Below are 288,358 nucleotides of genomic sequence, written 5' to 3'. Positions count from 1 at the left end.
AGCATAAAGGATAAACATATATATGTGTATGATGGATAGACAAACACACAACTCCCTATTTTCCCTTCCCACGTTCAGAACTATTGGGAGGAATAAAGCTCATGAGTTGGAGATCAAAAGATCAGTTTTATCAGGTAGCAATAGCTGGGGAACAGGACTTTATTCTTCAGCCAGTTTGCTTTTCACCACGTGAGACACTGGCTTGAAAAGTCTTTTCTGGTGGAAACTTGGGGCAAGGGGAACAAAGTTCTCCTCAACAGATAAAATTCATAATTTTGATTAGATAGAATAACATAAACCATCAAAGACTGGGAAAGATATCTTCAATACACAGACCTAGGGACATTAATCCCAAATTCATACAACACATGTACTCTAACTGGCTTCAGGTTATAAACTCTGAGTCTGAGGCAACCAAGTGGCTGAAGGTCTCTGGAGGTTCCAAGCAGGACTCCTTGAAAGAGAAGGTAGCCTACACTTTCTTCCCAGCTCTTCTTCCCTCACATCATTCCCAGCTGTTTTCCTCAGCTCACTAGTAGGTGCCTGAGTTCTCCAGTGAGGTAAAGAGGACAGCAGACACACATTTTTTGAAACTGACTCTACCACTCTTTCTATTCAATATGGATAAGTATCTAAAAATCTGTAAAAATGGATTCTAAAATACCATCATCTCTGGGTGACAAGATAATGTTTTATTCTTAATCCCTCCCTCCCCCCACCCCCCAGATCTCTTCGTTTCCATCTACAGATGTCAACAAAGACCATGAGAGCCCATCAGCTCTGAATATCATGGAATCATATTAAATCACTGACTTCCCCCTTATTGTTGGAGCCCTTTCCCAACTCCCGGGTCTTCTCCTTCACTTCTCAATATGCTAAGTCCTGGGTGAATAAAAGTCTCTCTCACACTATCACTGTTGAAAATCTTAGTGATTTTAATATAGAAGTTGATGATCCTTCCAACATAGTGGCCTCTTAGAACTTTGACCTTCTCTACTCCAATTATCTTGTCTTGTCCCTCAGCCACTCACTCCTATGGTCACATTTTAAACCCTGTCCTTGCTAATGATGACCACCCTCCATAATCTCAATTGCAGCAACAAGTTCTCTGACCATTTTCTCCACAATCCCTCAACCCTACCAGCACCTCCCATCTGTTGATCCTACCACCTTGCCATTCTCCCTCACACCCTCGGTGTCCTCTTTCTCCTCCTGTTACAGCTTAAATTCTAGACCCACCATTATAATCCATTCAATGCACACACTCTCCACTCTGTTACCTCTCTCTTGCCATCCTGTTTTCTTGGCCATCCTAAACCCTAGATTAAATTTAAACCCTGCGTACATCAAATTCTCTGCCTTCTCCATGCTTATAGCCATGCAGCTGAATATGGCAAAAGAAAAATACAAACATGCTGACTGGTCTCACTTTAAAATAATGAGCACACTCACTGGGGCAGTGGGGGCTTGCCCAGGGTGGGAAGGCAGGGGCGGGGTAGGGGATCAAGTGGGGAAAAAGGAGACATATGTAAAATTTTAGACAATAAATAAATAAATAAATAAAATCATGAGCACAAACCTCAAAAGGGCCTTTAATGCTGGCCAGAAACCCTGCCTCAACTATCCTGGCTTAATATCCCCACTGTTGTCCAGATGATTATTTTATACACCTCTCTCTCCTCAAAGATCCCAAACTTCCTGCCCTACCTACACTCTCAGCTGATAATTCTGCATCCACTGCACTGAAAAAAAAATTAAAAAATTAAAAAAAACAACAGTAAAATTCCCCAAGACTCGCACCACCACATCTACCCACATTGATCACCTGCACTCAGACTCAGCCTCCCCTCCTGACAACATGGGAGAGCTCTCTTCGCTCCTACATAAAGTCCATCCCTTTACGTGTGCACTAGATTCAATCGTCTTTCCAAGTTCTCCTCTAACAATGGTGGGTGCAGGGCAAGAACGCAAATCAAAGCCCACTCCATGTACATATCTATATATATAAAAGCCCAGTGACCATTATGGTGGAACGACCGGAACAACCAGAACAACCGGTTGACCAGTCACTATGATACGTACTGACCACCAGGGGGCAGACGCTCAATGCAGGAGCTTCCCCCTGGTGGTCAGTGCCCTCACAGAGGGAGCACAGCTCAGCCAGAAGCTGGTCTCATGGCTGGCGAGCACAGCTGTGGCTGCGGGAGCCTCTCCTGGCTCCATGGCAGCACTACCAAGCAGCGGCAGCAGGCACAGCGGCCAGGATGAGCACGAGCTGCGTGGTGCTCAGCCCCGGTTCGGGATCCTCCCTGGCCGCCTGCTGCTTGGTGCACTGCTACGCTTCTCGAGGGGTCCTGGATTGCCAGAGGGCACAGGCTGGGCTCAAAGACCTCCCCCCCACCCCGTGCAAGAATTTTGTGCACCAGGCCTCTAGTATACATGTAATATTCTATATGTGTATATATGGAATCACATATAGCAAAATCGTATTATATTGATATACATATATCATATATTGTAGAGTGTGTGTGTGTATATTTAAATGGTGGTGAGGATGACACCAACATGAATAAGAAAGCAAATTTAAGTATATAATAATGTGTTTCTTTTAAATGCTAATTTCTCTAATCAGTAAGCAAAAGAAGAAAACAAAAATTTACTGAACATCTGCTGTGTCCCAAGCACTGGGTTAAGGTCCTGTATCATTTCATTTACTACAAGGAGTAATGTATATAAGGAAACCAAGACTTTCAGCAGTTAGACAATAAATAAATAAGATTAATAAATAAATTGCCAAGATTATACAGCTACTAAATGGTTAAGCTGGGTTTCGCCCCCAAGGATAGTCCGGGTCCACCGCTCATGCTCTACTCACTATGCTATGAGAGAGAAACACTATCATTTCCTGGATGGCTGTTCTAGTGTAATTTCTTAGACATTCTCATTTCAAGGCCATGCTTTGTAATACGCAGCTCCGTGGCATTGAATGAGGAGCTGATGTGTGGCGTGGTTAGCCAGGGGCCTCGGTGTCCCTTCCCAGTGCGACATGGCTGTATTTTCCTAAAGAGCTGCTCGGGCGGCCCCAGGGGCAGCAGTATTTCTTTCAGTTGTGGGTGCTCTGGTTCCTAGATATGTGCTTTCTAATCAGGTTATAAAGTGCTCTGAGATTCCTCCAGATAAAATGTGTCCTATAAATGTAATTTGTAGATTCATTTTTGCCCTATGGTTTGAAACTGCCTGGTGATTTAATTCCCAGTGCAACGTATTTTTAAAAGTGTATTTAAAAAGGATTTTTTACCTAGTAGCAAACTTTCTAAACTGTTCTTTCAGAGTATTCAAAACAAAGGGGGAATTTTCACAAGAAACCGTTTCTCACTGCTGAACTTATTTGTGCTTAATACTTTAGAGTCTCTTGCTATCCCTGTTCTCCAAACTGCTGTGCAGTAAAACAATCTCTCAGCAAGGAACTTTTTTAAGGTTAGGGGTTTGCCTAATTCAAAATTCCTAACTCTCCAATTCAAAAACTGTTTGCAGCAGCAGGAGTGGCAAACACATTTTAAGTGTACTTGTTTTCTGAAAGCAGGAGAAGTTAAATAAATGCAGTCTCTTTTCCTTAAGTGGCGATAACTTCCATTCAAGGCAGAGTAGTAGAAAAATCACACTTATGTTAGAATCACGATATCTGGTCTGTATCTACCTCTGTGATTGTGTATGCAAAGCACGTCAGCCTTCGGAGAGACCATCAATGTGGTGATATGAAGTAGGAGTATGTCAATTTCCTCATGGGCTAAATAAGAGGGTTGGACATCCATGACTCTGTGAAGCTTATAAATTGGCATCAAGCTTTTATAGACAATCAACTAAATTGGTAATTGCAAAATAGTTGTGGGGATGTAAAGTATAGCATAGAAAATATAGTCAATAATATTGTAATAACGATGTATGGTGGCAGATGGATATGAGATTTATTTGGGGGGATCACTTTGTAAATTATATAAATGTATAACCACTATGCTGTACACCTGAAACTATTACAAAGTAACATTGAATGTCAATTGTAACTGAAAAATAAAATAAAAAAGATATAGAGACAATCAGGTAACTTTTTGTGCACTTGAGTGGATACTGGCTAAAATATCCATCATTTCTTTTCTTTCTTTCTTTTTTTTGTAGGTACAGAATTTTAGGAGAAAAGTGCTTTATAAAACATTTAGATCAACTGTTCATCTAGTACTTAATATTTTCTCCAATATTCCCATCTGGTTGCAATCCAGCCTCAGTTTAACTTAGCTCCGTTTTAGGTCAACCCGTATTGTAAGATTTTTACCTGTTTTGACAGTTTGTTTTACAACTGGAAAGTGTCTTAACCAATTACTGTTGCCTTTGTTAGGGGCATAGCACAAGAAAGATTTCTGAGCCCACGAACTGAGTTTCTTGAATTTAGTGTGTGAGGCTAAATTTCTTTCCAAAAATATTCTGAATTTTTCTGAGAATCTTCAAATTGTGATGAGCTCATGAAATTGACAATCAAAAAGGTATTATCCACTGTTCCAGTGTTCTTTATTACTTTTGACTCTTTGCAATAGATGTTTTTGAAATTAATTTTTAGTTTTCTTGTGGTTATATTTCTCTCTCTTTTGAAAAAATTCATAGCCCTCCTAGCATCATAGCAATTTAAAAGGTGGGCAAAAAGGACTTTATAGACTGTAGTTATATAATACATTTTTGAATGGATGAATTATCTCAGTTGTAAATACAAAATTTGTAGGTTGATTTAGGAATGGAAGCAGAAAGTCATTGAAGTAGAAGATTTCATCTTCTTAAGTTCAGATTCTCACTAGGAGGCATCTCTGAATCTTTCCACAATTGAAATATGTCTCCTTTATCATAATAATAATAAATCCAGTATGATTCCTCTGTCCCGTTCTTCGGGGGTGTTACTGTGTTCTTAGATGTGAATCATATGAAGGTATTTGTCATAAATAAAACTTTATTGAGACCCAGGATAGATTTCCTTGCATTCAGTATTTGGTTGTATAGTATCTGAAGGAGAGTAACACCTGATTTATAAGAAAGATTTAAAAGGTACACATTGTCTATCTAGCAAAGCACATGAAAAGTATATCTGTATTTGAATATTGCTTCCAAGGAATCAAGAAATATAATTTAGTTATTTTATTATAATATAATTCAGGACCATCTGGGGGCCGTTCATGGGCATACAGATGAATCAAGGAATAGGTAGATTACCTTTAAGAAAGAATCGAACTACTCTGGGCACTCTATACTTTTCAAAGTGCCAGTCTGGTGCTACCACTAGCCACTGGGAATATGATAATGAGCAAAAGCATATAGTGTTCAAATTTTCATGGCTCTTTCCTGGAAAAGCACCAGACAGATAGTCATGCTAGTGAATATCTATAACAAACTGATGCACGTTCTGAGAGGGAAAGAAACACAGCTTTAGATTTAAGGGGTGTGTACTCAGCGGCTTTCCAAAGGTGGCTCCATTAGCCAGTTTGGGGATCCCATGCCCACACATCCTTTATCTATCCTCAGATAGAAGTCACAGGGATTGGATCAAGGACCACTGTGTGCCTTCTAACCTTCTCCCTTCACTTCAGAAATGCAATGCGCTTCAGAATTACACTGAGCAGGCATACTAGCATGCTCAGTGGGCCTCCAGGGTGAGCCAAAGCTCTATCCAAGGGAACACTTCCTCCATTCTTCTCGGAAGCCAGAGGCCCGGCGAAGTGCTGAAACCCACTCTTGAAGGTTTTTAAGAGCTGATTATGCCCATCCCTTCCCATTCCAATGGCATTAGATTGGTAGCTCGACATTAGCCATGATGTCAGAAGGAGAATTTACACTCTGAAAACAATAAAAACTACATAGGAGGGCTTCCAGTCTACTCCCTTCCTGGGCAAAGATAGAATTGGGATCATTATCAGAATGAGGGCCAGATATCTTGTAATCTATAACCTGTGACAGAAAATGTAGAATTTTAACCACATAAGACTCCATGTACGATCAAGACTGCACGACAGGTCCTTAGCAAAATTTCACCAGGCGGGTCCTCTGCTCCATAAATTTCTGCTTTTTGGGGGGTGTGTTCTACGCTCGAGTTCTACTTTATTTTTAAAAAAAATCTTTATTGTTGAAAGTGTCACATATGTCCCCTTTTCTGCCCATTGACCCCTTCTAGCCCGCCTCCATCCCAGCCCCAGGCCGTCTTTCCAAGCAAATATCTATTACTCAATTCAGTATTATCAGCTGTCCTCACCAGGTTTATTAGATCCTCAGACTCTCATAACTGAAAGCTTGTATCATTTTACCAACATCTCACTATTTCTTAAACTCCCCCCGCCCCCGCCCCCCCCCCCCCACCTCACCCCCAACCAGGCCTGGGCAATCACTATTCTACTTTTCGTTGCTATGAGTATGATTTTTTTTTTTTTTTTTTGTAATTCTAACATATAAGTGCTACCATTCAGTATTTGTCTTTCTCTGTCTGGCTTATTTCACATATCACAGTACCCTCCATATTTAGCCAAGTTGTTGCAAAAGGCAGAACTACCTTATTTTTTTTTTAAGGCTGAATGATATAATATATATGATGTATAATATATAACATATGATATATAATATATATAAATTTTCTTTATACATTTCTTTCCCCATTCATCTGTCAACAGACACTTGGGTTTTTTGTTATTGTGATTATGCTGCAATGAATATGGGAGTACAGCTATCTCTTTGATACTGATTTTGTTTCCTTTGGATAAACACCCAGAAGTAGGATTGCTGGATAATATGATAATTCTATTTTTAATTTCTTGGGGAATCTACATGCTGTTTTTCATACTGGTTTTCTTTTTTATGATAGCTATTCCAACAGATGTGAGATGATACCTCATTGTGGTTTTGATTTGTATTTCCCTGACAATTTGTGATGTTGAGTCCCTTTTCATATACTTGGTCATTTGTATGTCTTTTGGAAAGTGTCTAATCAGGACCTTTGCCCATTTTTAAGTTGGGTTGTGTGTTGTTTTTTGCTATTGAATTATATAAGTTTCTTATATATCCTATCTAATATAGAGGGAATATGCTAATTGACTGCCACATCCTCTAAAATGGCAGCACCCACAGCCAATAAGGAGGGAACATGCTAATTGACTGCCTCGCCCTCAAAGAGGGCGGTACCCACAGCCACAAGATGGCAGTGCCCAGTTCCCTCAGCCCCACCAGGGACTCTGTATGCCTGCCTCAGTAGACACCCAGTCCCCTCAGCCCCCCAGCCGCCCAGGCCGGCCCGAGGCATAGGCAAACCTTAGATGGCAGCTGCCCAGCTGCCCAGGGCCAGCCGAGGCTTGCGCTGCCAGCAGTGGCAGCAGCAGAGGTGTGATGGGGCGTCGCCTTCCCCTGATTGCTGGGTCGCCTCCTGCCCCTGAGGGCTCCCAGACTGTGAGATGGGGCAGGCTGGGCTGAGGGACCCCCTCCTCCAGTGCATGAATTTTCATGTACCGGGCCTCTAGCTTTGTATATTAACCTTATTGGATATGTGGTTTGAAAGTATTTTCTCCCATTTGGTTAGGTTGCCTTTTCATTTTGTTGACAGTTTCCTTTGCTATGCAGAAGCTTTTTATGTTGACTTTATTTTGTTGCCTTTCCTTTAGGTGCCATATCCAAAAATTCATTGCCAAAACCAATGATAAGGATCTTACCACATGTTGTGTTTTGTGTATGTCTGTATGTTTTAAAGTTTGACAGGTTCAGGCCTTACCTTCAAATCTTTAATCCATCTTGAGTTGACTTTTGCTTATGATGTAAGATAGGGGTGTTTTGCATGTGAATGCCCAACTTTGCGAAGACCATTTATTGAAGAGACTATCTTTTCCCCCTGTGTTTTCTTAATGCCTTAGTTAATAATTAATTGATCATATATGCAAGGGTTTATCCATGTGCCCTCTGTTCTGTTCCACTGATCTATGTGTCTCTTTTTATGACAATACCATACTGTTTTCATTACTGTAGCTTTGTTATATAGTTTGAAATCAGGATACCTGATACCTCCAGCTTTAATCTTTCTCAAGATTGTTTTGGCTATGTAGAGTCTTATGGGTTCCACTCAAATTTTAGGAATTTTTTTTTAACTTCTGTGAAAAATGCCATTGGAATTTTGACAGGTATTGCATCGAGTCTATAGATCACTTTGGGTAGCACAGACATTTAACTAATATTAATTCTTTCAATCCATGAATAGAGAGTATCTTTGTGCCTTCATTTCACTTTCATCAATTTTTATAGTTTTATGTGTATAGATCTTCCACATCATTGGTTAAATTTATTCCCAAATATTTTTTTCCTTTTTATGCTGTTGTAAATGGGATTGTTTTCTAACTTCCTTTTCTGACACTAATTATTGCTATATAGAAATACAACTGATTTTTTTGTATTGATTTTGTATCCTGCAACTTTAATGAATTTACCAATATTAGTTCTAAACATTTTTTTTTTGTGTGTGTGGAGTATTTAGTGTTTTTTTCTATATAATATGTCACCTGCAAACAGACAATTTCACTTCTGATTTTCTAAGTGCATGTCTTATATATATATTTTTTTTTCTTGCCTAAATACCCTGGCTAGAACTTCCAGTACTGTGTCGAATAAACATGGCAAAAGTACACATTTTTGTCTTGTTTCTGACCTTAGAGAAAAAACTTTCAGCTCTTCTCTGAAAGCTTTGAATATAACATTAGCTGTGAGATTACCATACATGGAATATTGAAGCACATTCCATCTATACTAGGTATCTAATCTGTTGGGAGTTTTTGTCATGACTGTATGCTGAATTTTATCAAATGCTTTTTTTCTGCATCTATTGAGATAATCACATGAATTATATCTTTCATTTTGTTTTCCTGGTGTATGTAACATTTATAAGTTTGCATATGTTGCACCATCATTGAATTCCAGCAATAAATCTCACTAGAGCATGGAGTATTATCCCTTAAATGTACTGTATACTTTTATTGAGAATTTTAAAAAAAAATCTATGCTCCCAAAGGATATTGGCCTATAATGTTCTTCCTTATAGTGTGTTTGTCTGGCTTTGGTATCATGGTAATTCTGGTCTCATAAAATGAGTTAGGAAGTATTCCCTACTTTTCTATTTTTTTGAAAAGTTTCAAAAGAATTGGTATTAATGTTTCTTGAAATGTTTTATAGAATTCACCAGTGAAGCTTTCTGGTCCTGGACTTTTGTTTATTGAAAGGTTTTTTTATTCCTGACTCAATCTCCTTACTAGTCATTGATCTGTTCATATTTTCTATTCTGCCATAATTTAGTCTTAGTTGCTTGTATGTTTCTAGAAATTTATTATTTTTTTCTAGGTCCTCTAATTTTTTGCCATATGATTATTTACAGTAGTTTCTTATGATTCTTAGTATTTATCAGTCACAACTCTCTTATTTCTGATATTATTTGTCTTGTCTTTTATTTTCTTAGTCTAGCTAAACTTTTGTCAATTTTGTTTATCTTTTCAAAAAACAGCTTTTGGTTTCATTGATGTTTTCTATTGAATTTCTACTCTCTATTTCATTTATTTCTACTCTGATCTTTGATTTTTTTCTTTGACCAAATTGGTTGTTCAGGAGCATGCTGTTCATCTCGACATGTAAATTTTCAAGTTTTTCTCTTATAACTAATTTCTACTTTTATACCACTGTGGTAGGGGAAGATGCTTGATATAATTTCATTCTTTCTTAAAAGTTTAATAGCCTACCATATATTCCTGAGTTCTATGATCCTTTCTTTTGCTTGAACTAGTGTGCTGTTGAACCTCTTCATTAAATTTTTCAGTTCAGTTACTGTATTGGTCAGTTTTATTTACTTTGATAGTTTTTAATATTTTTTCCTTGCTGAAATTTTCACTTTGTTCATATATTGGTCTTCTTATCTTGGTAAGCATCTTTATGATTGCTATTCTGAACTCTTTATTGGGCAAATCATTTCTCTCTGTTTCATTAAGGTAGTTTCTGGAGTCATATTATTCTTTTGTTTAGAACATATTCCCTTATTTCTTTATTTTATTTAACTATCTGTGTAGGTTTCTGCACATCTCTCTAACTTCAGAGCCTGGCCTCATGTAGATGAACCTTGTCAATCAGCCCCACCCAGCTCAAACCTATGTGATTGTCTAAGCAGCTGTCTTTATTACGAGTGGCTCCCAGAAGCTGAGAATGTACCAAGACCTGTTGGTTTCCTACATGCATAGGAAATACCCATATGCCTGTTCAGGCTCCAGGACGACTACTGATTGCTTGCCCCATCAGCTCCCAAATGTAGGCTAATTAGAAGTTCAACTTCCTCGTAGCAGCTGGGAAAGTCAGGGTGTTAGATATGCAGTCTAGCTCCTATCAGCGAGGAGCTGGGTATTTTTTGTCTATTCCCTCTGCATTGAGCCAGAGGGAATAGTCTCTGAAATTGCTTATGCACCCAAATAGAACTGCCTCTTTGTTTTGTGTGGTCCCTGGGGACTCATGAATGTTAATCCTTTATCAGCTCCTAGCACTAGGTGATTTGGGAGCTAATAACAGTTGGATGACGGCCATAAAAGTTGGGGTGCTACATATGTTAATAAGCTCCTTCCAGGGAGAAACTGAACACTGGTATTATTGCTAGAGCAAGCTGAGGGGGGAAATAGGGAGGGATGCACTCAGGCTCCTGGGAGGATCACAGTGAGCACATGAAGTTATTAGAAGCCAGAACCTCAGATAGCAGCTGGGAAAGTATGCAAATTCTTTCCAAGGAAAAACTGGGACACAGGTATTTTTGTGAGCTCTCTCTGTGCTTAGCCCTGGGGGAATAGCTGACAAAAGTGTTTGTTCACTCATTTGAAGACTGCTTTTTAAAAATTTAATATGTGAGGGCCCAGCTTGTTAGCTATCAGAGCTAAGTGATTTGAAGGCCTGTCTCTCAGATGGCTGCCTCAAAAGTTGGAGCACTAGATGTGTGGACAAGCTCCTTCTAGGGAGAAGCTGGATTCTTGGTTTTACTGTTGGAGTGATTCAGAAGGGGAAGGCAGGGAAGTGCACATGGCTCTTTCAGGCTCCTGGGAGGATCACAGTCAGCATACAAATGTACTCTAATTAGAAGCCGGGCCTTCAAGTAGCAGTGTATAAAGTATGTAGTCAAATTCCTTCCAGGAAAAGACTGGGGATGGGTGTTTTTGCCTGATCCCTCTGCACTGAGCCCTGGGGAGATAGCCACAGCCAGTACTTGCATGCAGTGCTCCTTTGTTTGCTATGGTTCTGTTGGACTCATGAATGTCAGCCCCATTAGCTTTCAGAGCTAGGTGATTTGGGGGTCCATCTCTCGGATGATAGCCTTAAAAGTTGGGGTTTCATAAGAATGGGCCAAACTCCTTGCTCTTCAAGGAGAAGCTGGGGGTAGGATTTTTCTCCTGATTTTATCACACTATGGTGGGGGTGGTTTTTTTTTTTTTTTTTTGGCGAGAATGGGTTTTAGCCTTTCCAGCCTGTTTTGATGTGGCTTTTTCTCAGTTGCCTGATGTGTAGAAGTCACTTAGCTAGTTTGTGGATTTCTCTCAGAGGGAATTGCTATGTGAAGCTGTATGTTATATTTGGTGTATCTATGAAAAGAGGGCAATTCAAGAGCCTCCTAAGTCACTATTGGGTGGCATCCAGATTTCCATTTCTGATAAAAATTGAGAAAAGGACTTACGCAACCTCATATCCATCATTCTATGAATTAAATTGGAAAGGTGAAATCCCTATTTACCAGACTACTTTCAACTTAGATTTTTAAAAAATCTGAATTAGATTCTACTTGTTAGAGGGACTGGTTTAAGATTTGGAAGGCTTGAGAGAAGCAATGTTTCAATGTCATCTCTTTCTTCCTCTGTGTTAAGAGACAGTTTCCATGACAGCTTTTTATTTCCAATTTTACAAATCCTGAATCAGAGCCCCAGGGTGTTCTCAAACTCCTAGCTCTAGTATTTGCCTGAGGTAAAAATAATGCTCCTGTGAGTCAGTCCTGTACGTATCTGGAAATCATTTCACTAGACCAAACCTAAAATATTCTCCCGAAGCCCTTCAAATGAGTTCTAACCACCTAATACTTTGTATTAAACTTTATCTTCTGAACATAAGTGGTTTCTGTTAACAACACTGATAAAATATCTGAAGAAAGAAGTTAACACTTAAGATGAACATCTGGGATTGTCTCACCTGGTTTGGAGTAAAGGCAGTAATGATAGTGTAATATGATTGAAAAACGCAGTACAAAAAATACACTGCATGACATGACAAAAAATTTACTTAAATCACCATACAATAGCACCTGGAATGAAGGCTGGGCTTTGTTAGAAAAACAGGTTTCTAACATGGGCCTTGATAAAGAGAAAGAACAACACAGAGACTGTAAATTGACTGGAAGCTTGTACTTAAATAAGATCTGCATGAAGAAGGGGAGGAGGAAGAGGAGGAGGAGGAAGAGGAGGAGGAGGAGGAGGAGGAGGTGGAGGAGGAGGAGGAGGAGAAGGAAGGGAAGAAGGGAGAAAGGGGATAGATAGAACAAGGGATAGAGGGAAAGAGGAAGGGAGCTTTGACAAAAATGATGAAATTTTTCCATTTTTAGCTTGAAGTATTGTCAAGGACCAGGAACCTAGTGGCTGCCCTAAAATGATCTCTTATCAGGACAATATACTAAAACTGAAAGGCAGTCTGATCGTGCAGGCTACCAAAAAATATATAGATGCAAGCACAGTGTATCAAGTCTCTTTGTAATTTAGGGCAATTTTCAGGAAAAAAATTGGAATCTCACAATTGGAATGAATGTACTTAGGTAGTTTAAAAGGAATCTGGGTTTTCTGGCCCACCAAACCTATTAATCCTCCCATGTCGACAGAAGTCCCCTCATCTCTGTCTTATAAGGCTAATTCTATGTTGTTTGGCGATGCTGTAAGTCCTCACATGAGGTAGGTACTTTGCAAGCAAAACCCAACTGTTTTCATGACACTGCTCTAAACTTAACTGCATCCTGACTAAAAACAGAGTCACACCCCATATGTCCAGGGGCCAAAAACAAAATCAAACATGGGATGCGATAGTCTGACAGCCAAAATTTTCAAGGTTTTGCTAATGTGTTTGTAATCATACTGAAGAATATGTGTGAAAATGAATTCCAATGTCTAAATAGAAAAGAAGGGGCAAGTTTTTAGGTTAGGTCAAGTTTAACAATGTGTGTACATTTTCCAGAGAGGTGGAATTCAGTATGCCAGCAGGAGTACCTGGGAGTGCTTCTGACTCAAGACTGGCTTGTACTGACTGATATAAATAATCCAGAAAATCCTTAGCATACTATAGAAAGAGGAATATAAAGACTTAGGAAGATAGGGATGATGGAGTAGATGATTATACTAGTATACAGCTTACTCATCCAAACTCTAATTATGTCTGTAGGAGGACCCAGAGAACAGATTTTTCACCAAAGCCCTGAAAAACTCGTGAGAGACATACCAGGTTATTATAAAGCTCTATAGAGGTTGTCCTTGTTGGCCTGTGTTAAAGTAGGAAATCCTGTCATTTAAATGGTCTGACTTATTTCACTGAGTGATGGGTCCCAGAAGGAGAAGTGTGATGGTTAATTTTATGTGTCAGGTTCACTAGGATATAGTGCTTAGTTATTCAATTAAACCTTAATCTTGATGTTGCTATGAAGGTATTTTGTAAATGAAGTGAACATCTATAATCAGGTAACTTTAAGTGAAGGAAATTACCGTTCATAATCTGGAAGAGCCTCACTTTATCAGTTGAAAGCCTTAAAAGCAAAACTAGAGGAGAATGAGGACACCTAGATGACAACATATGTCATTCCTGACTTTGTTTCCCCTCACAAAAACAAACCAACCAACTCACAACTATTCAAGAACAAAACAGCATGGAGAGAACCCTAGAACACAGAGGTGAGGCTGAAGTAACCCCCTGCACTGCAGTGACCAAGATGAACTAAAGGTAAGAAAAGTGGCTACATGTTGATGGCACTGCCCCTCTCCACAGCCAGCACAGCACCACACAAGAGGTCTCCTCTGATCCTCCCATGGGAAAAAAAGAACCCATGTGGAAGGGGATAACCAGCCCCTACAGCATTGTGGGTCACTTTGTGGAAGTCCTTAACCTGATTTCACTGCTGGGAATTATAGGAGAATCCGCTGGGCTCAACCCCTGGGAATCTGACTATGATGCAGAAGGGGGGAGGGTCTTGCAACAATTAGCACATGGATCTTGGCAGACCAAGTTCATACCTGCAGTGCCCAGGGAGTAGTCTCAAGCCATAGCATAATTAGAGTTTGGATGAGTAAACTGTATATAATAATCTACTCCATCATCCCTAGCTTCGTAAGTCTTTATATTCTTCTTTCTACAGTATGCGAAGGATTTTCTGGATTGTTTATCTGCAGAACTAGACAGGGGTTCACTTTGATTTGGAAACGTAGCTGGAGTGCAGATCTGTCTGATTTGGATCCTCAAAGGAAGAGTTTTGCTGACCCTTGAGCCTGGTTTGCCCATGACCATGCAAGGAGTTGAGTCACAGCCCCACAGCCAGATCAGCCTGAAGGCTGGTGACAACTCCTAAAAGCGGTGTAGCTCATGCCTAAAGTCTGGCAGGCAGAGCTGATAGCCCTCAGAGCAAAGCCAGTACTGGGTGTGAGGAGTTCCCCTTTTACACACAGGCAGGAGGTTTCATTCAGAGCCAAGGCTGAGGAGAAACCCAGCCTCTCCCACCAGAGAGCCTGTTAAGAACATTGAAAGTTGCCTGGAGTGACCCCTCCCCTTCCTGCCCAGGCAAGGGAGCAGAGACATCATCCCACCTGCTGTGCATCCCCTCTGCATCCAAGCAGGACTGGCCAGAACACCTCGTTCCTATCCAAGCGTTTTTAGCCAGTGGCACACTCTCCTCTTCCCCCAAACCCAGAGTGCGAACAGTTGCCTCATGACCCAAATAGACGATAATAGCTGGCTCCACATGCCCAAGGATATTACTAGCAGACATGCCCAGAAACCTAAACTGAGCTGACTGGTGAAGGTGTAACTTAGCCAAAACAAACTTGTAAACTCTGGAAAAGGAACCTGATTACTCAAACACACAGATAACAATGTAAGAAAACAAGTATATGTAAAAACACACACCACCCCAAAAATAGGGAGATATGGCATCACTAAAGATAACTAATAAAGCTCTAATAACTAAGTTTAAAGAAATGGAGATATGAACACTCAGGCAAAGAATTCAGAATAATCATCTTTAAAAAGTTTAGTGAACTACAAGGACACACAGACAACTAAAACATTTTTTTTAAATGCATGAACAAAAAAAGAAGTTCAATAAAACAAAGGAAACCATGGAATAGTTCAAGGGAACCCTTGTGCACTATTGGTGGGATTATAAATTAGTACAGCCACTATGAAAAACAGTATGGTGGATCCTCAAAAACTAAAAATAGAATTACCATATAATTCAGCAACTCCACTTCTGGGGATATCCAAAGGCAATGAAAACACTAACTCTAAAAGATGTTTGCATCTCCATGTTCATAGCAGCATTATTTACAGTAGTCAAAACATGGAAACAACCTGAGTGCCCATCAGTGAATGAATAAAGAAGTTGTGGTAAAATATATACCATAGAATGTTGTTTAGCTCTAAAAAATGAATTCCTACCATTTGCAACAACAACATGAATGGACCTTAAAAGCATTATGCTAAATGAAGTAAGTCAGACAGAGAAAGATTGTATGATCTCACTTATATGTGGAAATTAAAACAAAACAGAAACTTACAAAAAGAGAGAACAGGCTTGTGGTTGGTTATCAAAGATGGAGAGTGACAGGCAGGGAATTGAAGGAAGGCCATCAAAAAGTACGAACTTCAAGTTGTAAGAAAAATTAGTAATAGAGATTTAATGTACCATATAATGACTATAGCTAACACTGCTATATGATACATAGAAAGATTAAAAGTTAATCCTAAGAATCCTGATTACAATGTAAAATTGTGGGTTTTTTCTCTTATTTCTTTCCTTTACATTGTATCTATGTAAGATGAAGTTAGCTGAACCGATTGTGGTAAAAATTTCACAATACATGTAAATCAGTATTTCATTTCTCAAGGAAACTGGGAAGAAAGTTAAGAAAGCAAAACTGCGGTCTCTGAGTTAGAAAACAATTCCACTGATGGACTGCAGTTAGTTCTTGCTTAAGAGGCGCCAGCCTGTGGCCTGCCCTGCAGACTTCAGACTTTCCACCACCGGGGTCATGGAAGCCAATTCCTTGCAATCTCTTTGGCTCTCTCCCCTTCCTGATTCTGGTAGAAAGATGACAAATGACAGCACCATCAATAGGCATGGCTGTTGTCATGGAAATAAGGTCCCTTTGTTAATCAAGATGCTTTGATAATTAGGAATTACTAGCAGTGGCTTAAAATAGCTGCGCAGAAGACTATCGCCATATCGATTTTTGTAAAAGCAAATGAAAAAACGATCAAACTACAGGTCTGGCCAATGTACATGCTAGAAGAGGTCATTGAGAGAATGTGATCACCAGTTGACCTGTGAGCTGGACCCGGGCAACCTGAGGCTCGTCACTCCCTCCCCTATCCTTGAAATGTGTACCGTCAGGGAAAGACTGATGAAGCTCCCAAGCTTGCACACTTACAGTATACTTAACTTCAATCACTACCACTATGATGAAATGTCATTGCCTTTCACCCAATTCCCAGACCTGTTTTACCTAGACCGATTTAGCTAGAGAGTTTTGAATCCAGAAATAACGTGTCCCTTTGACATTGTCACAGTATGCAATGTGAAGTTTCTTTATGACCTTCCCCAAAAGGTCCTGCATCTCTTTACCAGAGTTACCATCAACTGGGAAAGGGCAATCAATACTCAGGAGCTGGTTTTGGGTGTCAGAATGCCACTGTGAGCTAAGTCAGACTGAGGGCTTAGGGCATGGGGTTAGGCGGTAATGGAATTTCAGCCCGAGTGAATTTGCAGGTACATTCTGACACTATTTTTCCATGTTTCTGAATGAATAATTGGTATATGTATAAACTATAACTAGCAGCTTCCTGACCAATGGAATGGAAGCTATTAAGATAGAAAGAATATATTTGAAGTCCTTGAAGTAATCCTTATTCACAAAATACAATACTGAATCCTTAGGGAAATTTCAGAAATGAGTACCAATATCAAAGTCATGAGAATAAATAAAGATGGTGCTATCGGTTAAACTGTGTCCTAACCTCCCAAAAGATATGTTGATGTCCCAACATTCTGTACCTCAGATAGTAACCTTGGTTGGACACATGGCTTTTGCAGATATAATTAGTTAAACTATGATGAGGGCATACTGGCCCAGCGTGTGTGGTCAACGCTGAGCCTCGGCCTATGAACCAGGAGGTCATGGTTTGATTCCTAGTCAGGGCACATGCCCGGGTTTTGGGCCCAATCCTCAGTAGGGGGTGTGCAGGAGGCAGCCAATCAATGATTCTCTCTCATCGTTGATGTTTCTATCGCTCTCTCCCATGTTAAGACACAGATGCTCACAGAGGTAGAAAGCTATATGACCATGTAGGCAGAGACTAGAGTGATTCCACTGCCAAGCTAAGGAGTGTCCAGGATCGATGGCCACCATGGAAAGGTAGGGAAAGGCAAAGAAGATTCCCCTCTACAGATCTCAGAGGATGCATGGCCCTACCACCATCTTGATTTTGGACTTCTGGCCTCCAATACTGTGAGACAATAATTTTCTGTTGTTTGTCGCCACCCAGTTTATGGTACCTTGTTACATAAGCCCAAAGAAACTGATGCAGGTGGTATTCCTTCTCCTCTCCATTACTGAAAAACTTAGATGGGTTTTAGGGATTGACACTGGAGTATTTCAACATGTTAGGTGGGAACTTCAACTGGAGAAGACTTACCAATATGGCACCTGACTGGTGTCCTAGTGACTAATACAAAGTTTGTGAGATGGCAAATTATTTTTATAACTAGAGGCCCGGTGCATGAACTCATGCACGGGTGGGGTCTTTTGGCCTGGTCGGTGATCAGGACCGATTGGGGCCACAGGATTTTGGCTGGCTGGGGGGAGGGGCTGTGGGAGGTTGGCCACCCGGGGGGAGGGACCATAGGAGGTTGGTCAGCCAGGGGAGGTTGACTGTGGGAGCACAATGACCACCAGGGTGCAGCTCCTGTGTTGAGTGTCTGACCCTGGTAGTCAGTGTGCATCATAGCGACCAGCTGTTCCGTCATTTGGTTGTTTGGTCATTCTGTCATTTGGTTGCTTAAGCTTTTATATGTATAGATAATAATAATAAACCAAGACTATCAGAATCAATTTTCATTCACCTTGAAGAGCCAACAGTATTTTTTACAATTTTAGTTCCCTCTATATTAACTATCTGGTTCTCTATCATAATTAAGTGCACAGGAATATTGATCATCTCACATTTCCACAGAACATTGCACTGTCCACTACATTAAAGACATCATGCATATTGAACCTGGTGAGCATAATACATATAATATCTTGGGAAGAAAAACGAATGCAAGATAATGAGATATAAACCTCAAGAAAATTCATGGACATGCCAGTTCAAAGAAGTTTCTGGGCGTCCAATTTTCACGCATGTTATATCCTTCAAAGAAATGACAACTGCTACACTTTGTCCTACCAACCACAGGGAAAACATTCAACATTTAGTGGGCCTCTTTGATTTTGGATGCAACATGAATCCAATATGCGGATGTGCTGCTCTGACCATTTACCTAGTAACCTATACAACTTTTTTTGGGGCACCAAAACCAAAATTTATTATACTCATAGGTCCTAGAGAAAGGGGTCACTGCATGCCACACAGAGTCTCAGGGGAAGCACCAGGTTTCAATGCTTTAAATATGAACTAGAGAAGGCTCCCCTGCTGTCCTAGGTTGCATTGCAAGTGCTCTGTCACTTAAGCCTTAGCATCCAGCTGATCTAAAGGTGCTTAAATTTCCTGTAGGCGCCTGGAATACTAAATGGAGCCTGCCACAAGCGTCTGTCTGACTGTTTCAGAATTTTGAACAAGAGGATGCTCTTTTCAGCAACCACGCTCCATTTGAGATATAGCTCTGGAGTATGGCTTGTCCTAGAGACTGAGGAAGTCACTCACCATAGCATGAGTGACCAGGAACGTGAACCACCTGTCTTACATCTCTGGGAATGGGTGACAACAGTCCATTATTTAATGGACCGGGTATATACAACTTTGGGCTTGAGAAGCTCCTAATGGCACAAGAAATTTGCATAAGCAGGTGATTGATTCTCACAGTGCACTTAAGCCATTGATTTATCTCTCTTGAACCACATTTTTGGTTACATGAGAAAGTTCCCTATGGCAGGTTGACTAAAGAATAAAAATTGGCAAGCTGCTTTATCGACGCTTTCTTAGAAGATTTGTCCCTGTATTTTCTTATCTCCTGGCAGAGTTGCCTGACATGGGACCTGTTTATAATTTAAATATAGTAGAATACCATCTCTGAGCTCTAATGTAAGCCATGAAGCACATCTATAAACTGACTGATAATTTATTTCTGCTTTAAAGCTTTAAAGATCATATTTTGATTCTGTTTGGTTCTATAATTGAAGATGAGGAATCCAAAGTCATGGCACTTGATTCACAGACCACTCATAAGGCTGAAGGAGTTAGAGACACATTTAAAAGTCTAAAATCAAAATGCAAAATAAAAGTTGTTAGCAGAACATAGAGAGGGAGGCACAAGTCAAGATCAATGCCACAGATGTCCTAAGCACACAAGGTCAACGTGGCAGATTTGCAGTTGTCTTGAGAGTACAATGTAGGAGGGATCTTCATGACAGGTAGTGAGGGTTGATTAGCGAGAGAAACATATAGAAAGAACTTAAAGGCAGGTTTTTCAGAAGAAACCAGGCAGACAAGTATTTAAAAATGGGAGTGAGGTTGTATATTATTATGTTTTACCTAGTAAAGAGAATACACACAGAAGTATTCAAACTTTCCCAAAAGAACTGAATTTTTAATTTTTTAAAAAATACAATGAATTTTTAAATCTGGAATGATAATATTTGAAATACATAAAAGCAAAGCCACTCTGACTAAATGGGAGAGATGATGGAAGCGGAGAGCTTTGTCTTGGCCTCCTCCTTACCCTGAAGCTGGCACTGTTGAAAACCATCCCTCTTTATCCAAGTTTTTACTAGAGTGAGATCACTGCTGCATTCTTAAAAAATAATATTGACTTAAAATGGAAGACAACCTAAGTTTTCCAAAAAATGTATTTGAAAACTATAAAAATGGTGGTTGTAAATTCTTCTTCTGTAGCTTTGACAACCTTTGTAGTTATAAGTCTCTTGACTCATTTTTTGCAGTTTCAAAATTGTCTCCATGAGATTCTACAAGGAAAGAGTAATGTGAATCTTAAAATGGGAATACATTGTTTGCTTCCCTATTAGGTCTGGGCTCCATAGAAACTTAATAGTCTTGCCCTACTCCTTGCTTAAGGAAGGAATCAATACGTTAGTATAACCTAAAATAGTTTTAAGATGAGGTGAAATTAAATTTGCTTTGAGGGAGGGTGGCAGTAAAAATTTTGTGGGAAAAGGAGAAGAGGGTTGTATTTGCATGCCACACAAAAAATACTTAATATAATTCTCCATTAGCTCTCTTAGTTCTACCTCCAAAGTTCTAATTCATCGGGTCTCATTTTCTCTCTCTCCTCCCAAAACCGTTTTTCCAGCTCTCATGGCTTCAGTTTTCCCCAGCACTCCTAGCCTCAGGTCTTCCTATTCATTCTTCCTTTCTTTTTTCCTTAGGTACAGAGCAATTTAACAGTAATTCTTAGCCTCACGATTCACTTAAAGAATACAAGCTCCCTATTATCCATTCATTCATCTGAGAAGTCAGTAAATAGTTGAGGTTTTGTTATAATTTTTCTATCATATTTTAAACTTACTTAGCTTCACATAACTAATGGAGCAAATCCCCATTGACATCAAGTTATTATTTCTATCTCCTTCATTAATTATAAAGTTTATAGCCCTAGCACTACCTATAGCCTCTTCATGGCATATTATGGCAAACTTTCTAATCCTATATAATAAAACCCTAATATGCAAATTGACCAAATGGCAGAATGACTGGCAGAATGACCAGTTGCTATGACATGCACTGACCACCAGGGGGCAGATGCTCAATGCAGAAGCTGCCCCCGTGGAAGCTCCTGAGTTGAGTGTCTGCCCCTCCCCCTCACCCCCGGGGAGGCGACCAGTGGTGGGGATTGGGGGGCGGGGCCAGCCAGCAGACAGTACTAGGCCACCAGCCAAGGTGGGTGCCAGTAAGGCCCCTCCCCCCCATCACCCCACCCACCGGTTGCCCCACAGATCAGCCCTGATCACCGGCCAAGCCTAGGGACCCTACCCTATATATTGGGAACAGTCTCTTAGATTTAAAAATTAAGACCTGGCAAGGCTACTCTAACACTGAGAAAACAGGATGATGCAGCAATGACATGCATGGACTCTGGCTTGCACTTTGTGGTCAGCCCTGATTCTGACACTTATAACTGTGTGACAAAGCCAATTACTTAACTTCTCTCTGCTTCAGTTTTTCCACCCATAAGATGGGGGAAATGGTACTACTGCCTCAGAATCATGTTATGTACTACTTTTTATAATTGGGGGGTGGGGGGAAAGAATGTAGCTGCCCATACAACAGTAAGATGCCTTTCACCTGTATGAAAAATATGGTCACTGGTACATGCAGCATCCTGGATTGTGAGAGGGCTGTCCGATGGCCGGGGGGATCAAACCTAAATCAGCAGTCAGAAATCCCCCGAGGGGTCCCAGATTGCTGGAGGTGCAGGCGGGGCTGAGGGACCCCCTCGTGCATGAATTTCATGCACTGGGCCTCTAGTATTATATAGTCAGGGAAGACTAGATTATGTTGCAGTAACAAAGAAATCCAAAATCTCAGCAACAGAAAAACATCTAAATATATGACTTGCTCATTTCATAGACCCATGTGGGTCAGCTGGGGTTTTGCGCCTTCAGAACCCAGTCTGATGAGGCAACCACCATCTAAAAACACTGGTGGTCATCCTAGCAAAGAGAGATAGAGAGCTCTGGGAGGTCTGGCAGCAATAATTGAATGCTTAGGCCCAAAAGTGATCTTTATCTTCTTCCATACCTCATCACCCATCCACAGAGGGGCCAAAAACACATTATTCCATGTTACCAGCAGGTGAGAAGCCAAAAATATTTGTAAATATCACTAATAATGACCACAGTGGGTAACTTCTCAATACACCTCTCATTTTTCACCCCACAAAATGAGAAGTGTAGTGCTAACATTTGGGCACTATTTGTCCTTTTTCCATTGATTTTATTTCTTGCAAAGATGCATTGCAAAAACAGCATTTTGTACTCGAGCATCCATATTACCTCCCTTTTTCTATTCTTAACCCCTAGTTTCCTTTTTCTAAGTATAACCAACAAAATATTTTATCCATGCTATAGGGTAGCCTGAGGATGAAACGTGGAATTTTACCAAATTAACTCTAAAACGTGGTTTAAAAGTTTCCTGTATGAGAATTGTTAGAAAATAGCCAGCAGGTTCTCAATCTGTTCCAGTCAATTATTCCAAGGTTTGATAAGGACTAGCCAGACAAAGATTTGTGATGGGTAGAAACCAAAATTAATTTTTGTCACTGGCATCATTTACTCTGTCAGGGATAGTAATTCAGGACTGGGTTATAGTTGTTTAATGGTTTTTTCCTCCTTTCTACTTATATTAGAGGTGATTGGTGTCTGGTATCTAATTTATTTATTTTTATCCAAACATTCAATATTTATTTGCACATAGTAGGTGGTTTCTAATTTTCAGTTAAATTATGCCAAGACACTGATTCATAGCTTCTTCAGAATGTTGAAATAGGCCAGCAGAATCAAGGACTTACGTTTTGTTTTTGCAAAAACTGCTTATTTATTCATAGTTAATCTTCTGAAGTATCTAAAACACCTTCTTATACACTTTTACACTTAATTCTCACACCAACTTTACAAGCATGTATTGTTTTCCCAAATTTTAAAGTGGAGGAACAGATTCTCAGAAAGATTAAATTACTTTCCCAGTTGTGACAATGGATTGTCAGGGAAGCCGGCAACAGAAACTCATCTTTTCCTGTATATAATTTCAGTATTTTTTTTAATTAACAACCCATTTTCTATAATTCTTGAAACCAGGTATGTTAGTTAGGACCACATTCAGCTGCATATACCAACAGCAATAGCCGGAACGGGATAGAAGTTGTCTTTTACTTATGCTTTTACCTGGAGATGAGCAGTCTTGAGTTGCCATAGTGACTCTATGAAATCATTAAGGATCAGGCTCCTCTCTCTCTTCCTCACCATCCTAGCGCAGGGCTCCCATCATCAATATCAGTTTGTGTTCCAAGAGGACTGTTGGATTCCCAGGGTTTCCAACCATCACCTCCCAGTTGGAGGCTACCTGGAGAACTGCAGAATACTACTGAACACGAGTGCTTCCCGAGGGAGTCAGCTCTCTGTAAGCAATATTCACTGAAGTTCCTACAACAATTTCATCCAGAGCTTTGCATGGCTCACTATAAGGGTGGCTGGGAAATCTGGGGAGTGTTGTCGTTAATTATGAGAGGCAACGAGCTCAAGGTATAACTTACGCATTAATCACTATGGAGGACCGGAAGAATGGATATTACATAGGACAATGGCAGTTCCAGATGGGTACCTGATTACTATCTGAATTCTCTCTCCATCTTCAACCTTCAGTTAATAATAATTAACTAAGAAAAATATTATAAAATTGATAGTATCGCATTTTATCAAATATGAGGCATAGCCCTCCACACATACCTTTTCACATAATGTGCCTTATCAAAAGAATCACTAAAATTGATTAGAATTTTGCTTATTGTTTCTTGTCTACTGTCACAATAGCCCCTGATTCTGTTTTCCTTGGTTTACTAGTATCATTGATGATCTATGGATGGTGCCTCCATGTGCACAGAACTCCATGCCCTGCCACACTTGGATTCGACTCATTTATTCATTAACTTACTAGTATTCTTCCATTTGCTCAATAATTCTAAAATATTTATTACATGCCTAAAACCAAGTACTATACTGGGCCCTGAGAATAGATGAGAGAACCATGCCCCTACTGTAGGGTCCGGCTACAAGGTTAAGGCTCCGACTGACCTGTCGGCAAAGCCACAAACAAGTCCCAGCTTAGAGGGCACAGACCTCTTAGCATAATTAGGCTTGACCTTATAACACTCCCTAGATCTTATCTGGGAAGCTAATGGGCTGAAGATGTAGCAAGTGCTGCCAAAACAAGTGAAACTCACAAGAACATTTTAACTATGGTGACCACTACCTTGTTTACCTCTGGCTATAAAATAAAGGCTCAGCTTGCCTCTGGACCTCTCTCTGTGGCCTCAGCCAGGCAGAGGAAGATCCACCTAGACCAGTGGTCGGCAAACTCATTAGTCAACAGAGCCAGATATCAACAGTACAATGATTGAAATTTCTTTTGAGAGCCAAATTTTTTAAACTTAAACTATATAGGTAGGTACATTGTTATTAACTTAATTAGGGTACTCCTAAGGCTTAGGAAGAGCCACACTCAAGGGGCCAAAGAGCCGCATGTGGCTCGCGAGCCGCAGTTTGCCGACCACTGAGTCCTAGACCCAGCTTATTCTCTTTGTCATTTCTTCATCCATTCGCTGCCCTCATTCAGGCTTGTGAACCCTTGGCTGAGCTGGCTCAGCGCACCTACTTTCATGGATACTGTATTCTTTTGGGACAGTATTATGGTAAAATAAACAAATTACTTTTCAAAATGTACCAGAGTGATAAGTATGAAGGGAAATAGAGCAGGGAATGGGATACGTGGTTTCCCTGTGAGGAGTGGGGAACATGTTAGAATCTACAGTCACCTATCACAGAGACCTTCTTTGACACTGAAGGCTACTGAATAGAAGCAGGATGCCCATGTGCATACCTGGAGGAAGGCTATTTCAGGCAGGGTGGGACTTAGGATTAAGCTACTCTCTCGACCCGATATCTGATCCAGTGACCCAGTGGGTGGGCTTTCAGTTACTAGGTCACCTGGTCACCAACATAATTCTATATACCTGCCTGTTAAATGTCTCCAAGTGTCTCCGAGGCCAGGCTCAGTGCCCTGGCCAGATTGACACATTTGTCACTGCTGGGCTTGCTTGCCATTTCAAAAGCCACCTTCCTAGCACGCCAGCAGTCGTTTGCAATCTTTCACTATGCTCTTGTACTGCCATGCTCCATCTGTCCTACTGATAGCCCCATCCTGTGGCTGAGTCTACCCCCCTGAATCTGTCCCTGCCCAAAGTACCTGTTAACTTTCTCATTGTAATTCTCTCTATACCATTTTGCCATCTCCCATATCCTGATTTTGTCCTCAAAATCTGGGATAAAGCACAGTAGGCATTTCAAACTTTCTTGCAGCGGTACTTTTTTAGCTAATACCTTGTACTTTCCTTGAAATGTTTATTTCCAGACAGGCAGAGATCCTCGCCAGGGGTGGGGAATGACCCGCCTGCAGGCCATAGAAGGCCCCCGAAATCATTGGGTCTGGCCCTGCCAAGACATTAGGGGTGAATTAATTAAATGTTTGACCAAATACAGCAGGCTAATTTTAAAAATGTTATTTTTTTATTGATTTTTTACAGAGAGGAAGGGACAGGGATAGAGAGTTAGAAACATTGATCAGCTGCTTCCTGCACACCCCCTACTAAGGATGTGCCCGCAACCAAGGTACATGCCCTTGACCAGAATTGAACCTGGGACCTTTCAGTCTGCAGGCCGATGCTCTATCCACTAAGCCAAACCGGTTAGGGCACGGCAGGCTAATTTTTAAGTTGATAATTTTGTATGGCCCGAGAATGACGTTATAAATATCCAAAAGGCCTTGGTAGAGAAAAGTTTCCCTGTCCCTGCAGGGAGTTCTGTGTATGCAAAATGTTGGTCAGTATGATCAAACAAGTCCTGCGGAATTGTTCTTATTATAGTTTTATGTTTCTTCTTGAATAAAATGACAGCTATTTAGAAAGTACATTGATCTCTGCAGATTTTCCTATTTATGAATGATGCATTATTTAAAACTCCATGAAGACATGAATAAATGTTTATTTTCCCCATAGTCTTCCCTGCTACCATCTCTTTATTGCCATTTTTCTGATGATTGTCCAAAAATTTTGTCCCTCATAATCTCTCCTATAGACTAATGACAATAGCTTCCTAAGTAGTTTGGATTTCCTGGTCTTCTTTAACTGCTAATGATCCAAATGCTATTTCATTGGTAAAATGTAAAGAATGGTATGAGGAGGAAGTCATTAAATTACGCAAATGATAACACTAGCGAATGGTTTCATGTAAAGTATGTAGTAGAAAGGGAAATTGAATCTACTGCATATAAAAATATCACATTTAAATTATAGATGATGTTAAAGGAGAATACATATAAATCATTAGCTACTAGAGCCGCCAGCATATTTCTACTGTAATTGGCAATGTTAATATTATAAACATTGCATTAAATATAGTTTCATAAGAATTAAATTGGTAGTCAATACCGTAGCATTTGGGGAGATTTTTTTTATTACCATGACAATTGGAAGCAGTGGGGATTTGAGCTCCTAATTTTAATTGATAAACCACTTGCTATTTGCTACTATTGAGATCTAATGGTCTGTGGTCCGTCTACTTTTTCATCATCATTTCTGTGCAATTGAAATAAAATAATCAATTAGTCTTTTAAGCACAGCATCTGTGTTTCAAGGGCAAGTTGAGAATGGAAGTAGAAATCGATTTTGTGATGAGTCCCAGCGGGGTACTGACTCTTTCCCTTCAGGAAAGTTCCCATCTCTGAGCAGAAGGCAGCTGCTAGATTTAGGGCAGAGGAACAGAGATGTGTAAGTTTAGTACACGTCCGATAGTGTTTTAAACTGGTGACAACTGACATAACTGAGTTCAAATCGAATGCTACATTAGTTGAGAAAAACACAAGTGACCTAAAGAAAGTGATACCTATTCGGTATTACATACCTGGAAGGAAAGAAAGCCAGAACTCTAACTGTTACATTGAATCTGCTGTGACCTCTATGAGTGATAAGCTGGGCTGTGATAGGAATTCAGGAGGAAGGAATCTGCAATGATGGGCATCTCTATCCTCTCCCAAACTAGGGAAAATCTCCACAAAGTCCCTGGGTTTTTTTCATATATACCTGTCACATGCTTGCAAGGCTGTGCTTAATGAGTGCTGTTTCTATAGAAAATAGCCCTCAGGAATATATGTATTCTAAAGCTTATGCACAGGACTAGGATAACATCAAAAGAAATAATCTGTAGTAATAAGAATCTTAGGTTAATGAACATAGCCAGAATGTAGACACAAATGAGCAAGACCATGATATGTATACTCCCAGCTGACTATTAATGTCCTACATGACAAGGAAGACATGCCCAGTTGAAAAAGCTCCATGGATTCATTAATAGCCCAAATTTTGGTTAGAAAGATACCCTTTTGTTCTTCTGTTAATTTTCAATGATGCAGCCTAGAGTTCATAATATTCATTCCATTACTATCAACACCAGCCCAAGCAGTCAAGCTGTCATCTGTATCCCTCCAACACACACACACACACACACACCCACACCTCCACACCCCCTCCCCCCCCCCCCCCGCCCCGACACACACACACACATAGAGCTTTCAGTGGAGGAAAGACAAAGTTCTTCATATCTTGAAGCATAATAAAAATTTTTACCTCATTTGGTTGTTTTGATTATTAAATGAGCCAATTTTTATAAAATGCTTAGCACGTGGAAATCTCATAAAAATTGCTGCTGCTGCTACTATCTGGATCCAAGGCAATATATAATTTAGGTATTAAAATTATGCATGAGTCAGTTGTGGTATAATGCAAAGAGCTGATCTTGAAATCACATCAGCTTAGGTTTGAAACATTTAACGACTGAGTTTGACTAACTTAACCTCCCCGCATCTCCAATTCTTCCTGTGAAAAATGGGGCAGTAACATTTACCGCAGGTTTTTTGTGAGGAATAAATGTAAAGTAACTGATAAAGGTCAATGCTTTTGCCATTTCCTCCTGAACCTCCCCTACGTAGTCTCCACTCTAGACAAGAGGACTGAATGAGTGGACTGTAGCCCCAGACTTTCCTTCCTACTCTGAGTGATTGATGGAAACCTGTTATCTCTTTCCGAGCAGCAGCAGCTCTTGACTGCCACACAAGTGTTCCCTAGAATGTGTTGTTAGCAGATAGTGATGCTTTATTGCTCAAGGTCAGCTGACCATTTCTCTGGAGGAGTGAGAAGCCCAAATAAAGTGTGTGAACCAATGCTGTCAACCCATTCAGAATATGGTCCTGGATGGATACAAGAGTGATGGCATCCTCCATACCCCGTTCCCAGCAACTTCACCTGCTTACGCAGCACTGAAATGCCCATTCATTATACCTCCCCCCCTACAATGCCCTTGTTTTTATGTGAGTCCCTAAAGCAAATCATCTATTCCCAAATTTGTTTTGCAAATTTTCTTCCAGGATTTTTCCAGCCGCTCTCTGGATTTAAGCTCTCGTATAGCTTTGTGTCTCCTTCCACAATCCTTTCCTGCTCTATTTCTTCCCAGATGCTGTCCATAACATTTGAAGTGGATAGTAATGTGAGTCTTGTTCTAGCCCTTCTTCAAAGAGGCAGAGTGGTCTTTGAGGCCAGGGCACAGATTTTATAGTATGAAACAGTCCTTATTATTTATCTGTATGGGACCAACATCAGTTAAGCTTTAATTCTCTCAACTGTGCAATGGAGATAATAATGCTAAATAATTATTGATGCTAAAGTGAATGCATGAATGGAAAATACCTGGCCCATAATACATGCTTAACTTTTTAATGCTTTTTTTTTTTTTTTTTTTACACAAAGACTAGCTTAGTCTATCTTCTTGATACACCTTCTATTAAAAACTCCTACACTGAACCTATTGCCCTGTCAGCTAGCCCTGTCACAGCTTCAAAGGTGCAAGTGGTGAGAAAGTGGCTGTAGAAATGCCTCCAGCTGGATAATTCCAAAGCCTCAGTGCCTGGTAGTGGGGATGAGAGGAATGGAGACTTCCTGGGAAGGAGAGGTGACACTATGGTCCCACCTTCTGTGAGACCACAGTTGGCCTGACAAACAAGAACATTTCTGGGGCACCCACGGGGCTCAGTGAGGGGTGCCCCAGGAAGGAGAAGATGGGCCTTCTGCCGTGCTGTTCTGCCTGCCAACAGCTTAGACTCCTGAGAGAAGCCGGGGAGTCAAGGTCAGCTGAAAGGATGTCACATCACAATGCATTCTACTCAAGAGGAGCTAATTTTAAGCTGGCAAGTATTCTACCTGTTAGCACAGAAAATATTCATTCCTGGAGTAAGGGAATCGGGATTTAACTAGCTCCAGAGCACCCAGGGGGGCCTGTAAATCACAGAGCTGCTGAACAACCTGAGCACTCTGCTGAGAACAGTGAGAGTATGTGTTCCAGGCACAAAGGTGCACAGAAGCCTTTTGTAAACCTAATGAAGGTAGATGCTGTGCAATGGCTTCGCAGAAGGACAGAATCTAGGACAGCAGATACAATGAAGCCACAGCTAAGCCAAAGTCCATCTGCTATCTTTGTTTACTCAGCCCCTTTAAAATTTTCTGATTTGTCATTTGTGGATATTACTGGATCAAAAGGAAAATCTCTCTTCACCAGAGAGGGGCTGGGGATGGGAGGGGAGGCGTGCAGGGGCTGCGTGCAGGGGCCGAGCGTGGGCTTGTTTAGCTTTGCTGTGAACCCCCCCCCTTGCTTGGCCAGGGCAGGTTGTTCCACTCTGAGATAATGTGGAGCACGAGTTCCCCTGCTGTCTCAATTATTTCTGAAATGCAAACTTGCAAGGGCTGATTCACATGCTCGTGCTTGGGAAAAAAACCAAGCCCTTCCACACAGTCCTGGGCTTTGTTCTCATGGTTTGCTTCTGTGGGTTTTACTCTCCCCAAGTTAACTAGATTCTTGTAGAAACTAAACCGAAACCGAAGTGGGAAGATTAATCCAGGTGGGTGGCATGTCAGTCATTTTATACAACCTTAGAAGGGGGATGTGTGACTGGCATTTCTAATTACTTATAATAACACTTTCATTACTATGGCTCTTTTCTCCTAAGGATTTTCTGATTTCAGCATGCTTTAGGCTACTGCTATTCATCACAGCTTATTGATTTAAAAATTGGAGTGAGGTGATATGCTAATAAGCAATCTAAAATTGTCTTTTAAAATTACATTTATACATGTTTTCTTTATTACATTCTTATATTGCCAACAGTGCATACTTTCCTGTTTCAATTACATTATATTTCTTTTTTAAAGGCAAATTTCAAAGTTGTAATTTAAAACAATAATTAAAAACAGCTAACGGACAACTTTAGTAAAAGAGAAAGAACTCTAGATTTGAGACAAAATTAGTAGGTGTAGTTTAGCTGTACCACTTTAGAAATTATTATTTCACCTTACCTGCCTCATGTCTTTAGGCATAAGCCAAGGATGAAGATGTCTACTTGACTGAATTGTGGTTATAAGAACTGAAAGTGATCAAGTGCGTAAAAGTTACCAGGTGAAAAAGTTTATGATATTAGTGTGTTGCTGGATAAACAGCGGTAGAGACCAATGTTCAAAGAAGTGAAGGATATCTTTGAATCGAGGTTCATATTTGAGCACTATGGATAAGGATGGAAAGATTGGTTTCTTTAGGAAGCTCCTGAATCCTCTGAAACAATATGCAAAACTTCTGGGCACCTGCATAGGTTAGGACTCTCTGGGTTGCAGGTGACAGAAACTGGACCCACACTAGCATATCCGAAAAGGAACTTAAATAAAGCACAGGTGGAAACATGGGTACCTTGGAAACAGGTGGAACCAGGGCTTGGAATAGAGCGAAGGTGCTCCCGCCACCTCGTGGCTCTGTTTCTCCCATAAGTGGGCTTCATTCACTTACCCAGCTGACCAGCTTCTTCCAAACACATCAGGGGGCATGGATTCAGATGATTACATCACTCATAGTGGAGAGGAACTGACACTGTATTTCTCTCCTCCCAAATTAAGTCCCAAGAAATGATACTGTTATCCTGTCCTGCTCAGAACCAATCACTGTGGCCAAAAGATGCTAGTGGGGACCACTTGTATAACATAGAGTGGTAGTCGGGGAGGGGGGGGCATTTCGTAGGGGGGGGGGGAAGAGGCTAAATGTGGTTCTGAGAAGACAAAATTCACACATATACTATATTGTGAGACATTTTTCAGATTTTCAATTGTTTTCATTCACTATAGACTGTAGATTTGAGAATTAAAAGAATGTTTCCTTTTGTGGAAATACCTTGTGACAGATATTTCTCAAAGACAGCCAGTGTTTCTACGAATATGTAAAACGTTTTCATTTAACTTTAGTCCTACAATTAAAAAATTAATGCAAACTATTATTTATTAATAACCCTCACATAAAGAAATTATTAATATTTCAAATGAAGTTCACAGAAGACTAAGATCTAAGAATTCACAATGGACATCTTAGGCTCTATAAAAATGGATATTATATGTAAATAGATGTCAGTTTAACTCAACAGATACTTGAATACTTGTTGTGTGTAAGATTTGAGGTAGACAATGTCAAAAGCTAGTTGACAGCTTGGGAAAACATCCTTTGTGATGGCTACGCAATGGTGTTCAGTTGCTTCTCAGGCACCAGTCTTGCTGCTGTGAAACTATGTTTTAGATGTGGGCAACATTTCGTTCAGTAGACTGGGCAAAGCAGCTACTCTGCCTAATGTGGGCTGCGTCATTCCATCACGCGAAGAGCAAAAAGAGAGCGCGCTTATGGACATGGACAACAGTATGGTGGTTACGATGGGGGTGGGGGGCGAGGGGGGGGGGGGAGGGGATAAATGATAGAAAACAATAAACTTAAAAACACACAAACAAAGGTAAGTTTTTCTGAAACGCATTTCTGCTCCAAGACTGCAGCATAGAAACCACCTGTATCCAGCCAGAGATTTGGGGCTGGAGACTGGAGCCCTCACTCCTCCCGACCTGCCTGCCTGCTCCAGAAGTCAGCCTTGCCAGCCTCCACAGACACATGAGCCCGAGCCAGTTCCTCTCCTGTTCCCTCCCTCCCTGTTTTGTTTCTCAGAAGAATCTTGACCGACACAATATCCCTAAATTATACAGTATCCAAAATTCAGGAAAGGCCAGTAACCCAAGAATAAAATGGGTGGAAGCAGAGCAGAAGAGGACATTCTCCAAGTTCACCTACCTTGTCTTTGACCCTGACCGGATGCGGGCCTGTGGGAGGAGCAGCTGATGCGGCTGAACACCACCCGCCTGCACCTGCGGGGAGGCAGCCGTCCCCACTGCTGCGCCTGCGCGAGGCCAAGGAGGAGGAGCCCGGGGAGAAGCCCAAGGTGGTAAGACATACCTGTGGGTCGTGAGCATCCTGCTCAAGATGTGTGACTGCGTGGTGGGCGTCTACAGCGGCAAGATCTCCAACCAGGTGGAAATCAAACCTAACACGCTAGGCCACTACCTGGGCGAGTTCTCGCACCTACAAGCCTGTGAAGCTCGGTGTCTGGCACTGGCATCGGGCCACCCACTACTTCCACTTCGTCCCACTCAAGTTGCCAGCCCAGCCAATTAAGGCACAGACTTAAAAAAAAAAGTGACTGTTCTGTAACTGTTCATGTAAAATACAGACAGTATTTAACTTGGCTCAAAGTGAGAGAATTCACATTACAACTAAATTAAGATATACTTGCAACATATCAAAATGACAGAAAATGAAATGCTTGCTCATACTCATTGGTTGTGGAAAAACAGGATTCTCTTATGTTGTTGCCAGAAAAAAAAAGATACAACTCTGTGAACATAATAATATTTAGGAAAATTGAATGCACATTACACTTTGACTCAGCAATCTCACTTCTAGAAGTATATTCCAGATATACACTGGGAAAAATGTAAAGTATACATAAGACTACCCATGGAAGATTTATTAGTAATATAAAAAAATTGCACACACTGAAATATTCACTAATAGGAAGTTGATTGAATCAATTATGATGCAATCATAGAATGGAGTGTTATGCAGGTGTAAAAAGAGATCAGTCTCTATTCAAGAGGAGTGATTGCTAGGGTATATTGTCAGGTAGAAAAAGTCAAAGTGCACAATAGTATTTATAGTTTGCCACCTTTCCGAAAAACTGGAGTAAATAGGGAGACTATCCATATATATAATATATAATTTATTTATAGTATTTCAAAAAAGAAGCAATGAAAAGATAACTTTAAAAATTCAGTAATAATGACTACCTATCAGAAAGGAAACATAAAGGGTAGAAGAGGAAAAGGATTACGTTATAAACTTGAGTTACAATTTTGACATTGAAAACATGTAAATATTTTATATATAATTTAGAAAGATATATTAAATAGTAAAAAAATTTAAATTTAAAAAATTGAAAGAAAGGAACTCAACTGTTGATTGTATAACAACAAATAGACAAAAATTATTTCAGGTTAAAAAAATTCAAGTGACTACTTTTAGTAGTAGATATTTTGAAACAACAATACATATACTTAAAAGTAGATAATTAGCATAGTTAAGGAAAATGATTATCAGCATGAGACGGAAAGAGATACCTACCTAACTAAAATAAAACAAAAATAAAACCTGCAACCTACATTTGAAGCGGAAATTTTTTTTTCTTAATAAAAACATTTATTTTCTGACTGTCCATAGAAAAGGCCTAGCAGCAATGATAATTCATGTGGTTTGTAAGTTTGATTTTCCATTAAAATATTCTAGGACTCTTGGTGAAATAGCTGATTCTACTCAGACCTGTGGCAGAAAATGGAGAGGCGAACATGTTATTGTAACCAGAAATAGAAATTTGTCTATATCAATGGCCTTATATGTAAAGAATTCAGAAATTAAATGCAAAGGGCTTCCTCTTATTGGCCTAAAATAAGACAATGTGGACATCAAAAAGAACAATGACTACCATGTACTGAAACACACAAAATACATAAAAATCTATCAGTTCATTAAAATTCTTTAAAAAAAAACACTCTTTGATTATCATCTAGAGATCACTAGTGTCGATACCCGATGCTATTTCTCTAAAAACTATTTAAGGAAGAGCCAGTTATCTGTTGTTCTTTCCTGTGCAAACTATACTTTGGTAACCAAGTAATTCATGTGTTACAGAATAATTTCCTCTAATACATGCAGATAGAATGATAGAATTAGAAAATCATCACTTATCAACCCCTAAATTATCAGTGGAACTTGGACAAGATCATCAATGGATGTTCAACCATTTGTTAAAAATTGATAGAGAACTTCATGACAAGCACCTTGAACCCTAAATGTAATCATAACTAAAAGTGGGACTACCACTAAACAAGTGTTGGCGAGGATGTGGAATCCTTGTGCGATGTTGGTGGGCATGTAAAATGGTGCAGCCGCTGTAGAAAACAGTATGGCAGTTCTTCAAAAAATTCAAAATGGAATTACCATGTGATCCAACAATTCCAATTCTGGCTGTATACCAAAAAGAACTGAAATCAGGGTCTTGAAGAGATATTTGTACATCCATGTTCATAGCAACATTATTCACAATCTCTAAAATGTGGAAGCAACCAAGTGTTCATTGAAGGATGAATGGATAAGCAAATGTAGTATATATTTATGCAATGGGATATTATTTATTTATTCTTAAAAAGAAAAGACATGCTACAATATGCATAAACCTTGAGGACATTATGCTAAGTAAAATCAGCCATTCACAAAAAGATAAACAGTATATGATTCCTCTTATATTAGGTACTTGGAATAGTCAAAATAATAGAGACAGAAAGTAGAATGGTGGTTACTAGGGGGTTGGGGGAACGTAGAATGGGGAGTTATTGTTTAATAGGAATAGACTTTTAGTTTTACAAGATGAAAAGAGCTGTAGGGATGAATAGTGATGGTTGCATAACAATGTGAATGTATTTAATACCACTGAATTGTACACTTAAAAATGGTGAAGATGGTCAATTTTATGTTATGTATATTTACCACAATTTTACAAAAAAGTAAGACTACCAGACACATGCCTCTTGATGTGATACAAAAGGACCTGCATATTACGGCCTACAAGAGATGTTTGCCCAAATAATTGCACCGAAATCCAAATTTAACTATCAGTTTACCAGGAGTACAGGGTGAGGAATGAGTTGAATTTGCATTTTGTTTTTATTTTTGTTTGTTTGTTTTTCCTTCTCTTCATATTCTAACTTTATTATCTTTGTGTCATAGAACTAGATAAAGGACAATCACAGATTGGTGATTATCTTTCTGTAATAAGAAGGAAAATTTCCTTGTGCCTGACCATAACTGTTCTTTCAAACTAGAGCTTCCTCCACAGGTAATATACACCTTATCTTCTTTTTAGTTTTTTAAATGAATTTATTTTTATAAATTTACTTTAAACATAGTTTGTAAAAGTTCAAAAAGCTTATTCCTTACCCTTCTTACGCACTCACAATTCCAGTCTCCAGAGATAACCTTACCCGGGCCCAAACCACTGTTTTAGCTTTCTTTCTTTCTTTCTTTCTTTCTTTCTTTCTTTCTTTCTTTCTTTCTTTCTTTCTTTCTTTCTTTCTTTCTCTCTTTCTCTCTTTCTCTCTTTCTCTCTTTCTCTCTTCTCTTCTCTCTTTCCTCTCTTTCTCTCTTTCTCTCTTTCTCTCTTTCTCTCTTTCTCCTTTCTCTCTCTCTCTTTCTCTCTTTCTCTCTTCCCTCTTCTCCTCTTCTCTCCCTTTCTCCCTTTCTCCCTTTCTCCCTTTCTCCCTTTCTCCCTTTCTCCCTTTCTCCCTTTCTCCCTTTCTCCCTTTCTCCCTTTCTCCCTTTCTCCCTTTCTCCCTTTCTCTCTTTCTCTCTTTCTCTCTTTCTTTCTTTCTTTTCTTTCTTTTCCTTCCTTCCTCCTTTCCTCCCTCCCTCCCTCCCTCCCTCCCTCCCTCCCTCCCTCCCTTCCTCCCTCCTTCTCTTTCTTTCTTTCTTTCTTTCTTTCTTTCTTTCTTTCTTTCTTTCTTTCTTTCTTTCTTTCTTCTTTTTAATCTTTATTGTTGAAAGTATGAGGCCTGGGTGAGGGCGGGAGTGAGATGAGGAGCATCTTGAAGTTTGACATGAGGAAGAAGGGGAGAGAAGAAAGCTTTAGAAGCAGAAACCAAACCCATAACAAGTAGTTCCTGTGGGAAATCACAGGTGTTGTGCTGTATTGTGGGAGACCGTATCTGGCTGACTCCTGTGTAGATACAAACAAATCAAAACGCTGAAATCACTTATAACTGTTTGCTAGGGACCATGCACTAAGTTTCTTCTACTTACTTCTCACAACAATCTTTGGTGGGAGGCATTCTTTTCATTGTTTCACAGATAAAGGTTGAATAACTTCCCCAAGGATCCCCAACACTCACACAGAGGAGGTTTCAAAAATTCAATGTTAATACTTGCTTGATGGTAGAAGAGCAAATTCATGGAAGAGAGCATTGCTTTCACCTCTCTAGCTAATGCAAATCACTCTTTTTGATTTGTCCTTGGCTTTTTTATTTATCATCTACTACATTTTATTGATCCAAAGTGCCAACAGTTGCAAGACTCAATTATTTTATGTATGAAGAAAAAAATGCTGTCAATTAACTTATGGCATAATGTTTTATCATTTAGAATTTTTATTTGCTGCCTAATGAATAAATTTCAATAGTATTATTAAGACATTCATTTTGGAATATATATTACCATTATCATACAGAAAATCAACAATTAGCAAATGAAGTTGGCTAAGAATTCCTAAAATTTCTTACCATTCAGAGTGTGACTTTTTCTACATTGCTTTTCAATTCATCAAGGTTTATGTTTTTTCATACCTCTTTCTTTGTGCCCCTGAGAGCCAGAATATAATTAAAGTCCATTGGTGCTGGGCCCCTAAGTCAGTTTTGAAAAGATATAGAGGTAGCTTACCTTTGAATAAGATTTGGAACTTACTCAGCCCATTAAATCCAAGCCCTGCCCACCTCTCGCTGAAATTATTATAATGGAAGTTAAAGGAGTACTTTTGATTTTTCTCCAATGTACCAAAATTTAATTTTGCAACTTTCAATGCTGGAGCTTTTCATATTTTCCTATAAAATCACAACTATCATGATTGCTGCCAGGTAAAGTAAGGTGTCATGGACCATAACTTGTATCTTAATTATGAGATGTTAAAATATGAGAAAGAAAAATGCAGGCTTTAGGGTTGTTAAATATAGTAGTTAAAAATAAGATTCATTTAAGCATCATGACCTTGTGGGGACAGGATCTAATTCGAATAGTTTGCTGGTAGACTGCCTGGGATTACTAGTAAATCCTCTTCGATTATTTACTGTGTGTCCAGTGGCCATCTTTTCCCCTCTTGCCCTACTGGTAAGGGTTAGCTAGCTAGCTTAATCAGGCAGGCAGGAAGGAAGCGGGTCTAGAGAGGATAGAGGCATCTTGGCCTGAACAGTTAAAGCAGCTTAAGTTAGATCAAAAGCAGCCCTGACCTGAGCCGCTTGGAGACCCATGAGGGGTAATAAAACATCTCTGGCCAGGACAACCGGGAGGAAGCCATAAGGTAGATCAAAAACAACTCCAACCTGAACAGACAAGATGGATATGTGAAGGACAGAGAAATGGATAAGGTGGAGAAAGACATACATTCACAGAAGATTAAAAAAAAAAGTCACAGATATGGGATGGGGGGAGGAAACATTTTCACAGAGGATAGAGGAATGTTGCATTGGCCTTTGAAACTGGTATTATGTAGCAGAATGGCCAATGATTAAGAGGAAGGGTCTCCAGGGTATATACCTCAAGATAAAGAGAGCAGTGGCCACCCTCCTTAGCCAGGAGAGACAGTATTAGAATTAGAATCTGGTTTAGAGATAGAGATAGAATCTGCTTGCAATAAAGTTTCTGTACTTCTCACCCACCATCTTTTGTCCGTGGCTTCATTATTCAAATCCATCTAGACAAGAACCCGGGAAAGAAATCACCCTTGCACCCTGCTCACCAAAACAAACAAACAAACAAACAAAAAACAAAACAAACAAACAAACAAAAGCAAAAAACCCAAATCACTGCCATCCTGCTGGCTTTCTTTCCTATACAGTACATATTTGGTGTGTCTTTTATGAACTGAACATTAGCATAGGTGCTTGGAAGTCATTAGAAAATAAAATAAGGATCACAATGTTATGCAACTTGATTTTAGTCTTAAAGAAAGAGGAGCATTTGATGACTGCAGAGAAAAAGAAAGACAGTTTAGATAAGTGGAATATCTAAGGGAAAGCAGGGAAGTAAAACAACAAAGTTGAAATAAAAATGTATTTTACCTACTATTAATTTAGGCTCTTCAGAAATTACTTTTCTAACCTTCAAATTCTTTATTTCCATGTTACATGAATAAATTGTGTGTAGGAATGGGTTCGTTTGTGTCTATTACACTTTAAAATAAAAATACAGATGAGCTCTCTTCTACAAAATATCATGCATTCTCTTCAAGGTGAAGAAGAAAAGCTTCTGCCAAAAATGATCAGTGAAATGCAAAAAGAGCAACAGCATGAAAATGAAACATAAATGAGTTTTATGAAATTATCTTGGTTATATTTCTCTAAGGTATTGTGTGCAGCCCAGGTGACCCTCTCATTTAGCACAGACTTCTTGGTTAACTAAGTTGCCTTTGGAGGTACTGGGATTTCATTTATATGTGTTATGGATTTTGTTTTTCCTTTAAATCCACAAAAATATACATCCTCCCAAAACGCAAACAGCCATTTTGAATTTGAAATATTTCCCTGGATTCTTCCTATAGGAACAAATCTATTATTTTGTACAGGAAATATTTTTCCTTTGCTTGATATCACAGGCTAAAGAGCATATCATTTTTATTAATGATTTTTTAAAAATATATTTTATTGATTTTTTACAGAGAAGAAGGGGGAGAGAGAGTTAGAAACATCGATGAGAGAGAAACATCGATCAGCTGCCTCCTGCACATCTCCCACTGGGGATGTGCCCGCAACCCAGGTACATGCCCTTGACCTGAATCAAGCCCGGGACCTTTCAGTCCGCAGGCTGACGCTCTATCCACTGAGCCAAACCGGTTTCGGCGAGCATATCATTTTTAGCAATTTAAACTTAAATAAATCAGCATGCTCACTTGGATTGGCCTCTGTTCCTCCACAGTCACATATAGTCGTTTGCCTTAATTAAGTTAATAATAAAGGGATTAAGATTCCTAGCTTGCAAGGGAGGAGCCTGTCAAAAGTATTAAATTTTGAATTTAAAATGATTGTCCTTGCATGCTAATTATCAGCTGCCTGAGATATAGAGGAAATTCAGGAAAATGATACTCTAAGCACATGTTACTTTAATTCTGGAGAAGAACCTTTAAAGAATGAATTGCATTGCGATGTGCTTTCTAATCAGACCACACATTAATTTAGATCGATGACCTCAAATCCTTTAAATCCACTATCACTGGCAGTAATTGCGAGAATTCTATAGGACTGTCTACAAAGTTTTCTACCAGGGCACGAGGGAAGATGGATTTGTTAACAAAATTGAATTTGTAATTGTGAACCATAGAAAGCTCATCTCATTAGTTGTAATGGTGATGAGATAATTTGACTCTTCCTGTATTTGATGAGTGTGTAAGAGTTTCGAAAGAGGAGAAAAGTGGGAGGAATGGTAAGAAAGAAATTACCAGTAATATACTTCTTATCTACAATCTCCTAGTTACTTTCAGCAGCCTAACTGGCTGGTACTCCATAGGGCAGACAATCATTTTCCCTTTATTTAGTCTAGGTATACACGCCATAATGAGGCAAAGTTAGCACTGGTGTTGATTGCTGTATTGTTTATTCAATGATCTCAATCTAAAGAACCAGATACCCGAATGAAGAGCATCTTAAGTGCCCTGTCCTTGGATAGGAACTTGGGAAGGACTCAGGAATTTTTGGTTCATGGGAGAAAGTGGACAATTCCCTTGTTACTTGAAATCACCAAACTTAGTCTCAATTCAGTAAGAGTGTCCATCCAGGATATTAATCAATCATTCAATGTTAATTTCGAGGGAGGCTTTCCTTTCTCCAGTCTGTTCTAAGATGTGGGCACCGAAATGAGGCGTGACTGTTTTCTTTCTCCCCTTCACTTCGGGATATTCAAAGTTGTCTCTTTTCATTATTTTGTTATTATTGTTTTCCTCAAACATAGCATACCCATTGAAATAGACTAATATACAAAGGAAGCAAGTAATTCACCTGATTGAATTGGAAGAGGTGATGTCACCACAAATACTCAATCTGTTTTAGCTCTATGGGGTCACCTATTTCCATACTGCTGCTAACGGTAGTAGACAAGGACAATGTAAGATGGAAACACCTACATCAAGCACCTACCCACTATAGAGCAGGCACTGTGATCCCTTTGGCGATTCAAACCTGGATATTGCCAGCGGCCTGCTGAGAGCAGCTCAGAGCTGACTTAGGCCATAAAGAAGAACCGTTTCACATTTGTGGAAAAGACTGTTTTCAGGAATAACCACCAGCAGCTAGGCCAGCATTTGCCCAAGGACTAATCTATTGAGCCAAATACCACCATCAAGTTCACTTTACTTTCCCAATGTGGGAAAATATACTGCGTATAGTTTTCATATTAAAAAACACACACGCACATACCTGTTTCTTTGCTCACTGCCTCCATGTTTGTAAACTATACTCTGTTGAATTGGGTTCCCCCTGCCCTGCAATTTAGTAATCTGCAATTTACTAAATAGTGGGGGCCAGAGTAATTTTCTCTTTAACTTGTGCATTTTATTCTGTTAAGGAGAAGGCGATCTTATGTAATTAGTTCTGCGGCCATTTTACAGATGAGGCAACTGAGGCTCAGGAGTTATGTTCAAAGCCTCACTACTAATGAACTGCAGATCCCCATTCTTTTAGAAGTCCATTCGAAATCTATTTCTAAAGACTGTCATTTTTTTCATTAAACCAATAAATACATCTGTCCCTCAGGAATGCCTTGTGCCATTTGGTAGACACAAAAATGAAGTGCCCACGTCTCCCCTCACACCATTGTCACCATCACTTCGTCCAGGATGTTGTGGACAGTGAGGATCTGCATAGCTTGCAGGAAAACTTGCTGAGGGTGTATGTATGTGTAGGTTTGTTTAATAACTCCTTTCTCATTGTTTCGTATTTAAATAGCCCTGACCATAGTTCCCTCTTTTTACACTGAAGCTTCCTGCTGAGTTTTATACGCCTGAAATGTGAAAACATAAGGAAAAGGTTAATAAATGCAGTTAGAACAATTTTTATTTCTTTTGGGATGTTCCCATTTAGTTAGTACCTGGGCACCTGAGTGCTTGTTGATTTGCATGATTGTCCTAATGACCAATGATACGAACAGCTGAAAATCTAATTAGGCCCTTTGAGCTGAGAATATTTTTAAGGGACTCTGACATTTGGTGAGGAATGTGGTGTCAGCAGAATATCTAGCCTGAATGTAATTTCTAATTTGAGGAAAGGTATTGGCATGTAATTATGTGGACATACAGAGAGAGCAATTATATGAACCTGTCATGAATGCTGAACTTTCATAACAATGAGAAAGGACAAATGGGGACCAGTGCCAGACAGAACTCACAATGTGCCCAGACTGCCAGGAGACGTGTATATGATTTATATACGCAAGAAACATCTCCAAACAGCTACCTAGCATTGCTACAAATAATCCCTATGTGTTGATGCCAAAGTATATTTAATACATAGAGGGGTAGGGGGCCCTGGGTAGTGAATATTGACCCCAGAATGTCAGGGAAGAGGGGAAAATTTCAAAAGCACAAACGTCATTACAGCTTTAATAAAGTATGCCCAATTATTTTTGGGTGAAAGGCATCCTATATAATAAAAGCCTAATATGCAAATTGTCCCCTCGGCCGGGAGTTCTGCCAGGAGTTCAATCGCTTGCTACGACTTGTGCTGACCACCAGGCTGCGGCACAGAACATGGTGGGCATTGGTGTGGCAGCACTGGCAGTGGGCAGCAGTGGAGATGCTGTAGGCCCCTGTGGGCCCTGATGAGAGAGGGACTGGGGTGGGATGGTGGAGCAGGTGAGTGGGCAGCTCCAGGCCAAGGTGAGTGCAAGCCACTGGTCAGCAGGCGGGGGCTGATCACTCTGCCAATCTGATCATCCGGCTGCCAGGCTCCCAGGTGCTGAGGGAGCTGGGTGGGACCCACTGCCTGGCTCCCTCAGCACCTGGGAGCCCAGCGGCCGCAGGGCGATGGGTGGGGTGATCAGGCCCCTCAGGCAGCAACCAGTGGCAGTAGTGGGGGTCAGGTGGCCAGAGGAAGGGAGGGAGTACCTGGCCTGCAGCTGGCAGCTGCCAGTACACGAATTTCGTGCCCTGGGCCTCTAGTGTTTTTGATATTATCCTGACCTAATAAGCCAATCAGGAAGTCGTTACCTTGAAGAGGTGTGCTAGTTAGCTATTGTTGCATACAACAATCTCAAAACTTAGTGGCTTTAAACACTCCTTTATTATTGTGGCCCATGTATTGTAGCCCAGGTGTCTATAGATCATCTGACTGACAGCTGATGCAGATTGGGCTCCAGTGATCTTGGCTGAGCTGGCCCTGCCATACCCTGAGTTTGTCTGAGGCACCTTACCTGGTGCGAACCTGCTCTGTGTCTTTAACCCCATCTTGGCATGAACAGGCTGGCCTCGGCTTGTCCTTCCCATGGTGATTAGAGAAGGACAAGAAGTCAAGAAGAAATATGGTATGCTGCTTGGGGCCTAGACTCAGAACTGGAAAACTGTCACTTCCACATGATTTTATTGGATAAAGTGAATCATATGGATGAACCTAGTGTCAAGGAGTGAAAAAACATTCTCTGATCCTTTTGTGGGAAGAATTGCAAAGTCACATACAAAGGCTATGGAGACAGGTAAAGGTAAAGAATTAGGGCATTTAATGCCTGGCTGGTGTGGCTCAGTAGTTGAATGTCAACCTATGAACCAAGAGGTTATGGTTCGATTCCTGGTCGGGGCACATGCCCAGGTTGCAGGCTTGATCCCCACTGTGGGGTGTACGGGAGGCAGCCTATCAATGATTCTCTCTCATCATTGATGTTTCTCTTTCTCTCCCACTCCCTTCTTCTCTGAAATCAATAAAAACATATTTTTTAAAAAAAGAATTAGGACATTTAATGCAAAAAATGGCCCATGAGTGAAACAGGAATAGGATTCTTTTTGCAAAAGCATTTGGCTTTAGGAAGCATCTTCTGAAACACACAGGGGAGGATAGAAAGAAAGGGCCTGTGCTGTGGCATTGCTGTAGTAGTCTTGTCTAGGAAGAAAAGATGAGCCAAGGACAAAATAAAAAACTGTGTGAACTGTTGCTGACATGCTTCCTCCCATAAAGTCGTCTTTTAGCAAAAGCTCGGTTAACTGCAATTGTAAATCTATGTGCTTTATATCTGAAAACTCGAGCTGACATGCAGAACCAAATCGTAACTGAACAGCTTCCTGTGGTTATCCAACTTTCTAAACCTGTCCTGCTCCACTCTGGAACATCTGTAATACTCTCTACAATAAAGATTTCTTTAAAAAATAGACTAAATAAACTATTTTGGTAAAGTCCATTTGACTTTTCTCCCAACCACATGATTTTCTCAATGGATCAAATGCTTAGAAAAATAATTTTAAAAGAGGGAGAATGATGAAGATGGACCAACAAAATCTGCCTCAGTGCCAGTTCCTCTTCAGTGCAATGCCAAGAGTCACTGGGCACTGATCCTAATGGTATTAATGTCAATTTAATTTAACTCCATTTTTGTTGCAGAAATCCCATAAAAACAACAGCATTAATATTTATCAATCTGCACAACCTTTGAAATGAACACTGACTCCATACATTGCTGTTATTATCAGGACAACAGAAAATAGGAATCCTGTCATGATAACTATGAAGTACATATTTGATATTTTAATAATTACATTTTATTGCATTTAAGAAAAATATCTCAAAAGAATGTGAGAGTAACAAAGTCACTCTAGGAATCTTAATAGAATATCAGTTAGGAATGTGGGGGAAGACCTGTGAGTTGTTTTTGTGGTTTTGCCAATATGACCAAAAATTCATCATCTTTTAAACAGCTTGTGTGAAACTGTTATATATGATAAACAAAGCTCTCCAAATTAAGAAAACTCATAGAATATGACTCCGTACATGAACCTGCAAAAGTTTTAAACGATAAACTTTCCTCTTGGAATCAGATTCAACAGTAGGTGATCTATCCTTGTCTCTCAATACAAAGTCTATTTTAAAGCTTTTGGTGGACAATTATAATCAAGCTAAGAAACAGAAACTTCATTGTTATTGTCAACAATGTAGAAGCCAAGAATTTCTGGGTAAATTGGGTTTTAATAACAATTTACCTTCTAAGGAATCACTTTAATACTTAGACATAAACATTTTCTTAACAGAAATATTCTATTTCCTTAATAGGCCATTCAGGGAGAGGGTTGTGAATCTACTTTCAAGCAATAACTTCATCTTATTTCACTAATATTTCACTACATATTATTTCTTACTGATGAGAATTCAAAGAATGATATAGGGTTGCCCGAATTTCAACTGTTATTTCTGTGGAAGTGAACATCTCAGATCATATGTGAGTCAAACCATCAATTTAAATTGTTAATTGAAGCTCCACTTATCCTGGCCTACCTGGGAAGATATGATCAGAAAGAAAATATTTATGGGAGTTGATATTTAATTTTGATTCCCTTACACAGAGTCTAAACCGCGTTGCTATCAACTTCCAAAGGCACATTTTGTCAAGTGCTGTACCTTTTGGAGACCACAACCTCTGTTCTCTGAATATACAAGTTTTCTCAAAAATCTAATAATTTATGAGCCTCTATTATGTTGAGGCCCTCATTTATTTCCTGATATTATAGAGTTTATGCAATTAGGTTTATTCATACAAATTTCACTGCAACTGTTGAGTCTAGTATGTGCTATTGTAACTGTAACACCTATGAATGCCTCACATCAAAGTGCCATGAACATTTTCACCCTACAGCTGCTTCCTATTTGACAAATATTTTGTATGTATTCAAGAAATTCCTTTTTAAATAAGGAAAATGGGGCAAAAAGCCTAATACTTATATAATAATTTGTTTTCAAAGCGGTTATCATGTCTTTCTTTGAATATGAATGACATGTTGCCAAGGGGATCAGATAAGTTATTCAATGCAAATCTTTCCTCTTGGTCGTCTTCCCAAGCATAGATAGACGTATGTTCTTATAACAGGGAAGGCAAACAATGTAGTGAATAGAACTTGGACTTTGGTATCTTGATCATAGGTCCAGGCTTACCCACCTCCCATGTGTGTGATTGTAGACAAAGTTATTTACATTGTCTTGATCTGTGATGTGGAGATAGTACGTCCTGTGACAGGATGTTGAATACATTCCAGTGAAAGTGTAAATAACACATCAATACAGTGCCTGTCTCATAAGAGGTACTTGGTGTATGACAGAAACATGCATGTTTAAAATATATTATATATATATATGCACATCACATTTTTAAACATGTGTTTTAAATAAACACATGTAATTATATATATAATAAAGAGCCAGGGTCCTAACAACGGATTGCTCACCAGACCAGAAGTCAGTCCTGGGTTGCCATGGTGACCCAGCACTGACTGGGGCCCGCTGCAGGCGCCCTGATCCAGCACTGACTGCCTACGGGGCTGCAGATCAGGCTGGGAGAGAGGCCTGCAGAGAGAGAGGCAGGGTCTGATCTGAAGCCTCTGTGGCAGCTGTTGATCAGAACTTTCCTCTCTTTCTCTCCTGGCCTGGCCAACAGCCATGCCTCCATTTCTCTTCAGGCCTCCACTGTGGGGCTGCTGATCAGCCCCACCTTTCTGATCAGGCCCCGTTGATAGGCCCAGAGACGCTGACTGGCATAGAAACTGACCAATCAGAACCAAATCTGGGTCAACTGTGAGGAGCCAATGGCTGCTTAGGAGGCAGAGCTTTTGATGCTGACTGGCATAAAAACTGACCAATCAGAACCAAACTGGCTGGCAGAGGAGGGCAGTTAGGGGCAATCAGGCCAGCAAGGGAGAGCAGTTAAGGGTGAGATCAGGCCAGCAGGGGAGGGCAGTTGGAGGCAAAATAAGACTGGCAGGGGAGGGCAGTTAGGGGCGAGATCAGGCTGGCAGGGGAGGGATGTTGGGGGCAAGATCAGGATAGCAGGGGAGGGCAGTTAGGGGCAACCAAGCAGACAGGCAGAGGCAGTTAGGGGTGATCAGGCAGGCAGGCAGGTGAGTGTTTAGGAGCCAGTGGTCCCAGATTGTGAGAGGGGTGTCCGACTGCTGGTTTAGGCCTGATCCCTGTGGGGTCCCCGATTGGAGTGGGTGCAGGCTGGGCTGAGGGAACCCTCCCTCTGAGCATGAATTTCATGCACTGGGCCTCTAGTATCTAATAAAATATCTAATCATCCAAACTCAGCTGGAAAATCTATAATAATAAAAGCATCATATGCTAATTAGACTGGACATCCTTCAGACAACCATCTGGATGAAGCCGTGGCTGCAAGGGAAGACCAGGCCCCAGGTGCCAGTGGGAAGCCCAGGTCCTGGTGCCAGAGGGAAGCCAGTACTGGCAGCTGGGGGAAGGAAGGCCCACTCTTGAACAAATTTTGTGCATCAGGCCTCTAGTTATATAATATTGGCCTATTCTAGCCTTTATCGATGGTATAACCAGTTCATGTGTCAATTAATATTTCCCAATTTTACATATTATAAAAAAGGAGGATTTCTTGATTAAAGAAGTTTGGAAACTATTACTAGATTGGGCCAAGCATGGCCTTTAGAATCAGATCTAGTTTTTATACCAACTTACCTACTTAGAAGCTAAATGTGCTTGGGGCTTATGGAACCTCTCTAAACCTTAGATTTCAGCTATTAAATGGGGGGGGGGGGTGGTATTTAACACTATTTGCAACTAGTAAGGATTAAATAAGATAATGTATGATTGGCCCTAGCACACAGTATGGGCTCAATAAATATTAACTTTTTTCTCTGATGTTTACAGCTGACTTTACCTTATTTTAAAAGTAAAGAATTACTATGAAAGTTCATGCCTCAGTAATTTTCAATGGTAAACTGAATGGCATGTTAATAATAGAAGCAAAGAAATAGGAGCATGTCCTCTTAATTATGTTCCTAGGACAGCCACATGGGACACCCACAATAAATATGATCCTATCTCTGAAGATAGAGACATATACATTATAGAACCAATTTTAGGTAAAATCTAGGACTGGCTCAGTTGGCAGAATAGGAAGGTGTAGACAATTTCATTTTGCTGAATTCCCTCTCCAGAGAGATGAAGAGTCACAATGAGTTTTCTACTGTTTAATAAAGACAACTATTTTCTATACATAAACATCCTAGTTTAGACAAGAGGCAGACAGCTGTGAGAGATATGTGAAGACATATTTCAGTTTTATTATCTTTTAGGCTTAGACGGGTGTGTTAATCCATTTCCACATACATTTCCCGTAATCAAAGACTGGAAGTGAAACTTGAACTGGCAAAACCTGTCTCCTGCTGCCGAAGAGTTAAACTGAAGAGATGCAACTTCGGAAGCTGAGGATTGTGCATGATTTTCCTTCCCAGCCTCGCTGTGCACACCTCTGCCGTTACACACACAAGCTTTCCTGCTCATTCGGGCATGGATTCAATAGTTCTAACGTTGTCTCCCGTTTCCCGGAAAATTTTCTGCTTTCCGTCTAGAGCTCTGTGCTGTGAATGTTCTGCTCTCTAGGTTCCGACACCTGTTTTCGGACTCAGTTAACCACAGCAAATGAAAGCCAAGAAATAACGGTAGCAATAACCCTCTCTTTCTATCGTCGCATTGCTTCTTTCTGCAAATATCCCCTAGGAGTTAGACTTTGAACCTTTGATCTCCCACACCAAAAGAAAAAGTATTTATATGAAAGTGACTTCATTTTAGTGTTAATGGTTTATTGTGGAAAGCAGGTGTTTAAAAATTTTAGAATTTCTTTAACAAAATTCTAAAGAAAAGAGAAAACAGAGAAGTCACAGTATTTACAGAGAGATAACAGAATGGCTTTGCCATGCAGAACAAATAACTTTGGTTTTTCCCCTTTCACTTTGGTTTAAATATTGACCAAGATTCAATTTTTTTCTGCCAAATAAAACTTCAATAAATGAAAGTTTAGAGGCAAGATAACATGTTTTTCCCCCCTCCCATAATATTTTACACAGCTTTGAGTCTAATAAGATATTTTATGTATTAATTCATACCAATGCACTACAGGAAGCTTTTATTAAACTGAGATACTATTGCCCAGATAGTAAATGGTTTACAAATGTACAATAACATGTGTTTCTAAACAATGCAGAAGTGGCAAAATATTATTCCTAATACCCATCTTTAATTTATTTTTCATTGCCTTCATAATTTTTATTCCATCAATATAAAAAACAAACACCAGTTTTCCTCTTTCTCCCAAGAACACAGTTCTATACCTGTGAATCTGATGTTCATTTTCTTTTTCTACAAAGTTTTGTAAATCTTGGGACAAAAATGGCTGTGCAGTGTTCTCCCAGAATCCAGGCTTCTGCTTGAAAGAGCAAAGTTTAAAAGTCTAGTCACAAGTAGCTACTGGCCCATATCCAGTCTACTTCAAAAAGTTTCCATTTATACTACCACCCTATAAAGTTCCTCAAGCATAAAACACGCTTATAAAGTTACAAATTTGAATGTAACTAAAGATACATAGACATTTTATTATTACACTTTTATGTACTGCTTGATAAATTATGTACCAGTTAAAAACACTAAATTATCTCAAGGTGCATTCAATATCTGTAGCATAGTTAACAAAAACACACACGAAAAAAATATATATTCTATATTCTGTGGAAAATAACACAGCTTTGATAATGACCACTGTTAAAAATCTCCAATTCTGACTGATATCTTTTTAAAAAGGAAATGTGTATAATTTTAAGGCAGTGGATAACCCAAAGGATTTAACACCAATTTTTAAATACAGTGATTTACATTCTGATCTATGAAAATGGAAATGTTATCCATGATTTTTCCAAACTGTCTCTCACACATTTTTTTTTCCTTTCTTCTGACAGAAAATAATTTCCTAGCAGATGTCTCTAAAGTGCTACCCAAATTCTGTAATGTTATTTTTTTTTTAGTATAGGCAAAATTGTCGGTTTGGGAGTACCGTTATTACGTATGTGCGTCCATATGCATGTGAGCTTTCCTTCTGAGAGCCAGCTGGTGGTGCATACGCAGCATCAGCTCATCCAGGGCTTATCAATCTGACTCTCCGCCTCCCCCTCTCATGACAAAACCACAGTTTTGTAATTGGGCAATGTGTGTGTTCCCAGTCCTCACAAGCTGCCACCTTTGGGAGTTAGGGGCTTGTGAAAAAGTTTAGGGGCATTACTGATAGCAATCAGAATCAGAAATGTACCTGCTCAATTGTATCCATATAAACAATTGAAATAAAAACATTACATTATACATCAGATTAACAGCAACTCCCAGAACAAAGCTTACAGTGTATAAAAATAGCTACGTAAAAAATTTACATAAAAGGCAAACAAAAGGAAATCCTCAGTGCAGACATTTACAGAAAAAAAATCAAACCAAACACAACATATGACCTATCACCATGGCTACCAAAACTTGTTGTTATTGTTTGCAATTTCATTTCATTGTTTGACTTGAGATAATTCTCTAAGATCCTGTGACAGCTTGGTAAAATGAACTGCTTAATATTTGAACCATGAATTGCTGTCAATGTCTTTGTATATGTCTTAAATACAATCCACGTTCATGCTTCAATTGGCCTATATAGTTTTTTTTCTCTGAAATAATGAAAAAAAACATAATTTAGTAAGTTACCATAGCAATCATTTTTCACCATCAACAGATGCTTTGTACTAAAAGTGACAGGAATTACTTTGTAGGAGACTTTCATAAAACTTCACTGTCCCTGAACCCACCTGTAATGCCAGGCATTGCTATGCCCCTTCTGCAAATAATTTTTTTGGAATAGCTGAGTGTCTTTATTTTTACAAAAGTGGCTTAATTCATGTGAAGAGCATAAAGGTTTTTGGAAAAACATTTCATTCTGTTTAAAAAATTCACATATCCCTTCAAATCACACTGTTTTGTGGCCTTTGTCTTCATGATCAATTTTCCTTTGAGGATTTACTCTATCCCATTTTGAAGATAACTGTAGGTAAAAATCTATGTTTATGAAAGATGGAGGAATGAACCCCAGAGAAGCAGAAAGAAAAAAACACACCACAGGTGGAAATGCTGCCTGCCTTGCTTCCAATGAAAGGCAAATAGGGGGAAAGAATCCAGCTCTTCTTTCTCCCAATCACTTTGAGGTCCTATTTTTCAGATTTTAAAAGTGTCTTACCTAAATTATTCTCTTTTTCTTTCCTGTGTGCATCCGCCCAATTACAATTCTTTCCCAGGCCCCATATCTTCTCTATGGGATTAATTTGGGTGACATGCTCAAATTGTGACTATGGCTTATGTAGAATGATCCAAAGTTTTACTGTGGTTGTTGGGGATTTTAACTTCAGAGTCAGCAACAGTAACAGTTATTCTCACTCAAGGACACACAGAAAAATGACTTATCTTAAAAGAATCACACTCATATAAATTACATATAAATATATGCAATACACATAACAAGTGTATATATATTATATGCATACTAGAGGCCCAGTACACAAAGTATGTGCACGAGAGGAGGGGGGGGGGGGCCTTAGCCCAGCCTGCATCCTCTCGCAGTCCGGGACCCCTTGGGGGATGTCCAGGACCCCTCACTCCTCACCACCCGCCTGCTCACTCCTTACTGCTCGGCTCGCTGCTCCTTAGCGCTGCTGCAGAGGCTGGAGAGGCTCCCGCCACTGTGCTCGCCAGCCATAAGCCTAACTTCTGGCTGAGCAGTGCTCCCCCTGTGGGAGTACACTGACCACCAGGGGGCAGCTCCTGCATTGAGTGTCTGCCCCCTGGTGGTCAGTACACATCATAACGACTTGTCATTCTGGTCGTTCCGCCATAATGGTCACTTAGGCTTTTATTATATAGATATATATGTGCATATACAGACACATATATGCATACACATTAGTATATAATATACATACTATCTGAAAAAGTGTATGTGTGTGTGTATACACAAACTTGTTGGTCTTTTCATTAACATGATTTGAGAGATGGCTGTATAAACACTGATACTTTTAATATCTTAAATCCTGGGATTAAAATTTTTATATTTAAAAATTATTTTCATAATTGTTTTTTAAAATAATTTTAAATTAGTAGAATCAGCACTCATCCAACCAAAACACAGTTTATAAAATTAAGCTTCTTTGCACTCAACAAAATTTTTGACATTAGAATACAAAATGCTAATTAAATGTTAAAATCTAAAAATTGATTTTAATTATTCAGAGGATTATGATTATTTGTTTGGAGGATATGTAAATGGTTGAGATTTCATTCTTTTGAAGACATCTGAGTTACCAAAGTTTGCTTTTGAAAAGCTCTCTTCCTGTTTTAAAAGCCTCAATTATGAAGCATCTTACTGTCAAGGCTTTTCCTTTCATCTCTTAGGGTGTTTCATTCTTTACTGGGAATTATTTCTATAAACCAAACACAGCTCACTTACCTGGACAACAACAAGAACAGTTTCTCTCTTAGGCTTCTGTTTTGTGATTGTTTTCTTCTAACTTTTTATTTTCCTCCAGATTACCAAGGTCCTTGTTTACATGTTTTGATGCGGTCCTGTAAAGGAATTAATTAAACATTATTACATTGACACACACATTTTCCTTTTTGAAATTTAGGGTTCACATCAATGTATCTTTGAGAAGCACATGTTTTACCTCTAATATAGGCAAACCACTAGAATGAACAATTCCACATCTGTGAGCTTTGATTGGTAACAGGACCCATTCCAATGAAATGACTTTGACAGTTGGATTGAATTAAATAATTGCTAAGAGAAATATAAATCTATTATTTTGAACACAGACTATACATACCTAGTTGCCTCATGGTTTTGGCTGGGTTTTCTCTCCACTTTCTGGAAAGTAATTATTATCATTTTTTAGTCAAAATTTTCATTCTGTGCAAATAGTTTCTGGCAAAAATTTTCTGAGGGAGTTTCCTTAGGGCCTTTCCCTTTTTAGCATCCCCTATTATGCATCCAGGTTGAGCCAATCCCCTGTAGCTTTGTTTATGGATTTTATTTTATTGGATAAATCAAATGCAAGATTAGAAAGAGTCAGATTTATGACAGAAGATTGGCAGCAGCAGAAGCTAAAGCAGCTCTACTGTGGTGGTTCTCAAATAGTGGTCCCAGATCAGCAACAGAATTATGGAAACAGAAAATGCAGATGGGGCATACAATCTATGATAAGCAAGACCTAGCGGTTCTGCTGCAAGCTAAAGTTTGAGAACCACTTCCCTAGTGGTTGCCATGGTTACATATGATTGACTAGGTCCTACCCTTAAGCACTGAAACCAGGTTTTCTTAAACCCGCAGCCAAATTCTTTGGTTTTGTGACCACTCAGGAGAAATCATCACTGTATCTAAGAGTGTATCATTTCCTTCTTTCCTGTTTCCTTCCTTCCCTCCCTCCCTTTTTTCTTTCCCTAACTCCCTCACTCCCTGTTTTAAGCTCATCAGGGGAACCACAGTGATATGGCACTTCAAATTATTATTGCCATATAATTCCTAGTAATTCTTCTACTTTTAAGAAATTATTGAATACTAGATGTATCTCTTGGTTATGGAAGCTGGGGTAGAAAACTCCAATTTCCCTCAAAGTATTTCTATTCTTTAAATAAAATTTCTGAGCTCATTTGCTAAGAATCACAATTTTACCAGAAAAAGTGTTATAATGGTGTATGACATTGGTCCAAGTGCGATAAAGACATGCAGCTCATTCAAACTGGAACATTCATTATATTTAGTATAAATTTAATTTGTGATTTAAAAATCCTTAGTTTAGCTTAAATTACAGCCTTCTAAATCTATGCATAAAAGCAAGAGAGCAATCTCAAACTCTGTCAACATGATTAAGTTCTATATGTGATAGCGTTTTATGAGAAAGGTATTTAAAAATGTAAATGAGACCATGTTGTAAGTTTGAGTCTATATCTTGAGTTATATATCACATAAATATTTTCTATCTTGTACTAAAATGGTACATCATACTGAATGACAACTTCTTTATCATATATATTTTCCAGGCAAATAAAAGAATAATGTGTATATAATTGTGTGTGTGTATATATACCATCTACATTATATAATATATATGTTATAGGTGATTTTAGGTTTATTCTCTTTTGCTAAAAAATTACTTAACTAATGCATAATAAAATCTTAGTAACCTCAACAGTAAAATATGAGGGGTAGTGATTTAGGATGCTCTCTACGGCCTATTTTAAGGCCTAGACTTTCTATAAACCTACAAATCCTTTAAGATTTGTTTTGTTGAAGAGTTATATAGATATAAAATAATGTACCAATAATAAAAGTAAAATTCAATAAATTTTCAAAAATTGCATGCATGAATGCAACCTGTACCCAGCTCAAGAAACAGAACAATTGCAGACCCTGAAGTACAACATTATGTTCCTTCCACTCGCTATTGCCTCCCAAAAGTTACCACAGTCCTGAGTTCTCACAGAATAGTTTTACCTGTTCTTGTAATGTGAATATAAATGGAATTATACCTCATGCATTCACTTTTTTCTGTCTTTTATTTAATCACAATCTAAGTTTGTGACATTCATATATAATATTGTATGTAGTGTAGGTTTTGATTCTCATGGCTGTATAGTTTGTCATTGGTTCAGTAAATAATTTATTTATATATTTTACTAGTGGTGGGCATTCTTGCTCTTTGTTCTTTCTGGGATTTCACTTATACTTGTTAGATCTTTGTGTGCTGCCCCACATCTCTTATTTTCTTATGTGTCTTATCTATTCTTTTTCCTTTCTGTGCTTCAATCTGGGTGGTTTCCACTGATATGTACTCTAGCTTACTTCTCTTGTGTTCTGCTGTGGCCAATCTGTTTTTAAATTCATCCACCCAAGACTTATTTTTCAATATATATTTTCAGGTCTAAAGTGTCAATGTGATTTTAAAATATTTTAAAATACATTTAAATTCTCTATTCCATTAATCTCCAATGACCATATTTTCTTCCACTTTCAAGATATTAGAGTTATTTAATATCCTTGTTTGTTAACTATAGTATCAAAATCATGCATGAATCTGCTTGCCTACCTTTTCTCTTGATTATTGATTGCATATTCTTGACTCTGCATATCTAGAGTATTTTGTATGACACCATGTATAAATGAACTGTAGAGTTGCCAAGTAATGTTATTTTCCAAGAGATAAGGTCCCCCTTTCCTTTGTTAAGTAGGCAGGGAGAGGGGCTGATGACTCCAATTCAATCAGAGCTTAAGTGAGGCTGAGGCTCAGCTGCAGTTTTAGGAAGACCCAGTGTTCCTCTGGTTTGCTCTTTCCCCTAAAGCAGTGATGGCGAACCTTTTGAGCTCGGCCTGTCAGCATTTTGAAAAACCCTAACTTAACTCTGGTGCCGTGTCACATATAGAAATTTTTTGATATTTGCAACCATAGTAAAACAAAGACTTATATTTTTGATATTTATTTTATATATTTAAATGCCATTTAACAAAGAAAAATCAACCAAAAAAATGAGTTTGCGCGTCACCTCTGACACGCATGTCATAGGTTTGCCATCACTGTCCTAAGGCATGACTCTCCAAGGCTTCTGATTAAGATTCTGGCAAGTCCCGCTATCTCCACCCCTTAAATACAGAGATCCATCTCTTTAGAGAGTTTTCATCCACATCTCCAGCCATCTATCTCATGATACTTCAAAATATGGGCACACTCTTTATTCTTCTCAATTTGAGTATAGCTTCTTGAAAGTAAGGATCATGTTTTACTTCTATTTACCCATAGCATATAATACACTGACTGAATATGGTAGGCGGCCAGAATGTATTTGATGAACCGAACTAACTGACCTCACTGTATATGTGTTTTTTCTGCACTATGATATTCTTAATAAAATTTTCTTTTCTCCAGCTGACTTTATTGTAAGAATATAGTATATAATACATATAACACACAAAATATGCAATTGGTTGTTTATGTTTATATTTATTTCCTTTTACTGTTCCTTATATTAGTGTTCTACATACCCAGCCGCTGTTTTACAGACAAGTGAAATATAGAGAATACTACATAGAATGACAAAACTTGAGTGATGTCGCACTATAATCTTTTCAGATAAAACTGCACAAAATCATATGCATAAATATGTACCTTGATTATTCTAATAGAGTGTTATAAGTTAAGAGTCATTATTGTAATCTCAAGAACAACCATAATAAAAGAATACAAAGAGGTAGGGTTAAAAGACCAGTAGAGCAATAAAAATGCAATACTAAAACTTATTTGAGTACTTGAAAGCAGGAAAAGAGGAACATAGGACAACTAAGAGAACAAATAGGGAGAGAGTGGTCTTAATTATATCGATAGTTAAGTCAAATGTAACTTGGCTAAAATAGCCAAGAAAAACATAGACTGATGAACAGGGACAGATCCAAAGACAGAGAAACAGCAATCAGACTATTAATCCCCAGAAGGAAAGTAGGGGAGGGTGGGGGTAAGGGGAAGAGATCAACCAAAGGACTTGTATGCATGCATATAAGCCAAACCAATGGACATGGACAACAGGGGGATGAGAGCATGAGTGGGGGTCGGGGGGGGAGGATGGGGGTTAATGGGGGGGGGGAGGAATGAGGACACATTTGTAATTCCTTAACTAATAAAGAATTTAAAGATAAAAAAATAAAAGTTAGAGATTGTCAGACTGTACTATGTAAGACAAGAAAATGCTCGAGAGCAGGGGTTAAATTATTTTTCTGAAAGGTCCAGTTAGAAAATATTTCAGGCTTGCATGGTTTTTGTTCCAACTCTTCAACTCTGGCAGTGTAATATGAAGCAACCAACAGTGGCTATGCTCCCATAAAACTTTATTTACAAAATTAGGCAGCCTGGAGTCATAGTTTTATCAGCCTTACTGTATACGAGATGTACTTTAAATATACATAAAGAGATAAATAATTGAAAATAAAAGGGTAGAAAAAGATAAACATGTAACCAGTAAGCTTATGGATGCCATGTGTCTATATTAATACCAGGCAATGTAAAATTCAACACAAGCAATATTGCAGTGATAATGAGAGACATTTCACAATTATAACAGGTTTAACACCTAAAAAAGTCATAACAACTATAAGTGTGTGTCCCTAATGAGAGAATAAAGCAAACACTGACAGTACTTGAGGGAAACATAGACAAGTACACAATCTCATTTAGAGACTTTAATGACCTTTTCTCAGTAGCTGATAGGATTAATGAATCAAAATTCACTATACATGATCTTAATAAAGTAGCTAGTACTGGGTGGCTTTAGCACTGGAAATGTATGCTTATATCCTTACTTTATATGTAAAGTGATTTTATATAATTTTAAAAAATTATAAAGATAATTTTTTAACAAATTATTATCGAACCTGACCCAACATACAGCTATAGAACACCTTACCCACCAATAATCAAATCATTTTTTTCAAGGGCCAACATAGCATCTACCAGGAAATACTGCATGCCTGCATACCAGCTCAACCCCCTAACAGACCCCACAAACAAAACCCCACAAATAAATCTCAATGAATTTTAAAAGAGTATAAGCATACAGAGGAGGTTGTCTTAACAAAACAGAACTAAATGAGAAATGTTTAAAATTTAATACAGTTCTAGTTACATGACTCCAGATAAGAAACCACAAAAGGAATTTAAAAATATTTTGAACTGAATAATATGTAAATACAACATACTTGAATTTGTGGAATGTTGTTAACAGAGTGCTGAGATTAAACTAATAGTTTAAATGCTTGTGTTATAAAAGAAGAAAGGCTAACATCCATGATCTAAATTTTTCCCTTTATGAAATCAGAGAAAGAAGAGCAAGTTAAACTCTAAATAACTTGAAGAAAGAAAACAGTAATATAAGAGCAACAGTAATTAAAATGGGAAATAAGAAATAGAAATAAAAACAATGCCAAGAGTTTTTAAAATATTAAGAAAATTGATAACTCCCTTAAAAAGACTAAGCAAGATAAAAGAACAAAATACAAAATACCAATATTAGAAAAAGAGTGTTATCACTACACAACCACAGGCAAAAAAAGGATAAGAGAATCCTATGTATAACTTTTCTTTTTGCAAAAATATCAAGAACTTAAATGAAGAAAACATTTTTCTTGAAAAACCAAAATTTATACAAGAAGTAGCAACTTTATTTCTATTCACATATATGTTAATCCTCATCTGAGAATATTTATTTTTGCCATTGCTTATTTTTAGAGAGAGTGAAAGAGAGGGGGAGAGAGAGAGAGAGAGAGAGAGAGAGAGAGAAACATCAACCCTAGAGAGTGAGAAAAAAACATTGATTGGTTGCCTCCCCCATGAGACCTGGGGCTAGGGATGGAACCTGCAATCCAGGATGTGCCCTTGACCTGGACCGCAACCCTTCAGTGCAGGAGCTGATGCTCTATCCACTGAGCACACTAGTTAGGGCCATTTATTATTATTTTTTTAAACAAGTTCTCATAATGAAAGCTCTAGGCCCGTGTGGTTTCACCATTAAAATATATGAAACTTTTAAGAAAGTAACACACTTTTTCAGTATAAAAAAGGATGGGACTCTTTCCAAGCCATTTCATGAAGCTCACCTTATCCTAGCAACAAAACTTGATAGAGATATCACAAGAAACGAAAATTACAGATCAATATTCCTCATGAATGCAGAGAGAAAAAAATCCTTAATAAAATGTTGGCAAATTGTATCCATCAATATATAAAAATTATGACACATCATAAAGACTTGGATTTATTACAGGAATGCAACACTAGCTTAGAACTCAATAGTCAATCAATGAAATTTATCATTTTTTTAAGAATAAAAATGAGAATAAATGATTATTTGTAGAAATAACTGATATAAATGTAATGTAATATAGAAAGGGTGTTTGAGAAAATTCAACAGTGATTTCTGATAAAAACTCTTAGCAATCTAGGAATAGGAATACTGAAAATTTCTTTAACCTGTTACAGGACATTGGGTAGTAAAGAATTTGGCCTTGCTCAAAAAGCAGTCTGGGCTTTGTCCTTAGTTCCTGGGAGATAACCTCTAAATAGTTAGAATTTTCTGAGTGATAGGAGTCACCTTATTCATGGTGAACCTCTTAGGTCACACCTGACAGTTTATGCTGAGGAAATGCCCTAGTAAGGGCCATCAACGCCCACTAGTCTTAGGGTGTCGGGTGGCCCCAGCTGAGAGAACAACTATAAGCATTTGGGTGACTTTGGACATGAGATATCAGCCTGAGACTGGGAAAGTAAAAGGCTGGAGACTGAGTTCATCCACGTGGACAATTAGTCAATCAAACCTACATAATAAAGCCCCAATACAAACTCTGGACACTAAAGCTTGGTAAGCTTCTCAGATTGGCAAAATCCATACTTTTGGAACACATCTATACCAGTAAAGTAACGCATCTCTGAGGACAAAGGATACATCACATATGGGACCTTCCCAGACTCTACCCTATACTTTTCTTCCCTTGGTCAATTTTAGTCAATCCTTTAATTATAATAAACCTAGGAGTATAATAGGTTTCAGTGAGTTCTGTATTTCTAGAAAATTACCAAACCTGAAGATGGTTTTGGGAAACCCATCAAACTTGAGTTGATGTCAGAAATGAGGGCAATCTTAAATGGATTCTTCCCTCTAGCTTTGTGTTTGTACCCTAAATCCTTGCAGTTGGGGTCAGAAATCTTGAATAGACTTGGCAATTTGGAGGACTGTGTCCTCAACCTTACAGTTTGACTAACTCTGGGTAGGCACATATGAAAAACATATAGCTAACATCATCCATAGTGGGAAATACTGAATAATTCCTTCTGTAAGATCGGGAACATGTAAAGATGTCTGCTGTCACTCTAGTCGGTTTGGCTCAGCAGATTCGATTCCCATCAAGGGCACATGCCCGGGTTGCAGGCTCAATCCCCAGAAAGGGGCGTGCAAGAGGCAGCCGATCAATGATTCTCTCTCATTATTGATGTTTCTATCTCTCTCTCCCTCTCTCTTTCTCTCTGAAATAAATAAAAATATATTCAAAAATAAAGATGCCTGCCGTCAACATTCTATTCAACATTGTATTAGAGCTCTCTATGAGTGCAAGAAAAATAAAAGACATATAGAAGAGAAAAAGTAAAATTACCTCTATTGGCAGATGATTGTTTTGATAGAAATCTTAAGAAATTCACAAAACAACTAATAGAACTAACAAATGAAATTAGGAAGATATTAATCATGGGGGAAGGCAGAAGTGGGGTGGAGGGGGTGAATGGGGAAAAAAGGGAGACATCTGTAATACTTTCAACAATAAAGGTAAATTTATAACATATATTAATCATAATACCATATATTACTATAAAGTGGAAAATAAAAATTATAAAATACTTGCATTTATAATATCTGCAAAATACATAAAACCATGTATGAATTTTATAAGATGTCCAATATCTGCATTAAAATTTGTAAAACATTGCTAAGAAAAAATGGAAAAAAATTATATGGAGAAATGTATGACATTCATGGATTGGGAAACTAAATATATATGTTTAAAATATGTTTTATTGATTCTTTTAGAGAGAGAGAGATGAAAGGAGAGAGATAGAAACATCAACGAGAGAGAAACATTGATCACCAGCCTCCTGCATGCACCCCGACTGAGAATGGAACTAGCAACCTCTTGGTGCATGGGATGGCACTCAGCTAACTGGGCCACACTGGCCAGGGCAGGAAACTAAATTAAAAAAAAAATGTTTTGATTTATTTCAGAGAGAGGAAGGGAAAGGGAGAGAGGGATAGAAACATTAATGATAAGACAGAATTACTGATTGGCTGCCACTTGCACGCCCCCTACTGGGGATAGAGCCTGCAACCAGGACTTGTGCCCAGATCATGGGTGGACACTCAACCACTGAGCCACCCTGTCCAGGCTGGAAACTAAATATTTTTAAGATATAAAATTTATCCAAATATATCTATAAATCTAAAGCAGCCACAATCCCTAAAGTTTTATAAATTTTTTTTGGTAGAAATTAACAAGTTGCTAAATTTTATATGGAAGTGCACAGAAATAAAATTGTTAACATGAACAGAATATCAAAGTTGAAGGACTCACATTATTATCATTATTATGCGCCAAGTTGAAAAGAAAGTCTTTATAGCAAGTGGTGCTGAAATGACTGGTTAAATATATATAACTAAAGCAACAAACAAACAAATACACCACCTTTACCTTGTACCATACACAAAGTCTTATATGTATTATGTCCTTAATGTAAAAGTTAAAACTATAAAATTTCTCAGAAAAGACATAGAAAAATATATTTACTATTTTGGGAAAAGCAAAGATTTTGTAGAGTGGACACAGAAAGCACTAAACATTATATGAAAAAATTGAGAAGTTTTTTCATCAAAATGAAAAACTTTTGTTCAACAAAAACAGCATTAATAAACGGAAAAATCCAGCCACGAACTAGGACAAACTATTTAAAATTTAATTATGACAAAAGACTTTTGTGGAATATGCAAATAATTCTTACAAATCAATCATAAAAGGACAAATTCCGATGAAGTCATTGGCAAATGATTTAAATATTTGCTGCACAAAATAAGATGACCAATAAGCACATAGACTTTAAAATCATTAGGTCTCAACGAAATGTGAGTTAAAACCAAAATTAGATATCATGCCATCCTTCCTAGAATGAGAGAAATTAAACAGAAGGACAACCCCAAATTCAAGTGAGGATGTGAAAGAACTGAAACTCTCATATACTGCTGGTGGGAATCGCAGAAAGGACAAATACTTTGGAAAGCTGTCTGGCAATTTCTCATGAACAAATATCTACCCTATGACCTAAAAATTCCATTTCTAGATATTTACCCAAGAGAATAAAAACATGTATATGCCCACCAAAACATTTGTTTGAGAATGTTGATTTTAGCCATATTTTTAATAATACCCTGAATGGAAACTATGCAAATGTCCATAAACAAGAGAATGGATTAAAATAATGTGATATATCCTAACAATGGAACACTACTCAGCAATTAAAATAAAATTATTAATACATTTATCTCAGCAACATTATGTTAAATGAAAGAAGTCAGACAAGAAAGTATACATAATGTATAATTCCATTTATATGAGGTTTAAGATTAGTCAAATCTTGGTGATAACAGTCACACGGTGTCTACCTTTGAGAACAGGGCTGGTGGGTCAGATAGGAAGGGAGTTCAAGAGAACTAGCTGGGGTGGTGGAATGTTCTATATCATGATTTGAAGTAATGGTTACAAAGGTATATACATTTATCCAATAAGATGTAACTGTACATTTAATGTAAGCAAATGTTACCTTCATACTATAAAAACATACAGGGTGAGGCAAAAGTAGGGTTACAGTTATTCTTATGGAAAATAATACAATAATTAATAAATAACAATACAAGAATAAAATGTTTCTCATACTCACAATTGTAAACCTACTTTTGCCCCACGCTGTTGTGAGAAAAACTAAAGCATGATCCTTTGGTCAGAGATTGAAATAACCAGGCAAACAATGTAATCCATTCCCATTTTATTTACTTTCTAGGTGGATTTGTCTAGGGATGGATAGTAGTTTCTGTTATTTCATCAAGCTGTACTAAACAGAAGAAGGGGATATAAAAAAAATGGGAGTGAGGAGAATTCTTCGTAGAGAAGTTGTGGTATTCAGGGCAAATCACATATCTTTCAGTATATCTGTACTGTGAAAACTATCACTGATCACAATCAGAAATTACAAAATGGATAAGAGCAACATGAAACATATTTGTAGAATATGAGTTGGTTAACTTCAAACTAATTATATATTTTTTATTTTAAAGTTTATAAAACAAACAAAAAAATGAAATGGTAAATGAAAAACAAAACTCTCCCTTCTTTTCTTAATCTCATTTTCAAAAACAGTAACTACTAAACTGACACTCTGCTAATGCCTTCATGCAGGCACTGTTCTAAGTGCTGCATAGATATTAAATTATTGTAGCCGTAGGAAATCTCTATTTTACATTGAGACTAATAAACTTGCTTGTGGTCACATAGCTTGTAAGTAGCAAAGGCAAGATTCAAACTCCAACAGTCTGGCTCCAGTATCCATGTACCAAGTTACAAATATGCTAAGTGAAATGTACTAGGTAGAAATGAAAATAATGTTGCTGGTGTGGGAATAGGTATTCATTGAGTATATGTATATACTATTTATTTATATGCGTTTTATTATAAACTAGAGGCCCGGTGCATGAATTCGTGTACCAGTGGGGTCCCTCGGCCTGGCCTGTGGGATTGGGCCGAAAGGGCTCTCCGACATACCCTGAGGGGTCCCAGATTGCCAGAGGGCACAGGTCAGGCCGAGGGACCACACCAGTGCACGATCAGGGTCGGGGAGGGATTCGGGAAGTTGGCCAGCCTGGGAGGGACCACAGGAGGGCTCCAGGGTGTGTCCGGACTGTCTCGCTCAGTCCTGATCAGCCAGACCTCAGCAGCAAACTAACTTGCTGGTGGTCAGTGCACATCAGAGTGACTGGTCAACTGGCTGCCCCCTGGTGGTCAGTGCACGTGATAGCAAGCTTTTGAGCGACCTTAGCATATCATTAGCATATTATGCTTTGATTGGTTGAACGGCCGACTGGACAACCAGACACTTAGCATATTAGGCTTTTATTATATAGGATTTCTTTATTTTTTGTTACTGAGAATCCACTCTCCCTAGCAGAGAAAAACCTTTAAAAATTATTCTGATTACTTTTGGCTTGGCTTTGAGATTGCTGTGGCAAAAATCAATATAATTTTATGGATGTATCCTTTTGTAAAAATTCAGAGATTTGAAAAAATTACAGAGGTTAAAAATCCATCTATGGCTGGAAGAGAACAAACACTTATTTATATCATTCCCTTTAGCAAAATATTTTCAGTCAATTGATTTGAGGGACACAGTTAGGCATTTATAAAGAATGAGTGCTTGAGTAAAAAATACTAATTATATGGTTATTTGTCTTAAACTTTCTTCATCAGTTGACTTTTTGTAACCTAATACGGGAGAAATTTTAAATCATAGAATCCCAATAAATTAACATTAGGAGTAGCCCTAGAGGTGACCCTCTAGTCTAATCCACAAGGCAGAGAGAAGAGGCCAGTGGGCCTGGGTTCTCACCCTCATGTGTCCAGTCTGAGCTGAAAGTCCTTGGACAACGCCCTCCTCTAAAGCATACTTGCTCATCTGTGAAGGGCGGGGGAACAACAGGATCTATGCACAGGGCTATTGTGAGGATAAATGTGAAATATAAGCGAGACCCCAGCAGGTGACAGGGCCTCACCAAATTGAATGTGAGTCATGAAGCTAGTCCTAAGGCCATTAGCTATAAAGTAGCAGAAGGGAGTTAAACCTGGTCTGGATGCTTCATCTGTGTTATTTCCATAACTGAAGTGCCTATTAAGGTTTTAAGTTACTTTAAAATAATTTTTTAGAAGATTAGTTAGCTTTTTTGAGAGATTTCCCCCAATAATATAAAGTTGTTTCGAGATCCCCTTCAAAGAAGGTAGCGGACTGATCTGGTGGCATCTCCTAAATTTGCTTCAATTGTTGCTAAGAGACTAGACATTAAGTGTTCTTACCACAATATGAAATGATAATTATTTGACCTGATGGAGGTGTTAGCTAATGCTACAGTGGTAATCATATTTCAATATATAAATGTATCAAATCAATACATTTTGTAAATCTTAACCTTACTCAGTGTTATATGTCAATTACAGTCCAATTAAAATATTATTTAGTGGGGGATGGAGGAAGCAGCAAAAGTGAAAAGCACGGGAGTGGTGGGTATAGCTAATACATCACAATCTTGAGATGTGCTAACATTTGAAAAGATACAGGAACTGTTATAATAGAATTATATAACTGAAAAACAAAAAAAATCCCATTTAAAATAATTCATACATGAAAGAGCTCATAAGATTGTAGGTTTTCCAAATGCAGGCATATGTACAACAAATTTGAAAACTCAGAGGCCGCATGAGAAGTCATTAATACTTTCTAGTTTGAGAAGCATTTTCTGTGATGTTTAACTTATAGTATTCCTGGGACACACCACAGTAGGGCCACGGGACTGCAGGTATTTAAGACTTGGGACACTGGCCCTGTAGAATTGGCACTTCCAGCAAGCTGGTTACTGACATCTGTACAAGTAATTAGAATCGCATCCAAGAGAACGGTTCTTTACCCTCTTCCCTGGTCACAGCTGTCAGCAGATTGTTTCCTCTTGGCCCAGGATTAATTAGTTAAAGGAGAGGAGGGCTCTAATCCCTGCATCCCAGGGGGACAATTTCTACCAGCAATTTCTGGGTTTAAAGAAGGAAGTGAAGAATGAATAGTTGGTCTTATTTCAACTTTCAAGTTTATGTCCTTAGAATTTCCAAGAGTCTCCAAAGAAACTCTCCATTTAAATAGGGAATCCTTTTATCCTCAGTAAGAAATAGAAAATGGCCTCTTCATCTAGTAAATATGGGGACCATCCATTTAAAAGATGAGGAGGCCAATACAAACACAACCATACTGAATATGCATAAAAACAGGATGCCACCTGCATCATGGCTTCAGGTGCATTCTTAAGGTGCTACTGTTGGGTCGGCACATAGCCTGGCCCATGGCAGGTGCTCAGGGAACAGGACTTCCCTTTACCGTTGAAAAAATAATTAAAATAAACATTTGAAATAAAACACAAAAAAACAAATGTATATATATATATCAAAGAAATTTAAAAAAACTTGAAAACATTCTATTTTAATACAAGCCCTTTCATCTGGAAATATTTCAGGTCACATGTAGTAGGGGAGGGGACAGCCATGGTTAGTTCAGCCCTTTAAGTGGCCAATGACCTTGTGACTCTAGTACTTTCATGTGATCTTATTTTCCCTCTAGTTTACACTATTATTTGTGGATCGATAGAATAATGAGGAATTTCCTTTCTTCCTTCTGGCTCCTGCCAGACCATGGCTAGGGCAGCAGAAAGAAGCCCAAACTTGGATTAGCCCCTCTTCTCATATAGGGGTAGAGACCACGTCATCCCTGAGAGCTTCAGAACTCACCCTCCATCCCAAACACTAAATTAAATGCCAGCAGGACATCAAAGTCAGGTATGCAACTTTAATTCCAAAGATGTCCTGGGGAGGCACCAAAATATATTTGAAAATATGTGGGATCTGGAATACGCTTGGTCAGGTTAATCTCACTGAGCTTACTATGAAATAGGATTAGTTGTATTCCCCTCATTAAATTGTTGAGAATTCAAGTAAAAGAACAACAACAAGAAAAAGGAAAAAAAAAAGTAGTAGGTGCTTATGTAGTGATAAATGAGGGAAGATTTAAAATGTGTTATAAATGGTCCCCCAGCACTATCTTTTCAATTTATTCAGTAGGGAGTCAATCTTCCCTCATCAGAGTGAGTATTGATTGGAAATAGAATTCAGCTAAAATAAACTTTCCTGCGAGATCCTAATTTCATACATCAAGAAATACTAATGAGAAGGGTTTTAGAAAGGCTTAATATAACATTGTTCCTTAACATTTCAGTGTTATAGGCAAGTCCTCTTTAGTCCTTCACCAATTTAGAACTGTCTTTTTCTTTTCCTGAAACAGTAGTGGAATAATACAGCATTATATAAAGGCAGAACTAACAGAACATATTTGTAATTTTCAGATTTCCAGATTGCTTATACATTACACACTAATTTTCATGAAAATAGTCGTGGGTTCCAGAGTTGCAAAAGATAAATCTCTCGGTAAGTTTCTAATACTCAGACAATGTGTATTTTGAGATTACAAATGTCTGGTAAATGCTTGCTCCCAGTTTAGTGATAAGAAGTATGGTGGTCAGGGGTCTCTTAAATGCAATAAACATGAAAGTTATGGTTTTAATAAACCTCTGAACAAGTTTGTGGCTACATCATGCTGCCTTTCCCCCTTTATCTTTGGCTCTTTTAATTTTTCATTAGTTCTTGTACTATAAACTATGTAGGAGAGGATTTGGAACTCAAATAGTCACATTAGATTCCTGCAGAGCCAAAAGCAATGCTTGGAGGACAGGATGAAGAGAAAAGGAGTAAATAACTTAAAAACTATTAAATTATCTCTAGATCTTCTATGTTCTCCAGCCTGTTAAACAACTAGACATGAAGTGGGCTTAGTCAAATAAAGGCCTTTTGCCTGGAACTGTTAGTTAAAACCTTACACATAAGGGAAATATCCATTCTCATTACTAAAAAAATCTCCTAGTAAAAAAAAGGTTCCAGTGAGAAGTTATATGAATCAAAATAGCAGAGGAATCATGAATTCTTACTCTGCTACGAATATAGCATTTCAAAATGCTAAGCACCATGCTAAGCACTTCTTGCTGCAGGTCTCCATATTGAAAATGGATATAAAAATATATAGCTCATAATAATGGAATGGGGAGTGCATTGTAGCTGGGTAGCCACTAGGTATGTTAACAAATATACTCTTAAATTCTACTTGGGTATAAAAGATTTGTTTTTCTCATCTCTCTTGAATGAGTTTTTAAATTGCCAATACAAAAAACTTCCCCAAATGTTTCTCAAACTTCACCACTGGGCAACCTGTATCATTGAGGCTTTTAAATAAAATATTTGACTCATAATTTAATTGTTGCTCAAAGCTATTTGCAACAATAAGTGACTCTAAATTTATTGATGATATTATTTTGTAGGATGGTAAACACAAGACTATATTTTTTTAGGCATCTGAGGGAAAGTCTGGATCATATTTTTATTAAAAATTTATCATATGTATGTAAAATGGTGATGAATTAGCTACAGGTAAAAATGAAACCCTTACAATAATTTGTAAAGTTTAAGAAATGATCTAGAAGGGGAGAAAGAAAGAGAATATAGTAAAGCCAAAAATAGACTTAGCAATTCTGAACTTGAAGGCTCTTATCTACACTAATAAAAGACAAAGATGCTAATTGACTATACCTTCACTACGCCCATCAGCCAATCAGAAGAGTATGCAAATTAACCCAACAAAGATGGCCGTTAAATTTGCATACTACAGGCAGGGCGGGACAGCGCCATCCGCTGCCGGCCCTGCCACCATCTGGCCCTCCCGTGTGAGACCGAGGGCGGCCAGGTGGGACAGCAGTGATTTGCTGCCCAGCCGGCCACCATCCAGCCCTCCCATGTGCGACCTGGGGCAGCCAGGTGGGACAGCAGTGGAGACAGGAGGAATCAAGGCACCTTGGTGGGCTTTGCTCCCTTCTCTGCTTCGCTCCGGCCTCAGGAAGCCTTATTCTTACAGGAATAGGCCTGAGGAAGCCCTATTCTTGCAGGAATCTTCCTGCAACAGGCCTCTAGTTATAAATATGAACACTAGACAAAAGGATTAACAATAATTCATATTGCCAAAGGGCTGCCTTATCTCAGAAAGCACCAGCAAGGAATAACACGCTAAGAATAATCAGGAAAGCAAAGCACTTAGCAAACCTGAAGAGTGCCACAAATTCGTAAGGAAAACACTTTGATGCTTAGGATAATAAATGAAATTTATTATCAATAATATTAACTCTTGAAAAGTTGAAACAGTTTTCAGTTACGTAACAGGTATTTGAATGAATGTTCAAGTCTGATGGTAAAAATTATACTTAATTTAATAAGATACTTTATTTTTGTTATTTTTTAATTTAAATTCTTTATTGTATAAAATATTACATATGTCTCCTTTTCCCTGTTGACCTCTCTTCGGCCAACAGAAGCCCTTACCCCCCTGTCTGTGTCCATTGATTATGCTTATAATGCATGCATATGAGTCCTTTGATTGATCTCTTACCTGCACCCTCTTCCCCTGCCTTCCCTCTGAGGTTGGATGGTCTGTTCGATGCTTCTATGTCTCTGGATCTATTTTTGTTCATCAGTTTATGTTGTTCATTATATTCCACAAAGAAGTGAGATCATGTGATATTTATCTTTCTCCAACTGGCTTATTTCACTTAGCATAATGCTCTCCAGGTCCATCCATGCTGTTGCAAATGGTAAGAATTCCTTCCTTTTTTATAGCAGCCTAGAATTCCATCATGCAGATGTACCACCGTTTTTTAATCCACTCATCTGCTGATGGGCACTCAAGTTGTTTCCAAATCTTAGCTATGGTAAATTGTGTTGCTATGAATATAGGGGTGCATATATCCTTTCTGATTGGTGTTTCTGATTTCTTGGGATATATTCCTAGAAGTGGGATTACTCAGTCAAATGGGAAATCCATTTTTTTTGCATGTACTTAATATTTATTTATTTATTATTGCTTAAAGTATTACAAAGAGTATTACATATATCTCCTCCCCCCCCCCCTTGACATTACCCTGACCTCCCCTACCCCCGAGTGTCTTGTGTCCATTGGTTATTCTTATATGCATGCATACAAGTTCTTCGGTTGATCTCTTATCCCCCCTTCCCACTCCCCAACCCTCCCTGGCCTTCCCACTGTAGTTTGATGGTCTGTTTGAGGCTGCTCTGCCTCTGTATCTATTTTTGTTCATCACTTTATAATGGTCTTTATTATCCATAAATGAGTGAGATCATGTGGTATTTTTCTTTCATTGACTGGCTTATTTCACTTAGCATAATGCTCTCCAGTTCCATCCATGCTGTTGCAAATGGTAAGAATTCCTTCCATTTTACAGCAGCATAGTATTCCATTGTATAGATGTACCACAGTTTTATAATCCATTCATCTGCTGATGGGCACTTAGGCTGTTTCCAGATCTTCGTTATGGTAAATTGTGCTGCTATGAACATAGGGATGCATATATCCTTTCTGATTGGTGTTTCCGATTTCTTGGGATATATTCCTAGAAGTGGGATTACTTGATCAAATGGGAAATCGATTTTCAATTTTTTGAGGAAACTCCATATTGTTTTCTACAGTGGCTGCACGAGTCTGCATTCCCACCAGCAGTGCAAAAGGGTTCCTTTTTCTCTGCATCCTCACCAGCATTTGTTGTTTGTTGATAGCCATTCTGACAGGTGTAAGATGGTACTGCATTGTTGTTTTGATTTACATCTCTCAGATGATTAGTGACTTTGAGCATGTTTTCATGTCTCCTGGCCTTCTGTATGTCCTCTTTTGAAAGGTGTCTATTTAGGTCCTTTGTGCATTTTTTGATTGGATTGTTTTATCTTCCTTTTGTTAAGTTGTATGCATTCCCTATAAATTTTGGAGATTAAACCCTTGTTGGACATAACATTGGCAAATATGTTCTCCCATGCAGTGGGCTTTCTTGTTGTTTTGTTGATGGTTTCTTTTGCTTTGCAGAAGGTTCTTATTTTGATGTAGTCCCATTTGTTTATTTTCTCCTTAGTTTCCATTGTCCTAGGAACTGTATCAGTAAAGATATCATTATGATATATGTCTGCTATTTTGCTGCCTATGGATTCTTCTAGGATTTTTAAGGTTTCCCGTCTTATGTTTAAGTCCTTTATCCATTTTGAATTTCATTTTTGTGTATGGTGTAAGTTGGTGCTCTAGTTTCATTTTTTTGCATATATCTGTCCAATTTTCCCAACACCATTTATAGAAGAGACTATCTTGACTCCATTGTATGCTCTTGCCTCCTTTGTCAAATATTAACTGAGCATAATGGCTTGGGTTGATTTCTGGAGTCTCTGTTCTGATCCATTGGTCTATATGTCTGTTCATGTGCCAGTACCAGGCAGTTTTGAGAACAGTGGCTTTGTAATATAGCTTGATATTTTGTATTGTGATCCCTCCAACTTTGTTTTTCTTTCTCAAGACTGCTGTGGCTATTCAGGTCTTTTTAAAATTGCATCTGAAATTTTGGAGAGTTTGTTGTAGGTCTTTGAAATAAGCTGTTAGTATTTTAATGGGGATTGCATTGAATCCATAGATTGCTTTGAGTAGTTTGGACATTTTAATGATGTTGATACTACCAATCCATGAACACGATATGTTCTTCCATCTGTTTATGTCTTCCTCTATCTCTGTTTTTTCAATGTCCTGTAGTTTTCTGAGTACAGGTGTTTGTTTGTTTTTTTTACCTCCTTAGTTAAGTTTATTCCTAGGTATCTTAATATTTTTGGTGCAATGGTAAATGGGATTATTTTTTTTCATTTTGCTTTCTGTGAGTTCATTATTGGTGTATAAAAAGGCCACAGATTTCTGGATGTTAATTTTGTGTCCTGCTACATTGCAGAATTCATTTATTAGGTCTAGCAGTTTTTTTATGGAGTCTTTGGGGTTTTCTATGTACAGTATAATGTCATCTGCAAATAATGACAGTTTTACTTCTTCTTTTCCAATTTGGATGCCTTTTATTTTTTCTTCTTGTCTTATAGATATGGCTAGCAGTTCCAGTACTATGTTGAACAGGAATGGTGAGAATGGGCATCCTTGTCTTGTTCCTTTTCTTAGGGGAAATTGTTTTAGTTTTTGCCCATTGAGTATGATGTTGACTGTAAGTTTGTCATATAAGGTTTTTATTATGTTGAGGTATGATCCCTCTATTCACACTTTGTTGAGGGTTTTTACCAGGAAAGGGTGTTGGATTTTGTCAAATGCATTGTCTGCATCAATTGATACGATGCATCTATGTTCATCATGTATATCCTATATAATAAAAGGGTAATATGCCAATCGTCCAAATGGTGGAATGACCGGTTGCTATGATGTGTACTGACCATTAGGGGTCAGATGTTCAATGCAGGAGTTGCCCCACAGGGGCAGAGCTGCTCAGCCAGAAGGCGGCTGATGACTGGTGAGCACAGTGGCGGTGGCATGAGTCTCTCCACGGGAAGCCAGACTAAGCTGTCAGTCAGATATCCCCTGAGGACCCCTGGACTGCAATAGTGCATAGGTCAGTCTGAGGGACCCTCCCCCCCACCCCCCAGTGCACAAATATCATGCACCTGGCCTCTAGTTGGCCTATAATTCTCTTTCTTTGTAGTGTCTATATCTGGTTTTGTGATTAGGGTGATGCTGGCTTCATAGAAAGAGCTTGGAAGTCTTCCTTCCTCCTGAATTTTTTGGAATAATCTGAGGACAGGTTTTAGTTATTCTTTGAATGTTTGGTAAAACTCCCCTAAGGACCGGGTCTTTTGTTAAAAACAGTTTTTTGATTACTGTTTCAATTTCATCAGTAGTTATCGGCCTATTTATGTTTTTTGATTCTTCCTGATCGAGTTTGGAAGCTTGTATTTTTCTAAGAATATGTCCATTTTTTCTAGGTTGTCCAGTTTGTTGGAGTAGAGTTGTTCATAGTATTTTTTTTATAATCCTTTGTGTGTCTGTGGGGTCGGTTGTTACTTCACCTCTTTCATTTCTGATTTTATTTATTTTGATCCTCTTTCTTTCTTGGTGAGCCTGGCTAAAGGTTCATCAATCTTGTTTATCCTTTCAAAGAACCAGCTCTTGATTTTATTCATCTTTTGTATTGTTATTTGTGTGTGTGTGTGTGTGTGTGTGTGTGTGTGTTTTTCTTTTGTCTCTTGTCATTTGTTTTCACTCTGATCTTTACTATTTCCTTCCTTCTGCTTACTCTGGGCTTTTCTTGTTGCTCTCTTTCTAATTCTTTAAGTTGTTGGGTTAGATAATTTATTACCATTTTTTTTTTGAAGTATGCCTATAGGCCTATGAACTTCCATCTCAGGACTGCTTTCACTGTGACCCAGAGATTTTGGATTATTCTGTTTTTATTGTCATTTGTTTCCAAGATACTTTTTATTGATTATGTGATTTTTGTATCTCAATTTGTTTATGTGATCTATAACGTTTATTAATTTGTGGATATTGTACCAGCCTTGCACCCCAGGAATAAATCTCACTTGTCATGATGTATGATCTTTCTAATGTAATGCTGGATCTGATTTGCTAGAATTTTGTTGAGGATTTTAACATCTATGTTCATTAGTGATATTGGCCTGTAATTCTCTTTCTTTGTAGTGTTTTTATATGGTTTTGGAATTAGAATAATGCTTTAGTAAGATACTGTAAAGGAAATTCAGGAAGGCCTAACTATTAGCCTATTGATACTATAAAGGCAAGTGTCCATTTATTTATCCATGATGTTAATTTTAGGTTACCATATGGTAATAACTAATGTAGTAACAACCTAACTGCCCACATAAATTTCTTCTATTCATAGACAAATGGTATCTGATGAAATACTGGGAATTAGAATAGGGTGATTAAGGATGTTGGGGATAGTTCAAGAATTTAACAGTCATTTAATCATAATTTAGAGTACTATTGCTCACTTTTCAGCTCAATTTCTGAATATAGGGAAATTTTATTTTCATTCTTTTGGGAAATAAAATTACTTTGGAGTATGTCAGAAATCCTAAGAAAATAAAATAGAAAAACCCTCGAGCCCAAGCTGCTAGATTTGTGCATTCCTTATTGTCTGTTATAGATTTTGATCATTAGGAAACATAGAAATAGATAGCGAATTTCTATAAGATAGATATTGCCTCTGGGAAACTCTTTGTATTTCCTTTCACTTTCATGGGACAGGAAGGGAAACTCCCTAAATTTTCCACAGAAACCATAGACACAAACCCACATGAAATAGTTGTAGGCAAAATGTTCATTGAGAAAAGGAACACGTGTTACCATGTGATGGTGGGGACTGACCAAGATTGAGGAGTTAAGTCCCAAGATCAGAAATGACTGTACCTCAATGTGAATGTGCATATATACATCAAACTCAACATAAAATAGGAAAATGGTTCTGCCTTACATGACCAAACAAGAGAAAAAGTAAGGCAGTGAGAGGTAGTAAGGCCTGGTGATTCTAAAACAACACAAAGATTCTAAAACATCACTGCCTTAAAAACAATTCTGTCCCTTATCAACTGTTCAAGTCATTCAACCATTCCCTGCCTTAGATTTTTTAAAATGTAAAATCTCTATATGTAAAACCCTAACATGCGAATAGACCAAATGGCAGAACAACCGAACTGGTTGCTATGACATGTGCTGACCACCAGGGGGCATGCGTGGAACATGGTGGGCGTTGGAAGCAGAGCGTGGAACATGCAGGGTGTTGGCCATGGTTGGATAGTGGAGCAGGTGAGAGGGGGCGCCAGACCAAGGCTGGGCACCAGTCACTGTCATTGGGGCGAGTCTCAGGTGGTTACTGAAAATTCTTTATTCCCATGCCATGGTCCCGCCCGACGCTCACACCGGCTCTGCTCACACCCGGTGCTGGCATCAGAGCCGCTATTCACATCCACTGCCAGCACCTGGTGGTGGCCCCAATCAGGGCTTCTCCACCTCCCCCTGCTCCTGAGGGGCAATCAGGGCAGCAGCTGCTGCTCGAACCCCACTGACAGTGCTGGCCCTGCTCGTACCTGCTGCTGGTGTCGGCCCCAATTGCTCAGCGCCATCAGGCCCCAACCACTCTGTGCCATCAGTGGGTGCGAGCAGGGCCAGTGCATCAGTGCATGGGAGCAGCAGCAGTGGGAGTGGGACTGCTGGCAGACAGGCGACTGGGGACCTCAGCGGAAGGAGCCAGGCAGGGGTGCAGAGGATGGGCCGAGACCCCCTCTGTGCCCACTGCAGCCTTGTGGCCCACAGTACCTTTCAAGGTGCATGAATTCGTGCACTGGGCCCCTAGTATGAATAATAATAGTATCTACTTCAAAGATGGGTTATGAGAATAAAACAGAGCTCAATACATGCTCATATTATGTGACTTAAAAATTTCTGAGCTAGTGCCTCTCTTTGAGCTCCATTTGAATATTTTTCCACTGAAATTGTTAATATCTTCATAGAGTAAGATCATGAACACTGAGTGTGCTTTTTCATTTGATTTTCTTTAAGGTTAATTTACCTGAGCTGTTAAAAGTGGTTATATTAGACAACAAGAAAATATAAAATTAAGTCCAAATTTGCCACTAGCTATACACATCCCCTTGCAAAAGTCAATGTCTTCATTTATAAGATAAGAGGATTAGAAGCCCATGTTTTAAATGAGCAGTATATCACAGAACCACCAATAAAACTTTAAAAAAATGCAAATGCTAAAACCCATCTCTGCCCAAGTTCATCTCAATATAGGGTCAGGGGTGGGGTGATGAGGAGTAAGTACCAGGCATGTGTGAATGTTAAGAATATTTATTAGTTAATTGTATTTTCATTAAAACCACTGTTAGTGATTTATAAGGTTGATACTATCTGTATTATTTTATGATTCTAATAATTTTAAACCTAAACACCATCTAAATCATTTTAAAGTAGTCTTGGTACTTTGTCTAATAATTTTTTTAAAAATTCAAGATGAAATAATGAATAATTTTTCTTTGAATTACATCATTCTATGGAGCAATGTGACCTAAATACAATAGAGGAGTAGTGACAACAAGATCATTCTAGCTCACTGGCAGTTTCACTGATGACTAGACCTGTCCCTGCAAAGACACTTGGCCATATGTGCAGGAAGTACTAGTCACTTTTAAGTAATCTCTATCAACCTCCATAAAATGGTTTATAATGGTTGACTTCTAGGCAATATGTGGTTATTAAAAATCCACCTAGGCATTGAAAAATTAAATAGTTGAATTCGGACTATTGACTGAGAAAAGTAATGAGACACATGTGAAATCATACTCCAAGCCGTGTCCCCGATGCTGGTAATATCACTATGAGCTGAAAGCAAACAGGATCAGTCTGAGGTGGGTGATATGTCTTTCCTATCATAGAAATTACAGCTGGATGGAGCATTGCATTTTCTCCCGGTGGATGTCAATGAACAAGAAAGATCTTTCCCACACAACTTACTTTGATTTCTTCATGTACAGCCAGTAGACAACTCCAGCAACGAGGGCAGCAAGGAGGAGACCAACGACGATGCCCACAATGAGCTTTGCCTGATCATTCACCTTTTCTCTGTTTTCATCTACAACAAAGAAGAAAGGCCCATGCGATTATAGACAATGCCAAGGATTTTTGGAAGGAAATCAATCTGGTTATTATTTCTTATTAAAAATGATTGTGGCTCACTACTATTAGTAACATGCAAACTTGTGAATTGAAAGGATATAATTTTAGCATTCTTACTATCTTGTTTCATTTTAATTCAAGTCAAAATTGTGGAGGCTAAGAAAATTACTTAAACATTGACACTTCATAAATCTTGAGCTGATAGTCAAGGAAGAAGAGTCGGCAGCATAGTACCTACCACTTATCACATCTGCCTCATCGTGTTCTGGAATACTTACTGAAATGAAAAATGTTAATATGAAATTAAAAACAAAATTTGTTGATAAATGAAAGTCACCTTTACTATTATAGTATGATATAATAATACTTAGAGATAAAATATCTATTCTAAAGCTAACGGTAGAAAAATTTTTTACATTTAATAGAGCGGGAACTTTTCGACAAGAAAATTAATCTTCTTTTAAGGAAGGAGAGTAGTTAAAATTGCAAAAGGATGAATTTACCATAAAAATTTCACAACTGACAAGCTATAGTATGAATCTAAAATACATAGAAATTTCCCCACAACCTACCATCTTTTGATGGGACTTTTTTTTTTTTTTTTAAGGAGAAACAAGTTGCCACATATGAAATCTACAATGCAGTGTTTCTCAAATTTTCTCAATTTTTCCTGCCTCCATAGAGGAGAAGTAATTTTCCTCATTAGTGTTAGGGACTTACCACTAGAGACCTCCTTAAAGTGGTGGGTCTGGAGGTTAAAACTGGGGATGTCTTGGAAGTTAAGAGGCACTGTGTGTGATTGTGTAAAAGCCTTCAAATAACTCTGCTGGTGCCAGGCTCCTGGCTCATTCTAGGAATCACTGCTGCAGTGGGTTGCTGGCTGAAGTCAAATGACCTAAATATTCTCCTAGGCATGGGCCTGAACCAGCACTTCCAGTGATGTTTGTTAGACTGCAGATTCCCCAATCCTTCCTCATAAGTGGGGACCTCAGGAGGTGCTCACTGAATTGAAAAACGACTGTATTAAATGTTGGTCAAGCCACTGCAAAGTCTAGAAGACCACTCTTCAATGGGTTAAAATAAAAAGAGAGACTTGTGTTCAGGGAGAAAGGATACGTTCCCTTTCTAGGTAGGACAAATCAATACTCGCTGAATTAAATTCTGAGAAGTCAATGCTCCTATTTTCCAGTTAAATTTGTTGGGTTCTTTTCTTGTCTGTTCAGCAGGCTTTAATATTCCAGTCATAATCTGTTAAAAACTATTATCTTTAGACAATTATTTTCTCCTGTCTCCAGCTAACTGCTGGCCAGTGTATCCCTATCCTGCTAATGTCACACACAGATTCAAACTGACTGAAGAGTAAGAGTTTGGGAGGTCAGGTAGCCTCCTGTTCGGAGCTGAACCTCATTCTAAGCCTCTCCTGATTTCAGGTTGACTTAGTAACAGGAACAATGACAGAACTGAAGATGATGGATAATTTCAAATAAATGACAAATGTTTTCAGAAGCTGCTTTTGGTGTGCATGTATTACCCTGATTTCACTACTGACATTTTCTTTTTCACTTTTTCTGAGATAACCTCATATGACTTTTAGCTATGATTCAAATATTGTATTCAAAAGCATCAGTTTTTAAAACTGGATTTCATTAATTCTGACACCAATTTGACTACCAATTTGCTAAATGACTTTAAGCATGTGACATTCCTGTACAAAATAACAGTAGGATAAATACCACAAATAATTAGTATGCAAAATAACAGATTAAAGATAATTAAAATTTTATCAAAATTAAAACTGTTACACAAGTGTTTTAAGAAAATCTTTGAATTATCTGGACTCTGAACCCAAAATATAGATTAAATAATAGCAACTCAGTTCATATCATCTCATGCTTTTAGAAAATATTCCCATATAAGTTAAGGCCTTTGATCCATAAGACATGAAATAACTTAGCTGTCAAGACAAGAATTATACAAGAATGGACACCACAAATAAAAAAAAAAGAACCTATGATGATGATACCAAATGAAAAAATAAATAAAACTTACCATAATGCAGGATAGGAAGATGGAATTGAAGATTTTAAACTAATGAAGAATAACTTCAAATTTCTTACTTTTTAATGTCAGAAATGAAATACTCACTAGCAGAGACATTCAAGGAGTTTACTGTTCTTTCCAGCTGGTTTTCTGCTGTGCAAGTTAATGTAACATTCTCTTCAGGGGAAATGATAATTTTACTATAATACTTGCCATTGATATAAGGAGATTCCTCTGTCTGGAAAAGAACAAAGAAATACAGATTTAGAAATGGAACTAGGTCAATAACACGGGAAAGAGTAACGCTGAGTGAAACAGGATAGGTGTGGTGCTCTGTGGTGCTACTGGTGTTCAAGGGTATATGTAAGGTCATAGGCATAGACTACTTCAGGTTTACATCTACAGCAGAGATGGGAAACAAAGTAGTCAACTCATAATTGGACTCCTGTTTATGCTTGTATTATAAATTCTAATAATTAAATTCACTAAGCTCATCTTTTTCAAAAGATACTCAGAGTAGTTAATATTTTGGCATGAGAGTACTTATTTCAAAATATTAATCATCAATTTTCCCATAATAAACTAATGAATTCAGTGCTCTTTTAAAAATATGCTTTTATTGATTTCAGAGAAAGAAATGGAAAGGGAAAGATATAGAAACATCGATGAGCAAGAAACAATTGGCTGCCTCCTACACACCCCCTACTGGGGATCGAGCCAGCAACCTGGGCATGTGCCCTGACTGGAAATCCAATCAGTGACCTCTTGGTACATAGGACGACCATTACATCTAAGTACATATTTATATAGGCTTTTACTCATGGGAAATCGAACTCTTTTTTCCTCAATTGTCCTGAGCTAAACACAGAGGATGAGTTCTTTCTTAGTTATTGGTAAATTCATTTTGTTGTGAAGTATTGATGAGGACAATCACTGTATTTAATTCCTCCAAAAATGAGACAATTCACTTTAATCTCTTCCTAGGACTAGACTCCTAAGTCTAATATGACAAGAGCAAATATGTACTTGTGCTCTTTTCTCAATCCCTATTTAGACACGCCACGTATTGGTCCCGACTTAGTTTCCCTTCAGCTGCAATGTAAGGACCTTGAGAACAAGAGCTAGTTTCATGCTTAGGGATTTTTTCTAGTTCCTGGGGCAGGGTGGGGCAGGGTTTTCAGGAGTTGTAAAATAATAGATTCACCATGTGTTTTTGGAGGGAACAAATAAAAGATTATGTGTATCAGCACAAACCTAGAACAAGAAAAATAACATATCACCTAGTGGGCCAGAATCAATTCTTCTCCTTGACAATGAAGAATAGCATTATTATTTTTATCCTCATAGTAAGTTCACCTGCTATTGTACCACTTCCCACCAGTATTTTTCATGTGACTTTCTCACTGAGTCTTTCTTCTTGTTATTTTTTAACTCTACAACATATATTTACTCATTTCTTTTATACCTTTGCATCTTTCATTCATCAAATATTTATTGGGTGCTTATTTTTCTATTTTTTTATATTCACATTACCAATACCTATAAGTTCTTTTTGACTTGAATTGAATAAAAGAAGGGGGAAAGCAAAAAAAAAGAAATAGTCATTTTTGATGCTAAAATTTAACTTGTACATTGTATAGGTGGTTCACATCTTCACCTGAGTCAGGACACCTGCATTTCCTGCCAGAGCCTCTCTGTCCTGCTCGTGCACGCTTTCTGTGTGTCCCCATTCCACCTAACCAGATCGGTAGTCTTTCGCTTTGGGGACCTCCCATGTTTGGAATTATGCAAATATATATGCATCAACCATAGGTAAAAGAGCCAAAATTCACCTTGCTCTGCAAAACCACATTACATAATTTGGACCACCAGCCCGACATCCCTGGACAGAGAAAGAGTAGAAATTTAAGTTTAAAACTCAATTGCAACTCTGCTTTATGTATGCCTTCTCAGATTGCAACTGGGCCCAAAGCTGGGAAGAAGGCAACACAGAAGATTCAGAGAATCAAATGGCACCTCTGGGTGTTGTTGAAGAGTCTTTATGTGGCTCCACTGAGAAGAGCGACCTGAAGACTGTCAGAGAGAAAATGGAATTAAGAAGTATCTCAGTAACCTCAGCAGACGGACAAGTTAATGAGATTCTAGCTCTGAACCCCTAGTGACAGACCAGATTCTCATCGTTTTAATTTTTTTTAATTTTGTCAAAGTAAAAAGAAAATTACTGGTAGTGTTCATAACTTCTTAGCCCTTTACTATGACTAAAATGTCCTGACAAAAGTACAAATATTAAGTTTTGGTTTATGTTTCCTTTGGTTCAGAAGGACACATCCTAGATACTATGTTAGTCTTACTCTTGCCCTGGCCTTGGCACACACAAACCAGACCAGATGTCAGCGAACACTTGAATGTGTTCTCTACCACACTTCAGGGCCCAGTTTTAAGAGGAAATATCCCTTAATGTGCGTAAGTAAGCAAAGTAATGGAGGCCACTTATACTCAGACGTGTTAAGTTTATCATGCAGAAAAGTACATACCTTAATGTTTTAATCACCAGGTTTCAGGAGTTAATTACCATGGAACAACATCCAATTTATGTTCTTTTAAAAACAGATACTGACCACAACACCATGATTCTTTCATTCTCCATGGCCCTGGTATCTAAAATCTCTCTTTGAGCCATGTTCTGCCTTTGGGAAAATTAAGAATTTAGCAAAAGCTTCCTCTGAGGACATTCTGAAAATTTCACCTTGGTAAGCAGCTTCACCCACAGTGTATGACCAGATAAAAACCCCATATTGGACCAAGTGCAGCATATAACAAGAAGACGAATACTTGCTTGGTTTATGACACTTCCGCTACCAGTAATTGTCCACTGTATGGCAGGCTTCGGAAACCCTTCCACATGGCAGATGACTGTTTTAGACAGGCCTCTGGGATCAATGATTTTTGTCATTCTGATTTGAGGTTTTCCTGAAATATTATTAAAAACAAAATAAGATGTTGACCAAAGGTCATAGAATTAATCAGAGAGCAAATTCTCAAAGAAAATATGGAGGGAGTGTTCAAGTATTTTATTACCTTCTACAATGAGAGTCAATGACTCTCTTTTCTTTAGTCCTTCCACCTCCTGCAGAGCAGTTTCACAGACATAGTTTCCCGCATCCTGATATTGGAGACTAGAAAATGATGGGCTAGATTTAAGCCTGGTGTTATCCTGATTAAATAAAAAGTTAATTACTGCACAGGGCACAATAATAACTCTCAATGTGTTTACTAGATAAATAATTAGGCCTAAAATGATTCTTCTGGGTCTAATGAAAACACAAGCTTCTTTTTCTTAACTTCGGATGACTTCAAAAGTAGGTTTCCCTTTTCTTTAGTACTCCTAGAATCGGACATTATTTCAGACTCTTCCGTGTATTGAACTTGTAATTTGGAGCAGTTCTTAAATTTCTGAGACTCAGTTTTATTATTTGTAAAAGAGGGTAATAACCTTCTTGAACTGTTATGAGGCCTTTTTATAAAAACAATACAATGTGTTTACACTAAGGAAAGTTCTTGATGCATAGTAATTACTCCTTGTAGAAAATGTATAACTAGGAATGACAGACATTGAAGACTTGTGCTATGTAATCGATGATGGGTATAGATGCGTGAAAGGATACAGTTATCAACAGGGGATCCAGTACAGAGCCATGGCAATTATGACAACATGCTTGATTGATTGATTGATTGATTGCTTAATCCTCACCCAAGGATATTTTTCCTTTGATTTTTAGAGAGTGGAAGGGAGGCAGAGAGACAGAGATACAAACACATCAGTTGGTTGCTTCCAGTACATGCCCTGACCAGGGCTGGGGATGGAGCCTGCAACTAAGGTATGTGTCCTTGACTGGAATCAAACTTGGGACCCTTCAGTCCACGGGCTGATTCTCTACCCACTGAGCCAAACTGGCTAGGGTGACAATATGCTTTTTAAAGAAACCCTTAATAACAACTTACTATCCAATTTCAATGAACAAAGGAAATATAACATTTAATTTAAAATAATCACTTGATATATAGAAAATGATGCTATTTTATTAGGAATTGAAATGCTCAGAAGCAGACAACTAAACTGAATCCTAAGATTATGTGATCTTTGTCCACTATGAATTTTTTCCTCTCCCATCAACAAACCAATGGCCAGACAATATTGATCACTGATATTAGGTATTCAATTAACAACAGTGACTGCAGTTGATATAGAAACTGGTTTGGTCAAGTAAACTAGAGTCTCTAGTCCTGTAGTAAAACATACTATGAATGTTCAGAATGCCACTGAGTAGTCTAATTGCTTAGAACTTGTCTAGCCCTTTGATTATCAACTACTATAAATATGTAATGTTAAATATATAGTCTCTTGAGTAACACTTTAATATCTGAGTGAACAAAAAGTTGTGATAAGGTGGTTGAAACAAAGTGCAATAAGAAAGAGTCAGAGAACAAGTAACTGGATCTGGCATTAAAAGACATCAAAGAGCAATACAAAGTTATTTATATTTTCATCAAGAAGAAGCTCTAGGAATAAATTTCTCCACAATTGTTTATAAAGATAATACTTGCCAACCCTTACTTCAAATGGTATGTATGCGTTTTGTCAACACTTTACTGGTAAAATGCTCCTGTTATATGCCATGTTCTGGGGATTAATGTACTAAGTGTTTAGATTTAGTAGCCAAGGATTTGGGTGGAGGGATCACAGTTACAACCATTGACTTTCAGGGGAACTCTGTCTCAAATAACAAATTACCAATCCTACTTTTGTACTCTAAAAATATAGCAATAATTGGGTCCAGGAAATGCCCTACATTTCAGACAATTACAAGAAAATATTAGCACTCCCTCAAAAAGTACTGACTGAGATCCTAGCATGTTCCAGGTGTTCTACTATGGCTTAAAGATGAAAGAGATATGTACCTCCAAAGAGTTACTACTTCAGTAGAACACACATTCAGGCACTTAAGATTAGTTTCAGCAGTCTTTACTCTTAGTAAGGCTGGAGTTCAAGTCTCTACTCTGTCACTTATGTGCTTTGTGATTTCTTTCATTTCAACCTCTTTATGATTAATGCGAGGAAATAATAAATGTCCTGCATATTTCACAGGGTTGTTGTAACTGTCATGTGAGAATAATGTGGGTTACAACACATCATAAATCCTTCAGCCCTAAAAAATATAGATGTTCTAGAGGCCTGGTGCACGAATTCGTGCATGGGTGGGGTCCCTCTAGGTGGCCTGTGGGGATCGGGCCAAAACCTGCAGTCCAATGCCACCTGCAGCTTCTACCTGCCACTCCTGGTCATCCTGGCCCCACTGTGCCTGCCACAGGCTCTTGCCCAATCAGTCCCTATCAGGAGAGGCTTGCACTGCCACAGCAGCACTTGCCAGACCTGAGCCCTGCGTCTGGCACTCTCCCAAGGGGAATGGCCTGTGGGATCCAGCTCTCCAACCAGCTCTCCAACATTCTCCAAGGGGTCAGATTGCAAGAGGGCGCAGGCCATGCTGAGGGAACCCACCGGTGCATGATTGGACCAGGAGGGACCGTGGGAGGGCTCCAGGGCCTGTCTGGCCCATCTCGCTCAATCCCAATCAGCCAGACCCCAGCAGTAAGCCAACCTACTGGTTGGAGCATCTGCCCTCTGGTGGTCAGTGCACATCATAGCAAGCTGTTGAGTAGCCTTAGCATATCATTAGCATATTACACTTTGAGTCATTGTTCGGTTGTTCTGTTTGGTCTATTTGTATATTACCCTTTTATTATATGGGATATGTGTGTATCTCTGAGCATGTATATATGTGTATAATTACTTAGTATATACACATTATTAAGTTAATACTCCCAAACTAAGTTTCAATTATAAATGCTGAACTATTGTTTAGTACCTCTAAAATTGTATTGTGACATGATTTTTATTATTATATACTAGTGGCCTGGTGCATGAAATTCATGCACAGGGGGGATTCCCTCAACCGAGCCTGCACCCTCTCCAATGAGGGACCTCTTGGGGGATGTCTGACTGCAGGTTTAGGTCTGATCCCTGTGGGCAGTCGGACATCCCTCTCGCAATCTGGGACCACTGGCTCCTAACTACTCACCTGCCTCCCTACCTGATCATCCCTAACTGCCTCTGCCTGCCTGATCTCCCCTAACTGCCCACCCCTGCTGGCCTGATCTCGCCCCCAACTTCCCTCCCCTGCCAGCCTGATCACCCCTAACTGACTCTGCCTCAGCCCCCACCACCATGGCTTTGTCTGAAAGGAAGTCAGATTCCTGGAAGATGGCCGGTCAATCTGGTCTAATTAGTATATTACCCTTTTATTCGTATAGATAGAGTATGAGTGTGAGTACATAAACACATTACCCATTAATATACATATTGGATATCACATAAAATGCAAAAGAAGTCTGAGGAAGAATCAGTTCAAACAGCAGATGTTACCAAGGAATATTACTTACTTTCATCCATACCACAGTTGCGTTCCGACTAGCAGATATTGTGCATGACACAGGCAGGGCATCCCCGATCTGCTTGGTCACTTCCCCACTTGGATTTAAGGACAAATCCAAATCTGTGAAGCAGAAAATCTGCTTAAAATTCAAACTCCAGGAAGGAAGATAATCAAAATATTTTATAGAAGAAGTGATCGGGAAAATCCCTCTAACTGCACTTGAAAATTCAGAACTGATTTGTGTGCCTGAAATAACTGAACTATAGCATAATCAGTCATTTTTCAAACCAACTTTGAGACCAGTTAGACAAGTGAATGATCCATCTAATTGATTATGCATTTATTTGCAGTTAACATGATTGATGTTTTCACTGCACATATGTATACCCCAGGGGTCTACCACTTTAAGAAAAAAAATTCTTAAATCACTTCTGGAAGAACATAAAGAATGATGATGACTAGGTAAATATTCTAAAAACAATAGGCAAAGCATAACATGGGAAAATCAAGTATATGTAGCCAGCAGATAAGTTAAAAAGTCATGAGGGAGTCTACATAGTTTCTTCAGAGAGAATTGACTATGGTAGTTGAGTATTTTTTTTTTTAAAAGGGTTCAATTTTTCATGCAGTTGACATTTTAAATCAGATCTATTGTAAGGTACACTGTTAGTAGATATCATCTTTTTAAAATTGAGTATATATATCTAAGGAGGTATAATCTTTTAGAGAAGTAATTTCTATAAAAATTTTACTGTCATAGTATAATCTGTATGAGGAAAATCTAGTTCAATAAACATTTCTTGTATAGCTACTATGCTCCAAGCACTGATTGGAGATACAGAGATGAATCACTTAAGCTTGTAATGTACCATTTTTGAGGTAGAGGTAATCGTACTCAACTATGCAACTATAATCCACAGCAGTATGAAATCAGCACCTGGTGGCAAACATGCTAGAAATTAGGGGCTCAATAAATACTTGTTGAAAAAAACTAAAGGAAGGGCTACAAACAGTGGTTTAAGTAAAGATGAGAGTATAGAGACGAGAGCCAAACTGGGTTTCAAAGAAGTAATAAAGGTTTTGAATAGGGGGCAGTATGATTGTGGCCCCAGTGGTTGAGAAGGACTTTGATAAGTGGAGATATAGAAAAAACTTCTGCCACATAAACAGTCAAAGAGGTGAGAAAAATTTCACAATGGCGAGTAATCTGGTATGAATGGTTATAACATATGGAAGATAAATCAATTGAGGCCAGGATGTGAAATACTGTGCTTGCCAATTTCAGAGTTGTAACTGTACTCTGTGTCAGTGGGAATTTGCTAACACACCCTGTGCTTCTCCTTGATTTTACATGTTATCATTGCGATTCGTTGGTTGTTTGAACATCAGTTTTAAATTCTTGTTTCTCCTGCTAGGCTATAAGCACCACGAGGGTAGGGACGACAATTTGAGTTGTCACTGTGTTCCCACAGTGTCTGCCACATGGTAGGCTCTCAAAACTATTTGTTGAAGTATGCTTTCTCAGTTTCTCTTTAATATTAAAATATGCATGTTCACATAGAAAAGTGGAGTTTTTTGATGAATTATATTTAAATAAAAATTCTATTTAGGGTGAGTTAGAAGTTTCCCTTTCCTAGAGAGTTAACTTGCCAGTGACAAAAGATTTTAAAGCACGATGGTGGGCTTTGGAAGTTCTGATGAAGAATCTCTATGTGCAGGAATTGGCAGAAAAATAGCAGACATTTCATCAGCAGCTATGGGTCTGTGGGTGGAAGCCCTGCTGAGAGGTCTGTTTTGCAAACATGTGCAAGTATGGGCTGGAGATTCTCCAGCCACACACACTCCCTTCAGCCACCAATGAAAAGAAAACAAATCTTGTTTTTGGAAAACAAACAAGCAATCCAGATAAATGGGCAAAAGAAGGTGTTTTTATGTTTTCATTTCATGTAACTTAGAGAAAAATCTTGATGTGCTTGCAATACTTATTTTCAGCTTTTAAGGAGCTATCTAGGACTTAAAATCTAATATTAAGAGTCTACCTGCCAAGAATAAAAATCATTTAAATCCAGTAAAACGCACTGAACTCCAATTAAACTATTACATGCTTTTACATTTTTTTCCTCATCCCAGTATCCTGGAGGGACTATGTAGCTGTATCCAAGTGCTTTGCTTTATTAGTCTGTTATCTATTTCTCCCTCCTTGATCTACAAGTGATACAAATAAGAGCCCTCTCGTTTTAGGGTTCCTAGTAGCTAAGAAGCTAACATCTCTTCAACATAACCATACCACTTTTTAGCACTGGACTATTAGTTATTGACCCAGTTATATCAGATAGTTATTCCATAGACAATTCTGTATGTTGGTTATAATCTCTTAATTCACTTTATTTTTTTATAGAACAGGCTGGATAAATAATGGCCCCAGGACTGATTAGTTCTCAGAGAAAAGTAGCGCTGTTGCTATCCTGAGAGGTCACTGCATTTTGTCTAAACAGTCCCTGGTGGCAGACATACTCAGATCTGTGCAACATGAATATTGAGCAAAAAACAGAGAAGTGGACTGGCTGTGAGTATTTCTTAACAGTGCACCATTTTTACAGGCCTTCCCAGGATGACCTTCCAACATCACACACTCCAGAGTAACCATCTGGTTACTCCGTTCCCTAAAGTACCTCCCTGTATCTCCCTCAAAGTTTTAGCTTCTGTCCTACCTGTTTCCCAAGCATTATGGGTCAAGTGAAATATTTAGAATCATTTCCTCAGGACCATTTCTAAATTCTCTTTCAATTTTAAAACAAGGAAACCCCTCATACTCAATGGGATGGCAGTGGATCATGTCTAGAGGAAACCTATTTATATGATGGTGCTGTTGGGTGCAAAATATATGTTAGGATGTTTGGTCTGTACTTCCAAGCAGGACGGACATTTGCCCAAAGCACTCTGTGAAGTCTAGTGTCACCAGAGAACAGTTCAAATTCATCCCCAATTTCCACGCTGCATCAAGTACATCAGTAATATAGACTTCCAGGAGTTACAATATAACAAACACAAGTAAAGTGTCTGTTTTCTATGTGTATCTTTTGTTATTACACTGGAGTAAATATAACTTTTGAAGTACATGGAGATCAAAAGCAGGTGAAAAGTTAACCAAAAAAGGTACTTCAGGGTGATTTTGAAGAGGCTCTAGTTCTAAAAAGTTTCATCTTTCTCCAAAGAAGCCAATAAATGGCTTTTAGTAGTCTCTACTCCCTCTTCCAAAGGTTGAGTCTTCATTAACTTTTATTTTTAACATTAACTCTGTGCTGCTTGGGATTGGGTATTAATATTATCTATGCTATTTTCAAAGTGATACTTAATCTATACTTTTATGTGCCAAGTGCAAACTTTGTAAATTTCAGGAATATCTAAATGTTTTATTTAAAAGATAGAGTTATTTCTTTAATATCCATGTATATGTTTTGTTGATACCTCAAACTGAAGGCATTTATAAAAAAGATGGAGGTTTATCACCACCAAAGTTGCAGCTATTCGATCCATGCAAGGTTTCAATATTGCAGTGCAAATCTGGAGTGGGTGGAGCTGGTTTCTATGACCTTCAGTAAGTCACGTGAAACCACATTATATGAAGAATAAGGTGACTTACAGTGCACGGTGATGGTTGTTGATGCAATCATGCTCTTTTTGTCTGTCAGGGAGCATCTGTAGTCTCCTGTTGCATTGCGCCTCACATCTGTCAGTGTGTAAGTATTTGAGCTTCTTATTCCTTCGGGCTGTCCCTTTTGATAGAGGCAAAATGTCAGGTTATTGCACTTGGTAGCTACAATAAGAACAGTGGTATTTCTTGATGAAAATGACATTTTCTCAAATAAAAAAAGGTTATATAGTTCTTTGATTGGACAAATAAGAGTAGAGTTTGTATTATCTGATTCCTGGAAAAATAATTGATATTGAGGAGCTAATTTACATTGTATTGATGACATCTGTCTTATTGATAGCATGAATTACATTTTATTTTTTTTAATTTCTAATATTTTATTTTTATATTTATGCCTTGCCTAATCTGATAGAAATATTCAAGGTGACTTAAAATAAAACATGCTATTTATCCAAATAAAAAAAGAGAAAAGGAATGGTAGGAAATAAGGAAGGAAGGAAGGAAGAAAGTAGGAGGCAAGGAAGGAAGGAGAAAGTAGGAGAAATAATAAATAAAAGGAGAAAAAAATAAATAAAAGGAGAAAAAACCAATAACAGACTAAATATTAAAATATAGATGAACTGGGAATATATATTGAAAAAATATAAGTACCAGATATTATTGCTAAAACTAAGACAACATTTGGCTCTGTGATCCCCGATAGCCAAGGTGGAAACATAACTAGTTTCAAAACAGCATTTGCACATGAGACAAAAACAGTATGTCAATTTATTAGAAGAAACAAAGTTGTGTGTCAACATTGAAGTCTAAAGGAAATTACTTATACTAGTCTTCTGAGTAATTTTGCTTGGGATTAAGATGACAGTCTTCAGCACTACTGAGTAATGCAGCAGATGACATTTGTAAACATACCCCTGCAGTAAACGCATACATAGTTGTACAAGGCTTCTCTCAATGGCAGGTTATGTCAAAGAAAAACTCAGAAAGAGCTGTCGGAGAGCAAACAGTTGTCCTCACATGAGCTGTCTCCTAGTCTGGCTCCCTATCACTGTGACATCTAGAACACATACTAGAAGAATTATCCAAGTGATCCTCTATACATATCATTTCTTTCATCTATGATACTGATAAAGGTCAAGGAACTGGTGCTTCAAAACCATCTACCATGGCAAGATATAGCCCCAGCTTTAGTCTGACAAGTTAACTATAATCTGCAACAGGACCGTTCCTACTTCAGAGGTCCCCAGGTGTGTTCAGGAAGGTGCTATGGATGGATTTAAAATCTGTATCAGAGCATTTGCTGCCATCACTCTTCATTTCAGTTACCTGCATCTAAAGATTTTTATAGTTTACTTGGATAATGAATGTTGAGGTTTTATAATTATGGTTTTCTGTGATTGGCATTTTTCCTCAAAATCTCTTGACATTGAAAAAAAAGGCAAGACCATTGGAAGATGCTGAAAAATGGTATCCCTTGTCCCCAAGAAAAACAGCCTTTCTCACTTAAGCTACTCATCATGTACATTCAATCCTTAATGTCAGCCAGCTGCCAAACAACAGGACAAATGATAGAGTTCTAGCTCAAGTAATAATTCTTAAGCACTTACTGGTAAGTAAAAGAAAAACTCCTCAGGGGGAGGGTTGCCATTGCCTAGGCATTTCAGAGTAATGTTGTCCCCTTCTTTGATGGCACTTCTTGGTGGCAGCACTTGGAGTGTCACTTGCTCTGTAGGATCTGTAGGAGTCACAGATACGAGTTAACCATTTTTGTCAAGTACCAAATTACTCTGTACATACAATGTAAATGACTAAATTATACGCAATTTTCTCAAGAAGCTAGTCATGGTAATTACTTAAATGTATCTTTTTATAGAAGGATTGAAGTTAATAGCTACTTGCTACACCAAGCACTAATCTTGGTTAGAACAAACTGCAAAGAAACCTTGTTATAAAAAAAAATCAATTTCTTCTTAGCAAAATTTCTTCAACTGAGGTAGGAATGACCATAATTATTTTATGGGTACCAGACCAGTAGGAACAATTGCACTATGTGATTTCATTATAGGGACATTTAACTATATTATATGAATCTTAACAGTTTGGAAAGACTGGATCAGCTAGCAAAGTAGCTAAAGCTATTAGGCACTCCTGCATTCACATTACATAATAATACTTTATATTAAATAAAAAGACACATGAGCTAAATAATGCCAGCCAGCAATATTTTGGGGATTCAGGAGAGTAGATCCGCTTTCAAAAAGATGAATGCAATGAACTGAGGGTGATGCTAAACACAATCAACAAGACCATAAGTATATTGTAATTCTGTTCCGTTCAGTGGAGCCAAGATGCAACTTTCATTCCATTTTGATCAATTTTAGGGAGAAAACAGGGCCAAAGGGTATTCTTTAGTGAGGCTACTGCTCAACATTGGAATTCTAAAGAAATTAAAGCCTGGAGCCAGTAAACCATATCTAGCAAATCTCTCTATATAAAAGCCTAAGCAACCAAATGATCAAAGGACTGAACGACTGGTCAACCAGTTGCTATAAGACGCACTGACCACCAGGGGGCAAATGCTCAATGCAGGAAATACACAGGGATGGGCAAAAGTAGGTTTATAGTTGTTCATATGTAAAATACAATAATTAACTAATAATACAAGAATAAACTCTGTTCAGTGTGCTCCCACAGCCAACCCCCCCCAGCCAGCCAACCTCCAACAGTCCTTCTCCCCAGCTGGTGGCCTGGATGATCTCAATCAGAGCCACTGGCCAACCTTCCGTGGCCCCTGCCTCAACCAGCCAAAACCTCCCTTGGCCCCAATCGGCCCCAATAGCCGGCAAGGCCAAGGGACCCCACCCGTGCATGAATTCACGCACCGGGCCTCTAGTCTATACTAATAAAAGGGTATTATGCTAATTAGACTGGATAGACTGGAGGTCTTCCCGATGTCCTTCTGAACAAAGCCACAGTGGCTGCGAGGGCCGAGGAGGGCCAGCAGCCATGGTGGCTGGCATTGGCAGCAGTAGCAGGGTGGTGGGGGTGGTGTCTTCCCCTGATCGGCCCAGTTGCCCCTCGCAGAGGGTGGCCAGACTGCAGCTTAGGCCTGCTCCCTGGAGGGATCTGGTCTAAGCCATCAGTAGGACATCCCCTGAGGGCTCCTAGACTATGAGAGAGGGCAGGCCAAACTGAGAGATGCCGCCTCAGTGCATGAATTTTCATGCACCAGGCCTCTAGTATGAAATAAAAGGAAGTGGTGCTGGTAGTTATAAATCACGTACTTTCTAACTTAGCCACCTGTTATATAGCTTGATAATACAATAAACAATGAATTTCAAAACCATTTAATGCAAAGGTTTATTTTACAGAACCTTTCCAGAGGCTTAATACCATTGAGGTATGCGCCTATATTTCCAAACTGGTAGCACTAAAAATGATCTATGAAGACTTATTTTGCTATTAGCTAAAACAAGTAAGTGGTAGATTTTGGTGCTTTCTTCTATCTCTTGCAGTCACTTATTTATATTTCTAAGATTAAAGTACAGGAAAAACTTAGGAGGATTGTTTTAAATTGCTTCGCTGCCATTTCTTCATGCTTGGGCATCTCTGAGTATTTGCCCAGAATGTTCTGAGGCTGAACAATGATTGGTTTAATATATTTCTTTTTTGTTTTTCTCAATTTGTCTGAGGTAGAATCCTGACCAGCAGTTCCTGGTAAAGTTGGAAAGTAAATTAAGTTTGATTTTGTTCGCATACTCTGACCTTCCATTCCTAGGCCTTCCTCACTCTTTTAGGTGCCCCTTCTCCGACTAGCTTTGGCCCATTTCTTGCCACTGTGGCACATCTCCAATCAAGGCTGACACAATCCATCTGACTTCCTGCTCCATTTCAAAATTCCCCTTCTCTGTGTCCCCTTTTCAATAGGCTCTGCTCTGCATTAGAGGGTTGAAGGACCGAGTTCAGAAGGTTAATGTAACATTTTACTTTTCACATTTTACTTTTCTTGATATCCACTAACATGCCTCAAGCAAAACTAATGATCTCTTGCATTCCCTTTGCCCTGATTTTGAATTTTACTCTGTCATTCTGCCAGTTACTCTGGCTTTCTCCTTTGTCTTCTCTTATCCACTCAATCACCCAGTCTTAATGATTAATACTTAATATATTTGGCATGTGAGTCTCTCCTTCTATCCCTATTAACACTTCCCTAGTCCAGGCTCTAATTAATCTACAGGGGAAACACTGCCATCAAACTTAATTCAGTCCCTCATCTTCTCTTTTCTCCTTCTTCATATACAGGGATGGGCACAAGTAGGTTTACAATTTTGAGTGCACCAAACAGAGTTTATTCTTGTATTATTAGTTAATTTTTGTATTTTACATATAAACAACTATAAACCTACTTTTGCCCATCCCTGTGTATTTCCTCTAAATCAGTTTTTAAGCTGTGCTTTGACTATTACAATGATATTCAAAACCCTCATGAATTCCCAATATGTATGACTGAAATAAATAGTTCCTAACCTGGTATCTATTTTTCATCTCACTACGCTATACATACCCCTACATTTTAACCAAAAGAGACTACTCAAATTTTCTTTCTCCCATCTCTTAATTTATCCTCTGTCCAGTCATTTATTCATTTGTTAGCTAATATTTTGTGCTACTAAGTACTAGAGTTATAAATGTGAAAGCAGCATAGTACTCACCTTCAACGAACTTTCAAATTACAATCACACCACACTTAAGACTATAATGTAAAAACTGCATAGATGTAAGCGAAGCGACCACTGGTAGCATATAGATGCATGAGAGTCGGAAGCTTCTAGTAGGAATTGACTCTGGACCTGGGTTTTGAAGACTAAGTAGGTGTTTGCTAGATAACAATGGTGAGGTGGTAACAGTATATGGCTAGGCATGTAAGTGATATTTTAGAGGAAGAATCTGGAAAACAGAACAAACTGTGGTAGGTACAGTGAAGTAATGAAGGTTGAGACAGAGCAAGACCATGTGCATGGGAGACTTAAGGCACATTGAAATTGCTCAGGAGTGTGAAGATCAGTCTCAGAGATCTAAGGTGTCATTGAAGAATTTTAATCGCAGCAGTGACATAATCACCTGTGTTTTAGAAAGATATTTCTGACAGCATCTTGGAGGGCAGTTTGGAGTGAATAAACAAGAGGAATACTATTTAGAAAAGTGTCACCCAAAATATAGATGACGAAGAATGGTGGCATAATCTTGGGTGGGGCAAGAAGGCAGAAATCAGATAAACACAACAATTAAGAAACTAGATTCTATAAGGATTCTTAACTGACTGAATAAGATAAGGAAGGAATGGACTTGGACAACTTTTTCAAGATGAATTTATCAAATTTCTTTTTCTTGAGTGTACGCTATGTCCTTTTGATTCAGCTGCCCCCTTCTCTTCTCTGACGTCATCCTGGAGCAGGGCTTCTCAAAGTGTGGTCTTTGATCAGCAGCATTAGCATCACCAGGGCATTTGTTATAAATGCAAAGCGCTGGCTCCTCCCAGCACCAGTGGATGAGAAACCAGAGCAGGGTCCAGCAATCTGTGTTCTGACAAGTTCTCTAGTCTAGGTGATGCTGGTGCATATTCAGGTTTGATGATCACTGTCCTTGAGCACCTGAGCTCTTAGGACTGTTCACCAAGTCCCTGTGGCACCTGGACCGCTTGCAATCTGGCACTGACAGTTTCCCTAGTGGAGTAGCAAATTCCTTAAATATCAAAACTATATCACAAACACGTTTGTGTCTTCACCGTGAAGCCCAGCACTGCATACATTGTGCCTTCTCAAAAGTCATGCTGAATGCACCCAGCACAGCCAGTCACAGTAAAATAATTGCCTTCAATAAGATCAAGAACCTCTCTGCCTATCAAACTCCCCATGCCTGACACGCACATATACTTGTTCTTTCTTAAGCCGATTTCCCATTCTTTATTACTCATCTTGATGCTCTTTCCTCTCTTGTATTCCTGCACTTATACCAAGATAGTTTATTTCCAATTGAATATTTGAACAGACAGAAATAATAGCTTGTTTTTCGATAAGCTGCTCATGATGAAATCCTCTCAATCATTCCTTTTGAGTCAAGCTGAAATGTGCATATTTGCAAAGTGAAAGGGGAAAATGACCCTTTATTATTAGGACAAGTGGAATTTCAGTTTTGTTCTTAATAAGGTTCCACACTTTATGGAACCAAAATAGAAATGTAGGTGGGTAAAAACTCTGAGGCTCAGGTGGACTTGATGTCCTTTTTCCAGAGCACATGTAGAAGTGTTAGATTATTCTCCAACACATGGCAGCATTACAAGAATTTTTGATGCATTTAAAAAATAAACTTCTTTCTTGCCTTTTCCTAAAAAGATATCACTGTATATATCTTTATGTAGTAACAATGATAATTTTGTAATAATGAAAATAATACTTAGTAAAGAGCATTTAATGTGCCATACAGTATGCCATTTTAGATTTGTGATTTCACTTAATCTCCATAGTGACACTATTAAATTAAGTATTATATTTTTCCCATTTTGAGATAAGAAGAGTGAACCCTAGAGTATTTAAGCTACTCTTCTAGAAACACAGAGTAATAACAGAGCCGAGGCAGGATCACCAGCACGTTTGCTCTTCATCATTAGATTATCTTGGCATCTGTTTTACAGGAAAGAGCACAGCATTAGAGAAAAGGATTCTAACCCAGCCTCTAATTTAGGACAAGTTTCAGGGCCTCACTTTACTGCTAAGTAAAATAATTGAGTTAGACCAGATAGTTAAGAAGTTTCCTTTGTAGTCTATTATTACAGGTTTCAAATCTGTGAAATAAAGTTAACCAAAACATCTTGGAATACAACATCCTATTTAACTTAAGCAACTGATTTCACTAATAAAATAAATCTCATAATTGAAATGGAAAGCCCTTATCTAGAAGATCCATCAGCCATAAGCTTCTATTCATCTGTCATTCATTCAGGAAACCATCAGAGGGCATTTTGAACTCCTAGAAAGTTCAGGGCTATGTGTCAGGGCTCAGAACCATCAGAGGGATAAGACTAAGTTAGAGATCTTGTATCTAAGGAACTTTAGCATCTAGCAGAATACAGAAAAAATGCTAAAAAAATAACCAATTAGGGAGTGAAAGATATCACAAGACACGTAAGCCTTTATTCTATAGGTCTTTCAACGAGGAAGAGATTATTAGTGTGCTATGGAGTAGGAGTATGGGGTTGGAAGTAGAATCCCAAAATCATTAGCGACTTAAAAGGCTGATAAGCATTTTGAATTTTTTTCCTAATGAATTAAATTGCATAATGATATGTTGAGTTACTTACAGTAGATATCAAAGACTGCTTGTTCAGAATAAACTGTTTTCTGGCCCGATGGTCCATAATATGTCACAGAGCAGGTGAATGGCATTTGTATGTCAGCCTTGGTTGTCTTGTACTCCAGGGATGAAGTCATGGTGTAGAGTTGAGTTACCGGGTCCATTTCTTTTTTAAAAACTATGTCCACCACTAAAGAAAATACAGAACACTAATGACAGGATCTTTCATTAAAAAAATCACAATTCTTAATTAAATGCCACAAACACCTTTAAGAAGTGGTTTTGTCCTTCTCAATGTATTCAACAGGAGGGGAAAGTGACATGTAGTGAGGTAGGATATCTTTTCAAAACCATGAACCAGAGACAAAGACAGAAATAGAATCCCGGAATCTGATTTTCCACTCACTCTAATTAACTTCTAAAACATGCCACACACAGAATCGTTTTCTCTGCTCTAGATTCTTCTGCACAAGGGCTAAAATGGTGTTTTAAAAATCACTTAGTGATTTAATGGGTACTTAAAGTAACAAAGCACATAGTCACAGATCAAAAGAGGGCAACACATTCAGGTGCAGGACAGTTCAAGGCATCCCCAGATGAGAGAAGTCAAAGCAGGTCTTCTGAACTGCTGCCCACTTAGCACCCACCTCCTTCAAGGGGTTGCAGCACTCTTCCACTCCTGTACCACGTGATGTTGCCCTCTGGATAACTGTCTTTTGAAATGCAGTCACCCAACTGCAAAATAAAAGAGGAAATGTCACTACTTTGGTTTCCTCAGTGGTTGTCAATTTGGAAGCTCAGAATCGTCAGGGGATTTTCCTAGTAGAGTCATCCCAAAGTTTTCCTGACCCACTCATTTTCCAAGCACTGACTAAGGGCTGAATGAATGCTCTCTTATATAAAAACAATTATGGTCTTGCCCATTTTAAATTATGCCACAGATGCTGCAACTATTAATAAAACCCACATTCATGTAAAAACATTATCCATTTTATTTTGTGCATGATTCCTTTTGAACTAAATTCCTTTTTAACATGATTCCTTATGAACTAAATAACATAATTACATTAACACTGGCGATTGCCATGGTTCAGACATCTGCATATGCAGAAATCACTAACCGTGTTACAGTGTGGCTACCTCTTCGGCTTCATACTACATCCATTCCATACTACAGTACATACACCCACCGCTTTTCTTCAAATGTGTTTTAACTTTAACATTTATTGTTTGTAAACTAATATTATGCAGGAAAAGTTAATATGATTAAAAGAATTCCAGACTTGTTTTTATTCCCCCATAAACTGAAATTAGCTACTGAAATGGGATTATTAGCCAATTGATGTGCCCAAATATGGAACTCCAGATTTGCCCCTCTTCCATTACAGCCTCCCTCACACCTCTGCTAATGTGATATTTCAAATCTGACTTGTACTTCAACTTTTCAGTAGTTTAATTTGTCAACAGAATAAAGTCCAAATTCCCTATGTAACACATAAGGTCTATCATAAACCAGCCTCTTCTTGCCTCTCCAGATTTACCTCTTACTTCACTCTCTCACCTACTGTCTTAGCACCCAAAAGTTCAGCGATGGAAATAACTATGTTTTCCCAAAAATGTCATTCTCTTTCACATCATATTACTTCAAATTGCTGGCCTGGGAAAAATCTACTCATCTTTCATGACTCCATTAAATGTTCAGTTCATTCAAACAAGAAAGACATGCTTCTCTCTACTCTCATTTCCCTCTTCTCTTTCAGAAATGGCATCGCCTTCCTCTGTGTCCCCGCTATGCCTTCTGCAGACTTTCTGACTGGCACCTCTCACACTGTCAGCTACACAATCACTATCTTATTTGTCTTGGCCTCTGAGGCCCAGAGAAGGCATTTAATACTAGGCTAAGGAAAGCAACTAATCAAAAACAAGCTCTTACCTTTTTAAGCTGCTCTGTTTCAAGAAATGGTGCTTTGCTAACAATTTCAGGTTTAGATGGTTGCTCTAGAGTTAAGTAGAGAAAGGTTTTAAGTACATGTGGGAGTATAAAAATATGTGTTTTGGCATATAAAAATAATTCATTTACTCAAACTAGAAAAATCAAGCAACAACATATACTAGTAGGTTTCCTATATAAAATGTCATTATGAAATCAAGTTAGTCCACCCCTTTAAATATTTGCTTTATTATGTTAAATATTATTTAAAATGTTTGCAACTCCTTTGAATAAAATATCAATAATGTTTCCTGGACACGTTATAAAGAATAAATATGGACATGATTACCATGCTCACTTATCAATAGCTTCCAACTCCTTAGGTGGAGGACCTGAATACACATGAATCAGAATCACAGGGGTACTTGTTTACAATGCAGATTTCTGAATTCTACCAGGCCAATAGAACCAGAGCCGGGGGTGGGGGTTGGGGAGGGGGCGGCAGGAATCCCATATATTTACATTTTTAACAAGTTCCATAGGGAATAGAGGACACAATAAAGTTTCAGAATCATTGCTCTAAAATAATGAGAAATACAAAGTTAATTAAGGGACATAGAGGCCCAACTTTCCAGTATATCTCAAACCTTATCAAGTCAAGTCATATTACAAAACTATAAATGTGGTGACATTTTTCAAATTTGTAAACTGATAATGGACAGAAGCATTTTAAATACAGGAAATTCTGTAAGCACAAATTCTGATAGAGGCATCAAGAAGAATTGGTTAAAAATTTCAGCAACAAGGTAGTATTTACGCTTATTTTATTCTTTGCCACTAGTTTTCTAGCATTGATGAAATTTTTAATTAGCTCTAACAATTAACCTACAGAAAGTGGAGATTGCCTCGTTGGCATTGATTTTTTGTGAATTGCATGGTGCAAAATTATTCTATTCTCTTATAAACAGACATATAAAAACAACCAGCTAGTCTTTCTTTTATAGTCTTATTATTCATCAACTCCAATACCAAACTAAACTGGCTTTTTATAATTATTACTCAATCTGGAATTCAGTTATCAGGCATGCTACCTACCCTCACCATTCCAGGAGACAAAGATGAAAACAAAAAAGTCATTGGGGCAGCAAAGTGAATATCACCAGGACTATAAACATGAAATGTAAACTTCTTCAGATTAATATTGAGAGTTAATTTCCCCTTTGCAAATATTTTTATATTATAAATTAGAATAATGAATAATAATAAATCTGCTTATGTGTGGAACTCATGCACTTTAATTATAGAGGGCCTATTTACTATTAACTCTAGAAATATTATACAATTTTCACAAGTGATTATCTATTTTCTAAATACGTATATTAGAAACAAAACATTAAAAAGATAGAAACATATAAAAAAGAAACATAGAAGAATAGAAAGGCATGACAGAGGCAACTACATTGATACAAACAGGAAGTGACACTTAACTCCCTGATTATTAAAGATCTGATCAGCCCTGGCTGGTGTTGCTCAGCCGTTAGAGCATCAGCCTTTCTCACTGAAGGGTTTCAGGTTTGATTCCTGGTCAAGGGCACCTACATGGGTTTCAGGTTTGTTCGGTCCCAGGCCCTGGTTGGGGTGTATGCAGAAGGCAACCAATAGATGTGTCTCTCTCACATCCATACCTCTCTCTCTCTCTCCCACCCAATAAGCTCTGGTGAGGATGAACAAACAAAAAAAACAACAAAAAAAATGACCAAGAAAACTTATTAAAAACTGATAAAAACTCAATATAAACAGCAACTTCTGGGAAGCCTTCCATATATCAAGCCTTGATGTGATCACTATGTTTAATATAGTATCATTGTGTTCATAATTACAACTCTGAGTTATTGCTAATCATTAAATCTGTTGAGAATTGATGTTTTAATGCAAATATAATACATTTGAAAGAGGTCTGCAACCAAAACATTCAAACATAATGAAAATCTTGGGGCTTAAATAGGTAAACAAAAATCCTTTGGGAACTAAAATCGGTAATTTAGTAAAAACTCTCTGAGAGCTGAAGGGAAATAAGATACTAAATTTATTTATGTGGTCAATCAAGTCAAAATTAACAAGAAAAAATGTGTGTGGTGTTTTGTTTGCTTGTTTGTTTCTTCTTCAGTAGTATCAAAGCCTGGAATACATGGAGAGATTTGAAAGATCCTCTGAAAAAACTGAGGCTCTTAATACAAAATGTAGGTAGTCAGTTTGCCTAAGTCTCACTACTTTCTAGTTCACCAAAATCACAGTTGAGAACATACTTCCTCTTATGTGAAATATATTCCTCTCTTTTGCCTGGTGAATCCTGTGATGTTTTTATCAATTCACATAAGATCATGAATATTTGGCCATGTGTAAAGGACCAACTTCCACTAATGTCTTCAAAAATTTATTCTTTTTTCAATAAAATGAAACTAGCAAACCCAAAGAACCTTGATGAAAGAATGCTTAAACTTTAGTCCTCTTTACACTGTGATTCATCTTCCTATGTGAAAGAGGGAATCACAGTGGGTATTGTGGAAGTAATAGTAATACCTATTGCATTTATTTGAGTTATTTTCTCTTTAAGCTTTTGTTTCAAACCCTCTATATTAACTATATATTCTCTATGTAATTTTCTCTTATATTAGCTTACAACAATCGATGAGTATTAGTTGGAAGACTATAAAAGAAGACACATGTACTATTTTAACAAAATTGCATATTGATTCCAAAGTGTTTAAAAAAACTTTTCATGAATTATATCTTAATATTACTCAAGGATTCCTAGAACTAAGCTGAAAGAAAAAGTATAGAACTGAAAGAAAAAGTCATGCCCCAAATTTATTTGCATTATTAAAATAGTTTTGTCAAGTGTCTTATAGCCAAGTGAGGATGGAATGATGAATGTAAAACTGCTCTATATCATCCACAAGGTAGAATGTTATTATAAACCAGACACAGGAGAGCTCAATTTGATGTGGCAGGAGAGCAAGGAAAGGCAGGTGAACTGTGACGTTGGCTCAGAGTGTTTCTCTCAGTACTTTGCTAGCAATCACCCCTCACAAATCCTGATGTACTTTAGGTAAACCACTGTGAGCATGGGTTGAGTTTATTTTCCTCATGAGATGGGAAAGGCATTTTTTTTAATATTTAAAGAATTAGAATAAAATATACAATTTAGGTCTCATTTGTTAAATAGGTCACTTTCTGCTTCCTTCATTAGAAAAATTATTTGCAGGTTGACTAACTTTCCCCAGGGAGGTAGGAGGAAGCATGCTCAACTCTGATAAAACACTGAGAACAATATCCAAAGCAAGTTCTAAAATAACTCTATAAAACAGAGAGAAGAGCGGGTCAGGTGCACACAAGACTCTATGTTATGGGAGCAAGTCTTTCTTTAACACGACAGACACCAGAGTATAAGAGGCTGGGCAGATTAGCCTGGATTGGTGGTTTTCAAATGATTTCTTAGAGGTGAAGCTCTTCTGCTTCCCCTCATTTCCCCTCTGAACAAATTATCAAGAGAAAACTTGGAAATACTGAGTAGGTGGAATTCTAGCTAATCTAATAGAAGTAGCTCCTCACCTTCTCAACTCTCTAGAATTGTCAAGAGGATCTTAGGAACACAATGGGAAAACTGGCTTCTAATCCAAAGAATTTATTTTAGTGATGAGGAGGGATGCTTAGCCCCAGCATATTATGAAGTGACTTGCCCAAGGGTAGAAATTAGCAGCATATTATTTTTTTTTAAAAAAAATATTTTATTTCAGAGAAGAAGGAGAGGAAGAGAGAAATAGAAACATCAATGATGAGAGAGAATCACTAGTCTGCTGTCTCCAGCAAGCCACCCACTAGGGGTCAAGCCTGCAATCCAGGCATGTGCCCTGACTGGGAATCCAACCATGACCTCCTGGTTCATAAGTGGATGCTCAACTACTGAGCCACCCCTGCCCGGCAACAGCACATCTAACAAAGCTCAGTCTCCTGATGACCAGTTCCGTGATTTTTCCATGACACCACTGACAGCAGCCATTTGGCAATCTGGGTACCCATTTGACCTCTAAGACCTTTGCACAATGACTGGAGTGAATCTTTGAGAACTTTTAAAGGTCTATTCTTCCTTTTCAATGGTTTTAACTTCAAATGGACATTAAATGTAAAACCAGTTTGATTTCAATGCCATTCAACTGCCAAAAAATAAAAAGCTGTATTATGGTGACAAAGCACACGATTTATTGTGATCTGGGCTGCTTTATTGAAATTATTTCTTACATTTGAGGTAAAGGTGAAAACTAAACAAACAACCCTACATCAGAGGTAACAGAGTGATCAGTCATGGCTCCTAGTTTGAATAAATCCAATTTGACTTTGCCCATGAGACGACACTCTGCAGCAAGCTGATCTGAGATTAGCTCACTATAACCACTTTCCATTCTGTAGTACACAGTGCATGTTGCTAGGTGATTTGACAGAAGGAAACAGAGGACTGATTGATGAGCCTAGTAACTCTTAAGTGACTGCAATATATACATGCATAGCATGGAAGCCTCCCTGCCACAGCTGCTGTTTGCTTTATGAAAAGTGACCCAAAGTAAATTCTTTCTTTTAAAAAATGAAGCGAAGCCCCTATATGCTCTTGTACACATTTTCTTTATCATGAGCTGTGCTGTTCATTTGATAAGCCTTGCAGTGTCCCATGGCTTCTAGTATAAGACTCCATTTTCTAGAGCTTGTAACTTGTCTATTTAAATTCTCCCTGGCCCAGGGCCTGGAATGCAAATTCTGTTTCTGAGAATCACTTTGTTTTCAACAACATTCAAAAGAGAAGGGGTTAGGGGTGCTGAGGGTATGCGGGTGTGAGTTTGTTTTCACAATCAGAAATCCTCTGTATTCCAAAATGGTTTGCAAATTTTATCTAATTAGACCAACTGAATTTTTTTCAGCTTGCTGTAGGGCATTTTTTTTTAAAGAGTATAGTCTGAAAATTATCAGAAATGTAACAACCTGGACTTTCTCAACTTTCTTGTAAACTATCTTGAGATTAGGTAATTTTAGCCCATTAAAAAAGAAACCCGACAATGACAAATCAAACACACAAACTTTGGAGTGCTGCGTGCGACTTAATCTCTGTACCTGCTGGGGTACATTCTTGAATGTGCTTAAATTTATGACATCATGACCTCATTTAAAAAAATGCTCTTTTTAGAGAGTGTCCCTAGTAGTGTACCATCCATCTTCCTAATGGCATCAAAATGAAGTAAAAGAAAGAAAAAAAAGTACATGGGCCATTGCCAAATACAGGTTGTAGATTTTTGGGGGGTGCTTAACAGAAGGTGGCATGACTGACAAACACTTGACAGTTGGTTTGATTCCTAAAATAATCGAGAAGAGTGGATGGTTTCTGGCAAGTGCCTTCTAAGCTAAAAGGTAACCAACTGAAACCTGTAATATGCTTTTACAAGTTTCTTCTGGAGAACAAAGCACTCTTTGAATCCGTGTCATGAAGTCCATAGGAGCTTTGAAGTCCATATAAATACTTAAGGACAGTCCTTCCTAGTTGCATAGGCTATTACGAGAGAAACAGGAAAAATCCATGCTTATTGCTGCAATACCAGGGCCCTCTGGGTTTCTGCCTTCCCTATTTATTTTAATTATTTCTAGGTGCTGCCAAGTCATCAGGAAGCAGAGAGAAAAAAAAAAACGAAAAGTGAGACCTTCTTCCCTAATTAAAAAGACTGGCATTCTGAAGCTTTGGAGATGATTTTCTCCCTGCATTTTCTAAAATATTATGATGCAATAGAGGTGGGACATTTTATTTGAATACTAAAAGATAAAATACATTAATTAGAACTTCTCAAGTCACTCATTTGCATAGCTATTTGCCAAGTCACATTAACTGTTGGGGCAGGGGAGCCTTGCCATAATGACTACATAGTTACTCCAAGTTTCTTCCACACTCTTCTTTTAACCCTACTCTATGTTTTCCCCTTCTTGTTTTCTTACATACACATTCAGGATATGGTAAATTTTGTTATTTTGGGGCAATTTTATACACCTACTGAATACTTTGAAGAATAAATCAGCAAGCATTAAAGGTTAGGATATGTGTGTGTGTGTGTGGGGGGGTGCGTTACACACACACACACACACACACACACATATATAAGACTTAGATGTCTAAATCATAATATAGTTTGGATTTTGCCTGTATTTTATTGTTTTTATATGTCAAAATTCTGTATTTATGCATGACATGCATGATTATGTGTATGTGTAAATATGTAATATCACAGAATATTTATTTGTACGTGTCAGTGTATGTTAAAGATCACACAATCAGATTCAGAGACAGAGAAGCATCGATCAGACCATCAAGCCTCAGAGGGAAGGTAGGAGAGGGTGGGGGTAAGGGGGAGAGATCAACCAAAGGACTTGTATGTATGCATATGAGCCTAACCAATGGACACAGACACCAGGGGGGTGAGGGCATGAGTGGGGGGGGGGGGTGGGAGGCAATGGGGAGATAAGGATGCATACATACCTTAATCAATAAAAAAAAGTAAATTAAAAAAAAAAGATGAAGTGCCAATTCTCACATAGTAATACTTCACATCACAGGAAATTTTAGCCGACAAAACAACAGAGGATACTCTTTTAGTCCCTCACTTTAAAATCCTTTTTGAATTTTGCTTTGTTTTGTTTTCCCCACTTACAGAATGCATGAGAATGAAGATCGCTAGAAATCCTCTTACACAGACACCTGCTTGTGGAGACACTGCAGAGCGTTCTCCTCTTTCTCAGGAACATTTTCTAGTACCAGCCATCAATCCCACTTAGCACTTATACTGCTGACTACTTACTGAACACCTTGACTATTGTAGGAGCCTCGAACACGTTGTCCTCAGTCACTAGCATGCACACAAATCTCTTTTCGTCGCTGATCCTCGCATTACTGATGGACAGAGTGTAGTTTTCGGAGAGGCTCAATCTGTCTTTGTATTCTGGCACATCGTCATACTGCACACTTTTCTTCGTAGAGGATCTGAAGGCAATAAATACTGGGGAGCCATCGGGCTTTTCCTAAAAGTTAAAATAACAATACATTTTAAATACAAGCTTATGCAGATGTTTCAGGATCATATCCAGAACAACAAAATTTCTTTGGCCGTATTCTTCCACTGATATTTACAGTTGTGTCCAAAAAGAATAATTATGGATAAAGCCTCACATAAATCTTTGGGTACAGAAAATTAATCTTCATAAGAGAAGCTATAAGTTATTTTACAGGTACCAGCTTAAATATCTGAAGAGGGAAGGGCAAAGCTCTAGGAATCTGAGCTTTCCTTGCATCTGGAGGGCAGAATTAGTGACCATTTTAAAACTAACAAGAGCTGGCCTTGTGTCTCATATAAAGGGAAAAAAATAGATGTAAACAAATATACAAATGTACACAATGATATTCAGCTAACCATCAGAGCAAGAATACACTTGAGCTGCAAACACACCTTTAGCAGTCATGGAGGATTCTTTTGCATATTCATGACTTTAATGTATATACGGTACTTTAAATACCCATTCCTTTCATTTTCAGCCAAGACTGACACAGCTGACCTTTACACATAGCATAGTTTAATGACTCTTCATGGAGGAACAGTATTTGCCCTTGTGAAACAATCAAGTCCATTTAGCAATAGAATCAGATTAATCACTAAAACCCATAGTTTTGCTACCTGAGGCATAAAACTTAGCTCAAAGGGCTTTCATATAAAAGCTTTTTATCAAAATAAAATATAATCTGGGCATACACGGCTATGCCAAAAGCACTAAGACATGTAATTCATTTCTTCGTCTGCTCCCATAAGAATTATCTTACCTATTAAAGGAATTTAATAAAAAATAGGGGGAATCTCTTCTACCTACCTCAAGACCTTTGAGAAAATAAAAATGCTAAAACATTTTAAAGTGCATAGAGAATTTCAAAGGGTTACATTTTAAAAATTATTCATATTTATTACTGTTCTGGATGCAATGTTTATGTCCTCACCTAATCCATGTCCAAGTCCTAGCCCCCATGTGTCAGTATTGGGAGATGGAGCCCTTGAGAGCTAAGTAGGTTTAGATGAGGTCCTGGCAAAGGTGCACTCATTTGGGATTAGTGCCTTCATAAGAAGGTGAGAGACATGGGTGGTGTCTGTCTCTCCATGAGAGCACAGAGGAGAGGTTATGTGAGCACATAGCAAACTGTCAGCTGTCTACAAATTAGGAGGACCCCCACCAGGAGTCGAATGTGCCAGCCAGCACCTTGATCTTGGACTTCTCAGCCTCCTGAGCTGTGGGACATATCTGTTGTTTAAGTCCATGTCTCTGGTATTTTGTAATAAGGGCCCACACTAATGCAATTACTAATCTAATCTTGGAGTTCCCAAGTTTTAGTTAGTTGAATATATGAATACATCAATATTGTTCTCCTTAAATCTTTTAATTTTGTCACAGGTTTATAATGTAAATCCTTGCCCTAAATCATTACTCATTAAGAGAAATATGTTAGACCACTACCTCAAATTTGTGTATTCATTCACTTATACAATAAATAATAGTTAAGTTTTGAGTACTTAACTGTATACCAGGTGCTTTATTTGAGCTGTCTATGCATTCATTAATTTAATATTCATAACAACCTTGAGAGTTATGACATTAGTGCCAGACTAGACAATGGAGACAGAGGTTGGTTATGTAACTTCTCCAAAGGCCCAGCTAGTGTATCTCAGCAAAGCAAGATTGGAGCGCAGCAATCTGGCTCCATCGTGACTACCTAGCACCACGCTCTACAGCCCTTAGATGCTGCCTCCGTACCAGGCATGGAGGCAGGTACAGGGGAAGAGGTTGTGGGAGTGGGGTGCAAAGGGGAGCCCTGGGAGTTAGGATCTCCATTCACGGGGAGGTGACCACACAGGAGGGGAAGAGATGATCCTTCCTTCCTCAATGTTTGCTCCCTTTCATTCTTTCCAAACCTGCCATTTGTCTCTCAGGCTACATTACATTAGAGCTTGTATACTATGCCTGCAAATCAACAGTTTTCAGAGCACATGGCCCATCAGATGCATCTCATCAGTTTATTGCTGAAGCTTTTTACTACATTAACCATTTGAAAATTGCCATTATTGTTTGTTTCCACTGCCACAGTGCCAGTGAAGCTTAGGTGAAAATTATTCCCTGGGTTATCCTCAGAAAAGTCTGTGATCACAGAAGCTTGCACCATCTGTGTTCTACTAATTTTGGCAGTAAATTTGACTCAACAGGTCATAGTCTTCAGTAGGAATTTTAGGGGTACAAATAGATGTTGTGGTAGTCTCCAGTCCGCAGGAATTTTAGGGGTGCAAATAGACTTTGTGGTAGTCTCCAGTCCGTAGGAATTTTAGGGGTGCAAATAGACTTTGTCTTCATAGGCCTTAACTTCATATGTCCACTTTTATAGGAAGTCAGAAAGAGTTTAACGTGCGCTGGATCACAGAGGCGGGTGAGCACAGTGAAGTGCTATGTCGCTGCACCGCCTCGCTCTCCTTTCACATGCCCCTCACATACAGTGTGCTTGGACTTCGCAGCCCCACAGTCATAACAGCTTATATTTTTCATGCAACTATCCATGTGTCAAGCACTGTGATATGAGTTACTTCATGTAACCTTCACAATACTATAGGGAAGATTATTCTTATCAACTCATTTTACCGATGAGAAAATGGGGATTAATTCCCTGCCCAGAATCCCACAGTGAGTGTGTGGTAGAACATGCTGGTCTGACTTCAGAACCCATATTTTAAAAGAATGTGCTCCACCCTTTGGTGCAGCCTTACACACACTGACCACATTTCCTAAAGTGTGCTTTGTAGAATGTTTATTTTTACAGATATCTGAGGGGGAAAGTTTGTATGGTTAAATAAACGTAAGAAATCAAACTCAGACAATTCATAATGCACTCTAATATATGAAAAGCTCTGAAATTCAAAATGAACTTCAAAAATTATTTGACTATCAAATCATTTTCCTATTCAAATATATTTTAATATATCAAGAAGCTGGGGCACATTTGCCATTATGTTCAAGGAAACATGTCTATTTTAAGCCTATAAACTACCATGGGTCTCATGTGATCCAGCATTGGGAAATCATGTCTCATAGAACACCTTTTGTTGGTTTTGGTAACTAAGTTGAGACATTATGTCAGCCAATGTTACCTAACTGCTCTACATCCGCCTACCAGGGTATCTACCCTCCATTTCCAGATCCATCTGTACCTTGATACTTGAGAAAATATGAATTTGCTGTCTGCAAAAAAATGGATAAAGTCAACAATGTTAAATGTAAAAGGCACCTACCATACCAACACAGTTCTGAGACTAAATCACCAGAAATGAGCTTTTAATACTGATGATTAATTTTCAATGAACACTTGGGTATGCTGGCTAAGGCAATAGGCACACTAAGCAGAACACGAGCATGTCGCTGCTGTCTGCCACGAGGCTCTGTCCTGTACGCCACGCGCTTTTCTCTGGAGCTCTGCCTTTTCTTCTGCCTCTAACACTTAAGGTTGGATTTTTCTGATTAATATGACCTAAGAATTAGGTGTTTATTGGCTTTAGTTTAAAGTAGCATTAGTTATGTAAAACTTAGGAATTAATTCTTTTTATATATTCAACACATGAATTCTACCTCCTTACATTTGTACTGCAGCTGAATATTTCCAATATGTTCATTTGAAATTCACATTCGCTCACAGATGGAATTTTATTTCAAAAACTAGAGGCCAAATTAACCAAACCCAAGGGAGGTCCCACTTACATATTTCCATTTGCCAAACATGAGGTTCTGAGGTACATCGAGTCGGCAAGGCATGATAATGGTATCTCCATATGTTGAACTTACAGTATACAATCCAAGGCCTTAGGAAAAAAAACAGAGAAGATTGTAAGTATTTTCTTGAAGTAACGAAGTACAGTAGTTCCCCTTATCCATAGGGGATATGTTCCAAGACCCTCAATAGATGCCTGAAACCACAGATAGTACCAAGCCCTAAATAGACTACTTATTTTTCCTACATATAGAGCATGGGGCAAAAGTAGGTTTACAGTTGTGAGGATGCAAAACAGAGTTCATTCTTGTATTATTATTCATTAATTATTGTATATTGTTCCATACAAACAACTATAAACCTATTTTTGCCCCACCCTGTACATATATATATATAAATAAAGTTTAATTTCTAAATTAGGCACAATAAGAGATTAACAGCAATAATCTATATATATAAAACCATAATATGCAAATAGACCGAACAGTGGGACAATTGAACAACCGAACAACAGAACAACCAGTTGCTATGATGTGCGCTGACCACTAGAGGGTTCACGCAGAACATAGTGGGCATTGGCTGTAGCAGGACGGTGGAGCAGGTGAGTGGGGGTGCCAGACCAAGGCAGGGCGCTGGTTGCTGTCATCGGGGCGAGTCTCTGGTGGTTATTGAAAATTCTTTCCTCTGGCACACTGCGGTCCCGCCAGGTGCTCACACCTGCTGCTGGTGCCCGGTGCCAGCCCCAATGGCTCAGCACCATCAATGGGTCGAGCGGCAGCTGCTGGCCCCGATCACTCCTGAGAGCTTCTCCACCTCCCCCTGCTCCTGAGGGGCGATGGGGCATCAGCTGCTGCTGGCCCCCACTGACAGCACCAGCACCGCTGGCACCCGCTGCTGGCGCTGGCCCCAGTCGCTCTACTCCATCAGCGGATGCTAGCAGGGCCGGTGCCATCAGCATGTGGGAGCTGTTGTGGCAGGAGCAGGGCTGCTGGCAGACAGAGGACCCAGACCGCAGCAGGAGGGGCCGTGTGGGGGCATGGAGGATGGGCCGAGACCCTCCCCTGTGCCCACCGCAGCCTCATGGCCCACAGTTCCTTTCAAGGTGCACAAATTGGTGCACTGGGCCCCTAGTTAACAATAAAATAGGACAGGGCAGGATAGCATAAGATTTCATCAAACTACTCAGAATGGTGCTCATTTAAACTTATGAATTATTTATTTCTGGAAGTTTCCCTTTAATATTTTCTGACCTCGGCTGTCCATGGTAACTGAAACATAAGAAGTGAAGTCTTGGATTCAGGGGGGAGGGGAGACTGCTGTAAATAACTTCATTTTAAGATACATATCTTGACGTTTATTTATTATCATTTTATCTTAAATGACATACTAAAAGTGTGAAGCTAGAACATATATACTAGTACTGTCTAAATATCATCAGCTCTTATTTAGCTACTAAGCCTTTGAATGCCATGCAATTCAAATTTACAGCCTCCCTCCTCCAATTTTATCAGGGAATACAAAGAGTGCATTCCCAATGAACACAGTGAAATCTGTATTTTCTCTGTATTTTTTAAAATATATTTTAATTGATTTCAGAGAGGAAGGGAGGGGAGAGAGAGAGAGAGAGAGAGAGAGAGAGAAAGAGAGAGAAACATCAATGATGAGAGAGAATCATTGATCGGCTACCTCCTGTACACTCGCCACTGGGGCACATGAGCCCACAACTAGGGCATGTGCCCTAATGAGGGAACTAACTGTGACCATCTGGTTCATAGGTCGACACTCAACCACTGAGCCACAAAGGCCGGGCTCTCTGTATTTCATGGGAAAAACATTCACTATATTTCAAAGAAGTGTGGAACTAGACAAAGATGAACATGTATTAAATTATCAAAACTAACTTAAAATATAATTTTCACTTGAAAATATCACCATATTTATCTTCTGGAAAAAATTTTAAAGTATTATAAACTAAAAACTAATACATATAGGGCTGTAATAAATTTTAATTATAAGTGGGAAAATAAGCATGAAAAGGGCTTATATTGTAGTAGTAATGGTTAAAACACTACTTTGAATTTTAAATAAATTATTATCACAATAAGAATTTGTTCTATGAAAATTCTTCATAAAGTATTTACAAAATGCAAACAATCTGACTTAAACCATAATTTGCAACTAAGGCACTGAAAACTTCTTACACTTATTTAATTCTATATAAAAATATGTAAATGATAAAAATTAAATTGTAAAAAGAAAATACCCCACAATTTTTATATATGTATGTAATAGACTATCCAAATCCATATATATTCATGTAGTTTTAGAAAAACTCAGATATTTAACTTGTCAATAGTACTTAGGAAACACCTCAGATTTTTGCCTGATATTGTTTACCATAATCTTTAAGATTAAATATTTTTATAATTAAGATATGTCATAATTGGATATAGAGTGAAGGGGCTAAATTTAATGGTAGAGAAAAATATTTTGTCCACCAGGTGGTGCTAAAGTGCAAAGCTAAGGCAATTTGCAACACATAAATAAGACCATCTTATGACTTTCTGAAGAAACAGGGCAGGGTGAATAGCATATTTCACCATTACCCATGCATCACAACACACACAAAATTTCATATTGGGATAAAAATAATTTACCTTTGTAAAAATAAAAACAGTAATAAAATCCCTATTTAAAAATTCTGTCAGTTAAGGAAGCTATTTCCCTTTAAAGCAATTTTGCTCCAGTGAACAAAAACATTAAAAAGAACACAAATTTTATGTGTTTATGTCACATAACAACTAGTTTCCAGAATTTTTAACGTTGTTGAAATAAAGTAGACATGGTATAGCCCACGAGAATGTGGTTTTCACTTGCTCTTGGAGATAAGATGTTTACTAAAATTGTTTACTGTATCTTCAATGCTATAATATAAAAATTGATGGCAAACCTTTTGAGCTTGGTGTGTCAGCATTTTGAAAAACCCTAACTTAACTCTGGTGCCAAGTCACATATAGAAATTTTTTGATATTTGCAACCATTGTAAAACAAAGACTTATATTTTTGATATTTATTTTATATATTTAAATGCCATTAAACAAAGAAAAATCAACCAAAAAATGAGTTCGCATGTCACCTCTGACACGCGTGTCATAGGTTCGCCATCACTGGCTTAGTCTTTCCCATATTGTAAATTTAACTCCTTTTAACTTCGATCCATTGGAAAGTATAAACCTGTAAATGAAGAGATGATCTCTTCAGCCTTATTAAAATAAAAATAAGAATTGTGAGGAATGAGATACATGGTTGCAGATATGCAAACTAATTGGAGTTAAGAAACTGCTTTATTTCACAACATAGAATAATTTTCAACAATTCTTTAGCTTCTAAATATGGAATTTTAATCATGCATTTTAACAACTGTTAATGCATTAACCAGGGGCAGGTATGCCAAGCCAAGGAAACGATTTTGTGATTTAATGTTTTGTTTTATTCATCAGTATATAGCAAGGTGTTTGAATATGCAATAACTCTAAAATAATCTGGATCTATACCTTAGATTATGGCAGGACATCCACCTCTAATTATCTCACCATTATAAAAGCACATCTTTTGACAACTGACGATGCTCCTATAAGTTAGTCAAGAAGTGAAAACAACTTACAGGGCTTAGGTACCAACGAGGGGAATCGTTTGCCAGATATACAGAGAAGCAAGAGAGAATTCCTTTTCCAAAAATGTAATGCTTCGTGCTTTCATACAGACCCTTTTTCTTTTATCTTCCCTAGAGAACTTTAATGTGATATATATACACACACATCAAATTTTATTAAAATGGTAAAGCTCTACAGATTTCAAGTCCATAGTGTATTAGTGATGAAAGTGCAGTTACAACAGGGAAGGGACCATATATGCTTAGTCTCTGCATCCCTACGAGCAGCTCCTGGAATAAAATGGGCTTCTAATAAGGTGATTTCTCATTTGAACATTATGGAGTCCTTTCCATTTTGTTTATCAAATTAACTTTTGAAAATCAGGAAGGAGTTGACAACACTGGGATTTTGATAATTCTTATTCCTCCCATATATTCTCAAGGGTGTCATAAATTTTGATTCATATAAAACAGGGATTTGTTTTTGCATGGCACTCTCTTTTTTGAAGAGAAACAATACAACATTTTTTGTAGGAGTTCATGGATAAAACTACAGAAAACATCCTTCCTTTCCTTTCAAGATAAATTAAGGATTATTTGTGCTCTGTGATTTGCAAATGATACTATGAAATGTCATTTTGTTACTTGTGATGAAACACAATAATTTAAAGATGATTTAAAGCAGAGATAATTTAAAATTATTTAAAAATTCATGCATTGAGTCTTTTAATGACAACTTGACATCCAAAATTAGCCAGGGAAGGACTCTTTAGAACATAAAAAACATAAGGAAAATATGACATGTGACAAGAATCAGGCCAATAGGTAAAAGACCAACAGTTACAGACAGAAGCACTGGTCTACAAATTTAGGGCAGAATGAATGAATAATAATCAATTGGGTGGAATTAGGGTCTATAATTATGATGATTTAAAAAATAATTTTCAAGTTTGTTATAATCATCAACCTTCTTCTTCTGATAAGAGTATACTGACTTCCAGGTTCACCTGAGAGAAAGAGTAAATGCTTAAACCTGGGAGAAAGCTAATCTCTCCAACTCCGTAGGGATGAAGTGGCTACAAGGACAACTGTGGTTTGGTGGTGAATTGGCATCCTGATTTCTAAAGATGTCTGTCTTTAAGATGAAGTGCCAGTGAGACTAAAAGTACTTGTCAACACAAATGATTCTGTTTATATTTTGCATAGAAGAGATTTTTATCTTTGAATTGCCAAGTCTGGATTAAATTTACCTTAGAATCTCCCTACAATTTTCTCCCTATAATATAAGTTGGTTAAATTATTCATGGTTTTATAGTCTAGAGATTATTGGACATTATTGCAAATATAGAATGCCTATGATGTCCTTTCTCAAAGAGGTAAAGTGTAAAATATAGAAGAAATGTGTGTGTGTGTGTGTGTGTGTACAGGTTTGTGCACTTTTATGTGGTACATGTTATATTTACATGTACATGCATATGTTATAAGAGGCTTTAAAATGGGCTAGAAAATAACTACATTTGATGTGTTCTATAAATTTAAGGTATTGTTATAGATTATTAATACTGATGTTTCTATAAATATGTCCTGATATAAAATAAATTATAAAAACATATTGTATTTAAAAATATATGCATAATTATTTAAATTTTTATGAATAATAATTAACTAAAGATAAAGAACAGTAGAACTAGAAAGACTACATAGGAGAATTCAGTGAAAATACATGGGAAAATCACAGCATAAGAAAAATCTCCTGACTAAATAATTCTGACATATAGAATCTCAGGCAAGTGATCATAAAATATAATTGGCTCAGAGCTTATAAGAAATCACTCTCAGTTATACAGAAATGTTAGGTAAATTTATTTGTGCAAATGAATTGTTGGGGAGAAGTAGGTAGAAATAATAAAGTTATTCTTAGAAGTTACTTTCACATTTATTTGATGAATTTGACAGGTAAACATGCTAGTGTCCCCATATGCTTTATTAATAAAGTAAGATATGTACAACTCTAACTAAAACTTGTAAATATTTGGTTACATCAGTTTTTATCTGTGTTTCTCAACTTCATCACCACTGACATTTGGGTTGAGTACGGGTAAATCTTTACTGTGGGGGACTGTCCTGTGTACGTTAGCAGCATCCCTACCTGTGCCCATTAGATGCCAACAGTACCCTCCTCCAGTTATGACAAGAAAATCTCGAGACATGACAAATGTCCTGTGGGTGGAAAATTCCCAGCCCCAAACTCCAGTCTAGTTTAGATTTTCAACAATTGGCCTCCTTCATTCAATAAAATGTGGTTTCCAATAAAGGGAATTTTGTTACAAAATAGAATCTTCACGTAGGACTAAATAACATTCACAGGACTGAATATGAATGAAGGGATGGATCTAGAAAAGGCGCATAAAACACCTTGCTATTATCAAATTCAAACTTTTTTCCTCACAAAACATCTTATAGTAAACTATACAAGGGCATTGATTCCTGAATCTAGAAATTTGAGATGCAATCTCTTCACAGAAATGTCAAGAAATATTCTAACAAATCTAACTCATGTGCCACAATCAAACACAAATTATACATGCTACTTAGTATATGTACTTTCTAAACTATACATATGACATTTTATTTAATACTAGAGGCCCGGTTTACAAAAATTTGTGCACTGGGGGGGGGGGGGGGGTCCCCAGCCCGTCCTGTGCCCTCTCACAGTCTGGGACCCCTCGGGAGATAACAACATGCTGGCTTAGGCCTGCTCCCGGGTGGCAGAGGGCAGGCCCAATCCCTAGATGCAGTTCCTGGTCAGGCTCAGAGCATGGCCGATTGGGGGGTTGGGGCACTGCCCCGTCATGCACAGAGCAGGGCGGATCAGAAGGTTGCAATGCCACCCTCAGTCAAGCTCAGGATAGACTGATTGGGGGGTTGGGGCACCGCCCCCTGTTACACTCAAGGCAGGGTCAATGGGGAGGTTGCGGCGCCACCCCCTGTCACGCACAGAGCAGGGCCGATCAGGGGGTTGGGGCGCTGCCCCCATCACTCACAGAGCAGGGCCAATCAGGGGGTTGGGGCACTGCCCCCTGTCACTAACAGAGCAGGGTCCATCAGGGGGGTTGGGGCACTGCCCCCTGTCACTCACAGAGCAGGGCCCATCAGGGGGTTGAGGAGCTCCCCGCTGTCACTCACAGAGTAGGGCCGATAGGGGAGCTGGGACACCGCCCCCTGTCACACTCAGGGCAGGGCCGATGGAGAGGTTATGGTTCTACCCTGTCACACACAGAGCCGCAGGGCAATCGGGGGATTGGGGAGCTCCCCCCCTATTAGGCACAGAGCAGGGCTGATCAGGAGGTTTGGGCGCTGCCCCCTGTCATGCTGATCCCGGTGCCGGGAGCCTCGCTGCTCCGTTGATCCTGGTGCCGGGAGCCTCGCTGCTCCGTTGATCCCGGTGCTGGGAGGCATATTACCCTTTCACTATATAGAATAGAGGCCTGGTGCATGGGTGGGGGCCGGCTGGTTTGCCCTGAAGGGTGTCCTGGATCAGGGTGGGGGTCCCCACTGGGGTGCCTGGCCAGGCTTGCTGAGGGGCTGAGGGCTGTTTTCCCTCTGGCAGTTGACTAAAAGCTCCCAACCGCTCCTTGTTTTCTTTTTTTTTTTTTTATTCTGGGCCAGCTTTAGCTCTGAGGCCTTGCTGCTGAAAACATGGATACAATGTTGCGGTCCGGGGCTGACTGACAGCCGCTTTTGTTTAGCTTCTTATTTGCAACATAGTAATAGTTGCTTAGAGTTGCAGTTGAGAGGCCGGGAAGTGAGGCGGGGAACGTTGGAGTTTGCAGTTCCTGGAGGAAGCAAGCCTCCCTGCTTGCTTCAGTGCATGGCTGCCGGCCGCCATCTCGGCTGACAGTTAATTTGCATAAGGATACGCTGATTAGCCAATGGGAAGGGTAGCGGTTGTACGCCAATTACCATGTTTCTCTTTTATTAGTGTAGACTAGTGGCCCAGTGCATGAAATTCATGCACATTAAAAGGGAATTAATTAGAGGAAATATTTTAATATTGCTATTTGCCCTTTCTCTATAATAGAAGTGTCAGAGATGAAAGAAAATTAGTAAAATGTATATGAAAATATCCCTCCTGTCAGAGTCTGGGGTGCACCGTGGGACCCAGAGTCAAGTCCCCGCCCACCCACACATGCCTCAAAATCATGTAAGACTGAGACCCAGCTGGCCCCACCCCCATCAAGCCCCACAGGGCATGGGGTGTGGCCTCAGGTCCTCTGGCCCAGGCTCAGGTCCCTGGTCCTGGCATGACAGCATGATGACCATTTGCATAGTAGCTCTTTATTATATAGGATTATATAGGATGATAATATACCACAGTTCTTTTAATAGAGAGTGAAGTAGATAGCTTTAAAGTATCTTCCATGCCTGAGATTTTATGATTCAATGACATGAAGTTATTTCACATTTCTTCCCATGCTTTATTGCATTAAACAAGAGTTTAAGATATTTGTCAAGGTCATGTGATATAAAACAAGTAAAACTGTGTGTGTGTGTGTGTGTGTGTGTGTGTGTGTGTTTCAAGGTCCTGTAATTCCCAAGTAATTTGGAAAGGATGGCAGATGGGAGAAGAGAGCTGATGAAACTTAATGTTATTTTGAGAAATAGATAAAAGGGTTTTTCTCCTCTCTTCCTTTTTCAATTTCCTTTCAGTAAACTTAAATAGTTGGGGGCCAAGATGTGTCTTTGCTGAATATGAGCAGGGATACATTTGCTTAACATTTACTTTCTGCATTGGCTTTCAAAGGGTCATATATCATAAAGTAGGTATGATTGTATAATTCCTACAAATAAGAAAATCAGTAATGCTTCCTGTCTCTTTCTCTCATCAGTTCCTGCAATTCTATAAATTCATTACAATGTATCTTTAGATACAATGGTGAGGACATTGTGGAATAACATTTAGAGGGAAGAGGATCATCTTATTAAATTATAAAATACTGCTGGTATACAGAAATATACTTTAAGATATATGCTCTTCACTCCCTTTCAAATTTGGTATATTATAATGCTCAAAATATTTAATTATTTAAAAAGTATAGGTCAATGTAAGAATCCATATTATGTCTTACAAAGGAGATTTATAAAAACAATACATATTTTAAAAGAGTATCAGTATTTGCACTACTGTGCTGAAAACTATCTTCTCAATTTACCGTTTCCCCATAGCTCAGTAAACTATAAGCATGGAGTGACCTATGAGGCTGGATAAGTCATAATTCTTCCCAATTACTTTAGGCTTTGCCCCATCTCTCCTTTATTTTATCATTGTTCCTTAGGCTCTGTCTGAATTTCTGTATATCCTTAAGGCCCATCTCAAAAATCATTCATTTATATCTTCATGCATCATCTGTTTGTAGAGCACCTACTACAGGCACATTGCTAAGTGTTCTTTGTGGGGAAAACACATAAAAAGAATACTGAGGCCTATTCCTCAAGGAACATGATGGAATTCGAATGCTCTGCTTAAGAGGTTAACTCAGTGCTGTGTGAATGCATAGAAAAGAATCCCAACAATGAGCTTGATGATACAGATAAAGGCTTCTTGGAATAAATTTCATTAGTTTCTATAGATAAGAATTATGTCACCAGAATGTCATAGCAGGGACCACATAGAGTCACTAAGTGACATTTGGTCTCCTCTTTGAAGGCAAACTCCATTTTTTTATTATAGTAATTTCTACATAGTAAATCTTTGGCCTTCATAAGGAATATGTCCTAAGACTGGCAATTTTCCCAAATTCATAAATGCACATAAAACTTCCCTAATAAAATGCAATAAATTGTTAGATCTTTTTAATATCTCTTTACTTTCAACACTAGCATTTGAATTCCTTTTGGGCTACTATAAGTTATAAGCAAAAATTCTATTTAGAAATTATTTAAAAGCAACAGAATTGATTTAAGTAATACATGCTTATTTTTATTTTTTGAGAGATGCCACATACATTTTAAATCAGCAAATGTACAGATTTTATTGTGCTTGTTAGAATTTCTTAACTTTGGGTCCATAAATGAACTCTAGGGCATCTGTAATTCCTCTAAAGTAATTTAAAAAGCCCCCAAACTGTGGTATAAAAACATTTATTTTTATATAAAGAGAATTTAAAGCTTCCATCAAATTGTCAAAGAGAACACTGAATAAAAATAAAATATTTAAGGTTGAATAGAAAGTATGGAAGCACAATTTGATGGTATACACCCAATTTAAAAGGCTAACACGCTTTGATCCAGTCATTCTACCACTGGGAATCCATCCTACAAAAGTTTTTGCACAAATGCACAATTGTATACAAATATAATACAGCATTATTTTGAATACTAAAAAACTGTAGTAACATAATGTTCATTACTATAGCAATAATAAAATAAAGTGTAATCCACACCATGTTATACATTAACCCATTGAAAAGAGCTGAAAGCCAAATATATTGTTTCTTTTCTCTATATATTGTGTTCACAATTTTTTATCATTTATTCATTATCATTTATTCATTGAATACTAAGTGCCTACTCTGTGCCAATCACTGTTCCAGGTCCAGGTTGGAGAATTCAGCAGAAATAAATAAGTAAGTAAGTAAGTAAATAAATAAATAAATAAAACCTGATAAACCTGCTTGCATGGAGTTTAAAATATATATATAATTTTCCTTCAAAAAGGGAAATTTGTCAGTATAATTCCTCCACTATACTGCAAGTTATTCAAAGGAAAAGCCTACATTTTACTCATTTAAAAATTTTTTGCAGCACCATTTCCAGGAGCTCAATAATAAAGGGTAAAATAAAGCCCACTGCACTATATTGAAATTCCCAAGAACATATTCTAGAGCTTGTATTCCTTTCTCTGCATTTAGCATTCCAGAAAGCTATGTGTGCTACTTTTTGAAATTCTAGGGCAGTGGTCGCCAAACTGCAGCTTGGCAAACAGCGGCTCGCGAGCCACATGTGGCTCTTTGGCCCCTTAAGTGTGGCTCTTCCACAAAATACCAGCTCTTTCACAAAATACCAACTTCTGCGCATGGGCCACGAAGTTTCAATCGCACTGTACGTGTGTGTCCCCACGTGGTATTTTGTGGAAGAGCCACACTCAAGGGTGAAAGAGCCGCGTGTGGCTCTCGAGCCGCGGTTTGCCTACCACGGTTCTAGGGAATCCAACAAATTGATGGTGATAAGTGCTATGGTGATTAGAAGTCAGTATCTTAAAATTGTTTAAAAAAATCTACTTTTGTCTTAAAAAACTTTTTAATAATATATAACATACATGCAAAACAGTGCACAGATCTAGCCTTTTGGGAACGTCACTGAAAGCACCAGACTTGAAGGTTTCTTTGGCAACTCTCTGCACATTCTTTGTTCTAGTGATGAGACTGGGATTCCCACACATTTGTCCCTCAGCTGAACTCTGTGTTTACCGTGTCATCATTCCTCAGTGACGAGGCTATGGGTCTATGCCAACATGCCAAACACTGGTCTCTGTGCAGGGACCAACTTAAACACAAACCCCTAAAAACACTTAATGCTGTGTGTTTGTATATGGAAAGGACAATATTCTATATTTTATTTTAAAGTAGATTTTCACAGTGAAGACTAAACAGTAGACCGTGTAAGCATATTTTCCTTTAGACTATATAGTTTGCTTATTATAAATGAATAACATTTATGTAATTAATAATTTATGTTAGTTGAAGTTTATAAAATTGACTATTGTCTATTATCACACTTCTCCTAATTATCTAGGAATTAATGCTGTGTTTTTTTAAAGGCTCATATAAGGAGAATCATATAATTGTTCTGCACTCAGATAATTAGTCATTATAATGCTCACATGGAGTTTAAATTCTAGACATATATATTTTAAATATTATCTTCCTTCTGCTCTCCTTTCTGCATTAGTTCTTGCATTAACTATATTCAGATCCTGAGGACTTCAACTGCGAACTAGCTTATCAAAAGAGGTAGATAGAAGAAACCAATATTTGAAAACTCCTTGGGTTAAAATAATGAAACGGAAAGACGAATACATTTATGCTTCATTGCTTTGCATATTTTTTGAGCTTGAAAGTACAGGCTTAACTACTTAAGAATTTCAGTTGTATCTGAATGTGAAACTTACATTTTCCTGTGCATTTTGACATAAATCATATTGATATTGTGAACACAGTTCAGTTATTTTTAGCAAGAACAATAACTGTACTGTATTCTTGAAAACACTATCAATAGGAAAGCAGGCATGACACTTCATGAAAAACCTTAATTGTATCATCTGAAGTAATGGAAACTTGGAATTGAGACTAGAGTCTGCCTTCAGAAAGAGTTCATAGTTATGACATTAGTAAATTTGTTTTCTGCAAGTAATTTAATGCCATGACAACTAAAAGACCTCTTGATTTGAGAAAATCAAAGCTGTCCTTGATAACACTCTCAAATCCCCAAACAACAAATTTCTAATAGCTTTACTACTTCTCAAAATGTTTTAGGAAAGATGTATCACAAAGACTTTTAGCTAATAAGGTCATCATTATTTCACAGAAAACTTCACTTAATCACAGCCTGTGCTAATTGTATTACTTTACCATTTAAAGTAGTATTCAACAGCATTAGACGAATTAAATTTATCATTGAGGTAATGAATTACCAGTGATAGCAAATTAATTATTAGGGCTATTGAATGAGCAGAGTAGTAAACTTCTGCTTCTGGATTGGTTTAATGGTCTTTTCCAGTAGGTTCACTTCTGGAATATTCTATATTAAGTATTTAACTAGGTATCAGAAAATGTTTACATAGGTTGAAATAGGTTTTTGCTTTTTTTTTTTTCACATGAATCCCAATTAGCATTGCCTATGTCTCCCGAGGATATATATTTCAATCAAACATGGTAAGTAATAAAGGTTAAACATCTATTTAATAGGTTTTCCCACATATTCAGCACAGATTGCTGGCTGGTTTCCGAGACTGAAATTTGTGTAAATTCCATGCTTTTAATTGACAACTCCCCAGAGGTGTTGTAATATAATTTAAGGTCATAGGAAGAAAATGATGGCTCTCCATTGCACTTTCCTTTTCTTTAAGAACTAAACTCAGCTCACTATAAAATCTAGTTTTCCAGTTTTGGGGAAAAAGGAGAAATAGAAACATTTTTCCAAGATAATATTTTTGAAAGAGATGAAAACCACAGGAAAGATATACAATTTTAAAGTGATACAAATAGTTATATACACCTAGGAAATCAGCATAATCTGTCCTGTGAAATGGAAATCATCTTCCAGACTTGGGAATCTTTTGTCACCTCGAAGACCAAGTGAGCTTGGAAAACAATACCCATTGTAGCTTGTCCACAGTGACAGCTCAATGAAGTAACTATGGAATGCATGAACTTGGAGAGACAATGCTGTCATCTATTAATATTAACAATAACTTTTTATATATTCCATTTTCCCTGACAGTTATTATTCTTAATTGAAGAGTGGGAGGAAAAGTGGGAAAGAGAACAGGATAATTTAGGAAGGCAATGAGTAGTGAGGAGAAATATAGAAAGCTGTATTGAAAGGTAGTTTTATCATTTCTAAGGGTGTTAGAGTGGAGGAATGTTTTAAAGTGCATATGAAATCTGGACCTGAAGTTGTCTCCAGGTTTGAAACTGTCCCTTACTCCAAAAGACTTTAACTCTGAAACTCCATTTCATAGTACTAGTGGCCAATTGTAACTTAACCAAAGAAATATGTGCATATATGCATAGCCCAATGACAAAGACAATAGTGCAAGGAAGGCCTGGAGTTGAGCAGGGGCCAGGTAGAGGTGGTTGGGGTCGGGGGGGGGGGGGGGGAGAGGAGGTGGAGGGAGAAAAGGGGGAAAATGGGGGCATCTGCAATACTGTCAACAATAAAAATTAATTTAAAAATAATAAATAAATAAAATGTGCCATATTTACACTTTAATTTAGAAAACTGTTTAATGCACCACAGAAGACATTTTGGAAAACTAGCTATCATGGGCAGGTAGGGAAAAAAAACTAGATAAAGGAAAGAAGTTATTACAAGAAAATGGGTCTTCTGTAGACTGTGATCATACAGGAACCCAAGCATGTGAAGTGCTATTAAACTCTACACGGGTACACCTCTCCGGAGAAAGGTACCTGTAGCTAGTTTCCAAGCTTGCAAAAGTTTATGTCATATCTCACCTGCTCCTGTTTTCCATCTTCACAGCCTCATATAAGCATCACTACATCAATGCTTCCTCTTTACTATTCGAAGGGAAAAAAATGTTTGTGAGGTTTGATGGACATGAAATGTACCTCATAGCCCCCAACTGCAGGGAAAGTAACTTTCCAAGGAGCCCAACTGGGACACTCTACTAGCCATCACCAAGTTTGTGTTAAGGTCATACTTTCTACTAGCAGTTCCCAGCTCATGACTGAGTGCAGCAGCAATATGAAGGCATGCAAGGTGCTGAGTCAAGGGACTTCTCTGAGGTCCGACTATGGCCAAGGACTCCCCAACTTTCTGACAAACATTCCTTAGACTGCATGGCAATTTAGGACACGTCCACCAAACCTCCTTTTCCTCAGAGTCAGGTTTACTGTACATTGCAGTCTGGTGATTCCCTCAGCTCACCAGCTCCCTCCTCATTTTTTTTCTAACATTAGTGTTTCCTCTAATACAGTCCTTGCATGTTTAATCCACTTTGGCATCTATTCTCAGAGACTCCTAATACATGGAGGAAATTAGGCAGAACAGAACTATATTGACCCTCCTCTGACATTAGTATAGTAGGATTTCAATATGAACATGAGAAAATACACACTACACTTTGATTTAGTAAAGAGTTAGCTAAATTACAGAGAAGTGATATAGTAGAGCAATATAGTAATAATAATGGACTTTTTATGGTACTTTATAGTTCACAATATTCTTTTATGTCAATACTAGAGGCCTGGTGCATGACATTCGTGCACTGGGGGGGGGCGGGTCTCTCAGCCAGGCCTGTGCCCTCTCACAGTCCTGGACCACTCAGGGGATGTCTGACTGCCAGTTTAGGCCTGCTCCCCGAAGTCAGACACCCCCTGAAGGGTCCTTAGCACTGCTGCGGAAGTGGGAGAGGCTGGCGTCACTGCCTCTGTGCTCACCAGCCGTGAGCCCAGTGGCGAGCCTGGCTTCTGGCTTAGCTGCTCTCCCCCTGTGGGAGCGCACTGACCACCAGGGGGCAGCTCCTGCTTTGAGCGTCTGCCCCCTGGTGATCAGTGCACATCATAGCAACCAGGCATTCCACCATTGCCATTCGGTCAATTTGCATATTAGCCTTTTATTATATAGTATTGCATGTTTTTGCATTTGGAACTCACAAAGTCCTGTATTTTGAGCATATAAATTTCTATGGTGAACAAATATTAAGATATTTCATTTTACTGATAAGACACTGTTCACCCTGCAAAGCTAAGAGAGGATTCCAACATTACTAAGCCAATATGTGGTAGAGCCAGGGCTCAGAATTAATTCTTAACTAAGTCCAATTCTCATCACTATTATAGATATAGAGAGAGTGATTACATGTTCATATTTCATTTTATATGATGGTAAATTTGGGAATATTGCTTGAAAAGTGTTATAATGCTTTCCACATTTAGACTTAGATGTTTAAAAAAATACCCTGTATATTGGAGGGACTACCAAAAAATAAACTAATATATTTGATCACCTATCTCTCAATGGGCTGCTATATAGTAATTGAGCATTTATTCCCAGGCATACTAATTCCTTTCCATGATAGCTCATCTAATTTTCAAAAAAAACATAGAAAACTATAAAAACAAAACAAAACTGAGAAGGTAGGCATTTTTCAGATAAAGGGCCAGAGGTATAATAAAGCTCTTTAATGTAGACAAGGCACTCAACAGAGAGAGCAGCACTTTACATGTAACGGAGTAGAGATGTAGACTGCCAAGAACTTTTTATTGAATGAAAATGTTGGGATTCAAATCCAGTATTTCTAATTTTAAAATCCATGTCTTTCCTTTCCATCAAAAATACTTTTCACAATTACAACTTTTAAGTGAGATGAAGATTTAAACTCACACAAAAACCTGCACATGAATGTTATAGCAGTTTTATTCATAATTGCCAAATTTTGGAAGCAACCTAGATATCCTTCAGTAGGTGAATAGATAAACCAACTGTGGTACAGCCTTGCAAGCGGAATATCATTCAACACTAACAGGAAATGAGCTATCAAGTCATGAAAAGACACAAAGGAACCTTACAGGCATATTGCAAAGTGAAAGAAGCCAATCTGAAAAGGATGGGCACAGTATTGTTCCAACTATATGCCATTAAAGGAAAGGCAAAACTATGGAGACAGGGAAAAGATCAGTGGTTGCCAGGGGTTCAAGCAGAGAGATAGGGGGAGGAAAGAATACGTGGAATACAGGAAATTTTTAGGGCAGTGAAATTATTCTGACACTAGAGTGGTGGATACAAGTCATTATACACTTATCCAAACCCATAAAATGTGCAATACAAAGAGGGAAACCTAATATAAATTATAGACTAATAATAATAATAATGATGATGATGATGATGATGATCATGATGATGTATCAATAGTGACTCAACAATTCTAACAATGAGACCATACTAAAGCAAGATGCTAATAAAAGGAAAGTGGGAGAGGGCACTGTTGAAGGAGTTTATGGGAACTCTCCTTTCAATTTTCCCATAAACCTAAAACACATAAAATACTCTATGAATTAAAAAAAAATGATGCATAAGTTTCTTCAGTCTATGGAACATGTTCTATCTTTAGATAATGTCATCTATATTCCTTGATTACGGCACAGAGAAGGACATAAAAATCATCCAGGGCAAAGTTTTGCATCCACCTGTACAGGTGATCTCAGCCCACGCAGCTGTGTCCCCAGGTGGACCTCAGGAGGTGCTGACACACCAAGGCCTCTGCTGAACAGAGTGTCTGGGTCGGAGGTGAAGCCCGGTAATTGCTGTTTTAGGACTATGTTCCCCACACTTTCCCAATCCCATTGAGGAGCTAATACATTTGGCTCACCTTTCCATTTAAAAGAGATAGTGTCTTTGATAATTTGTTCATGGTTACTGCTCAAGGAGATAATGACACTAAAAATTCCCCTAAACTGAATATTATAACATCACTTCTTTGGCTCTGCTATTTTTAACATATTTTAAAGACAAATGTGTCATTAAGGTTAAAAAAGTTCACTGTTCATACCCATTAAAAGCGTTCCAGGTTACAGAGATGAGCTCTAAGAGTTTCAGCAAGGGTTCAGATGTGTCATGACTTTTCTTTAGGAATTTCATTAAAGTTCTATAACGGATAGAACTCCAAAAGCTACCGTCCTCCCAGGAAGAAATGAATTAACTAACAAACAAACCAAATGGAAAAGACTGAAATGTTTAGACTGTCACTGTCTGAAAAGCCAATGGTAATTTCCAAGCTAGCTCCCTCTTAAGAGTCCTACAAAAATATGGAATACGTGTATGCTTTTCAACCATAATGCTACCTCTCTCAGTATATTATACAGATGACAAAGAACACCTCTGGAATCAACTTGAAAACATTTTCTTCTTTACCTTTTTTGAATTGCAGGCAGCTTCAACATACAAATATGATTACTGGCACATATTCAATCAATAAGTATATATTAAATACCTTCTAGGTGATTAGTATGACTTTCGAGTTTGTTACTCAGAAATCCATTGATTCTTACATTTAATTTTTAAAAACTGGAAGCTATTCTACAAAGGAAATTTCCAGCATAACACCTTATCTAACAGTCATCCAAGGTAAACATGTGGACAATGAAAATAATTGATACACACGGGATTTAGAAATACGTCATTTTGGAAGTGTGGTATTCATTCTCAAAACTTTGTAGTTATAAGGCAATTTATGATGATGTATATGCAAATCCAGTGAAATCTATTGAAAAAGAAAAACTGCATGTGCCTGGAAAATAGACTACATATAAATATGGGCTACACATTTATCCAGTATTGTTGATATTAATTGAGAAACTGTAAAAGATATATGTGAGTGCTGGAGGAGGGGGTTAAAAGAGGTGGAGGAGGGAATGGGGGGATAAATGGTAATAGAAGAAGACTTGACTTGGGGTAGTGAACACACAATACTGTGTACAGATGAAGTGTTGTAGAATTGTGCATCTGAAACCTGTATTATTTGATAACTAGTGTCACCTGAATAAATTCAATAAAAAGGAGAAAAATATAAAAAATACTAAAGATAAAAGATATATATTAAACATCAAGAGCCACATGGTGCATCTTCATATCATAGATTTTTTTAGTTATTGACCTATGCTAAACATTTCCTAATTTTTCCTATGAATATTTTCTATAAACTTTTGAAAATCAAATTTCCCTTAATCCAAGGATTCTATTTCATAGTAATTCAAAGACATTGGACAAAAAGCTATTGATTGGTTACAATGTATCAGATACTATGTTTCTTCTGGGCATACAAATATAAAGACATTCTCTATTCGAGATTAAACTCTACAAGAAGCAAACGAAACACAACTAGCAGCACAGCACAGCGGTTAAAGCGTAGTCTCTGGACTCAGACTGCATGAGTAAGACCTGAGCCCTGCTACTAATAAGGTAGGTGAGAGTGACTTAACTGATAGGTGCTCACATTCCCCAACTATTAAATGGAAGACAAGAACAGTATGAAGCCCACAGGATTAAGGTGACTATTAAATAAATAAATATATGTAAGTTGCTTAGAGTGCTTTTCATGGAAGAAGTGCTCAGTAAATATTAGCTATTATGAAAGATGCTCAATATTACTAATCATCAGGGAAATACAAATCAAAACCACAGCCCTAGTTGGTGTGGGTCTGTTGGTTGAGCATCATCCAGTACATCAAAGGATCATGGGTTCGATTTCTGGTCAGGGCACATGCCCAGGTTGCAGGTTCCATCGGGGAGTTTATGGGAGGCCACCAATCAATGTTTCTCTCTTACATTGCTGTTCCTCTTCCTCTCTCTCCATCTCTCTTCTCCTCTCTCTAAAATCAATAAAAACACATTTAAAAAAATTAAAACTACAATGAGATATCCTTACACCTATGAGAACGACTATTACCAAAAGCCAAATGACAAGTGTTGGCAAAGATGTAGAGAAAGGGAAACTTTGTGCACTGTTTGTGGGAATATAAATGGGTACTGCCATAAAACAAACAAACAAACAAACAAAAAACGAACAAAAACAAAAACAGTACAGAGGATCTTGGCTGATATGGCTCACTTGGTGGGTGTCATGGTGCCCCAAGAAGTTGCAGGTGGATACCCTGTTGGAGCACATGCCCGGGTTGTGGGCTCAATCCCGGTGTGTGCAGGAGGAGACCAATCAATGTCTCACTCTTACATCCATGTTTCTCTTTCTCTCTCCCTCTTTCTCTAAAAATCAATTAAAAATAAAATTTAAAAGAAAAACAGTACAAAGATTCTCAAAAAATAAAAAATAGAACCTTATGATTCAGTAATCCTACTTCTACCACTTTTAGGTATATATCACAAGGAAATAAAGCACTCTATCTAAAGGATATTTACATTCTCATGGTAAGTGCAGCATTATTCACAATAGCCAAGATATGCAAACAACCTAACTGTCTGTCAGTGGATCAATGGATAAAGAAAATGATACACATATACACATATGAATGCTATTCACCCTTAAAAAAAAAGAAGAAAATCCTCTAATTATGACAGTATAGATGAACCTAGACATTATGCTGAGTGAAATAAGTTTTACACAGAAAGACAAATACCTACTTACAAATACAAATCTCACTTATATGGTGAATCTAAAAAGAAAAAAACAAACTAAAAAACCTTATAGAAGCAGAGAGTAGGATGGATTTGGGGATGTAGGGGGAAAATGGTGACACATTGGTCAAAGGGTATCAACTTTAACTTATAGGGTGAATAAGTTCTGAAGACCTAATACATAGTGTGGTGACTATAATTAATACTAACCTATATATACTTGAAATTTGCCAAGAGAGATCTAAATGTTCTTATTCCCCCCCCCCCCCACACACAAAGGGTAAATATGTGATATGTAAATTAACTTGAATGTGGTAATCATTTCACAATGTATACACATATCAAAACATCGCATTGTATACCTTAAATGCATTAAGTATAAATAATTTAAAAATATATACAGTTGTTAATGTTAAGAATTTATAAAATGTCTCAATAAAGTTCAAAATGTATGTCTCCCTGGTTTTAATTAAATGGAACATATGCCAAATGTTGTAGGAGCAGAGGGGAGATTGATAAATAGATTGGAGAAGACTTTACCTAAAAAGGATATTCATAGTAATCTTCACAGATGAGAACTTACTCAAGTGAAAAGGAAAATGCAAGAAACCCCTCGCAGAAGAAAGACTAGGAACAAAAGGCATGATCGTGCTCAGCCGGTGTGCCTTGACACTGAGGGCATGTGAGAGGCAGCAGAGGAAATACAGCTGGAAAAGGAACCATGTGGGTGAGACTTTGACAAAGCCTTTAAATAATAGCTGAAAGAATTTGGACCTTATCCCGTAAGGAGTGAGGAGGCAATAAAAGGATGGCAGTGCAGTGGTCAGATTTCTGCTGTAGCCTGGAGGATCACCAGCTGGAGAAGGAACTAGGGGGAGGTAGACCTGTTAGGAAGTTAAACTGTTTAGAAGGTCACGTAATCATAGTGAAATAGGAACGGGAATGAAGAAGAGGAAGCATGATGAAGAGGAGACATTTCCAAAGTGTAACTGACATGAACTTCAGTACGTTTGCTGTATGGCGCAACTACAAAGTTCACATTTCCCAACACAGCTAGGTACACTGCTCACATGAAGAACAGCTAATACTCAGTCTCTGCAGAAGCACATCATACACTGTGTGTGAAATCACACGCTCGCTCGGCAAATAAGAAAGCTGCCGTTTTGTGTTAGCTCTTTGGAGAAGCTTGAGACTAAATAAGCAGAACCGTCCAAAGCAAATATTAACTCTGTTGGCGTTAGGTGCCTGGATTTCTAAACTCAGATTGTTAATGTAACATGCATTTTGACTTTAACACATGCAAGCCCTTGTTGGTCAAACCTATACACTACAGAAAGAGAAAAGCCCAAAGCTAGAACTTAACAGCCATAAAAAAATATTGCTTTTTTTTTTCCCTACGGCTTTATACTTACCAATCGGAGCTTTGATAAAGAAAGCTCAAACACAAAATGTAAAAGAAAAAGACATAACATTGTGCTCTCTGTCACTAGTAATTTTTCTCCTTTGGAGCAGTTCCTGAATTCCTTTGGGACTCCCGAAGTGTTTCTGCAAACACTGATGAGTGGACTAAGGACCTCATGCAAAGATCTGATGTAAAGCACAAAGCCATGGTGCTATTATTGTTTAAACATTCCAATTCCCAAGTGACAGTGTGACCACAGAGATTTGCCAGCCCTAGTGCTGCCAACTTCAGTTACTAGTGCATTTCAGCTTTCATCTGATGCACCATGCCTCTCCTATACAGGGAGGGAGTGGGAAATATTACTTATATATCTTTCAAATATCTCTTTCGAATGTTGCTCATAGTCAGGAGTTAGCAGCCTCTGGTGGTTTTGTGCGTGCGTGTGTGCGTGTGTGCGTGTATGTGTGTGTGTGTGTTCCTTTCCTTGCTGTACAAAGGGGTAATTGAGCTATCTGTGCTCCATCGATCCCACTAACCTGCACCTGCCTGGCTGATGGCCTTGCTCCTATTCACTATTCAGTTGCTTCTGTGTGGTTTCCTTAAATGCCCCGACTCTGGGAAATTATTTCCAACATTCTGGCCTCAGGATCAAGGACTGTGATGTCCCCCAGATCTTTATTATTAAAAACTCGCCAAAACCGGTTTGGCTCAGTGGATAGAGCGTCGGCCTGCGGACCGAAGGGTCCCAGGTTCGATTCCGGTTAAGGGCATGTACCTGGGTTGCAGGCACATCCCCAATAGGAGATGTGCAGGAGGCAGCTGATCGATGTTTCTCTCTCATCGATGTTTCTAGCTCTCTATCTCTCTCCCTTCCTCTCTGTAAAAAATCAATAAAATATATTTAAAAAAAAAACAAAAAAAAAAAACTCCACCATTGCCCACCCAGTGTGGCTCAGTGGTTGAGCATTGACCTGGGAACTAGGAGGTCTCGGCTCAATTCCCTGTCAGGGCACATGCCTCAGTTGTGGGCTTGATCCCCAGTGTGGGGCGTCCAGGAAGCAGCTGATCAACGATTCTCTCTCGTCATTGATGTTTCTATCTCTCTCTCTCCCTCTCTCTTCCTTTCTGAAATCAACAAAAATATATATTTTTTAAAAGTCTGCCATTGATGTTATGCAGCAGATGATATCTTGATAAAATATCAGTTCTATAACTTGTAGGTGAAAGAACACTGGCATAGGAGTCTAGAGACCTGAGCTTTTGTCTCACCTTTACCTCTACTCATTGTAATCCTGCCTTCCTGGGCCTCAGTTTACTCACGGATCATATGATATAAAACAAGGCTTAAATAGTCTACGATTCACATTCCCCAATATGAGAAAAGCATACAGTTAATGCTTGGCTGGGATTTGAAGCCATATTACATTTGTGTCTGGACGGAAAAAGCTTACAAAAAGAGAATGTCATATTTCTCATTTCAGAACTTAATTTACTGTTGGAGGTTCCATGAATATTTTAGTAACTTGACAATGAACAAACTTCGGTTGGGGTTTTAACTCTATATCAAGTGATTATTATTTTTAGATATAATTTGGGTTCTTCTAGATTGGGTACCACTATCATTTAATAATTATTGAAACTTTTCATAATAGTTCCTCAGCATGTAGTATGTTTTGGGTGTTGGTGTGTACCCTGTTCTATATCTCTCTGATAGTACTATGATAATAAGCTCATGAGTTTAGAAACAATGCTGCAAAAATTCTGAACCAAGAAAAAATCATTTTGTTTAAATGTGGAACAAAGTTAATGTTATTTTATCTTAATTATTTTCATTACAGATAAAAAAAATTAACTGCATTTCAAAATTAGAGTAATATTTTATGTATTTAAGATTATTCAGATATAATTTTCTAGGTAATTCAAGTGTAACCCCTATGTTTCATAGATTTTTTATTCTTTTACAAGGAAAACATTTGTACCACACTGCATACTCTCCTGACTTGAAATATGACAATAGTTAACATTTTGTAGTGTTTGAACATGTGCCTTCCAAGTACGTCACCAAGTATGCCACCTTTTAAAGCCAGTGTTATTCAGACTATAAATAAGCTTTTCTGTGATAACTCAGTTATTTCCATAAGCATATTATGCTATAATTCAGTGAGGATCTGGGGAACTACTAAAGCGATTAAACCTGTTTGCCAGGATACTAAACAGGCCCACCCCAACAGGATTTTGAAATTGCTGTTTTGTTTGAGGTGATTGATCTTTTTTCTCACTCTTCCTGTCACTCGTGCTAAAAGCTCACCTTGCACAGCACTTCAGAGCCTACGGAGCACTTTCCCATGCACTGCTCCACTCTGTGACTGCCTTGTAGTCCCTTTCCAATTTGCCACCAAAGTGCCAGGCCTTTGAAAACAAGATAATCAAACTTAAAAAGAGATTCTATTTAGAGAGTAAATAGTCTCAGAGTGAGGGCCCCAAGGAGGTGCCTTCAGAATAAGGTTTAGTTCATGGACATCAGCATATATTTTGGCTGCTCAGAACTTTTGTATTTCCCATGGGTTCTGGGCTGGGCCCTGAATGGTTGAGGTTGGCAGGTAAGAAGCCTCTGGCTTTATGAAATATTTCTGCCATGACACTTTTATAAGGAAATGTCTAGTGGTTTATGGACATTGTACATTAGAATGTGAATTAACATGGGGATTATTTTCTTCAGGATTCCCATCATATAACTAGGGGGGCTGAGGACCAGAGAATTTTTTAGTATTAAAGGCAGAACAGACTTAAGAAAATGACCCTTCTGATTCTCAATCCAGTTATTATTTTTATTAACACCACACCATGCATTTGTTCTAAATCATCTTGGTGTGGGAAGCCACCGACTGTGGATACTATCATGACAGTGCACCAAGGAACGCGGAAGGCCGATGGACCTTGGGAGTTAGCAGGGCTGACGCTAAGCACCTCATCTGTTGAGATAGTGGTGGCTCAAGGCAATTTCCTAACCTGAGAATCCTTTTACTGTTTACCAACTTTACCTTTGATATGCCTGTATACATTGCTAAAGAGCAAATGTGTATTCAAGTAAATAAAAAGCGAACTTGCCAGAGGTCAGTGTTCTCTTTACGAGAGAGACACCACCTGGCCCCCTACCCCTTAATAATTCATATTTCTTGTCTAGTGTTTTCATTTGTGCATCAGCCCCTTCTTCAGATCCTGAACCCAGCCGTGCATGTCGCGACATCTTGGCATTTTTTAAGTATTGAATTTTGGAGAGTTTAGCATAACTGATATGTAGAAGATAATGCATTTTCAAGTGTAGGTACCATGATATGCAATGAAGTATGTAATAGAACCACTGCCTTTCCACTGGTAAAGTGTAAATACTGTATCAGTACTTTCTCTGGAGCTTCAAAAGTTAGAGATGAAACACTTCAAAAAAGATGCTATCAGGGGGATCACTTTGTAAAGTATATTATTGTCTCTTCACTATGCTATACACCTGAAACTAATACAAAATAATATTGACTACAAACTATAAATTAAAAAAATATATTCATTCTTTCTGTAAAAAAAGAAGAGATATTGATTTTGGAGTGAAGGAGGGAGGAAAGAAAAGAGAAAGTGAGGGGAATGGAAGGAAGGAAGCAGAACTAGGAGAAAATCAGTCATTCTTTGTATATTAATATTAAGGAAGTATGGCAATTTCTATGTGTCAAGAGTTTCCTCCCATCCTAATATAAACCAGAATAGTTTGTTATTTCAATTGCAGCTTTCTGACAGTGGTTAAGGGTGGCTTAATTGGTTACTTGTAAGTAATGGTGTGGCTGAAAACTTATTACTATTCCCCCAAATATTTCACTGTCAACTAAACACAACACCAAACGTTTTGTCGTTCAAGTGAGTGATAGGTGTAACTTGATATTTAATACTTTGTAGGTGTCGAAAGTAGGAATAAACTGGTTGCCTATTACCATATTTAGTTTATGCTCTTGATGGTCAAATAACCACTCTGGAATAGAAGGAAAATGGAGCAAGAACCTTGAGGTTAGAATATTTCATTAAAAAAACTTATATAATGAAATAAAAGTAGTCCATAAACCTCACTTTAGAAAAGTCAGATTGTTAGTTCCTTATCAGTAACAACTTTGCAGCATGTTTATACCTAACAATAACAACAACAAAATGAAGTAAACTTTTCCCCTTGATTAGAAGAAATTGGCTTGAATAATTGCAGATTTGTTGTTCTTATTACATATTCATAATGATTCACATATTTCTCATTGGGCTTAGAATTCTGGGGAAGAAATTTTACTGTCAATTAATGTGGAAACTGTGCTGGTAAATCAAGTATAATATCGAAGAAATAAATTAGGAGATTGTCACTGATATGAAGTCCTAAACAAAAGGTATAATGAGGATCCTGAATAAACTCTGTGAGAGAAGCCAATCCATAGCTCACTGACATCCTACAAATAGGCTCTGAAAACAAAGTGGTTGTTCTGTAAAGTAATTTGAAATAAGAAATGGTAGCAGATATAATATTAATTTTTAAATTAATTTAGGACCAGTATTCATCAGCATAGCAATTTAAAAAAACTCAATTTTAAACAGTAGTTCTCCCTTGGGACTGCTAGAATTAAATGAAAGTAGAGTAGTGAAGAATGCACAAGAGAGGGGTGGCCATATTTGAACTCAGGTCATTTTGGGTAAGCTGTTCTCTCTAGAAAGCACCTGGGCTTTCCCCAGAGGATCATGAGGAAATGTGGTTCTGCTTGCCATCCTGCTAATGTTTATCCTCCTTAATTATTTGCATTAAACTTGATAGGCCAATTACATCACACAGCCACTTCTTTACCCCCAGCAGATTTTAAAAAATCTTTATTGTTGAAAGTATTACATATGTCCCCCTTTTTCCCCTATTGACTCCATCTAGCCCACTCACACCCACCCCAGGCCTTCACCACCCTATTGTCTGTGCCCATAGGTTATGGATACAAGTTCTTTGGTTAATCTCTTCCCACCTCCCCTTCCTCCGCCATCCCTCTGAGATTTGAGAGACATCCCAGTATTTTAATTAATGAAAAAAAATTAATTGGTATGTAGAAGGACATGAATTAATTTATAGAACATATTTTAAGGCAATAAATTTCTTTTTTTCTATCTAGCAAGATAGAATAAAATAATTTTTCTATATGGTTAGAAATTAAACCATGTTATAGTTAGGTGAGATTTCTGGGAATTTGGAAAAGAATAAATAAAATATACCTTATTACTAGGCCCATTTACTAAACTGACAATATTTTACCATGAAGAAAATCAACAAAATTTCTTCTTTAATTTTTAACTGTAAATAACATTCTAATCTGATCTTTTGTCTTAACTGGTAATTCACTTATCAATTTTGGTCTCCTCTTACCTAAAGTTATGCACTCTTAGAGGGTATAAGATAGGTGCACATTTTTAATTATTTTCTAGCTCTTGGATATTAAAGATACTAGAGGACCAGTGCACAAAATTCGTGTACAGGTAGGGTCCCTAGGCCTGGCCGGTGATCAGGGCCAATCTATGGGGCAGCCGGCAGGGCGATCGGGGGGGAGAGGGAGGGGGCGCGCTGGCACCCACTGCCTTGGCTGGCCTGGGGGCAGCTCCTGTATTGAGTGTTTGCTCCCTGATGGTCAGTGCGCATCATAGCGAATGGTCATTCAGCTGTTCGGTCTATTTGCATGTTAGGCTTTTATTACATAGGATAAGATTTCTACTCTAAGTGGTTTTGAAAATTCTACTTTGCTTATAGTTTTTTAAAAATATATATTTTATTGATTTTTCCCACAGAGAGGAGGGGAGAGGGATATAGAGTTAGAAACATTGATGAGAGAGAAACATCGATCAGCTGCCTCCTGCACACCCCCTACTAGGGATGTGCCCACAACCAAGGTACATGCCCTTGACCAGAATCAAACCCGGGACCCTCCAGTCTGCAGGCCGACGCTTTATCCACTGAGCCAAACTGGTTAGGGCCTGCTTAGAGTTTTATAGTGACTTCAACATCATTTACATTCAGGTCGTACATTTTATCAACTTTCATGAACTCAGAAGTAATTTTGTGACATTATACTATTTAATTTATTGCCATTCATTTGCGTAAAAAAATAGTCAGATAAGCTGTATCCTTTCTATTGCCCAACATATATATCTTTTGACCATAGATTACTACAATTCAGAATTCTGAAAAACATCAATATTTATATAACATATTGGAGAAACTTTTTTTTTTACTTCATTAGAGCAGCTTGTGATGGAACTCAATCTAGAGGGAAAAATACTAAAGACATTATATTATAACCAATATTGTTTTCTCATATAAAAGAATAATACAATAGAGATTTAGCAAAGTGCTACTTTAATTGTTAATCTAAAAGGTTTCTATCTGAACGTTTGTTTCACTACTGGGCCATTCTGTACCCCTGAAAGTTTTTAAGTTGGAGAGCTTTATTAGATTCCTTCTATGTCAGCGGCCTCCAAGCACAAAATTTCTTCACCAATGGAGCAAAGTTAATATGTTATGTCACACTGAGCAGATGACAGCAAGAAAGATAAACATATACTATACTAATAAACATAATTAAAACGCACACGACTACAGGCGGACAAGTATGACAGACTGGTAACAAGGTTATCAAACTTAAGACAAATTGCATTGTGATTCTTCTCTATTTAGTATGGAGGCCTACATCCTACATTTCGTAACGAAGTCTTCACACATTTAATTTTTAGAAAACTTCTCACTTATGCTGAAGTTTCATATTTAATTGAGCAGAAAGTACAGAAGAGTGAGGCAGAAAATTACTGCCTGGAGGAAAACCCTCAGAGGTTTGGTAAAGTTCTTGTTTGAACCCCAGCACCATGACTTCCTCGCAGCAGTATAATCTTCGATACATTTCTTAACCTCTATGCCTCTCTACTTCACAAACTGCACAATGGGACTAATTGTACCTATCTTTCAGCACAAAGTAGGTAATGAATGCAGGCCATCAGTCACTCTGGCACATGGCGGGTGCTTCACAAAGAACAGTTCGATCACCCTCTCAAACGGTAAGAGCCAAGGAAATCTGTTTGGAAACACACAAATGACCATATCTCCCCAGTGAAAAATTGAGACATAGTCTGCCAAGTACGAATGCATTTATGGTGACAGCAAGGCAAAATATTCGAAACTCCAAACTCCACTGCAAAACCGTAATAGGTGTTCATCATGTTATGAGGAATGTAGACATCAGGAGAGCATCCAACCACATTCATTTTTTGAAAAGAATTTTATTTAACAACCCTTGGTGTTTTCACAAAAATAGAGGCGGCTAACTAGAGCACAACACATTCAGAAAGTCAATTTTCCCCCCAAAAGACACCTAGATATCTGCATGATACTTTCCATGTAACTGTAAATTGCAGGGTGACCAATTCTGATATATGCAGATTCAAATACAAAGATAAGAAGAACTTGAAGAAAGTTCCTTATCCATTTGAATGACTGGAGAATACTCTTCTTCCTTCTCGACCTCCTCTTTCTATTTTGTATCTACAGGGAAATTGTTTCTTATCTTCAATATAGTCAGTGACTCTTTAAAAGCCCCCTTTCCTAGTGAGAATGATTTGTTGTTGTTTGAAGAAAAGAAATAGAAAATAGTGCGGTTCTCTGGGTTTAGGTGGACAGCAAGTACACTTTATTTGAATTATTTTCCTTAAGATGCTACAAAACGTTCTTTTCTTCAGTGATTTAATTCAAAACTAGAAGAATTTCTATTTAGCTCCTAAGAGTAGTTAGAAAGAAGTAATAGGGTGAAAGAGGAGATGGAACAAACCTATTCCATTTCACACTTGAGGGCTAATATTTACTGCACTTCTTCTTTGCTCCTTCTTGTCTCCTTACTCTGCCAGATATACATACACGTATTTTTATTTAATTGGACACCCAGAATATCTAACCTCACTCAATAGGGTGAGAAGTCATCTCTGCAGAAAGGACCTCTTCTATTAATAATAAATTACCTCACAACTTTCCTTAAAGATAGTCTTATCTACCTTCGTCACTCTGTTCTGTTAATGCGCTCAGCACCAAGAATGTCAGAAGACCTCGCAGAGAATAACAAATGGGAGAGCATGCAGATGATGTCCGTGATGACTGTATGCCAGGTCTAACAAAACTGAAGACAGTGAAGAGATATAAAATATATATTTCCTTTACAGTGACTGAGGAGGACAGGAAGCTTTTATAAAGCCTGTTTAGGTGACAGTATCCGAAGTATTAACTTTCTCTCTCCTTCTCCATCCCTATTCCATCTGCCTTTCTTAGAGCATGCAAAATAAGCAAAACTCCTTATAAATTCACCCTGTTCAGTTTCCTCCTCTTCACCCCAAAATGTCCTTCTTGTACTACAGTTCACACCAAAGGGGATCCTGCCTATGGAGGTTCTGAGATACCATGAGCTCCTAAGCTTCAAAGGCATGCAGCTCCAAAGAAAAAGAAACCGAGGAGCTAAATTACATTCTGGTCATCCCTGCTTTCTGACATGGAATGACCTGTCAGGTGCTTTGCAAAGAGACCTCACAGCTCTCAGGAGCTCATCACCTCGGATGCCATTCAGAGGCAGGAAGAAGTATTATTTTGGTGAAGAGGAGATAAAATATCCAATGCTCCCGGGTAAGTCAGTCAGTCAGTCAGTCAGTCACTAAGTAAGTAAATAAATAAATGATAAAACAAAAAACAAAGCTCCCCAACGTGAATGAGTAAAAAGGAAGGTAGGAAGGCTTTTGAAAGAAGGAGAAAAGAAGCATTAAAGCACCAAGGAGAAGAAGGGCATCTGGGAGTAACAAAGAATAAGAGAGGAGATAAAGAGATGGGGCCATTTTTGCCTGGCAAATCAGTGTTGAACATATCTTTTCAAGAGAGATCAAACTTTTTTTCTTCTTAGGTAAGTAAGGTACTGCTTAGGCTAAAAAAGAAAAAAGGAGGAAGGAAGGAAGGAAGGGAGGGTGGAAGGAAGGAAGGAAGGGAGGGTGGAAGGGAGTGAGTAAGGGAGGAAGGAAACCCCTCACCAAACAAAAGAACCTTTGCTACATTCTAGAATATATCACAGTTATCCTCACTGGCCTTCTTTCCACTATGCAATTGGTAAAAAAAAAAAAAATTATTCTAGAGTAGGGGAAATAAACAGGAAACTCTTAAATGGTTTTAATACATAGGGGTATTTTAAACATATTGTCTTTAGTAGACAAAACAGTCTTGGGATCAAATGCATGCTTCATCATCTACATAAACTGTGAGCTTGAGAAGTGACTTAAACACCCTAAACCTCAAATTCCTTATGTGTAAACTAGGGATAATGATGGTCTTTGTTTCTTTGGGTTGTTTTGAGGCCAAAATGAGTTAATTTAAATTACCACAGAGGAGTCTGATACATCAGAGCATTTTATTGCTGCTGCAAAGCCAGCAACGCTGTATCTATCTTTTCCTCACCGCTGCAGGAAAGCTTTGAAGGACTCCTGCAATTAGATTGGGCCTACTTTGATAATCCAGGATGTTCTCCCCATCTCAGCATTCTTAACCTAATCACATCTGCAAAGTCCCTACCATGTAAAATGCCATATTCCCGGGTTCTGGGGAACAGAATGGGGACATTCGTGGGAGGGGGTTGTGGGCAGCATGTCATTCTGCTTACCACAGTCTGGTACATCATGTACTCCATAAATGTTATTACTTCATTATTATCATCATTACTATTTTATTGAGATGGGCATGCACCTACAGACTCTTGGGACAGGTGTTATTGAGTGACCCGGCTCTCCAAAACATATTTACACTGCTCTTTCTCAGATGAGGAATTAGAGACCAAGAGATTTTAAATGATTTGTACAAGGCCATTCAGCCAGTGGACACTGGTTTTATACAGTTGGTTGAACATTCCTGAATTGAAACAGTGTTCTCCCATATTACAGATCTGAGAACAGTAATCTGAAATGTATACTTAATATTTACACTGAATTTAATATTTAATTTCCATAGATCGTCAAAAATATCAAACTAAATTCCTTATCTAAATAGCCAAAAGCATAAAACCATTGAAACAATTTTTCTGTTTTCTATAGAAATGCTCTTAAAATGTATTAGGGAGAATGCTAATAATTGCTAAACTTCATTGAAGTCAAGTTAGAATTTAGAATTATAAAAAGTGAGTTTTTAGAGAACAAGTATATCTCTGTACCTATATTTTTCCTTGCTTGCTTTTTATTTCCTTTCCTTTTTTAGTTACCATAGTTATGAATGAATACCCTTGTTCAGTAGACAAAATCAACACCTTAAGAAGAGAACAACATTTCATTTCTAATTTATGATAGCATTATATCACTAAACTATTATTCCATTTTTCTTCTACAACATTCCATGTTGATTCAAATAGGCTACACACCAAAATTGTTTGAAATATGCTGGGTTGCAATTTTAAAACATCACCAATAAACCCTGCTAGAGGGAAATAAGCACAGTCTAATGATACCTTATAATTCTAACATAAGCCAATAGTTTTATTTTGGTCACATAAATACTTTACATAGACAAATCCAAGCAAAATTATGTTTCTATTTTTAACACATTTAAATCAAATTATGATAAGGCATTTGATGGCTATATCTCTTATTCCTCCAATAAACTTATGAACTTCTTCACTTTTTATTTGAGTTCCCCCGGCAAACTTTTCAAATTTCTAGACATCTGATGCATAGCAGTATTAAACTTACTTGAATGAGAAACAATGGTGGAAATGTTCTATTAATAACTAAATAAGTCATTCCTAATTATTACCCCTTTTTGTAACTTCTGCTTTCTTTTATTCTTTAGGACCTCATGAAAAGAGGTTACTTCATTAGTAGAATAACTGGGATTATCTAACCAAAAGTCAATTTAGCAATGAATTTAGCCATTTGAAACATGAATAGATGATAGGATTTCTGGTTTACATGTAACTAATGAATGACAAGTGTATTTTTCCACAATGTTCCAGCTATGTTCAGTATTCCTTCTCATGGCAGTTTCATATCTCTTGATATACAAGTGTTCTGAGTATAAACCCAAGTGTACATGATACTCAAAGTATGTATTATTCTATTACAAATTGATTCTTTTTTGGAAGAATCATTTGTATTGAAATTGCAGGTTAATATTGAGTAAAAAGCACATATACTGAAAATTAATTTTTCACTTATGGGAGTCCATGAAGAGTCAAAGATAATGGGTATTCAAAAAGATTAGTATCAAGAACATTCAAGCTTTATTGAGTCCAGTTCATAAATGATGAAGAAAAAAATCCAATAGAAGTATATTTTTTTAATTTTACATGAAGAGAACATTTAGAAATCACAATCCTAAATCCTAACCTATATCCTCCTTTCTTCTTAACCATTCCTCCAAAACAACAGAGAGAGAGAGAGAGAGAGAGAGAGAGAGAGAGAGAGAGAGAGGAGATATTTTAAAAAATAGAAAAAACAGGAAATAAAGAATCACAGGACACAAGTGTGTATTTCAGAAAGAACAATACTTTTACTCCTTTTTCAAAGGTACTACAGGCTAAGAGGATTCAGTATCACAAAGTAAACCTGAACAGATATCTTTATTTACTGAATTCTTTCATTAAGTGTTAAAATAATTTTATCCCACATGGTCACTTGACATCACTCTTCTAGTTTAAGGCATCACTGAATGTTTGTGAAAGGGTAGGGACAAAAGAGGCTCAAATATTTAGTATTTAGAAAATGTGAGATAATAAAAACTTGACTACAATGCCTAAATATTGAAGGCATTTGCAACCTAGAAACTCTCAATACAGAAAAATTTTAGGAAAGAGGCCAGTTGCAGCCAAAGGAAAATTATACTTTTGAGCCTCACTTTTCCAAACTCCTTAGTTACTTGCTAGGGAAACACAATATCTTAAAATGTACCTTGGAATCATATCTGAGTGTAGAGAATGATAACAGCAGTACTAATTCCACTTCTAGAGTGTTATTGGCACAATGACTGGAATGTGAAAAATTACACAGGTGAAAATCATTAAACGGTGACCTGGCGGAGTGAGTTCAAGTGATGTATGGGGTAAAGTATCCAGATACATTTTTTTAACAGCAGTAAGTCTTTTCTCTATGCCAACACAGTCTTCAGAGAATGTAGTTTATATTCAGTCTAATAAAACAGACTGAATTATGTCTAAAGGCAGCATAAATGTGTATATTGACACTGACATCTCTTTTATGTATTCTCCTTGGGAATAACATGTTCTAGTAGAGAAAATCCTCAATATGATTAAAACATACCCATTTAATTATAAAATTACACCATATTAACAAGACATGTTTGACATTTTGAATGGCAATTTTTCTTCACTGCATTGAACACTCCATTGATTTATCCATCAAACTGGGTAATATGTTGGGCATAATCTATCCTATGATTGATGATATGAGGGTCAAAACTATTGTCCTGTATTCAAGAGAAGGAATCCCCTAGGAAGTACCAGGTTGTCTGAGGGTGTTGGACCATCCATTATATGCCTTCCAGATTGCTGCGTTTTTCTAAATTCTGATTCTTCAACCTCCTTCATCACTGTCGACCACCATTTCTTTAGTGTGTCTGGTTTAATGATTTTTCCCTTCCTCTCCTTGCTACTTCTAAACTGTCTTCCACTAAAATAAACTAAGTCAGACAACTGAGATTTAAAATTCAGCAGTCTTAATTTTTCACATAAGAAACTAAATCAGTGTATTCTTTTTTTTTCTCCATTATCTAAATCCTGGCAGCATTTCCTTGTCTTTGCTACAGGATAGATATAGAACTAGTTCTGGATGAATGGCATTGTGAAAACTGCCAAAATCTGACTATGAACAAATATGGAATACATGGATTTGCTTTTATTTCACTTTAAACCATCAGAATATATGTATTTGCATATGAAAAAAGGGGTATTTATTGCTATCTCAAGGGAGCTTGTTAGAAATAAAAAGCTCAGCACCACCCCCATCCTGAATACCTACTGATTCAGAACTTTGACAATATCCCTACATGATATTTATGCACATACATTTGACATGCACTGATTTAGCACATAACTCTCCAATAAAACGACCTCATGATGGACTTTCATTACTACCATCTGAGAAATCAGGATTTTCTTTTTTTTGGATCTCAGTCTTTCCATTTAACACTCTTCAGACTACCATCATTGATTATTTTCGTTATATGACATAACTTTAGCAAAATTTTTGTTATTCTTGTAAAAAAAAACACCTTCAAAATAAGTCAGTCAGAGAAAGATAAATATTACATGATCTCACTCATTTGTGGAATATAATGAACAATATAAGCTGATGAACAAAAACAGATCCAGAGACAGAGAAGCATCGATCAGACCATCAAACCTCAGAGGGAAGGTAGGGGAGGGTGGGGGTAAGGGGGAGAGATCAACCAAAGGACTTGTATGCATGCATATAGGCCTAACCAATGGACACAGACACCAGGGTGGTTGAGGGCATGAGCAGGGACAATAAGGGTACATACCAGTATGTAATACCTTAATCAATAAAGAAAAAGACAACTTTGAATTTAAATAAATTTGTTGCAGATAAGTAGATACATTATTCAACTCAACTTAGAGCCATAGATCATAGGTTTTTAAATCCTTAAAGAACATTATAAATCATCAGGTTCAATCTAATCCCCTCATTTTTCAGAAGAGAAAACTAAAGTACAGAGAGGTGACTTGGTTTACCACATTAATCAAGTGTTAACATGCTTTACGCTGTCTTATTGACAGGTTCTGACATTCACTTACAGGTATCCAGGTATTTTTTTTAACTTTTTTTGTTGAAATTCATACACTCACTCTTTTTCCACACGCCAGTGCCAAAGCTGTTCAACGGGCTTATTATCCCTCAGATTCCTCTGCATATCTTTATCAAGATTTGTAGTTGTGCTCCCATTTATTTATGCCTCACAAATAGTTTGTTCCATTTTTGCTATTGGCCCTGTGTCTAAATCAAAGCTTTATTCATTTTCCACTGTTGTTCTCCTGGTTTCCATTTTTGCCTGGATTGGCCTTTACATTCAGGTGGTGGCACTCTGCCCAAGGTCCTTGAATTTTACTGGCTCAATCTGTGACCTCCTAAACTAGCAATTTTATCTTTCCCTATTACATCGTTAGATCTCCTGGACTGGTCTTGTTATTTACCTTGTAAGTCTTTAGTCTCATTTCTCAGCTAGGAAAAAAAAATAAATCTCAACTCTACCTCCCTTTTTAAAAAAAAAAATTTTTTTTAAATATATTTTATTGATTTTTTTTTTACAGAGAGGAAGGTGAGAGGGATAGAGAGTTAGAAACATCGATCAGCTGCCTCCTGCACACCCCCCACTGGGGATGTGCCCGCAACCAAGGTACATGCCCTTGACCGGAATCAAACCGGGGAACCTTCAGTCTGCAGGACGACGCTCTATTCACTGAGCCAAACCGGTTCGGGAACTACCTCCCTTTTTAATCCTACACTTACCTCATAAGAATAAGCACTAACATTAGTCATGGCAAAGGCTTAATGGCAGGAGATTATGATTTCTGGTGAAAAAAAGAAAAAATGAAGAAATCTTCTCTTTCCAGTTTCCCTTTCATGTCCTGTTACAGCTCTTGGATTGCTTGTCTTCTCTGCATTGCTTTTCTCTTAATCTTCCTGTATAGTAATAGGGGGCCATGGGCAGAAACACTTCATTTCCTTCTCGCAAGCCCATGGCATCAACCAGGAAAAATGGAACAGGAGTTGACCCCAAAATTAGATTTTACTTTAGGTCTTCTGTGAGACATACATTGCATTAGATGAAAGTTCAGCCCAACTAGGCAAAAGCATAGGGATTTAAATTTAAAGTCTAATTAGAAATAAAAAGTGTTAATTTACCTGGAATCCCTCTTGGGCAGTGGTTCTCAACCTTGGCTGCACATTAGAATCACCTGGGAATCTTTTTAAAATCCTGATTCCTGGGCCTCATCCTCCAGAAATTCTGTTTCTTTGTTATGGGGTGGGGCCACAATATTAGTAACAAAGAAACAGAATTTCTGGAGGATGAGGCCCAGAAATCAGGATTTTAAAAAGATTCCCAGGTGATTCTAATGTGCAGCCAAGGTTGAGAACCACTGCTCTTGGGCATAGCTCTATATGAGGATCTGAGATATGGACACTCTGGAAGAGCAGAATAAGAGAAACCCTTCTTATTGAAACTGCCAAGGGACCTAGACAATTTTGTATAGCTAGATTTTTTTTTTAAAAAAAATAGTTACTCCACCTCTAAAATTTATGACATTTGAATCTCAGCTGGTTTCCCCAAATGAAAGCTTTCCTTTTTACAGGTGTTATAGATAAAACTCTTGCAAAACTAGGCAAAAATCATCTTCCTTCACTAGTAACCCATTTTGAATCTCAGCCTAGCACAGCAACTAAATAAATAAATATGTCTTGTACTCTGCTCAGAGAGATAGCACAAGAATAATTCACTGTTAAAAATAACCTAATTTTTAGTGCAAGTGTTTATTTTCAAAATATAATTCATCCATTTTAAAGTTAGACCTCATGCTAACCAATTTAAAAATTAATGTTGAAAGACAAATGGAAGCTATTTCCTGAAGCAAGTTTTCCATCCATATTTTTAGGAATGCCTTTGGATTGGTTAACTGTCAAAAGTTGACCTTCCTAAATGCCCCATATCTGGTGAAATAATTTAACTGTGTATATATGCATCCTGTTCTGTGGTAAATTACATAGTAAACAACCAGTGCAATTATAACAGATGCTTGCTCACTAAAATGCATAAGATGAGAATTCAGAATTACTTAGAACACATTCTCCCCTTATTAAAAACAAATGCTAATTTCCTCTAATATGGACTTTGTCATGCAATTTGAGCTCTTCTACTCCCCTTTCCCTTAAAGAAGAATTACTAAATTACAGTTAAGTATACTATAAAACACAATTGATGTTTGTTGAATACTCATTTGGAAGGTAGCAAATACATAAGGCTTTATAAACTTATATAATAGCTTATTCAGAGGATAGCAATTTATGTGAAAACTAGAGGCCTGGTGCATGAAAATTCATGCACTGCAGGGGGGTCCCTCAGCCCGGCCTGCCCCCTCTCACAGTCTGGGAAACCTCAGGGGTGGGAGGCGACCCGGTGATCAGGGGAAGGCAACGCCTCATCACACCTCTGCTGCTGCCACTGCCGGCAGCGCAAGCCTAGGCCGGCCCTAGTTACCTGTGCCTTGGGCTGCCCTGGGTGGCTGAGGGGACTGGGGGACTCTGGAGGTGGGTGGGCCCGGCCTTGCCACATGCCTGCTGCCCCAGCAGGGCTGAGGGGACTGGGTGCCGCCATCTTGTGGCTGTGGGCGCCGCCATCTTTGAAGGTGGGGCATAATTAGCATATTCCCTCCTTATTGGCTGTGGGCACTGCCATCTTTACGACAGTGTGAGGGTCTATTAACATATTCCCTCTTTATTAAATAGGATTCACTAAGTGCCACAACATCTGAAATAGCTAAATATAGTAAGCATCCACTATGCACAAAAGCATTTTTTTAATCAAGGAGAGATTTAGAAGTATCTATCACAATATTAAAGTCTTTATTCAATAAAGTGGACCTGTGTCTCTCCCAGTAGGACCATCATTGTAATGACAGGATGCTGTTTTATGAAGCATGGGAGGATCAAGGCTTTCATCTAAAAACATTAAATTTAGAAGGTTCAAAGTTGTTACAAATAGATTAACTCATTAATGCTTTAATTAAAAGGTATCCAAACAACTGTTGATACAAAAAGGTATATAGGCAATAATTTTTCTAGCAAGAAATCTGATGTTATTGTTATTTTTGGTAGCTGATAACCCATAAAAAGGAGCAAGTTCTTACTTTACTCAGATTTTAAAGAATTATCCTTTTTGGCTGAGCTCGTTTAGTGTCGACAAATCAGAAGGTCACAGTTCGATTCCCTAGTCAGGGTGGGCACATGCCCATGTTGTGGGCTCAGTCCCTAGTAGGAGGCATGCAGGAGGCAGCTGATTGATGATTCTCTCTCATCATTGTTTCTATCTCCATCTTCCTCTCTCTTCTCTGAAATCAATTAAAAAATACATTAAAAATAATTATTCTTTTTAGTAAATTGATATAACTTCTGCTAATTTTCTATATTAATAGTAGAGGAATGTGCAAATTGGCCAGATGCCATCACATAAGGACCAATCAGGATGGGGCAGGGCCGTAGCGGAGAGCTCTCAGCACGCCTGTGCCCGGGGTCCAAAGGGCGTGGAGAGGAAGGGAGAGCAGATAGGCGGTTAGGGCAATCAGGCAAGGAGGGGAGTGCAGATAGGCAGTTAGGGGGATCAGGGCCAGGAGGGGAGAGCAGATGGGCAGTTAGGGTGATCAGGCCAGGAGGGGAGAGCAGATGGGCAGTTAGGGTGATCAGGCCAGGAGGGGAGCGCAGATAGGTAGTTAGGGGGATCAGGCCAGGAGGGGAGAGCAGTTAGGCAGTTAGGGGGATCAGGCCAGGAGGGGAGAGCAGATAGGTAGTTAGGGGAATCAGGCAAGGAGGGGAGAGCAGATAGGTAGTTAGGGGAATCAGGCCAGGAGGGGAGAGCAGTTAGGGAGATCAGGCTGGCAGGAGAGAGCAGTTAAGGCCAGCAGGCTGGCAGGGGAGCAAATAGGGGCATCAGGCAGGCAGGCAGGTGAGCGGTTAGGAGCCAGTAGTTCGGATTGCAAGAGGAATTCTGGACTGGAGAGGGTGCAAGGACAGGCTGAGGGACCCTCCCCCCCATGTACGAATTTTGTGCACTGGGCCTCTAGTATATTCATAAGATATTAATTAACATTTGAATACTCAGTGATAAATACTAGTTTCAATATTTCATTTTTTTGAGGTAAAAATGAAATACTGGAAATTTCATATTCTTTAACCTAAAACCAGGGTTGATAGATATATAATTTCATTAATACCATGATTATCATCCAGTAACCCAAATGATTAGCTTGTACTACATATTTATTGAATGGATAAATGAATGAATGAAGGAATGAAGGAAGTAACAGTGGATATTTGACATAACTCTTTTATCTATAAATCTGCTTACAGACCTAATGCTTAAATTCAAGTTTCTGGGTTAAATCATATTGATTTCATGTGGCTTCTGCCATATAAGAAGCATAGAAGAAGGTAAATTTCTTGTGTATTTTTTAATTATATGCAATGATCTTACCCCTACTTCTCTCTTTTCTTTCTTCTCTATCTCCCAACCACACCTCCCTCTCAATGCAGTACTGTTTGGCATCTCTAAAATAAACTAGATTATCTCTTAGGATTTCTTTCAGGATTGTAATTACATAATTTCTTTCAAATATATATCAATGGAATACTCAAGGTAAAACACAAGGGCATTTTCTGACCAGGAGCTGGCTGTGTGTGAACAGGGCTTATGCCAGCAATTCGGATGCACCATCCACAGGCTTCTTTTCACACTGCATTAGAGATGAAAATTTGTTTTTCCCAAAATATTTACATTTATTTTTATCTCCATCTGTTAAGCAGAGTTTATTTTCATAATTCAAGGTTTGATAGTTAAAAATTGGACAATGAATAAAAAAGGTTATTATATTTTAATTTTTGAGCCAATATTTATAGGACATTTGGTAAATACTGAGAATATTTAGAGATTTCCACTATTTTCCAAATAAGTCGTCCCTGATGATAAGTCTTATTATGAGCTTAGTGAAAGTATTTGCTTTCCTAAGGTGTGAGCATGCACCAGTTCACCAGCTTCCCAGTTGTTTCTCTAGCTGAGCAAAGCTTTCGTTTTGGTAGCATATATCCATGACAGCTGTTTATTCCACGTTTCCATTGAAAGCCTATTAATATGAGTCCCTGGGGGATAATTATGATCATGTATGAATGCCTTGGATGTTAATGATTTCTCTTCTCCCCTCTCTCTTGTCTTGACCCAGATATTACTATGTACTAGTAGTATCTTTCAGGCTTCATAATACTGATAGCACCCTGAAAGTCATCCACACTGATTTTGGTTAAGAAAGCTTAAGTTTTGGTAAATATTTTTCAGTTAGCTATATATAATTTAACTAGTAGAATTTTCTCTCTCTATGGGGTATGTATTAATATTGCCCAGTAATAATAATGTGATTCATTGACCTTTGTTCCTCAGGAATCATTCAGATTTAATAAATTTTTTTTGAATCCTGGTATGGCAATCATATAAGCTGTCATTTGGATAAAGCTTGTGAAGGAAAACATCAACATTATCCTAATTATACATATTTTCTATTTTGTTTCAGTTGACATATAATAAAAGCAATTCATTCAACAGAACAAAAACTGGCAATAGTTGCTCTCTTACATTCCTATTTGTACAATTTCAACATTTTCTTAAATGGTTGATTTTATGATGTATAGTATGAATGTGACATAAGATGTCTATATTTGTCCACTTTTATTTTCTAGAAAATTGCTTCTGACCAAGAAAGTTTCCTGCTTATTTCCAATACTATATGTAAAATATTAGAGCTAAAAGAATCATTTCACTGAAACTCTAATTTGAGAAAGAAAAAAAAGGTAAGGGGACATTGAAACTTACTTAATTATACATAGCTTATTACAAAGTATTTTGTAAATTAATTGGGCTTTATAAAACCCAGACAGGTGAAGCTCTCACATTCAGAATAGAGCAAACTATAAATATGATTTAAAAATGTTAATTATTGCATGTTGTTCATTTCACCTCCTTTGACTCCACTGTAACATGTGATCACATACGTTATATAATACACAGTTCTTATTTTACCTTCCTGGTATCTTGCTCTCCCACTCTCTTCTCTCTTCTCTGAGTGCCCCTTCTCCTTCCTGGTCTGCCTGGATGTCCAGGTTTATTAACTGCATCCAGTTGTGGGAACCTCTCTGTATATTCAGCCCGACCATGCTCCAGTGGTTCAGACCCACATTTGCAATTGCTCACAGGTCCTCTTCACCTGAACGTTTTACAGACATCTTAAGCTCCATACTAGGTGTACCGGTTAATAATGCGGATTTTGTAATCAAAGAAAACACGATAATTTCAAGAGAAACATCAAAAGTGCTTTATTCAAAGTAACGTCCATCACTAGCTACACATTTCCCCCATCTTTCAGGTAATTTGTGGATACCGTCCCAATAGAACTTTTCTTGTTTTGAGGCAAACCATTCAGAGACCCGATTTTCCACTTCTTCGTACGTTCTGAAGTGCTGCTCAGAAAGTGCATGTGCCATCGATCAGAACAAGTGTTAATCTGAAGGAGTGAGGTCTGATGAATACAGCGGGTGGGTTAATACTTCCCAGGAAAGATCTTTTAATGTGTCTTTAACTAGTTTTAAGTGTGTGATGGTGCGTCATCATGAAGCAAAATTACTTTGCCATGTCTTCTGGCACATTCTGGTCGTTTCACGATCAAAGCGTGGTTCAAATTGATTATTTGTTGTTGGTAGCAATCAGTATTAACGGTTTCACCTGGTTTTAGAAGTTCATAATACACCACACCTTCCTGATCCCACTAAATGCAGAGCATGGTCTTCTTTCCAAAGCAATTTGGCCTTGCAGTCGATATTGATGGCTGACCTGGATCAACCCATGATTTTGTGCGTTTGGGATTCTCAAAATAAATCCACTTTTCATTGTCAGTCACAATTCGATGCAAAAGAGACTTTCTTTTGTGCTGTTGAAGCAACATTATACTGAGGACTTTTCAGTTTTCCATTTGTCTTTCATTCAGTTGATGTGACACCCATTTTCCTTTCTTTAAAGTCTTTCCCATTGCTTGTAAACGATTGGAAATTGTTTGCTGAGCAACATTTAATCTTTCTGCAAGTTGTTTTTGAGTTTGATATGCATCCTCATCCAATAATGCTTATAATTGTTTGTCTTCAAACTTTTTCGTTTGACCTGGACGTTCTTTGTCTTTCACATCGAAATCATCACTTTTAACACGTTTAAACCAGCGTTCATAAGTATCTTGAGATGGAGCATGTTCACCATAAGCTTCCAGAAGTATTCAGCAGCACTTTTCTTCAAAATAATGAATTATAGCTTCCCGCAAATGCTCTTTTTTGGGGCACAAATTCGACATTTTTAAGTGTAAAAATATGATGTTAACACCTTCAGCAAATTTGACATATTAAGTTTTGAGGTTTGTTGTCAATACAACAAAATAGCATACATATCAAATTGCATATATATCAACATATGTATAACTCCATCTATTGGAAAAAATCCGCATTATTAACTGGTACACCTAGTAAAGCCCAACCTGAATTTTTCTCATCCTATCATCCATAAGCTTCTTCCCCTCTTTATTTTCTAATAGTTATTAATTCAACAATCTATACAGGCAACCACGTTGGGCACTTGGACGTCACTCTAGATTTTTCTTCCACCCTCAATTCCCAACTAAAGAATCATAAAAATCCTCCCATCATGTTATATTGACATCTGTTATCTGTCCCCTCCTCTTTTCCCCCAATCTACCACATAGGATGAACTCCATAAATATTTACTGATGAATGAACAAGAGTGAGCAAGTGAATGATGACTAAGACAGTTTCTAGTCATCTAATAAATGGAGAGAGACAAATAAAGGAATATTGATATGATGCATGCTATGTTGCAAGAGAGATCATATATGAGAGGTACTTTACCTGAGCTGGGGCTCAAGGAAGTCTTTCTGAAGAATGAAAACCTAGGTAATGAAGAAATTTATTTACTCATTTATAATCTACTTAGTTTTCTACTAATATCTTTAGATTGAGTAGCAGAGGAAAATTAGATGAGGACAAAGGGGAATTAAGCTGGTTCCATAAAGACCTGTTTGACTCTTCTATTTTCCAGGTAGCTATAACTGCTTAGATGCACTTGGGTACAATTTTTCCTAAAGGACCTATGATCTCTGTCTTGCAAAATTAATGGCTTATAGCGACAGACTTATCCCCAAATTTTAGCCACAGATGATGAAACATGAAACTTCAATTAACTAGCTGATTGCATTGTTCTATGAACTTTTATATGAATCCAAATGAATCTTATGTTTTAATAAAAAGTGTAGGCTGTACAAACATACTTATAAAGCTGTAGGATCCTATGCAGTCACAGCCTTCTTTAGGGTATGTTCCAATTCTGGGCTGGTCTCAGCTATGTGGTGACACTCAGTATGAACAGTTTTTTCTGGTCGTCTTTACTAGGTTTATTTGTTCTGAAATGGACTAATTATGCACTAATAATTATAGTAATAATAAGAATGATTCAACTTTTCATAATACATTCCCTTTAAAAAATTATTGAGAATTTAGAAACTTTCTTCCTTTATAAAATAAATTAATATTAGTAGGAAATGATCAAGACTGAAGTCGTATTTCTTGACTTTTAAAAAAAATATGTGTTCCATTAAACTTTCTTTTCAGGACTAATTATGAAGCCTATAAAATAATAGTGTTGCTTATTCTCTAATTACCAGATATGACTCAGTAAATAGTGAAGAAGCCAACACTTTTAATTATCATTTTGAAGTTAAACATAAAAACTATTTTTAATGAATTGGTCAAAAGCTGAAATAACACCTTTATCATTTTATAAAGAACAGACTAAGAAATACCTAAACAACTGAAGAAGAGAAAATATGGTTTTAATTTTTTCCATCAAGAAAACCTCTCATCCCTATATTTGTGCCACTTTATGTCACAATTCACTTCAAGAAATATGTGGGGAAATTAAATAAATGAGAAGGTACCATTTTAAATCTGTATTTAGTCTGGACTACTTACAGACTCTTCTTGAAGTAAATAATAAAAACCTACTAACTCAGAATTGCACACTACCTTTCATTCTCATTTCACTTATTTTTAAGTCTTTTTAAGAACTAACACTACATTTTAAACTCAGTGACCTGTAACCTATGCTATGATTTTTCCATTCTTCAGAAAAAAAAGGTAAAGGTTTTTCACTTTAATCAGTGAAAAATGAAATTCCAGTTGCTTCCAGTATGGAAATATGAATAGCATCACCTAAGTCATCCTGGTCCCCCATGCAATCAGTGAGCAACATTAAAAAGTAAATATGGACTATAGTTATGAGTTAATTTTTGATTTGGAAAAAGAAAATATTTTTATACGTCTGATAGAAGTACCACATCTTGTGGCATTTGCTTTATTAGCCCTATAAAGCATCCTGAGCTCACCAACTTTCTCTTAGCTTTCTAGCTAAAAAATACATTCCACTATCATAGCTGCTGCAGATTCCTATTTTTGTAAACAGTGTTAGGAAAAAAATTTAAAACTTTTCATGTCCCAAGGCTGTGCCACTCCTAGCCTCTCTGGGGGTCAACGGATAGGGCAATGGGAAGAGTTATGCACTGTCACACCCTGAATGAAATCTCATCAATCAAGACAACAGGATTTCACTCTCTGGTGCCTTCTTTCCACCAGACTGGAAACAAAGGAAAGAATCCCCAAACAAGCAATTCTGTTGACTTACTGTGTAAGATCAGGGGAACAAATGACAGTGCTTATATCTCTAGTAAGCACTTTTCAACATGAATACATTGTTCCCAGAAAAGTAAATTTTATGTGAAATTTTATTTCATAAACACAACAGGTTCAAAGTAACCACACATAGAAGTTTAGAAAGATATAAAGTCAAGTTTTATTCTATATGGAGAAAAGTTCTCACCCTGACAAGACCTTTTTCTTGCTGCATGTTAGCCTAGCATGCCCTTTCAACAATCCCTGATGACTGCCATGCTGAAGTTATGTTTGATGGATTTGGATCTGAACTCTATGATTTCCTCTCAAATAAATGGCTCACAATTTTGCTCCCTTCTCAAGCCATCTCTTAAGAACTCTTTCAAAGACTTCATGTACACACACACACACACACACACACACGCAACAGGACTTTAAAAAACCCTGAGTAGGCCAAAAATTTAAGGCCAATGAATGAGTAAACTTTTAAATTTTTCTTCCTTCCACTGTGTTTTTTTCCAGGTATCATTATTTGCTAACAGATTTTGCCAAAATGTGTAAATTCATATCATTGGGATGGTAGTAAGGAATGTAGAGATGCTATGAATAAAAGCTGGCCTGTTTCAGTTGTGTTTGGTCTAAGGTAGGAGTAGCCACAACTGAGTGAAATCCCCATAGTACACAATCTTGTTGAAAGCTTTCCTGGTGTGATTGGATTTGGGGAACTGATACACACCATCTAAGTTCATAAGGAATGGCTATTTAATCCAAATGCAAATAAACAGGTAGTTGCAAAAAAAGATGTATGTAAGAAAAGATTCACTGTGATAAGAATAAGCATAAAAAACCTGCAGTGAGTATTTTATATCAGATAAGGCATTTCATAATGATAAAATAATCAGTTAATAAGAAGATGTAACAATCACAAATACATATGAACATAGTAATAGAGCTTCAAAGAACATGATGAAAAAATGCATAGAATTAAAGGAAAAAATAAATGTTGCCATAGTCATAGTTGGAGATTTTAAACATCTTCTCAGAAATTGATACAACTAGACACAAAAAACAGTAAAGGTGTAGATAATCTTAACAACACTGTCAACCTTGACCTAATTGATATTTATATACCTCTACATCCAGCAACTTCAAAATACACAACTTTTTCAAGTAGTCAATATGCCAAGATAGATATATGTTGGGCCATAAAACAACTCTCAAGTGTAAAATAATTAAAATCATAAAAATGTGTCCTCTAACCACTATGAAATTAAATTAGAATCAATAACAAAATGCCAAGAAAAATTATTTGTGACTTAAGTGCTAACCTTTATTTACTTATGACATATATTTATGAATAAAATAAACTTCCCAAACAATATATATGATGCATTTTCTAGTATACTCAACTGTTATAGAACTTAAGAAGAGAAAGAGCTCAGAGATAAGCTAAAGGCTGTGGTCTTACTTCTAAGTAATAAAATATTTAAATATATGTGGTCAATGAGCTAGTTAGTGATATTCCAGAATTTACATATTTCGTTTTAAGATCCTAAAAGAAAGGGATACAAATGCAAAACATAATTATGAAATTCAGTACCTATCTTTGCCACATTTCCCCAAAGAGTTTATTTTTGCAGTGTTTGGTAGTCATTATTTTTCACTGACTGTTCCTATTTTTAAATCTATTTGTTAATATTCAGTCAACCTTGAAAAGAAAACTCTGTTAAATATGTATAATATATTGTATGATTAAAAGGGCTTTTACAATTTAAATATAGTAACTGAACAATTTCCAACCTGATTGAGAGTTTTAATTCAGTTCTTTAAGTGTGAATGGCAGAAAGCTTTAAGAAAATGTTAATAGTTAAAATCTCAACATTTATTTTTATTAGACTTATATAATCAAATATTAACTTTGTGTTCTGTTTTCATTTTTCAAACATTTATCTTTTAAAATCTAATTAGAGAATAAATTTTCACTCATTATGTATTTATTAATTTGAGAAATACTGTGAGGCATTATGCCAAGAGTTGGGGGTATAATCATATTCTTTGCTCTAATATAGTTTATATTCCAGTGGAGAAGTAAGAAAGTAAATTAGAGTACAAAAATAGGTAACTATTTAATTATAACAGTGCTAAAAAAAACAAAGTAAATGATATTATCAAAGCATGTAGTAGACATCCTCAAGTGACAGTAAATGAAACAGAGCTTTGAGGAATGAGTCAGAGTTAACTAATCAATGGAAAGAGTTTTGGATAGAGGGAAGAATAAATGAGGTTGTGAATCAAGAAGGAGAAAATGGGTTTGAAGGAACTAAGAAGAAGCCTATCAGTGGAACACAGAAAGAAAGGAAGTATGGTCTCCAGGTAAGGTAGTTAAGATTACCTGAGTTTGGAAGACAAGTAAAGGGTATTATTTTTCCTAGATGCAAACGGATAGCCATTTGAAGCATTTTAGACAGGGAATTTAAAATGTAAAGGAATGGTAGATATTCTGATTTGGAGAGTGAAAGAAAAGACTAAGTAATCGTTTCCAGGTTTCTAGCTTAAGCAACTAAATGATGCTGATGCTACTTGTACTTGCTGAGATGGGAAACATGGAAAAGGTAGATTTCTGTGGAAGAACTATAGAGTACTTCTTCGGACATGTATGAAGTTTTAGTGGAGGTATTGTAAAGACATTCAGAGGAAGAATTTAGGTATACAGCTCAATGCAGAAGTGGGCATCAAAGAAGAGTTTTCATTTTAATTTGAGGATCATTAGCACACAGACAATAATGGGAGCCATTGTTGTGAATGAGAACATTTAGAGAAAGAAGAGAACTGGTATAGAGACAGGAAGCTCATGAACTCCAACATCTGCAGGTTAGGTAGATGAGAGTGATCCAGCAAAGGAAAGCCAGGGTAGGACAGGAATGAGCGTTGTGCAGTGTGGGGGCAGCAAAAAAAAAAAAAAAAAAATTGGGTCTAGAAGAAGGAATCACCCATAGCTTGTAATACAGTTAGGCCAGAGAAGTCATGTACAATAAAGACTCAAAAATCCCATTGCATTAGTAATACAGGCCACTGTTGATCTTAGGAGGAATTATTATTATTTTTGTGTGGAGGGCTAAAGCTTGAAGGAAAATAGACATTGAGAAGAAATGATGGGTAGAAAATGAGGAAATGGAAATAGCGATTGCAGATAGCTACTTACAAGAAGTTTGTCCATAAAAGAGGAGGAAGGAGAAAGTTGCATATAGAAGAGCGAAGGAAAGTCAGGTAAGGAAAAACACTTATTAAGGTGGGAGAATTCTGAGCATGGTGATGATGGCAAGGAGCCAGTTCAGAGGGAGAGATTATAGACACAAGAGAGGGTAAAGTTCCTGAAGAAATGTGAGAAGCTATGACTGAAATAAATTATTTACATTTTAAGAGTTAGTCCAATAATCAGAGGCAATATTTTAGAAGAGGCTTTCTCTTAGACTTATTCAAATAATCTGATATTTTGCTGAGTATGAAATTTATAAGGTATTTATATTCGAGGCTGAAAAACTTTACTGCCAAATTTTGTGTTTGTGTGATATTAAGTCTTCTGTATCTAAAACTTATGCTTTGGTTAATGAAAAGTTATAGATGTGTTTTATCTACTCAGCAAACATCATCTTAAAGGGAAATGCTAACTTAACCAGCAAGTTACTTTCAAGCAAGTGCACAACTGAACCAGACGAACAGAAAACATATTGCAATTTAGCGTTTTATTTCTGTAGCTTTAACTGAGTGATTTCTCCTCAGAGCAACCAAAATGATTTCTAAATCTTATTTTACATTTTGCTAGCACATAAGCCAACCTCACATGAAGGATATTACATAGTGTTATTTGTGCCATTTTAAAATGTATTCATTGAGGAAACTATAAACTAAACTTCAGTATTAATAGACTTTGTTTGATGGCTCAAATTCAAAATCCAGGTTTCAAAACAAACTCTCTTCACATACTGACAATGCAAATAAGCACCCTCAAGGATAAAATAGATCAAAAAGTGACTTGACAGGTTTTTAGCCACAGTAGGAGCTAGGTAGGTAGCTCTGGCTATAACTGGAAGAACATGGCAGAGCTGTTCTAACTTATGATTAGATGAACCATCAGCCATAGTATATCCATTGTTAAATAATCAGATATCATTTGCTCTAATTGAGCTGCTATAGGGATGATCTTCAACTGGCCAGTTGAATGAATGACTGGCTGTAATCTGTAAACCATTTTATATATGGCAAAAATAAAAAAGAACTGGGAAACCAAAGGAAGTTAAAAACAATAATTCTTATAGATTATAATGATCATAGAAATATTATAATTAAAATTATAGTATGTCTACCACCAATGTAGCATATAGATATCACTTACTCCCAAGGGAAATTGACTAACTTTTAAATGTAAAATAATAATTGAGTTTTAGCCCTAACCGGTTTGGCTCAGTGGATAGAGTGTCGGCCTGCGGACTCAAGGGTCTCGGGTTCAATTCTGCTCAAGGGCATGTACCTTGGTTGTGGGAACATCCCCAGGGGGTGTGCAAGAGGCAGCTGATCGATGTTTCTCTCTCATCGATGTTTCTAACTCTCTATCCCTCTCCCTTCCTCTCTGTAAAAAATCAATAAAATATATATTAAAAAAAATAATTAAGTTTTATTCCTTCCTTTTTTAAAATGTTTTTATTGATTTTTTTCATTATTAAGATATTACATATGTGTCTTTATCCCCTCATTGCACTCCACCTCCCTGCTCATGTGCTCACCGCCCCCCCTCCCCAGAGTCTGTGTTCATTGGTTATGCTTATATGCATGCATACATGTCCTTTGGTTGATCTCTTCCCTTCCCCCCACCATCCCCTGCCTTCCCTCTAAGTTTTGACGGTCTAATCGACGTTTCTCTGTCTCTGGATCTGTTTTTATAATTAACAACATAAACTGATGAACAAAAGCAGGTCCTTCCTTTTTTTAAAAATAAGGGAAGTCTTATGTCTGAGTATTTTCATTTATCTTTGAAAGCATAGTTACCAAGTGAATTAGATCAATTATGAATGAGGTTACATATGGTTGCTCTTAGGTATTAACCTCCTGTTCTGGGGATAGTTCAATAGACTGAACATCCTCTCACAAGAGAAAATACATGCTCAGAAAATTTTCCATATGATACCTCAATCTGATCTAACAATAACAGTAGGGAACAAGTTGGAGTACATAAAAGTCGTGAAGCTGCTTCGTGAACACTACAGAGAGGAGGTGACATGCAGAATGGGTAACAACAATTCTATTCATGGTCTAAGTACATCTTTAATTCAAAATTATGGGAGGTCAAGTAACAGAACAGTATCAAAATTCTTATAACAAAGTTTACATAATCTATTTGATGTTGTTAGGAAAACAGCATTTGTTTTGAGTAATTGCTAAAGCCTCAAAGGATCCTTTCCCAATTATTGTCAGTGAAACCAAATGCTACAAAATAGAACCACAAGTACATATCCTCAGCAACTGACCCATAAAGGCATTGTTTTAACCTTGTATATAACCTTTTGACAAATACTTGAAGATAGTCAGCTTAACTTTTTGAAGAAAAACTGTCTCATTCCCCACATCACCTAGTGGCTTAAGTGACCAAATACCTTTCCAAGACTTCAATGGGGGAGGATGGAATAGGAGAAGGAATGTGCCATGAAACTTGGTGGATGGGAGTCATGCACACATTCCTTAGTCATAATGTGCTTTAGTGAGAAAACATAAGCATATGAGAAAGGAATTTACTATAACCATATTGTAGGATTCCTGAGAATTGAAGTGTGTTCATCTGAGATTTGTGAACATGCACATTATATATGATACTAGTCATAATAGTTGTACAATTTTTCTCCAGCCATGTTCACCAGCTTCTGTGTAACCCTAGGAAGACAGCTAACTTTATATTAGACTAGAGGCCCGGTGCATAAAATTCGTGCCCTGGGGGGGGGGGGCTGTCCCTCAGCCCAATCTGGGACCCCTTGGGGGATGTCCGACTGCTGCTGGACATCCCTCTCACAATCCGGGCTGCTGACTCCCAACTGCTCGCCTGCCTGCCTGCCTGATTGCCCCTAACTGCTTCTGCCTGCCAGCCTGATCACCTCCTAACCACTCCCCTGCCAGCCTGATCACCCCTAACCGCCTCTGCTAGCCTGATCACCCCCTAACCACTCCCCTGCCAGCCTGATCGACACCTAACTGCTCCCCTGCCAGCCTAATTGCCCCTAACTGGCCTCCCCTGCTGGCCATCTTGTGGCTGTGGGCACCGCCATCTTTGAGGGTGGGGCAGTCAATTAGCACATTTCCTCATTGGCTGTGGGTGCCGCCATCTTTGCAATAGCATGAGGGTCAATTAACATATTCCCTCTTTATTAGATAGGATTGTGGTTTGTTGAGTAAGAAAAATAGATGATGCAAGGGACACAAGTTATAGTTGGTAAGGATATAGCCACAATGAAAGATCAGAGAATTTAGGCTGGGAAAGATGGAAGTAAGAACAAGATGGGGAAGGCTGATGAATCTTGAAAAGAAAGTATTGTCTTGTTATATCAAGACTTTTTTTGATTACGGTAGAGAAAGTAAGCTAGAAAAATATGTCATTGTGGCCAGAAATTGGAATGTTTGAACCCAAGATTTTGAATGTGCAGCAATTAAGCATAATGACACAGTACAAGGGCCTACCAGGGTCTATGCTAACTGCTGAAGAGACAATGATAAGTAAGACAAATGGACCTGATACATGGATTTTACGTTCTTTGCTGAATCCTCTTGGAACTCAATTTTAGACATTCAAACAAATATATGTCACAATATAACAATACATTGTTTATTTTTAAACTGTTGATTGATATTAATATTTAGATTACCAGAAAGCCCAGTTTTAAGCATGAAGGTGCCAAGATAAAATTCTCCAAATATGGGTATGTGACACTTTTGATCCATTGCTTAGAGAAGAAAATAGACATGGGATCTATCAATATAATAGCATTTTGTACTTTCCTAACATTCCTTTTTCTATATTATTTTCAATTACAGTTTACATTCAATATTGTATTAGTTTCAGTTGTACAGCATAGTAGTTAGACAATCATATACTTATAAAATGTCCCCAATATTTCCAATACTCATATGAGACAATACATAGTTATAATATTATTGACTATATTTCCTGTTTATATTTTACATCCTCAAGACTATTTTGTAACTACTAATCTGTACTTCTCAATCCCTTCACCTTTTCAGCCAGTCCCCTAACTCCTTACACTCTGGCGTCCATCATTTTTTTCTCTGTTTCTATGAGTCTGTTTCTGTTTTGTTTGTTCATTTATATTATTCTTTAGATTCCACATGTAAGTAAAATCATATGGTATCTATCTTTCTCTGACTGAATTATTTCACTTAGTATAATGTTCTCCAGGTCCATCCATGCTGTCGCAAAAGGTAAGATTTTATTCTTTTTATGGCTGAGCAATATTCCATTTTATATATGTACTGAATCTTTATCTATTTGTCTACTGATGAGCACTTGGGTTGATTCCATAGCTTGACTATTGTAAATAATGCTTCAATGAGTATAGAGTTGCATATATATTTTTGAATTAGTGTTTTGGCTTTCTTCGGATATATATCTAGAAGTGGAATCACTAAATCATAAGGCAAGTCCATTTTTAGTTTTTTGGGTTTTTTTTGAGGACCAATATTCCTAAATATTGATCAAAACTATTATAACAACAATTTTGTTATGAATGCTTTTGTTGCTTTAGATTGTAGAGACATCGTTAGCAAAACTGACTTTGAAGAGACAGACCACAAACCCAGGAAACTCAGAGAACACCACGCTAAATAAATGCCTCAAAAGCCCCTAGGTATAACATTTTCAAACTTCAGGAAATCAATTTTTAAAATATTGAAAGGGGACAGAGGGAAAAACACCAAACACACATAGGACCAAAGATAAAAAATCATTTGTCTTCAAATAAATTGTTCATTTATTTTTATTATTATTATAGAAGCATGTTGCTTTATATTTCAGCTGACAAAAATCCAGTGCCAATATTATGTTATCTTACCATAATACCTTCTCCCCATAAGTTAACTAGTATAAAATTAAGTAGCATTTATATAGGCATTCTCCACATAGTCAAGTTTGTCTTGCTAGTGTTGACTCCTTTTATCCAGAACATTTTTCATTTGCTGACCTTTTTATAGTATAATAATCAGGCTTTTTACAGACAAGATATTCTTAGGAAATTACATTCTTCCTTCCTTTTTCTCTTTTTTCAATAGTTTGGACTTACAAGATTTAAATTCTGGTTTCCAAAAGAGAATAATTTAATTATAGCACAATAAAGAATCTTATTCCCCACAGTATCAAATTTGATCAGTTCCACACTGAAACAATTTTCCAAGCAATATTCAAATTAAAGTAAATAAATAAATAAATTTATCTACATACATTCGAATAAACATCTCTTTATTTTCTTCCTTCTCCTTTCCCTGGTCTCCTTTGTTTGGGAGAAGTGAAGTTGAGAGGAAGGGCAGGAAATTATAAAAGTAAATGTAACATTTCACAGAGCAGCTTGGAGATTTAAAAAGCTCTTTACATACTAATAGTACAGTGCTCAGAAAATGGGATGTTCTGACTAATTAAATCTTCTCATGAACTTAAAGTAAACTCAGGAGAAAAACCTTTTTTAGAATTTCAATCCTTTTAAAAACCTTTTGAAAATGGTTTAATCCCCTTCTTGGCTTATTAAGTATAATCTGTGGAGGAGAATGAACATATTTGGTGAGTTAGATCGTGTGACTCAGAATCATCACCATGAATAACAATTCTCATTGTACATTTCTGGGATGGTGTAGGAGTTTGAACTGATTATATATAATCTTCAAGCAATGCCACAGAAGCTTTTCTTCAGAATAAATCCTGTTTATCACTTCCTTTTTCCCTCACTTTTCTCTTTCTTTCAAATCTCAGTGTTATAAAATTCTGATAAACTGAGAACTATGGTTAATCCTATTTATAATTTTAAACTAACTTTATATGAACAATTTCTGATCATAAAAATAGAAACTACTTTAATCATATTTAACCTTTAAGTCCTTGCTGCCTAACTTCCATCAACCTGGTTGCTTATATTATTAACTCATTTATTTATACAAATACATCATTGATTACTGTGGCCCAGAAGAACCTGAAAAGGAGTTATTTTGATTAACTGTGTAAGTTCCTTCTCATCCTGGTGAAGATATGAAGAACTTTTGAGATGAGAGAAGTTACATACTTCCTTAATCTAAAGTGCACAGAAGATGGAAAGTTTATCCAAGGAGAGGATAGAAAAGCTGCATAGTAATCCAGGATTTTCTTAGAATAATTTTTAGTTCATCTATTTATTAAACAATATTATGAACCTCCTATGTAAAAAGCACCCTTGAATCTTGGTACCTCGTTCCAGCCTTCTAAGACTTCAGAAAGCAATTGAAAATGTATCACCTTCCAATCAGGTAAAAATTGTAGGCAGAAATCAAACCTATCTTTTGCTGAGTACTTACCACATGGACACACAAATACACATAAACATACACACAAACACATACATATATATGGTATTATTAAAATTCATAGTGTCCTAGGAGATAAAAATTATTATTTCTATATTTATAGATATGAAAACAGAGGCTCAGTGAGGTTAAACTGGAGAGTTTATGCTCCAATATGAGGTGGAAATCATACTATCAGCTAGAAGAGTAAGAAAGAGATTCCTTCAGGACTAAAATTTAGTCCTAAATGGTTACTAAATTGGGAGAATATGAAATAAAATTGATGGGTATTGGAAGTAGGCATATAGAATGATATAGTTGCAGTTAAAAGCTTAGAGTAGAATTCTGCTTCTAGAGTCCAGAAAGAGCAACTTTCCTACATGTAAAAACTATAGTCTAAAAATTGGGGAATGAAATATATGTAGCAAATATTTTGTTCACACACTTCATTTATTTGGCCCTCAGGCAAAATCCTATAAAACCAGGAAACTTACCCGAATTCACCCAGTGCCATTCTCTTTTTCTAAGTTTACATGTCAACTCCTCTGTCTTCTGCTTGCTGATCTCTCTCCAGTAATTTCAAGTTACACAAATAAAACCCACAGTCTTACTGCCTTAACGAACCAGAGTTTGGAGCTAACACAGCATCCTGAGAGTGAAGGGGAAATCTTGGAAAGAGCTGGAGGGTAATGGGGGACAAATACTGTGTATTAACTGCCTACTATCTAGCAGAACTCCAAACTACACATGAGCAGAGGAGACTCTAAGAAAGCTAACTAAGGCAAAAAGTTAGGAACAAAAATGTTAGCTGCTGCCCACAACAGGAGAGATGAAGTTTGGAATGAAATACTTCACAAAACAGAACAAAACAAAAATCACTCTTTGGGAGAATATAAAGAATCCAGAGGCTCTACAATGTATTATTTATGTGTCCTATATATGATCCAGAATTCCCACACATATGAAGATACAGGATAATGTGACTCATATAACAAAAGAACAGTCAAGGGAAATTGGCCCTTGTAAGACCCAGATGCTCAAATTAGCAGGCAAGAATTTATATCAGCTATTATAACTATGTGCAAAGACATAAACATTTACATTAAAAATAAAAAAGAAATGACATCAAGAAATAAAAATAACTAAAAATTGTAATATTAAAAATACAATATCTTAAATAAAAGGTTGGAGTTGGTACATAGCATTTGTTTAGGTAAGCATCAGTATTTTCAGAAATGCCACCTTCACATTTTAAGTACAAAAACACTACAAATCTGAAATGAAATTAATTTCATATGCTTTTGGTCTTTGTCTATGGCTTCATTCAGCTTTGTTAGTAAGGAATTCTTTTTTCAGAAAGGGCTAGAGATGCTAAAGTAAATCATATTGGCAACTGTTCTCACCCACTGTTCATCAGAGGCATGAAACCCCAGCCTTCTTCCAGTGGACAAAGCCTGTTAATTTTCTGCATTGCTGACAGAAGACAAAAATTATTTATAATTTCTATTATTTTATAAAAATTAATATAAGTGAACACATGTTGGTCAAGTACATATAGTCTGACTATCCTATCTAATAAAGAGGGACTATGCTAATTGACTGCCCTGCCCTCAAATATGGCAGCACCCACAGCCAATAAGGAGGGAATATGCTAATTGACTGCCACTCCCTCAAAGATGGCGGTGCCCACAGCCACAAGATGGCGGTGCCCAGTCTCCTCAACCCCACTGGGGCAGCAGGTGTGTGGCAAGCCTTGGATGGCTGCTGCCCAGCCACCCAGGGCTGCCCAAGGCTCAGGTAACCAGGGCTGGCCTAGGCTTGCGCTGCTGGCAGTGGCAGCAGCAGAAGTGTGATGGGGCGTCACCTTCTCCTGATTGCTGGGTCACCTCCTGCCTCTAAGGGCTCCCAGACTGTAAGAGGGGGCAGGCCAGGCTGAGGGAGCCCCCCCTCCAGTGCATGAATTTTCATGCACCGGGCCTCTAGTTAAAAATAAGAGTTCACTCTATGACATTACTTGAAGAAAAGGGTACGCAATGCACAATGTGATGCCATTGGATCTCTTAACATTACTACCTGACCAACCATGGTTGATCAAACGAACATCTTACTGACATGTCTTTATCAAGGTGCAACTAATAAGGTGGTTTTACTACATATTTTGTAATTTCCTGTCCAGTAGTGATGCCAGAAAAAGAGAGATACAGTCAAGAGTTTGGTAAGAAGTTTTCTCATTATTTCTTGGCTTAAACTTCAAGTACAAGTTTAGTCTGAATCAAGCACTCTCCCTTTCCTAAATCCACCATTGGTTCTCCTACTACATCATATACATAGCTAAATGATGAAATTAGCACATTCTATTGTAACTGTCTTTTTATTGCCTGCATTCCATATCATACTCAAACTTCTTAAAGGATGATATAAATTACCAGTGTTTCAGGGCCAACAGGCAATCATTTTGGGGAAATTATCTCCCAAATTTACTGTGGGAAGCTGCCTATTGTCTTCACTAGCAGAGAGGTGTGGACAAGGATCCCGGAAGGCTGGAGACCCTTGAGCTCTGGCAATGGTCAGGGCTGTGCACCCACTGTTAGTCCAGACAATGGTAGCTGAAGCAACTTCCCCACTTACTATTATGTAAAGCCTTGCTGATGGGCTAGTCTGCCTATTACTGGAAATTGCCTGCCTAAGGGCCATGGGTGTATCCCAAACCAATAAAAGGTTGGTGAGGTCTGAGCACCAGTGGAAGTCCTTCCCCTTGAGTTGGACTTGCCCGCCTGGCCCCCCAATATTTCCAAATTATTATTTCTTGTCTTGTCTCTTTCATTTGCGTGCAGCCCTCTTGCAGATCCTGAGCCCTGAACTACGCAGGACGTGGGCGGGAACAAACACATACAACCTTACACAATTTACTTCCAGACCTCAACAAAACTGAAAAATTGAAAGTGAAAAATGAAAAATGAAGAGAGAAGTTTTATAAGGAGTCGGAGGCAGTGGTGCTCAGATGTAGTATAACACTACCTGGAGCCACAGGGCTAGTCTGTAAAATGAGATCACTCATTTGGATGATTCGTTTATTTGTAATTTGTGCTTGGTCCACTGCAGGCACCAAGTACATTTTCTCACTTTCAAATCAGGGTTTAGAAATCATTTGAACCAACATAATTAGAAACCACACCCTAATCCCTCTTGATATATTTAAGTCATCTGTAAACCTCATTAAAAATATTTTCCTTATAAAAAATGTGTCAAAAAAGATTAAGAGTCAAATTAGCTAAGAATGTCATCTTCTAGGACAGAAAGTATAAAATGAAAGTATGCAAGTAATAAGAAATATTGAGAAAAAACATGTAGTGAAAATTTTCCTATCTCTCTCACAATCCTTACGGAAGAGGCTTATTATGAACCCAAATATTTCTAAGTTGTAGAAGATCAATTAAACTAGTACTGGATGAAAATATCGCTCTCTGTTTTGTTCTAAGTTCATGAAATAACTATTTAATCTGTAGAATGACATTCTGAAGGAATCCTCCCAGCAGTATAACAAACTTTTATTAGATAAATATTACTGATCTCAATAGAAATAAAGACAAAGAAAACAATATTAATTTTGCATGTAATTCATTCCAGGAGGGGTTCCTATGTACTTTTTTATATACAGCCTCTTTAATTCTCAGTGGAGTTCTGAATAAGTGTTATACTCATTTAATATAGGAAAATTGAACTCAGAGGGACTAAATTATATCTCCAAAGTTACACATCTGTTCAATGGTGAGGATAGGAATTAAACCTCATTCTACATATGCCCAAAGTTCATGTTCTTTCTATTCTAATGCAAATTGACAAAATGCCATTTTGCTCTGTGCATCAGTTTCTGATGAGCTTGCTTAGTGCATGTAAGTGCTCCTTCAGGACCTACTCACTCTACTTGGAACTGATAAAATCCAAAGTCTAACTCCACGCTATTGAGACTAGACCCTGAATTTCCTAGTGGAAAAATCCAACAGCCAGGTCCCTAGCATCTGAGGCTAGAAGTCAAATATCTGATTGCTCATTTGACCTGGATCTAGACAAAATCAATTCAGGTCATTTGTCACTAATTAATATGTGCTGAAACAATGTCCTAAACATTCAGGGTCCATAACCTTTTCATTCTGCATGTCTCAGGGATACCAGAATACAGTCACCTCTTGATTAAACTGGATGGACAATTTAACCTTTGCACTGCCTCCTGGCACATGAAAAGGAATGGCTTTGATAACCTAAGGAGCTGGGAAGATTATATTTTTAATATAAAAAGAACAAATGGATATCAGAAAAGCACTTAAATGCTTTTTATTCAAGGAGCGGAATCTCCAGAACACATGCACTCTTAATAAATGAGTAACCATTAAATAAAAATGTGAAGATGGCACAATGTTAAAGAAAGCTTTTGCCTGATCTCTGGCCCCTGATTGCTGATTTGCACTTAAGAGCATAGTCATTCTGGCCTGTTCATCTATGCTTACTTGGAGAACTTTCAAGATGATCAGAAAGGTACTTAATAGGTATAAGTAGTACTGGAAATTAAGGAAATCTAGACCTACAAGGACAAGAGCTCCCCCAAATGTTGAAGAGTTAAGAAACTATCATCATAAAGTAGGAATAAAAAGACAGTCGTTGTCATATCCTTTAAGTTAGCAATTAAGCACCAATAAATAAATGGTGGAATCATTTAAAAAAATAGATATTAGAGGCTTGGTTGAGTGGCTCAGTCGGTTGGAGCATCATCCCATACACCAAAAGGTTGCATCGCTTTGATTGTTAGTGAAACAAACAACTGGGTTTTGAAGGATAAGCATAACCTTATTGTATTTTTCTTGGTGTTTAAAGTCAGAATCTATTTGCCTCTGTGGTAACATGCAGTGGACTAGATCCCTGATCAGGCTTAATCTGAGATACAAATGTGTTCCTGAAAGATTAAAGCTGCAAAGTTTCCACAAATTTGAGGAATTTTATTAACAAATGCATTTAATACTTATCTACAATAACAGTAGGAGTAGAAAACAAAATGAAAAATTTCTTAAACTCGCTAAAGGATTATCAACCATGTTGTGTTGAGATAAATATGTTGCTTTTTAAAAGCTTGAATGAGATAGTATAAACTGGAGATGGGTACTTTCAGACATCGTGTTGAAAGGGGTGACAAACTATTCAAACCACATATAACCAAAGAGTGGGTGTAAATATCTGACTCATAGTAATGGCTATTCCCTTGACCCTTACCAATTCTTTTTCTCTCTATATACTTTTTTTTACCATGCTCGTTACCATTATATTTTTTATTACCTGCAAAACCATTTTGTCCATTACCAATCTTGATAAATCATGTCTCTGATTCCCCTGAACCTATTCTTTAGCAGTTCAGAATTTTCGGGGGGAGGGAGATCATGTAACAGTGTTGACTGACACCACTATGAATGTATTTTTACACGTCTTTTTGTTATCTCCAGTTCAGAAAAGATATGTTTCTACTCTTTGAAAAATCACATTATTGCTTATGCCCTCTCTATTGAATCTTCTAGTTCTTTCTCTACACAGGTTCTTTTTTCCTTAGCTCATGAACAAAATAAACAAGACGCTTCTATCCTATAAAATCTTGCTTGCTCCTTGTGACTACTAAGAATTACTATTTTTTTCAACCAAATTTTGAAGTTTTTACCGTATTATTGCATTTCTAACCTTTTAAAAAAATCCTCACTCAAGGATATATTTATTGATTTAGAGACAGAGAAGAGGAAGAGAGAGAAAAAGAGAAGGAGAGAGAACATTGATGTGAGAGAGAAACATTGATCAGTAGCCTCCTATACATGTCTTGAACAGGAATTAAACCTGCAACCTTTATTAATCAGCAAATGTAGTCACCTCTTTTGGATAAAAAATTACTCCTTGGTAAGATTTGTTTCCCTTTATTTTGATGATAAAATACAATTTCTGATAAAGTAGAAATTTACTATTCCAAGGACAGCCAATGCAATAAAATTTATTATTTATCCTAGTGTGCTTATAGTTACAAAGGAAAAACATAAGAAAAAATTAGCACAGTTGTTGTGGCTCAGTGGTTGAACATCGACCTATGAACCAGAGAAGGTCATGGTTTGATTCCCAATAGGGCACATGCCAAGGTTGCAGAATCAATCCCCAGTAAGGGGCAAGCAGGAGACAGCCAATCAATGATTTTCTCTCATCATTGATGTTTCTATCTCTCTCCCTCTCCCTTCCCCTCTGAAATCAATAAAAAATACATACACACACACACACACACACACACACACACACACACGTCCCCTTACTCTATAATCTCTTGTAGGTAGCTATTTGCCTGTCTCAAGTAACCAAAACACATCTATACATGTTTGCTAAATAGACAATTCCTTTCTAAAATGTTCACTATTTCTTTTACTAGCTAAAAACTCTGTATACAGACATTTTATGTTTGGGAATCAATTTTATATTTGGGATTATGCATCATATGAACAATGGTAACTTACTAAATGCTTTCAATTATTGTTCCATTATATTGTGTTTCTTAGAGTCAAATGTTCCTCTCAGAAGCTTCCTATGAAGATTTTGGTGAAAAAAATCTGAATTTATAAATACTTCAAAATAAAATACTTGGACAAAAAAAATCTATCTACCTACGAAATAATTGTCCCTGTTCATGCACTGCCTCGTACTGATATGGAGGTTGACTGATTGTCTCTTTGAGAGTGCAGATATTTCACAGGCACTAAATGTGACAAAACAAGCTGCACATTTTGTTAGCTTATTTTAATCTTGCTTGTAGTGAACAAAATATCTGCGCATTATTAAAAAAAAAACCAACGCTTCCTTATGAAGGATGCAGATTTTATGAATTGTCAATCATCCAGATAAAGTACTTTGCAGTTTCTGGGAAATTGCTTTTCTTTCTATTGACTAAGTGACTTCAGGGAAAATACTTCAGTAAAAAACAAAATCTCCAAAATTTCTAAATAGCTTTATTGTATATCTGAATCCACAGCCTCAATATTCCACAGTTACACATTTTAACACATTTACCATGAAAATGGAGTAGATATCTGTGTTGTCTCTAAAAGTCAACAAAGAATTGTTTAAGAGTAATTGTAAATTTTAAACTTTTCAAGAGAATTAGTCTAGCCTTGTGATGCAGGTGGTAACCATCAAGTAATCTTCGTTTTCTCAAAACCTCCAAAACTCACAATTCTTGTAAAATGAAAATTTAAAAAAACCTTAAGAATATTTTAGTTTTTATCAAAATGTCTTAAGAAAGTGTGCTAAGTTGTTCACTGTTGGAAAATTCTGTTTATAAAGTTATATAACTTAAAGATTGCTGCACCTTCACCTTCTTAACATATAGATTTACTGGACACAGAAATAGACAAATGAGAAAATATATTTGTGAAGATAAAAATTCTATCAGAACAGGCAGTAATATGTACACAGGAGAGCCAGCATTAGAGAGACAACTACCCAGTGTCTGCCGCCCGAGATAATGTTGTGCTGACACAGTAGAAAGAGCACTGAGGGAGGTGAAATATTACTGAAATTCAAATACTGGGATGTTCCTTTTTGGGCATATATTTTTTAATCAAAATTAAAAGTGACATTAATCTATAACCCTTTTCATGATTGAAATATAGTTTTGTGACACGTATACAACAAAATAAGGTTAAATTGCATTATATTTGTTATGTAGTATGTCAGGTATGAAGGAGTAACTTTTTAAAATAATATGCAAGACGCAGATTTAAGATGGTCATGCTGCCACTTTATTTTCCTTCTACATATGGATCTGATCTCTCTCAATTTTCAAGTTAAATTTAGAGAGTGCACAGCTAATACTCTGTGTGTCTTGGAAAGTTGCCAGGATAAGACTGTGAGAAACGGCTGGAAAAGTTAGACCAACAATATAGCATTTTAAACTGTATGTTATTCTGAAATACAAGCTTTGTAAGGACTTATTTAATATTAAACTACTTAAGATTTTATCTAATGCTTTTGTAATGGCTTTCAACTATTTGATCATGTTTTAAGAGTAATACCGAGTTTCAAACATCAACATAGACTTTTGTTAGCTTTATGTTCTGCAACATTTTTGCTCTGGGCCATGAACACCTGATTGAAGATGTTTTTTATCCTCTACAACTTACTCATATTCATTGATTCACAGTGTAATTATTTTTTAATAATTACACATTACATTTTGCACTTTTTAAAACACATTACACTTTGCACTGTTAAATATGGGCTTTTGATATAACTTTATATATAATCTGTAAAAACAGATGGTCATATTTTAGTAAAAGGCATTTGCTGAAGGTAAAATACCAAATAATTTTATATTTATACATGTATATTATTTTATCATAAAATATACATAACCAAAAATCTTTTGAAGGACATACCAGTATCGCTCTTGCCAAAATAATTATTTCTCTTTTGTATTCTCTCTACCTGTCTCTCTGCAAAATCTATGCCCTATGTTCTCAAAAGCCATGAGAAGTAAGAAAGCAAGGTATAAAAATATTACTAATAATGATTTTAATATTTGTCCTGATGATAAGTATTCATTCAATGGCTGTTGAATGGAAGGTATTCATTACTGACCAACCTGTTATTTTAGTTTAGCCACCACTTTTAATTTTTTTATAAACTTTTGATGAACATGAGATTATTTTATACTCATTTGCTTCTAGAAATATGTGACATAAGTATTCAACACTTGGTATAGGATGTCATATTCAAAATTATATTTTGATTATAATATCTCAGGGTTACGGAAATTATTGAGTAACTCCACTTCCTTCTGGAATAATAAAATATATATCTAGTGTGACAGTTCATGTAATCAATGCATATGTAATAAGGTTAGGTATGACCCCTGTGCATATGCACAGGGAAGCATGTATAGAGCATTAATAGACATTGTCCTCCAGAGCCTGGAGTAGGGCTTGGCACATAGTTGGTATTAAATAAATAGCCTAGGTCAAAGTATGTGATGGTAGTGCATGAAAGAGAAAACAATGAACTAGTAGTTAGAAGAAATGGTTCTAATTCCCACATCGTATCAACTATTTACTGTCTTTTCAAATTATCATCTCTGGGCTCCATACTACTTTTCTCACTTGGAATATTTTCTCCCTTGCTTTCCACCAGGGATAGCCACCCATTCTTCAGGTTTCAGATAACTCCCACTTCTTCACATAATTCTGATTGGACCTCAGCCAACACTGATCTCTCCCCTTCTACACTTATGAGTTTGTCAATTGATACCTCATTTTATTTAATTTAACATCTAATTATGTAATGGCTTATACTACTTTTGAATTGCTTAACACGTTATAAGTCTGTCTTCACAAATTAGATTCTAATTCGAAGGTCTGGAACTTGTAACTGAATTTGTCTCATATACATGCTTTATTTGACCATCACAAAATGTCAGTGTTTAGCTAGCTGCAGATATTCACATGAGAATGCATAACAAAAAAAAATTGACAATTTTCTAGTTCCTCTTGGAAAAATGGGTCTGCATTCTTGTTTGGCAGTCATCAATGAGAGCTGAAAAGCTCCTGCTCCTTTAGTCCACACACATATTTCAGTCAATCCCACCTAGCCTGCTTTATTTATGATCTCTGCCTAGAACCTGTGGGATGTGTGAGATGTTAGCCCCTGAATGATGATACGCCATGCTAATATACCCATGCCAGCGTGCACACACACACACACACACACACACACACACACACATACTGCAAATGTACTTGAAGTCTCTACAAAGCCCGGACGTCTCCATCTATACATCTCTTAGGCATATGATATTCAAGATACTAAAATTTTTTAAAAATTATTTAAATTGTCAAGTTATCTTTCTATTTTCTACATATCTGTAAAGTGGGTTTCAATGAAAATTGATGTTAAAAATATTTTATCTATTTTGTTAATCCTCACCCGAGGATATTTCCCCCACTGATTTCTTAGAGAGAGTGGGAGGGAGGGAGGGGGACAGAGGGAGAGAGAGAGAGAGAGAGAGAGAGAGAGAGAGAGAAATACAAAGTGGGAAAGACACATGGATTGGTTGCTTCCCGCCTCAGGGAGCAAACTGGCAACCCAGGGGTATGCCCTTAACCAGGAATTAAACCCATGGAATCAAACCTGAGACCCTTCTGTGCACAGGCTGATGCTCTACTGCTGAGCCCACAGGCCAGGGCTAATTTGTAGCTTTTTGCAATTAGAAATTGAAAAGCCATTTTGACTTCATCTATATCTCTGTATCCAAGGACTTCCCACGTTCTGTAAAATTTCCTGGCAGAGAGAATAGTTAGGATGGTGGAGAGCAGTTTATTTTCTTCTCTCCATTCCTATTGCTTCTGCCCTCAGAGTCTGCATTTGGTGAAATGATGCCCTCCTCTGTGGGAAAGTACCTGTCCTGAAAATTAACAGAGACCCACGAAGAGACTCCAGTTAGTTTTGCTTCAGAGTCCAGAAACCAGTCAATTTATAGCCAATAGTAAAAAAGTTGTTTTAGAGCCCAAATTCACTTTCATGGAGCTTGCAAAATGACACTTCGAAACATTCACAATGATCTAAGAGACGAATGGTGAAATGTTTTGGCACCAGCAAGTCTGGCATGCAGCCCTTGAGACAAGCAGCATTTCAACCTACATCCTACCTGACTTTATTAGAAGCACTGCGCGTGAGAGAAACAGGAAATCTGTGCTGTTAAAGCAATGTGGTGAATTATAAATTAATGAGGGTTTTGTATGGGAAGGGAATAACATCTGCAGAAGAGCGGATCTCATAAAGACAAAAGGGAAAAAGGTTTCCCTTAATAAAACATAACCTTTCTGCATGCACAATCGATTCTCAATTAGTCAGACCAGAGAGAGTCTCCACCACACACTGGCCTTACTTTGCTTCTTCCCCCCTACTCTCTTCTCTGGTTTTGCCTCCTCTCACCCAAGGTGTTCCTTGAATTAATATTCCCAAATATTTTCTTCATTCTCTTTCTGCTGTCAAAATATCCTGTTGACTTTTTAAAATTTCCATGGAGTCTCCAATGCATGGGACTGCCTTGCCTCACATAATTTCTTACCCCTTCTCTGCCTCGGCCTAATGCTTAATCAACCAGACTGGGTAAGAAGCCAGAGGAGAGCAGGAACTAAGAGGAGAAAGGGCCCAGCCAGTGTCGCTCAGTGGTTGAGCACAGACCCATGAACCAATCGGTCACTGGTTTGGTTCCCAGTCAGGGCACATGCCCGGGTTTTGGGCTCGATCCCCAGCAGAGGGTGGTGGTAGGCAGCCTATTGATGTTTATCTCTCATCAATGTTTCAATCTCTCTATCCCTTTCCCTTCCTTTCTCTTTAAAATCAATAAAAATGTATTTTTTAAAAAAGAGGAAAATGGTTTCCCTAGGAAGTGTTCTGATTTCTTCATATACCTCTTTAATGAGCCTACAACAAGGATATCATCATTTTGGAAGTTCAAAGAGACTACAGGGAAATTAGTTGGAGTAATTTAAAAATTCAATTCAATAATTATGGATTGAGTGCTTACTATGTGCAAAGCCTTTTGCTGGGTAACACAGGCGAGAGAACTCCCTGCCCTATAGGGGTTTACAATCTAATTGGAAGGCAAAGTAGAAGACAGTTTTACAAATAACCATGACATACATGCTTGGATTATGGTAGCACCAACAATTTACTGCACACTAAAGTAGGCAGGTGGCCATTCAGTAATTTCTTCTGAAGACACTAACTAAACATTCACAATGTGTCAGATGCTGTAAAGTCTTGGGGAATATCAAGATGCACAAGTTAATACCGTTCTCCACAGTCTACTAGGGAAGAAAACAGTCACAAGCATCCTGATTAAAATGGTTCTTTAAGTAGAGAAAGGCATGGCTATATGGGCACCAAAGAGAAAATTTCTACCTCTGCCCAGAAATGGGCAGCAGTCTCAAAAAAGTCCTCACTTACCTGTGGTTTGTTTACTGTTAGTTGCCACTAAATGAGACCTGGCTAATAGATAATTTGTTAGATAATTTTTTTGTGCTTGCAATTTGTTTCTATGAGTAGGAATAAGTTATGGGATGTATTATTTTATGATAGTGTTAGTTGATAAAAGCAAAGCATGTGTTATAAACTTGATAGAATTTTCAGATTTACATTTTAAAATTATACTAGTAAATATAATGTTATCTTCCTTTTAAATAGGGTCGGTATGGCTCTTGAGCAAGTCATTTCACCACCCAGTGTCTCAGTTTTCTCATATGTATAATGGGTACAAAAATACAACATAGGGAAGATTTTAAGATAAGATGAAATAAAATAGTAATACATATTTTTTGTGTAAAAGTTCAAATTGTACAAGCAAATTAACAGTACTCAAATATAACACAAATATTACTATTGGTTTTCTCAAAGGGGCTTATGACACTCACACAATTAAAAAACCACTACCCTATGCTTTCATGAGGAATAATAACAATGATTCATTTAAATTCTTCTTGGGATGCTAAGAGGGTCCAAGTGAGGTGGCAGTGGAAGATGAAAGTTGGCCTAAGACAGTGGTCGGCAAACTACAGCTCGTGAGCCAAATGCGACTCTTTGGCCCCTTGAGTGTGGCTCTTCCACAAAATACCACATGTGGACGCGCATGTACAGTGCGATTGAAACTTTGTGGCCCATGCGCAGAAGTCAGTATTTTGTGGAAGAGTCATACTCAAAGGGCCAAAGAGCTGCATGTGGCTCGTGAGCGGCAGTTTGCTTACCACTGGCCTAAGACATTGGGAAGATGAAGGTGGTATGAGTCTGCACACCAATTCTGGAAGGACTTCTACCAAAACGCCTCTGTTTCGGCAGAGCAAAGGGAAGTGATATTGAGAGAAAATATGACATTTCAGTCGATAGTAAGAGAAAAGGAAGAAAAGAGGATGTTCCAATTGTGGGAAAGAGATAAAGTGAGCAAAACCATGGTGGAGTGTCTCAACCATTACCTGGAGTGGCTACTCTATGTTACAGATGGGGCACCTTCAAACTGGTAAATCTGTTGTGAATATTGATACAACTATTATGGGAACTGTGGAGAACACCTTTTCCTTCAAAACACACAGGGAACTGTTTATGCCTTATTTGTTAATGAGAGATGTGGCAATATAGCATAATATACCAGACTAACTTTAATTAGCAGTATTTTATAAATTCATAATTTGGAAAGAGATGAGAAAAACAATCTTGATGAAAATAGTATACCGCTGTTAAAGTACACAAACAATGCCACCAATATCTGGGTAACTTTCCTCCTCTATTACTCATTATTTTCAACCCATTAAATTTTTTTTGACAAATGTAGATTCTATAAGGCTGATTGGTTTGATTAACCTAATAAAAAAAGGAAGCCACTTACAAACCTTCACCTAACATTGACATAAAGTTTTTATGTGGCACAGTTCCTAGGTTTTGGCATTTGAAATGGGGCTACGGATTGCTAGGAGAAGGAATGGAGTTGCAGTGCAACAGATTAATTAAACAGCTCTCAGGAATGATATTGAAAGGTAACTGATTAATTGAACATTGAGGCCATCTAATCAAATAGCAGACACAATAAATATGTTTCTTCAAAGATAAATCATACCCTTATTAGCATATTCATTTATACAGTTGCATTAACTCTTTAAGTGCTTTCTTTTTAAAGCTTTGCTTAGCCAGAAATAGCTACCTGCTACAGATTTTTTTTCATGTTATAAAAATGCCCAGTGAACACGCTAGCATTCATTTAAGATTGGATCAGTTTAATCATGAAATATGCAAACTTGCTGTTCACGCACACACACACACACAAAGTTTTAAAAAATCAATGGAATCATTATTATTATTCCACACAATCTGCAGTGAGGCAAAGCATGCAATAGTGTTGAAGATGCAACAAGAATCTGTTTTACATTGAACCCAGGGTTTAGTAAGAGAACATACTGCTGCGAAAATGCCAAAGATCCACCATGCTATTCATATATGAAAATATATCTTTATAGGTGTAAAAACATGGTTATTCTTTTTTTTTTTTTTTTTTCTTCAGAAAAGCCTATAAAAGAAGATAGTCACTTTACAATGATAAAGCTTTAGTAAATTAAAGGGTAGATCTTAAACCAGGGCATCTGGAAAAATATAAATTCAGAAGTCCTGCAGCAGTTCATTTGTATTTAGGACTGTTTTCCCTTTGGCTGAAATTGAAGCCCTGGCCCCATTTTTTACACCAGGGCAGGATCCAGTTGCCACAGCTGTGCAGCTGGATGAATAGAAAGAGCCTGCGTCCTGTGCCTTCGGATGCTCACCATCAAAGGGGGTCTGTCACCCTCTAGTCCAGAGGCGAGTTCCCTGCCAGCCTGAGGGAACAGAGCTGCATGGGGGAAGGGCAAGAAATCACAAAGATAAGAAACATGGCCTTGTCAGCATCTGAGCCTAGGAAGCTTTAGTCCTAATTCAAGTCCTGACTGATTCCTGTGTCAATGGCTTTCTTACAGAAATCCTAGCTCCACCAAAGGGAGAGCTCTCCGGGAGCAAGGTCCTGCAAACACCTCTACTGTGCAGATGTCATGTGGAAAATTGGATGGAGCCATGTTACTCATCTCTCTAAATTGAAATTGGCTGAAAGGGCAGTATCGTGTGTAGCAGCAAAATGTTACAGAGCTGTTGGCTGAAAAGGGACTCAGAAGATTACCGGGATTGTTTTTTTCTTAAATGGAGACTAAAGAATGCAGGTGACATTTTTCTTTTAGCTTAAAGGAATTTCATTGGATCAGTCATTAACTGGAAAATAATATTTTATGCTATATGATATTTTACATATTCTTTCTGTTTATAAAACTTTCAACTTTAGGATGGTATAAAAGGTAAAATATGGTGAGTATATGTGCATATATTGAAAGTGAATATTATATGGTAAATATATATATCTGAAAATAGATTAAAATTGATCAGAAAAGCAGGTCTCCAAATTGGAACTGAAATGCTTTCATTACTTTACTGAAGCACTGATAGTTCAGCTTCAGATGACATTTAAATAGCTAACCACACTTCTGGAAAAAAACAAGTATTCCCCATAAGAACTTTAAAATTCCAAAAGCTTTTTTGTTGTTGGTGGTGTCTATATATCAAGTATTTATATAAGTTAGACACATCCAATTGCTAAAATCTGGAGATTTACATGAAAAAATACAATCAGAATTATTAAATATTTTCCACCTTATATTTTTATTTACTCCTTAGACTATTATAAAGAGAAAAATAAATATATCTTTTCATTCTATTCATGTTTATTGGTAACAATGTTATAAAAGATTCCATGGCCAAACACTAGCGCTATTTGACAACAAAAGGAAAACATTTATCAAAAACATGCTAGAGTTTTCAGAAACGTATTTTAAAAATTATAAACACAATTTTGTTTCCCTTATAGTAGGACAGGTGGTCATGTACCTTTAAAAATATCCTTAGTATTTCATAGATACAGAGAACAAACTGATGGTTGCCAGAGGGGAGGGGGTCAAGGGAGCTGGGTAAAAATGGTGAAGGGATTAAAAAGAACAAATTGGTAGTTACAAAGTAGTAATGAGATGTAAAGTACAGTACAGGGAATATAATCAATAATATTTTAATAACTATGTGTAATGCCAGGTGAGGACTTGAAATATCTGGGGGATCACTTTGTAAAGTATATGACTATCTAGCCACTATGCTCTGTACATGAAACTAAAATAAAATAATATTGTACATCAATAAAATAAAAACAACACAAATTTGTTATCTTAAAATAAGTGAAAAACTATATATATATATATATATATATATATATATATATATATATATATATATTAGAGGCCCGGTGCATGAAAATTCATGCACTGGAGGGGGGTCCCTCAGCCCGGCCTGCCCCCTCTCACAGTCCAGGAGCCCTCAGGGGTGAGAGGCAACCTGGCCATCACACCTCTGCTGCTGCCACTGCCGGCAGCGCAAGCCTCAGCCAGTCCTGGTTATCTGAGCCTCAGGCAGCCCTGGGCAGCTGGGGGGCTGAGGGGACTGGGGGACTTTGGAGGCAGGCGCGCTGAGTGGCCGGGCCTACCTGGGGGCCGGTCTGACCTTGCTGGATGCCTGCCGCCCCAGCAGGGCTGAGGGGACTGGGCACCGCCATCTTTATGGGAGGGTCAGTCAATTAGCATATTTCCTCCTTATTGGCTGTGGGCACTGCCATCTTAGAGAGCAGGGCAGTAAATTAGCATATTCCCTCCTTATTGGCTGTGGGCACTGCCATCTTTGAGGGCGTGGCAGTCACTTAGCATATTCCCTCCTTATTGGCTGTGGGCACCACCATCTTTGCGGGAGGGGCAGTCAATTAGCATATTCCCTCATTATTGGCTGTAGGCACTGCCATCTTTGCGATGGCATGAGGGTCAATTAGCATATTCCCTCTTTATTAGATAGGATACAAACTGAAATAATACTACTAAGCATTTTGGTTCAATTGAGAAGCTAAACACCTTGGATCCAGAGGGTCCTGATTTAGGTAGCTGTGGCATTTTTAATGATTTTTTTTCATGTTCAGTAAAAATTTTAAGATGTACTTTTAGGCTTTTTACAACTAATTTTACATTATGTTTTGTCAAAATGTTTTGTTTCCTTACCTATATATATAAAAACCTAAGCAACCATTATGATCAAATGATTGGAACAACTGGTTGTTATGATATGCACAGACCATTAGGGAGAAGATGCTCAATGCAGGAGCTGTCCCCTGGTGGTCAGTGCACTCCCACAGTGGGAGCACCTCTCAGCTAACCAACCTGTCCTGGTGGCCCACCAGTCCAGCGGCAGCCACTCACTACCTCAGTAGTCCTTCAGATCCATTCTCCGGAGAATGGGCCAGGCATTGATGGACCAGCACCACCAGCATAATCTGGACAGCACCACTGGCCTCCTGGAAGACAACCTCAGGCCCCGTGGCCACTTCCCCTCCCTAGATGCTCCACAAGGAAGAAATGATATAAAAGTGGCCACCAGGTGGCACCCTACAACCAGCATGAATGTCAGCAAATGGATCTGGATCCTGGGCCAGCAAGGGCATGCCACCCCGCCGCCCTACTCCCTCGGAACCTTACCCGTGCACGAATTCATGTACTGGACCTCTAGTATAAAATAAATTGCAATACCACGCCCAGCCAGTGTGACTCAGTGATTGAGTACAGACCCATGAGCCAGAAGTCACAGTTTGATATCAGGTCAGGGCACATGTCTGGGTTATGGGCTTAGTCCCCAGTAGCGGGTGTACAGGAGATAGCCAATTGATGATTCTCTCTCATTGATGTTTCTATCTCTTCCATTGATGTTTCTATCTCTCCCTTCCTCCCTCCCTCTGAAATCAATAAAAACATATTTTAAAAAAACTTTAAAACATTGCAATACTATTATAAAAGTAAACATAGCCACCTCTATTTTGAATGCATTATAAAAAGCAGCAAGCATATCTTGCTCTATGATAGACAAATCATGCTGCTCTTATGGTGAATTTTTTTTTACGTTCCTTTAAGAAACTAGTGGTGGTTAAGTTTTATTTGAAAGGTATAAAATGAGTTCAGCATTTATACTGCTATACAATTGCCCCAGATTCTCTTTATCATATCAGCAACATTATTAAACTTGGTCTATGTCTTTGGCATTGTGACAGCAGTCTTGCAAAATTGGGTGTGGATGAATAAAAGTAGGCATTAAAGAAACATTTGATTTATTTTCCTAACTAGAGGCCCAGTGCATGAAATCATGCATGGGTAGGGTCCCTCTGGGTGGTCTGCAGGGATCTGGCCGAAATCCACAGGACAATGCCGCCTGCAGCTCCTACCTGCCACTCCACTTATCTCAGCCCCACTGTGCCTGCCAGGGCTCACACCCCATCAGTCCCGATAAGGAGAGACTCCTACTGCCATAGCAGTGCTTGCCAGCCATGAATCCTGCGTCTGGCACTCTCCTGAGGGGAGTGGCCTGTAGGATCGGGCTGAAACTGGCTCTCTGACATCCCCCAAGGGGTCCTGGATTGTGAGAGGGCACAGGCCAGGCTGAGGGACCCCACCAGTGCACGATCAGGCCAGGGAGGGACCGCGGGAGGGCTCCAGGGCATGTCCGGCCCATCTTGCTCAGTCCCGATTGGCTGGACCCCAGCAGCAAGCTAACCTACTGGTCAGAGCATCTGCCCCCTGGTGGTCAGTGCACGTCAGAACAACTGGTCGACCAGTTGATTATCTGCCCCCTGGTGGTCAGTGCACATCATAGTGAGCTATTGAGCAGCCTTAGCATATCATTAGCATATTACGCTTTGATTGGTTGTTCGGTTGTTCTGCCATTTGGTCTATTTAAATATTGCCCTTTTATGATATTGTGAAAGTAAAAGAGTTTTGAATTTATTTCAAAGAATGAAAGCATGCACCAAATTCATATGCAGAACCATTGGAAACTCATCTACATCTATTTTAAACAGCAAAGACAATTTCATTCTACTTTTATTCAGTACTTAAGATCCAAGCCTACCTGTATATGTTTCATTATAATTTCAAGAGAAGCCATTTTAAACTACAAATATTTTATATACATTTCCTGGTTTTAAAAGTATGTTATTTTGGAAAAATTCCAGCTATGGTTTTAATTGATGAATTATTAAATTCTACTGTACAACTCTTGCTATAACTCAATGTTGTTAGATAGCCATGGTTTAATGCGTTGATTCTCAATATTTCTTCATCTTTAGAAAGCTCATTTGCACAATATATTCTACCCAGAAACACTGCACATGAACAGTATAATTTTCAACACAGTAGAAGTGGAGGGAACCAGGACAAGGCATATTAGATTTGGGGGAAACTGGGAGGTAGACATGCAGTTTGAAAAAATTACCACTAAGGATCATGATTTAAACCCTAGGAATATACACCTATCCTCATGTGAAAATCAGTGATTAAATGGACAATGTTTCAATTTAGTTTTCCAAATAATACATATAACATTTTAATAGTGTACTTCATATCTCAGAAAGGGTGCACTCAAAATAGGAATAAGAAAAAATATCTTCAACTTGAAAAAACTATTTTTATTAGTGTAATTTCTGCCTCTTTTTAATAAGTTTTGACCTATTAAATGCCCCTTTCAACCCGAGAACTTGGAATTCACTCATTTTCACAAGTAACTATTTTAAAAAACTCTTTTTTCTCCTCAAATTTTGGTATTTTTGTCACTTATTCTAAGGAACAAAGTAAAAATATATTTTCATTATTTCCTTACAGTGGAAAAAGTATTTCATAAGTTATTTAACCAATTTCTCACAATGCTCTAATATACTTGGAAAATATTAAAGTTCTAAATTTTGCTTAAGTCCATTTGGGCCTCTAAGAGTTAGGATGGCTTGAACAAACCCAAGAGACAAAGAAGTGGATAAAGGTCCAAGGTAGATTGGTTCTGGTTGTATTCCAGCATTGGCCCATCTCCACTCTTACTTTTATCAATACCTTCACAAATACATTATATACCAAGAAAATGAAAATATATTGGTATATGTTAAATACCCTGGGTTATTTTTTAAAGCTGATAATGAAAAAAAAAAACTTCACCTATAATAAATAATAAAAACTGAGGCTTAACTAGAAAGTATTGAAGCTTGAAAATAGGTTCTAAATGCTATTCCAAAGGAACAACAGCAATAACCTACATGGAATTGCAACACCCTTGGGATAAATATATTGCCATTCAGGGTGACTCCTTAGAGGGATGCAGCCTCCATTTAGACATTTAAGTAGAGTTGGATTTCTTAAAATATCAATCTTGTAAACTCATTTTTATAGTAATATCTTAATATTGAAGATAAATTCTAAGCCCTTCTTTTATGAAACTTACAATATAAAGAGGATTGATTGGAGCCTGTTACAGACAGAAAAAAAAGAAGCTTTACAGAAGCTTAGATGATGTGTGAGAAAAACAGACATTTGAAGGTGAGTGTGAAGGGGCTAGAATACTATTTCATTTATTGATCACAGGATTTACAAGCAGCAACTTGGGAAGGATGCATGGTCAAGGTCAGCTGCACTTTTAAACATAAGTTCACCCATTACTGATGAGCTACAGCTCCATATGTTTCCTACTAAAAATCTGTGAAGCCTTTTTCTTTCAATTGATTAAAAGCAAAGAAAGTTGACAAGGGAACTAATGAGCTATACATAATAAATGAGGTGGCAATGTTCTTTTCTAGTCAATCTTCCCTTTTATATAAAAGGGAGCAGAAACCTGATTCAATGCATTGCCATAGACACTGATCCATGAACTTCAGCCACTGTAGCAACTACACTGTTGAAACCACGTAGTTACCTTAGTTAAATATGTGCAAACATGAGAAACAGAGCCAATGATCTGGTTTTAGGCTAAAAAAATGTAAGCCCCACAAGAAAAATTAGATATTTAGAATTTATGTATTTCCTTTTAGTCTGGTTGGTAACAACGTATCATGGGCTTTGGCAAATGTTCAAATGATATCTAGGCTTCTGTTCATAACCCAGTGATTATGGGTGATGTAGAGAATCAAATCAGATCCAGGTCTTATTATTTTACATTAGCTCAGACATCAGCAACTTACTACAAATGTTCTTGAAAGGATTTTCTAACTCATAGGAAGGCCTTGAGTAAAAATAAAGACTAGAGAAACTTTCTTTTCAGTGCTTTCTCTCTGTTTTAACTTCACCTTTCTCTCTGGTTTCCATGCCCTCATTCTGTTTCCCGAAGCAGATTCTGCAAGATCCAAATGGCCAGGACTCCCAAAGAGACTCACACCTCTCCTCCACTGCTTGAAAATAATACCCTGGGGCAGGAGATCTGAGATAGCATAGAAAGAAAAGCAATTTGTTTGGTTATCTGATGGAGGTAATTTATGGAGAAGTGTGAATCCACTTAAATTTCCTGCCTAACTTGCTTTTAAAGAAGACATTATTAACATAAATGATTCTTTATAAGTGACAGGAGGTGGTAGGCCTAGTGCTCTTTGCTAACTTCTTCCCTAGGGCATGTTGGAGATAAGAGGTCAGTAACTTGGCCACCCTTTAAAGACTACACCACCTTTTTTTTTTTTTTTCTTGAAAACTTCTGATTTGCTGGTCCCTTTGCTTAGTACTAAAGGCAGGGACATAAAGGAGACACTTTCCAGTCTGTTCTTGAGAAGTTATAACTGGAGGATGTTTTCTCCCCACCCGTCCTCCCTTTTCTCACTCCATCACAACAAACACAAATAATTAAGCCAAACAACAAAATTAAACAGATCTGAAAAGTCCCTGTGCTACTCTAGAATGAGCTGTAATCAATAAATATTTTGCTTTTTAGCTTTAGAATTGTTCAACAAGTGATTTAATCGCTTTTCCTATCACAACTGCTACCTCCTAGAAGAAGCTTCTCTCTCCTGTTTCATGTTCTCATGACTATCCTGCTCTGAACTTGACTTAGGAGCTGACTTAGGTGCTATTCCTTGTGCATCTATAGCTAAAGGATTCTGAAGTGTTTTCTCCAATTCTGAGTTTATTTTCTCCTTATCCTCTCAAGAGTTTTATCCTAATCACTTTAATCTTCATTCATAAGTAGAGTTCCTTGCAAATAGTAAGTGGCCTTTATATATTGTTGAATGAACGTTGTATAAGTGGTATTTTCTCCATAGGAAAGAAATAATACTATGTATCTAAATAATCTTTTGACAGAAAAATATTTAACAAATAGTTGTAACTTCATATTCATCTGAATGCAAGACAATAAGTCAAATTATGCAATCTAACAAAAACTTGTGTCTTAATTTGTATGAAGATGGAAACAAGGAGAAAAGACTTTAAAACATAGCAAACTAAAATTATTCAAGTTTTACTGAACCTTTGATTGAGGAAATTGATGAAAATGGGCTCTGAAACATTAATATTTGGTAGTGTTTATCTTTACGAGGGTACTAATGGAAAAGTACATCTAAATTTTGTCATTTTTATCACTTTTAAAAGATTTAAATGAGGTTAAAGGAAAGGTCTTTAATCAATAGTGTTTTATGACAGAATTCACTAAAAAAAAATTCTTCCATTAAGACTAAATGTTGCTAGAATAATTTTTAAAATGTCTACAATGCCAGTGACCAGTTATTTAGACATTATTTCTATTTTACTTTGTTTTATAATCATAAATCATAAGGGAAAAAAGCATAATAGTTTGTCTCACTTGGTATTTTGAACTTATAAAGATAAACAGAAAATAACCAACAACTTTATAATTTTTAGTGCTGTAGGTTGAGAGGTCTTACTCAAAATATTGATTAATTCCCTAACTAAATAAGTAATGAAGTGGAGAATAGAAATAGCATGCACATTCAGAAATCACTGAATATAATATAAGGATTTGAAAACAAAACTGCAGGGATGATGAAACAAGATAATTTTATTCTTTTGGAATACAGAATTGTGTCATACTAAAAATCTATTTTCAGAAATTTTAAAGAATATACTTGAATGTATGTTAAAATTTTTAATATGAAAATGTACAATTATTTTGATTCATTACGTTCCATTTTTTAATTTGAAGAACTGATATTACCCATGTAAATTAATCTAGCTTTCCTTTTATTTATAGTACTTCCATCAGTATCTAATCATGGAACACTTAACATACATTTCTTATTTTACTTTTTAAACAGAATTTGTTTATGTGCATTTTTCTTACAATGGTGTAGCAAAGCAAGGAAAGCTTTAAAGAAAACTAAAAGAGAGTGGACTATGTTCTACAGATTCTGCTAGAAACTTTCATATACCTTGTTTTACTTAAAGACAAACTCAAAACCAAGAAAGAGAATTACTGTCCTGCAGAAAAACAGTGATGAAATAAGCTGTAATTTTAGAATAATAATTTATTAACATTTATTAACTTCATTTTTTTATATTTGTAGACTAAAAATGAACTGTAAAAACATTCTTACAACCACACTTTTCCTTCTGTTATAGACAAATATCAGCAATAACAACAACAAAAATATCAAGTTCTACAGCCATAGGAATTCCACTGTCTATAAAGCAACTATACTTATTGCCTTGACCTTCAGGCTGGAAGACTCATTCAGGAAATACAAAATAGGCCACAGAAGTTACTCACTCTGCCTTGGGATCAGATTCATTGTTTGCTCTGAATACTTGTATTCTGATCTTAGTGCACTTGACCTTTTAGATTTTAGATCAACACTTGCTCCAACTTTCCATTTCAGAATACAAGAAGCTCAAGAGTCCACATTTAGCCCAAATTCTTCACATCCCCAATTCCAAATCATTTATATGACTGATATTATGACTTTCTTCCCAACAGAATAATAAGCTTATTTTAGAAAGAGTATATTTCTTATCCAGATCATAGTAAGTATAATTTCTTGAGTGGTTACATGAGGAATGTAAATTCTATATGGTTTCCTATATATGTAAAAAAAATCAAAACATATAAGTTATTTTTGTTTTGCTTTGCCCTTCCCTCCGTCCATTTCCTTGATAATGAAATTGAGGCATATACTAATGGTACAAGCCACTGAAATTATCTAAATGATCATCTGAGATTCCATTCCAGATTCCAGAATTACAATTACAGAACTTTGAACTCAATATTTGTTCATAACCTAAATAATTACATAAAACCTCTGAGAACTATCACTTTGAGTTAATGACTCTAAAATTCTTCGGCTCCTGACTACTGAGAAGTACAAATCCTCTGCCATTTTTTCTAATTCCCTCAGTTGTTACTCTAGTCTAGATACTAACAATCACAGAGCCATAGTCTCTGCTTTCACCCTGGCATGAAGAACAAACACTTCACCTAATTTGCTACTGTAATATAAGATCATCCCAAATCCATATCCTTGGTCAATAGTATAACATTACTTCCATGCATGTGTTCTTTTCAGTAACTTTAGCAATATGAATGGTTCATCATAGAGTTAACAGTCTGATATTTTTCTAATTAATCTACACTTGCCATATAATTAAGGATTGATGTAACATCCAAGTACTGAGGCTTCCAAGAAAATAACAAAGTCTATTATATTACTGAAATGTATATATAATAATTAAACAGGAGCTTCCAGTTAAGATGGTAGAATAGGTAAATATGGTACTCACATCTTCCCAAGACACATAAAAATTACAACTAAATTACAGAATAACCATCATTCAGAACTACCTGAAATCTAACAAATGGAAGCCCTACAACCAAGGTTATAAAGAGGAAGTCCGGTATAGAGACTGATAGGAGTGGGGAAGACTCAGAATGGGTTGATCCCACAACCACTTCTGGTGGATAAAAATTGGAAGGGATACCTCAGCTGCACAGGTTCCCCCTGAGGGAGGGTTCCACCCCCCACACCAGGCCGCCTACCCTAGGGTTCAAGTGCCAGGAAGAAAAGTCCCCATAACTCTGGCTGTAAAAACCATCAGGTATTGAGACTGAGTGAGATAGAGGGCTGCTGGAGTTCCAGGCAGTTTCTCTTAAAGGGTTACACACAAACTTACTTGGACTCACTCCCTCTGAGCTCCAGTGATGGGGCAGCAGCTTGAAAGGCACCAGGGACATACAAGGCAGAACTTAATTGTCTGGCATCAGGGCAAGAGCTGGAGGGGCAGCTTTCTCCCAGACAAAGCTGGCAGATGCCATTGTTCCTTTTCTGAGCCCTCCTAATATAGAGCCTAACGGTGGGCAATATATCTGAGTCTCCATCTACCTGGCTAACATTGTTCTCCATACCCTGGTGATTCCCTGAGAGCCCACCCCACTCAACATCATAAAAAATGGATATGGAAACAATGAAAAAGAACCAGTCAGAAATGAAGGATACAGTAACTGAAAGGAAGAATAATATACAGGGAATCAATAGTAGAGTAGATGAAACAGAGAACCAAATCAGCAATTTGGAATATAAGGAAGCAAAAAAACACCAAAAAGAAAAAAAAAATCCAAAAAATAAAGATAGATAAGGAGCCTCTAAGACAAGTTCAGGCATACCAACATTTGTATCATGGAGGTGTAGAAGAAGAGAGAGAACAAGAAATTGAAAACCTATTTGAAAAAATGACAGAAAACTTCCCTTACCTGGTGAAATAGACATACAAGTCCAGAAAACCACAGATAACCCAAACAAGATACACCCAAGAGACCCACACCAAAACACATCATAATTAAAATGGCAAAAGGAGAATGTTAAAAGTATCAAAAGAAAAGCAGTTAGTTATCTACAAGGGAACTCCCATAAGACTATCAGCTGATTTCTCAACAGAAACTTTGCAGGCTGGGATTGGCTAGAACTATTCAAAGTGATGAAAAGCAAGAACCTACAACTAAGATTACTCTACCCAGCAAAGCTATCATTTAGAATTGAAAGTCAAATAAAGACCTTCCCAGACAAGAAAAGCCAAAGGAGTTCATCACCCACAGATCAAGATTACATGAAATTTTAAAGGTTCTTCTTTAAGAAAAAGCAGAAGAAAAAGGTAAAAAATATGAACAATAAAATGGCAATAAATATATATCAACAATTGAACATTTTGACAGTTGCAAGGTGAAAGAGTGATTGGGGATATGGGTAAAAAAGATGAAAGGATTAAGAAGTATAAATTGGTAGGTACAGAATAGTCATGGAGGTGTAGAATATAGTATATGGAATATAGTCAATAATATTCTAACATATATGTGTGGTGTCAGTTGGGTATGAGATTTATTGGGCTGATCATTTAGTAAGACATATCTAATCACTGGGGTATACACCTGAAACTAATATAATATTGTATGCCCACTACAATTTAAAGTACAAAAATGACTAAAAACATAATTATATTCCTTGTCATATAATTTTGATATCGATTTCATAATGAAAAATTTTCTTTATCAATTTATAGATGTAATCCTCCTTAGTAGATACTGAATAAATATGTTATTGGATTATAGAGATTATTTATTATTTTCTAATCAATTTAAAAGTTTTAACATTTAAAAAATTATTTGTGTCCATCAAGTATAAAGATAAATAAGATGTAAAGGAGTCATAAAGATGATTAAACAGATTATGTCAACAATATGGGACATATTATGTTATATGAAAATCAAGCATGTTAAATTCATCTTAAACCACTACATAATCCATGACAAATTAAAGATTCTCCATCAGGTCCAACAGTAGCAGATCATTAACTGAAATATGATGCTTCATGCTTCACATCATAAAGAGGATCACATTCTTCATAAAGAATACGACAGATATGAGTAAATATTTAGAAAACAAATGGTAGGAATAGACAGCAGATGCCAAATTCATGCCATAAAGGTGATTTTACATTATTTAAGGAGTTATGTTGCAGATTTATTTACTTTCAAATTGGTTTTAAATACCAGCTAAGTATTTTCTTTTAAAGTTTAAATGTAGGCTAAATTTAACATTGATAAAAAGATATATTTTCTTGCTATAAAATGTGAAAGTTTAGGAATTTCCTCATATTTACAGCTGTATAATACATTGCTCCTAAATTATATACAATGGTCTAAGTATGATAATTTGTACTCATTTGTAATTTGAAAAGGAGTACAAACCAGTGTGATGAGTTTGAAAGTAGATTTTAAAAGAAAAAGTTTTCAAGTTAACTTACATCCTTTTTCCTCTTTTGGAGGGAAAAAAGGTATTAAACTAGATTCAGAAAGAAACTATTACTCCAGGAAGACGGTATAATATTAGGACAGTAGTCTCTTTAATATTATAGCTAACTAGAGTTTTTTACCAGCTCCATTCCAAAGGTTCATGGAATATAGTTAAATTAATCAGAGTGTCTTTATGCATTAAACTTTTTCCCTATTAACTGTTAAGAATGAAGTGTTCTAATGATTTACCATGTAAGAATTAGCCAGCACTTGTTTCACAAAGTACCTAAGATTTTTATTTTATTTTTCAATATATATTTTTATTAAGGTATTACATATATGTCCTTATCCCTCCCATTGCCCCCCTCTACTCCCTGCTCATGCTCTCACCCCCTAGTGTCTGTGTCCATTGTTATGCTTATATGTATGCATACAAGTCCTTTGGTTGATCTCTCCCCCTTCCCCCGATGCTCCCCTGCCTTCCCTCTGAGGTGTTATGGTCTGATCAATGCTTCTCTGACTCTGGATCTATTTTTGTGCATCAGTTTATGTTGTTTATTATATTCCACAAATGAGTGAGATCATGTGATATTTATCTTTCTCTGACTGACTTTTTTCGCTTAGCATAATTCTCTCCAGGTCCATCCATGCTGTTGCAAATGGTAGGAGTTCCTTCCTTTTTACAGCAACGTAGTATGCCATTGTGTAAATGTACCACATTAAAGAATGCTTCCAGGAAATATCAATACAAGGAATAATAGTTTTGAAATTTCCTTGTCTCCTGAGGAGGTTAAGAGGTAGAAATGATAGAAAGGTAAAACTGATTTTACCTTTGCCATGAAGTCATATTAATTATCATGAAAATAGTAGTCCAGAAATGGGGGAAAGCTTTCTAAAAAACAGCTAATGCGCTCCCCAAGTACTATCAAAATAATTAATACTTTTACTAATAAAATATAAACATTCTATAATGTGTGGCATATTATAGGTTTAAAAATTCTATTGAGTTTTCAGAGGTTTGTAACTTCATTTATAGGCAACAATCAATTGTAAGAAAACTAAAACTAAATAGTTTGTTCTCAAATTATAGAGGGTGGAAGTGAAAAATGAATTAATCAAGCAAATTTTGAACCAAACTTCAATGCAAATAGCTCCCATATCATGAAATATATTATACTAATTATTATAGGCTCAATGTTTATGTCTTCCTAAAATTCATATGTTGAAGTCTTAAGCCCCAATGTGATGATATTAGGAGGTGGGGGCATTGGATGTGATTAGGCCAGGAGGATGAAGCCCTCATTAATGGAATTAGTGTACTTATGAAAGAGATTCCAGAATGCTATCTTGTCCCTCCCACCATGTGAGGACCCAATGAAAAGATGTCTTTGAACCAGGAAGTGGGCTCTTATCAGAAATTAAATCTGTTGGCACCTTGATCTTGGACTTCCCAGCCTCCAGAACTATAAATTTATATTGTTTATAAGCCCTCCAGACTATAATATTCTGTTATAGAAGCGTGAACAGACCAAGACACAAATATTTTGCCTGAAGTCAACACATAATTCTTTCTCTCCACCGGAATAAACAGCACAAGGATAAAGATTTTTGTCTGTTTTATTCAATTCTCTGTTCTCGGGATATAGAAAACATCGTAGCGTGTGCGCGCGCACATACACACACACACACACACACACACACACACACACACACACACGGTGAGCACTTTCCTTTCTCTTTGATTATTTATTGGAGTGTGTATTTATTGCTTGGGCCACCCCGACAGTCATTCCCTTTTCTGGAAACAGCACCTTAATTTTCATTGCATCATCACTCCTTCTCTATCCTCAACATGTGCAATTCTGGCAGGTTGACATTGTTCCCACCCTCCAACCTGACAGGCTCCAGAGAAGAACACACACATAATTTGTCCAATAGGAAGGGTCTTTTCAACTGAGCCATATGATTGGTTCAGATGAGCATGTGACCAATGCCAGGCCAAGAAGATTCAGCTGAAGAACTTTTACTGGAATTATAAAGAAAGAGAAGCTTTTATACTGAAGTTGCTGAATGGATGGACTGCATTCCTGGCTATATTAACACAGCATGGCAAGAAGTTATCCAAATAAAATAAAAACAAAAGAAAACAAAGCTAAGTGATAGTACAATGTGTATTTTGGCATTATCTGAGATCTGGATTCTAGGCCTAAAGCCATTTCTATCCCTTCTTTTGAAGTTATGTGACCCAATAAATTTAATTTTTATAAATCTAATTTGCGATAAGATTCCTGTTACTTGCTTCTGGAAGAGTAATAATAAGCAGACCTTCCAATAGCACTGTGTTAATTACCTATGGCCCTATATATAGAAAATATAAATAGCATCATGCTGATGTTGAGTCATATAATAACCATTGGAGTAAAATAGTGATAGGCATAGGGTATGCTCAGAAATGTCCAGCAGTGTTTGGTTCTCCTGTTTGTTTCCTCAGACTAGATTTCAGGAAGAGACAGTAGTGTTTGTTAATAACTCTAGATGGTACATCTTTCCTTGTGTGAATTGCCACTTGTTTCGGCACTGCCGACTATAGAACTGAAGTAAATTATTAGTTACATTTTTGATAATAATAAACAACTATAGGCATAGTTTAGATACAGAGAAAGAACAATGCATATTTTGGAAATAATTACAATGTATTAATTTATATCAAGGCCTAAAATGGCTTCAAAAATCAGTAACATCTATACTCTCATTTTACAGTTGAAGAAAATTAATGGACTTGCCACTGTCATATCACTCACTAGTAGCAGAAGCAAAGGCTACAATATAGCAAACCATACTATGATTTCACTTATTTTATATTATAATTTCTTTCCAAAGATTTGCTGTGAAATTCCATACATAAGAACTTAAAATATTTATTTACACTTAGAATTCTATTCACATACAGAGAACTGGTCCACAGTTGCTGCATACATGTATTGTCACTGGGAAGAATGACAAGGAATTTCATAGTGTGCTCTGCACTCAATAAGAGCTCATTAAACAGTGATTTCATTCACACCCTCAAAAATCCAATATAAACTTATACAAGAGTTAAAAAATAAATTGCTTCATTTCTAGAGAATTACCTATCTTTTAGGTCAATGAAACATAACTCATCTAATGCTACTTTAGTGTCTTGGCAAATTTAATGTATCCCTACTTACGTCTAAGAACAGGTCTATGAATTACTTTAGTAATTGCTCATGAGGATAAAATGGCCAATGTAGAATACATTGACATATATTAATATATGAAATTTTTAGTGGAGGCTCAAAATCTGAAACAAAATATTCTGCATATTACATTTTTGAAATATGGGCAAACCATCGTAAATTAAAATCTAATTTCTGTTTTAAGTGTATCAGCTTGTCTGAGAGTGTGCATACATATACATTTCCTATTGTGATGGAAGTAATGTCAGGCTCTGTTCAGCAACCCAAGTCTTCTCCTTTTTGCATCATCCAAAGGAAGTGAAGGAGGAATTTGGTTGCTTTGCCACAACTCTTATTCATGGATTCTATGCAATGCAATAGTCAGGATCTTGTAGTGAATATCTCCTTGGCTGGAATACCAGAGTGTTTTATTGAACCAGGGAAAGCTCTGATTTGAAGACTGCACATTGACATATATTTATTGATTTTGTTTGTCCTTTATAGACTTTGGCATCAAGGGCCTGGCATCATCTAGGATATCCTGTGACAGGTATCTGGCAATAGCAGAAGAATTAAGTTCTCAGAAATGTATCTCATATTGAAGCCTGAATATTACAACTATAAGCAAACTATAAGCAAGAGCTTTCATAGCTCTGGAAGAAGGAAAATGTGGCATTTAAACTGAAATTTAATGTGGCATTTCTGTTTTCCTTTCCTATGTTGTCATTTCTCAAAGCTCATAATGTTTTGAACAGAGTTATCCAGATTATTTGTAAATATGCACACCCACACAGAAGTGAAAAAATGTAATGCTAATATTAGTGGGGTGCATTGATTATCAAAATGGTTAATGTATGCTCCTGTCAAGTTTCAGAGAATATGGTTAGCACAAGAATATTTGTAATTTCTTGTAATAACCTGCTGGTTTGTGCCAGTCATGCAGGATAACTTATTTTCTGCTATGCATTTTTCCATGCCTAGATGCATCAAAGGGTTGGTATACGGCAGATTATCTAAAAGTCAGGATAGTAGACGCATGTACCCCGATGTGCAATAAGAAGACTTTTTAAAATAGCTATTGGGAAGTAAGTATTAAGGAACTATAAAAGTTTTTGTGGAACTTGGTGATATCAGAATATTAGTAAGGACCTTGTTATGTGTGAAGCATTGTGCTAAGTTTCACATTCTATATATTGTTAAATTCTCATTAAAAAACCATAGGAGATAGACACTGTACTTTTTTACTATTAAGAAAACTGAGGCTCACAGAAGTTAAAACTCCCTGCTAAACCAATTTGACAAAAGAGAGAATCAGGATTTCAACCTAGATCTCCCTAGATCTGAAGCTCTTCTCTCTTTCACCACAAAGTGCTGCCTCAAACCTAAGCCACTTTCTAAGGGAAGTGTAATGGAAACTGCTTCTTTCAGGATTGTATCTAGCACACAAAATGTAAACATAAAAGTTTATGTTTAATTACATCTTATAAACTATTTTCAAATGTTTGAGAAAAAAAGAGATTTATTTCATTTTGTTTGATTTTAATTTTCCTACAGAAAAAAATAGGATTTGATGTGTATTAATTCTTTTTTTTTTTTTTAAATATATTTTATTCATTTTTTACAGAGAGGAAGGGAGAGAGATAGAGAGTTAGAAACATCGATGAGAGAGAAACATCGATCAGCTGCCTCCTGCACATCTCCTACTGGAGATGTGCCCGCAACCCAGGTACATGCCCTTGACCGGAATCGAACCCGGGACCCCTCAGTCCGCAGGCCGACGCTCTATCCACCGAGCCAAACCGGTTTCGGCGATGTGTATTAATTCTTAAAGGCTTATTTTTGTTTAAATACACTCTAAAACAATAAATTTGCATGTTGTATATTTCACAATTGTCAATAACTCTGTTTTTTAAGAGTATTTCCATGGACACCTCTTTATAAGCAGGGATTTATCATTTCCTGAATATTTCCTGAGAATAGATTCCTCATATATGTAATTCTGGCACAAATGTATATGGAGGAGCTTACAGGCGTAGCTGATTCTTTCATTTTACAGACCAGTTCATTATTACACTTCAAGTTTTGCTACATGCAATTCTCATTCATATTGGAAATACACCCCTCTTAAAAAGCATTTGTTCAATATGATTTCATTATAATCCAAGATGTGTATAGAACTGAAAAGTAAATTACTATCTTATACTTTTAAGCGATTTGGTCGTCAGTTTGGAAAGAACAGTTTTTGAAATATGACAGTTAGTGATAATGCTTTGGCTCCACTTGCTGTCATAATTCATAACAAAAATAGGGTGGAAATTTATTTTAGAAATAATAAACACAAACCCAGGAGAGCTTAGACACTTTTCCTTGCACAGTTAGGCATAGTAGATTGATCCCTTTAATGGCCCTATCCTTTACTCCTTTCTGTATAAACTACATTTGCCATGTGACTTTGTAGTTCCTCTCACAGAGGCAGCACAATCTCTCTCCCCACTTCTTATATTTGGGCTCACCTTATGCTTTGCTTTGGCCACTGAAATGATAGCAAATGTTGCTGGGGTCCAACCTCAGCGGGTCCAGGGGTTCCCCAAGGTGTGGACGGAGTCGGCGAAGAAGGAATGACATGAAGGCAGTGTTCAGTTCATCAGCAGAGTTGGGTTCTCTAGCCAGGATCTCCAGCCAAGTTCTGTAGCCATGTTCTCTTGCTAGGTTCTCCAGCCAGTGTTCTCCAGATTCTCCAGCCAGGTTCAGTCACCAGGTTCTTTAGCCAGGTTCTATCCAGGTTCTTTTGCCATGTTCTGTCTAGGTTCTCCAGTGAAGTTCTGTAGCCAGGTTCTGTCCAGGATCTTTTGCCATGTTCTCTGGCTAGGGTCTGGTTAGGATCTGATGAGGTTCTGATGAGGATCTGATGAGGAGCTGATGAGGAGCTGATGATTATTGTCTTGTTACATCTATATTTATACCAGCAGATTTTAATCCTGTCAATTTCTATTACAAAGGTTAGGGCGTTTCTTATCTCCATTCCAGGGAGTAAAGATTATGTAGCTTAACTACCCGCCTGGCACTTAATTAAGGGGTTGTATCCCCTCCCTAACCTCAGGGAAAAATCCCCACCTGGGGAAACAACCTTTCTCGGAGAGGTGACCTTGGTTAAAACACATGGCGCTAAGGAGAGCAAACATATTAAGAACAATATGCTATATATGCCAGGTCCCTTGAAACACATGCTGTGCAGATGTTTCTTCTCTGCAGCGACTGTGTCAAGCAGCAAGGATGGACCGGCTCCCGGCAAAATGTGATGCAAGCAGAGGCTTGAGAAAAACACTTAATTTCTGCTCACTCTTGTCCTTGGCTATGACCATGAGAACTTGCCAAGCTGTCACCTTTCATGATAAGAGGCAATCGTGGACCACCTGAGGCATAACCAGAGCCTGGATTCCCCCTAACCACGCTCCTACCCCTCCCATCACTGCCGCAGACACCTAGGAGTAAAACTCTGCCATCCAGCCAAACTCAGCCATGATCAGCTGGACCCCCAAAGACTCATGAAGCTAAGTAAATGTTTACTGTTAACTTTTGATGGTTGTTTATATTGCCACACTACTGTGGCAATATCTAAATATATACTATCTCCTCTTACTACTTTTTTTTCTTTTTAAGGGTATAAGTGGGGATCTGCAATTAAAAATCACATTCTTTATAATAAAACTAGAGGCCTGGTACACGACATTCGAGCCCTTAGCAATCCAGGACCCCTTGCTCCTTACTGCCCGCCTGCAGAGGAGGCGAGAGAGGCTCCTGTCACCACCGCTGCACTCCCTAGCCCTGAGCCAGGTTCTGGCTGAGCTGTGCTTCCCCTATGGGAGCATACTGACCACCAGGGGGCAGCTCCTGCACTGAGCGTCTGTCCCCTGGTGGTCAGTGCGTGTCATAGCAACTGATCGTTCTGCTGTTTGGTCAATTTGCATATTAGGGTTTCATGATATAGGATACACTTTCTATTTTTAATAAGGAAGTAGCCCATGAGCATATTTCTATATTAAGGTTCACAGTAAATTACCATTCATTGAGTATCTACTATGTTTCTGGCACTGTGCTGGGAACTTCCAAATATAAATCAATAGTACAAAAGGTCATGCCTGGAATGAATTGAGCAATAAAATAAAGTAGTAATGGACTATAATCCATAGCATAAATTAAATATAAATAAGTACATACTGATATAAAGAATAAATAAATAAGAATAGGTAAATATCCCTAGCAGAATAATTCCACAATAAATTAGGAAGCTACTCCAGCTTCAAGGAGACAGCACATAAATACTCCTAAGTGTGGGCTATGCATAGTGACTTCCTTCCAAAGAGTGTGGTTTAGAAAGAAGCACAAAGACTAGCTTTACAATGGAGTAACCTGATAAACATCAACTCAGCCAGGTGAGCAAGGTCAATGTCAACAGTAACAGGCCCTGTTGATAATATGTGCCTTTGATATGATGTGACAAAACTAGCATTTTCCCTTTGTAGTTTTCCTTTCCAAAATCTATTACCTCAATCCACATATTGTCATAAAAAATCAGACAAACCCCAAGTAATTATGCTACTAAATTCATAACCAGTTCTCACCTAAACTGTCAAGATTATTATAAAGATAAAAGAGGTGGGGAGAAACTCTAAGCAACTGTCACAGCCAACAAGAGCTTAAGGAGACATGATGATTGAAGGTCATCCTAATGTTCCAGAAAAGTAACATTAGGTAAAAACTAAGAGATTATGAATAAAGTATGAACTTTAGCAAATAATCATGTAGTCATATTGGTTGTTAATAAGGTTATTATAATTATCAGGCATAGTTTTTTTAAATGTGAAAATTTGTAATTTCCCAAATAAAATTATAAAGAAATAAATTTTAACAGACTGCTAATTTAATATAGACATTAACAAATAGTGTGTCACTCTGGAAGATAAAATAACTTATGTAGGTTAAGATAATTAATTTTAATTCTAAAATGGATTTAAATGAGTAAATTGCACACTGTTTTAATATAATTTTGAAAATAAAATGCAAATTGCATTATCACTTGTTTTTCACTACCATTCTCTAAAATTGTCAAATATCACTTCTTGTCACACTCTGAAGAAGATTAATGTTAGAATCACAGAGATACCAGCTGTTTAAATATTCTTTTTATTTACCATGCTAGCTTAATAAATAACCAATCTGCTTAGCAACTATAATCTTTTTGAAGCCAAAAAGCTTTTGTGGAGATCTCCCACATATGGAAAATTATTATATGTTTAATACTAGGCCATTATCTGTAATAATTTAATATTATGAGACAAATAATAAAATTTTGTCAGTGAAATGACAAAAATAACCACTTGTTCAGATGCTTTGCAGCTTTAAAAGAAATTTAAGGATATCCAATGGGCTTTGGTAAATAGGTCTCAAAGATAAAGGAAGCATGTGCAGAAGACATTTAATAAAACATGCCTCTCATTTTTTATTCCTTTTCTGTTTGGTTTCTCAGGAATCTGTTTAACAGGGACTGCAGTGTATTTGCTTCAGGCAGAGGCTTTCATTCTCTCTGTCTACTGATGTGGCAGCCCAAAGAAGAAGGGCAGAAAGTATGGCTAACACTTAATATTACATTTTAAAAAGCAAAATAGACTTTTTGCAGATTGAATTATAGTGTTGAGTAATTTAAAATGTTGGTTTAATGTTTATTACTTGAAGTTAGACATGATCTGAAAGCAGATCACAGATTTCAACCATAGGTTCCAATGGAATCATGGAACATTTGATTTTTTTTTCCTGTAAATAAGAATATCAACATGTATTCATTCAGACTGTTTGTGTCTGTGTGAAGGTGATATTGAGGACAGATAGACAAATGTAAGTCACTAAATCATAAAGATTAATTTCTTGCTTCCTTAAGGTCCTGTTTATGCCAATACTAGTCTGGAAACCAACTCCGCATTGTAGCACTAACAAGCTTTCTTGCATACCCTCACAACCACACTTTCAAATTTTAATATTCTTTTTGGTTAACTATTTCAGAAATAGTAGTATTAATCTACCTTTTCTTTGCATATGATCCACACACCAACTCCTATGTCTCCACAGGAGAGGCAAATAGTCAAACTATAAAGAGAAACATTAGTTACCTTTTATTTTTAAAAAAATTTATTTTATTGACTTTTTACAGAGAGGGAGGAAGAGGGATAGAGAGTTAGAAACATCGATCAGCTGCCTCCTGCACACCCCCTACTGGGGATGTGCTCGCAACCAGCAACCAAGGTACATGTCCCTGACCGGAATTGAACCTGGGACCCTTCAGTCCACAGGCCAACGCTCTATCCACTGAGCCAAACCGGTCAGGGCCATTAGTTACCTTTTAAAAGCAGTATTCTGGCCCTCACTGGTTTGGCTCAGTGGATAGAGCATTGGCCTGCGGACTGAAGGGTCCCAGATTCGATTCCGGTCAAGGGCATGTACCTTGGTTGCGGGCACATCCCCAGTAGGGGGTGTCCAGGAGGCAGCTGATCGATGTTTCTAACTCTCTATCCCTCTCCCTTCCTCTCTGTAAAAAATCAATAAAATAAAATTTTTAAAAAGCAGCAATTCTGAAATACTTGCTAGAACTCAGAACTGTAATATATACTCCTTGCATTTGCTCAATAGCTTATTCCCTTATTAATGAGATTAGCAGAAAATTAAATAATGCTATTTGTATATACATTCCTAGTATTTTTCTATAATACATGCATTATATGTAGCATTTTAAAATATGTATATAGATTACTCAATCCCTTCCATTGTCAGAAAACATGAGTATCACAATATTTTCGAAAGAAAAACTCTCGAATAATCTTTTCTTCTCAAGAAAAGGGGGTAGTTTAAAAGATTTAGGCACAAAAATTTAAGAGATTAAAAAAACCAAAAACACTCTCTTTATTTTTAATGGTTTTTATTTTAGACTTTATTGCTTCCAGGTTTGTTAAATCTTAAGAGAATCATTCTGTCAAAGAGGTCTTTTAACCCTGGAAAATCTTTTGGTCAAAGAACCTAAGCTTCTAATTCTAAGGTTGTCTGATAATATTTACTCAGTCATGGAGAGTTTATAAAGGATATGACTAGTGTGATCCCAAGAGCACACAGCAACTGCAGGCATTTCTAGGCATTCAAATATTTAGTTCAGATGGTTCAGAATTATAAATGAAAGATTTAAAAATATTTTGTTTTCCTTTCCCAAAATTCTTGTGTGTGGGCAGGGAAGGGGACAGATGTTATCTCAACCCAGCATTTGATTTCCCTACTATTACAGGTTGTCTCTGACCTTGGAGTGCTTTGTCTGGACACTTCCTTTGTATAATAATTTGTAGGCATTTCCCAATGGAAACAACTTGGTGCACATGATGGTGAGGGTTTCAGGAGAGGCCACAGAAGCAAGGTAAGGGCTGATAAACAGCAGGAAAGAAGCCAAAAAAAGAGAGTTAAAAAGCACAGGCAGGTTAGGTGATGTTGAGCCAAAATTAAGTCCAGGGTTTCTATATAATAAAAGCCTAAGCAACCATTATGGCGGAACCACCAGAACAACCGGTCAGTATGATGCACACTGACCACCAGGGGGCAGACACTCAATGCAGGAACTGTCCCCCTGGTGGTCAGTGTGCTCCCACAGGGGCAGCACCACTGAGCCAGAAGCTGGGCTCACAGCTGGCGAGTGCAGCAGTGGTGGCAGGAGCCTCTCCCACCTCCACAGTAGTGCTAAGGAATAGCGAGCCAAGCAGTAAGGAGCAGCAGCAGGTGGGTGGTAAGGAGTGAGGGTTCCTGGACTCTGAGAGGGTGCAAGCCAGGCTGAGCGACCCCTCTGCAGTGCACAAATTTCGTGCACTGAGCTTCTAGTATCTAATAATCTGATAAACTCCATGGCCTCTTCCCCATCAAACCTGCAAAGACTTTAAGATGAACAATTCAGCACAATCTCTGCCTGCACTGTCATGGAACATTGTGGAGCACATTTAAGGATCCTGGGAGCTCAGGGGTGAGGAGACCTTGCTCCTGGTACAGAGTCAGACAAGGCAGGGAAAATACAGACGTAGCTCAGAGATATAGAGATATTGCAGGTTGGGTTCCAGACCACCACAACAAGAAAGCTAGTACAGGCATACCTCTGAGAGAATGGGGGCTCAATTCTAGAGCACCGTAATAAAACGAGTATCAGGATAAAAAAAGTTTAATCTTTTTGCTGGTGGAGAGTTTTGCCTTCAGTTTGTAAAAAACACAACCCCTGTGGAGTGCAGTAAAACAGAGCAGGCCACAATGAAGTGTAGAGGAAGACAGGTGGAGGCAGAGGGAAAGCAGAGCTTTCCTGTCCCCAGGCTTCCTTTTCTTTCCTTCACACTTACAGGCAATCTTCAGCCTACGGTGCAGAAGCAGGTGCAGAAGCAGTGAGGTCAGAGGCAAGAAGTGGCAGCAATGAACATTTTAAGGAAATCTAGAGTTTGCCTTTCTCCCCTCACTCCCATTTTTCTCTGCCTTCCATCTGCTCCTCCTCCCTTCTCCCTACCTCTGTAGTACAGAAGAAAGAAAGACAATAGCTGCCAGGGGAGCTGACATCTGCCAGGGAAGGAGGGGCATAGCCAATGGGAGTCCTTTGATAACAGAGTGGTAAAGATCACCTTTACGGGCCATTCTGCTCTCCTAGTTACCCTGGCTTCCCTCCCTCCATATATTCTATCCCTCCTGCCTTTACATTTCCTCCATTTCCCCATTGGGCAAGGAATTCCTAAGAACTGAACAAGGTTCTTTTGAAAAGTATGGGCTGTGGCTGCAATAAGAAAGTGACTTTCTCTCCCTCTCCCCCTCCCTTCCTTCTTCATTTCTTAAGGATCCCTAGGGCAGGACAGTCCCTCCTGGCACTGAGGAAGGTAGCTCAATCTCTATGTCTTTCCAGGAAGAATGACTGGTCAAATGTGATGGAAATATCCCAATCATTATAAAGTACGAGACTGCCTACATTTTGTTAAATTGTGCTTTTATTTAATCTATAATAGAAACATTTAAAAAATAAGTTTGGAAAGTTTTTCTAATGATTATTTGTTGATGTTAATCCCAGCCATATTTATAATTTCCAGGAAATATATACATTTATGGGTTACATTGTGCATTTGAAGTGAGTAGAAATTCTAAAGTGGCCAGATGTCCTTTAACATATCCAAGATCAGTTATGTCCCTGAGGAAAGCCCTTTTTGAAAACATATAATGACATGCACTCTTAAACTTTGTTTGCCAGCTGTTATATTCTTTCCTCCATTGTTTGCTAGTCCTAAAAGTAACAAAAATATGTAAATAAATATCATTGTCCCAGTAGAGATATCTAGAGATTGGGTCTAAACCTTATTGAATTCTGGCGAGGTTTATGAATAGTATTTTGCCCAATGACATTCAAAGTCTAATTCAGAAGAATCCAAGTTGCTTATGTAGTTAATAATTCAATCTACAATTGAACATTTTTCTTCATCTCAGGCTATTGAGGCATTTCTTTTGTAACAATACTTCTAAGTATTTTTGATTTCTAAGATAATATAGAAAGAACCTTGGTGCCAAGAACCTTCAAAAATAGAATGGATATAGAAATATGGTTCATTTGATTTGACATGACCTATAAAGATTATTTATTTTAAACTACTAATTTACCAATTAAAAAAGTAAGACCCAGAGAGCTTAAATGACTGCCTCTTCCAAAAAAAGTCACTTAGAAAGTTAAAATCACTAAATATAGATTCAAAAATACCCCAATTCTCACTCAAATTATTTCCAGTTTATAACCCTAAAATGAGGAACATAGACAAAAAAGTGCCTACAAAATAGAGTTTTGCTATGATCTTAAAGCTAGCATACCCTCCAACTAAAGGAATAGGTCTCTTATAAAAAGAAAGAACATGAGAAATCTCATTTTTGATAGAAAGACTTCTCAATTCCTAAGAGATGAACAAATCACCAACTACATAGCAACCAGGCAAAAACTACTGCTCAAATTCTAAAAAAATATTTTCCCATTCTAATAATCATGTGATGGATACTTCCACTCTACAGACTCCATCCACTTTATAGTAAAAAATATTAAAACTTTGTCAGCAAAAAATGCCTCGTAGCTGTAGGATTTATCTTTTTACCACATACATATTACTGGCTATTTAATTTATGCCTACTTATTATAAGGTACTGCATGGTACATTTAAAACATAAGGTTACAGCTAATCAGAAGCTAATTAAAAACTTGATACTATAATTTTCTGTGCTTGCTTTCATCTGTAGTTTTACGGGAGTAATTATATGATTTTTAATAGTGTGATCTATTTAATTTTTACAAATTTTTCTTTAAACCATTACTGGAGAACAAAAATCAGCTCTCTAAAGTAGAAAGTATTCAGCAGAGGCGCTAAAGGCCCAACTGTCTTCTAATGAAGGCATCTCCTCTGACTGATTGAGATTGAGAAGGTCATTCTGGAAGAGGAGGGAATTCTGGCTTCCCTCTCCTGTTCAAGTCTAGCTAGATATTACACACACATGAGAGAGAGAGAGAGAGAGAGAGAGAGAGAGAGAGAGAGAGAGAGAGAGAGACCAAGTAACACTAATAGCAAAACAAATAGAACCAGTATGTCACTAAACATACAGCACAGCCTGAACTCAAATAAGAAAGTTTTTTTTTTCAGAGAGATTAGCACTTAAACTACAAGAATTGATTAAGTATTTATTAATGATGAAGCACAGAACAAGACTGTAAAGATTCTGAATTTTTACACTGATGCCTCTATTGATTATTAAAATAACTTGAGGCATCTTTCAGCCCATTTATCTCTAGAATGACTCAAAATAGCTGAACATGCTGCCACCCAGAGGGGGGAGGCAGTATAGTGAAAGTAAGAGTGAAGACCATGTAAAACACCCAACTTCAAGTTCTTGTACCACCACGTACTCCGTAATACTTACTTAACACAATGGCAGGCACACAGGAACTGCTCAGTTTGGGTTTATCATAAGTGACTGAAGCCAGTCTTCCTGGTTAGAAAGAAAGTTATTGTTTCCTCTTCTTCTTCTATCATAATCAGTCCACCAGCAGAGCATTTGTTTATTTGAAATGTCAATGGTGTTCTGAACATGTTTTCATAGTCTGATGGATGCCATGTTAGTCTGGCTACAATTTGCATCAAGATTTCTGTAACATCAGCACTTATCTCACTAATTTTGTCCTTTCCCAAATAAAATTTGTCTTTTTTTTTCCTGTCACTTTTAGACATATTCAAATTTTACCAATGCCTTGAAATACAGACCTTAACAAATCCTTGATTATAATGCCAGTAAAATATTCCCTAAACTGGCCTTACAACTATTCAACATTTACCCACAACTCTAAAATCACGCAAAGTTGATTCTTCAGTAGAATACCATACAAATTCTCATTCCTATACCAATGTGCATTTGCTCTGAAATGCCCTCTCAGCTTCAGTGCAGTAAAAAGAACATTATTTTTGGATTAAAAAAATTTAAGAGCTTATCTCAATTCTGATACTTGAATAGATGTATAATTTAGGATAGCTTGGCTCATTATAAAATGAGAATAACTACCCAACACACTTTTGTGAGAATCAAATGAGATAATAGCCAATATATATATATATATATATATATAATTTATTGAGAGCATATATAGCAAAGCAAATAGAACCAGGCCTCATTCTATGTCTTTTACTTATAGGTATGCATTTGATACTGACAATAAATCATGAAGTAGCTAAAATACTATTTCTCATTCACGAGAAAATTATGGCACAGAAAGTTAAAGCAACTCCCTAGTATGTGGTTTTTGAGCTGACACTCTTAACTACTAAAAGAAAATGTATCTAGACTAGTGTACCTGGTATATGCCATATTAGTGAATGAGTAATTTAACATTTTAATAAAAATGCATCTTGTTTTAAAAAGTACTAGTATTTTCCCCAAAAACTATTCAAATTAAAGGTAGCTTATTTGACTCAAGATAAAATAGCCACCATGAATCAAGGTTACTGACTATATAATTAGACCCTTAAAAGTTATATTTTCCCTCTATGAAAAGTACATGAACTCACAACTACAGGCTCCGGTTTATTAAAGTGGTGATTGCTTTGGACTTTAATACAAACATAGTCCTGCAAGAATTAAAAAGCACATTGTATAGAATTTTAAAATACATGATTATATGTTCTTGTTTTTTTTTCTGAAAGAACAGATGTTAAAAATATGCCCAATAAAATGTGAGCAAATATTATATGCAGTTTAAAAAGTTATTCAATTCTAAAATCCTAGGATAACTGATTCAGCTAATTTCCTTATTAAATCATTGCCCCTGTTCATCCTCCACTGAAGCAATCTGTACACAAACGAGACTCCGTAGACATTGCTAACTGTGACTTGTCATAATATTTATTTTCATAGGTACTGAAAAAGTACACTGCATGTCTTTATTCAATAGTGTATATGTGTTGGGGGAGCAGTTAGCAAAGAACCAAGGATATTATAGTAAAGAACTCAGGATATTGTAATTATATTATAATGTTTGTAATCAACTATTATAATAAAGTTGTTACTCCAAAGACTTCGTGATTCACCATTCAAAATACAGGCATGAAGATCTTGTAAAAATTTCTATTTCACTTAGCTTTTTCAAAAACGCTCTAGTGGCCAGTTGTTACTTTCATTGCTAACAGTAGGAACTTACATTAGAAATTTACAGTAAAAACTATATGACTTACCTATATACTATGTTGTAAAATGGGATGGCTACTATATTTTCAAACAGAGCTAGTACAACTGCTAGTTATGAGTCTAATAACTTCTGAAAAGTATGTTCTGTTGTTAAATATGTCCTTCCCTAGAGTGATGACTACACTTGCTCTTTCTCTCCATTAGTGATTTCCCACTTGAACACTGTGTATGCCACTGACTGTTTAGGAAGTGGACAGAGCGGGATGGAGTGCAGAAACAAGTTCATCTGGCATAATTTTATAATTCTCAGTGACTAAAACACTGCTTGCTTGAAAAGCTGTTTCTGTTTTGTCTTATTATTGTTCAATATTCTGCTCCATGATACATCAAAGAAATCCAATACTATACCATAATGATAACAACCAGCATGTTGCACACATTAAATGACTGCTACAGTCCCAATAAAGAAACAAAGGTTCTATTTTCTCCACTTATCACTTTTGATCAGGCAAAGCACATATTTTTCCCAAGGCTATAAAATATCTCAGAGGCAAAGCAAAAATTCAAAAGCATTGCTTCATCAATCAGTCTCCATAAAGTACATTGGTTCAAATAAAAAAAGGAAGGTCAACAAATTTTCTGCCTGAATGTATTACCGGTAGTACCACTGGAAATAATTATCAGTTGTTTAGAAGTATTGTCACCCTGGAAAGGCCAAAATTGTTCAAAATGACGCCCTAGAAGTGGAGTTAAAATTTTTTAACCTCATCAAGGTTTTGACTCAAGAATGAACAAAAATATCCTAGAAAAAAATTTGTTTTAACTATAGCACTTCTTTGGAGTTCCACTTTAAATGCCATGGACTGGGCAGGGTTCTAGAACCTAAGATTTCTTTGGATAACAAGTTTAACTAACTTTTCAAGGTGGTACCTTTGTATCAGAAACCATCTCCTTCTTGATCCTTCATTAAAATAGAGGAGGTTGCAGAAAAGAATAGCTACTATTAGAAGAGTTCTATTTGTGTGTGTGTATGTGTGTGTGTGTGTGTGTGTGTGTATAATTGATTTCAGAGAGGAAGGGGGAGGGAGAGATAGAAACATCAATGATGAGAGAGAACCATTGATTTGCTGGCTCCTGCATGCCCTACACTGGGGATCCAGCCCACAACCTGGGCATGTGCCCTGACCAGGAATCTAACCGTGACTTTCTGGTTCATAGGTCGGCGCTCAACCACTGAGCAGGCCGGCCAGGCTGCTTTTCTATTTTAAAAATGCTGAGAGAAGTAATTCTTCAAATTATCAATTTTATTATCATCTTATGATAAAAGTTCATTGTAAGAATATGTGGTCATTGAGATTTGGTATTTACCATGTTATGTTAATTCTTTTGGATCTCAAAATAGCCCAGATGCTATTATTTCTTTTTTCTTATCAATTTCATAATTTGTCTAATTTTTACAGGTTCCCCTCTGACATTTAGTTTAATCAGCTAGAAAGTTGGTAGTGATTAATAATTGTAACCAGAACATTTGCTCATTCTCTCTTAAACTATTTATTTATTTCTAAAATAAAGCCAACAACTCTTACCTCAAAGGGTTATTGCTACTATTAAGGGAGATAAGTAAAACACCTGCTACCCAAAAGTATGCACATAGAGTTTGAGGAATATGAACAAATATTTACTAAAGTTACTACGAATCCATCATTTGCCAGGAGCCGGTCCATCCTTGCTGCTTGACACAGTCGCTGCAGAGAAGAAACGTCTGCACAGCATATGTTTCAAGGGACCTGGCGTATATAGCATACTGTTCTTAATATGTTTTACTCCCCTTAGCGCTATGTGTTTTGACCAAGGTCACCTCCGAGAAAGGTTGTTTCCCCAGGTGGGGATTTTTCCCTGAGGTTAGGGAGGGGATACAACCCCTTAATTAAGTGCCAGGCGGGTAGTTAAGCTACATAATCTCTACTCCCTGGAATGGAGATAAGAAACGCCCTAACCTTTGTAATAGAAATTGACAGGATTAAAATCGACTGGCATAAATATAGATGTAACAAGACAATAAACATCAGAACCTCATCAGATCCTAACCAGAACCTAGACTCAGAGAGAGACAGAACCTAGAGACAGGACTTGGCTGGAGATCCTAGACAGAACCTAGAAACAGAACCTGGCAAGAGAACTTGGACAGAAGCTAGAGAGAGAACCTAGGGAGAGAACATGGCAAAAGATCCTGGACAGAACCTGGCTACAGAACTTGGCTGGAGAACCTAGACAGAACATGGCAAGAGAACCTGACTAGAACCTGGTGACTGAACCTGGCTGAAGAACCTGGACAGAACCTGGCTGGAGAACCTAGCAAGAGAACATGGACACAGCACCTGGCTGGAGATCCTGACCAGAACTTGGCTAGAGATCCTGGCTAGGCTGCTGATCAACTGAACGCTGTCTCCATGTCATTCCCTCTTCGCCGACTCCGTCCTCACCTTTGGGGACCCCTGGACCTGCTGGGGTTGGACCCCAGCAATCATTAATTTCTTAGCTTAAAATACAAACCAGTTGTATCTATAAACCCTGAATCTTTTACTCCATACTTCTACAGGGATAATCTCCCTCCTTTTACATTTCTCTCTTCAACACAGACATATAGTATTTCCACATCTCTACCAAAATATATTGCTCCATCATCTATATTCCCATGGCAATATCTCCATTATAGCCCTCATTCTAAGTGCATTACAGTTCATGATGAATATGTGTGTCATTTAGCCTGAGTTTTGAGCGCATCCAGAGACAGAACCTGTTACCTGCTAGGAACATGCTAGGCTCTCTCTAAATGATTGCTGAACTAAATGGCTCAGGAGTGATAAGAAATAGTTACTCTTTAAGCTAAGAAAGATAGTATTATACAGAAATTATTATTTTATGGCACACATAATTTCCAAAATTCAAATGTATAATTCCAAATACTCTTATCCAGCAAATAATTCTCTCAGCTTCCACAGAGTTCACTTTGTAGTTAGTTCATTTTGGCTGATGTTTAGATGCAATATTTCTTCAAAGCACACACTCTTAGAGCCAAATTTGGGCCCTTTTATAGTGAATACCAGTGTACAGACCCCGCCCTTGAATTTCTCTAAGTTGAAATGGCTTTCTCAATATTTTGCAATAAAGAGCTCTGGGAATGTAATAAAGGACATTACCTATTTAGGCACTGAACACTTTTGGAGCACTTTTAAAAAAAAGAAAATCATGTAAGGTTTGTCTAAGGTGCTGCAAGTGTTCTATACATGACAAAATGGGAAGGAGAAAACTACCACTTCTGAAGCAAAAACAAAAGGCAGACCTCATTTTCCGCATTTAGTTCTGAGTATCTTCACTCCTTGCAACTATTTTGTAGGCTGCATGTTATATGTGGAATGAAGGAACTTCAGGGACTCTTAGTGAGCATAACCCTTAATCAACTCCTATTCAGTTCTTCCCAAAATACCATTCAGATGTCTGGTATCTGAGAGAGACAGACACAGAGATGTGTGAACTGTCCCTTCCTCTTGGCTTGTTAACACATTCTCTCTAGTATACTGGCTTTCATTCTTTCAGGGGTAAAGCATCTTTGAGAAACCAAGAAAAGCAATAAAACTTCTCCTCAAAACATGCAAGTGAGCAGAAAGTACCACAAAATTTTTCCAATTAATAGACATTGCAGCCTGTCTATGTAATCCACATCAAGAAGCTCTGTAGTTAAGCACTGTATTTAAAAAAAAATGGAATCTATAAAATCCTCTTATTTCTCTCTTTCCATTGGATTCAAGAAACTAGAAGAGAAATTAGTGTGAATTTCATGAATGCCTTCCATGTGTGTGTGGGACACTGCATAAGATGCAACACATACCTAACTTTGATTACTTCAATTCAAAAAAGTAGGTTCTGTCAACCCTACTTCAGCAATGAGAAAACAGATGCAGGGAGGTTATGTGGCTTGCCCAAAATTAGCTGTTTGGCATTTGGCAGAGCATTTCAACCCTACTGGACACCAACATCAAGGCTCTTTCAAGTACACCATGTTCCCAATGAGACAATTAGTAAACAAGAACAATATTACCTCATGTGTATCCTAGTGCTACAGACTGATTCTGTCCCCGCCTCCTAAATTCATATATTGAAGCCCTAACCTCCAATATCGCTGTGTTTGGAGATAGGGCTTAGAAGGCTAAATGAATTTGAAAAGGTGGGGCCCTGATCTGGTAGGATCCCTGTCCTTATAAGAAGTGACATCATAATCATAGTGTTCACTCTCTTTACCTCTCTCTCTCTGCCCCAAAATGTGAGGTTACAATGAGAAGACAGCCATCTGCAAGCCAGAAGAGAGCTCTCACCAGGAACCAAAACAGTTGTCACCTTGATCATAGACCTCCCAGCCTCCAGAACTCAGAGAAAAGAAATTCTGTTGCTTATGCCACAAGTCTATGGTGTTTTATTATGGCTGACTGAGATACTAATACAACTGAAATAATGTCTACTTTCCTTTCAAATATTTTCAAATTACTCTTTTGCCTTAAATCTAAAATGTCAATAATATATGTTTTAATTTTGTAAGTAACAGAAATTCATTTTTATAAGAGATGAAAAAATAGTTTTTAAAAAAGGAAGAAATAAAGGTAGGAAGGAAGAGAAAAAAGGAAGAAGAAAGGAAGAACATCCAATAGTGGCTCTATCCACTATGTGAGATAAGTAAACTGTTTATGATAAAATTGGAACACTTACCTTTGGGAGTTCTTAAAAGTGTTTAATATTTGCTAATTTTCAATTACACTTTTGGGTATATGTCTGAAGAAATTCAAAACACTAATTCAAAAAGGTATATACATTCACACTCCTATGTTTATTGCAGCATTGTTCAAATAGCCAAGATATGGCAGCACCCAAGTGCTCATTTATTGACTATTAGATAAAGAAGTGATACATATACACAAAGGAATGTTATTTAGTAAAAAAAAATGAAATCGTACCATTTGTGACAACATGGATGGACTTAGATGGCAAAGTGAAATAAGTCAGACAGAAAAAAGACAAATACCATATGATTTCACTTGTATGTGGAATTTAAAGAACAAAATGAATGAACAAACTAAACAAAAACAGACTCATAGATACAGAGAACAAACTGAGAGTTTCCAGATGGTAGGGGGCTTGGTAAAAAATCTGAAGGGATTAAGAAGTACAAATTAATATTTACAAAACAGTCACAGGGATGTAAAGTACAGCATAGGAAATACAGTCAATAATATATTTTTTAAATCTTTTTTTTATTGATTCCAGAGAGGAAGGGAGAAGGAGAGATAGAAACATCAATGATGAGAGAGAATCATTGATCGGCTGCCTCCTGCACACCTCCTTACTGGGGATTGAGCCCGCAACTTGGGCATGTGCCCTTGACTGGAATCAAACCTGGGACCCTTTAGTCCACAGACTGATGCTCTATCCACTGAGCCAAAGAACCAGCTAGGGCTCTTTTAATCTTTATCATTGAAAGTATTACATAGATCCTCCTCCCCCCCCCCCCCCTTAACCTTTTCTATCTCGGTCCTGTCCCCCCACCTCCCAGCAGGCCCTCACCACCTCATTGTCTGTGTCCATAGGTTATGCATATATGCATAGAAGTTCATTGGTTGATCTCTTCCCACCCACCCTCTCCTGCCATGTAAGGTGCCAGGTAGGTACTAGAATTATCTGGGGGAATAATTTTTAAATTATATAATTGTCAAACCACTATGTAGTACATCTGAAACTAATATAAAACAATATTGAATGTCAACTATAATTAATAATTAAAATTAATAAACAAAGAATATTATTCACTATTATTTCCGACTTTAGAATATGAATTAATATTGTGAGTCTTCAAAAATTCTTGAAAAGTTTTTGTATTTGTGCTTATACATATAATAAGGTTTTATCTCTCTCTGTTCCATCCATATTCTATATACATGTCCAGATGGTTAGAACAGTGAATGTATAGCTGTGCCAGGCACAAAGCAGGCTCACAGCACATGCTCATTTGGGAGGGATAAAATTGAATTCTATCTTCAATATGTGACCTTCCTCGCAATGTGAACTTATATGATATTATATCTACTTGCATGTTATTATTTACACATTCTCCAGGGAAATTTAGTTTTCATAATCACCTGTTTATTTTAACAACATACTATTAAGCTTCAGATTAGTAGCAGCTTTTCAACTAGAAAAATAAGACTCCTTTGGGACCACTTACAGTTTCTAGTATGCTACATTTTTTAAAAAATCCCCTATTGGAAATTTTATTACCATCCACTTTGAGGCCTAACAAAATTTAGCACTTTATATTCATTTCCCTTCTTTATCTCTGGACTCTCCCTGTCAAAATGACCCTGAAACATCACAGAGCTATTGAGTTCTCTGTGATATAATTGGGGCACCTCTTTGCCAGTTCTCAAGGCGAGTGTAAGATAGCTCTCTCTTGAGTTATTACCTCATTTCCCCATTAGGTCTTTAGAACCATTATGTTTTCCTGACCTGTTTTTTTTTTATTAGGTATATATTATATAGTCCAAACCCAAATGTTTGACACTGTTTTCTCAAATGCTGCAATGAAAAGAAAGGGCATCAATCTGAATGTGATTAAGAAATCAAATTGTCTACTGAACTTAAACACTTTCATAAATTTAATTTCCATGGCCTCACTGTAGCCTTTAAGGAACTAAATGATCATTTTAATTATAATACCACTTTCTTTTTACATTTTGAGAAAAACCTGGGTGCACTGATATATATATATATAATGATAATTTTTACCTTATAGCAACCTCTTTTAGAGGATTATAAAAATGAAAATTCCGATAGCTGTGCACTGGAATTGGGGAAAAAGAGAAAGAATCTCAAAAGAAAGCAGAATGCACCAAGTGTCCAAGAAAACACAGACATGGAAATTGGTAAGAAATGGTTATTTGTAAGAAGGCAATAAAATGGTAGAAAAGAGTAAGTGAATGATAATGAATAAGGAATTCAAGAGAATGTTTTAGGGTCTGTTATAAAACATATAACTCAGGAAAAAGTAGCATTTTTTTCCCTACGGTGACTATTTAGGAAAGATAAGAAACTAAAGATGCAATTTAATTCCTAACATATCAAACACTAGCTTTTGTCCTAAATATATTTTTTATAATATTGCACCTGTCATTGCTTTTTTGTCCATAGCTTTTATGCTAAAACCCTCAAATTCTGAGGCAGATGAGGCTTAATGCATCAAATTAACTTGGCTGCAAAAGAAAAGCAAGCAAACAAACAAAAAAACACATCGGAAGAAAAACAATCTAATTCCTCAACCATCACAATACATGGTTTCAGGAAAGTTTGTTCTATGGAGTGAATCTGAACTGTCATTCACTTTTTTTTTTAATCTCATGGTAGTATAGACTGATTCAAAGAAGCACATCTGCTTGACTGCAGATTCAAGGAGAAATGGTGTCATACTCAATCTCTCAGCTGTTTCTTAATGGAGAATTAACTTCAAAGTTTTTGGAACATTTAAATTCTTACACTAAAGCTGGCCAATGCACACAGTGTTCCATGCGAGAAACGGAAATCTAATTTTAAAATGGACAGCTGGTGAAGATTGCATTTTAATATTTTAAAACCAAAGATGTTACCCCTTCAACCCCTTTATTCTGTTTTACCTTTAAAAAATCGAGTAAGAGATATTTTCAAAACACACAAGATTTGCATTAAGCTTATACTCGATGAATTTAAAGACCTCTGTACGACAGAATGAGCATAGCCATATATCAAAGGAGGAAATGAGAATGAAAGACATTTCTTCACTCAGGGTGATTTAGCACCAATAGACCACATAATCAAACCCCTCAAATTAATCAGCAAAAGTACAATTTTTTTCTGGTACTTTTAACCATTAGGTCACCCCTTTTTCCTCAAGTTGCAGTAAAAAATACTCCTTCCTGGAAAGAAAAGGGACACTAAAATTGCTTATCATGAATCATTCAAAGAATATTGCACAAAGAAGGGAAAATATTTGTTCCATATATCCTAGGAGAATATACAAGAAAAGGCATGAATACTTCACACTAATAGAAATCACAACTACTACTTCAAAAGAAAAACTCTCAATGGGAAAAGAAGAAGTAACATTTATAGAAAATGCACTGTTTGGTGCTTTACATATGTTACCTTATTTAACTTTCATAACCATCAGGGGGAGAGTATAATTATCTCCCAATTTCCTGATTTAAAACAAAACAAAACCTGAAACTAAACAATTTGTTCAAGGTACCAGAGTCAGCATCTGGTCAAGGCAGGATTTGAACTCAGGTCTGAATGGTTAATAAAAGCCTATTACCTTCTCACTATACAGTTCATTCATCTCATTCAACAATTATTTACTAAATATCTATTACTCTTCTATGTTATGCATTTGTGCCAAAATAGTGAAATGTTAAAATGTCACTGTCTTCAAGCAACTTAAAAATGAGTTGGAGAATAGTAGACCTGGAATAAGTAAATACAACAGTGAATGTAGTGTAAGAAATCTGGAAGATTTAATAATTGGTCAGCAGGGGGTGGAGTGTGGAGGGAAGAAGAAATCAGGAATGCTTCTGAGAAAGTCCCTAGAAGAAGGGTAAGAGTTGACCTGATGAAACAGAAGCTTTAGAGGCAGAGAAAATGGTGTGTCTAAAGGCGTTGGAAGGAAGTAGGGCAGGGCAACATTTGGAGAAATAATGAAAGTTCAATAAAGCTGAAGCTTTGGTGCAGAGGAGACAAATTAGGCAAAGTATACATGGTGCTGAGTAATTCTTATTAGCTCATATCAAGATTATGAGATGCTATTGAAATGTTTTTAGCAAGGAATAACATGATCAGATTTGAATTTTCTAAAAATCTCTCTAGCTATAATATGAGAGTAAGTTATAGAGTCTACAAGAGAAGTTTTGGAAAATGAATTAGGAAACTATTGTAGTAGCTCAAGAAAGAAATGATGGTGGCTTGAAATAAGAGTATGGCAATGTATAGAAATGGAAAAAAAAATTTGTGGAGATGCAACAGAAATCTAGGAAGTAGAATCAACAAAATTTGTTGATTGAGAAGCATGACAGATGGAGATATGCTAAGGATAATTAAGGACACTGCTCTAAAAATTGGTTGGATGGTGGTGGTACTTATCAAGATTGGGTACACAGAAGGAGAAGCAATATGGGGCAATTTCATAATAATATTGTTACAATTATTAATAATAATGATGATGATAACCAATTGTTAAACTCTTAATTGTGTTGCAAAAACTGGGGTTAGAGCTTTATAAATTTTTAAAAATTTTTTCACAGCTCCCCCTCTGAAGTAATTATTCTTATTATCTCAATTATATAAGTGGAAAAATTAAGAACTGAACTGAAAAATTTAATAACTTTCACAGCTGGTATATGTCAATGCCAACTGACTAGGCAGTAAGAAAAGAAAACTTAATGAGAGATTAAGTGCTGTATTTAGAGAAAAGATAGCTCATATCATTGATGAAGTCTCCGCTTAGTGGCCCATAGTCCTAAGGGGACATCCTAAGGAACTTATTCTCCAATGGAAATCATTTATAAAGACAGTCTACATTACATCCTGGAAAGAGAATGAGCAAGGTCAAGTTGGGAATAACAAGTGAAGTAAAGAATTAGGAGTCAGGTGAAAACTAATGGAATGGGCCAACTCTGGAAACAAGCGGGAGAGGTGGGAGACTACCCCCAAAGAGCAATACCAAGCACATCTGCCTAGTCTGTTGGCACATAGATAGTACATAAGAGTGCATGATTATCTTATAGACATGCAATGAAGAATATCAATAGGAGAATATACCAAAACCCAAATTAAATGTATACTTACTTCAGGCCCCCCCAAAACTGACTTATTCTGACTAAATTTTATGCAACCCACAGAATAACAGTTAAACCTACAGAATGAACATTCTCTATAAAGTCTACTGATGTTACTTTACAGTTGATCAAGGAAAAGGCATTAGTAGAATAAAGATATATTGATTTACATAAATTTGTAGTATAAATTTAAAAAGAAAGAGGCACAAAGACAAAAAAGTGGTAGAAAAATACAATATATAAGTCTATCAATAATAACTAAAAAATTATACATACAAATAAAACTAATTTACATATGGTCACTTCGATTCAACATAGTCATTTATATGGTTTCCATAAGAGAACCAATAAATGTTTCCATGCCTGGCAAAAATATGGATGTGGGGCTAATCAGTGGGTTGTTTTCTTAAGCGTATATCTGTAAACTGTTGCCATAGACAGAAATTTTCATTTCCTGTGCAAAAGTTGGTCCTGGGAGGTTTATTATTTGGTGATCTCTGCTGTTCTCTCACTTTACACAATTTCTGCCTTTTTAGAATTTATCTCCAAAGCATAGTCCTAGACACCTATAAGATTTATTTGTTTCAGGAAAACTGTATGTTCCATAGTTCTTCTTTCTAAAGAACTTTATCTCAACTAATTAATCCTTAAAACCTCTCTGAGACCGAAGTGATAAAGACAAGTGATTCATGTTTACTGAGAAAGCAAACTTAGGCACCTTGCCCAGAGTCCCTTAGTAAATAAGCATGAAAAAATGGGCATCCATCAACCATTCCGACACGCTCTCCAAAGGGACTTTGCAACATCTCCAGGCTACTAGCCTGACAGCACATGCAAAACAGCACTTTCCAGAGTCGCCAAAATTATCTAAGTGGCATAGATCTTGTTGGTGCTCTCGCTATATCTCTTACGTCAGCTCTATTCTCACTGCTATGGATCAGATCAAGTTTACCTCTGGCTCTCCCTTCTTCAAACTCTCTCTGCAAACATATCTTAAATACTAGCATCAGAATTACCTTTTTCAAATAAAAATTGGGCCTTTTTATTCCCCTAGTTAAAATATCTTTTGATGTGTTCCCACGATAAGCTCCAAAACTCTTAACCTAGATTTCAAATCTTTCAACTTAATTGCAACTTACATTCTTGAACTTTATCTCCCACAACACTCTGACTCTTAACCCATTTATTACAAACACACACAGACATACACACACACACACGCACACGCATGGCCTACATTTGAGTTCCGTAAACATGCTCTCTAAGCTTATTTACATTTATTCCCATCAGCATTGGGCATGATGTTTTGCATATAGTATGTATCACATTTGCTAAATTGAACTGAATAATGTTTGATAAATAACATCATAGCATATGGCCATTCTAGGCTTAAGTAAAGATCATTATATCCTACACCATTTTCCTACATTCAGTGACTGCAAAATTTTAGTCAAAATATTGTGCATTCTATTTTATAATTACTTTTCTTTTGTGTTTCTTCAATATATAAAGATTGTAATGAAAAGGAAACCTACAATGATCAAATACATGTTGCAATAAGGAGCTGTGGACACACTACATATTCAGTGTTAAGTCTGCACTATGTCAACTGTAGAGATTCTTGACATTGTTAAATCTATAATTACAAACAACCTATTATTTAAATAAAAATCCTCTCATTTTGCACGAGACAACTGAAGGACAGAGACGGAACAGGTGACATACCCTGAGCCCAGTTATTAAGGGCCCGAGCAGGAACTAGAAGTCAGTATGTTCCACTATAGAATCTAAATGTATTCTAAACTATAGCATAATCCTTCAGGTCTGTAAGACTGAAATTATATGTGAGTATGTATAGAGAAGATGAAGAAACTATTTTGTATTTTGTATTCTGAGTTATACAGCAAGTTTATACAGAAATTTAACACCATAAAGGACTACTACACAAGAATACCTTTTCTATAACTGTCCAAACTGTGATACTTAATCTAAACTATATGGTGCTCTTATCAGATATATTTAAAATTATATAATTATATAATATAATCTTCACTGACATATTAACATCAATCACTGCACTCAGCATTTAATTTACTAATTAATTTAATCATCACAAGAACACTGAGGTAAATACTATCATTATACATTTTTCACTGATGAAGAAATGGAAATTTAGGCATGTTATTAACCTATCCAAGGACACATTGCTAACAAGTGTTAAAACTTTGATTTAGAACCAGGCCTGTTGGATTGGCAATATCAGTATATCCCCTAACTGCCTAGATGTACTGGTTAATAATGCGGATTTTGTAATCAAAGAAAACACGATAATTTCAAGAGAAACATCAAAAGTGCTTTATTCAAAGTAATGTCCATCACTAGCTACACATTTCCCTCATCTTTCAGGTAATTTGTGGATAATGTCTTAATAGAACTTTTCTTGTTTTTTTTAAAAAATATAGTTTATTGATTTTTTACAGAGAAGATGGGAGAGGGATAGAGAGTTAGAAACATGGATGAGAGAGAAACATCGATCAGCTGCCTCCTGCACACCCCTTACTGGGGATGTGCCCGCAACTCAGGTACATGCCTTTGACTGGAATCGAACCCGGGACCCTTCAGTCCACAGGCCGATGCTCTATCCACTGAGCCAAACAGGTCAGGGCAAGAACTTTTCTTGTTTTGAGGCAAACCATTCAGAGACCCAATTTACCACTTCTTCGTACATTTTGAAGTGCTGCTCAGAAAGTGTGTGTGCCATTGATCAGAACAAGTGGTAATCTGAAGGAGCAAGGTCTGGTGAATACGGCAGGTGGGTTAATACTTCTCAGGCAAGATCTTTTAACATGTCTTTAACTAGTTTTGAAGTGTGTGATGGTGTGTCATCATGAAGCAAAATTACTTTGCCATGTCTTCTGGCACATTCTGGTTGTTTCATGATCAAAGTGTGGTTCAAATTGATTATTTGTTGTTGGTAGCGATCAGTATTAACTGTTTCACCTGGTTTTAGAAGCTCATAATACACCATACCTTCCTGATCCCACCAAGGCAGAGCATGGTCTTCTTTCCAAAGTGATTTGGCCTTGCAGGCGATGTTGATGGTTGATCTGGATCAACCCATGATTCTGTGCACTTGGGATTCTCAAAATAAATCCACTTTTCATCGCCAGTCATAATTCGATGCAAAAAGACTTTCTTTCATGCCATTGAAGAAATATTTTACTGATGACTTTTCCGTTTTCCATTTGTCTTTCATTCAGTTGATGTGGCACCCATTTTCCTTCCTTTAAAATCTTTCCCATTACTTATAAACGATTGGAAATTGTTTGCTGAGCAACATTTAGTCTTTCTGCAAGTTGTTTTTGAGTTTGGTATGCATCTTCATCCAATAATGCTTATAATTGTTGGTCTTCAAACTTTTTCGTTTGACCTGGACGTTCTTTGTCTTTCACATCGAAATCATCACTTTTAACATGTTTAAACCAGCGTTCATAAGTATATTGAGAAGGGGCATGTTCACCATAAGCTTCCCGAAGTATTCAGCAGCACTTTTCTTCAAAATAATGAATTATAACTTCCCGCAAATTCTCTTTTTTTGTCATGAAATTTGACATTTTTAAGCGTAAAAATATCTGTGATGTTAACACATTCAGCAAATTTGACATATGAAGTTTTGAAGCTTGTTGTCAATACAACAAAATAACACATATATCAAATCATATCTATATCAACATATATATTAGATACTGTAGTGTAACTCCATCTAATGGAAAAAATCTGCATTAACCGGTACATCTGGTAATCCAGGCAAATTGAGCATGTGAAAATGTTAAATTTAGATAAACTTTTCATTATTATTTATCATATGATGAAGATTATATATACATGAGATTCATGATCATTTACTTTAAAATGTTTCCTTGGAAAAATTCTAGTTAATATCTCCATTAACATACCCACCAGTTCTTATTGAGTATCTAACATAAAATATTAAACATACTAGATGAACATTAATATATATTTCATATTTTTGTTCACATTTTCTCCTAATATTTTCCAAAATTATGGGGCTGAGGAAATTTTTTCTTCAACTAACTAAACAAAACCATTTTTGATTTTGCTCATGTTGACTTCTGGTGCTATATCTAAGTCATTTTTCTCCTGAAGAATACAAAACTGAAAAGTGTAAATCATCTCAAGTGTAAAATAAACAATATGGCATTTAAAAATACAATTCTGAATTAAAATCAGAGTACTTTCCAAACACCAAAGTACAATGTTAGATTAATAATTTGCATAAAACAATAATATATGGATCAGTAATTTTACTAGTTTTAAGTATGAAACCTCTCTACTTTGTTTTAACTATAGCAGTGTTACTGTGAGAGGAATATATTAGTTTAAATTTTGAGTTCCACATTGCAAATTAATTATAATTATATAATTTGTGAACCCTGTCCAGCACGGCCAGGGGTGAACTTGAGGAGAGGCAGTGAAGGATTAAAGAAGACAGACAAGAGAATACAGTTGGAACCAGATAGATCACTGCCTAGATGAGGAAACAGTGACACAGCCTATAAGCTGAAGCTTTATTTTATAGCCAGATCACACAAAGCAAAACATGGGGAGTGGTCAACATGTTTACAATGCTATTGCGAGTTTCAAATCTATATCTTTATTCAAGCCTTGTTTTGGCAGCATTTGCTGCACCTTCCACAGCCCATTAGCTACCTAGGAACAAGGGAGGATTACGTCAAGCATAATTGTGCTAGGAGGGCTCTGCCCTCCAAGCTGGGACTTGTATGTGGCTCTGCCAAAGGTCAGTCCGAGGCTTGACCCAATAGCCACTTCCTATAAATTTGAACATTATATACCATATCAGTTCACAATGAGAATAAAGCACATTTGTTTCTAATGCTTTCTAACTTTTGTGTTCTTTTCTTTTATCTCAGCCCTTAAGGTTGTTAAGATGGAATGCTGAAGGAAACTGACGCCATAATTATTTGGACTCAAGGATCTCTTTCTCTCCTTATGAGGACTGTCCTGAGATATTAAAACATTTAGCATTACTTTATAAAAGCATAGGTCTGAAAAGGACTCTAGAGTTTTACCTCTACTTTCTCCAAGTTTTACTCATATAATTCTATACTGATGTTACTGGTCCTGAAATTATTATTATTATTTTAATCTTTATTGTTGAAAGTATTACACAGGTCCTCCTTTTCCCCCCATTAATCTCTTACAACCCACGCCCATGCCCCCCTCCCAGGCCCTCACAACCCCATTATTGTCTGTATCCACAGGTTATGTATATATGCATACAAGTTCACTGGTTGATCTCTCCCCACCTACCTTCCCTTGCCTTCCCTCTGAGGTTCAACAGTTGTTCATGCTTCTATGTCTCTGGGTCTATGTTTGATTATCAGTTTTTTTGGTTCATTAGATTTCACATATGAGTGCCATCATGTGATACTTATCTTTATCTGATTGGCTTATTTCGCTCAGCATAATACTCTCCAGGTCCATCCATTCGGTTGCAATAGTAAAAGTTCTTTCTTTTTTATTGCTGCATAGTATTCCATTGTGTAAATGTACCACAGTGTTTTTTTCCCACTCACCTACTGATGGGCACTTAGGCATTTCCAAATCTTAGCTATTGTAAATTGTATTGCTATGAATATAGGGAACTACATTAAAGTAAAAAGCTTCTGCACTGCAAAAGAAACCTCATCAACAAAATGAAAAGGAAGTCCACTGTATGGGAAAACATATTTGGCAATGATACATCTGATAAAGGGTTAATACCCAAAATATATAAGGAACTTATACAACTTAACAAAAAGAAGATAAATGATCCAATTAAAAAATTGGCAAAAGGACCTAAATAGACACTTCCCCAAAGTGGACATACAGAAGGCCAAGAGATGTATGAAAAAATGCTCAAAGTCGCTGATCAACAGAGAGATGCAAATCAAAAAGACAATGAGGTACCATCTCACACCTGTCAGAATGGCTATCCACAAATCAATAAACGACAAGTGCTGGCGAATTGGTGGAGAAAAGGGAACCCTGCTGCACTGCTGGTGGGAATGCAGACTGGTCCAGCCACTGTGGAGAACAGTATGGAGTTTCCTCAAAAAACTAAAAAAGTCCCATTTGACCCAGTGATCCCACTTCTAGGAATATATCTTAAGACTTGAAACACTGGTCCTGACATTAAATGTCTCCAGGGGAAAATACTCATTTCTTCTTTCAGAACCTATTTCTGTTCATAAAATGTCCTCAGCACTATAAGATTTCCCCTTTGTTCCTGTTTACAATACAAAATTGTGTATGTTATTTTTTTAATATTTTTTTCATCTTGATAGTAAACATACTCTATGCCTTCATTTCTCTCCTAGGTTATGAGACCTCAAAACACAGAGGACTGTAGAGCTTTCCATATGTTCTGCTTCTGCTCTTCAGCTTCAGAAGTCAAGCCTGCAGGAGCTCAGAGAGTCCCCAGAGAATGTCTATTTCCTTAAAGGCGGCATTGCTAAGATGTCCCTGTTCAGCTCTTCTCACATGCACAACCAATATGCTAAGCTGTGAGCACTGCAACACCAATTTGCCCTTTTAGCCCTTTGCTGATTTTGATGAATAATGTTCTCATAGACAGTATTATATAAAACTAGAGGCCCGGTGCACAAAAATTTGTGCACTGGGGGGGGAGGGGCAGCCCAGCCTGTGCCCTCTCGCAGTCTGGGACCTCTTGGGAGATAACAACCTGCTGGCTTAGGCCTGCTTCCGGGTGGCAGAGGACAGGCCCAATCCCTAGGTGCAGCCCCTGGTCAGGCTCAGAGCAGGGCCAATTGGGGAGTTGGGGCGCCGCCCCGTCATGCACAGAGCAGGGCGGATCGGGAGGTTGCAATGCCACCCTCAGTCACGCTCAGGGTAGGGCCGATTGGGAAGTTGGGGCACCGCCCCCTGTCACACTCAAGGCAGGGTCGGTGGGGAGATTGCGGCGCCACCCCCTGTCATGCACAGAGCAGGGCCGATCAGGGGGTTGGGGTGCTGCCCCCTGTCATGCACAGAGCAGGGCCCATCAGGGGTTGGGGCGCTGCACCCTGTCACACTCAGGGCAGGGCCAATGGGGAGGTTATGGCTCTACCCTGTCACACACAGAGCAGGGCCCGTGGGGGGGGGGGGGGGGGTTGGGGTGCCGCACCCTGTCAAACACAGAGCCGCAGGGCAATCAGGGGATTGGGGAGCTCCCCCGTATCAGGCACAGAGCAGGGCTGATCAAGGGGTTGGGGTGCCTTCCCCTATCAGGCACAGAGCAGGGCAGATAGAGAGGTTGTGGCCCCGCATCCTGTAACACACAGAGCCGCAGGGCGATCAGGGGGTTTGGGCGTTGCCCCCTGTCACGCTGATCCCGATGCCGGGAGCCTCGCTGCTCCGCTGATCCCGGTGCTGGGAGGCATATTACCCTTTTACTATATAGAATAGAGGCCTGGTGCATGAGTAGGGGCTGGCTGGTTTGCCCTGAAGGGTGTCCTGGATCAGGGTGGGGGTCCCCACTGGGGTGCCTGGCCAGTAGGGTGAGGGGCTGAGGGCTATTTTCTGGAAGTGAGTGACTGAAGCTTCCAACCGCTCCTTGTGTTCTTTTTTTTTAAATTCTGGGCCAGCTTTAGCTCTGAGGCCTCGCCTCTGAAAACATCGATACAATGTTGCTAAAGCCCAGCTGAATGAAAACCGGTTTCTGGGGTTTTGTTTATCTTCTTATTTGCAACATAGTACATAGTTGCTTAGAGTTGCAGCTGAGAGGCCGGCAAGTGAGGTGGGGAACGTTGCAGTCTGCAGTCACTGAAGCAAGCAAGCCTCATGTTCGCTTCCAGCTGCCTGGCTGCCGGCCACCATCTTGGCTGACAGTTAATTTGCATATACTCACTGATTAGCCAATGAAAAGGGTAGCGGTCATACGCCAATTACCATGTTTCTCTTTTATTAGTGTAGATTGAAATAATAAGTTATAAAGGCTATTATGGGAATTAAATGAGCTAAAACATGTAAAAAGCTTAGAAGAGTGCCTAGAACATAGTAAACAGTCAACTAGAAGTTAGCCATTGCTCCTGCTGCCTCTGATACTATTTCTACTACTCTTATTACTGCTATTGCTACCACCACTACTACTACTACTGCTATTATTGTTACCTACTATTACTGCTATTAATGCTACTACTGTTACTTCTACTGCTATTATACCCTGACAGATGCACTTTTTTCTACCCAGTGAACTGGAATGCTTTGAAGGTTTGGGGATCACCTCTTCCCAACTCCCTCCTACTCTTCACTGTACAGTTGAGCTGCATTCTGCCTGATCACATGGCCTCTAACGCAATTATTATCCAAGTTGACAAAGGTACTGCAGAAAATTTATACAGGTCAGGGTCTCTAGGTTTTCTGGTTCTTCCTCCTTCCTGCGATCTTCTTGACAGTCTGTCATTTCGTAAGATCTGCATTAATGTTCTTCCATTAACATGAATAATTGAAAGTTCGAAGTTCGTCTAATAGAAATACCTTTGAATATTATATGATGTTTGCCAACTCTATTAATGGATTAGAAGTACACAAGAATGTAGAAAACTGCAAGGATAAACCTAATATTAAATTTCTTAAATAAGTCTATAAATGGGAAATGTTACACTTTTTCTCTGTAAGTTGATGTCAAAGAAAATCTTGAAAGCAATTAACTTTTTCATAACAATTTATATGTTCAAAGTACTCCACCATCACTTTTATTATGTATTCCTCAAACAAAGCCCCATGAGGGAGTACGGCACCATCAAACATTTTCCCACAGTCGAAGATTCTAAAGTGTAGATATCATGCAGTTTAAAAAATGGGTTAAAATATGATTAGATTTCACGGTCTCTGAGTCGCTGGCATGCTGTTAAGTCAATTGAAGCCTGCCTGCCTCAGAAAGGTAAACAGAATAAATGAGTGTGCATCTAGATTTACAGATAAACCAACAGTGGATCACAAACCAAGTTAGTAAGGCCTGCTTTCATGGTGGTATCAAAATATTGAGGTACACAAACATATCCAAACCACATACACATGTGTATCAAAAAATGGGCATTAACTCTTCTGCCCTGAATTGCTTTAACCAACTCTGATTCTATGATGGGCTCTATGGTAGACATCACAGCCAACACTACCTCCTTTCCTACAACTTAAGACAACTTGCCTTTGTGAATTCTAACGCAGCCTGTCCAACCTGCCTTTCCCGTTGTGCTAATTCTGGGTGACCCAGATTGGCAATCTTGGAGACTGAAAGTGCCAATGGTGCAGTTCAGATGGCCCTGTTATAACATCAAAGATGACTGTGAGGATAAAATAACACCAACATTTAAAATTACAAATGCCAAATTCAAGCTTATGTAGGTATTGTTATTTTAAATATGTAGATCAATCTGGCCTAAATTCATTGTAATAACATAGATCCTAATGGCAAAGAATAGCACAATAATCCATTTACTGTTAGTACAAGAAATTCCTGAAAATATGACCAAGTGTCTAGAGTTAGCACCTTTCTTGACAGAAATTTCTATTGAGTATAAAGGAAATCATTATGTTAGCTAAAACTAAGTTGTTTTACTTGCTTTTTGTAATAGCCATATAAATATAAGTTCTGAGGAGGAGGTTTGGTAAAGTTTCAGAAATATTAATTTTATCATTCTCTTTGCTTAGTCTTTCTCATTATTCACTATCTCAAAATTATATAGTCACTGCTGTTTCCCTTTTGTTTTTTCTGAATTATAGATTAGTTTCTATTCTTTTCTCCTCCCTCACCCAACAAATCCTACCACCACTTTTATCACTACCACCATCCCATCTTTAGAAAATCTTTCACTTGGGCTATTTCTTCAATTCTGTGTAGAAAGAATTCTATCTCTGTAGCAAATTCCAGAGGGCTTTGGACTCATCTCTGAAAGTGGGCATAAAAAATGTTAACATTCTTATTACCATTGCATTTCTTTTCTGAAACTATAAAATTACAGAAGGGCATTAATAAAATCATTATATAAATACAAAGGATACATTATGCTTGGTGCAGTCATGATGGGAAAACAGTATGGAAGTTCCTCAAAAATTGAAAATAGAACTGTCATATGATCCAACAATCTCATTCAGTTCTAGGTATATATCCAATGAAAATGAAAATGGAATGTAAAAAATATATCTGCACTCTCATCTTTATTGCAATATTATTCACATTGGGCAAGATAAGGAAACAATTTACATATCCACCAATGAATGAATGGATAAAAGATGTGGTGTGTGTGTGTGTGTGTGTGTGTGTGTGTGTGAATTCAGCCATGAGAAAGACGGAAATCCTGCCACATCTGACAACATGAATGGACCTTGAGGATATTATGCTAAATCAAATAAATCAGAATGAGAAAGACAAATACTGTTTCATCTCACTTACATGTGGAATCTAGAAAAAATAAACTCAGAGAAACAGGAAGTAGACTGGTTGCCAGGAGTTGGGGTGTGGAGCAAATGGAGAGATGTTGCTCAAAGGGTGCATACTCTCAGTTATTAGAGTAACAAGTGTGGGGATTTATTGAAAAACATGTTGATTATAGCTAATAATACCATATAATATACTTGAATATTGCTAACAGAGTCTATGTCCTCCCATAAAAAAGAAAGGTAACTATGTGAAGGAATGAAGGCGGTAGCTAATACTTTGGTGGTAATTTTTTTGCAATTTATAAATTTATCAAATGAATCCATTGTACACCTTAAACTTACACAATGTTATGTGTTAACTAGAGGCCCAGTGCACAAAATTCATGCATGAGGGGTGGTTCCTCAGCCCGGCCTGCACATTCTCCAATCCGGGACCCCTCGAGGGATGTCCAACTGCCAGATTCGGCCCCATCCCACAGGGCAGCAGCAGTTGGGCATCCCTCTTGCAATCTGGGACTGCTGGCTCCTAACTGCTTGCCTGCCTGCTGGACTTATAGTTGCCCAACCACTCCCCTGCTGGCCTGATGGCCCCCAACTGCCCTCCCCTGCCAGCCTGATGGCCCCCAACTGCCCTCCCCTGCCCGTCTGATCACCCCTAACCACCTCTGCCTCGGCCCCCACCACCATGGCTTTATCCTGAAGGAAGTCGGATGTCCAGAAGATGTCCGGTCACCCAGTCTGATTAGCATATTACCCTTTTATTAGTATAGATGGTTACTGAGCAGTGCATTCTGGGGAACAGGGGGAAGCGGCCTTATGACTCAGAGACCAGGGACTTGACAGGAAGCTGGGAGGTCTGGTCTCACTCAGCAGAGGATGGGCCTGGGATCATGGGCGAGGCCTGGACTGTGTTTATGTCTGAGGAGCCTCCCTCCTTCAGGGACCACTTGCTCAGTGGCCTCCTGCACACACCACAACACAGGTTCAAACCCACAACCTTTCAATGTACAGAGCTACCCAGACAGGGCAGTTATTCTTGGCTTTTCTTTTCTTTTCTTTTCTTTTCTTTTACTTTTTTTCTTTTATTTTTTACTCTTTTTATTAAATCTTTATTGTTGAAAGGTTTACATAGGTCCCCTTTCTCCCCATTAACCTTTTCCAGCCTATTCCCCCCTCCAGGCCCTCATCACTCCATTGTCTGTGTCCAGGGATGATGCATGTATGCATACAGGCCAATAGTTGATCTCTTACCACCCACCCACCCTCCCCCACATTCTCTCTGAGGTTCCACAGTCTGTTCATGCATCAGTGTCTCTGGGTCTATTTTTGTTCATCGGTGTATTTGGTTCATTAGGTGTTAAAAGTGCTCTGGTTGTGATGACTTGGGTTTTCTAAAGATGTAGTCATATCATGTACAAATCTTTTTTCTTTCTCCAAATGTACGTGTGGACACATTGGGAATATAGATACCAGAAATAGAAGTTTGTGAATAAGTTGGGAATAAGATGCTTTTTCTTTTGTGATGTTGTGTACATGATCTTGTGCTCCCGCCGTGTTGAAAACACCAAGTACTGTGGCTGCAGGGGGGCTCTCATTGGCAACTCATTCACATAGAGCCATAGCCTCCCTCTCCATCAGCTGCAGCTCCCAGGACAGACGCATGCACCCCTCAGCAGAGGTGGGGGCACTTGGCCATCTCCCACAGGCTTGCCCCCTGTCATCACCCGATGGGGCCCATCTTCCACATATCACCCTCTTGTTCCTACTCCCAGGCCTTTCCACGCACTTCCTCTCATCCAGCCCCCTCCCTCCTCCCGTCATGTCCAGAGCCCCAGGTAATGTCCCTGCGAGGTGTGTGACACTTCCTACTGGACCGTTTTATCTTATTCTTCCACTAGTGGCCCAGTGCACGGAATTCATGCACAGGGGCAGGGAGAGTGCTCCTCAGCCTGGCCTGCACCCACTTCAATCTGGGACCCCTGGAAGGATGTCCTACCCTGATCTTTACAGGGATCGGGCCTAAACCGGCAGTCGGACATCCCTCTAGCAATCTGGGACTGCTGGCTCCTAACCGCTCACCTGCCTCCCTGCCTGATTGCCCCTAATCACTCTGCCTGCTGGCCTACTCACTCCCAAATGCCCACCCCCCTGCTGGCCTGCTCATCCCCAACTGCCCCCTGCCACCGGCCTACTCACCCCCAAATGCCCCCGCCTGCTGACCTGCTTATTCCAAATGGCTCCATCTTCTATTCCATTTGTGTCCTTTCCACCCCTAAGTTAATGTCATGTCCTTAGTATGTGGCTATGATGTGTCTCTGTGACTGAGCTGGGAAACCTTTCACGTTTCTCTTTCCTTTCCTTTCATCTCAGGATAACTGAGCTCTGCAGTTTGTGTGGGACCAAAGGCCCTGGGAATACAATGCTGAGCCCTCTGAACTCATTTTATTCTTTATTATATTATTTGATTCCTGGGGTTGAAAGAAACATGAAAACAGAAGAAAATATACCCTTAGATATAGAATCTGAGTCATTACCCAGAGATTTCTGCAGGAGTTGACATTGAGGCATGAGACACATGTGTTTATTGGTCAGTTTCCTCAACTATGGAATGAAGGTTGAACCTGCCCCTCGGATCCTTTGGAGGTTGGATATGATGCATCCAGAGGGATTAACTGGCAGCTTGGAGAGTAAGATCAGAAGTCAACAGACACTTGTTTCCTTTACCCAGACAGAGTTAGAAAAACACAACTCCTTTGATCATAACAGCAGCCAGGGCCATGCCTGTGGGAGGAGGACCAGGGAACCAGGGCTTGCTCCTGCCCCACTCTCCCTCCCTCCATCCCTGCACTAGCCCAGCCGCCATCCTGGAACCACTCATCTCAGGCTTTGGCCCCGTCCATCTCGCAGGGAGGAGCATGCACAGTTTCTTGCCGAGGGGGAAGCAGCTGTGGAGTAGGGAGGTGGCGGTTTTCCCCCTGGGGAGGCGCTGAAGTCCTTGTTGAAGTCTCCATTCCGGAGCCTCTCACAGAGGCGAGTCCGAGTCCTGGGAGGCTGCACAGTGGAGGCACCACATTACTTTCAGTAGAATCTGAAGATTGATCTTAGCCTGCCAGCTCGGGGGAGGGACCAGAAGGTCTGCCTTGCACCCGTTAGCCAATCCCCAGTCCCGCTTCGCTGCCACCCAGCCTGGTTCCCTTTGGCCATCCAGTGATGGGAGCCTGCGGGCCAGGGGGAGGGGAGGGTTGGGGGAGAGGGACCGAGAGGTGCTCTATGCACTTCCTGGTGACCGGTTGTCCAGTCTGATCTGATGACCCTAGGCTATTATTAGTATAGACTAGGAACCCAGCACACTGGAAATTGGCTGCACCACCCACCCTCCAGTAGCCTAAGGCTATTTTTCCATTGATTTTTAGAAAGCATGGAAGAGAGAGGGAAAGACAAAGAGAAACAACAATGTGAGAGGGACACATGGATTGGTTGCCTCTGCATGAGCCCTGACCTGGGCCCACAGCACAGAAGCCCCTGCAGCGGCTGCCCATCCAGCCCTGCCTCCGCTCCCTGGAGCCCTGGACCCCACAGCCTGCTGGTCCCGCCCTGCCTCACTCCCCAGACCCCACAGCCTGCTGGTCGGCCCTGCCTTGCTCCCCAGGCCCTGCAGCCTGCTGGTCCCACCCTGCCTTGCTCCCTGGCCTGCAGCAGCAGAGGCCGCTGCGGGTCCAGCCCTGCCTCCCTCTTCCACCCTTGAAGCAGCAGGGGCTGCTGCTGATCAGGCCCTCCCCCAGCGCAGGCGCAGAGGCCCCTGCTGCCCCAACCCGAGGCTGCATGCGCAACCTCTTTCTGTCTGGTCCACCGTTACTGCATCTGGTTAATTAGCATATTTCTCTATTTTATATATACTAGGGGCCCAGAGCACGAATCCGTGCACCTTGAAAGGAACTGTGGGTCGCGAAGCTGCGGTGGGCACAGGGTCGGGTCTCGGCCCTACTCCACGCCCCTGCCCGGCCCCTCCTGCTGCGCCCCCGGTTCCCTGTCTCTGTCTGCCAGCAGCCCCACTCCCACCACTGCCGCTCCCACACACTGATGGCACCAGCCCTGCTCACACTGCTGATGGCGCGGAGTGACTGGGGCTGGTGCTAGGCAACGGCAGCAGGTGCGAGAGCCAGGCAGGACCACGACACATGCTAGCAAAGAATTTTCAGTAACCACCAGAGGTTTGCACCAATGAGAGCGACCGGTGCCCTGCCTTGGTCTGGCAGCCCCACTCACCTACTCCACCATCCCACCACAGCCAATGCCCGCCATGTTCCACACTCTGCCGCCTGCTGCCGACACCCGCCATGTTCCACGCATGCCCCTTGGTGGTCAGTGCATGTCATAGCAACTGGTTGTTTGGCTGTTCAGTCTATTTGTATATTAGGGTTTTATATATATAGATATAGATTACCTCTCAGTCAACCTGGGGGTTGGGAGAAGGAAACATTTTGTTTGAACAGTCTGTTACTTAAAAGTTCTCCTTTAACACTATTAGTGAATAATATGAAAATTTTTTATTTTAAAACTGTTTTCAAACATTTTATACATGTGAAAATTATATTGGTTTCTGTTTGTTATTTATAAATTAAATGACATTTAGAGAAGATGTCAGAAAATAGTTTTCAAAACCCAATGAGAAAATATTTCATCAATGGCAAATTAGAAGCTTTAAATATCTATAAACTTTCTATTACAAATATTACATAATCTCATTGATGACCCAAGAGAGAAATATTTACTTTTTTCATTATTCATTTCTATTTTTATTAAAGTCACCTAAATTAATTTCATTGGCATTCAAAGGACAATGTAGTTACTCCTTCTAGCTATTGTGCTTTTAACTTGAATTATTTGAAAACAAGAATAATGACAACATATTAAATCTGTATTTAAGAATAAAAGTCCTAATAAGTCAGTGACAGAAAATAGAGGCTAGTAGAGAAGGACAGGGTAGGGGGAGTTAGGACAATGTTTGCAATAATTCTCATATGAAGGGATGCAGGTTGTCTGCTAAACAAGTTAATTTCAGCCAGTGGGTACGAATACTCTGTATTCTCAGTCAATGGCAACTCTGCTGAAAAGAGCCAAAGTTCTCCAAACAGAGTGACCCTTGTTGTCTTTGTGTGAACTAACCAGCTCTTTTGGATTTTCCAAGGAGGGCAGATTTTCACAGTTTGGGTGGTAAGAAAAGTCTAACCTGCAAGATTGGGCTAAAAAACATAAAAAACATAAAACTATCAAGATATAATATTAAACCATTACAAGATAGAGAAATTAATATGATGACAATAACTGTGTATAGTCTTTTGCTTATTTAATTCACTGTTTTAATTTATATTGAAATCTGATAAGAAAAATTAAAGAATTGCATACAATAAATCTACTTAGCTCTAATATATGTACATATTTGCAATACTATATATTCATTGTGGCTGATTATTTCTTGTTAGCTACTCTAAATTGTTTTTAACTTCTTATTTGACATACAGACAATAAAATATTCTGGCATCAGTTACATTTTTGTATTTCTTTTCAGATTTACAAAGTTTGAAAAGGAAGATAAGCATTGTAAATATATAACAATGACATGTAATTTCCTTTAAAGCCAAATATATAAAACAAAAATAGTCAGGTCACCAAATATTTACTGAATTGTATTGGGTATTATATGATGGATACAGAAATAAGGTGACCAATGTCCAAACTTTGCCTGTTTAACTTGAGGTCTATCTATTTTTTAAATTAAAAAGAAAAGACCATTAAACTCAAGTAGCATTTTTTTAAAAAATGTTAAAGTCTATTTCTGTGCTTTAAGGATATTTCAGATATGTCCTATAAGAAATTTACATTTGAAGCTGTGCTTCTATGTATTTCAGTGAACTATCCAGAGCCACTTAAGATTCACAAGGAAAAGGGTTTAGAATAAGAACAAAATAAAGGAAGTTTAAAGGTAGAGAGAGAGAGAGCGAGAGAGAGAGAGAGAAAACCAGGCTCATGAGGACTAGAAAGCCTTTATGCTGCTCTTGGCAGCAGGAACAAAGTGAAAGGCAAGCTCCAGTGCTAAAAAATGCAGACATGAATTGATGGTGATTAAAAATTGGTAAATATTATCAGCTTATTTATAAATATCTCCTCTAAACATTAATGGTTTAGGATATAAAGGATATGGCCAAAGCATAAGCTATAAAAGGGGCCTGCATGCTAGGGAAATCATTTATACAGCAAACACAAGTGTAGTCATTCCAGCTGGCATGCTGCTATCCATCTTAATTATTGCAATAAATGACCACTGGCCATCACTTTGAAAAGACTATGGAAAACTGGAGGGTTACCAAAAGATCAGAAGAAAAAGCTTTATGTTAAAAGAAAGTGATGATTAAATTGAAAATCAAGCCATAATGCTGATGATACATTTTTACTGGGATAAACAAGGCAGCTTTGTCTTTGAAAATGATATCTGACCTCGTAAATTTCTTGATAATTTGATAAGCAACTATACAATTTGTGCACTATACACGCCAGAGTGCATTTAGAGAAAGCATTTTTACTACTAGAAATAACTACTAGAAATAACCACAAAGAGGGTCTCTGCAGTGGGAGTGGGTCAGCAGAGGGGAGGCTAATTGGACACCTGGGGGGTAGACAGCATCGCCTTCCACTAGCACAGCTGTTCTCAAAATGTGGCCCCGGGACCAGCAGCATCAGCAACACATGGGAGCTTGTTAGAAACACAAATTCTAGGCCGAATCAATCTGAAACTCTAGGGGTTGGGCTCAACAACCTATGTTTTAGCAGGCACTCTAGGTGATTCTGATTCCAGGTCAAAGTTTGAGAACCACTGCTCCACTGAAATGAAAGCTCTGTGGAACCATATTTGTTGAATGAATTAAATTGTTTTTAAAAAGTTTTTTCTTTTAAACAGCAGATTTAAAAATTATCCCAAACCACCATTTTTAGGTATTTTTAGTGTTTTCAAATAATTTCATTTATAGAACAGAAGTTAAACTTGTGATTGCAGGGGGTAAAGGGGTGGGTAGAGGTAGAAGAGGTCATAGAGGAGATAAATGGTGATGGGAGAAAATTAAATTAATTTTAAAAGTGAAAAAAGCTTCATTAAAATGGCTGAATTCTTATTCAAATCTAGAGTAAGTTGTATTTAAAAATCAAAATATTCTTTAAAAAAATATGTGGCTCTATTTTAGATCCAGAAACACTGAGGCATAGAACAGACTAATGAATTTCAGAGGAATGGTGGGGATCAGTGGGTGGGTGGGAGGGACAGACTAAACAACGAATTTACATGCATATATACGTAATCCACGGACACAGACAATAGTGTGGTGAAGGCCTGGGGGGATGGGAGCGGGGTGGAGGGGGTCAACGAGGAAGAAAGGGTATATCTGTAATAATTTCAACAATAAAGATAAACAAGATTAAAAACACACAGAGATGAATTGGGCCATGTCAAAAGGACATGCACACACACACACACACACACACAGTGGCAATCTTTACATGACTAGTTTTTAATTTGTAGATGGGGAGTTAATTTTTTGTTATTTGTTGTTGCTCTGGGGGGTTATATGAGGAGAAATTGGTCTTTAAAATGGGATTATTACCTATCATTATCTATAAATGGCATAAATCAATAATATCCAAAATATATAAGGAACTCATACAACTTAACAAAAGGAAGATAAACAATCCAATTAAAAAATGGGCAAAGGATCTAAATAGACATATCTCCAAAGTGGACATAAAAATGGCCAAGAGACATATGAAAAAATGTTCAGAGTTACTGATCATCAGAGAGATGCAAATTAAAAGGACAATGAGGTATCACCTCACACCTGTTAGAATGGCTACCATCAACAAATCAACAAATGACAAGGGCTGGTAAGAATGTGGAGAAAAGGGAACCCTAGTGCACTGCTGGTGGGAATGCAGACTGGTACAGCCTCTGTGGAAAACAGTATGGAGTTTCCTCAAAAAAGTAAATATGGAACTGCCATTTGAGCCAGTGATCGCACTTCTAGGACTTAAGAAACCCGAAACACCAATTGACAAGTATCACATGATCTCACTCATATATGGAATCTAATGAACAAACTAAACCGATGAACAAAATAGATCCAGAGACATAGAAGCATGGGACAGGCTGTGAAGTCTCAGAGGGTGGATGAGGGTGGGTGGATGAAAGGGAAGAGATCTACCAAAGAACTTGTATGCATATATGCATAACTCATGGACACAGACAATAGGGTGGTGAAAGGCTGGGCAGGATGTATGTGCAGGCTATAAGAGGTCAATGGGGGGAAAAGGGAGACATCTGTAATACTTTCAATAATAAAGATTTTTAAAAGTAAAAAAAAAAATTAATACATGCTGTAAAAGAGAGAGACAAAAAGCAAAACAAAAAATAACACTTAAAATAGGAGAAGATAATAAGATCTGTATCTGTAAACTCTAGACATTTATTGCCGGTTAACTAAGGGAACAAATACCAAGAGGAAAATTTACAAACCTCAAGGGACAGACTAATGACCATCATCATTTCACAAAGGGCATTTTTAGGAGGCACACTTTTATTGTACTTTTGTTTGAATTATAAACTTTCATAACAAATAGGAAATTGGGCAAAGTAATACATTTGAACTCTAGAATACCATTTAATATAGCCTCACCAAAGAAAAAAAATGTTGCTTTGAAAATTAATTCAATGTATCTGCAAGAGGTAATCTGTCAGCATGAGCTGAAAGTTGTCTGAAAACCAACAAAAAGAAAGTTAAACACTTTAATGCCGCCTAATGATATACATATCCTTTATATAAAAGTTACTATTTCACATGCTAACATTAATAAAAGAACGATAAAAATGCTAAGAAATGAATCCAGAGGCCATCTATGGAAAAAGGTGATAACATAAGGGAACAATCTCTTTTCCTGAATGTCATCTATGGGGTTAACCATGCCAATAATGCCCACACCATGAACATCAAAAACGTGTGTAAAAAAAAAAAAAAAAAAAAAAAAAAAAAAAAAAAAAAAACAAAGAAATCCAGGACCAGGTAGTGGGGAAGCTATGGTTCCACTTTATTTAAACTCCTACATAGAATATATTGCTAAAAAGTGCCCCAAAGTAGATTTAAGTCCATGACAATTGTACTTGAAAACTCAACTGTTACTAATGCCTTTATCCATCATTTGGTTTCATCTTTGAGAAGGAAACCCAACAAGTGCTCTTCTGTCATTTCTTGGCTCCTCTTCTTCCTCCAACTTTAACACTTTGCTCAGTCAATTCCCATTTGCTTCCAAATTTGGTTCTGCCGCTTTGGCTTGCTCTTTCTTTGCTGTTGGCTCACACATGTATCACAAAAATTCTCAAGAGGATCAAACCTCTTATATTCTTAACCTCCTATTTCTCTCCTTATGATCATGACCAAACTCCATTCTCTGCACTGTACTCCAATGATTTGTGCAGTGCTATATCCTCTTACACCTTTGAATGCAGATACTGTATCTTACCCATATTTACCCATCACAACACCTACATGCAATGGCTGACTTATAATGGATGTCTAATAAAGATTAAAGTTAAAATTTAATATGTGCTATAGTATTATTTTGCCTGCACAGTCCTAGCTGTTATCACATGCCCAGTTTTTGTGAAACTGTACAGAAATATGCCAACTTCCCCTCCTCCATTTATAGTTGATTGATCCAAAGTCAGTACCTGACTCAAATTAAGCCAATCAGAATACTTTCTGTGCATATTTGGAATCAAAGCAAGGGAAACCATGCTGGGTAGTTTATTAAATGGAAAAAGACCAAATCCAGGATCTATAAACTGACATATGACATTAGCATCAAAATAGGATAGTCTGCAGAAAGAGAGAAGGCACACAAAAAGAAGAGACAGAAAGAACTGATAGTATTCATGCCCTTGTTTCTAATTATTTCCCAAGTCCTAAGAAGCTGTATTATCCCCTTAGTTATAGAGATTTATTTTTTGCTTAAGCTAGAGATTGTGGACTCCTGGAACTGCAATAACATATTCTATAAAATACAGGTGCCAGAATCATGAGCCATATATTTTTAATTGCTTTTAACTGAATAAGAGAAAAGTATATTTTAGAGGGGAAAATCTAAAATAGAAAGGTAACATGGAAATGTCACTTGAAATCAGGTAGAACAAATATATCACATCAGTTTACGTAGAGAACAATCTAGTAAGAAAAAAATATGTATATGGAAGTGGAAGCTAATTGTGGCTTTGGATTGCTATATTTCTGTATATTCTCCCAGGACAAAAAGTTCTATGTATCTATTATACTATATAGGATTAGGGTAATAATGTATTAAACATCATCCTGAGAATGTTCCATTGAATATTGTTAAAGCTAAAATGTAAAAGCGTACTTCACTGTGGCCACTAAATATATTTTCAATGGAGAAATATGAAAGGATCCAAAGCAACCATTTAAAAAATTTAATAGCACAAATCCTTTGTCAATAAGTTGGCAGGAAGATCATCTGATATAATATAATTGATACACATGCCGATTGTTAACTTGTGATAAGCTTTCAGTATAATACTTGTGGTATGAGATACATGCTATGCTTCTAATTATAATGTTATGAAAAGCTCCATAAGAACCATGATTTTTAGTATCTACCCTGAATTTGTTTCACCAAATATAAGAATTTCACTTTCCACATTAAGGAAAAGAACTCCATAGAGCAAAACCTTATAGAGGTCACTATGATAGAGTCATAAAAAGCAAATGCAATCTCTGTAAGCTACTGAATTATTAAATATTTTTCCAAAACAGTAATTGGTTTGTATGGCTATAGTTAATCTTAAAATGAAAAAAAATCACTTCCTAGACTAAATAAATGCTCATCACAATAAATGCCTAAGTTCCAGGAGAAGACCATAAGGCTGTGTAGTTCTAAGTGTACTCAACGGAACTCTGAAATATGGAAAATCATTTTCAGGAGTACTTTGTGGAACATGTTTCATGGCTCACATTATCTTAAAAACAGTGATAACTTACTAAAAATCATCTGGAACAAAGGTCTGTTTTACAAAGTTAGCCGAGGTTGAGGGAGTCAAAGGAAATCCCTAAGGACTTAGTGCAAAAGGCAGCTGAGAAGCAGGTGTCTAGGGCCCTTTTAAAGATGGAGCAGGGGGTGGAAAAGCCTAGGCATCAGTGAGTGAGGGTGGTGGCTTCCTGGCCATGACTATGTGTTTGCAACAAGAAACTGGAGTCTTGACTCGGGGTGGTGAACACAATACAATGCACAGATGATGTATTATAGAACTGTACACTTGAACCTATATAATTTTTAACAGAGAAAACATTTTATTTTCAAATACCCATTATTATATAAAAACAGAGCAGGTGCTGGGCTAACAAAATGCCTCAACTAATTCCAAAGGACCAATATCATTATTGTAGGTTCTTTTATTATTATGCAAAAAAAAACACTATATATTCAGAAAAAATATAGTTTAAAAACAAATTCAGGACAAGAAATTAAAATAGAGTAATGAATAACTCAAATAAAAAGAATATAACACAAAAAGAGTAAAAGCGTAACAAACAAAAACAGAGAAAGCAGTTCTTTAAAAATATTTTTAGATACAAAGTGTCTGATATGACCTGTGAGAGTAAAAGGTATCTGACACAAAATAAAAAATAAAAAATGGAAATAATTAGATATAAATTTTTTAATAATAAAAGTTTTTGGGTCAGTTATATACTAATAAATCTTAAAACCTAGGAGAAACGCATACTGTTTTTAAGAGTATAAAATGACAAGTTGCACCACAAAGTAGAGAACTTGAAAAGAAAATTAAATACTAAAGAAACTTAAAAGGTAGTAAAAAAAAAAGTAGTCAAAGTCTATAAAATAGGTTTTTTTCTCTTTCAAGACTAATATCTTTAATAAAAAAATTTAAATTTCCTTTTAGTATTATCTAGAATCTTCTTTTAAATATTATCAGTAGTAGTGAAATAATTGTCCTCTGCCCTATCTTAAAGGTAAGACATCTAAAGTTTTTCCATTAAGTTTTAATATATAATGTTTTCAACCCATGTCACCCCAATAAATTCAATAAAAAATAAAATAATTTCTCCTGGTTAACGTCCCCCCCCACACCCAAAGAAAGAAACTAGAAACATCTCAAGATATTCATGCTTGCCCCTCCCTCATACGTCAAAAAAAAAGCAGGTAGTGAGTCATGTGTTGTGAGCCCACACGGAGAAGTAAAAAGGAAACTACACAATCAGCTGACGGCCCCAAAGTATTCTGTACTTCCTTTGTAGACTCAATTATCTAAGAATTACTTTTAATTCTTTCAGTTTTAGGTGTTTTATATGCTCTTACTAATACCACACTTATTGAAAACGCCATGGTATTCTGGCTACTGGTGTGGCACTCTTGAAGAAATGGACTTGAACTATATTGTGAAAATGCACTAAGCCTTTTGTTTGCTCCTGTGGATCCTGGATTATATGGCAATTTAAAGAGATTCACAATGCTTGCCATACACTATTCAACCCAGCTCATAAATTGAAAGTACTTTTACTTATATTAGCCTGGCTTTAGTAATTGACAGTGAGGTCAGTGAAAATACTCTGAATTGTTCATTACCTAAAGGCAGGTGTTCATTATATTTTTAAATGAAAAAAACAAACCAAATCAATCGTTTACTCCCTGTGTTAATTTTTGGAATATAGTTTGATTTCAGTTGTTTCTTTAAAAACACGTATACAGCCTGGCCAGTGTGGCTCAGTGGTTGAGTGTTGACCTATGAACCAGGAGTTCACAGTTTTAATTCCTGGTCAGAGCACATGCCTGGGTTTTGAGCTAGATCTCCAGTGTGGGGTGTGCAAGGGGCAGTTGATTGATGATTCTCTCTTATCATTAATGTTTCTCTCTCTCTCTCCCTCTCCCTTCCTCTCTGAAATAAATAAAAATATATTTTGAAAAATATAATATAAATAAAATCATGTATACATATGTTCTAAAGTCTAATCTCTTTTGAATTAGCTCTTGAATAGCTGTGTACTAAATGCCAGGTACAAAAGAAGGATTAGAACAATTTAGATTTCTAAATGCCAGAATACAATCTAAAAGTAAGACACAATTACCTGGACTGTTGGTATTTAAAATAATCATTTTATGAGTGATCTTTCAGGAAAATGCCAGAGAGAATAGCTATAAGGAGAATGAGGCCAGGTAGTATTTCTTTGAATCAGACAAGTTATAAATATGTTTTGAATAAATCTATATGCACAAGGAATCAACCTTGATGTTGCAAAGATTTCTAGGAAGGTTAACTCTATCTCATAATATTTAGCCCTGCTAAATTCCTCCAATGAAGACGTATGATTTAATATTTCCCATTTCTCTAAGCAATCCTTAAATTACAATAAGAAAAAGTTTTACTTATCAACATGTATGCTTCCAAATTTTCTATGACTTATCAAAATAGGTTGGCAATACAATTTTTCTATATTCTGTGCAGTAAGGTTATATCCTTGAAAATCCCTGAGGCCTCTAGGTTGCACTTATGAGGTGCTAAGTATTCAATACATCAAGCAAAAAGTAACAATAATACAATTATTATTGGCTGCTTCCACAAATTTAAAAGTACCCATATTTAAGAAAGCTTAAGATTTAAAATTGGATATAAATTCCAATTAATGAAGAAATCTTACATGAAGCTAATAAGAAATGAACAGGTTTCTTTTGTTCTTCTGTTGTCGTATTTTTATTTATAATGTAGAAGTATAGTTCTAGAATAGATTATACCAGAAATCAAATAATGCTAAATCTGAATATGTTTCATTTGTGAAATATATTTATGTAACATATTTTATTTGTAAACTAGAGTAATGTTTCTTTTTAATAACTAAAGATCATCTATTTGTTTTTCACTAATACTTTATCTTAGGACATAACTAAACTGGGTCATCACCACCTCACCCAACTTTAAGGAGGATTAGTACAATGAATGTTATAAAGCAGATATGAACAGTTTTTAAAGGATTGGGACCAGCATTAACTGACAAAGAAAAATTTCCCTCTAAGTTATCATAAAAAATGTTTAAGTAAAAAAAAAAAAAAGTTTAAAAAGGGGCTGATGGAGGTTTCAGGTTGAATAAGATCCTCTCATTTCATCTAATACATTCAAACCTGGCTAGAGTGTACCAAAATGGAATCAGGATTACTATCGTACAAAACTTCCCCTACACAACCCTGTCCACAGTCCCCCTCTACCCGCCTACTGCTTTCAACACAACTGTTTCCCTGTCTGCCAATGGACGACCACGTAGAGGTTCTCCTTAACCCAGTCTTTGTTATAAGGCTAGTATGTCTGGGTATTAGCTTTTTAAGGAGGCAGCTGAGATAGGCCAGATCACCAATAAAATCAAACAACTGACTGGTATCATTTGTGATAGAGGGCTGTTGGGATTCATTCTCTTCAGATGTTCTTCATATATTTTACAAATGCCTTTCATGCATTCCTTCACAGATTCTAGTCAGCATAACTCCTGCCTTACGGCCTCTTGGTGGGCTGTACCAGCAAAATGGTGTGAGATCACCACACATAAGCTTAGCCACCAAGTAATGCTTCTGAAATAATGTTTCTTCAAGTGTCTCAAGTCAGACACCAGCTTAAACTATGGTTAACTAATTTCTTGACATTAGGAATTATCAATGTTTATTTGTACTGTGAATTTTAAGAATGAGTATAAACATATACCATTTCACAAATTAATTTGATCATGGCCTAAATAATTGGGATCTCAAGAATTTGGGACATCCTGGGTGGTGTCGCTCGGTGGTTAGAGAGTTGGCCCACGCACCAGAGGGTCCCAGATTCCATTCCCAGTCAAGGGCACATACCTGGGTTGCAGGTTGATCCCTGGTTGGGGGATGTGTGGGAGGCAACCAATCCATGTGTCTCTCTCACATTGATGTTTCTCTCTCTCTTTCTATTTCTCTCTCCCTTCCTCCTCCCTTCCACTCTTTCTAAAAATCAATGGAAAAAATATCCTCCTCAGGTGAAGATTAACAAAACAACAACGACAAAATACTTCTCTAGGACTACAATGCCACTAGCTTATAAAATAATCCATTTCATTAAACAAGGTTCAACAACTTTAGGATCAGAAAATTATTACTGACACAAAATTAAAATTCCATTCATTGTATGTTTTTCTTTCTCATACTCACTTGTCATCACAGGCTTGAATTTGTTAACTATATGATTGAGCAATCTTTTATCAGTCATCATATAGGCTTACAATTTTACATTTGCAAATCACTTCAGAACACCAACCTATAAGCAAACTATGCAATCTCATCTTGAATATGATTTAAACTTAAATGTGGACTAGTATTATTAAAAATGCCAATAAAAATGAAGGATCATTTTAATTCCAGTATGTTTTTAGGTTTACTGTATTATATCAGAAAACAAGGAAGGGGAAGAGAAGCAAGAAACAGAAAAATGAGTATAACTGGTATTCTAAAATTTCATAATCATGGCTAGCACTGCATTTAATTAAATGTCCTAATTTCTCAATTCAAAAATGAGTAAATTAACTACTTGAGAGGTGTATTTCTTCTACAGTTTTGGTAGTAGCATCATTACAACAATAGTCTTTGCATTAGTAATTTAAAAATAATACATATATTATAAATATTCAAATTGCATGAAAGAGTATGTAGCTAGAAAAAAGGTTTCCCTTGCTGTAGCTCGTTTGGCTCAATAGATAGAGCATTGGCCTGTGGACTGAAGGGTTCTGGGTTTGATTCTAGTCAAGGGCACATACTTTGGTGGCAGGCTCCTCCCCAGCCCAGACTCTGGTCAGGGCTCATGCAGAAGGCAACCAATTGATGTGCTTCTTTCATATCGATATTTTTCTGTCTTTCCCTCTCTCTTCCACTCTCTCTAAAAATCAATGGAAAAATATCCTCGGGTGAGGATTAAGAAAAAAGGCTTCCCTTTTATCTCATATCCCCTGTCTGCGCTTTCAGCAATAGCCATTATTAAAAGTTTTTGTATCTTTTTCAGGAAAAAATATCTATATATACACAATTCTATTGAATGATGATGTCTGTTTAAACACATCTTCCACTTTCATATAAATCAACATACCACTTTTTCTTGCTATTTATCCTTATATTTTTAATGTATAAGAATAAAGAGAAATGTAGTGGGATAATTTTCCACTTTACATAGAAAAATTTTTCCTCCTTTCTATTTCATGTGTCATATTTGAACTTTTTATTGGAAGGTACAATATATTAAAACATTCAGCTTAAGATGTTGACAACAATGGCAGTAATAATAATAACAGCTAACTTTCAGAAGCCTGTACTACTTGATATTAGCTTTGCTAATCATTTTACGATGATCTCACTTAGTTCTTTCAACAAATCTCAATATAATTAGCATTATTCCTTTCCTAATACAGATAAGGAAATTGACTTAGAGACATTACTTAAGACATAACTTGCCCGCATAACTAACTTGTTTTAATGATTCCTTCTTCCCCTTTCCTTTCACAAAATTCTCCATATAGCCATTCAGTTTATAGTCCCCAACTCTTCACTGTAAAATCTCAGGGATGTAAGCCTTCAAGAGCTAAAGACCCATAGGGTGTGGCTAGGACCATTTAGAATCTAATTCTTTACGTTCAAAAGATACCCATTTTGAATTTATAGGAAAAAAAAAGTCTGTTTTCATAACCTAAAATATGTTTTTCTAGAAGGACATATCTATTTATATATATAAAAGCCTAAGTGACCAGCCGACCAGCCAACTGGCCAACCAGCCAGTAGCTATGACATGCAATGACCACCAGGAGGCAGATGCTCAATGCAGGAGCTGCCGAGCGACAACAACTTTGCAGGGTGCCCTCTCGCATGCACTTTGGGACCCCTCGGGAGATGTTGGACTGCTGGTTTCAGCCCAGTCCCCACTGGCCAGGCTTAGAAACCCCACAGGTACATGAATCCATGCACTGGGCCTCTAGTAATAAAATATTAAGCTAAGGTTGATATCCAACATCCCAACACTCAAAAATCATACACAATTAAAACCAGGAAGAATCTTTAGTTACAGTTCCTTCTTATCACTATTTTATTTTTTATACATCCATTTATTTCTGTATATCAGTGACTTTTGATACTGGAAACATTTCTCTTTATGAATTGGCTATCTTGAATCATACTTGAGATATATTATATTTTATTTTTTTACATTTTTATTGAATTTATTGGCATGACATTGCTTAATAAAATGATACAGGTTTCAGGTGTACAATTCTATAATATACCATCTGTATATTGCATTTTGTGTTCACCACTCCAAGTAAAGTCTCCTTCTATCACCATTTATCCCCCCATACTCTCTTCTATGTTCCCTAACTACCCTTTTCCTCTTGTAACCACCATGCTGCTGTCTGTGTCTGAGTCTTTTTTAAATTTAATTTTATTGTTTTTTTCATCACCATTTATCCCCCATATATCCTCTTCCAATTCCACACACCACCTTCACCCTCACAATCACCACACTGTTGTCTGTGTCCGTGAGTTCTTTCTCTCTTTATTTTCTCAATCCCTCCATCCTCCTAACACCCCCACCCCCACTAGAGTTGTCTTCCTATTCTCTGTGAGTCTGTCTCCATTTTGCTTGTTAGTTTATTTTGTTCATTAGATTCCACATATGCATGAAATCACATGGTACTTATCTTTCTCTGACTGGCTTATTTCACTTAGCATAATGTTCTTCAGGTCCATCCATGCTGTCACAAAGGATAAAATTATCTTCCTTTTTATGGCAGAGTAGTATTCCATTATATAAATGTACCATAGCTGTTTTATTCACTCATTGACTGATGGCCACTTGGCTTCCAAATCTTGGCTATTATAAATAATGCTGCAGTGAACATAAGGGTGCATCTATTCTTTCAAATTAGTGTTTCATGTTTCTTCAGGTTCCCAGAAGTGGAATTTCTGGGACATAAGGCGGTTCTAATTTTAGTTTTTTGAGGTAACTCTATACTGCTTTTTTCCACAGCAATTGCACCAATCTGCATTCCTACCAACAGTACATGAGGGTTCCCTTTTCTCCACATCCTTACTAACACTTACTGTTTGTTGATTTATTGATGATAGTCATTCCAATAGGTGTGAGGTGATAATCTCATTGTTGTTTTAATTTGCATTTCTCTGATGATTAGTGATGTTGAGAATATTTTCAAATATATTTTGGCCATTTATTTGTTCTCTTTGTAAAAGTGTCTATTTAATGTCCTTAGCCCATTGTTTTTAAATCCTTACCCAAAGATATTTTTATTGATTTTAGAGAGAGGACATTGAAGAAGACACAAATAAGAGAAAGCATATACCATGTTCATGGATAGGAAGAATTAACATCATTAAATGCCCATACTACTCAAAGTAATCTATAAACTCAATGTAATTCCTCTCAAGATACCAATGGCATATTTTACAGAACTACAACAAATATTCCAAAAATTTGTATGGAACCACAAGACACGAGTAGCCATAGTAATCTTGAGGAAACAAACAAAGTTGGAGGAATCACACTACCTGATATTAAACTATACTGCATGGACATAGTAATAAAAACAGCATGGTACTGGCATAAACACAACAAAAACAACAGCTGTATAGATGAATGGAACAGAATAGAGAGCCCATACACCTATGCCTCTCTGGTCAATTGATATTTGACAAAGGAGGCAAAAACATACAATCTGGGAAATATAATCTATTCATTAAATGGTACTGGGAAAATTGGACAGATAAAAAATGAAGGCTATCACTTTATAGGTAACTAAAATGTAGCATTAATTATCAATTTATTATCCTTCCATACTGATCTCCAAGATGAAAGCGACATCAGAATATCTCTGCCTGGAGTAGGGAATACATGTAAAGCATCCCAGACAGAAAAGTGGCTATAACGTATTGTATTATCAGACACAGTGGTCTCTGAGTCTTCCCCAAAAGTAGCAAATCAAAATCAAGGAACTAGCTTTTTCTTTCAACAGTTCAATCCTGTTTTGTTATTACCATTGTGGGCTAACTTTCTATGATGACAGGAACTCTTGGATGAGTGTTCTTATCACAGCTATTAATTCACCCTTTAGTCCTTCCTTCTGTAGACCTTAACCCCTCCTCACAGGACCTGTATTCTATAAGGTTTAATCTCTGAACCAAATTAAACTTCTCTAAATCTTTATTTAGAATATGAAGACTAAAATGAAATGTAATTCTGTACTCTCATGAAGTTGGTTCCATGTTGAATAGGGGAGAAGTGTTAATGCTTGCCTCTATTGTGTTTTTATTTTATTTCTATGGCTCAATTATTTCATTTATGCTCTACAGTGAGTGGGAATCTCAATCTGCAAAATGTTACATGGCTATCTCTAAATCTAGCATAGTGATGAAGACAAAAGAAAAACAGCCCTGACCAGTTTGGCTCAGTGGCTAGAGCGTTGGCCTGTGGACTGAAGGGTCCCAGGTTCGATTCCGGTCAGGCGCATATGCCTTGGTTGCGGGCACATCCCCAGTGTGGGGTGTGCAGGAGGCGGCTGATCGATGTTTCTCTCTCATCAATGTTTCTAGCTCTCTATCCTTCTCCCTTCCTCTCTGTAAAAAATCAATAAAATATATATTTTTTAAAAAAAGAAAAACAAACAGCTCTAGCCCATTCATTCAGGGATAGAGATTCAGCCTATGGACTGAAGGGTCCCAGGTTCGATTCTGGTCAAGGGCACATACCTTGGTTGCAAGCTCAGTGGAGATCCCCAGCCCTAATGCAACCAATTGACACACTGATGTTTCCTTGTCTCTTTCTCTCCCACTCCCACTCTCTCTAAAAATCAATGGAAAAATATCTTTGGGTCATAACTAACCAACAAAATAAAAAAGAACAAATAATCCAAAAAAGGGACAATGTAAAGGTCACTTTTACTTGGCAGTGGAATAAAATCACGCAATACTCATAATCACATGGAAGCTCACTAGCCTAATATCATCATTGAACAAACAAAAAACAGAACAGAAACATGAAGTGACTAACCAAAATCCCTCAGTTGCTGACAAAGGTGGAACTGAAACGTAGGGCGTATCTTCCCTCTCTTGTCTTCTATATCACTCTGACATTGATCACTGGCAGTCATACCTCACTGAGTAGGAAAGTTCCTGGTCACTGTTAACTCCACAATGATCCTGATTACTGTTGTTGACTCAACAATGATAAACCAACACACACTATTAAATGCTTTCTGTTTAATCACTAAATAATAAAGTTAGTGGGGTGTATGGACTGTTTGCATGGGGCCTATTTTCTTAACTGCTTTGTCATTTTATTTTATAATTTGTGAAGCAACTATATTTAACAATGCAATTATGTGGTTAACAAGTACACACTGGTTCTATTGTGAGAATCAATGTTATTTTTTTAAAAGTTAGTGGTACATTCTGTATCCTGCAAACATCTAAAGAGAAAAAGCTAATAGATTGTGTAATACTCCCAGAAGGCAAAGTAAATAACCAACAAAAGAGTAAAGTAAAAGATGATCTTATGTTTAAATTATTCCTGGGCTTTGTTCGATGGTTTCTTGGTTTTTTTGTAGGTAGGGAGGATTGCTTTTTTTTTTTTTAATTTTTATTTCCACCTGCCCTTCCTATAAAAAAAACTCATTTAGAACCTCAGCCTTTTGACTACTACATACTGCTGTGGAAAATTTAATTATTCTACAGTTATCCTACCTATTTCTCTTATGGAAAAATCTCTAAATTTATATTTAGAAAATGACCTGGGGGGAAAAAAAGAAGATAAAATTTAAAAGTTGTCAAATTGAAATATCAATACTTCATCTGCTATTAACCAGACTGAGATTGAAACTATTGAAAAAAAGTCATGTATATTGGGTAATTTGCTCACACTACTTTTGATGTTTGTTTTCCCATTAAAGGATTAAGTTCAGAAGGATGGCATTCCAAACACTGGAGACTGTGCTCGAAAAAGAAATATAATAATACTCATTATTTGTTAGTTGCTGAATTGGGGCTTTGTGCCCAAACAGGCATGCTTCTCATAAATGTGCCTAACTTGATAAGAAAGGTATAACGTACATTTCCAATGTAATTTTATTTTTTTAAGAAAAAAATCCACAAATCATGAAGAAAGCAATTAAATTCATATATTTATTTTAATAAAAGGACAAGCCAAGTCTAGGCTCTTAGTAAGTGGGGTCTAACGTTTAGGGGCAGATGCCCTGGGGAGAAGGGATAGGAAGGTAGGATTCGGGGAAAAATCTTACAAAATCTAAGCATAAGGAACAATGCCCCTATCAGTGGTTCCCAACCTGTGGGTCGCGACCCCTTTGGCGGTCGAACAACCCTTTCACAGGGGTCGCCTAAGACCATCCTGAATATCAGATATTTACATTACGATTCATAATAGTCACAACATTACAGTTATGAAGTAGCAACGAAAATAATTTTATGGTTGGGTCACAACATGAGGAACTGTATTTAAAGGGCCAGAAGGTTGAGAACCATTGCCAGTGAGAATGGGATTTAATTGGGTTCTACTAGTTAATAAAACAAGAGAGGGAACCTGTAACGAGGATCAAATATGAAGCTTATGCTGGCCTTGAATAATTCTATTCAGAGGTCTCATGCATGAATCATTGTGTAGTTGATTCCAAACAGATGTAGACAGATCATTGATAGGGCCCAACCAGTTTTATACAGTACATTAAAAGAATGAGAAAGTCCCACTTACTTGACTTTATTTGATAATATCTTTGCCCGGATTACTTTTGATCCATATGCTATAGTGCATTCAAAGTTCTATATTTTAAAAGACTAAAAGTGAGAGTAGATTTTATAATTCAAAAATTTACAATTTTTAAACTTAAAATTGGTTTATAAAAGTATATATTGGTCATTACTTTGCTAAGTGCTACTGTGCATGGAACATAGCAGGTATTCCATAAGTGGGAGCTAACGGTGACAACATGTTAGACTTATATTGGTTCATCTGAACAAGTATTTTTATAACATATTAGAAAAATACTAGAATTTCTCTGCAGAAATTCAGGAGACAACTTGAGTCGCAGACCATAGAAGTAAAAGTTTACTAACAAGGTAGTCTATGGAAAATAACAGAATAAAACCATGAAATAGAAGTTAAAATTCAGAACAACTGGGAAGGATCCAAAATTTTAAAAAAAGTAATCAAGACTTAAAATAAAAAGTTTTAAGAATTAAGACTATTTTTCCCAGAGAAGAGCTCTATGTGATCTTGTTGACCAATGTCACCCCAATACTTTAAAAAAATGCACTGCTGAACCTTAAAATAAAAGACAGCCAAAAGACTTAAACCATTAAGGTTTTACCTATCAAATACTATCAACTAATAAGATAATATGATAAATCCAATTCTGCACTGTTTTTTGATTTTGTTTTTTTATCAGTATCGGCCTGTTTCTTAAAATTATATGTTACCTTTAAAAGTATAAAGTTTACTTTTTTATATATATTTTTATTGATTTCAGAGATGAAGGAGGGGAGATAGAAACATCAATGATGAATGAGAATCATTGATTGGCTGCCTCCTGCACACCCCCCATTGGGGATCAAGCCTGCATGTTGCCGGACCTGGAATCGAACCATGACCTGCTGGTTCATAGGTCCACACTCAACCACTGAGCCACACCAGCCGGGCTAAGGTTTACTTTTTAGTAAAAATAAAATCATCTCATTATTCTCAGGTTTGTGTCTGAAACATTAAAATGCTCTGATAGAAAACACATTTGCAAACATCACACCAGATTTTCTCCATATTATCTCTAAATTTTATTGTTAACAGCTTTCAAGGCATGGCCTACAATACACACGTATTTTCTGTGTCACAAATATAATAATATTGGCTGCATGACTGATCAACTTGCTCAAGAAATATTTTCTACACTATTTTTTGCCATACTTAGAAAAAGCCCTGATCCACAGGTTTAATCTAAGAATTAAAAACAGGATAAATAAAAGACTACCAGCAATTTACTGCCTATTGAGAATGTGTTCCTTTATCTTATAAAAACTTAGTTTTAAAAATAAACTAATTTAAATAAAATTTTTTATGTCTCTAGAATATCTTACACTTAATGTTTAATGTCTATGGAAGCTCTAGAGAATGCAGTTATTCGAGTTTTTATTTTATATGAACCAGGATTGGCACCTGGAGGAAAAGTAGACTGACTTTATATTCCATTTCTTCTTCTATTGCATTGCATAGCTTGAGCAGAATATGTCAAACGCTTTATTGTTTTTGTTTATTTTAAGGACCATAATTCGAGAGGTTTATCATCCTCTAATTAAAGTCCTAAAAGAAATTGAGAGATAGTCTCAATCTACAGATTTCTTAGTCACTTGTGAATAAATGTTGCAGCTTTTAAATAGGCTTCATTAATAACCAACACTTCTAATTTTAACTAATGCATTTATTTAATCATCATATATGTACTTAGGACATACTATAGAGTCAATGAGTAGAAAAAAAAGATTAGGAAAAGAGCTCTTGCCTCTAGGAACACAAAAATCCTCTTAGAGAGAATGACAAGATGAATAGGTAATAGACAATAAAGGAAATTAGTTCTGGAACTACAGAGGATGGACAGTTTAGGGAGCTAAGGGGAGTTTCTGGAGGAGGTGACATAAAAATTGTGTTCTAAAAGATGGGAATGCTAGTTATTTTTTTCAGATAAAGGAAGGGTGATAACGGATGGTGTGAAGGAGGCAGTTCTAGAATAAGTCAGTGACATGAATAACAACCGAGGAACAACAAGGCTATGGCTCACTCAGAAGTAGGGCTGGAGCATGGAATTTCAAGAAAGACTGTGTTAAAAAATAGAAGAAGCACCTTAAATGCTATGATAGGAAGTTTGTATTTTATCCTTACTCTAGCAGGGACTCTTTGAAGTATTTTAAGCAGATTAGTTACAAGATTCTACTCACATCATGTCACATCTATTTGATGGCAAAGGGGAGAAGAGATTGGAAGGGGAGCTAGACTGAAGTTTGAGAAATCTGTTAGATTGTATTTATTTTTCTCACTTTCTTAGATTATTATGATCATTGTGCTCTATCTTATTCTGAATCTAGAGTCCACATAAGTCTTAAGCACATGCACTTTTCCACTCCTAAAAAACCTCTGGCTAACTTATACTGATGACCTAAAGCAACAATATGCTTCACACATTCTGAACTACAGCCTACAAGATGTCTTGTTTTTAGCTTTAAGTTTACCTTTAAATTTAGATTTAAAACTCAGAATTGCAATGCAGTGATGTTTCATTATCAGATGAAAATGGCATCATAATGAATATAACACTAATAATTAATGGATAAAGTCTGGGAGTTTGTGAATGACTCATTTGTTTGATCAAGTGAGTAGATTCAAAATTATGCCCAATAAATAATATAACATCATTCTCATTAATATTCCATTTTTTATCGGTGGAAAAAAAGGTGGCATGGGAAGAGCTATAGCTGGCAATTTTATAACTTTGAGACAATTTGGGGTCTCTTTTATCTAAATACTCCTGGGACTAAAATTGTTTTTTTTATATAATCATTATTACTTGAATAATATAACAATGTATGGAGAGCTTATTATTATTATTATTATTATTATTATTGATTTCACAGAGAGGAAGGGAGAGGGGACAGAGAGATAGAAACATCAATGATGAGAGAGAATCATTGACTGGCTGACTCCTGCAACACCCACCACTGGGGATCAAGCTCTCAACTCGGGCATGTGCCCTGACAAGGAATAGAAGTATGACCTCCTGGTTCATGGGTCAATGCTCAATCACTGAGCCACACCAATCTGGCTGGAGAGCTTATTATTTGACAATCAAACCACTGATTGAGCTTCATATGTATTAATTTATTTAATCTTCCCTAAAACCCTAAGGCACTATTATCCCTATTGCAAAGATTAGAACGTAAGAGGGCTTGATCACGTTGCCCAATGTCACTTGGGTGGAGGGTTGAAAGTAGAGACACAGGTTTAAAAACCACACAATTTGACTCCAGAAGTCATATTCTCAAGCTCTAATCTATAACAAAAAGTAAACAAAACACAATAAAACAAACACTTAAAGAATTCTTAAAACTGTAATGAACCAGCTCTAGGCCTCAATCCTCAGGCCACCCTCCTAGCACTGACATAAGCACAGATATCTAATTTCAATAGGAAATGTTTAAAAGCTGTCTGTTTCTTCAACCAACAGCATTTTAGTAATAAATTAAAAGGTCTAATGTGTGGGATTATGTAATTTCTAGTGACGCTCAATAAAATCATTTTCATTTTTAATAAAAAAATAATTGGGATCATCATTTAAATTATTTTTTCTTAATTTGGAGTGAAGTAAAAGTTGTTGATTACCATAGATTCAAATCTATGCAAAATGTTCTTAATTGATGTATAATTTTTAAAGCTAGAATTTTTAAGCTGCAAATATATTAAGAATCATATGGTACAATACACCCATGAAAAGAATTAAATCTCATAAAATGTAAATGAATTGTCAGAGTCACACAGGTCAAGCATATCAACTTAGATTGAAAATATAACTGAATATATCTAAATCAAGGGGATATTTGGAGAAAAACACAAATAGGGAGTTCAATTAGTATGGCTCAGTGATTGAGTGTCAACCCATGAAGTCAGAATTCAGGACCCATACAGGAGGCAGCTGATGTTTCTCTGTCATCATTGCTGTTTCCATCTCTTTTCCTATCCCTTCCTCTCTCTGAAATCAATAAAAAACATATTTAAAAAGAAAAAAGAAAATCAGGGAAAGATGTGAGTATAGACTATTTCCACAGAGAAATTTTTAATCATTTGATTAAAAATCTAGGCAGAGTAATTGAGAAAAATGCCAGATATTTTTTCTCATATTCAAATATATAACTGTTTTCATTTAATAGTACCAAAAAAGTAATATAAAGTAGTCATTATTTTATCATTGTAAATAAATTCTGCTCTCCTTTGATGCCTTGCTGTATTAGAGCGAAGTATGCTTCTCAAGAGCATACATACTTTTAACTTCTAGCAATTTATTATCTAAAGGGTACAAAGAGCTAAGAGCTAGGGTTTTAAGACATGTATTGTTTGTAGAAGCATTTTTGAATCAGATTAATAAGAGAATATTGTTCAATTTCTAAAATATCATTAATGTTATAATTATATTCTTAATAATAATTAGAGAAGATCGTAATATACAGAAGCATCTTACAGTGGACATAAAAGAAAGTGGTTGATCTTGTGCTATTGAATTATAGCTCAGAAAATGGACCTTGTATTTAAAAATCATAATTTTATCATCAAAATGACTATTATAATAATTATAAAATTTTTCTCTAAGATTGAATGTCTTTGAAATCTAGAAAAACATATACAATACCAATTTCTAAGAGTATTATTGTAAATTACATGTCCGTATAGTTTTAAAATGTGTGTTTTATTCTTAATGGTTTCTGTTTGAGGGAATTACATTTTAAGGCTGTAATTTTAAATTTGTGGTTTTCTTTTGTTTTCCTTGAGTACATAAAGCTGAAAAGTTATTTGACTGACACTGGGACTTTGAAAAATCCTAATAATAACATCAATTCCAATTTTGTTTTGTTTTGTTGTTTGTTTGTTTCTTTTTATCCTTACCTGAAGATATTTTTTCCATTGATTTCTAGAGAGAGTGGAAAGGAGGGAGAAGGGGAGAGAGAAATGGAAGGGAGGAAGAAGGGGGTGAGAGAAAGTAACATCCACAATGTGAGAGAGACTCATTAGTTGGTTGCCTCCCACATGCACCCCTACTGGCACTGGGCAACCTGTAACATTCCCCCTGACCAGTAATCGAACTCAAGACCTTTTGCTCCATGGGATGCTCTAATCACTGAGCAAAACCAACCAGGGCTCCAGTTTTGTTCTTGAAAGCCAAAAATGTACTTACATGGAACTTAAATATATCTTCCAATCAGTAAAATGATGTATTTCATATATTTTCTGATATGAATAAACTAACATTATAATATTATAATTCCTGAAATAATGTGGTTCATAATAATTATTATTGGTTGAGAGTTCACTATGTGCCATGTACTGAGAAATGCACTATCCACTCATTACTTTTTGAATATTCATATTCAATGAACTTGGTAATATTGGTATGATCATTTTACAAAATAAGAAAATATAGTCAAGAGCTAAAAATCAAATTAATATTTCAAACTAATAATCCATAGCCCAAGCTCTTTAGCTCTGTATAATGAAATCTGTGCTCTATATTGATAATCTGTGAAATATGTGAGCATTGACAGTCTATAAAAATTAAGTAGAGAATTATTTTTTTAAATATCATCGAGCTATAGCCATACTGTCTACAATAAAATCACTACTCAGCCAGTTCAAAAACTTTGTAACTAAACATTTTGGAACAATTCTAAAAAATGATAACCTATAGTTCATACCCTGACACTCTACATTTTTTTGTCATTTATTTTAGTAAGAAGACATATTTCTAATCAGCAAAGGGAAAATACAGCTGAGTAGATGCAAGTTTTGTTTTAAAAAACAGGTACTCCTTTACCTAGTATGAAAAGAAAAGCAAATTACTTTATACTAAATAGTCATTTCTAAAAAGAAAAATTTTATTTGAGAACTAATTTACCATCTACTGGGGTTGGGTTCAGTAGGGGATTAATCCAACAGGATGAATTCAAATCTATATTACATTTTACTCTTGGAGCTGATAGCAAGAGTATTATTCATATTGTAATACTATAAAAATATAAAACCTCTGTCTTATAACAAATATAAGTGTTTTTTTTTTTAAAGTATCATATTGCCCTATCCAGTTTGGCTCAATGGATAGAGCATTGGCCTATGGACTGAAGGGTCCAGGTTTGATTCTGGTCAAGGGCACATGCTCAGGTTGCGGGCTTGATCCCCAGCAGGGGGCGTGCAGGAGGCAGCCAATCAATGATTCTCTGTCATCATTGATGTTTTAATCTCTCTATTCCTCTCCCTTCCTCTTTCTGAAAAGTATATATATGAAAAGTATCATATTTATCATCCAGGTAGAGAAAATGCTTGCAAAATAAAGTACAAATCCCACCAGTTTGAACATTTAAAAGTAAATGCTAGGCAGAAACTTATTTATTCACAAAATTATAATATGTGCATATGTACTGATATGAATTCCTTTATGAATAGTTGTTGCTTTGTTTTAAAAATATATCCTCAGCATATACTTGTTAAAACAAATATTTTTCTCCTTTCCATAATAGATCCAAAAATTACAAGGTGAAACATATTCAATGGCACTAATGATTTTTATAAATTAATAGATGATAGTACTTTTTATCAGCTCATAAACAGTTTTGACAAGTTGATTAAACTTGTTAGAAAAAATTGCTCAAAATATGATTATTTAAAAATGACTGAAGTCTGTTTAGTAAAAACTATTATGCGGGGTTATGTGACCACCCCCACAATGTATATTGTACAGTGAACCAACAAAAATAAAGGCACCCCAACATACTTTTGTTGGAACTTTTAAAAGATACATACTCTTTTTATGGAGACATAATTGACAGGTTACATTGTATTAGTTTTAGGTGTAAAACATAATGATTGATGTATGTATATGGTACAAAATGATTACCACAATAAGTTAGTTAATATCCATCACTACACATAGTTACATTTTTTCCTTGTGATGAGAACTTTTAAGTTCTACTCCTTTACCAACTTTCAATTATATAATAAAGTACATACTCTTTGAACTGTAATTTTAGAAGTTCTTTCTAAAGGAATAATTAGACATATTTTTTAATTCAGCAATTTCACTTCCAGGACATTTTCCTAGCAACATAATTTCACATATGGACAAAAACTTGTATTAGGATATTTACTTCTATATTGTTTGTAATAAAACAAGATTGGAAACTACATTTCCAAGAACCAAGAAAATGTTTAATTAATTATGGTGCATATTATAAACCCAATACACTGTGTTAAAAAGAGTGCTGATATGGGAAAATTTCCTAATCTCCAAAATGTGTGCTAAGTGGAAAAGGAAGGTACAACATGGTGTGTACAGTATGTTCATTTTTTTAAAGGGGTGAAATGTATGAGTATTTAAATAAGATAAAAGAGATCCTCTTCTGAACCCCTTAACTAATAAATAACTTAGGGAAATTACAGGAAAGTATTTGAACGACTTCAGGGAATACCTAGTTACCCAGAGGAGTTAGAAGCTATTTTCCTTCCCACCTTTGTATCTTCTCTCATACCATTCTCTCAACCCATATCCTTTGCTGGCTTATTCCTCAGTGCATACCTCAGATATCACATCCTGAAAGAACCTTTCAGATTTTTTTCCTAAACTTTAGACCAAATCTGGGCACTTTGATCTAAAATGACCTTTATTTGTTCTTGTAATAGTTAGCAAAACCTCTAGCAAATAATTATAGAATTAGTTAATTGACTTTTGTTTCTCAAAGAGAACATAATGTCTTGGAGTGACTAGGAACTAGTTCATTACAGCAATCCTAACAGTATTTATCAGATGCTGTTATATGTGTTGACTTGTTTATTCACATGAGTTTTACTCTTGATTTGGCCAACAGTGTGATCTTAGCAAGTAGCTATGTGATTTTAAAATTCTTTATAGCTCGAAAACCTCGATTCTATGATTCTAGGCCTAAGAACATCATTGTCTCTAAAAACTAGCTAATTTGCTATTGAGTTTTATGTAATCCGTTAACTTGAGGCTATCTCAGCTGTCAAGTAAGAAAACTGAACAAAATGAATGTGTAAGGCACCTTTCTCATTTTTCCAACAACCCCTCTTCTATCACACTTTGGCTTCTGACCATGAATCGAATATTACAATATTATATACCTTTAACCCTTAAGAATCTTCTCTCTCTCTCTCTCTCTCTCTCTCTCTCTCTCTCTCTCTCACACACACACACACACACACACAGAATTTTCCATAATCTGATTCCAGGGGAAGATAAAGTTTGAGAGGAGGTAGGAAACAGTGTTCTTATTGGACACTGCTTGAGCCTCTATAATCTGTCCTATTTCTTGCCCAAGGATGAATATGGGGCTAAGGATCTGCAGTAAGGGTCTTTGCTGCTGCCACACCCCCCATTATTGTTGTGAGAGGTAGACTGGTTGCAAGAATGATTCTCTCTCTCTCTCTCTCTCTCTCTCTCTGTCTGTCTTTATGCACACCTTTTGCAAAGTATTTTTAGTTCCTTCCATTCAATAGGTGGATATGATTTCCCCACCCTTGCTCCTTCCAATAGGTGTGTATGATTTCCCCACCCTTGAACTTGAGCTGGGCTTGGGGTTTGTCTTCACCAACAGAATGTGGCTTCCACCAAGAAAAATAAGCCTAGGGAAGTGTGTGTGTGTGTGTGTGTGAGTGTGTGTGTGTGTGTGTGTGTCTGTGTGTGTGTGTGTATTTGGCTAAGTGACCCACCGTAAAATAAATGTTGACTCACACATGAGCGATACATATAAAGTTCTCACTGACACCAATCACACATGACTCCAGAATGTATCTGAAGACCAGCTATTGGCACAAGGTACCTCTGAAGCTGAAAGAAAGCAGTGTCCATATTTTTGTTGTTTTTATATCATGTTTTTATTATTTTTATATCATGTCTTTATTGTTGTTATATCTTGTTATTAATCAGTCTATCAATCATTTTTTTTGATCAATGCTGTTTTATATCATGTTTTTATTTTTATATCATGTCTTTGTTGTTTTTATATCATGTTGTTTATTTGTTAATCAATTTATATATTATTTTCATATACATTTTACTAATTTTCTTTTATCTCTGACACTTCTATTATAGAGAAAGGGCAAGCAGCGATTTAAAATATTTTGTATTTTAATTTTATAGTACTATATTATATATACTATTTTGACATGTAATTTTTGCAGTAATGTAATTACCACATGAATCTTTCTTCTAATTAATTTCCTTTCAATGTGCACGAATCCGTGTACTGGGCCACTAGTGAGAAAATAAAAGACCATGAAGAAGAATCAATTTTCCCTGAACAACCACCAGCCAACTCCCAGAAGTAAAGCTTCCTCGGCTGAACCACAGCAGACTAGTAGAATGAAGACATCTAGCTAAAATCAGAAAATCATCCAAGACTAAACTGCCCAGACTAAACTGCCAACCTTCACAATAATGTACTACATAAAATGTTTGCTGATTTAAACCACTATGTTTTAGAGTGCTTTATTATGCTGCATAATTAACTGATACACTATGGTTCAAGAACTTAATAATAGTAGTGAGACCTCTTCTTATGTTTTTTGTTTGATTTGAAGCTAGGTAAATTCCATACCCAGAAACTTCCCAACTATCAGGGAAAATCCTTGGGAATATACTGACATGAGTTTTAGCCACAAAGGACAATACCTTCTCCCTTTTTCTTCCCTATTAACTAGGACAATACTATGGCATCCTTTCTCTAGCTTGTGTGCTTAGATAATACCCACTCACCATTCCTTATCTCCATCCATTGTTTGGGTTTTCTGAGTAACTGAGACACTCAGAGATAACCGAACCAAATAACACATGGGTGCCTAATTAGAAAGAGTCAGTCTTGGCACCAACTGTTCTAGAACCCCAAAATCAGGGCATCATTTCCGATACAATTGTAGCTTACATGGACAGACAGACGTAGGACTCCCATTAATTTTATAGACATCCCTGTAATTCTTTTCATCCAAATTTATAGTAAGCTGCTGAGAAACCTTACAGAAGAACAGAATGGCAATTGTGCAATTGGCTGAGAAAGGATTTCAAGATCACACTGCAAAAGCCCTTCCTAGATATTCCATAGCTAAGTATAGCTCCCAGGTGAATTTCAACCACCATGATTCTCTTGGCATCGCAGGTGAATTCGGTTTCCATTCCAAATCATGAGATCCTTAATGTTCCACACCCACTACAATATTCTGGAGTTCCAAGCTATATCCATGTCTCTCTCTTATACTTGATATTAAAGGGACATATAATTCCGATTGTTAGTTCACTGTAGCTGATATTTTCATTTTAAAAGGTTAGAAGCATGCAATGGTCAGGATGAAGAATGAACATCTTATAGTTAAGTACTCTAAGACAGACATATAGACAGGAAAGTCATTAATAATCATGTTAACCATATAATTTGTCATCCAAATTGCACTTCTGAGAGTAAAATAGGGTACAGTTAATAATTGAATCAGGACATCAGGCATAAACCAAGATTGCATTAGATATACCAGGCTGTATGGTTCACTGAGTGATAAAGAGAAAGCTGTATGGAAACAAAAAGGGGGAATCAAGCCAGAGAAACTAGACAGCTATCTAATTTCTAATCCATTCTCCCACAGTTTAGTTGCATTATGCTGTAAAACTATGAATTCTTAGAAAATCACACATAAGCATGTTCATTGAAGTACCTGAACTTCAAAGTCAAATTAAGTAATCTTTTGATTCGAAATTGTTTTGGATTGTGCACAACATTGAGTTCCTCTTAAATGCAATGGATAATGGATAACTGACTTGATAAATAAGAGAAGAAGCACTAAAAGCTAATTTCATTCTTGGAACATATACTGCAATAATGGTTTATGATAATAGGTTACCATGAAACAATTGCTAACTATCACAGCACATTTGGAACTAGTCTTAGCTGAAATATGTATTATATTCCATTTAATAATAAGGTGAAGGGGAGAGAATATAAATTTTGTTATTTAAGTGGAGAAATTAGCTAAGTGAAAATATCAGTAATTCCAAGTATAACACTTTGTACACTATAGGAATACATGATTTATAGTATTTATATGATTTAACCTTATCATGTAGCCTTCTTGACTTTGATCTCCACAGGGAAGAAACAATTCTGACCAAATAAAAAATGAGAAATATAAATGGGCATTTTTCTGGTCTTTTTCATTTCTTATTTTTAAAAAACCTGATATCCAAAAGTAAGAATCAAATAAATATTACTTCCATCAACCACTACTTCAAAGAAAACTTTCTTTAGTATTCTAGTGAGTTAGCTCATTTCTTAATATGCCACATATATTAATGTATAAAAAATGAAATGAAGGGGTCATATATGTGGTGACAAAAGGAGATTTGACTTTGCGTGTTAAACACAATGCAATATACTGATAATATATTATAGAATTGCATACCTAAAACCTATATAATTTTATTAACCAATGTTACCCCAACAGATTTAATTTAAAATTTTAAAGAATGAAATAGTCCTTTGTGAAAACCTAACAATAAAGAATAAAATAGCACTTTGAGAAGAGTTAAATTTAAGTTTATATGCATTCACAGAGATACTCTTTTATCATAGCTGCACTCACATTGCTCTATTACATATTTGAGGTCTATATTGCATATGTCTACTTGAGTTAATGGCTTCAGAGAGCTAGAACTCATTAATGGTGAGCAAACAGAGGTATGTGTTTGAGAAAATAAGACCAAGGTGATTGTAAAGCATTTAAAATACTATATGACAAAACGCTGCCATCTTACACCAAGTAATGCTGACATTGTAGTGTTCAATTTTACAAAGGCCTATGTTTAGTGGCATGAAAATTTGGGGATAAAAGAAAAGGAATATCTTGCCTGCTTTTAATAAAATGATGAAGTGATAATTAAGTGAAATAAAAAGTGTCATTCTAGTAAGACTATAATGAAAGTCCTAATATAGCACATTTTATTTGAAAAGTTCAAATGCCGAATGAGGGAATTACTAATCAGAACCATGCATTACATAAGGAGAAAATTTTACAGATTAGATATTAAAAAGAGCAGGAAAATAACTTTCCCAAGGTCACATCATTCTTATATGGCACAGCTAAAAACTGGACACATACAAGTATGGATAGAATTTTCTGGTAACATTTGCATTGTAAAAGTAGTGTTGATTTTTTAAAATAAGTCAACAGTAGACAAGCATTCTCTTCCAAATTTCTATTTAAAAAAAAAAAAGATATGATAGTTTGAATTTTCTAAAAAGTTTGGAATACAACTTTTGTTACATTTGTCATAAAATCTTTTGGATTTGTATAAAATTGAATACATGAGGAAAGCATTAGCATTTTCTGTGTCCTCTATATTGCACTCTTGACCATGGTGCAAATCAACTTCTTTGCAGGTGTTCATGTAAGGCTTTGTTACATGAATATAGATAGCATCAACTATCACTTTTATCTTGTCCTCGGAGCTATATATGACATTTAAATAGAGGCAGGCTTTCAGGAGGGATGGGTTACACTTATAGGTATTTTTAAGATCTAAAAACGTTCTCCTGGCTCTCTTAACCCAGGAGAGTTGGAGACTAATTCCTCTCCATGACACTTTTTTTTTGAATAGCCCTATTCTAGCCTGGAGGAGTAAGCACAAGATAGTAAAATGAGTTTTAAAAGGTAGGAAAAAAATGGAAAATTAGCAATTGAGGCACACTGACACTTTCTAGTAATAAAACTTATATGAATTAGTGCATCCAGCCTGTCTGAAAGAATTAGAAGAGGACAAGAAAATGACTCTGCCTTGTCCGTATAGGCCTTTTACCTTAGGTAGTCAGAAACAGTTTTGAGCTGAAGATATCTGAGCGAGTAGGTCCTTAGCTCACCCTTCTACTTACACATGAGAAAGCTGAAGCCCAAAAAGGTGAAATGACTTTCTCAATGTGCCTGAAGATAGCTCCTGAACCAAACCTAGAAAAGCAGTTCACTGAAAATAATACCCTATTAAATTGTAATTTTTATTGGATTAAATAAATCACCAAAGAAAAAAAAACATTTACTGGCTACTAAGCAGTTTGCAGTTTTAAAATTAATAAATTTAATAGTCCCACATTATGAAAGGACTTTGATTTCAGTTGATGCTTTCCCCAAGGCCTTCCTGAGATAAACTCATACTTTCTGAACATAACATACGGCTAAGACAAAAAAAAAAAAAAAAAGAGAGAGAGAGAGAGAGAGAGGGAGAAAAACACTTTAAGGGTGTTTATGTCTTGGAGTCAACCTCGTATCAGTGAGCAGTTAAGAAAAAATCCAAAGAGGAGGGCGCACAGATGGACCAAGTGAAGAAACAGTTAACTGCAGTGCCCCACCTCCTTGTTGTAAATAATCAAGGAAAGCCTTTTTAAAAGCAATACAAAATGTCACCACAGGCTGACGCTCTTTCGATAAGAATAATGAGATTCTTTGCTCCCTGCAATGATGTGCACATACTTCACTGCCTTTATAATTCCTCTTTCAGTGTTCCTGGTTCATACATACTTTCCCTTCCCTGCAAAACTGGTAACATGCCATGCCTAAAATATATCAATGACTGGTATGCAGGAGCAGTTAGAACTGTTCCGGAAATGAAGGGCGGCAAGCTGGGAAGTCACTTGGCCCCAGTGACTCAGCGAGCAACCCCACCGGGCTGGGCTCTGCGGAGGGCTGCCAGCAGGCGCACTTGCAACCCAGGACTTCTTCTCGAGTCCGGACTAGGCGCTTTTAGGGCCATAATCCTTTCTGTGAAAGCACACTGGCCGACAGTTTCGCGCAGATGCCAGCCGGGTAAATTCAGGGAAACCGCTGATGTGAGGGGCTGAGGCTCTGACCCCTAGGGGAACCCCGCCTGACGCTCGCGGAAAACGAGAAGAAATGGGTGCGGAGAAGAAACGCGAGCCGGCGCTCCACAGGAACCGCCACGAAGGGGGTCTGAACGCGGAACCTCTCCCCTTTTGGCAGTTCCATGTGCGGAGAAACCTGTCCCACGAGCTGACCCCGCTGGAAATGAATACCAGTGCGACTGCAGGGGAAGGGAAACGGGGCGTGTGGGTGTGTTCCCGGGGTGGGGCTGTAGGTGAGATGACACTCCCCAAGTGGCGAAAGGGTTACACTGGCAGCCAACTGTGGGCGTGAGCATCTTTGCATCTGACGAACTACAGCACCCTCGTTCTCCCTTCTCTCCGCTGGGCTCCAGATTGAGTGCCCTTCCTTCCCACAGCAACACTGGAATCAGGAAAAAGAGAAATCCGCACCGTGCCAAACCTCAGGGGTCTCTCCTCCCGCCTCCCCGGGGTTCCTGCCCGCCCCCCACCTGCTTTACAGCCGACTGAGCTCGCCTTTCACAGCCCCCGCTCCACACCCGGAGCTTGGTCACACACGCCTCTTGCTCCGACCTCAGAACAGCAGGTGAGCTCATGACCTCACCCCGAAATGTAACTTTGAGAAAGAGATCGCGAGAGCCCCCCTCCCCCGCACCACTACCAACCACACACACTCACACACACACACACACACACACACACACACACACAGCTGCAGGTCACACACACTTATGATCCTCAGGTTCTATTCCCCCCCCCCCCCCCCCCCCCCCCCCCGCTTTTCCTGGGAGAGATCCAGAGGCTTTCAAACCTCCTCTTTGGCCCCAACTTGCCAACAACTGAAGGGATGTGCAGAAATTAAAGATGCAAAAAGAAAGCGAGTTTTAATTTGAAAAAAAAAAACACTAAAGAAAGGAATCAAACAAACAGAACCTGAACTAAAAAGGAAGTAGGAGTTGTGCTTGCAACTGTCTATAAAGGGCTAGCGACCTAAACTTCGTATGGGTGAAAAAAATTCCAAAAAAAAAATCCTTAAGTCTAGCAAGAAATAAACCTGCTGCTCTGTCAAGTGAGAGCGAGTAGGAAGAACGCGCTGTGAGGACCAACTCGGTCAGCCGCCCATTGGTCTCCGCATGACAGAGCCAGGGGCAGCCCTAGAGTGGGGCAAGGGATTCCCGTCGAGATATTTTAGGTGTTGGGGGTTTTGCCTTATTTTTTTCTTTTTCCTGAGGCTCAGAACAGAACTGAGATCTGAGGTTGAATCACAAGTCCAGAAAAATTCACAAACCCCACGGGAAGGTTTCACGAACCTGGCTGGGTTCTTCGCCTACCATCATTCCTGAACTCACTCCCCATCCAGACCACGCGGGAGGGGGCGTCCGAACCGCGACGCCAGCTTTCGGGGGACGTGCAGGGAGCTCCTCAAGTACTCTTTCTCTTCTGCCTCTCCCCCCGCCTCGTGGGCTCCTACCACGGGGAAGTTACCGGGGGATTTATCACGAAAAGAAGTAGCGGCAGTCATTGCCTCCGAGCGCTAAGCGAAAGGAAAACTGCCTGGAGCAAAGTGACGTGGACTTTGAGACCACGGATCGTCTGGGGCCAAGAGCTCGCCTCCTGGGCGGGAGCCCCTGGGGGAAAAGGGGGGGCGAGCCGGGCGAATCCAGCTCGCCGGCCCCTGGACCCCCGACCCCGGCCGCACCCGAAGTTCCTGGACATGTACCCAGTGCCCCAGAGGCCGCGCAAACTTCAGCCAACCGGCCGGCCGGCCGAGCCCAAACAGCGGCACAGGTGTCGGAACCCAGGGCCGGTTCTGCGCCCGCTCCGCGCTCCGTTTACCTCCCCGACGCACCTGGGCGCCCTGCCCCGCGGGGCCAGGCCGGGGCGGGGGACCTAAGGGAACTGCCCCGGCTCACGTCGGCCAGGGGGCTACTCGGGGCCTCTGCTCACCTGGCCTGAGGACAGCAGCGGAGATCAAGAGGCAGAAGACCAGACGGCAGGAGGCGGCCGCCTTCGATGCCATATTCCTCCTCCTCCTCCTCCTCGGGAGTCACCGGCGGAGTCCGCGCCGCAGGAGCAGGAGGGGGCGTCGTTCCCTACCCCGCGCTGCCCGCGCGCTCGCGGGTCGGGACGCAGGGGGCAGCCGCTTCTCGCAGACACACCGCCCCCCGGTCTGTGGGCGCTGCACCTTCGGGTCTGCGCTGCACGTAACTTTCCACCGCGCAGTGGCCAACTCCTCCTCCCTCCTTTCAACACTCGCCCTTGGCCCCCTTGGCTGCTTCTTCCCCGGACGGCGACCCTCTCTTCTCGGGAGACACTTGAGCAATTCGGAGAGGTATGCGTGGTTCTTTTTGCCCGGTCTGTTAGGTTCCTTTTCTTGGAATAATAATAACGCTGACGGTAGTGGCAGTGTGCGTAAAAAGCCGGGGCCAGGAAGAAACAGCCGGGGGTGGCAACAGGGGGCAGCGGGCCCAGGCGGTCTCCTCAGGTGGCAGCCGTTGAGGCAGCAATAGCAGCAGCAGGGATAGCAGCGGCGGCAGCAGCACTCGGGGCTGCTCTGAGTGGAGGACTGGAAGGCGCGTGTAAGCGGCCGGTCTCCGCCTCTTCCCCCTCCCCTCCCCTCCCGCCTTCCCAGGACGCTGCTCGGAGCAGGTGGTTGCAGCACCGATCTGCAGCCTAGAGGCGCTGCAGGACCGAGGCGAAGACTCAGTGCCCAGCTCAGAAACTGGCTCCTCCCGGACCCGCCCCCGGCGCCCGCCCGCCAATAGGGAGCGGACGCAGACGCGCCCCGGGTGGGCCCCGGCACCGCCGCTTCCCTTTGGCGCAACCCTCGTGATGAAGCCTCTCGGTGCTCGCTGCTCACCCAGCCCGGTCGCGGTTCAGAAAACCGAATTGCCCTTTTCTTTCCCCGGGACTCGCGTGGCGTTGACTCACTCGTCGGGGACTTTTCGGCGGCGGTGTCGCAGCCTCCTTCTCCCCCGTATGGAGAGCAGTGGGGCAGGGCAGTGGGGGTGGGAAACTCACGGGCTTTGGGTCAGAGGGCGGGAGCGAAGGAGGAAGGGGCTGGGGGTGGCGCCAAGGGGGAAACTCACCTCCGAGGAGTGAACCGAATGGCTGGGGTCGGCCCGGGGCAATTCACTTACTGAGCTGATGTCTACTCCTTCCTCACCCCGTCCTCACAGGCACCCCCTGTCGCACACACCTTTTTTGAAAAAAAGGCAGATGGCTTGAGTGGACTGCCCAATACCAAATAGAAATATTTACTCCTTCCCGGGGGAAATTAAATCAGGAAAGTCTAGAGCGTGCTTCGTCACAAGGATTTTCCCAGTGTCTACAAAAGCCAGCGCGTGCCTCTTTAATTTTGAATTAAGCGGCGATTTTAAGTTACACACAGAAAATCCTCAAGTTATGCAGATTGAAAGCCAAGCCTCTCCTTGTCAGTTCCAGAAAGCCAGGCACCCCAGCAGATGGACAGGCTTCTCGGGCAATTTCTGGAGATTGAACCACCTCCCAGGCGGAACATTGGAAGCGGCGTCGCTTTCAATCAGGCAGAGAGCATGAAGGAATATTTTCCTCCAGAACACCAGGGTGGAGCTGTCGGAGCCCTAAGTGGCTCTAAATCAGGGATGCAGGATCACAACTCTCATCCCCGAAGCTTAATAAAATATTGGTCCCTGAACCACTTTGCCGGGGCATTAAATAGCCTTTCGTGCATCACAGGGTCACCCCTGTGTGAGGCTACTCTCCACCAGAGAATGCCAACTGGTGATCGTCACATACTGTGCTTTCATCAAAAGGCTTGGGATCCCCAGCTACATGCGGGGGAGGGGAGTTTGCTGCAGGAGAAGCTTAATAAAACAAGCACACACAACAATGATCTTTAACTTTTTAAAAAATATTTTTATGGAGGTCAATTTTCAGCTGCAATTTTTTGTCCAAAGCCTACCTATCTTGTCCCTCGGGGTCTCCTTCCATTACAATAGCAACATTCTAGAGTAGAGCTCTTACATTTTTCCTCTCTAAATCAGTAGTTTCTCCCGCTTGGTTTTTAACGTTAATCATTTGCATCTTATGAACCAACAAGAAGGCTAATGCTAGGAGAGGCAAATACTTCATATGTATTCCATTCAGTATTTCATAAACTAAGTTTGACTACATTGCTAGCATTGGGTGGATTCTGTAAAATTCCTATGGGGATTTTTTTTTTTCTTTTAACAGAGGCTCTACATAGCTTGCATTGTAACAAATCATCCAACTATTTATTCTGGATCCCCCACTTTGTCTATCTGAACCCCTTTATTTTCAGGTGGGAGTTAATATAGCATAATTGCTTAAAAAAAAAAAGTAGATTTGCAAAAGGCAGACTGTCTGATTTGGGCTCTAACCTTTACTGACTACATGATCTTGGGCAATTTACTCAACCTTTTTAGGCCTCAGTTTCCTTAAATGTAAAAAGTGATAACAATAGTGTCAGTCTCTTGAGATTGCTGTGATAACTGAGATCACACAAATAACTGGCTAGGTATAGTAGAAGGAGCCTGAGCTTTAGAGTCTAGTTAAAATCCCTGCCTGCACTTACTCAGCAAGTGACCTTGAGCAAACGTCAGTCTCTCATAATCAACGTGTGATGACACAGTGGAGTACCATCTTTAGAGCTGCACAGTTAAATTGGATCAAAATACATTCCATAAATTAAGACATCATATACACACAGAATGTATGGATTTCAGGAAGCAACAAACATGTTTGTATGTAAAGTCAGTAGCTTTCATAATTCTTCTTAAAGAGGAATTTGTCCTAGTACAGGAAAATGCCTTGATAAGCCACTTGGAGCAGTAACTCCCAAGGCTATTAGTCATATGTAGCTGAGGCCACAAAAGTGATGGTGAAACTACTCTGTATTAAAAATAATAAAAATAGGAATCACAAAATAATACAAATAGGAACTTGGTAGAAGAGTGAAGAGGGAGATGCTGAGAAGAGAGGAAGGCACAAAGACCAAGTCATGTAATTATGAGTTTGAAAATGGTCAAAGGCCTTTAAGTATCTTTAATTAATTAGTAATAGTTATTGAAAACTTTCTAGCTGCTAAATTATTTTAAGCCATTTATATGAAGTAATGGAAAAATTCCCCTCATAAAAACCCTATGAGTTGGGCCTGATTATTACATTCATGTTGCTCATGAGGAAACTGAAGCCCAGAGACATGAAATACCTTCCCAGGGTCATACAGTAATTCATAGTAATGGTAAAGCCACAGTTCTACCCAGGCACTGTGATGCTAGTTTCATGCCTATTCCCTTTGCTCATCATAAATGTCTAAAAATAAACTCTTGACTTTATTTTTGGTTGGGAGGGCATTTAAACATCAATTCCTTTATCTTCCCAAAATTTTAATAAAGTCTCCTACTCTCAAACACATTTCACTTAAGAAAATTAACAAGGCAGTATACCCTATCTGCATGAGCCAGGTATAGTGCATATATAATGACAAGACCATTTTTTAGACTGAAATAATTTAGCATAAGCAAAAGTTTGGAGTCAGAAATAAAGTTAAGAATGTAAACTTCTCAAAATACTGTAATGGAGAGCCTATTTGTCCTTAAAAAAAATCTATCATTAATTTTAACAAAAGCAATTGTGATTTAGATGCAGCTGGAAAAGCTCTTCCTTACCTAGTTCTTAAGAGGAAGAGCTTTTCCAGCTGCATCTGGATCACAGTTGCTTTTGTTACAATTAATGATAGATATTGTTCCAATGACATATGCAATATGTCAGGGTTTAGTCAGGGTTCAGACCATCATAATGGGTATTTCTTACTCTAAGAGGTAACGTTCAGCCAGAGGAAAACATATCTCATGTTACCTAGAACAGGAGACCAGTTTTGCATCCTCAGTATGAAAGAATAATCATCAGTCAGTGACAAAGCAAGAACACAGCAGATTAGGCAACATTCCTGCTTCGATTCTGTGGAACTCAGAACTCAGGACCCCAGAGGCTCAGGCCAGGCCTCGTTGCCCTGTATTAAATATTAAGCCACCAGTATGTGACAACATAGCCAGGGAAGGTACGTGAGCATTTGAAGACTTGAGATGTTTTTTGTTTTTATTTTCCTTCTAATTAAACAATTTTCTACTGGAGATAAAATTTCACCAAAGATGGTTTTGGAGACTAGTGACATTTGTTCCTTACCACCTTATACTCTTCTGTGTGTCTTCCTAGTTTTTGAACAAAACTTATGTGCAATTCAAGAGCATGCAGAAAATCTAATCCACTTTCTTTCCCCCACTTCCCCATTCGTAATTATACATCTCTAGCCAATACTTTGCAAATACATTGGACACTCTCTATATATTTATGTACTAGAGGCCAGGTGTAGGAAATTTGTGCACAGCGGGGAGGGAGTCCCTCAGCCTGGCCTGCACCCTCTCCAATCTAGGATCCCTTTAGGGATGTCCAACTGCCATTTAGGCCCAATCCCACAGGCAGTCAGACATTCCCTCTCGCAATCCGGGACTGCTGGCTCCTAACCACTCACTTGCCTGCCTGCCTGCCTAATTACTGCTAACCACTCTGCCTGCCTGCCGGATCACTCCTAACCGCCTCTGCCTACCTGCCTGATTGCCCCTAATTGCCTTTGCCTCAGCCCAGCCACAATAGCTTTTTCCAGAATGATGTCTGGAAGGACTTCCAGAAGATGTCTGATCTACCTGGTCTAATTAGCATATTACCCTTTTATTAGTATAGATAAATGCTAAGTGGTGAGAAAGAGCTCCTCTTTACAGGACATAGACTTTGAAACTTATTAGGAAAGGTGATAGACGGAGATGAAAGGGTCTTCAGTGATGGGACTAGTAAGGATGATTCCAATACTAATTCTAACATGGGTTTTTACCCCCGCACCACCAAGCAATTCTTGGACACCAGCTGGGTGTCCTACAATTCAACTCAATTCTGATACTCCTTAGAGAGAGCAGTTGTTAGCCAGATGGAAAAGCTCTGTAGGGTAAAGTATGTGGAAAGGGGACCAGGCTACCATGTCCTCTGAGCATACCAATCTCCATTCGTTCACCAACTCTGAAGTGCTCCACATCCTGTCCTTTGATTTGTTGTGGTGATTCATTAAGTAGGAATGATTGATTAAGTCATTGGTCATTAGTGCTTGTACTTGATCTTCAGCACCTTTTTCCCTTAATTGGAAGTTGAGGGGTGGGACTAAAAGTTCCATCCTTCTAATCACATGGTTGGGTCTCATGGCAACAAGTCCCCCAATCCTAGGTTACATATAAGCTTTCTAAAAGTTACCTTATCATTAAAAGACACCTTATCATTCTCTTAACTTAAGAAATTCCAAGGGTTTTAGGAACTCTATGCAGAGAATTGGTCAAATACAAAATATGTATTTCTTATTATAAATCAACTAGTGCCCCGGTGCACATATTCATGCACATTGAAAGGAAATTAATTAGAAGGTGGCTGGTGGGACGGGACTGGGTGAGACAAGCCAGAAATGCCCTGTAGCCAACCTCCTGCGGTCCCTGCCTGGCCAGTCATGCCTGGGGCAGTGCCAGGGCCCAAAGGGCATCTGCAGAGTGAGCTGGGTCCCTCTGGCAGGTGGGGTCCCTCTGCCTGGCCTGCAGGGATCGGGCTGAAACCTGCAGTCCAACATCCCTTGATGGGTCCTGGAGTGCGAGAGAACACTCTGCAAAGTTGCTGTTGCTCAGCAGCTCCTGTGTTGAGCATCTGCCCCCTGGTGGTCATTGCATGCCATAGCTACCAAGCAGTCAGCTGGTCAGCTGGTTGGCCGGTCGCTTAGGCTTTTATATATATAGATATCACAACTAGTCAAACTCAGGTTTAGGAAACACGAAGAGAATGAGTCAAGTCCTAGTGACCATAGTTAAAATTTTTAAATACAAAGTAAGGACACTTAATCTACAGGAGGAAGAGAGTGATAAAAACTATTTGCCATCAATGAGAATAAAACAAAAAGAGTCATTCTGATTCCAGATCTTAGGCACTTAGGCTGTAGCTAAGTGCCCATCAGTAGATGAATGGATTAGAAAACTGTGGTACATCTACACGATGGAATACTATGCTGCTGTAAAAAAAGAAGGAACTCTTACCATTTGCAACAGCATGGATGGAACTGGAGAGCATTATGCTAAGTGAAATAAGCCAGTCAATGAAGGAAAAATACCACATGATCTCACTTATTCATGGATAATAGAGACCATTATAAACTTTTGAACAATAATAGATACAGAGGCAGAGCTGCCTCAAAAAGATTATCAAACTGCAGCAGGAAGGCCGGGGAGGGTTGGGGGGCAGGAGGGAGGTGGGTAAGAGATCAACCGAAGGACTTGTATGCATGCATATAAGCATAACCAATGGACATAAGACACTGGGGGGTAGGGGAGGCCAGGGGATTGTCAAGGGCGGGGGGAAAAAAAAAGGACACATATGTAATACCCTTTGTAATACTTTAAGCAAAAAAAAAAAAAAAAAAAGAGCCATGCTGAGAATACATGGTAAATGTTCTAAGTGACCAAGCAGATGAGCCTAGGCCAGTGGTCGGCAAACTGCGGCTCGCAAGCCACATGCAGCTCTTTGGCCCCTTGAGTGTGGCTCTTCCACAAAATACCGACTTCTGCTCATGGGCCACGAAGTTTCAATCGCACTGTACGTGTGCACCCGCACGTGGTATTTTGTGGAAGAGCCACACTCAAGGGGCCAAAGAGCCGCATGTGGCTCGTGAGCCACAGTTTGCCGACCACTGGCCTAGGCTAATGCACTGATGACAAAGATTGAAATAGAGGGCTAAGTAGGGTTTATTTTAAGTCTAGGGAGATAGAACTATTTTTAAGAGGCACAGAGATTGCATGGTATAAAATAAAACTCTGTCATTTCTGGACCCCAAGGATTTTCTTAAGTCAATAATTCCTAAAATCACTGTGGATATGGGTATCTGTCCTCTTAAGAAATATTCTTTTCAATTTTATTGTTTAATTTTAATAGTAATATCAATCATTATTTTAATAAAATTTTGTAACTCACATTCTCAGTAATACTAAGCAATAAAGATATACCACTGGAGCTCAGGAGGATAAAAACTTTCAAAGCCTATGGTAAACATTATGTTCTTATTTGAGACTGTAGATTGCTCACTGTCTGGGTATAAAAATAAATGCATAGCTATTTCAGATCAAGTAGAAGTACCTTTAGTCATTTTCCTTCTTATCTTAGACATGAGGAATGAAGAAAAATTTGAGCTAAGCTATTTAACTATGAAACTTACGCTACACCAATAAAAGGGATGTCAAAAACTCTTAGTGTATTAAACACTCAAAACTCATTAGTGATTTCAGTCAGTGCATAAAATTGACTAAAAGTGTATAACAGTTTTGGTTTAACCTACCACTTGAGAGTTTCTCTTTAGAGGTCTCTATATGAATAGTTTTCAACTTTCAACTGACATACACAGCTATTTCAAATTTGAGTAAACCGAAAGTGTCTCCGGGTATACTTTTTAAAATGTTTGATACCATAAAAAATTGCAACTTCATTAATGCTTAAGAAAGTCTCCAGAGTTATCTCTACTTGCTTCACCATGTACCATTATGACCCATGACATTTTATTCAGAAAGTTGAAGTGGACATACAATGACTGTCAAAAGATAAAAACAATATATATTTGATTTTCTAAACCAAACAAATCAGTATGGATTCAATGCACTTCTGGAAACACAAAGTAATTAAATACTAGGCCTAGCTTATCCACACTATTTCCTCTTAAAATAAGTAAGATTATTGAGTTTAAGTATTAAGAAGCAATTCTTGAATAAATATAATTTCTAAGGAGTGATACTAATTAGCAAAAAAAAGATTAATACCATTGAATGAAAGATAATTTATTATCTTACCTAATAGACAAACATGCAAATTGACCATACTTTCACTACACCTTAAGCCACGCCCACAAGCCAATCAGAGCGACTATATGCAAATTAACCCAACCAAGATGGCGGCTGGCAGCCACAGAGCTGAAGCGAGCAGGAGGCTTGCTTGCTCCAGTGATGGAGGAAGCCAGCCTGCCGAGGCCTGCTCTGAGCTACACTCAAAGCAACAAAGTTTCAATTATAGAAGGTAAATAAACCCCAGATACCTGCTTTCAGCCGGCTGTGGCCACGGAGCTGGAGCGAGCAGGAGGCTTGCTTGCCCCTGCGATGGAAGAAGTCAAGCTTCCCGGCAGCTGCTGCCTCCTCTCAAGGCAACAAAGTTTCAATTATAGAAAGTAAATAAACCCCAGATACCTGCTTCCAGTCGCCATGGCCACGGAGCTGGAGCAAATAAAAACAAAAACAAAAAAAGGAAAGGCTCGAAGCTTCAGTCGCCAGGGGGCTTCGTCAGTCTGAAAACAAACATCAGCCCCTCACCTAGGCTGCCCAGGCACCCCAGTGGGGACCCCCACCCTGAAGGGGGTTTGGGCAGCCTGAAAACAGCCATCAGCCCCTCACCCAGGCTGGCCAGGCACCCCAGTGGGGACCCCTACCCGAAGGGGGTGTGACCAGCCTGAAAACAGCCATCAGCCCCTCACCCAGGCTGGCCAGGCACCCCAGCAGGACCCCCATCCTAATCCAGGACACTCTTTAGGGCAAACCAGTCTGCCCCCACCTGTGCACCAGGCCTCTATTCTATATAATAAAAGGATAATATGCAAATTGACCCTATCAGCGGAACGACTGGGAATGACTGGTCACTATGACACACACTGACCACCAGAGGGCAGACACTCAATGCAGTGCTGTCCCCTGGTGGTCAGTGCGCTCCCACAGGAGGAGCTCTGCTCAGCCACAAGCCAGGCTGACGGCTGCCAGTACAGCAGTGGTAGTGGGAGCCTCTCCTGCCTCTTCAGCAGCACTAAGGATGTCCGACTGCAGCTTAGGCCTGCTCCCCGCTGGCAAGTGGACATCCCCCGAGGGCTGCCGGGCTGCCAGAGGGATGTCTGACTGCCAGCTTGGGCCCGATCCCACAGGGAGAGGGCCTAAGCCAGCAGGTGGACATCCTCCAAGGGGTCCCAAACTGCAAGAGGGTATAGGCTGGGCTGAGGGACCCCCGCAAGTGCACAAATTTTTGTGCACTGGGCCTCTAGTGTATTATAAAATAGAACCTTAGACTATTAAGGCTTTTCAGGGCCTTATAAGTAATTTAAATGAAGAATTTTCTATCTTTATTTAAATACAAACCTTTTTCTTCTAACAAGGCTTACACTGAAGTCCAATTTTCTATTTCTTTTTTATTCTATCCATTCAGACCATAGTGATTTCCTCATTATTCCTAAATACACTGGCATATTCCCACATCAGGGCCTTAGCACTTGCTATTTCTAATACTTGGAACTCTTTCTCCCTAGGTATTAGTATAATTTACTCCATCACATCCTTCACGGTATTTGCTCAATGTTACCTCTTAATGAAGCTTCCCATGAGCAACTCTTTAAAATTTCAATTCCCATCCCCAGTATGCCTTATCTCCCTTTCCTGCATCATTTTTCTTTATGACTCTATCACCATATAACATGTGTTTAATTTACTAGTATATGTCTCACATGCTGTCTGCTGCTCTTTACTAGCATGAAAGCTCAATGAGGGCAGGAATTTGTGACTGTTTTATTCTCAGCCATACGCCTAGAATAGATGGACACATAGTGGACACACAGTCCTATTTGATTTATGATTTCATCGATTCATAAATATATGGATAAATAATAAATTACTGTGCAGGGTAATTAATAAACTGATAGAGGTGGGCTGCTTTGGCTGCAGTTTGATAAGCAGGCTGTAGACACTTCAAGGCTTTTCAACATGGAAAACCCATGGAGCCTGCCTGAGTACATCCTATGAAAGATGAGGTAATAGAGGTCCCAGGAGCCAGAGACTGAACCAAAATTCACATAGCTATGAGTACCACTTTGCTTAAATGCCAATGGACCGCTTTCAGGTAGAGTAAATACACAAGATGCCCTCCTACAACTTTTAAGTCAGGTTTTCAGCATAATAAAAAGTTTGGATGCATATCAGACAGTAATAATCAATTTCAGCTACAGTGCATTTATCTAAATTCTTTTCAGAACAAACATTTTGAGCAATGTTCCGTAAGTTCTTCACTAAGGCATGATTATGGATGCAGAACCAATATTGCAAAGTCTACAGAGGTGGTTCAGTATTTAAGATTTTAAGCCTCCGTGTTCCTTATACTTTATTCTTTATAGGGTGGATTTGGCGAAGTTATAACTCAAAGCAATGTATTCCACAAACATGGATGATTCATAACCTATTCAGCTAACTGTGCTATAGGACAACTATTTAATTTAATATCCAGCATTTTAACATTACATGGAGGTGTTTAATGTGTTTACTTATCTTTGAAAGGGCAAGACATTCACTTAATGATTGTATCTGAAGGTAAAAAGCTTTAATAAGTATAACACATATTTTAAAAAAAACTATATAAGCTAATGCACAAAATATTTATAAACATGTTTATGCTATCATTGAAATTATAAGAATTGATTATGTGTTCTAGCTGGCAGGGCAGGAAATTAAATTATTTTTGGTCATTGCTTTAAGTTTTAAAATTCTGTTAAAATGAGTTAATTGAAATATATCTTAAGGAAAATGATTTGCCTTTTTATAGAGAATGACATCCAAGTTTAGAGTGAAGCATTCTGTCCAAGAGTAGTTAACATATCAAGTTAGAAGAGAAACCCTAAAGAGCATAATTCTCAATTATTTTTCCTAGACTTACGGACACTGCAAAAGAGTGCCAGGTCCAGGCTTATTCCTTAGATTTTTCTCCCCAGACAAATACTGAGTTTCAGATTAAATGAACACTAAGTTACCTTTAAATGCAAAACACTTGAAAGGCAGATTGAAGGGGAATCATACTCATTTTGCCTGACTGAGTAAGTGGGCCATGTTACTCATGATTTTTCCCCATACCAGTAACATAGTCATCTTATATTCTCACTTTCACCTTCTGCAGTCTTCAAATTTTGAGATTTTCCAAGAAAGACTAAGAAAAACTCCCAAGTTACTCTATCTTGAGGTGATTCTTTACCATCCGCTAAAATTAACGCCATAAAATTTAAGAAGGAAATAATTTTTTTAGTGCTGATTTGCCCTTCCAGTTCTAAAATGATCAGCATCTCCTCCCTTCCTTTCCTCTCAACTAATCCCTTGTCTTTTGCCTGTTCTTCTAAGGCTCAGCATTTTGAGTGAAAGAATAAAGCCATGATAATTTACGAATGAAAGAGTAAATGTATTGTGATCTATGACAATGAAAGAAAGAGGAGATTTCCAAGGAGAGATGAGTCATAGACCAGAGAAACAAAATAAAATAAATTAGTATATCTTAGAACATAAGCCAAGAAAGAAATTTAGTTCTTGGTATTTCTCCATCTTCTTTTCTTTGCCTCTTTTTAAGTTAAGGAGATGTTATTTTCAAAATCTCAGTTAAATAAATTTTGTCATTAGGTCAGGAAATTTGTACTAAGGTTTTTGTAATGGTCAAAATACTTTCAATTGAAAGTGACAAAAACCCACCCCAAGGAGCTTAACCAACCAATCAACCAACCAAACAAACAGTAATTCCCCCAAAACAATAACCAAAAAAACCCTGAACCAAACAAAACACAGGGAGTCTTACTGGCTTAAATGACTGGGAACCCCAAAAGTATGTTTAGTATGTGTATGCGTAGGCATAACAAGACAATCATTCAAGCAAAATTGTCAAGGCTCTTTGTCTTTCCCATCTCTTGGCTTTACATGCCTTTGCTTCTCTTTGAGTGCTTTATCAATTTTCTCTGCAGCAGCTCAACTTCATCCATAGTGAAAAGATAATTACCTTCAGACATGAGCCTATATCCACAAAGATTAAAATCCTAAATTAAGAGATACCCTTTCACTTATGAAAAAGGTTTGGTTGGCTTTGCCCATCTCTAGAGTAATTTACTGTGAATAATAAGACCTAGGACCATAACTCGTGATTGGCCAGGCCAAAGTCTCATGTCTACCCATGCAGTCAGAGAGCAGGTGGGCAGCATGCTTGACCTCAAAGTCACAGGGATTGGAGACATTCTCCAATGAGCACATAAAAGCAATAGACATCCACTTCATTTCCTTTATATTACTATTTTTAAAAAATTTTTTTAAAATATATTTTATTGATTTGTTTACAGAGAGGAAGGGAGAGGGATAGAGAGTTAGAAACATCGATCAGCTGCCTCCTGCACATCCCCCACTGGGGATGTGTCCGCAACCCAGGTACATGCCCTTGACCGGAATCGAACCTGGGACTTTTCAGTCCGCAGGCTGACGCTCTATCCACTGAGCCAAACCGGTTTCGGCCTTTATATTATTTTTTATTGGTTCTAAGGTCCAGTATGCTTTCTGTCCAGATTGTGTACAGGAACTTTTGAGTATCAAAAGGGAAAAGTAGAAATATTCTGCAACACGGGAAACATAATTTTATCTTCACTTTTCCTTCTTTTAAAGGTCTAGATAATTGGCAGAGAAGAAAAATGGGCATTATTTGCAGGTACTAGCTTATGCTTTTTTTTTTCCTCTTCACTATCCCACGTTTTGTTTTGTTTTTCACTATCCTATGCTTGATTATGTGGGGAATAAGGGAAGCATTGGTTTTTGTTTTTGTTTTTTTCCTTAGAAACATGTGAAATAAAGTGACAGAATAAGTATGTTGAAGTATTTGCAAATATATTTATTTCCCTTGGATATATATTCAATAAAAGGTATATTCAGACATTCTGATGGAACAAGCAATCTCTTTTGAAGGTGAGCACTAAGTAACTCTTTTCAACGTTATTGTCTGTATGTTTGCTATGCCTCATTTTCCATTAATTTATCACCTTAATCTGTCTGCTGTTGTCCTCATCATAAAGAAAAAGTAGATAAATAGCCAGAAATTCATGTTGGCCAATCTTTTTGATTCATCTAGCCCTGATTTGTCTATTAAGTATGTTTTTAGTTTTAGCAGTCATTAAGACAAGTGCTTGCTGACAGTTTCAGATAAAATAAGTCAATGCTTAGGTCTTATTTTTTCAAGCAAATTGTCATCCCTCAGGAATGGTGGTTTTCAGCAAGTTGCTGCTCTCAACTAATTCTAAGTCATGTTTTCTACTTGATGTAACCACAATTAGGTAATTCATCTACCTTCTTTGAATATAACCAACCTTATCCCCATTTCAGCCTTCAGTCATTACCTCTTTTTTCTCCAAGTATTATTCCAAATCTCTTCCATTTTTCCTCTAACTCATTGCCCAAATGTCTCTTCCTCCATGGTACAGTTGTATGCTGGAGGCTCTCCAGAGCTACTTGTGAACATCACTTCCAGATACCACATTCAGGGATGTCACACCGACAGCCTGAAATCCACTAATGTGGAATTATTCACACCCAGTGAGAATTGGAAATTGGCAGACACTACAGATCAGGGTTGTTTTTGTTTTTGAGAGCTGGTAGTTAGGCATGTAGTAGTAGCACACTCTGTCCATGGAACCCACTTCAGTCTTCACTAACCACTAAAATAGTTCATAAGAGCCTATGTGTGGTGTCAGATAAACTGAAGCTCAAGTTCTGACTCATCTGTTTAAAATTTTAGTATTTATGTGACACTGAACAAGTCATTTCACCTAAGTCAGTTTTATTAAGTAAAATAACACATGTGAAACCCCCACTACAGGAAAGTACTAAATAACATTAGCTATTTCTCCAATAGCCTTTGATGCTTCATGTCTATACTCTATACTATTCAAGGCATATATATATATATATATATATATATATATATATATATATATATTTAAATTTATTTCAGAAAGGAAGGGAAAGGGAGAGACAGACAGAAACATCAATGATGAATGATGAGAGAGAATCATTGACCGGCTGCCTCCTGCATGCTCCCCACTGGGGACTGAGCCCACAACCCAGGCATATGCCCCTGACTGGAATCAAACCTGGGATCCTTAAGTCTGCAGGTGGAGGCTCTATACACTGAGCAAAACCAGCCAGGGCTATTCAAGGTTTTGATTAGCTATGGATCTGACTGTATATTGATGATATTTGTATGTCTCTTTCTTCTACCATAAAACCCCCAATCTTAAAAAGGATCATCATAGTATCTTGCTTAGTGTATTTAACAGACAGGAAATCCACAATAAATGCTACTTAAGAAAATATTTGTAGGATAGACAATTCAGATAGTCAGGAATGTATGCCCAATGAAGCCTAAGATGAACTTAAAAAATAAATAAATAAAGGCAGCAACAACTGGGGGAGAGAGAGCACTAAGTTAGGGGTAAAGATATCTAAGTTTCAGTCTCAGAGCATCCTATATAACAAAGAGGTAATATGCAAATTGACCCTCACGCCCTCGGGTCATCACAAGATGGCCACCCCCACATCATCACAACATGGCAGTCCCCATGTCTTCACAAGATAGCTGCCCCACATTGTCACAAGATGGCCACCCAAATGTCACAAGATGGCAGGCAGGGGAGGGCAGTTGGGGGCAAGCAGTCCAGCAGGGCAGGGCAGTTGGGGGGGGGCAGGCTGCCAGGGGAGGGCAGTTGGGGGCAACCAGGCTGGCAGGGGAGGGCAGTTGGGGGTGATCAGGCTGGCAGGGAAGCAGTTAGATGGCAATTGGGCCAGCAGGGGAGTGGTTAAGGAGTGATCAGGCAGGCAGGCAAAAGCGGTTAGGGGCCAATCAGGCAGGCAGGCAGGCAGGCAGGCAGGAAGTGGTTAGGAACCAGCAGTCCCGGATTGCGAGAGGGATGTCTGAGGGGTCCCATATTAGAGGGTGCAGGCTGGGCTGAGGGACACCCCCTCCAGTGCATGAATTTCATGCACCAGGCCTCGAGTAGTATATAAAAACTGTAAGAATGCCATGATCTGATAACTCTAGTTTGAGTCCCAGTTTTGTCTCTAATTATTGGTACAGCCTTCACCAAGTTACTGACCTCAGCTTCCTCATCTGTTAAATGGACTTAAAAGTATCTTTGTACTCAAAAGTTAGGAGGGTCAAATGTTTTGACAGATGTTAATAATAATAGGCAGTTATTATCATTCTTCCACTAGTTGATTGTGTGGTTTAATCTTCTTCAGCTTCATAGACTTTAAACTATAACTGTAAAAGTTAGAGAACTGACTTGGTGCCCTCTTAGGAGATCTTATATCTTGAATGAAAGTCTTTGTGCCTTAAGCCCTTTATTATAAAAACAGATAGAAGACTTAATGCCAATATTTTTGGTGTCCCATGACTCCTGGATGTCATAACCTGTACCGAAAGTTTCCAACCAGTGTTCCTACTATCTGGTTCTCCTCTCCATCCTTTAGACTTCTCCTGTTTTCTTAAGACAGACAGACAGAAACACACATTTTATTATGTCACTCCCTTTCTTTGAAAACTCTGCTGGAATCATTTTATCTACAAGATGAAAGCTCAACTTATTAGCAAGCTCTCTAAAGTCTCTCCTAGTTTCATATGTGCCCATCTTAGTTTCATATCACAACACTCTCTTGTGAACTCTATGCTTCAGTCAGATTGAACTCACCTTCCTAAACACACCGAGGCAGCCTTTCTCAATGTGTGGCATTACATATATGGTTCCCTCAGCCTGAAATGCACCTACCACCCCCATCCCTTTGTTTTCCTGGGAAACTCCTACTCATATTACAAGACCCACCTCACCAGTCAAAGTTGCCTTTTAAGCCTTTCCTGATCCCCGAGGCAGTGTAGTCATGCTGCCTCTGAATTTCCATAGCACTAGCACTTACCTCTTTGAATTACATTTATTTGTTTACAAGTCTGGCTCCTTCACTGAAACAGTGACTCCTTAGTAGTGATGTTCCACAAGTCTGGAGTCAGACTGTCTGGTTTACAAGCCCCCACCCACCAACACATACTAGATGTATGAGCTTGAGGAAGCTACTTAACTTCTTTAATCCCCAGTTTTCTCACTTATAAATAAAATGGAGTACTCCATTATACGTGTCCTTATAACAACTAAAAGAGAAAATGCATTTAAAGCTCTTACCTCTATGCCAGACATATATAAGGCTCAGTGAATATTATAGTAAGTGATGCTGATGAGGTCAGAGAGCAGAAGGAGGAGAGAACGTAATGAAAAAGAAAACTCATTTATCTTCTCAGTCCCTGGGCCACTTCCCAGCTTCTGGCACCTATTAAGTGCTCAATGCATGTTCGTTGAATGAATAGTTGCGTTACTTTACAACACAGCCAAGAAAATAGATACCAGCTCTTTTCTCATACCTGAGTCCATGATTTTGAATTAACTTTCAGGATTCTAGAAACTGAGGTGCTGATAAGAGGAGGGAAAAGAGGGAAGGGGAGCAAGAAGAGAACTATTGTGATGAGGATGAAGTCAAATTACTCTACTTCACAATTTTGTCTAATCATCTCAGTTGTTTTGATTATCAGAAACTGAAACAGGCTTTAAAAATAGAAAAGAAAAAAAAAGTGAAGAGGGGCAGATTCCCAATTTAGAGAACAGCCCCTGCCAGTGGCCATCACTTTGGTCTAAGGGCAGTCAAAGCAAACTTCTTTGATGTGCTTTGAAAGCCCCAGGGATAAAACAGCAACCAGTCAGGGGCTGGAATGCAAGGGTCTTGAAATGAAAATGTGAGTTCCTGCTGGTGGAGGGGGGGGGAGGGGGTGGGAGAGCTCACTTAATAATGGAACCCCTGGACTAGAAAGGACTGGAACATTGAGAGTGAAAGACCAGATTGCAGAATAATATACTCTGAAGGCATCTGAGCAGATATCAACCTGGCACACAAGATATAAAAACTGAGACAAGTTCTTTCAATTAGTCCAAAAGATCAGCTTGGAACTAGACTAGGGATGTGATGGGTCTGGCATAAGAGAAAATAAATTGGAAAAGAAAAACCAAAGAGGTGGAAAGAAAATCAGTGCTACTGGATTTATTAAAAAAAAAATGCTCTCCTGTTTTCATTAAATAATGGATGCTCCCCAGACCAAGAGTCCAAGCTGATTTGCTATTGCACTTGGTAAAGAAGAAGAACAAACGCACCCCTCCCCACCAAAAAGCAAGCAAACAAACAAAAAAACAGAACACACACACACAAACCAACAAAAAAAACCCGCCATGGAAACAATGAAACAAGAAAAAGAGAAGTGCTTATAACCTCTCTCTTCCTTTGTCCAACCAAGTGCATCCTTCAGCCCCAGAGCCTGAACATGATGGTGGTTTTTTTTTTTGTTGTTGTTTTTTCTCCTTTGCTGTCAATGCTTGTTCCTTTGACTCCAGCAGCTTGCCATCATATACATTGTCCAGACTCCAGTTGGGTTTGCTCTGGAGCCAGATGCCAGATCTCCTTCCCTCTGCTTTTCTCTCCTCTCCCGGTCCCTTCCCTCCTCTGTTCAGCTGTCACTTGCTCCTTACCCATGTCTCTCCAACCTGGTGGCTGGAAGTAGGGACCTTTGATACTCCTGTAGAGTTGGCAGAGCCCCAAAGGACACTTCCAAACTTCCTCTTTAAGAGAGGAGAGTGATTTCCCCGGCCAAGGACCGTCCTGTCTACATCTGAAGCGGGACTGCTGGGGCAGGGGCTGGGACCTGGGAGAGCAAGGCCAGTGGTGCCCAGCAGCAGCCCAGCTTCCTGGCCACCCAGCGGGGTTGGGGACCGCCTGCCACTAGGATCAAATTGTGTGGCTTCTGCCTCAAGAAGAAAGGTCATAGTCAAGGCAGGTCCCTAAAAATTGTCCAGGTGAGGGCTGTAGCCTGCTCCATTGGTCAGAAATCATTGATTCACCATTCTGGGAAAGTGGAATGACTGACGTACATAGAGAAATGTCACAAATATGTTAAACAAAATAAGCAAGTAAGTGCCTTGTCTTGTCACTGTCACTAGCAAGAAGTCCAAGGTTTTTCCTTTTCATTTCTTTCTTTATTTTTTTCCTGTTTTTTTAAATTGTTGTTTCTGTTTTTGTTTTGTTTGGGCCTGGGTGTGCCCCCCCCCCCCCCATTAAATTTTTATTATAAAATGACACCATATTTCATATAATGTTGTCTAGATAATGATGATTGCACCTTAATCAACACTTGAACCTACCAAGAATCAATACATCTATTATTACTTGAAAAAATTCCTCAGGAAGCAAAAATGTGTAACTGCTGGAAGGCTACCACTTGAATTGCTGGCCTGGAAACCAGAAGTAGGATTGAGAAATATCTGACAATACAGCTGAATTGTTGTTTTATATTTAGGTGAGAATGCTGATCTTGACATAATTGATACATAGAAAGTTATTGAGTTGAAGGGGGATACAAAAATCATAGGAATCCTTGGGCAATATCTGAAAGGAAGCATCTAATTCTGTGATGAGAGTAAAGGGAACAGATCAGCTTTCAAAATGTATCTCCACTGTACAGTCAGCCAATAAAATATAATTCCTACTCAAGCAATTAGAGAGCGTGGAGTTTCAGTTGGGATTTTTAGCTTGGTCAAAGCAAATAAAATACTGTAGAAGAAATGAGATCAAACTTGTTGAAACTTGGGTTTGCAGAAATATAAGGTAGCCTGGAAAAGATGAATTCAGGTGGAAAATGACCTTTTTTATTATGTGCAGGAAGGCATTAGAATGTCAGAAGAAATGCTGGAAAGGAGATTTATTACCATAAGCACAGTTGACAAGTTCCGTTTTGTTGAATATTTTGATGGAGGAAGGAAGCCAGCATATCAGGAGGTGATTAAAAAAGCTCTGTAAAATGTTCAGTAATCCAAGAATGGGCAGTGAGCAAGTATGAAAAATAGTTGGAGACCAGAATGGGCAAGTAATATGTTACTCTCTGTCTGCTGAGAGATTCCTGGGAACTTAAGGACCTTATGCCACCAAAGATTTGCTTATTCTTTGTCAGAATATTTGTCCTAGGTGGATTATAGGAGATATGAGATGGAACAGTTACTGTGTGTGCATGTGTGTATTCTATAGGGATTTCAATAAAAATCATTTTGTAGTAAAGTGAAGTTACGTGTATATTTGTTGTACATTTTTTAAAAATATATTTTGTTGATTTTTTACAGAGAGGAAGGGAGAGGGATAGAGAGAAACATCGATCAGCTGCCTCTTGCATGCCCCCTATTGGGGATGTGCCTGCAACCAAGGTACATGCCCTTGACCGGAATCGAACCTGGGACCCTTGAGTCTGCAGGCCGACGCTCTATCCACTGAGCCAAACCAGTTAGGGCAGTTGTACATTTTTGAAGGCCACATTTACCCGATACAAACACACACTTGTGTTGCCTAGAAGGCTAATGTTAGGACTTCCATTTTAAAGGTAAGGAAATGAGAATCAAATGAGGGAAGTGATTTTCCCATTGTCCTTTCCCTTTGCCACAAAGCCTTTCACAGTATTTGTGATTCATAAGCATGAACTTTAAACCCACATGGGGCCTCAACACATCCTCTTTTCTTTTACCTTTTACCTCCTTTTTAGTTTGACTATCTAGTTGAAATCCTTTAAAATATTCAATAATTTTCTATACTTGTTCACTGTTTATTCTTCATTCTTGCTTTGTTTTCTCCTAACCCTTCTATTTAACATACTTTATATTTTACATATTCATTTTCTTTCTTTCTTTCTTTCTTTCTTTCTTTCTTTCTTTCCTTCTTTCTTTCCTTCTTTCTTTCTTTCTTTCTTTCTTTCTTTCTTTCTTTCTTTCTTTCTTTCTTTCTTTCTTTCTTTCTTTCTTTCTTTCTTCTTTCTTTCTTTCTTTCTTTCTTTCTTTCTTTCTTTCTTTCTCTTTCTCTTTCTCTCTCTCTCTCTCTCTCTCTCTCTCTCTCTCTCTCTCTCTCTCTTTCTTCCTTTTGCATTTACTTTTCTGCTCCACAGAATACACTCAGTGAGAATTGGAACTATTTTTAAGGAATCGGGGGTTGGTAAGGGTGGAGCCCTTTCTTCTGCATATCCCTAGTGCCAACAAATGTATAGTTAATAGTAGGCACTCAATAAATAATTGTTAAATGAATGTGAATGAATGAATGCTTGAAATGAATCCATTTGTCCACTTGGATCTAATTAGTAACTATCTGCCACTGCTTTTTGTAAGGGAGAGATGCTAATTAATTACTTACAAGAAAAATAATGAAAATAAGCTCACTGTAGGTTCCTGGACACTTGATGTGGAGATGACATTCCTACCTTAGTTTTTTCTGGCTAGCAACAAAATGTGATGTTGGCATCCTCATTTCAGATCAGCAAATGATGGCTCTACTAAAGGCATGGAACATTTTTGTATGTCTTCTCTTTTTGCCTCCCACTCACCCTTCACCTTTCTCTCTGCACAACCCTTAGGAAATGCCCCTTGCAGACACCCAGCCAGGAATGTATTTTTCCTGGACCAGAGCCTTTTACTTAGGATCTTTCCAGACTTTTTCCTCCCTCATTAAATTTTACCTACCACTTTTTCCATTCCTACTGGTGTCTGCTTTCCATACTGTTTTTATGCTTCCTGGGTAATATATTTTTTATTTTGGAGTCAAGTTATATCAGAGTTGGAAGGCCACGTAGTGGAGCTTTTCTCCCAGTGAAGCAAATCTTTCTACTGCATTGACAAGTGAGAGGCAGCATGGCTGAGAACTCAGTCTGCAGACATGAGACAGATGTGCCTTTTGCCTTTTACCCATTATACTAGTATGACTTTGGGAAAATGGTTTAACCTCTCTAAGCTTCAAGACCTTTTAAAATGATGTCAAAATAGATGTCATCTTCCGGAACCACTGTATTAAATAGGAATAGTCAGGGAGAGCACATGGAATAATTCCTTGCCAGTTATGACTAGCAACATCCTTGCTAAATGGTCTTCCGGACTCCGTTTCAATGCTATCAGTGTTGGGGAAGGAGACCACTACTTTCTTGAGTCAATCAGATCTTTCTGAAGACACATTGTCCACCTGTTGTAAAGATCCTTCAGAATTAGCCCAAACCTGCTTCCTTATCGCTTCCATCTATTGGTTTCGAAGAAACATAGACTACACATATGTTCTAGTGAACTGAGCAGTTGTGTCCCCCTCAAATGTCTCTGTTGAAGCTGTGCCCCTCAATGTGATGATATTCAGAGATGGGGCTTTGGGAAGGTAATTAAATTAAATGAGGTTATGAGTGGTGCTCTCAGGATGGAATCAGTGGCTCCAAAAGAGGAGCCAGGGACAAGAGAGCTGTCTGTTGTTGAAGCCACCCAGCCTATGTTATTTGTTGTGGGAGCCCAAGCTAACTAAGATGTGTGCCCTGTCTTTTAGAAGGAAACATTTAAAATTATTAAACACAACTAGGGGCCCAGTGCATGAATTTGTGCACCTTGAAAGGAACTGTGGGCCATGAAGCAGTGGTAGGCACAGGGGCGGGTCTCAGCCCATCCTCCGCACCCCTGTCTGGCCCCTCCCACTGCGCCCCCCCCCCCATCCCCTGTCTGCTGGCAGCCCCTCTCCCGCCTCTGCTGCTGCCATGCACTGATGGTGCCAGCCCCGCTCACACCCACTGAAAGTGAGAAGTGAGCAGGTACAAGCAGCAGCTGCTACTCCCATCTCCCCTCAGGAGCACAGGGAGGTGGAGAAGCCCTTAGGGGCAATTGGGGCCGGCAACTGAAGCTCACACCTGCTGACAGTGCTGAGCAATCGGAGCCGGCACCGGGCGCTGGCAGTGGGTGCAAGTGGCAGCTCTGGCGCTGGCAGCGGGTATAAGCAGGGCCAGCGATGGCAGCAGGTACAAGCGCTGGGCGGGACTGTGGAGTGTGGGAGCAAAGAATTTTCAGTAACCACCAGAGGCTTGCCCCAGTGACAGCAACTGGTGCCCCACCTTGGTCTGGCACCCCTGCTCACCTGCTCCACCATCCTGCCACGGCCGACACCCACCATGTTTTGCGCATGCCCCCTGGTGATCAGCACACATGATAGTAACTGGTTGTTCGGTGGTTCCGCCATTCGGTCTATTTGCATATTAGCCTTTTATTATATAGGATTATTATAGCCTACCTATATTTTCCCCATTTAAGTTAAGATTTTCCAATTCCTTCAACTGTTGTTTATCTGTAGTGGTTTCTCACCCCATCTCCAACCAACTGCTTTTCTCATGATGACACCTGGTTTACCTATGTGCCTCTTTAAGAGCTGCACTAGAAAAAGATTCAATAGCCTAACTATTGTCTAACTGGTTTAAATTACAGTGGAAATATTATCTCCTATGATCTGGGCATTCTATTCTTAATGGAAGCTGAGATCTCATTAGGTTTCTTGGCAGCCATGTCACACAGTTGGAGGCATATCTAGCTTGTTAGAAAGAGAATAACAAATCCAGGTCTTTTTCACATGGAAAACTGAAAAACCAGGTCCAGTCTACTTTGTGCATGAGTAACTAAGAGTGTGTCTAACAGAATTTAACATTTATTCTTATTAAGTGACACTTTAAGGAACTTCTGGTGACAATGTTTTCAACCTGTTGTCCCCAACCTTTTTTCCTTCTCAGTACACATTAATGATGGTGTTCACATGAAATACACATGTCCATAGGCACACCCATGATTATATCTGAAATTTCCAACTGCCAGTTTTAACTCTACACTTTATTCTCCTGTACAAAAAAGCATATCAGAACTTGAGTGAATAAAATAAATAAATGTGAAAAACAATAGCCAAAACTGTTGGGAGGTCACACAGGTTAATATCTTCATGACATTAGGGAAGAAAGGAATTTCTTACAAAACTCAAAAAGAAAGAAAGAGAGCACAAATAACAAAGGAAGAAGCTGAGACATTCGATTTCATTAAAACAAAACACATCACCAGTCCCCACAAAGAAAAAGGAAAGATATTTGTAACACATACATTTGACAAAGGACTAGTATGTGCCTAAGTTATAAAGAATTCTTACAAATTATTAACAAAAAGACAATCAATAGGGAAATTGACAAAATACTTAAATATGTATTTAATAGAAAGAGAAACATGATTGAAACATCATGTAAAAAATTCGCAACAGTAATCAAGGAAATGTAACTTAAAATTCAATGAGCTAGCATTTGATATCCAAATAGAGTTGTGGAAGTTAAAATGACTGATAATACCAAATGTGAGGGAGGAGTTACAGTAGTGGGAGCTCTCATACTCTATTGGTGGGAGTGCCAGTTGATACATCTAGTTCGGAAAACATTTTGACACAACCTGGTTCAACACGAGCATATGCTATACATTAGAGTCCAAGAACCTGTAAAATAAAATCCCTCTCATATAATAGACTCAAGTGAATGGTCCAGTTTGGGAGATGCCCTCTTCCACAGTCATTTGAGGAATCTTTTATATCATTAATTGGCTCTTTTTTTATATCATTGGCCATGTTTGCAGGGTCTATAAAATGAATCGCAGGCACATTAATTTCCCGAAGTGTGGGAAGGAAAATGAGAGCATAGAGGAGTATAGTGCAAACTTTTTAAGATCTAGAGCAACAAGTGTCTTACTTCCTTTTTACTTAGACTCAATTGGCAAGAACTCAGTCACATGGCCACAAAAGGCTCTAAGAAGGCTTGGAATGTCTTATCTTGTCCTCTATGTTTTATGGAGTAAGAAGAGAATGGATAGTAATGAACCACCTCTATCGAATCCTACGGCACAACAATTCTAATGCTGTACCCTAGAAACTTGTTCCTAACTATCCACCAAGAGACATTGTACAAGAATATTTATAGCAGCATTGTTTTAGTATCAAAAAACACAACCTTGAAATAATTCAATTATACATTAACAATAGATAGAATAAATGAATTGAGCTTTATAATGGAACTAGAGGCCCTGTGCACGAATCTGTGCACCAGTGGGGTACCTCGGACTGGCCTGCAGGATCAGGCTGAAACCAGCTCTCTGACATCCCCCATGGGGTCCAGGATTGTGAGATGGCATAGGCCAGACTGAGGGACCCCATTGGTGCACCATTGGGGCCCGGGAGGAATGCAGGAGGTTGGCCAGCTGGGGAGGGACCGTGGGAGGGCTCCAGGGTGTGTCTGGCCCATCTCGCTCAGTCCTGATCAGCCAGACCCCAGCAGCAAGCTAACATACAGGTCAGAGCGTCTGCCTCCTGGTGGTCAGTGCATGTCATAGCGAGAGGTTGAGTGGCCTTAGCATATTAAGCTTTTATTATATAGGATACTATATATCCATGAAAACAAACAAACTCAAACTATACCTCAATATAGATAAATATTACAGCATGCTACAAAATACACAAGTCCCAGAATATACACAGTATGATTTCATTTGCATAATGTTTATACAAAAAGGAAAAGGTGATATTTAGGGATACCTAATGGGTTATAAACAGAAGAAAACGAAGAATGGAATTTCAAAAGGTAGGATAATGTGTAGCTGTCTTTTGTGCAGAAGGAAGTAAATGAGATTGAGGAAAGCACTCAGTCATACTGGCATTGCTCTGTTTCTTAACTGGGTGCTGAATACATGTGTTTCTTTTTGGTGTGTATATGTTGAACAACAAAATCTTTCCTGAAAAAAACAAATTTAAAAATTCTGTATTTTAAGTATATAGCAACTAATTATTTGTGACATACAGTTGGCAACTGTATATGTTAAAACAACATAATCTTTTTTTCCCCCCCAGAGGCTGGCTTTGTGGGGGGAATTTTGGCCATTCTGGGACCACACTTCAGGGAGGGTACTTTGGGGATGGGGATGAGGGTTCCTTCTATCACATAATGCAGGCTCCATCTTTCCTAGTTTAGTCTTCTGGGTGGGTCAGTACATTCTGTGCCCACCTGTATGCAAATTATACAGCAGAGCGTACACTCTGTACTGAGCATGTAACGACAATTCTGATTTTACGTTAGTCTTCTCACCAGTTCCTCCAATGCAGCACGATGATGAAGGCAAATGATGAAGGCATGGTTCTAGAATTAGAATGCCTGTGTTCAAATCCTGGTTCTACCTGCAACCATAGACAATCTTCTTGACATCGTAAGGCTCCATTTCTTCATCTATTAAATTGAAATTTTAATAACATCTTCTTTATAAGGTTATATAGGGGTTACATAATATAATGTGTAATAAGTTCATACATGCCTGTTACAAGGTAGGTGCTTAAAAACTTTAAGTTAGAAAAATACAAAGATAGAAATGTTTTTCCCCTCAGCATTTGGTTAACATCAAGAGATGTTAACATTCTGCCTGGCCAAATATAGTCTTTTTAAATTTGTTAATTATGTGCACAAACTAGTTCTAACATGTGATAGCCCTGGCTTGTAAT

General features: G+C 37.9%; 1 protein-coding gene across 2 annotated transcripts; it reads right to left on the bottom strand.

Annotated features, from left to right (window-relative positions):
* Positions 1-52,079: 52,079 nt before the first annotated feature.
* ALCAM (activated leukocyte cell adhesion molecule) lies at positions 52,080-263,553 on the bottom strand. Of its 2 annotated transcripts, XM_070406123.1 has the most exons (15): positions 262,950-263,552; positions 108,005-108,105; positions 104,029-104,248; positions 97,145-97,209; positions 95,859-95,946; positions 95,219-95,401; positions 89,469-89,596; positions 87,850-87,982; positions 84,214-84,326; positions 80,794-80,929; positions 80,552-80,685; positions 77,821-77,953; positions 75,914-75,952; positions 75,514-75,631; positions 52,080-52,195 (listed from the first exon to the last, which is right to left on the bottom strand). In XM_070406123.1, the coding sequence occupies exons 1-15, from the start codon at positions 263,020-263,022 to the stop codon at positions 52,108-52,110; spliced, it is 1,752 nt and encodes a 583-aa protein (XP_070262224.1). In that variant the 5' UTR covers positions 263,023-263,552; the 3' UTR covers positions 52,080-52,107. The 2 variants fall into 2 exon arrangements, with proteins under 2 accessions (XP_070262224.1, XP_070262225.1); XM_070406124.1 differs by lacking the exon at positions 75,914-75,952 and having other exon boundaries at positions 262,950-263,553.
* Positions 263,554-288,358: the final 24,805 nt, after the last annotated feature.

This window comes from Myotis yumanensis, unplaced genomic scaffold (assembly GCF_028538775.1).
Source record: "Myotis yumanensis isolate MYYU_CA2020_CCGP unplaced genomic scaffold, mMyoYum1.0.hap1 SCAF_2, whole genome shotgun sequence".
NCBI classification, from domain to species: Eukaryota; Metazoa; Chordata; class Mammalia; order Chiroptera; family Vespertilionidae; genus Myotis; species Myotis yumanensis.
The sequence above is the reverse complement of the archived record's forward strand: the minus strand, read 5'-3'. Positions and strand labels throughout refer to the sequence as shown.

Coding starts and splice junctions, on each gene's coding strand:
- ALCAM (XM_070406123.1), bottom strand. CDS start 263,022: ATGGCATCGAAGGCGGCCGCCTCCTGCCGTCTGGTCTTCTGCCTCTTG. Junction 95,947..97,144: donor AAACAGAGCAGCTTAAAAAG/GTAAGAGCTTGT, acceptor TTTATTTTGCAG/TTGGGTGACTGCATTTCAAA. Junction 80,686..80,793: donor ATTGACTCTCATTGTAGAAG/GTAATAAAATAC, acceptor ATAATATTTCAG/GAAAACCTCAAATCAGAATG.